Source organism: Plectropomus leopardus, chromosome 12 (genome assembly GCF_026936395.1).
Source record: "Plectropomus leopardus strain MGB_pleo_1.0 chromosome 12, ASM2693639v1, whole genome shotgun sequence".
NCBI lineage: Eukaryota > Metazoa > Chordata > Actinopteri > Perciformes > Serranidae > Plectropomus > Plectropomus leopardus.
In genome coordinates, this window is record NC_142187.1 from 30,119,396 (window position 1) to 30,363,188 (window position 243,793).

Sequence of the window (243,793 nt, forward strand, 5' to 3'; positions counted from 1 at the left end):
ACTTGAGTAAAAGTACTTTGTTACATTCCTTCACTGGGTTTAATACTTGTAAGAGCTGTTAGAAAGCAGCCCTTGATAAATGATGTCACTCCAGGTTTTAAAGGGTTAAAGCACAAAGCAAAAGGACCTGAGTTTAAGCTCCTGATAATTTCAATCACTATAATCATTAATGTATACACTTTTGAATATGAGCTTTAAAACGCCATTTGCCACAGCCTGATTCTCGCCAATAAAAAAGTTGACTTTTTTCTCAGTCTGCCCTCGCCCACTGAGCCCGCTCTCTGTCTCTGAAGGTCAAGCGAGTGCTCGGAGAAAGTGTGTGTGAGTGTAGAGGAGGAGAACTGCTGCGTTTTTTTTTGTGGCGGCTCTGTCTGGGTGACCACGAAGCTGCCTATCTCCCCCCATTGCTCCCGCTCCCCTCAGCCTGGGCATGTCAGCTTTCTGGGGCACAGCGGCCTGGCTCCCCAGGGAGAGGAGACAAAGCAGGAGGGGAGGGTGGGAGATGGGTAGGGCATAAATAAAATAACACTTGTGTTTCACCTTGGAGAAGCCGGTTGCCTGTTGTTGTTTTTCTTTATGCAGATTTAAAATCCAGAGAAGCTCATTAATATCCCTGGGAAATGTGACATCTTCCCTTGGGTTTACATGTCTGCAGCCCATGGTTCGGTCATTGTTTGGGAGTTCTGCATTTTGAGTGACAAGTTATCAACAACTTACAATGGACTGCGCTTGCAGGGAAAGCTCGCTAATTCGATTTTCATGGCAAGCATACAGTACACAGAGGACGGTCTTACAGTAAACAGCAGTCATAACAAATATGGTAACCAGTGGACACAACATGCTGCACCCTGAACAGAGAGAGGAGGAGAAAACAAATAAATTTGGGAGGCTATGGGAAGGTGGAGTGAATTATACACTGAAGGCGAAGTAGGGTGTGAGCCTTTGTTTATCAAAGGAATAGTTTTTGCACTGTTTTGGGGGAAAAAAACTTTTTTCAATAGAATTTACTCTTAGACCAATTAGCCATCAATATTGGCTGAAACTACCATTCACACTGATGTCACCAAGCTGTTCTCATGCGCTGTTTGTAAGTGTTCCTAAAGAGAGTAGGGCAACAAAATTAGTACATATTCCATGAAATGATGAGACAGCAATTCGTGCATAACCCACATATTTTGGAAGACTGCGATCATGTGACCAATGGGCTAATGGGAGTAAAGAAGGAGGCGAGAGGCAGATTTGGGTGGAGGATCGGTCACAAAACACTGGATTTCTGCATGAGGTCAGTGTTTGGGAACATGTGAACTTTGAGTTAACTTTCAGTCAGTTTAAAGTACAGTCTTATCCTGTTGCTTTTCCCAAACCTAACCACAGTAACTTAAATTGCCTATTGCCTATTCCTAACCTCTGTGATGTTACGTTAATTACGCCACTTTATGTTAAAAATGTAACATTATTCATGGAGCGCTTGTCCATGAATACCATACAAACCATTTTATGAGGACACACTGATGTCACAAAACATGTCTGACATCACACATTTACAATTTATGACATTACAACCTGTGTAGTGTTATTTTTTTTACTAGATAAAACTTTTGTCTGATAGCCATTGCCTAACCTTAACCCCGTGTTAGGGGTTAGGGTTTTTCGATTTAAATATTGTTAATATTCTCTGAGCTACTTTTGACAGATGGCACATTTTTCTTCACATCATATAAAGCTCTCTTCAGGCACATTTTAAATACGTATGCTAATATTAATATATTTGTTGTAGCGGACGTTAAATGTTTCTTTTTCTGTGAACACATGCAGTGTACAGGCTACAGTCCAGTGGTGGATGTGCTGCACAGACAACTGTTTTAACTGACTGTTAATCAGGTTGACTGTTAAATATTGATGTCGGGAATATAGGAATTGATTTAAGGTTCATCATTTCCAAGCGGTTTTAATGGAAAACTGCTCTACTTTGTGTTTTTACAAATTAAACTGGGAATACTGTGGCAGAGCACTGGGCTGGCCAGGTCACAAAACAGATTTTGACATACTCTGTCTAAACCAAGCCATGCAACTTTAATGTTATGTGTTGCCCCGGGCTGCCATGTATAATTAAAGTGTTTCTGTGGGTTTCCACCCCTTGCAACGCCTGGTAGACAGATAGGGAATTAGGTGGGGAAAGTGTTTTTGAATCAGTCACGAGAGATGAAAATAATAAGGACAGAAAGTGTGATAAAAAAAATAAAAATGTAGCCCTAATGAGATATACTGCCAATACAAAACCACCATCTTCTGCTAAAAGTTTGGAGAAGTCCATTCGTCCTGAAGAAGTCTGCATGTCAGTGTGGCAAGTATGTCAGAGAGGCAGTTATGACCTTGATGAATCTGCCACTCTGCAAAATCCAGTGATGATGGGGCCATTCCAACACATCAATTATGAGAAGCGTTTGTTGAGGTAATGTGCTGCACGCGAGGCGATGGGCGGGGGTGGACGGGACCTGCTGCACTATTCATGTCACCATCTGCTCCCTTTCAGAAAGTCTTGCTCCACAGGCCTGTGGGCTCTGGAACCAGGCCGTGGGCTGCGTCCCCGGTCCAATTCCTCCAGCAGTGCTTGTAGCCTCTGCACAAACATGTGATTTAGACCAGCCGGCTCTGCTGCCATCACTGTTTTGGTCTCTGCTTTACCGCCATGTGCAGTACAAACAACCAGGCGGAGCACCTGTGCAATTGGAATCCGCTGGAATGGGGAGAGAGTGTGAGGGCGCAAACACAAGCAGCAGGGGACTTCCACAGCAATAACAGGGATCAATAAAGAAGGCACAAGGGCGACAGCTGAAAGGGGTCCTCACATAAGATCCCAAAGCCAACACATGAAATATAAATGCTGCAGAAATGGACAGGATTTCTTTTCTGGAACAAGACCAAATGTGCTTTGTGTTTCCAATCTTTTCGATCCGTGTTAAACCCCCGTATCTAAGGCACTTCTATTGGCAACATGACTCAGAAAGCTGTTGACCCACTGCCCAATTTGTCTTTGAGGTGATTAAGACCTGGCGATGGCCTAATTGAAAGCCTTAGTTTGCGCTCCTCTGAGTGTGTTTGTAAAGTAAATCCGTGCTCTGATTAAATGTAATATCCACAGTGAATATCTGTGAGAGGGGGTTATGTATCCTGGTGGAGGCATCTTATCAGTATGCAAATTGAACAGCTCACTTTGCTCATTATATTAAATGAGCCGCGACTGAATGAGTTTGTCTCAATTATCAATTTCAAAGTTGCGCCGGGCGCCTGTTTCACATAGTGGTGTTTTAGCTTCATATTAGAGTCTGGCTGGAAGATTCAGGGCTAAGCAGGGCTTGTCACAATCTGCATTTATGCAGCCCGGGGTGCAGACCACACACACACATTCACACACACATGCACACCATAGAGTGAATATTGGCCACCCTGTGGGGTGTCAGCTATAAAAGATGACTTAGCCAGGCAATGATATCATTAAAGACTAAAGCAGAGAAATGTATGAGGACACAAAAGGCCAACCTTCACGTTGCTCTGTGTGCCGCTGTATAATCTGTTGGTGGGGGGTATATGAATAAGCTCACTGCAAGGACAGCAAAGGTGTTGGAAAAGGGTAACTGTGACACAGACCAATGAACTAATGTATCAACACATATTTATGCTATTTTCGGTTCTCTGTTGCAGGATTAAATTGGAAAGTGTGGTTTGGGGGAATATGATTCCATTTTGGCTACACTGATTTTATTTCATTGACTAAATTATTATGCTATGCCGCATGTAACTGTATGTAGCTGATAGAAACTTTTTTCTTTCAGTGTAGTTGTATGATACTTCAGTTTCTTTGGGAATATGCTTAATACATACAATATAAAATATTCATATCATACTGAAATTAACCACCTCAAAAACTCTATATCCAAGTCTCTTTATACATCCATGGATGTGACCAGAGATTGCAATTTTTAGCCTGAAATTGATGTGTTTTGATCAGAAGTGGCTATATCTATTACTAAGAACACTATTTACAGATATTTTTGATCACAACAGTGAGAGATTGAACACAGCTTGCAAAATGAGGAATTTCCTTCAGTGCAGATATTGACACATTATACTCAGCTGTTACTCATAAAAAGTAGATCCGTACCAGATAGTTGTTTCAGTCAAGTATCTGGCTCAAACCTTGTGATTACAACCTAATTCATTTAATTTAAGTTTCCTTTAATTATACATTTTTTAAAAAATCACTTATTTCAATTAAAAATACTGTCATTAAGGTTAAAATTGTTTTTTTAAGAGAGACCTGGCCAAAAAGTGCAGTATGAAATCATTATACAATACAAACAATGTAAAAAGGCCACAACAACATGCTGTGAAAGAGTACAAATAATGTTCAATCAAAATGCATATATGAACAGTTGTATTTGTAAATAAAAGTTGTAATAGCATGTTGCCGTTCTGAAAAGGTCACTACACATTGATATGGAGTGACAGCTATAGGGTGAGGAGGCTGGGAGCTTGACGGGACTCGCCAGTGACCAGAAAATGGATGAAGATTCCTGTTGAGAGCTCGGGGATCAATACTTTTCTGCGCTTTGTCACAATGGTTAGTTTAAAAAAAAAAGATGTTAATATCCTAAAAATAAACAACGCGCTACTCAAATTAATGGACAATGAAGGCACACGCTGTATCCGCAGGGAGCCAACACTGAACATTATGCAGTTTTGCATGTATTAAGTTTGTATGAGCAATACATCAATCACCCCTTTTATACTGTCGTTGACAACATATATAATTCATGCTCAATTCTTCGAATTACACATCAGTCATGAATTCTTTTCACTTCTTGAATAATTCTGCACTGAATTCCAAGCAGTTAGGAAATAAATTTCACACAGAGCATGGAGCTTTTTCATTCTGTTTTTGGAGGAGCTCCTGTCTCACAGTTCTTGCTTCATTACTGCCCCCATGTGATATAAAGCTGAATGTTACCCAGGTACCACTGTTGCTAATACGTTGTGCTCTTGATTTCTTCATGAACAAGAAACAGTCAGCACCAATCAGAGAGACTTATTACAGTAAAATAATAACAAAATAAGGCCCTCTTAAGCCAACTTTTTTTCTTTGTTCCAACTTTTTAACATCAACTATTTAGGATTTATTAAAAAATATATAAATTTGACAATGTAGAATAGCCCCTGTGCCTTGTCTTTATCAGAGCACTGCATGAACCTCACCTCCAGTGTCTTTTCGACTTTCTCGGAGCCGAGTGAGAGACAGCTGAATAGATCCAAAAAACTCAGTTGCTTCGTCTTTAAGTTGATGACTGTCTTTCTCCTTGGGTGATGTGACAGGCAGGTCTGGTGCACCATATGAAATATGAAACAGGATGGGGACACCGTTGACAGCCATGTCACAAAGCATCAGTGAGGATGACAGGACCAAAGACCCCGGTCTGCTACACTGACATCTCTGCAGCTAATCGGAAGGTACAGGCCCTCACAGCTGCCGGACCAAAAGATGGAGAGAGGGTCAATAATTTAGCAGTCGCAATATGTTGAGGCTGGTCCAACGTTAAGGTCTCCTTCCATCGTTCTCCGGCACTCTGTCATTTTCACTCTCTCGCTCGCACATTTTGTGAACAAAGATTCATCACTTGCTTGGTGCTGTAAATTCAACAGCAATTTACAACAGAAAAGCTTCAGAAAAGTGAGGCGAATGCAGGCTGCTTTTTTATTATAATCTGGATGACTCAACTCTAAAGTGGTTTAACATGTCTTTCCTTTTAATTTGAAGGCACATCACAAACCATGTGACCTGTCCTTGTTTCCACTGAGTACATACGACTCATCCAGTGCTACATATGTCTTATCGTTTTCATAAAGGCATGAAGCAAGAATTTCACAGGTTTTCTTTGCTCAAGGGTCACGTTACCATGACAACCGAGATGAGCTGAATGTTCTGGCAGGAATCACCTTTGCTGTCTCACCTCTGGTGGCTGGCGCTCCACTGTCACCGGTCCAGAGCTGCTGACGGCAGGAACTCAGTAGGTTGGCCGGGGAAAGGTGGAGACGGGGAGAAAGCGAGTGTGATGGGCAGAGAGAGAGTGAGCGAGGAAGTAAGGATGGAGAGTTGGCTCATTGGCCCTTCTGGGCCCCAGCGCTGCCCTAATGACGGATGCCAGCGTTGCACTCAGGTGAAACTGAAGTGGCTGCAGTGTGATGGCACGGAGTCATCCCAGCGGAGGAGAAGAATACACAATGCGGGAAGGACATTCGCAGGCAGCGCAGGGGTTGCGCTGGACACTCACTGACTGTGTAACTGTCTGAGGAAACAGCTTCTGAAAAGAATTTTAAAAAAACACTCATTATTCAGTGATTAAACCTTTTCTTTGGCTTTCACAATTGACCGTTTGCTGAACTTCTCCTGGAACAGCGATCATCCAGTCATAACTCAAAAGCAGAGTGCATGTAGCTCTAATAACAATAATACTCAATATAGCCTAAAGTCTTCTTTTTTAGCTTTTGCATAGCCAAAAACAAAAGATCATAAGTGTAAAGAATGGGTTAATTAGTGGGCCCTATTTAAACAACAAAATCCACCCTCTGTACAGTTCTAATGAAAGCTGAAATTAACTACAGAGACCAAAACCTTTTTTTGTACCAGACTGTGAACATGTTTATTTCTGATGTAAAGTTGTTGTGGTGTTATTTCTGGTGTAAAGTTTTAAGATTGGGGTCTATGGGGATTGACTCTGTTTTGGAGCCAGCCTCAGGTGGCCAGTTGATCAACTGCAACTTTCAGCACTTCCACATTGACTTCATTTGTCAGGTTGCTGCTTGGTTTGAAACTAGCAATGACACTTTTCCTGCCCAGCTTTGCAAGGGGTGTAAGATCGAGCACAGTGTGTATCTGCTCAAGTGTAAACTGCATACGTTAGCACATCCAGTTAACTAGCTTACTACTTGCATTGCTGACAAAGCGGACAGATCTGAGCAAAACTTCTCAAATCACTGTATTTCTAACTCTACATTATGCTTATAAATATTGTTTAAATAGCAAATCTCTGGTAATTATTAGAGTTGATGCTGTAACTCTTGCTACCCTGGCCTTCAGTGTTTAAAGTGTCTGACAATCTATTAGCCTTTTAAATATTGTGTAACTTCCCATGAAGACAGCTGAACTGCTGTCACTGCAAAGGCTTTAAAGGATACTAAAGTTTGATTAACACAACTTTTTGAACAGTTGGTGGTCAAACAGTATAATTCTTCATGTCTGATCTGACCAGATTTGACGAACAGATGGACACTTTTTTGCATATGGGTGATTCATCCATGTTGTCCTTTAATTTAGCAAATATAGATGGGAGGCATTAACACTTTGCAAATGATGCAGCCCCTCTCACACATGACAGCTGCGATGTATGGGGAGAACAGTTGATTGCATGACAGGCTTTTATAGCTTTACCAGGGTTTGTGACGTTATATTTATTCTTTCTTCATGTGAATGCATCAATGAAAGATACTGAATTTTTCACTCAGTAGGGGGTTACACTGTAAAGTCAATTACCAAAACTTCTTAGCCCCTATAGTGTTTTCCATGCATGTGATACTGCAGTCAATACAAAGACTAACTTCACAGTTAGTTGTGCTGCTTACACATGCAGCAGTGCACATTTTTTTGAGAAATGCAAAATGAAAGTCTTTCCCTTCTATCAATCTGCATGTTCAAGGTAAACCAATAGTCAGTGGCAAAAATAATTTGACAGTTTTAAAATTGTATCCATAAAAAAAGCTCATCATTTAAGTTGAACGATATGATTTATTCAAAGTTGTACATGATGCTTTTACAGTTTGGACTCAGCATGGATGGCAACAAAGGGGTCCTCATCTCTGTTGCTGATCTGGAAGTGGGCGTGGCCGTCACAGTCAACATGGATCTGCTTCCCAGTGCACCTGCCTCCGTCTTTCTGGCCAGAAATGACATCGCAGTAGGTGCCTCCGGGCATGCCAGTGTTCAGGGTCACATCCAGGTTCCTGAAGGTGAAGACAAGGTACATATTGTTTTTAAAACCACCACAATGAAACTTTGTTAACAAACGGAGGGGATCTTGCTCTCTTATTTTTCTGTATTTCCTGTTAAAGTATGTTGCAACCAGGATATGTAAACAAATAGGATGTCAATTTGGGAAAGAAAGGATGTTTTATGCAGTGGTAGAAACAAAACAGAAGTAAAGGTTTTAAAGCCAAACATGTATCACAAGAGATTATGCCATAATTTATTTATTTATTTTAATATCCAACAGTCAATAAGATTCTGACAAACGTCTTCATCCAGTCCTTAACACTTGTTTAACACTTGATCACAAGAGACTGAAGTGTATGACTACCCAGTGTGTTTAAATAGGTCTAATAGCATTTGTGTTTTATTTTAGGTGAATTTTAATTTCTCCATGCACTCTTAACATGAGATACATAAATTGTCTGTTAGTAAGCTATTATTTAGAAACGTTATCCTGGCCAAACTTTTTTTCACCTGTTCTTCAGTCATAAACACAGGAAACAATTCAATTTCAATTTCAATCAGACTTGGAAAATGGTTCACCAAAACATCTCACTTGCCTCTCAGGGCGTTCGTATAAAGTAGATAGCTCTTACCAGTCATCGTTGTTGAAGACGATGAATCCACGGTTACCGCGTCCAAAGGCAACCTGGTTGCCCTGGTTGTCCCACCAGTTGGAGTGAGGCTGTCCGTTGACAACGTTGCGGAAAGTAACCATGTTCCTTAAAAGGAGAAATGACACAATAATATTAATATTGGAAATAGTTTTCACATCTATATGACCCAGCAGAAGTGAGTGTAAGGTCAGTAGTTCCTTGTCTCTTGCTTTCTGAGGACTCACGTGATCTGGCGCCATCTGTGCTCGCACACCCATCCGTCTCCACAAGTCTGGTCAGGGTTGATGGGAACAGGCTTGGTGGATCCGTCACCATGGCTGGGAGGGCCCATCCAGTCATTCTGATCCTACAAGATAATGACGGATCAATAAGTTTAACAAAAAAAAAAAGTTCCAAATTCACCTTCACATTTTAACATTATTCCTAAAAAAGGATAATCTACCTTTCCATTGACAATGTTGCGGTTCCAGCGGAAGCTAGACATTACTCTGGTTACTCCATAAGGGTGAGCCAGCATGTAGCCAACAGCCATCTTGTAGAGCCTGGAGTCCCAGAAGGTGACAATGGATGCACCACCGGCACCGTGGCCTCTCTGGTTGTCGTGGTTGTCAACGAAGACGAGAGCATTGCCGTTGGGCATGAAACCCCATCCCTCTCCCCAGTTCCTGAACGCAAGAATACAGTTTCACTAATGAGGAGTTCACTTCTAAAATATACAAGTTTGGACAAAATACTCCTCCAGTTTTAGTCAATTCTGTCAAACATTGCAAGTTGGAAACTACTTGTCCAATTCAACAATTCATGCAGAAAATTGGATTGATCTCAGGGTTAAATAAATATTCTAATACATCATGAATCAGGCACACGGGCAAAAACACACATACTTGGTATAAGACAGCTTCTCCCCGTTCCATTTTCTGAAGATAGTTCCCAGCTTGGCACCATATTTGAACTCAGTCACCCTGCCCAGATGGAAGTACTCTCTGGATGTGATTGGTTCACCTCCCAAATCAATAACCTAAAGGGGAAATCAGCACATAATCCACAGCATTCATATTATTAAAAGCAGATATGGTTTAGATTACCTGCACCATGTCAGTGAATATTGTAGATGAACAAAAAGTAATTCAACAAGTAAGATCTTTTTTTTTTGATTTAGCAATAACAAGAACCATATTTCTGCCTGTAAACATTAATGTTGTTGTTGAAGACAGAGCACACTTATTTTTTAAGATCTCAGGCTATTTTTGCCAGTTACTACCTTTGCTGTTTTGCACTATCAGTTATAACAATTGCTCATGGTACAGTGTTTCTCACAGAATTTTAATCTGTGTGTACCCTATCTAAATTCAGATGTTTTTGTGAGTTCGTGAGTGCAGCATAGACAGAACTTGTCACCAATTATTTTTTTCCTCATCAGCAGTTTGAGTAGTTTGAATAGCAGGGTGGATAATTTGTCTTCTGATCCGTTTTGAGCTGATCAGATCAATGGATGAGGTGAATGAAAGCTTTCAGACCCAACTCAATGAATGGTTAAGTTTGACTTTTACTGCAGCTGGCAGTCTACTGCTCCATCTGTGCCCAGAGTATGCTCTATGCTCCGAGAGTGTGGCGCAAACAATACCCAAACAGTATCTATATTCCAAAAACACTCCTAATTAATGCTCTAGCCCCAAAAATTTAAAATCAATACGTGGTGGCAGATGTTTTAATCATGGCAGACTGCCACAAATCAATGAGGTGTGGGAAACCCTGTGTTTGCAGTTAGTAGTCATCCAGTCACATCTTGCTATGTTGGCTGTCGGCATGTCTTCCAAGTAAAACAAAATCACCCAGCCTTTTGGTTCAGCCAGTTATGCCAGTTAAACACAACTATCAAATACAGAGGTGTGATAAGAAAACTTGACATATGCATCAGTAGATGTTTTTAACACTACAGTATAATGTAAGCTGATGGTTGTGTTGTAAGCTTCTAGGAAAAAAAATCATTCAAAACAACTTACCTCCTGGTAGATGAAGGGTCTAGAGCCACCAGGGAACCACTTGGTGTTGAGGTTGTGCAGACGACTGTAGACGGCAGACAGGTCACCAGGCCACATGTGCTTGCTGGCATCCACTCTGAATCCAGCCACACCCATATCAATCAGCTTGTTCATGAAGTCGGCCACCTTGCCCCTGACGTAGTCTTTCTCCAGGGCGAGGTCCAACAGACCGTCCAGACGACAGTCACGCACCTGGAGCCATAAATAAGCATTTAGATTACAATTTATTTATTCTTCGTCCTGGTTAAGAATAGTCATTGTGGTAGAAACGATCCCTTGAATGAATCCTTGAATATGGAAAATGGTAAGAAGGTAATAAGCAGATGTGTAGACTTAAGTCACATTACTCAGACTCAGCTCGACTCACAAATTTGAGGACTCAGACCTGATTTGACAAAATCAAGACCTGCATCTCAACTTGGACTTTAACACCAATGTCTCATGACTTAATCTGGACTGAAGCCTTTTGACTTGAAACTCCTTAAAACCTACAGCCAGTTTCATTTATTTCAGCAACCAAAAACAGCAACATGAATGTGAGCTATCATGGAAATACGTGGACTAAAGAAATGTTTAATTTGGTCCACTTGTAAATGCTGCCCTGAGTACACTCAGGATAAAGCCATGGTAACTTAACCTGTTATAGTGATATAAAATATGTCAATAATTTAGCACAAGTCAAGACAAATGAAATATAGTGTAGTGTTTGGTATATGTGAAAATATGTAGTAAATAATGAACTATAATTTTCCACCACAAGGCAATTTTGCAACTTTTTAATATGATTATTCGGACCGGAGCATTGAAAACTTAGGTTTAAAAGCACCCTCACAAAAATTCATTACCTGATTGGCATCACCGTAGTTCTCGATATTGCCACTGCCAGTCTTGCATTTGTGGTCATTGATGTCCAAGTGGGAAAAGGGGATACTGGGGAAGTCCTTCCTGTTAGCACTGAACCAGCTTCCACATGAAGAGTGGGTTCCCTCTCCACTGCTGGCACGGCACATGTGGTTGATGACAGCGTCCGCATAGATGTTGACCTATGGTTAGATACAGGATTAAGGGCGCAACACAACTAATCAACACCTCCATAATTAGCTGTCCTCATGTTCACTTCTATCCTATGGCACGTTAAGTTCACTCTCAGGTCACAGGAATACGTCAAAGCTATTGGTTCACAGTGATGTTGGTGGTCCAGACACTGAAGCATTAAACTATAAACAAGAGACAGCAGCTAATAAAAGAGTGAATGATTATTCTTCAAGACAGAGGCATTAATTCATTAAAAATGTCTTTAGTTCTACAAAACAATGTGATCATGATGAATGACGCGGCAAATGTTATGCGGTGTATCTGGTAAGAATTTGTTGTCTTGAGTGTATAGAGTGGTGAAGGGATGACGTATTTTTGTAGGCCAACCATTAAGTTGCCATCGGACTGGTTCCCTCGTGAAAAACCTTATGGGATGTTTGAATGGGATTTTCGATTATCGCCAAAAATAGGCTCTCTGTCGAACACAAGTTCATGATACTTACGTTTTGTTCAGCGTGATAATCTTCACAGATGAACACTGCTTTTGTGTGTTTTGAAGTGTAAATGAAATCGCCAGAAGCAAAAAGCTATTGTTAGGCTTTACAATAACTACATCGTGGTCGCACGACTTAAACGTCACAACTACAAACACTGTAAAAACACATTAAAACACGATCAAAAAATATTATAAACAGATAAATCTACGAGAATGTGACTCTGTAAAGCTGTAAAGGTGGACAAGTGGGTTTAATGAGTTTCTGTGTCCGCTGTGATGACATCTAACGTCCCCGACAAACACCATAGTCCCATTTAGCTACTTGTTAGCAACCGCCTTTTTAAGACGAGTAAAACGTTAAAAGTTCAAGTTCGTGTGTAAGCAGATATTTTTTATGTTGCAGGATAAAACATCTAAATATCTTTAGCCTGTGTTAACCACAGACCTTATTTAAGGCATTTTACCGAAAACCCATTCAAGAAACCCATAGACTTTAAGACTAACCGCAAGTGCTAAAAGGCTAACGGACTTCCGTGTTTTAGGGTTCATCACTTCTCCACTCTATAGGACCGCAGATTTACGAGGTGGTGTCGAACGCAGAGGAGTATTGTTCCTGAAGCCCTCCACTAAATGACTGTAGTTTACCCCGACGTTGTTGCATCTGGTGATCATGTCCCTCAGCTCGTTCTCATTGCCGGATCTGGAGCACAGGTTGTAGCCCACTGGTTGGTATCTCTGCCACCAGGGCCTCCAGGGATTGTTCAGCACAATGTGCTCATTTGGAGGGGAGATCTGAGCAACAGAAACACATCACAGCCATTCTCACTTTTAACACATGAATTATCTGCAGGCAGAAGACTGTGGTAAAATATACTTACTATGTACACTACAGCTCTAGCGGTTTTACACAGAAACTTCAATTTAATGATCATGAGGAGCATTAATCAGCTTGTTAGGGTTAATAAAGGCAGTTATAATAGACACTTTAAAGGGGCATTTTGGAAAATGAGTGTTTTGGAGCTTGATCTGTACTATGAATTAGATTATGTCTGTTTTCAATGCTCCGATTTTCACCTTCTTACTCTTGTGATTCCTTCAAAGGTGTGGAAGTGTGAAACTAAATCACTGGTGTACCCCTTTAAATTTTAGTGAAGGGAAAGAGACAGATATAGACTGTTGAACCCCTTTAAAAGGCTTTAAGATTTGTATTCGCTTTCTCATTTTGTATTTTTTTTATGAGGCCAACAGAAGAGACTCATTTTCCCACTCATAAACAGAAACTGATGAAACAGTAACATTCAAGACAAGAAGCACCTTTTCTTTGTTATGTTTAGCTAAAATAATTTGTCACCTGTTGATTTTACTTGTCTGATTAATTTGATATAATTTATGACAATGGACTCACACTTGCAGTGCACTTTTTCCACTCACACTTACTTAAGTACAGTACTTGAGTAAATGTACTTGGTCACATTCGACTACTGCAGAGGCACCCATACAAATAGCCGCCTGCCACTAAGTTAAACATTTGTACCAATCACACACGTGCAATTCTGGGTTCAATATCTTGCACAAGGATACTTTGACGTGCAGACTGGAGAAACTGGAGAACCCCCTCAACCTCCTGAGCCACAGTCACCCCCCCCTTTTTTTAATATAAAGTCATCATGCTTCTTGGTAACAAATCTTATACCGTTGAAGAACCGGCATGACCAGTATGAGTAGGAGTAGCCAGGCTGTTGTGGCTTTAGTCATCTAATCCACCAAACAATGCCAAACAAGAGTCAGGAGCAGAATAAGCTGTTGACATTGGCAGAGAAGATTTGGCAAATTGTTCATGGGTGTAACCCACATACTCAGCTCTGCTGCTCATCCCACAAATGCATGTTTCTTACAAATGTGGCACCATTTAAAAGGGAATAGACAGGCTTTCCAACAGTATAGGATTTATTGCCAAGAAGCATTGTTACAACAAGGAAATAATCTACCCAACACAAATTTACTTACTTTTTGTGCTTAGTTTAGAAGGTAATTGTGGTTTTACGATTCATACTTCATGGCACTATGAATAATGTCTACATGTTGCCATCATCATTTTAGATATGGCATAAAATATGCCACCTATTTACCCCCCTCTCTAGACTTAGAAGCTATCCAAGATTCAGCTGTACATACCTGAACTCCGCCGTAGCCATTTGGACCCAAGAAGCGCTCACACTCTGCAGCAATGTCCGCCCAGCGCCACTCAAACAGGTGGACGATGGCCGTCCTGCCGTGCTTGGTGTGGGGGTTGTGCTGGGCGAGGCCGAGCCCGAACAGAGCCACCAGAATGAACAACATTGCTTTCCCTGGAAGAGCGAGAAAATCAAATTCACCTGCTGCCAAGCAGTTTGTCTTTTTTATTGTCCCTTCTTCTTTCCGCTGGACCAATGAGAAACTGGCAAATATTGGCAGGCTAAACAGGTTTTTCTTTTTCATGGTGTCTCTACTAGTTTAGAAACTGGACGCTTCTAGGCATGTACAGTTTGGAAACATGAGGTTGTTATAATGTCTTTACTCAAATGTAAAAAGAGGAAGCTTAAAGAGGGTGAAAATGTGCCAAAGATCCCAACAGTTACACTTTTGCAGTTTCATTTTCTCTTCAGGTCAAATTAAAATGAAACTTCAGTCACACTGGTTTTGTCATGTGCCAGTAACTTTAGGTTTGTCAGTCTGAAGTGGCGTCAGTAACAGATGACTGTACAGTTGATCACCTGCCAGACTGACAAGCAGGGAGCCCTTATTAAAGAACCATTTCAGAACCTTACAAGACAGCAAAAAGTAGGTCAATACTACACAGGATGTCTTCATTCACTTATGTGAATTGTTTAACAGCTGATTATTGGTTGCCTATAGTAGGTCTATTATTACTTACCATTTAATATTCCTTTATAGTCTAATAGGGATTATTAAAGCCATTTATTTCGTTGCATTAATATCTGAACAGTTATACACCACACAGTCTCTCTGTGTAAGAGTGTGTGTCAGTGATGACTCGCAGCCATGGATGTATTAGCAGGTGCCCCCTCCACCTCCCTCTCCCTGCGCGGGTCGGTCGTTTTGGGCGAGCTTATTAAAGAATATCGCAGGTTTTGGGCGGGCAGGTCATAAAGTGACAGAGCAAAGCAGTATTCTTTGTAATTTATTAATAATTAAAATAAAAAAAACATTGCCACCCCCTCGTCCTCTCCTGTCTCTCCATCTCTGTCACACAGCAGCAGCCTCATCATCAGCTGCTGCGCTGCGTTATTCTGCATCTGAGCAGGAACATCTGTTCTACATATTTAGGATTAATTTCTCCGGTCATAATGTCCAGTAAAAATATTTCCCTCTGCAAATACAAAAGTCTAACAGCGTGTTTTAATATCAAGGAAGCGTCTCTGTGTCCACACTGAATTGGCTTTATTAAATGTACACTATCATTACATAAACAAACCTCTGTAGCATATAAGCTGTCCGTGTGAGATTATACTGAAGGTGTAATCACATAAAAGATGGGTAAGAACTTGCTGTATGAAGGTACTATGTAGAAAACACGTTCATCGTAATATTTACTGTAAATGAGATAAAAAAAGAGCCAAGGTGTGTTATTATCAGACAGTTTCAGTGTGTGCGGGTTGGGTTCGGGTCATTGAATAATGCACATGTTTAGGGGTCAGCTGGTGGGCAGCCTGCATCATTCATTGTACTGTAAATTAAAAAAAGAAAAGGCCTAAATTAAATAAGTTGGTGATTTGTGTGATGCCAAAACACTTACAATTTAATTATCCTAACACTTGTTCACTGTTAGTTTTTAGAACACACGAGGTGACGGCACATTAAATTAGGCTACATATGGTGTCCTATGATATTATTTGTGTATCTCTTTAGTGACTCTGCAGAATTTGCACTGTGAGAATAAACTGTGTGAATAAATAAAGACGCATGAGGGGGTGCGGCATTTATACGGCACAACACAAATGAAGAATCTCCGTGGCCCTCGGGGAGCTCCATAAGCTGTCCACTCGATAAAATACTTCCGTGTAGGATGCACCAGTGTACCCTCTCTCATGTGCTCCTCCAGAAGCCTCCTCTCTCCTCCATCCTTGCCTCCTCCAGGTGCATTTGTGCAATTCGAATCCTTCATGATCCTTCTTTGCTCCAGGCAAGGGGGGTGGTCCAGTGAGATACCTAACTCATGTTTCAGAGAACCAGGGTTAATTTCTTCACCTAAAGTTCTCTTTCAACACTCGTTTCGGTATCTCACTGTGGGATATAGAGACTCCCGTATTGCCAGACAAGCTTACCTCAAAGACTGGTATTAAAACCCTGCCAGTTAGACTGCCACAGTTGAGTCTGAACCCACGCTGAAGACTGTATGGGACAGTGTAGGCGCAGTCACATCCAACCTGAAGAATATGGTGAAAGTGTGGGACATAGCCTAAGGCACAACTGCACATACCTCTTCAACAGAAACACCTTGAAATAACGCCCCAGATTCGGCCATCCCATGAGTGGAGTCAGCATGCAGACCAACGGGGGGTAGCAGCTTGCTGTTATAGGCCATAGCAATAGCCCCCATGATCCAGTGTTTGTCACACTGGATCCTAAGTGGTTTCCCCACATGTGGTGTAGCCCATGATACAAAGCTGTTCAGATTTCCTGAAGCCAGCTGTCCTCTCAACATAGGTGCGCAATGCGTGCACGGGGCATAGCGCATTCAGCCGTTCCTGCTTCTGCTTGGTGAAAGGAGGAGGATGAAAAGCCAACAGTTCAATAGTGCAGTACAACGACACTGGGTTAAAAACCTTGGGCACAAACTCGAGGTTAGGTCTTCATAAAACCTTCGAATCACCCACGGAAAACTGCATACATGATGGGTTTACCGACAATGCATGAATGTCACTCATGCGCTTAGCAGAAGCCAGCGTGAGCAATAAAGCCGTTTTAAAGGAGTGCATCTTTAGGTCTACCTGCTGCAACGGCTTGAAAGGCGGGCGTGACAACGCATCCAGATAGATCCCACGGGGCCGTTAATACTGGCCGAACGCACCATGCTTCTTTCATAAACTGACAAATAAGGGGATGTTAACCTGCTTTTATATCCCCAAAGCACTCGTGGCACGCTGATATAGCTGCTAAGCACACTTTGACAGTAGAGAAAGCTAGACCCTTGTCCAGCAGCCCCTGTAGAAATGTCAAAATGACAGACACGGGACTCTGGAAAGCCACAATGTCAGCCCTAACGCAGCACTCCTCAAACGCACCCCATTTGCCATCATATGAGCAACACGTAGAGGAGTGACTGAATATTGGTAATCACACTGTGTGGAAGCCTTGAGACAGTTAGATTTAGCCGTACAAGGGCAAAGCCATGCGCTCTGGATGAGGGTGGAAGATCTCCCCGTCCGCTTGCGACAGGAGATCTTTGCGTAATGGCAGAAGCCATGGTGGGCAAACAGCAGCTGATATATCCCTGCAGTCAGTGTTTCCCTGGTCATCGGGGAGCTATCAGATTTAGCAAAAGACCCCTCTCCCACACCCTGGCGAGAGTAGGAGTGATCAGCTCTAATGGGGGAAGGGCGTACAGAAGGACACACGGCCACTCGTGTGCCAGCGCATCCAACCCCATCGAGGCGCTCTGATCGGTCAGGGAATAAAACAGAGCACACTGCGTGTTCTCCTCTGATGCAAAGAGGTCTATCTCCACCTGATCGCATCTGTCCCATAATCTGTTCACCACTTCGCTGTGGAGTTCCAGTCTTTGTAGCGAGGATTGCCTCTGGAGAGCAAGTCTGCCCCTCGGTTCAAAATTCCCGGCACGTGCGTGGCTCTCAGCGATAACAGACGAGAGCTACTCCACACAATCAGTCTGTGTGCCAACGTTTGCAGATGACCCCCTAGTCTGCTGATATATGCCACCAGGCAACGAAGTTCCGGGCAGTTTATGTAAACAAACTGCATCTGAGCTCCATGTGCCAATCGCTGTTCTGCCGGTTCGGCACCACAGCCCGCGAGAAAGGCGTCTAATTTTCCTTGCCAGGATCGTTCCATGGTAACACCTGTAGTCAGAAACGCCATGCATTCCCAAGGGCGCAGAGCATGCCAATATAATTGCGGCGAGACCCAGATGCAGCCTCACTGCCGTATTCGACTGAGCGTCTACAGCGCTCATTCTGCCCAATAAGGCAGTGGGGCTGGCTGGCTGTGGCTTCATGTGCGGCTGCACAGCCATATTCTGTTCCTGTTTTATTTTCAATGTCTTTAAGTGTTTTTAACATGTTTTATGAACAAATGTGGCTGTGCCCTCGGCTCGAATCCTGGGTGCACCCCTGAAAACATTTTTATTGAACATTGAACTGAGAGGAAAGGACACTAGTATGTGCTTATGAGACAACGCTGGGGCTCCACAGAGCTCTCTGCAGGTCCGACCCTCCTCCGCTTCACTCGGCCGTGGAGATTTTCTTGGGGAGACACAGTTACAATGCTTCCCCCTCCCTCTTCTTCTCCTCACAACATTTCTGCATGGTGGCTATCGCTGGGCCGAACAAGGCTTTCGGGTCCACTGTAACATCGAGGAGCTGAGTTTTCTCCTTCAGGGAGAGGATAGATAGATAGAGGTTTAGCCACGTAGCTCTCTCCTGCGCCATCATCAGGCCTATGGCTCTCTCCAATGCCTGGACGGCGCACCTGTGTAGACGCAGGCAGAGGTCTGTAACCATGCACAGCTCGTCCCACAGCTCCGGAATAGGCGAGGTTGACATTTCATCCTCTAACTCAGCCTGGTAGGCTAGCAGCAGTGACGACGCATTCAATGCCTTCATCATCATGGCCACCGCCTTGTAGCCTTTTTCCGCCAGCAATGACTGAAAGCAATCAGCTTTGGGGGGGAGGGCAGGGCCCGCAGAGGGCCACGAAATACAAGAGTTAAAATTCTATGTAAATATGGAGTCATATTAACTGTCTTGAGAGCCACCTCATGGCACTGTCACACTATAACATTTTAATGTCAGTGATAACCCAGGGCAGCATGTTATAATGGTTATGATGGGATGTCCTTTCATACACCAATAGCTCCCCAATGGTTCTTTAGAGAAAGTGCTTGATTTAAAACATACCAGCACATTTAGGATACCTACTGTATATCATTTAGTGTTAACCTCATGTCCCATAAAATATTTCTTGTCCTTTGAAATCGACAGGCTTTTACAGCTTTACCAGGAATTGTGACGTTATGTTCATTCTTTCTCCATGTGAATGCATCAATGAAAGATACTGAATTTTTCACTCAGCAGGAGGTTACTCTGTAGTAGAAAAGTCGATTACCAAAACTTCTTAGCCACTGTAGTGTTTTTCATGAATGTGATACTGCAGTCAATTCAAAGAGTAACTTTATGGTTGTTTATGCTGCTTACACATGCAACAGTGCACATTATTTAAGAAATGCAAAATGAAAGTCTTTCCCTTCTATCAATCTGCATGTTCAAGGTAAACCAATAGTCAGTGGCAAAAATAATTTGACCGTTTTAAAATTGTACCCATAAAAAAAGCTCATCATTTAAGTTGAACGATATGATTTATTCAAAGTTGTACACGATGTTTTTACAGCTTGGACTCAGCATGGATGGCAACAAAGGGGTCCTCATCTCTGTTGCTGATCTTGAAGTGGGCGCGGCCATCACCGCCAACATGGATCTGCTTCCCAGTGCACCTGCCTCCGTCTTTCTGGCCAGAAATGACATCGCAGTAGGTGCCTCCGGGCATGCCAGTGTTCAGGGTCACATCCAGGTTCCTGAAGGTGAAGACAAGGTACATATTGTTTTTAAAACCGCCACAATGAAACTTTGTTAACAAACGGAGGGAATCTTGCTCTCTTATTTTTCTGTATTTCCTGTGAAAGCCTGTTGCAACCAGGATATGTAAACAAATAGGATGTCAATTTGGGAAAGAAAGGATGTTTTATGCAGTGGTAGAAACAAAACAGAAGTAAAGGTTTTAAAGCCAAACATGTATCACAAGAGATTATGCCATAATTAATTTAATATCCAACAGTCAGTAAGATGCTGACATACGTCTTCATCCAGTCCTTAACACTTGTTTAATGTGGTTATTGCTTTAATTGAGTGGATGAAATCAGTATTATGTCAGTATCAGTTAGAGTTAAAGAGAGGCAAATGAAAAAAAAAAAGTGGTGATCCATTTTCTAGTCAAATCCAATTTGTTTTCTCTACTGTGTTTATGACTTAAAGCCAAGATGAAAACAAGGTTTTGTCAGGATAATCTTTCTAAACTGTTTTCACATCTGTGAAACTTGGGTTAAAAAAAAAGTTGTCCAGGATTATTTTTCTAACTTTATTTATTTTCATCTGTGAAACAGGCAGGAACAGTTTTGGAAAACGTTTTGTTCCAGATCATTAAATTCAAGTGTTTGCTGTACATACTCATTTCTTTTTTTTTATCCGTGAAAACAAATAGAGAGAAAAAAAAGGGTTTTTTGTAGTTGTTTGTTGGATAATTTTTCTTGATAATTGTTGTTGTACTACTCAGGTGAATTTTAATTTCTCCATGCACTCTTCACATGAGATACATAAATTGTCTGTTAGTAAGCTATTATTTAGAAACGTTATCCTGGCCAAACTTTTTTTCACCTGTTCTTAAGTCATAAACACAGGAGAGGAAACAAATTTCAATCAGACTTGGAAAATGGTTCGCCAAAACATCTCACTTGCCTCTCAGGGCGTTGGTATAAAGTAGATAGTTCTTACCAGTCATCGTTGTTGAAGACGATGAATCCGCGGTTACCGCGTCCAAAGGCAACCTGGTTGCTCTGGTTGTCCCACCAGTTGGAGTGAGGCTGTCCGTTGACGACGTTGCGGAAAGTAACCATGTTCCTTAAAAGGAGAAATGACACAATAATATTAATATTGGAAATAGTTTTCACATCTATATGACCCAGCAGAAGTGAGTGTAAGGTCAGTAGTTCCTTGTCTCTTGCTTTCTGAGGACTCACTTAATCTGGCGCCATCTGTGCTCGCACACCCATCCGTCTCCACAAGTCTGGTCAGGGTTGATGGGAACAGGCTTGGTGGATCCGTCACCATGGCTGGGAGGGCCCATCCAGTCATTCTGATCCTACAAGATAATGACGGATCAATAAGTTTAACAAAAAAAAAAGTTCCAAATTCACCTTCACATTTTAACATTATTCCTAAAAAAGGATAATCGACCTTTCCATTGTGAATGTTGCGGTTCCAGCGGAAGCTAGACATTACTCTGGTTACTCCATAAGGGTGAGCCAGCATGTAGCCAACAGCCATCTTGTAGAGCCTGGAGTCCCAGAAGGTGACGATGGATGCACCACCGGCACCGTGGCCTCTCTGGTTGTCATGGTTGTCAACGAAGACGAGAGCATTGCCGTTGGGCATGAAACCCCATCCCTCTCCCCAGTTCCTGAACACAAGAATACAGTTTCACTAATGAGGAGTTCACTTCTAAAATATACAAGTTTGGACAAAATACTCCTCCAGTTTTAGTCAGTTCTGTCAAACATTGCAAGTTGGAAACTACTTGTCCAATTCAACAGTTCATGCAGAAAATTGGATTGATCTCAGGGTTAAATAAATATTCTAATACATCATGAATCAGGCACACGGGCAAAAACACACATACTTGGTATAAGACAGCTTCTCGCCGTTCCATTTTCTGAAGATAGTTCCCAGCCTGGCACCATATTTGAACTCAGTCACCCTGCCCAGATGGAAGTACTCTCTGGATGTGATTGGTTCACCTCCCAAATCAATAACCTAAAGGGGAAATCAGCACATAATCCACAGCATTCATATTATTAAAAGCAGATATGGTTTAGATTACCTGCACCATGTCAGTGGATATTGTGGATGAACAAAAAGTAATTCAACAACTTTTTTTTTTGATTCAGCAATAACAAGAACCATATTTCTGCCTGTAAACATTCATGTTGTTGTTGAAGACTGAGCACAGTTATTGTTTAAGAAAACAGGCTGTTTTTGCCAGTTACTACCTTTGCCTTTTGAGTTTAACACTTTCATTATATAGCATCAGCATTGCCTGTATTTATACAGGTGCTCATCAACTAGTAATATGCTCTGGGTTAACAACAAGCGCTTGCAGTGTGCATGTGTTTGTCATCTTGGTTCTGCGCTCATTTTCCCACGAGTCTGTTGACTGCTGTTTTGCGCTATCAGTCATAAATATTGGTCATGGTACAGTGTTTCCCACAGAATTTGAATTTATGTGTACCCTATCTAAATTCAGATGTTTTTGTGAGTTTGTGAGTGCAGCATAGACAGAACTCATCACAAATTATTTTTTTCCTCATCAGCAGTTTGACTAGTTTGAGTAGCAGGGTGAATAATTGGTCTTTTGATCCAGTCTGAACTGATCAGATCAATGGATGAGGCAAATGAAAGCTTTTAGACCCAACTCAGACTGCCACAAATAAATAAAAGTTTGGGAAAACATGTGTTGGCAGTTAGTAGTCATCCAATCATATCTTGCTATGTTGGCTATGGGCATGTCTTCCAAGTTAAACAAAATTACCCAGCCTTTTGGTTCAGCCAGTTATACCAGTAAAACACACAACTATCACAGACAGAGGTGTGAAAGGGACGCTAGATATGACGAAATATGAATCAGTAGATGTTTTTAACACTACGGTATAATGTAAGTTGATGGTTGTGTTGTAAGCTTCTAGAAAAAATCATTCAAAACAACTTACCTCCTGGAAGATGAAGGGTCTGGAGCCACCAGGGAACCACTTGGTGTTGAGGTTGTGCAGACGACCGTAGACGGCAGACAGGTCACCAGGCCACATGTGCTTGCAGGCATCTACTCTGAATCCAGCCACACCCATATCAATCAGCTTGTTCATGAAGTCGGCCACCTTGCCCCTGACGTAGTCTTTCTCCAGGGCAAGGTCCAACAGACCGACCAGACGACAGTCACGCACCTGGAGCCATAAATAAGCATTTAGATTGCAATTTACTTATCCTTTATCCTGGTTTAGAATCACCATTGTGGTAGAAACGGTCCCTTGTATGAATCCTTGAATACGGAAACGTCCTATGAAATGTAAGATGGTAATACGCAGATGTGTAGACTCAAGTTACGTTACTCGGACTCTGTTCGACTCACAAATTTGATGACTTTAGACCTGATTTGACAAAATCAAGACTTGCATCTCAACTTGGACTTTGACACCAATGACTCATGAGCCCAAAGATTAAAACCCAAAGATTAAAACACGGGCTGCCTAACAGTTAATTTGGACTAGTATTAACGCTTTTCATTCCTCGCAAGTGAACCTCAAATCTGTTTTTTTAGCCAATCCATCAGCATTTAATCAAGTTGAAAAAGAGAGAGTTTGCCCCCTAAAAGTTGTATGTTTGGGTAGGTGTGGACACAGTAATCAGACTCAGCTGTGCACCAAATAACTGAGCTGAAACCTTCCTTCTTGAAGAGGTAGTCGTGTTCCAGTTATAAACAAACTTTGTTTTGGGTGAGAATGTGTTCCAACCAACAGCAGTTGCATTATGCATTGTTTGACATGAACCAGCTCCCGTAGTCCGCTGTGCTTTGCATTATGGGCTGAGGTCTAGCGCCAGTTTCATTTATTTCAACAACCAAAAACAGCAACAGGGCAGCATTTACAAGTGGACCAAATAAAAATAAATCTTTTGTCCATGTACTTGTGTGATAGCTCAGTTTCAGCAATGAAGACAAACTAACTGGACGCAACTTTGTAATAAAAGTGTTCCCTGATTGGAACCAAAGCAGTGAAAATCTAGGTCTGAAAGCACCTTCACAGAATTCATTACCTGATTGGCATCACCGTAGTTCTCAATATTGCCGCTGCCAGTCCTGCATTTGTGGTCATTGAAGTCCCAGTGGGTGAAGGGGATACTGGGGAAGTCCTTCCTGTTAGCACTGAACCAGCTTCCACATGAAGAGTGGGTTCCCTCTCCACCGCCGGCGCCGCACATGTGGTTGATGACAGCGTCCACATAGATGTTGACCTATGGTTAGATACAGGATTAAGGGCACAACACAACTAATCAACACCTCCATAATTAGCTGTCCTCATGTTCACTTCTATTCTATGGCACGTTAAGTTCACTCTCAGGTCACAGGAATACGTCAAAGCTATTCACAGTGATGTTGGTGGTCCAGAAACTGAAGCATTAAACTATAAACAAGAGACAGCAGCTAATAAAAGAGTGAATGATTATTCTTCAAGACAGAGGCATTAATTCATTAAAAATGTCTTTAGCTCTACAAAACAATGTGATCATAATGAATGAAGCAGCAAATGTTATGCAATGTATCTGGTAAGAATTTGTTGTCTTGTATAGGGCCGCAGATTTACGAGGTGGTGTCGAACGCAGAGGAGTATTGTTCCTGAAGCCCTCCACTAAATGACTGTAGTTTACCCCGACGTTGTTGCATCTGGTGATCATGTCCCTCAGCTCGTTCTCATTGCCGGATCTGGAGCACAGGTTGTAGCCCACTGGTTGGTATCTCTGCCACCAGGGCCTCCAGGGATTGTTCAGCACAATGTGCTCATTTGGAGGGGAGATCTGAGCAACAGAAACACATCACAGCCATTCTCACTTTTAACACATGAATTATCTGCAGGCAGAAGACTGTGGTAAAATATACTTACTATGTACACTACAGCTCTAGCGATTTTACACAGAAACTTCAATTTAAATAACAAACCCAAGTAAAGTAAAAGTACCTCAAATTCTTATTAACGAACAGTACTTGAGTAAATGTTCTTAATTAGATTCCACCACTGCTGAGGCTACCAAACAAAGAGCCGCCTGCCACTAAGCTAAACATTAGGGCCAATCACACATGAGCAATTTTGGGTTCAGTTTCTTGCACAAGGATACTTTGACGTGCAGACTGGAGAAACTGGAGAACCCTCTCAACCTCCTGAGCCGCAGTCACCTCCCCATTCTTTAGTATAATCACAATCTAAAACTTAATTATGATTTATACTTTATAGTGCTATATATAATGACTACATGTTGCCATCATCATTTTAGATATGTCATAAAATATGCCACCTATTTACCTCCCTCTCTAGACTTAGAAGCTATCCAAGATTCAGCTGTACATACCTGAACTCCGCCGTAGCCATTTGGACCCAAGAAGCGCTCACACTCTGCAGCAATGTCCGCCCAGCGCCACTCAAACAGGTGGACGATGGCCGTCCTGCCGTGCTTGGTGTGGGGGTTGTGCTGGGCGAGGCCGAGCCCGAACAGAGCCACCAGAATGAACAACTTCATTGCTTTCCCTGGAAGAGCGAGAAAACCACACTCACCTGCTGCCAGCAGTTTGTATTTATGCTGGTTTTCTCTCTCTGCTTGACCAATGAGAAACTGGCAAATATCAGCATGCAGGCTAAACAGGTGCTTCTTTCTCACGGCATCCCTCCTTGTTTAGAAACTGGCAGCTTCTAGGCATGAACAGGTTGGAAACATGAGGTGTACATAATGTCTTTACTCAAATGTAAAATCAAGAAGCTTAAAGGGTGAAAATGTGCCAAAGATCCTGACAGTGACACTCCTGCAGTTTCATTTTCTCTGCAGGTCAAATCAAAGTGAAACTTCATATAATCACATTGGCTTTGTCATGTGGCAGTAACTTAAAGCATTCACCAGCAACACTAGCACAAGAAAACATTATTTTCAGGCTTTAAATATCACCGTAATGCCATCTTGCATTGGTTAAAATGCATAAAAAAATATTTTAAAGCTCTTACCAAAGAGGTCGGATGTATTCCGCTTTAGTGTTTGTTCATGCAGTTCAATAACCAGATGATGTTGCAACAGTTTAAACTCTCACAGAGTTACAAAACTTTGATTTGGAACAAAAATCTATGTGTGTGTGTGCATGGGTGTGTGTTTGTTATTCTTGGGGTTTTATGGGGGATTATGGGAGCAAAGTAGGTACAAGTGGGAAAATAAATACAGACAGCATTATTCATTTTTTCAAGTTTATACATAATCAAGCATGTGAGTGTTTATGTAATGAAAATTGGCAATTAGCCTTAAATGTTGAATAACACTGATAACAGTGAGTTTTTCTCCAGTGGCATTATTTATCTTGTATCACTTTTTATGTAAATTCAGAATTTTGACTTTTTGCATAGAAATTTAAAAAATACTTTGGATTAATGTCAAGCAGTGGTGGAGGAAGTATTCAGATCCTTTACTTTATACCACACTGTGAGAACACTGTTGCAAGTAAATGTAATGCATTCAAAGTGTTACTTAAATTAAAGAAAGTAGGTGTAATCAGGAGCATTTACTTTAAGTATTAAAGGGGAAAGAAAATGCAGAAAAATCTAGAAAACCCTCCAACCCCAAAAACTTATGAAATATTCAAATGAATTAATTCTAGCATACTGTTTATTTTAAATGCTTTAAAATATATATTACTGATTTTGTTTTCATATTATATTTTCACAGGGTATTGTATTCTTTTATTTTTGTATTATTCCAATTTTATTGATATTTTTGCCTCATTAGAGTCTGCAGGGCAGTTAGTTTCCAACATTGCATATCTGTGTGATTGGTGGTACTTATGTTTATTCCTGCAGTCCCATTTTCATTGTGTTTCTTCAAAATACCTGACTTTATCTGCCTCAATCCTGCATCCTGTTTTAAATCCAGGCTCAACCATTTCAATTATTATTATTATTCATGTTATCACACACAGATGTTTGCAGTGCAGCATTTCTAAAACATGCTGTGTCCTTGTGTAACATGTTATTATCTGCTTTTTATCAAGGAAAAACAGCACAGATAAGATACACTCGGGTGAGAAAGGCTAGGAGGTCAGATATGTTATGTAAAAAAAAAAAACTAACTAAACCAGCCCTGACAAAACACAAGCTTTTTCCCATGAGGGGCTTCAAATGTGACCCTCCAGTTTTGTTACCGTTTGTGGGTAAAGGGTCAAGTAGGTAAGACTTTGAATGTAGTACTTTTACTTAATGGGGTATTTTTGTGTGGAAGAACCGCTTCAGTAAAATATCTCAATACTTCTTTGATTACTGCCTCCCTACTTATTTACCATAACTCCAGTACTTCACAGCATCGTGGACCATGCACAACTGAATCCTCACTGACCCTTCTCACAGCAGCCACACTTCATGACGTTTATACAGTATTGAGAACAGAGTGCTGAATTATAGATGAGGAAACAGATCGATTGTCTCTGAATGCTTTTGTGTGTATCACTCTCTTGTGTTTAAATTGTAATAGTTTACATAACAGTGCTGTCGAAATCATGTCTTGGCTTACACATGTTCGTTTATTAACCATTCTGTTTTTGGGGAGTCCTGAAAACCTTAAACTCTAAGCTCAAAAATATACTTAACACTGTTTTATCATTTTGACTTAATTTTCCTATTTTTTTAAAGAATAAAATCTGTAGGATAATGTTAGTGTGGGTACACTGTACACTCATCAGTCTGTGTGTGTATCATTCATGGACTGTATATAAAGAGGGTTAGTTAACCATAACCCTCTTTATATACAGTCTGTGCTGCCATTATCTGACTTTTCAATAAATGCAGTATGTGTTAATGAATAGTATGTAAAAAAGAGGTATTTTATGTTTTTCAGGCTAAGGACAGAAGAGGGACCCCCTACTACATATATTGTATGAAACTGAGTTGCATATTAAATGGGGTGGATGGAGGTTTTCAGGCAGAGGGCCATATCAGCCTCAGGCTGCAGTCTTGACCTGTTTTTTAATTCATTTTTTTAAGGTAGGTTAGGGAGGAACATTCAGTTTCACAATGATAAATTGTTGCAAAAGGAAAAATTGACTGGATACGTGTTTATGTGTATTTTCAGACATATTTTAATTTTTGGAAGAAATCAAACAAAAAATTGGCCTCTGACTTTTAGTTACTCTGTTACTAGTATGAGTATAAAACCTGAAGTAAATTTTATACTCTAGTATCAGTGATTCATGGTCATTTGCAAATTTGATCATCTTCACCAAAAGTGCAAGCTGGGTTTATAAAATTAGAATAGTTAGAAACGTCTTGTTACCACTCAGTATTTGCATTAATAGAGGTACACTCATTCTTTGTAACACTGTCTTAGCTGTACAATAATTCGTTCAGTAATAACAGCAATACTGTGCAGTTCTTAAGTATCTCAATTTACTCGTACTAACACCACCCTTGAGTATAAATTTAACATGTGAGTCACATATTGTAAATATTTCTTATTCCTATTTAGATTTATGTATGCATTGTGTTGTACATTGTGGCAAAATGCACATTTTTAAACCTTATTATTCTAATTTTGTACATTGTAATGTAGCATAAGGCACATATTTTTATATTTTTACACACCTTACATATTGTACATTGTATATTTTCAATATTTTAAATAATATCTTATACTGTTCTTCTGTTTATCATACTTGCTATTTCTACTTTCTATGACTGTCTATGTTTTACACGTGAGTGACTGTAATGTATCACAGTCCAGTTGCATTTATTAGTAGTAATTTTATACATATAGAAGTTTGACTCTAAGAAATGAGGAACAAAGATCATGTCAGCAAAGTAGTTAAAAGAGTTAAAATTCTGTGTAAATGTGGAGTCATATTAACTGTCTTGAGACACTTGCACCACCTCATGGCACTGTCGCACTGTAGCATTTTAACGTCAGTGATAACCCAGGGCAGCATGTTATAATGGTTATGATGGGATGGCCTTTCATACACCAATAGCTCCCCCAATGGTTCTTTAGAGAAAGTGCTTGATTTTAAGCATACCAGCACATTTAGGATACCTACTGTATATCATTTAGTGTTAACCTCATGTCCCATAACATATTTCTCTCACCCTTTGAAATCTCACTTAAATCTTGCTGTCAGACATCCTTCACAGATATTTAAACCTGTGAGCAAATTGGTGCAATTTCTTTCAAAAACATGAGCACCTTGGTAAGAAATGTTACACAAGTTACAAAAAAGAAAATTATGTTTGAAAGCTAGTGAAAAAATGTCTGGAAAAAAAAGAAAAGAAAAAAGCTAAATATGTTACTGAATTATTTTTATTTATGAGCACTTTTTCCAGGTCATCTCCTTGTTTTTGTTTTGTTATTTTGTTGTTGTGTTTTTTACTATTTATTTAGTTAGTTAGTTATTTGTTGTTTTTTCGTAGTAATTGTCAGGTAATTTTGTTATACTTTTTTACAAATTTCTTGCCAATTTTTAAATCATTGCTTCAGTCATTGCTCATTGCCTTCCTCTCATGTTTTTGAAAGAAATCAAGCTCAAGGTTTCAAATGGTTAAGTATAATAAAATGTGTAACACTGGTATGTAGAGAGAATTCATTTGTGCATGATATAAAATTAATACATTAGTTATTGATAAATCATTAAAAATGTATGAAAATCATCACAAAAGTTTTTTATAATCAGTATCTGATTGTACTGGATTGCATCCTGCATCATTGATCAGTAAGGACAATATTACAACAGCACAGCAACATTAAGGGGGTTCAGTACCCAAAACTAACAACACAAAAATGTGTGTCTGTTAAACAGCGCTGCATAAAAAGGGGGCAGTAAAGGCCACACCGACTGTAGGTTTGTGTGTCTTAAAGCTTTTGTAAATACAGCCTGGTGTGCCTCATCATGCCTCATCCCACCTGCTTCCTATCTGACCCAGCTCCTGCCCCCGCCCGTCCCCCCTGCGGAGCGCGTGTCAAACAGACATCTGACCTGCCTTACTGGGTTTCGTTCCGGGTCACTCCTCCCAGTGAGTCTGTGGGTCTCGGCATGTAGAAATGAAGGGGCCCCGACACGTTTGTGGTGGAAACACTCACTAATAACTCATCCCGGTGCAGACTGTGAGTGTTGACACATAAGGACTAAAGGGATAAAGATCTAATTTTACAGTGCAGGTTCTGCTCTCGGGTTGCGATGGTCTGTTCACAGCAGCAGTGCACAGCAGTGTTATTTCAGGCTGTAGCCCAGACAAAAGCAGAAAGGTACACAAACCTTTTATATTTGTGAATCTTTATCTAAACAGTGAAAGCAGCAGCACCATAGCTGAACTGATTAGTAAAGAGAAAATGTTTCCTGCAGAGTTGTATCATTTGAATTTTTTAAAATTGTTTTTATTTGCTTTTTAAGGGTCAGAATAAGAACAATATTTTTCATCTGCAATAAGTGATATTTTTGGTAACTTGGGCGCAGCAGGGACAAGATTTGATCACCTTTAATTTGATATCATGACTGTGTAAAATAATAGACATAATTACTGTGAGTCACTGCAACGACCCTTCCATGCCACTAGGGGTCGCTGTGTCATGATGCTGCTTGTCTGATTGTGTGGTGCAGGCGCTGCATGAAGGCTTGTCAGCTGGTTGTCACTTAATTCTTCAGAAAAAAAGACACGAAATACAGGTGGCAGGTGGTCCATTGACTCAGTGAGCTTTGCCGCTGTATTTCAAAGCGCTATCCATATAAAGGTAGTGAAATGTATGTTTTGTGACAGAAATGTCTTGACTTTTATTTTATTTGATGTTTTCTTTGCTGACAGTCAGCAGCCAGTGCTGTTAGCGTGTGGAAACATGCCCACCTCCTGGGTCAGGACTTGGGATGGACTTAATGTTAGCCAGCTGGCAGTGACACACCCCTGCTGAAAAAACCCAGCTAATTACCATCTCATGCTGGAAGCTGGTTTTATTTGGTTTTAGCTGGTCAAAAATGGTTTTAGATGACCCTGACCCGGTTCTTGCTGGTCTTTGGTTTTCACACATCCCCTTCACGATACTGTTTATATGTTTATTCTCCTCTTTATCCTCATTCTGTAGATAAATATGCTTTTGTACACTCATCCTTACTCCCATCTTTGTTGCAGCCATTTAGAGGCCTCAAGTTTGGCCGTCGCCATCTTGGAGCCAGAAGTGACTATATTTGGACGAGAGGTTGGAGCTGTGAAGGAGCTCTGACACATAAACTGAAGTTACGCCTTTCAGAGGTACGTTACTTTAAAAACTAACTAAATCCCCAAACCGCTTTTTTTTTAGTTGTGTGTGTGCAGGGGCCCCCCTCCCAGCTGTGTCCGTTTATTGAGATTTTTTTTTTCACATTGAGAAGGCACTCAAACCAAAAGTGGAGGGTTTAGTTACTCTTTGAGCTTAAAAAATGTAAATGAGTGAGTTGTAAAAACGTCATCCCATGCACAGTTGTCATGACTGTTGAAATTATATATAGAGACAAAAACAATGTTTTTGTTCTTTTTGTACCAGGGTGTAAATATGTTTTTTTTCTGTTGTTAAATTGGGCATTTTAACTTGGGGTCAGCGGGGATTGACTCACTTCTGGAGCCAGCCTCAAGTGGCCATTAGAGGAACTACAGCTTAGGGCATTTCCACATTGGCTTTATTTTTTGGCCTCAGAGGTTGCTGCTTGGTTGATTCGGTGGACCTGTAAGCAAACAGTTGCATACGTACATCCAGCAGTTAAAGAGCAATATTATCATACATCTGTTTTTGGTCTTGACGTGCTCGTGTGTGGGAAATATCTGGCTCTTTAGTTGCTGAAAGCTACACTGCATATGTGAGAAAAAGCTGCCTGCTGCAGCCAATAACAATATGAGAGTCAACTGAAACAGTACAGTTTGCAGGCAGGACAGCTAAAAACAGGCTGAAACTCTAAAAAGTTGCCTAAAGGTGAGTGGAGCTGCAGATTCAAGTGATAATTCTGTGTCACTACCAGTGTTGGAAAGGTTACTTTTGAAATGTAAAAGGGTTACAGATTACCCTGTTAAAAATGCAATAAATTATCTATTTTAATAACTTAATCAAAGTAATGTAATAAATAAGATTATTTTTGATAACAAATATTTTAAACTTGGCAATAAAGCTGAAAAGACCTAAAAAAATAAAAATAAGTGCATAGATGTTGCGCTCAAATTTATCTCAACGGCTTTGCTGACCCACATTCAACAGGCAATCCTGCATGGCAAACAGATGTAAAGCAACAGAATTAATGTTTTATTTTATATATATATATATATATATATATATATACACACACATTTTACTTATTTTTTTGTAAACTCTTTGTAATTTCCAACATTTTGATTAGTAACTGTAATTTAATTCCATATTTTTCTTAGTAACTGTGAGGTGCTATATAAATAAAATAATAATAATTATTAATATTATTAATAACTGATTACAATTAAAATTTGGGGGGGAATTCAGTTTTTCCCCAACACTGGTCACAACAAGGGACCCTGATCGCAACTTTCACAGTTTTCACATGACAAATCGCTATTACAAAAATAAATAAATAAATAAATAAATAAATAAATAAATCGATTTAAGCACCTTTCTGGTTTCTGTTGAATTCCTTGTACTGGCTTTCACCGTAATGTGGGAGGAGATGTCAAAGAAAGTTAAGGCCCCTGCTCGCTCACTTTTTCCCATGGGCCCCAAAAATTACAGTCAGACCAAAGTCCTTTCCTGTATGGACAACACAGGACATACCTCCGGAGGCGATGAAGGGTTTTGGGGACAAAGCTTTCTTTCACAGCTCGAGCTCTGAGACCAGGTGAAGGGAGAGAAGCTGGTCATTTGATTCCCGCCCCCTGGTTCTGTCATGGGAAAGTGGAAGAGTTGTGGCGCAGAGGGGAGGCCGGGGGGTTCACTGTAGACGAGTGGGGGAGAAAAAGTGAGGAGGAATGAGAGAGATAAAAAGAAAGGGGGAGGAATGGGGTCAGCAGGTTAAGAGAGAGAAGGAAGAAGAGAGAAAAGAATGAGAGGTGAGCGTGTGGTTTTAGCCAAAGACAAGTGAGGAAAAATAAGAGGAGAGAGTGAGTGTAAGAGGTGGTGAAGGGGTTTGTTTCTGTAGTTCAGGGCAAATGAGGAAAAACACAGAGGGGGTGAGTGGAAAAAGAGAAGGGGGAGTTAAAACCATGAAGGAAAAAAAGGGAGAAAAAAGGGAGTTGGGGGAAGGATAGAAGCTGTATGTACCTCGTCTTCTTACACCTCAGGTCGCTTATTCAGCCAGACAGCTCAAGTTTAAGAGCTGTCGGTGAACAGATAGCACATGGCATGCTGGATTAAAGCTGTGTGCAGAGATAAAATAGTACGAGTTTAAATGATGTTGACGACACAATATGAGCAGGGTCATTTTTAAAGGTTCTACATATGAGATTTGAACAGTAATATAGCAGAAAACAACTGTTTGCTATGTAAAGATATAGTGGATAATGGCCACCTGAGTAGAGACTAAGTCACACTCCTTTTGTGTGTGTTGTAATCTGAGCTCCTCTGTTTTTTGTTTTTGGAGCCAGGCCATCCGCACAAGCATGTTAACGAAAATGTAGTCCCAACCCACAGTGGTGGAGAAGGGTTGTTGCAGAAGCATAACTCCCACCCTCCAATTCCCCTTATGTTAACACTGGGTGCATTGGGTAAAAAGGGTTCTGGGGACTCCCTGAGAGGATCTGCGTATGCATTGACTATAGGAACTCGAAGTGATGTAAGCTGGTCGCCAGGTGGTAAAGTCACTTTTGCATGACATACAGAGTCACCTCTGTGCCACATATGAGGCAGACTCACGTTGTATTCCCCCGTCGCATATGCCGAGTAAAACCTCGACTCCACTGTGCTTTAATTTATCCATGTTTTCTTTCTTTTTTTTTGTTACAAGCTGTTGTTTAAACTTTGTGTTTTCTGTTGTTTGTACCAGGCCCCCAGGAAGTGTGGTGGGCTTTTAAGCCAATTTTCATAATGGCTAAACAGTGAATTACACAGTCACGTCATGCCCTGCAACCCAAAAAGACTTTTTCCCATTGACCTGCATGGCGAAGGAGACGTCTGTAAATCAGAGGAGAGTGTCCCCACAAAATTAGTCACACCTTTTGGTCCAATAATATTTGGAAAGTCTAGAAAAAGCTGCACAATTTATTCATTTTGTCCTCATTCAAGTTAGCGGAGCACTAAATCAGAAGTACCTGATCGTAAAAAGTAGCCAGCTCTAACGGCAGAAGTCTCCAGGGCAGCTGATCTATGGGTTGCACTGTGCAGAAGCAGTGCTGATCATCCCTGGGTCATTTGGGTAATTTTATATGAGGCAGTTGAACCATTTTGGCTTCATGCGCCAGTGAGCAGCTCTCGTAGGAATGAACGTGGTACCGCCTCTAACACTGTATCCAGGTCTTTTTAATGCATCCATTGTTTGCACAGCTAATGCGTTTTTATAAATGGTGGGTGCCAGTGCTGCAACGCCCCATGTGTTCGACCAATCACAGTACACAGAAGTTTCCTCTTATGTTGGGAAAGTACATACTCTGAAATAGGAGCTATAAAAAGTCCCCAGAAAAAGGATTCCAAAAACTATGATCGTTCCTAGTTCTTGTGGCGTAACGCAATAAAAAGGCGGGTTCTTAGAACTATCAATAAAGTTCCTCGGGTCTGAAAAGGCCTCTTTTTAACTCTGTCAGCCCTGTTGCAGTAGTTAACATTGTTAGCACTGCTAGCTGCCGCCATTTTGGCTTAGCCAACTCTATTTCTACTTGTGACAACACGAAATGAGCGCTTCGTGCAGGCAAATCCGGCCCAGACTCAGTATGTCGTACATAGCAACTTTTACACAGAAGCTGCATCACTCACTGGTTTTGGGAAACCACTTTATTAGATGAAGAGGTGTCAAATGAAAACTCTTACCACATTTATAGTCCGGTAACTGTCTGATTTAAAGCATTTGTCGCTTCAGTGGGTACTGCAAAAATTTACTGCCCTTTACTTCACATAGCGTTTTAATGATCCCAGTAATGCCATCAAGTGTACTAACAAGTGTTTCTTGCTCCGACAAGAAGCGTGTCACCACTTTCCCCTCCAAGGTTTTAAGTTTTTTTAGTAAATTAATCCCATTCTGGGAACTTTTCAGGTTTCCTCAGCTAAACCAGGCATACCAGGGAGGAAAAAGTCCTATAAAGTGAAATCTATGAGCTATTCCAAAGGAAAATTTCAGCCCAGTATCCCCCTCTTTTTTTTTTTTTTTTGCCGTGATGATATGTTGTGCAGATGTTGGGAAAAGCTTTCCATCTCACTGCAAAGAATAACAGCAGCAGCGGAAGTCCCCCAGGAGACGTTCACGCTCCGAAACTTGCTAACGCACATACGCACACGGACAAATAAGATACACACACGCATTTGCAGACACGAACTCAAATACCTTTACATTTTTAGAGTCATGGGTCCAGACACTCCACCTCTCTTTCTCACACTCACACATGCTCTCCATCCAGCCTGAGAGGACGCTCACAGGTTCTTGTCGAGACACATGCTTCTCGCTTGAGACATTAAAGAGACACATGTAGACAGTAATCCTGACCATATAAATTACAGTGTGTCCCAAATTATTCACGTCAGTACCACTTACAGTACCCTTTAAGCAGGACAGCAGGAGTCCGGAATTTCATAATCAATTAATCCTTTTAATCTAAATGTTTTCAAATTAAATAATTTTTTGATTTTAAGATTTAAATGTTCCCAGAGCCCAAAGTCCAAAATCAAATTTGGTATGAGAAAGAAAAAAAAGAAAAAAGACACGAGCGTGAGGAAAAAATGTCAGATCTCACACTGGAAAGGCTGGGATCTAAAAATGTTTGGAATTTTTATGTGATTACTCACTCCTTAAATAACCAAGTTTTGGGGGGACAGTGGAAACAAGTTGTATGTGCTGTAGAGTGGGTTTGGGTTCTAAGTTTTTTTTTCTGAGAACAGCTTTCTGATGTAGCTGAGGCCGATGAGAGCGGTGAGGGGGGACCAAAACAATAAAGTTTCATGTAGTAAAACAAAAAGAATTAAGAGACACTGAAAGACTAGTTCATCACAATGTGTGTTCACATACACTCAGAGATGGGATTTTGCTTGATATTTGACAGAACTGTTGACTCGTTACGCTCCATTTAAACGTAAACTGAAGACCTTTTTTTTAGTCTGGCTTTTATGTTTATGTCTTACTTTCACAATTGTATGTTTTATACATAGTGTTCAAAATAAAACAGTAGCAGCATTTCCAAACCGCTCTATTTTAGGGCTGCTAAAATGCTGGATTAGTGAGGATGCCACGCTGAAATGTAGCAGTATTGATGTGTCTTAAATTTAAAACAGAGTGATGTGTATGTAGCTTAAGGTTTAAGTTTCGAAGTTAAACTTAATGAACTGGTAACCGCCATTTAATCCACTGATAACAGCTCTCTGAACCCAAGCTTTGTTTCAACATTGGAGGGGGGTTAGGGGGGTACATATAAAACCAAGGGGGTTTGTGGGTCCTCTGCTACACACAAATACTTGATTTTCTGCACTCCGCTGAGTTTTTATTTCCAGAGTGAGCCTTTTCAACATCAATTTCTGCACTTGTTCCCCCAAATCTACACCTGTATCTGAACCCACCAGTAGATGTAGCAGATGCCCTCTGACGCATAACTATGACACCACAGATAACGGCCATTTAATGGGCCGATAACATCCCAATGGGATGATTTTGCATTCTCTTTATCTTACCTATCAAATATGGCCACCCCTGATTTGGTACTTTAAAAGAGACACTTATTTGAAACAGCAACCCACAAAGCCCAATTTATGCCAAACACTAGTGCTATGCAATACATGCCTTGAAGTGGATTTTAATAGCACTTAATAGAAGGAATGCCGTTGTGCTGCTTGTGACTGGAAAGTTCACCATAAAATTACAGATGGAGTCAATTTTATGATCCTCTTTCACAGTAGTCAGCGGGAAATGAGAGCTTTGCTTTCATGGTCAGAAGCTGAGCAACAGTTTTACTGTGAGGAAAAATTCCCGTGCTCCCCTGCACTGACTGCTCCTGAAATGTTTGTAGTTTCTGCTCCTTAGACATTTGTTACCTTTTATGCTACAATAACAGAGGATTGACGGGTGCAGAGTTTCAGCTGCTCGGCCTTTAGGGAATCACCAGAGTTTTCTGTGATTTTCTTCAACAAGTATACTTCTAAGAAATGCAATCACAGGGCAATACGTTATGATAAAAGTACGTTATTGATTTTAACTATCTATACAATATTTAAAAGTAGAAAGCTCAAAATGAATTCCATATGAATGCAAGCTTAAGATAAGTCACGTTTGCTAAAAAATCTCGAGAGCAGCAGTAATCCCTTTGACTCTCTCCCACACCTGACTGTCAGCCTTTTCCATGATATCACTGCTGGCTTTGAGATATAGAGAGTTTCCTTTGTTTCACAGGGCTCTGCTCCTCCAGAGCGAGGAGGGAGGAAGATGAGAGGAGGCTCGGTGAGGGGGGCGGGGGGTAGAGCAGGCAGGCATCTTTCAAATAACACAATATCAGCCTAGCTTTTATCAAACACATGCTGGATTCCTGCCTCAACTCACTGGCCACATCGGCCCAAACATGTCCCCCAATATCACCTCAGTCTCACTCTGCTGGTTATCTCTAGTTTGTCTCAGATTGGTCATTTCAACCGACACCAGGGTTCACTAAACACAAAGTGAGTGTGAGGGACCACTGCTGTCAGAGTATCAAATATTTTGGTGAATGGAAATATAGGGATTTAACTGGCAGCCCGAAACGCTCACCAGATGATGAACATCCTCGCTGCAATGTGCGGGGCAGATGTTTGTCTGTGGCACAGGAGGTAGCATTACAGCACTGAAATCATCTCTTTAAACACTCCTATCCTCTCCCTCAAGAAAAAATAGCAACAAGTCTTTAAAGGCGAAGACGCAGTGCTGTAGGTCTCAGGGTTATACTTAAAGAGGAATAATCACAGGTTGTATAGTTGGCACAGAGAGGGGAGAGGTTGGCTGTAAACGCTGACCTGATCTCACACTAATGAGCTTTTGTATAAACGCGCTGAGCACCCGTCATTTGTTCTCTGCTGACTTTATTTGTTTTCAGTCGTAAACTGCGGAGCCCGAGATGTGCCAGATCTGTCCAAGTTCCTGTCTTCAGCTGGCTGCCTCTCTGCACTCGCTGCCATAACAGTAGCCAAGAGCTACCTCTGTGCGAGGCACTGGCATAGACATTAACGCACATACAGTACATATGTGGTGGACTGGGAGAAAGTGGGTCAACAAAAGAAGTTAGTCTCACTTTCATGACTTTTGACAGTATTACAGTCCATTTTGAACTACCATACTGAAATACATGTATTTATGGGAATGTGAGGTGTAAAAAAAACATCCAAAATGAATTAAAATTGATAAACTATTCTTAATAAAATGCAGGTTTTATCACTTGAAATCAGGCCAATAAACTTTCAAAAATGTGTTTTCTTGTTTGTATGTCCCTTAAACACAGACTGCACTGGCTCGTATCAGTGCAAGGTTTTTCACTAGAGCTGTGTTTTCACATTCCTCTACTGAAAGGGGGCGATGTCTGTGCACTCCCCTAAACTCTGAGATTCAAACATACGCACGGTAAAACAGATTATGTGCATCACCGATACAAAAGCCAATCACTGCCAAACACAGGAAACACATATCAACGGGGATACAGGCTTTAACAAAACAGCAACAAAGAAACTGAAACCCCAGCTCACGTATGGACCTACAGAGAGCAGAGTTTGCATTAACATAGTGAAAGTTTTGACATCTACATACAGAGACAAACACACAAACACTGACTCTAAATAGGAACATTTGCATCATTATGTCGCCAACCATAGTTCTCCAACAAGCCTGAAACGATAAAACGGTTTCGGCTGAAAATCTTACCCCTAGATGTCGACTGTGTCAGCCAGTTAGCTTACAAGCTAACAAACAACAAAAGCAAATAAAAGATGCTAACTAGACTTGCCATTCTTAAACGTCTGATAGCCACCGATTTTAGTGCACCACAGACTCCTCCTCATGCTTTAACATGTACGGTAAAATCTCTCCTATGTCTCCTCTAATGTTAACACTGGCCATCTTAACGTGCACTGTACGGTCACCAGTCAACCAAGCGTGAGCACCGCTGGAGAAAGCAAAGGGCAAAACCATGGATGTGTTAAGAGAAATGGATACAGCATTGGCGGCAGCCGGCAGGGCCCCGTTCTTTTCTATGAAAGTTGCTCAATGGTGCCAAAATGGTTCAACTGCCACTTATAAAATGAGCCGGATGATTGGGCACTGTTTCCACACTGTGCGGCCCATTAAGCAGGCGCGCTCGAGCCTCCTGCTGTTTGAGCCTGCTACTTCCAGTTCAGTGCTTTGCTAACTTGAATGGGGATAAAATAATTAAAACATGCAGCTCTTCTAGACTATTCAAATATTATCAGACTGAATGGACTGAATTCAGTGAGTGCAACAAGTCATTTCACAAAGGCTGTAGTGCTCCAAAAAAATGTATCTACTGATTTATAGACGTCTCTTTCACCATGTAAGTAAATGGGAAAAAGTCTTTTTGGGCCACAAGGCATCATGTTGCGGACCCAGAAATTTTAGTTCCACTTTTTGACCCCTATGAAAATTGCTTCAAAGCCTGGCATGGACGAAACCTACAGCAAGCAGCAGTTGTGGGTGGTGTGGTGACCAGATCCAGAATTACTCAATGAGGGAGAAAGTAGATCTGCTTCCAGCCCCTTTTCTTTCTTTTTTTTTTTTTAACTATTATGTTGGAAAACCACACTTGACAAAAGATCGTATTAGTAGAGAAGTATTAGTATAACTATTCTTTAAAACATGCCTGGAGGGGAACTATAAGTGACAAAAAGTTGCTTCCTGTTTGATGAGTTTACTTCTTAAATCTCTTTCAGCCCACTTAAATTCCCAAAACTGAGCACTCAACTTCATATGTGAATATTGCCGACTCGTGCAACTTCACACAGAACACCACAGGAAGTATCCAAACTGTAGATACTTGTTATTCCTAATTGATGTCCTATGTGGGGGGATATCATTGGCTATTAATCTTTCATACATTGCACCTCCTTCAGTCATGAGCGCTCCAAACACATGGTGTATTAATTAAGAAACAATGGCCCCTTTCTCAGAGAGACAGAGAGAGAGTAAGGGAGGAAGAGGGGGAGACAAGAGACAAGAAGGTGGAGTAGTAAAGCACATCCCTTTTCCATATTGTAAGACATTTAACCTAGTTTTTCATGAGGAAAAAAACGTGTGTGAAAGTAAGGCACACTGTACATATTAAAAGAAAGAAAAGCGGAAACATGAGCATAACTTTGTGTGGCTGATGTATTTTTTTCTGTTTTCCTTTAATGTTAATAATCTCACGACCCCTGAACCCTTTGAAAACTGGAGTGACATCACTTAGCTGCATTCGGACGCCTTTAGCACATTTTTAAACCTTTGAACCCTGAGCAAATTGATTTGATTTCGGCCAAAAACATGAGAAAAAAGGCAATGAGTAGTTTGGTGAGAAATGTTCCACAAATAGCAAGAAATTAGTAGACTTGCTGGGGAAAAATGTCTAGGGAAAAAAAGGAAAAAAGCTAGGGAAAAACTATATTTATAATTATCTTAATTACATATTTCAAATTATTTTACATAATTATTATAATTTTAAGCACTTTTCCATGGCCATTTCCTTGTTGTCTTTTTTTTCTTCTTTTTGAAAACTAGTTTTTAAGGTAATTTACTTGTACTTTTCACAAATTTCTTGGTGATTTGGGGGTAATTTCTCCTTTTGTTGCTCATTGCCTTTTTCCCACGTTTTTGAATGAAATCAAGCCAGTTTGCTCAGGTTTTAAAGGCTTAAATTGATCTTGTGACCCCTTGTATTAGCGTTGACACTAAAATTCTCACCTAGTAATCTTCATTTCTGATTATTGTAACTGAATTATGTCTTACATTTTCTTCAGCCTTTTTCTGCTGTTTCTCTTTTCTTCATTCACCTTTTTCTCCTTTATCTTCTATATGGATTGCTATATTTTCCGTCATACCCTGACAAAAGCACACAACCACCGTAAAGTTGGCCAGAGTCACACTTGGGTATGAGAATTGTCGAGACTTAGAGGCCCTGTAGAATATCCAGGAAGTTAATTTTGGAGGCCTTCCACGAGGCATTCTGGAAAAATCCACTTCCAGCCAAATTAAATTAAAACCTCCAGAGCTGTGAGAGTTTACAGCTGAATGAGATTCACCCCGTCCAACCTGTCCTGTGGTGTCTATTTACTGTCTGTTATCGGCTCATCCGAAAACACAGCGCAGTCACAGAGGATCACAGGCACCACAAACACCACGCTCAAAGAAAGTGAGTGCAGTTGTGAGTTTCCGACACTAGGGGTCTCTAAGGACTTGCTGAATGAGAGCCAAATTGCTCAGCAAACAAACCTGACAATTAGAAAACCCCACTGGTTCCAGATTAAGCTCACCTCATCAAGCAGGAGGGGAGGGCAAGTAAGAAATCTTGTGTCCTGAGACTCCACCAGTGCAGTCTGGAGGTGGGCAGCAGGTTTATTAACTCTTAAAGCTCACTGAGGAGGAAACGTTTGAGATTTCTGTTGGCCTCTCTCTCTCTTTCACTGACTTTCAGTCTCAGTTGCTTTGCTGGCATTAAATCTGAAATATGTTACCACTGAGGTCTACATTAAAGAGGAAATATCAATGGTGATTTCAGTCTATCAATTCAAATCAAGTTTTGCTCTTACTGTAAGCCAACAAATCTTTTGATTGATGAGTTTTGTCATTTTAATCTCTTGTTTTTCTTACACACAGTCCTCCAGTGGTGGAACAAAGTACGTTTCCTAAACTACTGTTCTTAAGTGCAATTTTGACATACTTCCATTTTGTGCTGCTTTATACTTCTACTCCAATACATTTTAGTGGGAACTGTTGTATGTTCACTTTAGTCGTTTGTATTTTATATATAAAAACATCAGATTAGTCTTAGACATTTGATATACTGCTTTACAAACAACTGCAGGGCATAGTCTTTTTTATAAGTCAATCACCCATATAGAAAAATTGAGCGGATCAACCGAAAGTTTTGAATCCACAATTTCTCTGTGAAATCATGGACTATCACCTCCCAGAAATCCCTCTTACATGGCCAGTCCCATGTAAAAGGCCTTAGCTTTCCATTATCACACACATTACACGCCTACGTCGCCTACGCCGCCTACGCCGCATATGCCGCATACGCCGCATATGCCGCATATGCCGCCTTCAATTGGAAATAATGGCAGCTAGTGCGGTGGCTGCAATAGAATTAAACCAACTAATGTCCATCACTGTGCTTCCTGGAATGTTATCAGTGGAAGAGAAGTCGATTAATATTGCGATAGAAGTCGCATTACGTCACTCAGTGGAAACGCAGTCAACCCGTGATTGTGTTTTATCGAAATTTTGAAAATATTGCTTAAGTTTTGCACGAAAATGTAAAGGAAACCTTCCAACAGTCCATAATTTAAAAAGCTAAAACCCAACAGGGAAAATATGTCTTTGTGGCAAATATTTTTACTGATGATACTTTGAATTTATGTTGCTGTTCACTTGTTCACTTGTTCACTTGTTCACTTTACTAATGTTTGAATTTGAGACATATGTAAAACATCTAAAACGTCTCCCACTGTGGTCCTCACATCAAAACAGATGACGCTGGCAGTGTTATCACCCCATCAACATGAGAATGGGTGAAGTCAAAACACAAAAGAGCTTCATTCAGACGTTTTTATGAGTCAAGTCATCGCCCAAAATTTCAATTTGAGGTCGTTTTTTAAGGGATGTTTTGCACTAAATTTCACAGACTCTCTAATCGCAAATCAAATTTCTAATTATCGAACTTCCTTGCTGTCTGAAGTGCTGAACGGTGGAATAAAAGCGGTCTGTCAGTCAGTTGTATATGCTGCTTTATTGAGTGTGATCAGGCTTGAGCCAAACGTCTGGAGCCAAACCTAAGCCCAGACCGTTATTAAGTGAGTGTGTTTCACATATCTGGAGCTTGTCTGACAAAACCACCCAGTATTGGTGAATGTGGGTAACAGCGGTTTCTGTAACAGAGCTGCAGCGAAGGCATTGATGTGACATCATGTCTTCAATTACAGAGGGATGATCGCGGGCTGACGGGGCCACTTGTCACATTTGTCAAAGGAGTAAGAGCTTTCTATGAAACCCTGGCATTCTTTTTCTTCCTGAAAAATAGGTCAGATAAATGGTTTCTCCAGGTTGAATCATGTCATAATAAACATAAAAGTAGAAGATTCCCCAACACATATATCACATGTGTCTCTTTTGTTGGACCTTTTCCTTATTCTTTTCAATCCTTAGAAAACCTTCAATCTTACATTTTATTTCAGGCTTCTCTCCTCACTGAACTTTTGTAACTTTTCTTAGAGACTGAACAGTGTGCCCACATTTCTCACCCACTTACACCTAAACAGGAACTTTCAAAGTATAGCCTTTAACTTTGTGCGTGTGCGTATGTGTGTATTGTGTGCATTCAAGAGTGTAGTCGTGCATGGGTGTGCGTTTGCTTCACAGTTTATGCATATATGTGATTTTCAACGTTATATTTGTTCCAAGGTATCAATTTGGTGCGCAGGGCTCGACTTGGTGGCCAGTAATAAACTTCTATTCCAGTGCTGCCTGTGCAGTGGCCTTCACCGCAGGCAACTATGTGGCTGTCCGCCCGTGCTACCACAAGCAGAGCCATACATTTGAGACCGGTATGAGTCACTGCTCGTTTACTACAGCTCTCACACACAGGGCCGCAAAGGGGTACATCAAGTTGTCAGGCTTCAAATTAGCTTTGAGTTTGAAGAGAAATGCTCTGGGGAGTTTTAAATTGAATTCAGATTTAGAAAAAAATAGAACTTTATTAAGTTAATATGATGGGATTAACTGAGGACAAGCTAGTGGGGTATCTCACAAACAACTTGGCTTTCACGTGTTTTTAAACTGGTCCACATATGGATGAATCTTGTGAATTTTACTTGGTAACTTTGGTAAAGAATGTGAAGCTCCACTTTTAAAAATGTTTAGCTACTGACACTATAAACATAATACTTTTGATTAATATACAAACTATACAGTTGGCCCCGTGTTGAAAAACAGAGACATAAATTGGGTCCAAGCCTGTAAACACCATCCTCATGGTTTCCTACACATTCATATATGTGTGGCGGGCCGCCATATTAAAACATCTGCTGCCACAAATAGATTTTCTTGTGCTATTAAAATTATATTTATATTCTGTGGTTATTCATTGCACCACACTCACAGAGCGCAGAGTATACTGTTGTCACAAAGGGAGCAGTAGAGCACAGGGTACAGTAAAAGTGAAACTTAACCGTTCATTGTGCTGGGTCTAAAAGTTTGCTTTCATTCACTCAGCACTTTGCTTCTCCTCTCATCCATCGACGTGATCAGCTCTGACCGGATCAACCGATCAATTATTAACCCACAACTTAAACTGCTGCTGAGGGATAAAAATGCATGATTTTGTCAGTTCTTTTAGGAAATTCCTTTAAAAAAACAGAAAAAAAACAGACAAAATCATTTAACTGTGACCTGTTTGTTAAGATTCAGTATGGAGCAGTGGACTCTAGCGTCGTAGATGGGGATGGAAGCCAGAGAGACTGACTAACACATTTTAGTTTTTGACACTTAAATAGGCTTTTTTTGTTTTTGTTTTTTTGTTAAAATAAATAGAAAAAACATAAAATAAAACAGTTTCATTCTTCAAATAACCCAAAAGAATTTACATTTGTCTATATCTTATTTGATAATTAAGTACAGAGCTGTTGTTCTGTTTTTAATATGTCCCTCACTCAGCATGCTCTTTGTAAAAAGTTTAATCAAAAATATAAATCCATAAAAAGCTATTACATTTTTGTATACTTCTTTCTCCCCAAACTGGGTCATCAATCACAATTCTTAGATCAGAATAGTCGCAGCGTCTCTCCCTGGATTCATTCCCAACATTTTTGTAAAGACCTGTATAGCTGACAGGAAAAATGAAATATATAGGAAAAAATGCTACCTGATTCATGGTGAAAGCAAAGCTGTCTTTGGAAACAATGACACTCCTATTGGGAGGAATGATTCCACATGCGGGAATGTGTTCTCACTCTGTTTAAATGATTCCAGACACGCTGCTCTCCCTATCGGCTTTACGCTGATGCACACACGGGCTGCGAGCATGCACGATTATAAGCACGAAAATGTACACATATGCATACACAATCACACACTTAGCACTTGAATATCTTAGCAGTCGGGGCTTCAGTGATCTGCAGCACCCTTGAGGTTTTGCTGCAGCATTACTTGTCAGTGACTTGTTATGGCATTATCCATGTGAGACCAAACTGCAAATGTAAACCCAGCTGCTCTGCCACCTCTGTCTTTGAGTTTTTACCCAAAGAAATGTAAGGACCTCCACTGGAAAAGGCAATAGATCAACGTCACTCAAAAATGTTCATAATGGTCTTTTTATGTTATTGCAGGTCCACCCATCAGCTTCCCTTCCTTACAGCCAGGATTTGGCATTCTTTGACAGCCAGATGTTGGACCTAGAAAAAAGACTTTTGGGTGGTGCCAGCCTCTCTTATTAAGAGCAGAATGTGAGGAGTTATATAGCTGCTGGGGTGGGTTGAAATGACGCCATGAACACATTTTTTTAAGGCAGCTAAAATCAATACTTTCGGAGAATTGTCCCACGACTGAGCGGTTACGCTTAGGGACTGTTCTTTATTTATCAGAGGAAGGGGGTGGCTGGGGTGTGACTTTTTTTTAACTTTTTTCCCCCTTTTCTTATATTTCTTGACCCTCCCTGAAGTTACAAATATTTTTCATTGAGTCTCCCTGACTACTTTAAAGGGGAATGCAAGACTCTCCCTCCACTATAAATTGTTAGATTTTTAACTTTGATGTTTTAAAGTTAAAAGTTGCAGATGAAATCCTTTAGTTAAAAAAGATTTGCTTTTTCACTTTTGTTGTGCATGCTGGTTAGTAGGGTTGTGGCAATATACTATTTACTCATTTATGATACTGAAAACCCCCCAAACTATTTAAGCTATTTTCAAAAGGGAGACTTTTTACACATACCTCAATTAAAAACCATGATTTTAGGTTTTTAATGACAGTAATATGATGATGCATGATTAGTGCAAATGGTTTATTTTTGCCATATTTTATGCGATATACACAATGATGTGATTTTGATGAAATATCAGTATTTTAGGCCTAGATTATTATTTTGTTTTTACAGTTTCTGACTTTGATAAATTGAGTCATTTTTGCAATTAAAAAAAAAATTGCAGGAAAATAAATTCATCTATTCAAAGTTCTATGCCCCTCCCCTAAAACAAAATAATTTGAAAAAAAATCAACAATAACATAAGTCCCTAACCAGTGATTAAACTATTTGACATGATTTCCTCTTATTGCACCACCCCCTCCCCTCTTATAAATAACGGACAGTCCCTTAGATTTACATAGATGTGGTTTACTTTTATCAGCCTTGTTTTCAAAGGGCACGCAAAACCGATGACTACTACCTATCAAAGTGGGCTGGTGAGGGGCGGAGTTGTTTTGAAACTGTGGGACCGCCCTCTTCCTCCCTAGGTGTGCGCGGGAAAGTTGAAGCGGCGGCTGGAAGCTGAAACACCTGCATGACTTCAAACTGACAGGTACACAAACAATGGACAGTTCAGCAAGCTATTTTAGTTCACCCCGCATGTTTTGCCTCGTTTATCAACACTGTCAGCAATTGGAGAAACAGCAGAGGATTTGACACGCAGCACAAAGAGACAATTAAGGTAATTTTACGTTCGCAATTGCCGCAATTTGCGTCTAAACAGTACACCGTCCCAGAGTCATAACACAGTGAAATCTGTACACACAGACACGAAACACTTAATTTAAGATTCAGTGTGACTTACACGTCCCGGAGATACCACTGTATCCGAAATAAACCACTTAGAAATCCGAGGGAAAAAACGCTCCTTATTACTGCAGAACTTGCTTGAGAATCATCACATTTTTAGGTTTTCTTCATATCGAAGTAAAACAGTGATAGCTGTCTTTGCATCCATCGGTAAATTACAAACAGGAGCTAATGACAGCTAATTCGGCATACTTTAAACAATGCCAGTATGTCAACATGTATACTAAAAAACGGAGAGGTTAACTTGTAGTTCACAGCTGACTAACTGGCAATATTACACTTCCTGTTTACATCCTCCTAAGACACCAAATTATGGGAACTGTAGTTCGAAAACGTTTACCCCCTATAACAACAAACAAACACATAAATAAATATAAATAATAAACATTCATTTTAAACGTTTAAAGAGCTATAAGGGGAATGAATCTTGGACTTGATCATATGGCCTAAACCATGACTCAGAATGAATGCTTTGTTGGTTTATATGTCTGTGTTGACGAGACAAATGTTTGTGAAATAGTAGGTCAAATCATTTCTAAAACTGATAATAGTTAGGTGTTGTATGCACTACTTGATTCAGCAACCTTAAATGGTTATTAAGGGACCAGTGTGTGGATTTTAAGGGATATATTGGTAGAAATTGAATACAGTATAATGTTTTCTTTAGTGTATAATCACCCAAAAATAAGAGTTGTTGTGTTTTCAATATCTTAGAATTACTTTCTTATATCTACATAGGGAGCAGGTCCTTTTTTGGGGGGGGATTTGTCATGTTGCACCAACATTTCTCTAACGAACAGAAACAGACAAATCAAACATTGGCTACAGATAGGGCCATTCACATTTTCAGATTTTGCGTTATTTCATTTTCATGTTTTTGCGTTGGCCACTCTGCAATGAGCAGTGCTGGAGTTACACTGTTTGTAATGTGAAACTGCTTTAACCAGTGTTTCTAGCTGTTAAAATCACCTGGTGTGTTTGTTTTGGAAAGGAAAAGACCTCTGTGGAAAATTTGGCTCCTGGTGAAACCCCCCTGAATGTTTGGATTTTAAGTTACTGGAGGCAAAAGGTGACCACACATGAGTATTGGACGAGCTGCCTGTAGCTGAGATGCCAAACAGCATCAGAGATAAACTGATTTGTAACTTGAAGCTGCTTTATTTTGTGTTTTAGTTATTTTTATCACATGGTCCATTTGTTTTGGAGAGGAAGAGACCTCTGTGGTTGATTCGGCTCCCGGTAATGACGGAGAAGTTGGGAGAAGTTTCATCTGCAGCTCACTGTTAGATGCCTTACACACTTGTACACTGTAAAAATCAGTCAGTGCATGCTAAAGTTAAGCTAAGAGACCATGTGTTGCTGTTTTAGAAGATATTTTGAATACATAAACATAGACCACCCTTATTAGTATTATTTTTCAATTTTTTTTATTTGAGCACAAAATCTAAATTATAAAAACAAGTCATTTTTTGTTTTGGGATTTTTGGTTTTATTTTGAAAAATGAATGATAACTGGATTGTTAGATGGTCTCTGAATGTGTAATGTGCAGAGGAGAGACGAAAAAAATACTTTGAATAAATGAATGGAAAACTCATATGGTTGCTGCCCCCCCCTCCACCCCAGTCCCGTGCTGAGGAGTCATGTCTTTTGATTGGCTTGTTGCAGATGCTTGTGGAGGGACGCATCGGCACCGCAGCTTACAGGCACCGTGGAAACAACGCTCCATCCAGCTGGTGGTTACTGTAACTCAAACCACGATGTTGGAAATCGCCCAAGCCGTACACTGTGGGAGGTGATGAACATGGAAAATAGTAAGCTACTGCTGCTACTGCTTCTACCTTTTCCACTGTAACTGTCACTTTAAATACTGGTAACAATCAGGATGGAAGGAATATATACATATATCAAAGCTCCTGGCCGCAGAGATGACTCAATTCAACAGGCTATCTACCACAATTACTCATCGACCATATTTTATGGTACTTTACTCAAGCAAAGCATTGTTACAGTGCCATCAGTGCAAGATATAGTCAGGGCCTCATTGCAAGTGGAACAAAATGGCCCATTCATATTCTCAGTGTTGGGGGTGATACGAGTGCAGTACTCTATAATCTACTGCATCTGTTTTTCCATATCTCCAGCCACAGTTGTGTCTTTGGTCTTCCATGGGAGCACACACAAGCGTAATCAAGGAATTAAGCAATGTGGTTTGTGTTTGAGCAACTCTACTTTGAGGCACAGTGACATTGTCTGTTGGCCATAAACCTCTTTCAGTGCAACAAATCTTTTTGCCTTGATTGTACAGCATTTTATCGTTTTTGCCAGTGTATCCAATAACCTTTATTAGCCGAATCCATGTGTGACACACTACAGTCAAATGAGCACAGATTAAATTATTACTAATCAACATCAGGGAGATCAGTGGAGCAGATTTGAGCCAGGATTGTAGAAAGTGCAAGTGTTATTTTAGCAATTTGATCCTTGATCTGCAACATTTTTCTGACTCAGCAAAAGCTGGACAGCCCTTCGAGATGTGAGTAAGCAGAAAAACATGTAAACCAGGGTGTCTAAGTTGGAAGCCAAGTTGTAATTTAGATGCTTAATACTTCACTCTTTGACCTACATTTTTTTCTAGTTTATTTATTCAGCAAATTTCAAACATGAAGAAGAGTGACTTGGCAGAAATGTCAACTCACAAACATAATAGTAGTCAAACGTCATAATGTGCAGAGGTGAAAGTGTGATTAGGATGATTATTAAGTATAATCAATGAGTGAAGACTACTACCAGCTTTGTGAGGCTATGCAGACTAACTGCTAACGTCACTATGATAACATGCAATGCATGAAATGAGTTTTCTTTATCTCGTTCGCAGCTGAATGTCACTTGTGGGGTGGATAATTGATCTGTTGATAAGTTCACAGCTGATCAGATCAATGGATTTGAACGAGTGAAGTGAATGAGTTTTAGGCCCAGCAGAGTGCACTTTTGATGCGCCTGGCGTTCTGCTGCTCCTCTCTGCTGCTACTGCGCTACAAATAACCCAGCGGTGTTTTAATACCGCTCCTAATTAACAGTCCAGCTCCACTGAGACTATGGCAGCACAAATTAGACTATGGCGGCCCGTCTTGGTTATTAATGGGAAACACTGCAGAGCCTGAAAAGGTGTAATGTTGGCAAGGACTCCCTAAAAACCCGGGGTTTTGCCCAGGGGTGTTGCTTTATCTCTGCTGTGCACATTCTTGTTGGATGCATTGGGTTTTGTCGTCATTTGTTGGATAAGCTTGCAAAACTACTGCCTGAATAGTTGTATATCACTGTAATAGTTGCCTTAATTCTTAGATTAAACCTACAGGAGACCTCACACCTAACTGCCACTTCTAAACAGAGGTGATCTTTACATTTTTTGTGATCACCAGTTTCCAAAGATACACTTAGATTTTTGCTCCTTTGTACTGCTGGAACTTCTACAACAGCGATTGACCATCAGAATGTTAAACTACAATATATGCACAACTAAACAGAGCTTCAGTATACTGGAATTAGTCGGGGCTTCCCAAAGTGAGGCCTGTGGGCCAAAGTTGACCTGCCTTAAGGTTCGATTTGGCCCACCACATGTTTCTAGCATTTTTTTAAAATTAATTAAAAAAAAAAAAAAAAATATATATATATATATATATATATATATATAAATCACTGCTGCTTTATTTGGTAAATCTGTTTAAGTATGTAGGTTCTCCCTTTTTTAAATAATCTATAATTTTTACATAGGTGGTCAGTTTGGCAGTGTGATAAGAAAATAATGGAAAGGCAGAGACAGTGGCACATGGATGAAAGCATTTCAATTTAGAAAACTTTGGATCCGTTTTGCATCTTAGCAGTACAACACAGTAAAATAGATGCTGCTTTTTGGTCCGGCTCTGTACTCTGATATCAGTGTCGTATCTTGTATCGATAGATGCCGAGCCCAGACAGGCTTATAATTTGTACAAAATGTAACTCATCCTCTATCGTGGAAACACATGAGCATCCACTCAGAGCACAGTCTGAGCGGGGCTGAGACGGTCACGGAGTGCACATGGGAGAAGAATCTCTTTCTGGAAGAGAGCCCTCTAGGCAAACTTCTCCCAAGAGCTCACTGAATTTGCACTGCTACATCCAAAAAGACCACGTCCATCTGTGTGAAACCAATATTTGCTTAGTTCAGCGTGTCACATGAAAAAACTTTAGTCATTAATATGAAACAAAACTAAACATAGAGAATGTCACTAGTTTTGCAAATATGTGGTCTTAAACCGCACAAGACCAAGTTTTTGTTGTTCACCCACTCAAAGACTCAGAAGGTCACAAAATGTACCTGTGGTGGTAACTGTGGATGGAAAAGTGATAGAGGTTGTTTACTCTCACAAATCCCGGGATATTTTGATTGGATTATAGGATTCCCTTCATTTTTAAACCACATGTCTTATACCTTGTAAAAAGGCTGAGGCTTAAACTGGATCTTTGTTATTGAAACAAAATGTGTTTGTCTTTTAATGTAGAAAAGTGGTCTTGTTGCTGCAACTTTTTTATCGGTCTTGGACTATGGTGACGTTTTGTACATGCAAAGCTCTGCTCAGTGTCTCTGCACGGTTGATACCACGCATACTTCAGGTAAGCTCTGACTCGCCATCATGCTCTCGGATGGATGCCTTGCTTTGGTAACCCCAGTGCTCTTACAGTGGTACGCCTTTATATATAAAGCAATTCTTGGTCTGCTCCCACACTACCTGCATGTTTTTATCATGCAGAAAAGTACAGGACAGTATTTTTTGTGTTCTCAGGATCTCTTTATGCTCCCTATCCTAAACACTCAGACAGAAATTGGGAAAAGGGCTTTTGGGTGTTCTGCATCCTCAGTCTAGAATTTGTTGCAGGATGACTTAAAACTAAAGGAGCTGGTGTCGTTAAATGCTTTTAAATTTAAAATGAAAGACAGATTATCGGCCTGGCCGATTATCAGGGCCAATATCTGGCACTTTTCCAATTATCTGTATCAGCGATTTATTGTAATGATCACAGATAAAATTAATTCATTAAAAAGTGCAAAGAAAGTGTCAGCCTGGGAGGAACTTTTAGTTTTTAAAATGTCAGGGAGCTATTTTTATTTATTAATTTTTTAATTTAAATTTTCACTTGACTTAATACTAAATAAAAGTTGCTGTGAACTTGCTGTATTTGATGTTGAATGTCTCAGTTTTGATAAAACATTTTTGAAAGGCATTTAAACAAAGTTTAGTGTTGGAGTTTGTCATATTCCAAATTCTAAATAATGACAGAAAGATTTTCATTCTTATTGTGTAAATGCATATCGGTTCTAAATATCAGCCATTGGTCTCTTTAACTACTAATAATCAGCACTGAACCAATTTCAATCACCCCTAGTTTTTAGTCTGCCTGACTGTACAACTGATTCCTAGAAAGTTCTCTTTTGACTCATTGATAGCTCTCTTTTAATGCACATTTTTGTGCTTATGACGTGTTTTTTGTCTCCCTTTGTGTCTCTGTCTGCAACTCAACTTTGTCATCACCGCTGACTGTCTTTGCCAGGCCTCCCTTGAAAAAGAGATTCTTCATCTCAGTGGTTAACCAAACTGGTTAATAAGGATTAAATAAATAAAATTAAAAACAAAGTATTGAACGAACAGAAGTTTTGACCTGAGGGTGGCGTTAGATGAAAGCTTAAAGGATCAAAAAAATTACTGTATAAATCCTTTTGGGGAACATGAAAGTCAGTATCAAATTTCATGGCAGTCCACCCAGTAGTTGTTGAGTTATTTCAGTCTAGACCAAAGCCGTGGGCCGACCCATGAGCAGAGTGACGCTGCCAGGTCTCAGTGCCAGCAGGAACAGTAAATAAATGAGTACAACATAGAGCTCCAAATTAATAGTCTCTCAATTGCTTCTTATAGTTTCAGTCATAGTCTTTTTTTTCTTTTGTCTTCAGTTGGAACAGTGTAAACCATGTGTTGATTTACAGTATGACATCCTCCAGTTGCTTGATGAATAGTCCATATTGTGCCAGTATAGTTGATGATTCAGATTTATGAGTTGAAGCTGTGTTTGTACTCTCAGTTTTGTTCATTTGCATCATACTTTTCCATTATTTATTCATACAATAAAAGACATGGCTATTCATTCAAGAGAATGACAAGCCAGGGCAGGTTGTCAGAGGACACCTGGAACTCACATTGTTACTAGCTTGTAAGACTGTGTGTCCAAATAGCTTCAAAGACTGCTAAAATTAGCCAAATTCCAAAATGCAGCTCCGCGCACAGCTGGGTTCAGTAAATATGCCTTTATGTATTTGTGTGAAAGTGTTATCTTAAAAGGCTGATGGCTGGTTGGAAATGGAGTCCCCTCAGTGACTGTTTTTATGACTGGAAACCCCGCTTGCGTACCCACTCATTAAGATGTCAGAAGGAGTATACCTGTGGCAATAAAAAGTTACCCAGTAGACGTTTGCTTAGTCACCAAACAGGGATCTTTCAACTCCAGCATAAACTCTCACTCCTGCCCGAGTATCTGGACAGCCCTCAGAAAACCAGTGGAAAGAATAACCCTCTGCCCGAATGTCAAAACGTTCCCACCAACCTTGAACAGCATTACAGTTGAGTTTCTAATTTTTTGTTTAAGTTCACTTTAAGTTACTTGATGGAGTTTTTGATCACTGGTAGTGCTATTGAGCAATGTTTTGATGAATTGGTCCCCGTTTTGTTTTGTGTGCACAATTAAATTACCTTCTCCGGACTGTTTTTCTTACTGATCTGGATGCAAGATTGTAGATTTAGAAAACTAATTTGGCAAAGAAGCACTGCATAAGCCTCATCTGAGCTTCAGCTGAACTTCAGGAAGCAATTTTGCACTGAATTAGGACTTTTATTTGTCCCCAATCTCTTCCACATTGGTGTTTGATCAATTAAATTTTAATTTAAGTTTTTGCTTTTTTGTTTGTTGTGTCTGGAAATACACATTAGCATGAAGCCACCACACTATCTGCAAGGATAAACCAGCTGTTTCATTAAAATGAATATTCAGTACAAATCATTAATGACAGGCTAAATGTCATCCATGAATCCTTGTGCAGTCATGAGAGCTGACTAGTGACCAACCAGTGACTTCACTTGGACTTCAGCCTTCTGACTTGATACCTTCACCCAAGCCAAAAGATTAAAATGATGTTAAAAAGTATGTTAGAAGTATGAATTTGAATCAATCAGTTTTACTTCATTTCCTGAATCAGACTTGGGACTTGACTTGGCATTGACAGACGAGAATTAGGACTTGGCATTGGACTTGACTTGTGTGTGTTTCTGGTCACAACAAATGGAAGTCCAATATTCAGTTTCCTTTCTGCACTTTTCTTTGTTTGGTCTCCACAAACTCCTGAGAAAAATATCTTTGACTTGCTGGGTGTTTGACTGACTTCACCAGCTAATTGCTAACTGTCATCACCGAGTTGCTTGTCATTGTCAGCACCTGTAATACAGTGCATTTATCAGAAGCTGAAAAAGACACAGTAACTGTGCAGTTGATCAATATAATCAACAATTTATTGATTAAAACCAAAACAGTAAGCTAAAAGAGACCAAAGACAACCTTAAAGTTGATAATTCATAGTGGTTATTTGATTGAATGCGAGACATCCAGATTAATGCAGCTCACATGTGATGATTTTTTAAATTAATGGTTTACCAGATCTTGTTGCTCTTTAAAGATTGATCTTTTTCTGCACACACAAGAACATTTGTAAGTATAGTCTCATCTAAAACAATTGCCATTGTATGAGCGTCAGAGTGAAAATGAATTCTGTGAATAGAAGTTTTCATGCAGAGCATCAAAGATGACACAGAGATTTATGTTTGACCACAACAAGAGTAATGAGGAACATTCATGGTCTATAAAAACAGCAACCCCCAAAGTGCTCTAAATCCAGTCGGGTTCATGAGTTCAAGCATCCTCAGTGAACAAGTTTCACCTGCCAAGTTCCCTGCTTTGTCTTTGTTTGGTTTTTTTGCTATTTTCTGTAATCTTTTGTAATATCTTCCCTGTCTCTTTTGGACTTTATCTCACTTATTTGTTATTGTAGATTGGAGACAAAGAGTCAGTAACTAAACTGGGTGATTTGACATCCTTAATTTTCTTCCCTCCAAGTATGATAACAGGACATGACTCAGCGATAGGTTTTGTCTGTGCCTAGCTGTGTTTGTAAGCCTCCTCGTCCAGTGTCAGGCCGGCCCTCTCTGCTATCAGTTTTTACTGCTGGCGGCTGGAGACAGGGCTCAGGGAGACTTTGGCTCATGAAATACGAGATGCTTGGGGCATGTTTAGATTATCACAGACCTCTCCACTTAACTCTCCATAACACTCCGTTCACTGCTGTGAGGAAAAGCATTCATCACACAGAATGACAAGAAACATGAAAATGGGACGGCCGCTCTTTATCACTCCTGTGGTACGCTTGGAGGCTGATGGCTGTGACATCTGATTTCTGCTTTTTTTAAAACTACCTGCCTCTGTACTGCTGTCAACATGTTGCACCTTCTATCATACAGTTTTGTTTTTGTCACATAGATTATTCTGTAAGTTTAGCTGTTTATATATTCTCGAAAATCAGTTTACCATTTCAGTTTCCGTTTACAGCGTTTGTTTGCTCGTAGCTGTTCTTAACACTCAAATCTTGTGTGGTATCTCTTAATCTGTTTACTTGTCTGATTAATCTTTTTGCCGTGTGGCTCTAGGGATAAAGATGTTAGTCTGTCAATCAGTCAGCCACTGAAATACAGTGTTTCTCCTATTTTGTTGCATTACAACCTGTAATTGAAATAGATTTTTATTGGGGTTTTTTTTGTTATGGACCTTCCAAAACAAGTTTTGGAAGATTCAAAAGAAAAAAAATCATTTAAAATTCATTTAAATTACAGGTTGTAATGGAACAAAATAGGAAAAACTCCAAGGGGGTGAACACATTGTATTGTACAAGCATTGTATCTTAGCTGTTACTGCATGGATAGCCAAGAATTTTGGAACTGATGTTGATTGTCTGCAGAAGATGAATCCTACTGACTTTAGTGATTCCTTGACTTCCACTCATGCCACCATGAGGTACACGTGTTAGTTTTATTAAAATATCATAACAGCATGGCTATTTGCTGTATTGCCATTAAATTTGGCATCAATGTCCCCTCTATCAAACTCTACCTGCATTCATTAGTCTTAAGCCACCTAAAAAAAATCTATTTCAATTTAACACATTTTGAATATTTTCACCCCTTCACCTTGCCAATGGACAGCCCTTATTGACGGAGATTTGAAGCCATTACATCAGCTGTTGTTGGTCTACCGCTACATGTAACATTTCTCTTCTGAGAGCTCTTTGCACACAAATTTGTTCTGCTTACATTTCATGAATGAGACACTGTGTACAAACTGCAGAAAAGAGATCTGTATGTAAAACTGAGTTTTTATTTTCTCTAAATTGCACAGTTGTGGACTTATGCCTTATGCTACAGATTGTTCATTATTTTGTTTACTCTGCGGTATAATTGATTGTCACAGGTGCCGTTAAGTTGCCTTGTGTGATGTAGTGTCCGCTGTTTCTTTTCTCTTCTCTTCATTCTGTGTGTAGCACAGCAAGTGATGACTCTGCAGTATAAAACGAGGTGACCTTAAAAAATTTGAAAGTGAAAGCGCACCTTTCACTTGTCCCAGCAAACGCCTACTAGGTGAGGCTGTCTGGGTACCACATGCACCGATAATAAGCATGCCCAGACAAACATACATTCCTCTCAGTGGTTATGTGGTCTGCAGTGTCTAGCATGCATCCCTCTCCACCCCCAAACTGCACACTGCCTTCTAGCTTTGTAATTCATCGAGGAGCTCCTGAGCGCCTTGAGTTGGTAGAGGACAATACCTGTGACCAATCACACCTGAAGCACTTTTTGCACTTACTAAGGGTTTTTTTCCTTAAGTCTAAATTCTGGCTTGTGTTGTACGTCGCTTTGGATAAAAGTTGTACGTCGCTTTGGATAAAAGCGTCTGCTAAATGAAATTGTAGAATTGTAGAATTGTAGGACATCTGAGATCAGAAGACCTTGTTGACACTTTGTTCTTACTGCAGCTGTTTTGGCATTTTGATGCAGGGAAATATCATTCAACCAGAAACATGGGATCAAGGCTTCACTGTCACCTAGGTGATGTGAGGCTGAATTTCTATGTGCTCCAGGATTGCTGATGCCATGTGGTAGAAGCAAATGAAAGAAGTCATCAGTGGAGCTTTTTCTGGAAATGCTGCTGTATATTTAGTTAGAAAATCTGTCCATGGCACTCTGTAATATTCATAAACATCAGAGTAAATGTACAGACATACAGAAAAATGTCCTGTGGTGCATTTGGGAGAACTTTTTGTCCTGAACTCAAGTGACTGTAAATCTGCAGTGAGGTGTGTCAGTCAACTGTTTCTGAAAAGCACAAGAAGAATTTTATTCTGAAACTTGAAAGCTCTCAGATTAAAAGCTGCCTTCAATAGAAAAACACAGCCACAGGGCAACATTTTCGAGACATTTTTGTTTTTATAGCTGCTCTGGTCTGAGCCATGCAAGGAGTAGAGACTTAATATAGAATAATTATACAATGTAATCTTGGCACACATTGGCAGTAAATGCATCAGTTGTAATCATATGCTTCCAACTACAAAGAGGGCAGCTCTCGAGTCAAGTCTCCCTGAAAATTGTAGACTGTCCCAGAAGACAAGTATCTATAAGAAGCAGCTGGACGCCCGTTAGTACATCTTGTCAGCTGTCCGAGTCCTGTTTGAAAGGAAAACTGAAAACTTTAGTTTCGGTTGTTCAGATTTGCTCTCTGCCAGCGCAGGACGGCTTGTCAAGTTAAACCAAACATTTTGGGCCACGGTCCCGGGAAGCAACATGAACAAGAGGTTCTGACATTTTCTGCCAAACAACTTGAAACCAAATGACAAAAAAAGCCAACCATCTGCCAGAGAGCCAATAAGCACAGCCAGGCTGCGTTCAAGAAAGTTTTTTTTTCTTTTTGCTGCTGAGCAAGCACAGGGTCATCACATCAGTACATAGATAAATGATGCATACAGTTCAGACAATCCAGCATTACACAAATTAACCTCACTCATTCCATCTAGCATTTTAAACAGTGACTCCTTTGTGCTCATATTTCCTTCTTGAGTAGAACTGGTGATAAAGTGCATACCATTTAGTAAGTAGTTTCCTCCAAAGCATTTGCTCAAATAGTGAGAATCAAACATTTGTACACTAGCAGTCAATTTTTAACCACTGATACTGTATGTTTGTCGTGATCTGATTTTTATATCCCACTATCTGCATTTTTGCTGCATATGTTGATCAGACTTTGATTAAGACTGGAATATCTCAGCAACTATGGGATGGATTACCAGAAACTTTTGTGCAGACATTCTTGCTCCCGAGACGATGAAGCCCACTACCTTTGGTGATCCCCTGACTTTTCCTCTAGTGCCACCAGTATGCCAAATATTTGCATCTATCCTGTGAAATATCATAATATCTACTAGATGCATTTCCACAGTATTTTGTAGTCGTGGATCTTAGATGATGTATCTCAATGACTTTGATGATACTCTGACTTTTCCTCTTGGAAAACTGTTGGATGGATTGCAATTAAACGCATCACAGACATAAATGCCTCCCTCAGGATGAATCATGATAATATTGATATTTTAAATTGTGTTTCTTTTCATTCTATGTCTCCTCCCTTAATTTAGATGTTTGTGCGCGTCCTTAAATGCAGTGCAGGTGTAACTCGTCGTGAGTTGTTTTTCCTCATCAGCTGCAGTTTGAGGAGTAGATAACTGATCTGTTAATCCGGTCAGAACTGATCAAATTGATGGATGAGCGGAGTGGCTGCTGCAGAAATTAAGGACGCACTTTTAGATACAGTTCAATGACTGGTTAAGTTTCACTTTGACTGCGCCTGGCATTCTGCCACTCCACATATAAATAAATAATGTGTGAATCCCTGGAATGATAAAATATGTATCCCAGGCTTCCACATACTTGCCAGTTGTGTCTAAACAGAGCGAGAGAAATGAGCGGACACACAGAGTAGCAGAGTTGCTTGCTGGCTGGTGCAAAGAAATGCACTTCTGTTGTGAACATCTAGCTGAGAGGAAGCTGCGTGACAGTTAACACATCGGGGCACTTCCCTGTCCAGTATGAACATGGTGTTAGTCGTGTTTAACACTAGCGGTCAATTTTCAACCCATTTGTGTTGTATGTTTTTTTTTGATCACATATTTTTATTTCCATCAGTAGTACAGTTCAGAGAGAGCAGTCAGCTATAAAACTACAAGTTACCAGTCAACATCCTCAGTCAGCTGGCAAAGTCAAAGAAGTCTAACTCAGCAGCTGCCACCAACCATAGACTGTATAAATAATGGATGTAGCTGCCCTGACATCACCCATTGGTTTGTTGACTCCCATTTTTGGCATTCTGGCTGTCACCTTCTTGGGTTTTTGGGGCCAGAAGTAACCATATTTTGACGAGAGGTTGGAGAGACCAAAATTGTTTTTTGTACGAGGCTGTAAAAGATGGTTATTTCTGCCGTTATGTTGGGCATTTTAACATTGGGTTTTTTGGGGATTTACTCTGTTTTTGGCACTTCCGCGTTGGCGTCATTTTTCAGCTCCGGAGGTTGCCTCTTGCCACCAACATGCCTATGAGCAAGATGTCTTTGCTTGTCCAGAAGAGCTGGATAATGGCCAACAGTAGAAGATTGTGGTTTTACAAAGTTGTAACCAGATGGGAATGTGTTTGAATATGCAAATACTGAGCAAATACCCTCAGGTAAACAAATGTTTAAAAAGTTCATGACCCTTATAAATAAGACCGCTGGTCCTGCATAATCCTGGACTTTTAAACAACTAATCAGAGCCACACTTACACGCACAACAGCATCTGACATTAGGAAGGAAGTCTAGGCATGTGGCCATTCATCTACATTCTAAATACCTAATCCCTATTATTCATTGTCCAAACTATTATTATTTAATTTGTCACACCTGCACAGTGCTGTGCTAAATTTTTGCCTCCGCTCATTAAATATCCACGAACCCCATGGTTCTAATTTCTGCCTTGTGATAAAACACGTAAACACTGACAAATTTTCCGAAATGTGGTTTGCGTTTGTGTGACAACGGCTGCCATTGCGCTGTTAAATCCGTCTTTCATCGGTACACAGGGAAAACCAAATCAGAGTAGGACTCTATAGCTACCACCTGTGCTTCCACTCTTTGTTCCAGCCGTCTTTAACCATTAATTATTTTCAGGCCTCGGGAGAGAGAAAAAAAAGAGAGAGAGAGAAAAAGAACAAACTAAGGACTCCTTGAGGAAACTCCTAGTGTCTGGAAAGCGTTTTATATTATCCACTGGCCCCATGTAGAAGCTATTAGGGCTCTTTTCACATTCTTAGACTTTCAGGAAACCTCTGAAATAACAGCTCCACCCCGCCACTTCATTTGCATTTAGTGTGTTGCATTTACTTTGGAACCTCTCTTCCTTTATCTCCTCTATGCCTATGATTATATTATGGGAAAATTAATTTATTTTTGTGATATATAGCTTTAAATCTTTATGATAACGTAAAAAGAAAAAAAGAAACGAGTGCTCTTTGGATAGTGCACTGTGTCCTGTAATTAGGCTGCAGTAGTGATGCTCCTGCTTGATGCTGTTGCACAGGGGGCGGGCTCAGAGACAACTTTCCCGACTGGTGATTTGATGAACGGAGGATTTTCCAGTGTCAGTATCTTTACAGTCGGTTCAGGTTCAGCGTTGCGGCGTTTGTCCAGCCCTCCTGACGGTGCGCAACTCTCAGGGAAACCGTGCGCTTTTTTCTATGAAAGCCCTTCACCATCAGTCTGAGAGCTGGGCTTAAGGGGGAGCGGATCTGAAGGGCCCACTCTGGCTGTGAAAGACCTCCTTTAGACTTTCACTCATGGCGCTGTAGTATAAGCACACTTTTTTGTGGATTTGTGGAAGGGACCGAATTTTGTGTAAAAGTCGCCCCGTTTTCTGTACAGCCGCGGGCGCTCATCATGGAGGTGCAAAGGTGGACCACCAGGTGGAAAACGAAAAGGTGGCTATGGGATTCAACGCTAATCGCTGTGGTCACATTAAGTTTAATTCTGCAAGCTGCCAATGTCAGAGCAGGTAAGAGGCTGCACGCCACTCCACGCCACAGTCACTGTGCCAACCCCCGCGCAGCCCGGACAGCTCGTGAGCGTCCTGCAGGCTCGCGGCCAGCCCAAAGGTGATAGTAGGTGGTAGCCAGCCATCAGATTGCCCATCGCTGGTTAGCAAAGTCACCATAACTCCGTTTTTAAACTTTTAAACTGCACAGTAGACCCGTCCACTTTATCCAACAGAGCGGATCATACTTTTTGTGCGCTTTTTCAATATTCGAGGTATTTTATCATGTAATGATGACTGAAGGTCGATGTCTTTTTTAAGTTTATTTTTTAGTGACACCAAACTGAGCCCAATTTCTGATGACTTTGAAGTTACTTTATGAGCTATCTACGTGGTTTCAATGTGTCCAAGTTTACGTCGTGATATGAGCTGTTTTCTTGGCAACAAACCAAGAGAGACGCTGCTCTTTCTCCCTCTGGGTATCTAAGTAGTCTGCCATCCAGGTGTGGTCAGCGAGCAGAGGCTGGTGTTGATTTCGTCTTGACGCAAATACTCCGCACAAAAAAAAGTGTCCCTAAGAATGAGCAGTGCGCAATGATGGCGCTCATTAGGTGTTAAGATATTGTAATTTAAACTATGCTGTATCATTTCTGGCAGCTAATGTTATCACAGGGAAAAATGTGACTTGGCAGCACAGCTGGAAACCCTTTGAGGTTTTACACATAACTTTTGCGCACGACATTTGGTGATCTAATTAGTAGCCCGGGTATAATGCATCAAGTGTTTCCAAAATATCAGTGACGTAAGAGCCTAATAATTAAATCAAATTCACAAAGGCATAAAATTGGCATTTTTGTGTATAATTAGCTGTCAGCTACCTTGCTGTCAACTGCTGTAACTTCAAACATTTAGTTTTTTTTGCTGATAAATATTCAGAAAGTTTAAATAATACACTGGGCACAACACTGTGGAATTCTGCGAGTGAAATTCATATTCTGGCCTGAAGGATCACCATCTTTCCACATTATCCAGGCTCCCACTAAGTCCAAGAAGGGGCGTTGATGGAAAAAAGAAAAAAATTTGGAGTATTTTCTTTGCTTTAGAAGCACATATGTGGGTCACATTAATTACTTTTTTTTTACATTTCCTTTGTCTGTGAAGTCAGAGACACCCATACTGTACTGTGGTGGATACATTTGTGTGTGCCAAAGTTTTTTGGATGCATGCTGCTTTTTAATATAATTGGTTTTGACATTTGATCAGGTATTGCGCAACCTTTCAAAGTGATGCCTTTTTGTAACATGCTGACACAAAGAAAGTTATCTAAAAGTTTACATTTTTTAAGTTCATTGAAGAAACTCTTAATCAGATGCTAATATGCAATAGCTGGTAATTTGTGTAATAATGTATTGCATCCTGTCTAGACATTTCCTGTCTTAAGCCCCTCCCCATTTTTAACCATCACCATCCACTGTTTTGACTGTACAAGCCCCATGATACATAAAGAAATCATTCAGCACAGGGCAAATTGCAGAGAGTCCCCCCCCAAAAATGAAAGATCATAAAAGCGAATACCACAGTGGCATGGCTTGCCCGTTGCCCATCTTCCCTCACTCTGACTGATATTTAAACTAACCATAATTGCATGATGTGCTAGCAAACATTTACAGGCTTTCCAATGTACTTTAATTGCCGCCTGTTGCTGCCAAGTCTCAGTCGAAGCCAGTGACACAAAAAAGACCGACAAGACATCCCAAGATGCTGCTGCTGCGCCACCGCAGAGGCATTGAGTCAGAATGTCACGGATTGAAAAGTTAATCACAAGTCTAAACATCAAACTGTATGGCGCTGATGAGTTAGGAGACAGAAAGTGTTGGAAATTCTGACTATACAGCTGAAAATGGTATTTTAATGCGTGAGCTGGTGAAATAGCTTTAATGATTTTTTTGAGGTTTCTCCTGTCACTACACGCTTCACTGCCTCGGGGGGAAATCGCACTCCTTTGTCATTTCAGTAGCTTGTTAACATGGCAGATAGTATATCACGGGTCCCCGACAGCAGACAGGAAGATGTGTCATTAAAAATGAGAGAGACTGACAAATTACCACTCAGACTCGACTGTGGCTGGTCGGTCTGAAGCTGCTTTTGGTACCTTTTGCATGAGAGAACCGTCTTCTCTCTCTTGTGGTTTTTTCGTCCTTATCATTAGAATATGGTTTTATTCCTTTTAAGAAGGGGCGTCTTGTTGAGCACGCTGGCTCCTCTGAGGCTCAAAAGCGTCTCCAAAGCTATGCCTTTTCATTTGGGGTCTTCTAATGGTTTTGGGATATTGCCTGTTTTTCAGGGCTTCTGTGAAGCAATGGTTGTGGAAAGGAGAGGGGCTGAAGAGTCGGGGGTGCGGGTGGGCGGGTGTGTGGGGGGGTTCCTGGCCAATTCAGCACATCTGGAATATATGAGGCCTTGAGGTATGCAGTAATGCAGAAAGGCATTCTGAAACTCACAAAGAGACCTTTAGTCCAAGCTTTCTTTTTTTTTTAAGAACCAGTAGCTCTGTAGTTGGGACAATATTCAGGAGGCTATTTTCTTTTTTATGAGGCATTTGGTGTTAGGTTTTAAATTTTCACATTTTATTCTGTCCTAGTTTGAGTCAGAAGTCAGACTGGTGTAGGACACAACAAACCCAGTGTCTGTTAAATTGCTTTTAGTGCAGCGTCAGTTATTAAGCTTTTTTTTTTTAATACTCTATCCACTGTCCACCAAGAGTGACATCACCTTTCTTGTGCTGCTTTCATGCGTCTTTTACAAGTATTTAAATCTTTGAACCCTGAAGAAAATTGATGTGATTTATTTTAAAAGATATGGGAAAAACAGCAACTCAGTAAGAAATGTTCCATGTCCAGATTTAAAAATACTTTTTAAAAAGCTAGAGAAAAATGTATAGGTAAAGGAAGAAAAAAGCTAGGGAAAAACGATATTAATCATGATCATAATCACATATTTAAAATTATTTTACAGAATTATTATTTTTAAGCCCCTTTTCCAGGTACTTTCAGTTTTTGTTTTTGTTTTCACTACTTACCGTTTATTTTCATTTTTTGCCTAATTTTCAAGTTGCTTATTGCTTTTGCATGTTTTTGAAGAAATTCAGCCACTTTGTTCAAAATTCAAGAGATTAAATTTCTCTTTGTGCAGTGTCAGTCATAGAGTCTTTTTAAGTTACTGAATTTAATAGAAATCAAAAGAAAAAAGTCTCAAAAGACTTTCTGATTTCCCAACAGTGCAGCTTGCCAGATGCTTAAACTCTAAGCAGTTTAAATTCATGAACTGTGGCATGGGATGATCTGGACCCATATCAGCATAAACGACTCCGGTCCTTTTCATCACTCACAGAGGAGATCTGCACAACTTCAAGCAAGCTAAAAACTCGATCCTCGAGCATGTGCTCGAATCAGGAGAGTTTGATTCACCACTCAAGCTGTTATTTTTCTGGTCACAGGAGAAGTAGCTACAAAGATGGGGCCTTCTCCCATTTAGTCTCATGTATGTTTTGGTTGGGGGTGGCGGGGGGGTTACAGGGAGTGGTGCCAGTGCCATAATGGGTTCAGCATGTGGACTTGTGGCTCTACCCATCAGACCCCCTCCTGGTCACTAAAAGCGAACAGGAACTGCATAATCAGCACTTCCTGGCTTCACGTGCCACATGACTTAGAGAAACGGAAAATGTAAACAGGCGTATATTTTGGTAATAAAACTCCTTTCACTTTAGATTGATGTTGAAATGTTTAGTCAAGAGGAATTACAGAAAAGTATGGTTAAAGTACACTAATGCAGTTTGGGGTCTGCAGTTTGCATGAAAAGAGAACATATGGTTCTTCCATTGATGGGGGAAAAAGGTGGTTATAACCCTTTTTTTTTTTTAACATATTATTCATTTTAAAAGGCCCACTAATGTATTTTGATTTGGTTCATCTATGGCTTTTGATCAATCTTTTTTTCTGTTTTGTGCAGTTTTGTGGCATATTATGAGGCAGATGAGGATATTTTCTGCATTGTGAATTTCAAACACGACCTCCGTCTGCTCCCTTTAAATGCTTTTTCCCACAATGCTATCAAACACATGAATTCCACATTTCTATTTTTTTAAGGAAGGGAGATTTCACATTAAGCCTGTTATCTGCTATTCCTTGAAGGCCTTATCTTCCCAGTGAGATCTTAAGCTGACCATTCAGACATTGTTTATCATTGCTGGGCCTTTTGAAGAGGACACATCCTGCCTCCTGACTCACTGAAAAGACCCATGAATAGTGCGATGTCTGGACATGGTTGTGCTGTTTTTTTTGCTGCTGTGGTTTTTGCAATAGTTAAACAAGTAGCATTTAATACTTGGGTTGCACTGAGTTTGGTTTGGAGTGGAAATCATTTTATTCTCTGTATTGGACCTCTAGCTTTAATATTCCATTCCTAGTTGGGTCAAATTGTTTCTGGCTAGTTTGTGGATACAATTTTTCATCAGGCCAATACATACTGCAGTATTGATGTGCAGTCGTAAAAACTTTGCTTTTATATCAGTATATTTACAGTACAACAGTAAAAACATGTAATTACATGGAGTGAATCTCATTAAATTACAAGGCAAATAATGTTAGAACAGTTACAGTCATAAAGTGTATGATGTGTAATTTGTTTTGAGTGAATGCCAGAATATCATCAGCAAGCAAAACACCAAATTTGATTCAGAAAACCCTCACAACATGGATAAGAGGTCATAAATCATAGTTTTATATAGGTATTTAAAAAGAAATCATGTAACTTTTGGAAGAAGGAATAACACTGATTAGTAGAATACACAAGCAGTTAAACACAATCTTGCTTATTTCACTAACTCGTGGGTTTTATTACACATCCTTACTCAGTCTGGTATGACCAGTAACTTACGGTGGCTAATGTTAGCAAACCTGAAATAGATTCTTCTGTGTAGATGACATTACTGAGTCTATTTTCTGTCTTCATATCCCTTCTCTACAAGTTTTATTGCTGCACCAAATTTTAGCATTTGCCTTTGTCCTGATATTGTCACTTTGGCCACAGTGACTGTTGATCAGCAAAAGTTACCAACGTGATCTCATTCCAACTTGTCACATTTTGCTGCTTGGGCAGAAACCTTTAAAAATGACACCAGGGTTGGCGTTATGTGTTGTATCTTGACGCAGAAGGGTCAACAGTTAGGCTTGGACAACACAACTACTTGGTTATGGCTTGAAAAACATGGTCGGTGTCACTAAATAATCACCCGGCTTTGAGTGCCACAAATACAGCTCTAAAGTCAGCTGTGTGTTGCAGAAAACCCCTCACACAAACGCCACAGCCAATGTTGTTTGTTGGTGTCAAACACCACATTTCTGGGTAAAAGTTGGGCCAAACACGCACAAATGCCACAACCGATGTTGTTTTCTTGGTGTTAAACAATAATCCCCAAGTAAAATTCTGGTGTTTGCTGGACCCATCCACCCTGAGTGGACTTTCACGCCGTTTAAACTGTGACAGTTGCTCTGACTGTGTAAAAACGACACAGATTTGTTTACATAATCGGTGAAAAGCCCAGTGCGTCTCATACATTTGCTAAATGGTGCCCCTGATCCAGTATTGAGACACTGGGGACATTGCCCAAGCTGCCTATTTTGATGCTCTGGGAGCGAGACTAGGCTGAAGCTACATAGACTTGCTGTTAAGATTTCAGCTTAAAATACATAAAAACTAGAGCTAGATGGATAATTGGCCAGGCTGATATATTGCTTTACCAATAAGAAAAAAAGCCAGTACATATATGCCAAACTATGGGTTTTGGTAATTTAGAGAGTGTCTTTGTCCACCAGATAGCACTAATGAGTTGATATTTAAAGTGTAAAATGTCCCACTGAGTATGCATAAAAAACTGAACAAAAACCGAACAAACAATTAAAAGTTTTTTTAATCAAGTTTTTTCTTATCCTTTTATGTTTAAACAAACAAACAAACAAAAATCATCTTCTAAATTATTGATTTTTTTTTTTTTTACAAATTCTCACACTTTTTGGTGAATAACTCAAAATCCTGTGTTGGTTGGCCCATAATAAACACATCACATTCTTCATGGAGACAGGCAAACTATATGCAAAATTAAATTTGTAACTGAAATTGATACTGCAAACAGGGGTGTAGCACCAAATTATGGGCCCTAGGCATGAGCAGTCTCTGTGGGCCCCTCACCCCCTCCTCTCCACACCCATGTCAATCTCATTTACCTTTTCAATTATTATTTACAATGTAAGTTTGCTTTCTTTTTCTTTCTTTCCTATATTTTAAAAACTTTTTTTGGAACCCTGATTTCCATTTCTCGGGGACAGACAGTCTGTGTATGCAGCATAAGCAGTCACTCGGCTTTAGCTGCGTTTGGAAACAAATTCATGTGTAAGGGCAGATTAAACCATTTTATGCCTTTGAGGATTAAGAGGGGCAGAGGGGTTCCACTATTTTTTAATACAAAGTTCAGTCTTTCAGCAGCTTTATTCAGCCAATTTAAGTTATGGAACTAATTAGAAATGAAAACTTGCGAACAAAACCAAGTTTTTCATTCCAGACTTTTTGAGTGCCCCCCCTGTCATTTGAGCCCTAGGTAATCAGTCCTGCTTCCCCTCTACTATGACACCCTTGACTGCAACGTAATAACCTACTGTACCCTGTCATAGTCACAGAGTGTAAACCAGAATGATAATTTGTCCAAACCTTGAATTAACAGCCTCATCTTACTGTATATTTTTAAGGGTACGCAGCCTCAGGCAGACATTAAATCACAGATGGCGGGCTGTACGTCAACACCCGTGTTTATACACTAGCCTGAAAGCATACCCTATTAGGCTTCCTAAATTCCCCATAATCACACTGTAACTAATGATGCCTCTAGGAATGGGAGAGATAGAGGTTTGAGAGACAAACATTTAAAGAATTGGAAGTAAAAGACTCAGGAGTGAAGGTAGAGTTAGACAATTACTGGCGAGAGAAGACATGAGTGTTTATGGGCACAAGGTCCATTGATAGAAAAGAGTCTAGTAGTGTTAAGAAGCTTGTAAAGTTGCCCCACTCTGCGTGCTTCCTATTCCAAAGACCATGTGATCAGCAGCATTGAGTTTTATCATCCCATAGATGCTGTGGCTTCTGGCTGTCGGGGTAACAGTGGAGGTGAGGAGGGGGCCAATTATGTCTGCTGAATGGTTACCAACATTTTTATTGCCCCTCTGACAAGGTAGCTCATAAACCAACAACTGACAGCCAACAGCCCCTACACAGGCAACGGGTGTAATGGGTGTAAATGTTGATTTATCATCAAAATGCCAACTCCTATAAGTGTACTGTAAAATTACATGCAGCTTTTACAACATGTACAGTTACGGTGCATCATTACGAAAAACATTTTCTTCTGTAATTCTACACATTATCTTAATTGTTAATTTGTTTAGATTGTAATAGTGAATGCAGTCATTATTTTTAATAGATTCCTACTAAATTAAATTAAATTAGTTTAGTTTATATGGTTGCAGCATATGCAGCAAGTTTTTAGCAGTCAGTGTAATGTTTATTTTCTGTGCACATGATGCACTGCATTTATAGCAGACTGAGAATTTACTTCGACATTTTGGAGTAGACTGTGAAACAACATCATGTCTACAAACTGATTCATGATACGGAAAGTCATGTTTTTCAGCTGAGCAACTACACATGAATGCAGTATCATAGAAAGTGTTTCAAACAGTGTACACTTCGAGTTTTCACCATAGACTGTATAAAATAATGGACCTAACTATTGTGTTATCACCCATTGGTTGTGGACCTTGTGGAAAGTCGCTTGCCCTTAATTATGCATAACTTTAAGCCTCTAAGAAATGTAAACGAGTGAGTTATGTAACATTTCATCCCTTGTACAGTTGTTATGAACGAGGAAATTGGCTTTAGAGACCAAAACTCTTTTTTGTACCAGGCTGTAAAAATGTTTATTTGTGCTTGAAAATTGGGCATTTTAACCAGGTGCCAACCTCTGAGATTGAAAAATGAAGCCAATGTGGAAGTGCCAAAACTGCAGTTCCTCTTTTGGCCACTTGAGCCTGGCTCCAAAACAGACTACATCCCAAAAGACTCCAATGTTAAAATGCCCAACTTTACAACGGAAATAAACAAAAATGGGTTTGGACTTTATAGCTAATTTCAAAATGAATGACAACTGTACAAGGGGGGATTTTTAAAATGACTCGTTTACATTTTATTTCAGCCCAAAGTTATGTATATTTAGGGGTATGGCCACTGGAGTTACAGGCTGTCTGTGTGGTGTCGCTACAGTCTGTGAGTCAGATCCACCCCTTGCTCCTCCACAGCTCCAACTTCTCACCCAAATATGGTTACTTCCTGCTCCAAAAAAACAAGATGGCCATGGAGAAAATTCCAAACTTGAGGCTACAAAATGGCAGTCCAATAAGTGACATCATGGTAGCCATGGCCATTATTTATACAGTCAATTACTTGGACATTGGTTTCTATGATGATCGACTCACTTCTTAAGCAAGTCTCAAGTGGCCATTCAAGGAGCTGCAGTTTTTGGCACTTCAGTGTTAGCTCTATTTTTCAGCCCTGGAGGTTGCCACTTGGTTTTAAGTACACCGTTGAAAGTGTTAATATATTAAAGAAATACAAGAACCCTAAGAAACATTTATTTTTAGGTGCACTCAAAGCTATTGGACTGTGCCATCCCAACAGGGAACACTGACTCACTACTTTGGACAAAATCATTCCCTAAATACCTTATTGCCAAGCAAATGTTTTGAAATCTTGCTGCCAAGTGTCATTGGGAAATGTAATCAGTTCTTTCTTCTGTCTCCTCAGCTGAACCAGTAGACGTACTGAAGGCTCTCGACTTCCAGAGCTCTCCTGAAGGAGTAAAGAAAACACCAGGCTTCTGTACAGTCCGGAGAGGATCTAAACCCGACATCGCTTACAGAGTGGGAAAACAGGCCCAGATCAGCGCTCCAACCAAACAGCTCTTCCCAGGTAACCTCATCCCTCATCTCCCACAAACATTTACACCCAAGCTGAGCCAGGCAACTTTGCCCAATCAGTTGCTCTGGAAAGTAGTGTTGATGAGTGCAGCATTTTCTTGCAGATTACTTGCCCACTGCGGTTTGGAGATAGTTTTCAATATTTTTTATTCACTAGAAGTGGAAAACTTTGAATTTATACTTTTATCTGACATCTGAATTCTATTTGGGCAAATATCATGGAATGAAAGTATCTCAGGGAGGAAGGATGTCACTGTATTCTTGGATGTGATGGATATGTTTTTGTGTGAAATCATGCAAAAGCTTTGACATAGGGGCACTTGCACAAACTCTAAAACTAAAACGAGCTATCCAGATTTTAAATTCTTACCATTTCTGTACTGTTCACCTAAAATAACCACCAAAGGCATACCCAAAGTAAACTGAGAGCTGTTCTGCACTGTTTTGTCACTGGGGCTTATTGGCTGGGACCATACACTGTGTAAAAGCTTTTTGTTGTAGCTCGACAATGTTAGTGTACGGGTGGCCTCACATTTTCAATTTGAGAGACAAGTTGAATCTTTACAAAATAACCTCAATTTGTCTTCTCAAATACAGCCAGTTTAAAACTTTAAGACACTAGCTCATTTAAAGTTGAAACAGTTAGTTTCTGTTCGCAGTGTAGCATAAAGTCTACCTTGTCCAAATCTAAAGCAGATAATGATATCACAGGAAAATCAACATTTTACTCATTTTTCTAAGGTTTTGTCCAGGTGCTTTATAAATAGATTAAATGTATGTAATGTAATGTAATGGATTTGTGATTATGAATGGAAAAACAAATCAAAAATGAAACAAATGTCTATTTAGGAGCTTAGCTTAGAGAAAAATACTTGTATAAAACCTAAATTGATGCCATATGAAAGCCTGTGGCCCATATGAAGGCCCCTGGGCGGGCTGTTGGATGGTTAAATAGGACTAAAGTTGCAGCCGTAGCTCTGTTAGGGATGCGAACATGCTCACAATAACAGTGCTCATGTTAAAAAGGCAAAATGTTTAACATTTAACATTTATCATCTTACTTTAGAATTTTAGCATGCTGTCGGTTTCTTATCGGCATCAAACAAAGGTTGACAATAAACTGTGGCTGGTGGGAATGTCATAAGTTTTGCTGGAATTTGATCATTAAACAAAGTGGTGACAGATTGAAATTTTAATTGGTAGAGACATTTTAGTAATAACCAAAGTGGTGCAACAGCAGATTCACATCACCATCCCCAGAGCCAGAAATTTTATGCCCACTCAAACAAATAATTGTTTGGATGAAAATGAAACAGATGCTTTTGTTTACTGTCTTGAACCAGTTAATGGCAAAATAAAAACATCTTCCAGATATTTAAATTTCACAATAAAACAGCAAAAAGTGATGTAATGAGAAATGAAACCCTTCACTACGAACACCTGTCCTCTAAAATGCGGTGCAGACTTTAAGCAATTATTTTCTAGGAGATGCGGTGAATGCGTTGGTGGTTCAGTGTTCTCCAAGAGCCCATAGGGGATGAGAGCACATGTGTATGGGATGTCATCTAAACATATGATTCAAGTAAGAAGACCAACACCAGATTTTAGTAATTGGATATTTGGGGGAAACCCACAATTTATTACAGCAAATCAATGAGAGGAATATTTCTTTTGATGTTTTGTGGGCCTATCTTGTCAATAAAGTATCTGTCCACAAGTTTGATTGCTGGCAGACTCCAGTGCGCTGTGCTTGGCTGATGGAGTGAAATGTAGCAGGGTTTTTAGACTGAGTGCGCATCGCCTCACTCGACGTCTGCTGCCCGGCTGTTTGTGAGAAATAAAGCCATATTTGTTTTATTAGGAAGGAGTCCACTCGGTGAAACAAAAAAGCTTTTTGACTGTGTAACCATTTGGTTTGCTACTTTGTTACACAGTGCTACTCAAAAGCTAATCCACAAATTGAATAATGAACTGTAGGGGACGAGACTGTCATTACTGATTGCTGTAGAAAACCAGTGAGCTGTTGACAGATATTCTAATATTGCCAGTTGCATTTTTCCCAGCTGAAATGTGAAATATAATGTATTTAAGCACAAATACATTACAATAATAACAATATATAACAATAAAGTTCACATCCATAGGAGGGCTGTTAATGTTTTATTACTGGGGCAAAGTGTTAAAGGAGCCCCCAGTTGCTTACTTATAAAAGCTAAACTTGGCAAGAAAGTGTACAGAAATTTATTAGCGGAGTGCTGCTGAATAAATTGTCCCTGTAAGTGCTGTTTTTTTTCAGTCTGGCTCAATGTCAAAGAATGAGAAAACAGTTCAAAATAGTGTGAGGTATTAGAGCTAAACATCTGTGATTTTTGGCGTGCCAGCACACCTTACACTTTTCGTAACAGAAATTTGAAGACAGTAATGAAGCTCAAGAGGTGAGACGTTGCAGGTGCCATGGAAGCAAAGTGTCAAAATGTCCTCAGACAGAATAATGGGGCTTTTATTTGATCAGATTTTTTGTCGTTGAACCCCAGCTATTATAGTTTTAAAAAAATATGACATTTGATTGAGTACTTACAGCCCTTGTAAAATTATAGTGGCTACATCACCACAATTAAGTCCTTTAAGGGGTAGCCAAGGTCTCTTTCAGCTTCCTTAATAAACACTGCTCTTGGTCCAGTTGTCTAGACTTTGGGGTAATGTGAGGAGAGAGGTTAAGAGAGCTAATAAACTTGCTGTCATTCAGTTTAGTATTTATAATACAATTGCCCTTGTCAAACGTGTATATTTTTTGGGGGGGGGGTTTGCATGGGAAATATTAAGAACATGTGCATTTGTCCCCCCCAACATGTAAGTAGCAGAGGACTTTTACTTAATTTTAAAAACTTAAAATTAAAGACATTTACACCATAAATTGGTGCAGAACAGACACAAACCAGTGCAAAAATATTCACCAGAATGCAGAAAATTTAAATGTTTAATGCTCAAAATTTTCTGACCAAGGACCCCAAACCTCCTCATTCATATGTTATATTATTTTCAGTATGCACTATAAGAGAGAGGTGTCAGTATTCTTAACTAATCTCAACACCAATATGCGTTTTACCGTAAATAATGAACTATTCCTCTAACTTAAAGCAGAAAATGTGCAGAGCTACTTACTGTCCGCTTGTCAGACTAACAAACACACAATAGAAAACCCACAAAATGTTAAGAAAAGTAACATTCTCGTACCTATTTTCCTTATTAAAGAGGAATACAGCATCACATCTTTTGAGTTCAACTTTCACTGACTCACAGAAGACTGACGAGGCTAAATTGCCTCGTTAAAACACACTTAATTTACTCTCGACAAACAAAATAAAACTCACCCAAACTATCTTAGTTACAATTGCTGGTTATGAAGACAATAAGTCCTCTGTTCCAACAATCACCAGCTCTAGTTTGGCCGAAATAAATCTTTAATTCACCAAGTGAGACGTAAAATCATGTCGTATTCTCCTTGGTCTCTCTCGCCGCTGTTGCAGGCCGCTAGTTGTTTACAGTCCTGTAACTTATCCTCCCACCACTAGGTGCTGGGTGTCTAAAGAAACTGAGCTCTGGTGGTGTGTGCTGTGCACTACATACAAAAAGTTTGATAGAAAGCAGAGTGCCTGTACTTACGACAGTATTGAAAAACATACCTTTGGGATATCTAAATACCCTGGTTTACCGTAATATCGTGACACCGCCCAAGCCTAATACACAGTTGACATCTCTACTCCTGCCCCACGAAAGCCATTTAATTAACTTCAATTAAAAATTCTGTGGTTATACTGGGAAGTTCCCATGTGTCTAATTGTATGATTCTAAAGCAGAGCAAGAAAACCCAGTAACAAAAATGTGCAGTAACCCAGATTTTATAGCTACTTATCTGTTGGTCTTTACTAACATACCGACCTACATGGCTGCTGCTTGTTCAACATTCAGGAGGAGTTTTCCCAGAAGATTTCTCCATCCTGTTTACCATCAAGCCCAAGGCTGGCCTCCAGTCCTTCCTGCTGTCCGTGTACAACCAGCAAGGCATCCAGCAGCTCGGCGTGGAGGTGGGCCGTGCCCCCGTCTTCCTGTACGAGGACCAGCATGGCAAGCCTGCCCCGGAGCAGTACCCCTTGTTCCGCTCCATCAACCTTGCTGACGGCAAGTAAGTGACTGAGTGACTAAGTGCTTCTCAGGAGGGCCTGAACATGTTGGGTCGGATGTGGGTGGTGGATTTTTATATCCCCTGTTTTTTTTGGGGGGTTTTTTATGCTCTGTGTCCCATTTTCAGTTCTGAATGTAAAATCTTTGTTGTGAAGCTTGTGTGATTGGCTCAAGAGCAAAGCGGCACATTTTGAGGCTCATCTTGAGCGCTTTATCAAAATTTATAGCTCGTACTTTATGCTAAACAAAACCAATCTGCTTAACGTATTTTTCTCAGGCTCTCAGAACATAGTTAACTGGAAGGATTTATTATCATCTTGTGTTTGTTCAGTCATTAAAGCCATATGGAAGAAGTCAGACTGTAATGGCAAATAAATTGCTGGCAGCAATTTGATGACAGCCTTTTCTTCTCCAGATTATTTACAGCAGCTGTATACTGATATGCAGTAATGGGCAGGTTCTTCATAAATTGCATAGCTGCCCAATGATGCTGATACAAATCACTGTTAAGAGTTACCATCAATCATTAGCACAAACGTTAACAGAAATGATAATGCGTTGCTGTTTGTGTGTAATAGATTATACCAGGAAAAATAAACATTACAGTGTAAATATACAGCAAAATCATGTTAAGTAGCTTGCAGTCTATACATTTTGACTTGATCCAAATTTATACTGATGTAGCTACCTCTGTATTTATGAACAAACAAATGCAAAAGCTGGGATTTATCAGATATTGGTTTGATTTTTAAATGATTAGTTTGCTCAGGCTTTTTCAGATTAACTCTTGACATACTGTATCACCAAATCCAAAAATATTTCTCTGCATACTCTCCTTCCCTGTATGGAAACTGTAGTTTGGAAAATACACTTACTCACTTTCATGCCGAGAGTTTGATGGGAGAGTTGATACCACTCACTTCTGCAGCCAGCAGAAGATTATCTTAGCATGGAGCCTGGACACAGAACGCAAATAGCTAACCTGACTCTCTTTTTAGAGAGCAGCAGGCTTATCAGCCGTGGCTTTATTTTTAGTGTACAAGTGTTGGACTGATTTTGCTCCTTTCACCTAATTCTCGACAAGAAAGTGTTCCCAAAGTGTCACGCTCCTCTCAGGATCGACTGCGGTAACTTTCTTAAAAGGAACAAAAATGTGCAAAGCCTTCTGGTTCAGTGTGGCCAACATGACAACTTTGTTGCTATATTTAGCGACATTTTAGGCCATTTTAGAGGCATTCTTTCAAAAAAGCTACTAGCAGCAAATTTGGCGACTTACTGTGACCATCAGGAAAAATTGATAAATATATTATAATTCATACCCATGTGTGTTGTTTGTTTAGACTAATCGCAAACTCTTTCGCCACGAGCAGAGAGTCTCTCCACCCCTCTCTTTTTGCGCCGTGCAGTAGGTGTGTGACAGGTGGGAGGAGAGAAGACGCCACTCGAGATTGGGGTTTAATTGTAGTGCGTTTTTATGGTTAAAGTAAAGTTCTCGCTCTCCGAGTTGGAAGCGCAAGAAAGTGTTGCACTGCAGTTTAAGCGTCGTAGCTCTAATGTCATTCAAATATTTTGTTGAGGACTTTTATGTTGAATCTATTTCAGAGAGCTTTGAATGTTTACATTAATGCGGCATGACATTGCTGATATGCAAATGAGTTTATGACATCATCAAGCAACTTTTAGCTACTTTTGGAGCTAGTGCGAGCTTCTTTCATCACAAAACTGTTCTGGTTAGTATTTCTAACCTCTTACTTTCCTCCCCTGCTGCATAGATGGCATCGTGTAGCTATCAGCGTGGAGAAGAAGGCTGTCACCATCATCGTGGACTGTAAGAAGAAGCTGACCCGGCCCCTCGCCAGAAGCGACCAGGCCGTCATTAACACAGAAGGCATTACTGTCTTTGGCACCAGAATCCTGGATGAGGAAGTCTTTGAGGTAAGGTGGCCATCTTGAGTCCCTTCGCGACTGGAATACGCCAGCTGGCTTGTTATGGAGTAAATAGGTTTAAAAAAAAGAATGTCTTGACGTTTTAGGAAGAGTGCTCATTTGATTTTTTTGCCAAGAGTTCGATAAGAAGATGGATGCCACTCTCATGTTTGTGCTTTAAGGTGGAGCAAGGAGGCGATAAGTTTGGAGTCTTCAAAGTTTTGAAGTTTGGTTCAGCTTGAAGACTTGAATCAGGGAGTAAAGGCTACCAAGAAATTTCCCATAAAATCACAACTTGTCATTTTTGCGTTTCCATTTTAGCACAAATTAAACATATTAGATGCTGCTTTGTTGGCAGGAATATTTTTGAACTCTTAGTAGAATCAGTCCAGTTGTGCTGAGCTAGACTCTTTCAGCCTTTCATCTAAATGTCAACAAGAAATTGAAAAGGTTTGCTTCCCAGAAGTCCCCAGCTGTTACTGAAAAGCTTACCTAGGTTGTAACAGTGCAGAGGACTTAACTATGATTAATGTCAGTGGCTTCACTGTTGTTATTTTCTTCAATAGTTCTTGCTTTTTTGGTTCTTTCATAGAAAGAAACAACACAATTCACCTCTGACACTTAAATCTGTGCTAAGAATCTGCTTCAAGATGTCTCTATCATCTCCACGGGAGTGTCTTTCACAAACATAATGCAGACATTCACCGCGAGATTGAAGTGATTATGTTTCGAGGGAGTTTGGAAAGCTTACCTAGATGCCAGCGATTTCTCCACTCTGGTGAAGTGCGGGTGTAATCGAAAGCATATTGCGAAATCTTGCTCTCAATGAATCTCATTGTGAAAAGGGACAATTTGAGTGTCTAATACTTTAAGCACTTTGAGGCCAGACATTTTATTTGTCTTTCATTAACTTGTGCATACAGTAAATGGTGGATTTTATTGGCCAGAACAACAATATTGGCTTTGTGTACTTGGCAAGGGTAATGGGCAATGTCTGTGGAAAGGCTACTTGCACAGTGAGTTGTTTTTTCTCTCAACACTAGTTCAGATTTGTTTGAATAGTCAACTTATTAAAGGAAAGACTGAAGTCTTCAGTCATTAATATTGGACAGTGTGTTATTTGAGATGCAGGAATTTACCCCTACGTGTGAGATTATTGTGTGTTATTCCCTCAATAATTGTGTCTATCAGAGCTCAGAATCAGAATCCACAGCTGACTGTGAGGTGGCGATTAAGAAACGGGAGTCGTGGCTACCAGGTTGAGCACAGGTAGCTGTGGGCTGAGTGGAAAATGTGAGCTGAATGCTGATTTCGAAGACAATAGCCTCTCTTTGATGTCTGCATCTGGAATGCTTGCTAAGTAGAACAGCCTGCAAAATGTTTGCCTCCAGGTCAGAGATGACTTTCCACAGAGGAGCCACTTGGAAATGGGATCCCTCCCTTCTGCGGTGACAGGTTTTTGGCGAGCAGATTGCATTGTTAGATATAGAATTTAACCGTATAGACAAGTTGAGGCCATGATAAGATGTGGCAATAAGATTTCCAGCAGTATTTTTGGACATTAAAGTACAATGAGTACAACCATAGTAAATTAGGTTTATAACATCACCAACAGTCCTAAGAGTGAAAGCCACAGTCATTAGAGCTGGGATTGTAATTAAGGTAATTGAAAGTTGAGTGGAGTGGAGCAGCACTTTCACCAAGCCTTTGCTATTTTTAATGCTGATTTAAGACCAGCTATTTGGCATTTGTGAGTGCTCTTTGTTAGAAGATATATTACTCTAAATGGTGTTGAATTACAGAGTAATTTGTTTTGTTCACTTTTTAAAAACCCAGAAAAGAGAAAATGATTCCTATTGTCCCAAGGGTTGTTTTTTTTTCCTATTTCAAGGTGGTTTTAATCAGCGTATCACAGGATAGCAATGCTGTGGTGGCCCAGTTAGACATTCAGCCATATCTTAAACTGTAATTATTTCCACTTCAAGTTTGATAACCCTAGATTTGGTGATTGCAAACTGGCTTCTTGTAGACACACTGTACTGCTATTGGCAAAAAACAGGCTTACAGGCTATAAGGGTCTTGGCTAAATACAGTAGATTCCTATAGATAAAAACAAGTTTGGAAAGAAAGCCATGTGTTCTGATTTGTTGCTTATTGGATAATACTTTGGCTTTTATTTCCCAGCTGTTATAGGTATATTACAATCAGTATATGTTGGAGGCTATGGAAACTCTTTTAAAAGTGTTGGCTGCAATATCAACTGTAGATAAAAACAATTGGAAAATTTTAAACGTCTCCACAATCAGATTATTGAGTCAAGTTCCTCCCGAGGTCATATTTATGTGTCTCATATATCTATGTTTTAAATCTTAGAGATGTAGCTTAAATAATAGCCTCGTCTTTAAGGTTTAATTCTTTGTTATTCTTAGAATTTAAATTTAGCATGCACGTTTTTAGCATCCCAAGGATGGATCTCAGTAGGTGTTTTTGGACTCCCTGAGGAGCTCCCCTGAGAACTACATACCTTTATGGGCTTTTGTTTGTTTGCACGAACGCTGAAATGATGTAACCAGTGGTTGATATAGCAATGTCACTTTCACTTTGACGAGTCAAAATTCATCTGTATTTCCCCCCGTCGCATATGCAGGTCCATTTTTTCCTTTTTTTGGATGTTGTGTTGTCTATTGTTTAGACGGCTAACTTTAAAAAAAGAAAGAAAGAAAAAAGTCAGTTGACTTGAATGGGGATAAAATGATGTAATCTTGTGGCTCTTCTGTACTTTTGGAATGTTAATCGACCAGTCTTGATTCCCAGTAATCAAATTAGTAATTTTTTAAACAAAGTTTAAAAAAAGAAATTAGATTTGTCCTTGATGCTGCTGCATTTCTGAAGCTGAAGGATGAGTTGATTAAAATCAGCAGCTTCAATGAAGATTCCATTCGGTTGCTCGGGCATGTTGCTGCTGACGGCATCATTCAATTCCTGCAGTGTCAGTCAGGGGTAATGACGCTAAAAAAAAAAAAAATTCACTGATTCACAGACGTCTTTTTTGCCATGTTGGTCAATGAGAAAAGGTCTTTTTGGGCTGCTCGGCACCACATGACAGTGTGATTACACTGTTTGGTCACTATGAAAATTGGCTTCATAGCCTGACTCTGACATAGAACCCAAAAAAGTCCCTAAAAATTGCATTTATGATAATTAAGATTGTTTCTAGTTTTTACAGTGTGGACACAATATAAAGAAGGATTCTTAGAAACAAGGCTGCTCCTTTAAAGTCAGAGACCCCTCAGTCGACTGAGATTGCTTTTAGTTTTTTTTTTTAGCTAGTCAGTAGGCTGTGCAGTGTACTTCTGGGGACATTTTGGTCTCCAGATTTTGCTGCACTGTGAGTGCTCTTTACTTTCACGCTACTCTTTGATGCAGAGCTGTGGACATGCAGGCAGTGTGACGCATAGTAGATACTACAGAGAGAGAGAGAGACAGCTCATCTGCTTAGAAGTGGTGAGATTACAGCTCTGCTGTCTCTGGCTTTTGTTTGATATCTAGTGTTGGCAAACATGTTGTTGTACATTTCCAACCTGTCATTAGCACCGTTACCTGATTTACTATATGACATGAATGCTGCTGTCACAATGAATGTTACACTGAGCCCCGTTTAAACTTTAAAACTTCTTATAGTTAACAAAATGAATCGTTGAATAGTCGTATTGAAAAGAGTCGTGAACAGCTCTACTTAGAACTATGAAAAAGTTCCTGCTTACTAAAACAATTTCATTAGGCATCGATCTTCGTCTGCTACCATGGTGAACAAAAATTTGGTCTATGAAAACACATCCTAAAATTGACTTGCAGGATTTCCACAAAGTTTTGTGGTTCTTAATGATGCTCATGTTATGGGTCCCACTGTAGCTATTGGCAAATGAAAGTCTCTCACCCTAACCTTCAGAAAACCCTGCCCTAACCTAAGTGTGGGTTATTTTCTTACCTTTGTAAATCTATCCAACAAAAGGCAAACATTTCCTCTAACTTGGCAACCATTTGGTTATCTTAAGAACTATAGATTTTAAGTTATTGGAAAATATCCAGCTTGGTGTCCGTTGGCTTATCTGAAGAATTTTGGATTTACAGTTATGAGAAATTGTGGCTGTTTAGCATACCGAGCCTGAGCTTCCCAAATCTGGAGCCATTCCACAGTTTAATTACTGAAGTTGGCTGCGAGCTCTCTCGCTAAAACTGCTTTGAGCTGTGAGCACATGGCTACCTTACTGCAGTAGATTGCATAAGCAGGTGTCAAAGCTGGAAGCACAGGGGAGAGTGAAAGCTTGGGGAAAATATGATCAGTGTGTGCTTAGTCTTGGCTCAGACTGCACAGCTGTTTAAAAGATATGCTCACTGACCGGGCGTCCAAATGCCTTTTTTTCCCCCCTTTTCTCCTGCTTTTTCTTCTTTTTAAATAAAAGCCACACGATATTTGAATCATCTCCCATTTTTATGCAAATCCATCCTTCAGACTTTAGGGTGGGATTCTTTGTTTGCGCTGTATGTCAGAGTGTGCGTTAGCATGTGTGTTGTTTCATACGTGTATGCATGCATAAAAATGTGTGTCTGCAAAGAGGCGAAGATAGTTTGTTTATGTGTCTGTCATTACTGCATAGTAGATGGTTCCAAAACGCTGTCCCTCAAGCAGGACAGTCTTTGGCAGAGGAATCTAACAAGGCTCTGATGGGCTCTAAGCTTTAAAGTGAATCATTGTTTATGGTTGAGTTGGCAGGAAGAGAAACGGTCTGACTGTTTCTCATCTGCCTCTGTCACTTTTCACCCTCCAGCGCTCGACACAAAATGTTTTGGTTAGGGTTGTGTAATAGAAATATAGCAATAAATTCACATTTGTTTGAGTGTAACTGTTACTGAGAAGCTCCTCAGCCAATGATATCTTCAACGTGTATTTATATGAACAAACTATGAGGTATATTTGTCAACATATACCTGTATCTAACCTTGTCTCCTGTGCTGTAACCCTAACTAACTGGTCCCAGCACAGCCAGGAAGTAATGGACCCAGGGTGCTTCTTAAAAACTTTTGCCGATGGAAAAGAGCAGAGTGAGAGACAGAGAGAGAAGTGCAGAAAGGGCAGGCAGACAAGCAAGCAGATGGTTCAAACAGTTCAACAGTTTTGTGAGCTACTGGCAGACGAAATGTTTTAATATTCGAAGGGTGCAAGACATTTGTATGCCTCCAGTGCTTGAAAAGAAACTTTATCCTTGTGCTGACCACAAAGGCTGCATTTGATAAAACAGTGGGAGAAAATCAGGAGAGCGTTATACATTTTTTCGTCTTCTCTACTTCTTGGTTAATTGTTGTCCTTGTACAGTTTTGAAATTCCATCGGTCTATTTGTTCGTTCAAGATGTTCTCCCCACCCAGAGTTCAGAGACGCAGGGTTTTTAGATGATAAAATAGAGAAAATACAGAAGTAAGTTATGGCTACAAAAGATTCTGAAAGTTTGCACGATATGCATTTTAAAAGCAGAAACATCTGCAGGACTGTTGATTTCAGCAGCCGCAGCAGTCTGCACGGCCTCTGAGCTGGCAACATCTGGCTGATGATGGTTCAGTGTGACAGGCAGCTTACAGTGACATCGGTAAAGGTTTCGTTGGAACTACTTATTTGAAAGAAAGTAGTTCCAGTGAAAGGTTTGTAGGTTATCCTGAGTTGGAAAATGATTTTGAAAAGCAAGCAAAACACCTGCATTTTTGTCTCAGATCAGTCCAGTTAACCTTTGTGCCCAAATAAAATCCTGGTGTTATGTAAGGATGCTGTCTTTTATGTAGTAATAGGTCTGTAAAGTAAAAATTTATCCTAAAAACATATAATTTGTGATCAGCGCACACTTTTATCTCCAGCCTCTGCACGCAGTTGTGTTTTACTGGGTCAGACTGCAGATGCTTTGGGCATATTTCCAAATGTGTGTTCCAGGTGCATTAATATCCTCCAGCTGTTCCCCGCAGGCAAAGTGACCTGCTGCACCTGGAGACAGGCAACAACCTTTAAACCGACTAATAATGCACTTAAATGTTGTTCTGTAGGCTTTACTCAAAACTGCAGTGTATCGTTGTAAAGTGGGATTATTTTTGTTATTGCTTGATCTGCTGAATTTGTCTATAAAATAGTCAAAAAAGCCTAGTATAATTCCGCAGTGCCTGAGATGATGTCTTCAAATGTTTTTTTTCTCTGATCTGTTTTATATTCTTGTTATTGAATATTTTTATGGTTTTGAACTGTTGTTTGGACAGATCAAGATATTTGAAGACAACATCAGTTCAAAACAGTTCAAAACTAAAAAAAATCAATTTACAAGAATATAAAACCGATCAGAGGAAAACAAAAAACCAGTTGTGTAACACTTTTTGAACTGCAATGTTTTGCAATTTGTTTGTCTACATCCAGGTGTAAGCCATTGCTTTCACTAGTTGTCAATGTTTTTACTCTTAGTGCAAGAATGGATATGTGAGTTTCTTCAGGAGATTGCAGAAATGTCCCCCAAATTTCTATTCAAAGTAAAACCATTGCTGCAATTTATACGCCTCTCAGGCAGCGCTTCATCCCAGGATTTGTACTGTTTTAAATCGTGCATGTTTGAAGAGATGTCTCAGGATGATGGTGAAAGCTACAATTGGCCATTTTTATAGACTTAACTTTTTGTCATAATTGCTGAAGCTGTCACTATGGGACAAATAGTTTGTCAAAAACATCATGTTCCTCCTTCTCATAGGACTTCTGATGGCATCTGCTAAAATTCATCACAACTGAAGAAAAACAACCAATCACAGCTGAGAAGTCTATGACTCGGATGTCAATCTTGTCAATCACTGCTCATGAACTGCTGTCAACCTAGGCAGGGCTGTTCACATATGAATCTAAATTCTGTTACTGCATTGCCCATTTCTTGCCACAAATATTTGCAAAAATCTATTTGAGCGTACTGTTTAGCTATTACATGAGAAAGTTAGCTGCGGCCAGTGGGCAGTGCTTCATTTTGGCTCGAGTATTTGTCACAAAGTTTCGTATTTTACAACCAAACAGTACACTAGAATAAGTTAAAACATCTGAGTTGACTGTACTGTTTGGTTATAAAATGCGAAACTTTGTGACAAATACTCGAGCCAAAATGAAGCACCAGCCACAGCTTACTTTCTCATATTACAGCTAAACAGTACACTTAAATATGTTTCTGGAAACATTTTAGACAAGAAGAAGGCAATTCAGTTAGAGAATCTTGATTCAAATTTGACCAGAGCTGCCTAGTTTGACAGTTTAACTCTAGTTTAAAGCCGAGATCGCAGAAGCCGAAGCATCTGTCTCATTTTACAGCTAAACAGTACACTAAAACATGTTTCTGGCAACATTTGAGGCGTAAAGTAGGCAATGCAGTGACAGTACCTTGATTCATATTTGACCAGCGCTGCCTAGTTTGGCAGTTTTGACCGCACAAAAATGATGACAGCTGCATTAGAGACTTTTTGGCTCTGATTGGGTGTTTTGTACTTGTACGGCAGATTTTTGAGAAAAAAATGTCATTTGAATTACTAGGCAGAGGAACATGATTTTTTTTTTTTTTTTTTTTAATTTTTTTTTTTTATACAGATTATCTGTCTTGTGCTACTGTATGGATGTATTTTTTTTCAAATTTAAATGACCAACTACAGCTTTAAACAGGAGCATGGGTGATTTCTAGGTTTTGCTAACCCTAGAAAACAAGGCAGGATTTCAGTGCAGTTTTAGAAGAGGGTCTACCTGCATGGCTGATTCAGAGCAAAATGCTTCATGACTTGAAAAAAAGCCTGACATTTAGGTTTGTATCCCTCCAGAAATTGACACTCTAATGTTGATAAAGTTTCTAAATCAAGTATGGTCTCAATTTTGTGGAGTCAAACACAAACTACATCTTTGTTTATGCCTTTAAATTAGGCCAACAAATACAAGATGGGGAAAACCCCCGTGCCTCCTGTCATCTCTGATCCGGCGCCAGCGGGAGCTATCTGTATCCAATCAAAGTTGTATCTTGATTTTTTTGAGGTCAGCCATGTGCTTTCTGCTCAGTGGATGAGGTAATGTGTGCTCACAGTCAGATGTCAACTACTCACTTGATCACAGTCCCCTCGCACTTCAATCCTTTTGAGTGGCATTCAGAAGCTCATATTTGACTTTCTATTAAGAAAACAATACCAAGGACAGATTTCATGGTCTACTGAGGGCTTTTAATACCGCCCACTATTAGATGATCATCCATCTGCCAGTTATTTTCCTTAAATAACTTCTGTTCCACTGGGTGTGGGCTGTGCTCTGGGAGGGATACTCTTTACAGCCAAGGTCACCTGTAGCTCAGCGAGAATTCAGTGGTGTCTGTTTGCTGTTTTACAATTCTTTGCTTAAAATCAGATGTGAAAAGTGTACGCTTGAGGAAAAACTAGTGGTGTGTCCATTTCCAATACAAGTCTGAAAATGCTTTGCTTATGGGTATGAAATTTAGATGGAGGGAGGGATTCAATCATGATTCGAGTCTCTCGCCTTTGATCAGTCAGTCTCATCCTCTGTCCTTTTATGTACTTTTTTCCATCGAATGGCTGTTGTTACAGTGTGCGACGAACTTTAACATGTGTCGAGGGGCGTTGTATTTACACACACATGCACATTGTACGCAGACCCATTAATAGATCGATTGTAGTGTAGCCTAGATGGATGATTTATCCTATTGTGTCTGTGCCAGCTCCGAGCCGAGCCAGGGCATTGCTGTAGATCATTCCTGGAATTCTGAGGAGGGACATCAACAGATGCCAGAGAGATGCGCAAGACAATCCAGACAGAAACATCAACAAAAGGACAGAGATGCAGACGAAGGAGACACGGAGGGTAAAAGAAAAGAGGGGGAAATGTTGAGGGAGAAGCCGATTGGGGAGTACGGGAGTGATTGAATCACTGACTGGCTTTATAAATGGGCCAAGTGTGTGTGGTCTCTTGACAAACCCCTCCTGACGTTTCTTCTGCAGATCTTCACCACATATTTGTTTTCTTGTTGTAGTCAAATACATTCTTGCTATGTACCTTTATTTTCTCACAAAATATACATATAAACAAAGCTTAAAATTAAGAGGACGCAGGAAGACGTATAAAGGAGGAGGCAGACAGAAATCCTGCCAAATGCAGTGTGTCTGTTTTAACTGTCTGGCTTCGACTTTGGATCCATTTGTGTTAAATTATAGCAAGGACATAGTATGCAGTGGCTGAATGACTGTCATTAATTTGAGACCTTCTGCTTGTCACTGTAGATTTAGTTGTAGTAGGAGGTTCAGAAGGTGCAGGGTGAACTCATGTGAGTTGGGTATTTTCCCTTTTTTTCCCCTCTGAGCGTAGGTTCAATAAGCACAATTCTCTTTCGCAGAAACGCCCAGCGCTCCACACTCGATTACACACATTCACACCTGGAACCTACCCAGTATAACCACAGTTTAATCTGCTTGCCACAGTTGGGCATTAAATGCCTTGCTCAAGGGAGGGGTAAGGGCTGTTTTAAAGTCTCCCCACCCAGATTTAGTCTGGGGATCAAGCTGACGACCTCATGGTCACACGTGTTTGCTTTAGGCCACATCTGCCCACTCTCATTTTAATTGAGGTGCTTTGGTTGGGAAGGAGAGGAAGAGACACCATTTGAATTCATTGCACAATACTTCTCTTTTTGCTTTGAGAATTATTTTACATTTTAACAATTTTTTTGGATTGTCTAACAGCCAAAAACCTAATAGAGACAAGGGTTGAAATGTTCATATCATGGGTGTTACTATTTGAAACTGATGTGGGTGATTTTTGTCACAATTTATAAATCTTTTCTTCCCTAATGAGACATTAGCAACAATTTTTCCAAGATCCTGTAAACTGTTGAGATTCTCCACCCCTACTATAATAACGTGTGTGTTGTGTTTTCTGCTTAGAAATAGAATGAACAGTAGCATTTAAGGTCAAAACACAACATTTAATAAAATTCATAATCACTTAACACAACAACATTTTGGAAAACAGATAAACATTTCACAAAACACAACATTTCATAAAGCAAATCAACATTTTACAAAACAGCGAAATTTTGAAAAACAAAGCAACATAACAAAACATTTCACAGAACACATCAACATTCCCCAAACGTTTCAGAAAAAAAAACATTTTTTTTTTTTCTGAAACGTTTGGGGAATGTTGATGTTTGATGAAAGAGAGACGCTTGGATTGCTGTATGGTTGTATTTTTTCATTCATTAAGTGAAATAGGTGTAAGAATAGGCCAAAATGGAGACCTCAGACTAGTGTGTGTGTTCTAGTGTTCTACTCTCATTCTATTTCTACGGGTTTCTTATGGGAAAGGGGATCTGCAAGTGAGTGATATTTAAATGTGACTAATCTTAATTAGCACAACAGGTGACAACAGTAGACTTCAGTCTATAAGTAAAATTTCAACTATATCTTCTGGTTTTTGTTCAGGTATTTCAGTACCCTGCTGGGATTTACTGGTCACGTATGATGGGAGTATGGGGCAGTAAATATCTAATGTGTTCCAGAGGTCTAAGCTTGTACAGATGTTGCCTGCTGTAATTTAATGCAATCTGCATGTATGTACTTCCTCTTTAGGGGCCACCCTGACTGCGGCCTTCTTTCACCTTTACGCAGCATTTCGGGTTATTTTCCTGTTTATTTGTCCTCTTTGTTGCTCACTCCCGGTGGACTCTGAAAAGGGTCAGCTGAGGTGCCCATATGGTTGATGGGTATAGATAACATTCTCCACATGAGTGACATAGCAGGTCCTGGTTGAGAAATTCCTTCAAACATCATCATGGAAAAAGAGCCTTTGGCTGATGGAAGGGTTGTGAGTGGGGATCTAATTTCCTTTTCCAAAAGCTCATGAAAAACAGACGGCTTCAGATAAGTACAGACCTTGGTTATTTATCTGCTGTGTAAGGGGACTTGCTGTCCCTAATGGCTGAGTGGGGGGACTATACAATAGTTTCTTTTTAAAAGCTTACAGACTCCCCTAAAGCTTCCATAAAGTTATATGTAATTAATAGTCAAGAGACTGCTGCCTCTGGTACTGCGCAACATCTGCCTTTTTGTTTTATTGTCACTTTTTATTATCACTACACTGGTGCAAAGCCGAGGCAATCAAAAAAGGAGTTATAGGTGTGCAGTAACATTTGGTTTCTATTTGTGAAAAAAATGGACAATGTGAGTGGTGTCTGGAGTTGTTTTGGGTGTCAGGACTCAGGAAATGAAAGTCACGTTCATATTCAGCTCATACAGCATCAGCTGATTGGCAGTTGGAGCACTTCCAGTGCTTGGATGGGCGTGAAATTCAAGCTGATTTTTCAGTAGAATCAGCTAACAACTGTTTTATCTGATTCTTATCAGAAAGTCAGACCCTGTGTACATAAAAATGTCAGTAGAGTCAGTCTTTCCCACACAATTAGAGTGTTTGTGTTTCTCTTGAATGCGTGTATCCCTTAGTATTATTCTGTGTTCCCTCTCTAAATTCATTGATTTTTGCGGGTGTGTAAACAGTGCAGTTGGAGCTCTTTATGATTTCTCTTTTTCCTCCGCAGCAGTTTGAGACTTCTGGGGTGGATAATTGATCTGTCAATCCTTTTAGAGCTAATCAGATGAGATTGATGGATGAGAGGAGTAACTGCTGAAAGTTAATGCAAACTTTCATACTTAGCAGAATTAATGGTTAAGTTTCACAGTCACTGCGCCTGACGTTCTGCTGCTCCATCTCTTCCCCAAGTACACTTTGCGCTCCGAGAGTGCGGTGCAGTGAATAACCAAACAAAGTGTATATATTTCAACAGCACTCCTGATGAGCATCCAGCTCAAAAGAGAAAATCTGTTTTTGGCAGCAGATGTTTTAATTATGGCAGGCTGCCACAAATACATGAAGGTTTCCACTGAGGTTTTCCACTCACAGAGTTTAAAATCCTGTCATGTTTGTTTGCTGCTAAAAGCAAGTGACACTGAAAAGTACCCTTTATGGAAACCTAGTACTATATTCAGAGGTGTAAATCCATTCACTTTTGGATTCCGGATACATTTTTTTATAAATTACATAAACATAGTCCCTTGTTTTGTTCCTAATTGCGATGAGAAAGTGTTCTGTATTTGCTACAACTCTTACTCGTGTCCCTGACTGGCACCTCTTCATAGCAGCAGCGGCTAAGGCTCCTCTGTATTGTAGTATTTAGAGCAATGTGCCAAACCACACTGGAAACTAAGTTGAAATAAATAAAATTGATGGCCATAACATAAACCTATAGCCGTTTTATATGAGAGACACTAAAGATTAAAGAAAACTCTGACATGAGAATTTTACAGTTGGGAAAGCCTGTGAAATTTGTTGACATGACTTCCACTAACATGCTGCGTTTTCCTTCTTCTCCTCTTCCAGGGTGACATCCAGCAGCTGCTGATAGTTGCAGACCCCAGAGCAGCCCATGACTACTGTGAACACTACAGCCCTGACTGTGAAACCCCCAACCACCACGATGCCCCCCAGGCTCAGCAACCTGAGGACGAGGTCAGTATCTGGAGGGGGGGAGGAGGCGGGCTGGGTGAGATGGATTTTGTAGTGAAGATCGGGTGGGAGGAGTAATTGTCCGGAGAGAAGGAAGAATGAAAAGAGAGTTGGTAGGGAGGAGGGGGAGGAGTAGTTGTTGTGAGGAAAGGAGGGAGGGGAACTGGAGTTGGAACTGGAGTTTGAGGTTTAGTAGGGATGATAACAGGAATTTGGAAAATGGCCTTCAAACTTGGGTGTTGTTCGTAGAAGTTAGAAAGCAAAAGATGAAGTACCAGAATAAAAGAGGAGGTGTGAATGGATGAAAATGAAGGAGATCAATTTAAAAGTTTGAGTGACTTCAAGATGAACTGAAATTTCAATTATTTTCACTTTTCCTAGCTAAAATTTTCCACTTTAAAAAAATGGTTAAAACTGTCTTTGGACATATTTGTCGAAGCAATGTCCAAGCTTTAAGCCTGTAGGTTGTTGTTTCCCATGGCAACAGCTCACTAGGAGATACACTGAAATTTTTCATGTTGTGCTTCTGACTGGTGAATATCATAGTATATCTTGATATTTGTCCCCTTTTTCAACGCCACACATTCTCTAGCACTGATTATGTGTTAGCAGTTTCAGATGTTTGTCCCTTTATGATATTAAACATTTGGAGGACCTGTCATGCTGTCAAGTTTGTATGCCAATCTGAACACGGAGGCTAGCAAGCTTTGCTATTGCTCCCCCTCGCAGAGACCCACCAGACTTTAGCTGTTGCTCATGTTTTAACACCAAATGCAGAGTGGTTCCACAGTAAGGCCCAGACACACCAAACAGACAGAGAACTGGCAGCGTTGAAAGGTGCCTGCTGCGTCGACTTGCGTTGCATGTGTCCTGGCCAAAAAGTTGCACATAAACACGCCAAACCGACAGCCAACAAGCACATACATTCTGCACCTGTGTGAAAAGAAATAATTCTCCATAGCAGCAGGCAGCTGTAGTCTGTAATCATCATACAAAAAGGGAAACCAGTTACACAGTTAGCATGTTAACAACACAATCTAATCATCTTATGGGACAAGTCTGCTTTGACCTCATTCCCTCTTGACTTGAGCTGTTTGTTTACATTCCTCACTTCCTTTTCTCCTCTTGTGAGCTGAGCTAAACTGCCAATTAGAGTGATATCATTCACCCACTGGCTCTACCATTGCAGATCCCAGTTTAACATGATGAATCAGCAGATAAAAAGGCAGGAAATAGCTAATGGTGTGGAACAAACCACAGTAACTAGGGTGACAGACAGTCAGCGACGGCCCAGGGTTGTATGACAGCTGATCGTCGGCTCATCGTTAGCTTGGTGTGTCAGGGCTTTTACACAAAGTAGGGGGTTTAGCTTTCGGTCTGTCATGGATCCAGTTGTAGTGATGGTGCAACTAAATTGTGATATTACAACCAATTATGTTTATTGCCCTCCCACACAGATATTGCTCTGAATGAATCACCAATACTGACATCCAAATAATGCATGTCCTCTGAAGAATACCAAGTTAGGGGGAACTCATGGCAGAAAAATCCCTAAAAAATATTCTTAAGATAATAAATACACTTCTACACAAGTGAAAATAGAGATTTCTTAGACAAAATTTTAAAGAAAAATTCTGTTTGACTTTGTAAAAGAAGGTTGGGATGGTTTTAGGGATGAAAGAGGTAAAAATATAATGCTTTGAGGCACAGAGCGAATTAAGGTTTATTTGAAATACACCAGCATGAAAATAGCTAGATATATACAAAAAGCACAAACTATTCTCTCTGGATTATTTTTAGAAATACTACTCCAGGCAAAAGTACTGACAGACAGACTTGTTTGAGTCCCTATCAACTCTCATATGTGTCTTTCTTGAGCCTGTGTTTTACTGGTGGAAACATGCTGGCATATCAAAAAACATTGTTGAGTTTGAAGTCATTTTCTCAAATTCAAATTTTATTGCTACTGGCTACAAAACATCACTTGTAGCCTCTTCAGCCAAATCTCTTAATTGAAATACAGCACTTTGTGTCAGGGCCTCATCTTTTTCTTTTTTTCATCTTCGTTTTTTTGTTATTTTGCTGCTTCAAGCCTTTTTTTGTCAGCTGACATTTTCCTTTAGTATTTCACTAAATAACTGATGAGCTCACACTGGAAACTTTTCCTTTTTCCCTGCCACGAAGTCTGAGCCCACTTTGGAGTGGCCCCGTGATTTATATCACTAACGAGTTTTGCAGGCTCTGCCCAGACTCCCAAGGAAATTTAAGCTTTTCCTTCCCCAGCTAGACTTCCAGTACCTGGAAAAGTAGACTTTAGATCCCTAGTTTGAAAAAAAAATAAAAAAAAATTAAAAAAAATCAGGAGCTGATTCTCTATTTGAAAAATATTGGCTGCACAGTGGGTACTGCGTCCTGGAAAATATTGCTTCATCATCAAGTGGCTCTTCAGCGCCAAGACAAGGAGCTTGTCAATTCTAAATAGACAGCAGGGAGCAGTTTGGTTTCAGGAACACTGTAAATCTGGTTTATTCATTGTTGGTTTTAGCTATAACAGGAATGTTTTTCCTGCATTCCAGTTCAGTATTTTAAAGATTGATTTCATCCTGCACAACTGCAAAATATCTCATCCAGCGGACAAATCACTGTGTAGAAGCTGAAATCTCACAGCTCACCTTTTTGTTTTTTTACTGTTTGTGTACGTCGAGGTCTGAGCTAACTGAACTATCGCTCAATATTTCTTAAACCAAATTAGTACAATTCCACAAAAGCACGGAGCATAGCTTTGACCTTCACCTCTGAAGAGGCTCCTTGACCCCAGGCATGTCGTCAGCCACATGTCTGCAGCTGGGTTAAAAGAGGAAGAGGGAGCGATGCAGGAGAAAGAAGGGGGAGCTTTTTTTTTTTTTTATGAGCCCACTTCAGCATTTACTCTTTTCATCCAAGCCTGTGGTGAAGGCCTTCAGCTAGCAGCCAAGCACTTCAACGCCATAAATCTTTATAAATCCTTCCTTCTCTCTCTGTCTTTCTCTGTATTTCTCCCTGACCCTCTCCCTCTCTCCTCTCAGTCAGTCGAGTTGGTCTGGCCAAAGCTTCTCTCTGTGTGACCTCCCTCTCTCTCTCTGGGCCACTGAGCAGAGGCTCGGCCAGCACTGCAGCAGCCCGTGGATCTTGTATTATTTTTATGAGCTTAGCAGCCGTCCAGGGACTAATATTTATCCCTGTGCTGATAGAGCGACGCATATCAGGGCCTGGTCTGTTAACTTAATCTTCTTCACCCTTTCTTTCATGATGTTATTAGAACTAAAAGTAGAAGAATTTTAACTTTTTGACATGACAATTGTGGTACGTGTGCCCATAAATGCCTGTCAGTATTGGTGATTCAATGGAATAGTTTGACATTTTGGAGAATCTATTTATTAGCTTCCTTGTAAAAAAAAAATAGAGGAGAATGTCTTAACCACTTTCGTGTCTGTACAGGAAAAATGAGGCTACTACTAACAGCCGATTAGCTTAGCTTAGCTTTTCCTTCCTCCACAATGAAGCAGTGGGAAGCAGCTAGCCGAGCCAAACTAGAGGTAGGAATCACTTGAGGCCTTACAAGACAATTTTATCACTGTACTTACATCATGATACAATTTTTTTTGCGATTTTAAACACATTATGATAACATATTTTTGCAATACATAGTGATTTAGTACCTCTTTTCAACTTCAAATTACTTCTTCAAAAGAAAACTTAACATCTGTTTAACCCTATAAGATTAAGTTTACAGTCTGTTCATGTTGCTTCAATTCTTTAGTTTTGCCACCAAATGTATCTAGTTGACTAAAAAAGTTATCAATTTAATATTCTACCAGGCAACCAAAAGATTCATTTATATTTGTAGTATTAATAATTTTAATAACCATAAAACAAATACTAAAAACAATACTTGGCTTAGTGTACTGATGCAGTATTGGCATGCAAAATAAATCAGTGCTGTATCAATTTTTCCTTCCACCCCTAGGCCAAAAGTTAAAAAAAGCTGAATTTTTGGATGAATTAGTATTACATATAATGTACTTTTAAGTGAAATGTGTAAATACACATACTTGATGAAGTAAGGCCCTCATTTCGGTTGCTGTGTTTTAATCTCCACTCTTGATCCGAAAGGATCTGAATCTCAACTTTGAGTCAATACACTGATAGTAAATTAAAAAGACAGCTACTTTTGATCAACCTGTATCAGTTTCAACCACACCCAGTTCCACTTTATGACCCACCCACTCCTGATTTAAAGTAGTGATTTAGTTGGCTGAACAATTACAGATAATGGGGTCCTCATTCATCCCTAAAAACCAACTATCAGCATCTCTTTAGCTCACTAATTTACACGTTACCTTTTGTTTGTTCCCCTACAAAACCTGAAGTCGTAAAATGACAAATTGTGGTTTACGGGGACTATTTGTTGGTCTGGTGTACTGTGAGCTAAGCCAACCAGCTGCTAGGTGTAGCTACGCATTTAACAGACAAATATGTCTGTATTGCTCATATGAAGCTGGAGCCAAAAGATGATTAGTCTAGCCTAGCATAAAGTCTGAAAGCAGAGGTAAATAGCTTGCTTTGCAGAGGAGCAACTTCTCAGTTTTTGCATGGATTAAACAAATGACATTTGTGTAAATTAGTGAGTTTTGGTGATGCTGGTATGCAGGCTAGCTGTCTCCCCATGCTCCCCATGCTCCCCAAGCCAACATGAAATGCTTTGGAGATCCAAAAGAAACCTCCAGTTCAATAAACTAGAGAGAGCAAACACATGTTGTTTTCTCACAAACTGGTTTTAACAGTGGTTTTACCCCCTGCTGTTGTATTCTGTATGTTCCCCTTAATTTACCAACATGGGATGAGTCAGGACAGCTTACAGTCCCTGTTTCAAAGGGCTCATTAATGAAACCCCAGAGCCATTGTTGGCATATGGAATTAAGTGGTAGTGGCAAGTTTTCACTGGCATCACATTAACCCTCTTACATCCTGTTGGAAGCAAACAAGAATTTTAATCGCTGTTTGCTTTGTTACAGACATGAACCTCTCAACAAGGTCATGGTTTTGGTTGAAAAAGTGGTGGATTGCTGCTGTCATCCATATGCACAATTTTCTAATATGGATGTGATATTTCCAGTACGTTTTAACATGCTATTTTCGAAATAGCATGATGACTTTAAATATTTTATTGATTAAATGTTTTTTTTAAATTTTTTTAAACTGCTGTTTAAAAAATGATGGCGTCTTACTTGCCATGTAAATGATGTGCAGCATGTCTCTGGGACATGGTGGCGCCTTATTTACATGTTTGCTCTAATTACTACCCGTTCCTTTTTTCCTTACAGTACACTAACTATGATTATGGTGAGTTCTATGACTACAGTGAAGGAGAGTTAACCACTGACACTCCCCCAACTGAAGGAGCCAAGACCGAGGTAACACTTAATACTAATACAGTTATCATGGCTGTTGCAAAGGGTGTAGTTTTTTTTGTTGTTGTTTATAAACATTGGAGAGGGACACCTATGAAACAGGCGATTTGGGGGTAAAGTTTTGAACATCAAAAATTAAAGTTTCTATATTCTGAGGATTTTTTATGCAACACTCGTTAATGGTGTAAATGTCTTCAAAATAAAAGTCCTCTACTAATTCATGCTTTTAATGCAGGAGGGCAAATGCACATGTTCTAGATATTAAGGAGAACATGTCTCTTGGGTCCCCTCCATGAAATCTACACCTATTGCTGTTGCCATGAATAACACATATTAAAGCACTTGATATCTTGTTGTCAACCTTGTCGGTCTCTTGTCACTCATTTTCAGTCTTCAGCCCTTTTTACACAGAGATCTTGCAATAGGGCCGCTACTGTTTTTAATGCTCCCTTTTCATTTTACAGAGAATCAAACTACGGCTGTATCGTGCTGCTCCAGTGTGTGATTTTAGACAGCATGCCGTCACCAATGATACAAAAGGGGCGTAACAGTAGCGATGTTTAACACAACAGCGTCTGCCTCTAGTGTGGCATGTAACATGTAATGTGCGTCAGTAGTTTTTTTCAAAATAAAAATGGCATAACATGGCAGTAACAATCATTTACCGTATCTGTTATATGGCAGCTGATCTCGTCCACTGCTGATAGAGGAATGAGCTCCCAAACCTCATGTATTTCCCAATTTGCAGACATTTATGACCACTGTTCTTCTTTGAATTAGCCGCTAACTGCTGCTAGTTGCCTTTCAAATCTCCCACGACTGGTTGTACACATACGCCATCAAAACATCATCCCCGTCACGTTCATGATCCCCTCCTGTCGGCTATCCCTTTTACATAGACATCAGTTCAGCACTGTTACTGCCTCCATTGCCGGCTCAAAAGCGAGACAACTCTTTCCCATTCTAGGATTGTACGTTTAATACAGAGCGCCAAAAGGCGGCATAACGTCGCAATAATCCCACTTTGAATGGGCAGTGTAAAAGGGGCTTTTAATTCTCTTTCTCCTTCTTCTTCCTCCACTTCCTGCTTCATCAGCATGTCTTGATGACTGTCATAAGTTTTATTTGGTAACTTGTCTTTTAACCTTACTTGTTGCTTAACATAGACTACACATATACTTCACCATGACCATTATGATACTTGTATAGAAGCTTCCCAGATTTATAGGTGATTATCGCTCTTACGTTCACATGTTCAGAGAAAAATGTGTACATAAGATTTATACTCTTGAATATTATCCAAACTTAAATTTACCCATCTGAGATAAGTAATGCGTTCCCTGTGTGCTGTCCTTGCCTTATTTCAGACAAATGTGGGTGGAGATTACTACACGGGTGAGTATGATTACACCACAGTGGACGGAAGTCAGCCTGAAACTCCCACTGAGACTGCAGGACAAGGCGAGGTAAAACAAATTTTAAATATGAATATTTTTCATGACAGCCTCATCTGGTATTATAATGCAAAAATTAGAATTTTGTTTCAAATTATCCATCATTATGGTGGTAAAACCTCTGTGCGTCACTGACTTTTTATTAACCATGCATCCAATTAACATTTAGATTCCTATTTTTATAGTTACGGAATTACATGAAATTGCATTAAACTGCTTGGGTATCACAAACATATTTTTATAATCGTCTTTGGAGGTTTGAAAGCTAACAGTGCCTCACTAAGATCAAAACGCTCGCTCTACTCCTTGATTTCCATGAGAAACCGCCTCCTTCAAACAGAGTCTGGATAAAGGCCGAAGCAGGAAAACGTTGTCATTTAATGAACCGTGACCAATGGAAAATCAGTAGACAGACGCATCCCCTATGTTTCTGCCATATCCTGAATTTGGCAGATCCTGTCTTAATTTGTGCTAAACCATCACATAAAACACAACCTAATGAGGAACATTTGGGGGTTAAACTAAAACAATACGGCTGTGTGCTCCGCCAGCCAAATGTCTCTCGATTGCATTGTGATGTACCTTGAGGTGGATAACACTGCTTCATTCAGCTTTAGACATTACATTCATTTAAAGTGACAGGCCAGGGGGCTAACCACGGAGACCAAACACATGCTCGACCATGTTGGAACACTTGTCTGATTACTGAGGACTGTGACGCACTGAGCAACTTGTATACAATGTCATAGGGTCGTAATGCCCATAGACCCAACACAACATACAAAATACTACCGGTGGATTCTTTTGATATTAGTGTGTTGCGGTATTGTGTTGTCAGTGGTTGGCTGCACTTGGCAATACTGCCATGCTCTGCAGTCTGTACATGCATTTCGCTGCTGTCAGGTGCAAACCTCCTATCTCCAAACTTGTTATTTTTCAGGAATTAGAAAAATGCTGTGTTTTTAAAAGGATCCAATGGAGATAGGTTTAGTCACAAGTTTTTAAAATACATTTCATTGGCTGAGAAATGGTAAAACCCACTGTTAGACGAAGAAGGAGACCAGTAGAATCAATTCATGAAAAAAAAAGAAGACATTGAAATGTGGAGATACAAAGTTTGTGCCAGACAGCAATGATTTTTTCCATTTTAGGGGCATTTTGCTCATCATTACTGCTTAGCTCTCACCTAGATTTAGCCGTGGATTGTGGTGTGGTAGATGCTGTTAGTTATTGGTAATGATATACCACAAATGTACAGTGTAGTAAATGAGATCAGAGATTCTTTTCCCAGTAGGTTACAACATACTTAGACTGACCGAAGGCCTGGAAAACGAGATTGTGATTCCAGGTTTTCCATGAGTGTGGGAACCTTGTTTAAAACTGGAAGGTTTTAGCCCTGTTTATGAAAATATTAGAAAAGGTTCCTGATTTGTTTAGAACATGGAGGCACTCTTTCTGAATGTTTAATCTCTAATAAACCAGCCTGAGAAAACTTTGATTATTTTAAGATCCCATAGAGTGACTTTTTGCAGTGTGCCAGATGCAAGCTGTTACACCGAAATTACACATGCCGACTACTAAACAACTACTAACTGACAAAAGTCATGCAAATCTGCATGACAGGCCTGGATATTTTCTCTACATTCTCACTCAAGACGCTCACACTATTTTATGTCTAAATATTCATTTGAATATAACACTGACTGATAACGTTCAGCAAGCTTAGCTCAGTCTGATTTGCAAGGCAAAGCTTGTGAATCAAAGTACTTGTGCAGCTACATTTCCTCAATGCACCGATTTTCAAAACAGATACTACTTTTTACAAATTTTGTTGTGGTTAGCACTTCATCGGATCTTAAATAGTTCTTGAAAATTGTTTCAACGTTTGTATTTGACATTTTAGACAAAGACGGAAGAATAAGTTGTACGAATATTATGTCCAAATTACTTCACTAGTCTGTCATTTTACAGCATGAATACATTTGACAGTATACCATCACTTTCCTACAGAGCCCTTAAGGGGAAAGGGAAAAGAAAAAAAATAGATGGATAAAAAAAAAAGACAGAAGAATTCTGGGTTCTCTCAAGACACTTTTGCAGAACAGAAAAGTTTTGCAAAGGAATGCAAAAATATCTCAGGAGAACTGAAAATTATTTTTCGTCTTTCTTTTCATCTATTTTTTCTCCCCCATGTCCCCTTAGGGGCTCTGTACTTTCCCACATTGTACCATATCTAACTGTTTACTTTTTAAAACCATCAGTGTGTCAAGATTTTGGGACATCTCACTTATTCTTATTGCTTTGCAAAAAAACTATTCCACACATAAAATATGATTATAGATGTTAATGTTAATAACAGTGCCTGTTGACAAAACGTATGTGATGTCTCACATAGTTTTGGATGCTGTCCCAAATACGATACATGGATGTGTGCACAACTAAGATGAAAGTTCTTTTAAGGAGTTTCACTTAGTCAGTGTCCAATCATGTCAGTGTATTTAAGAGTTAAATATTAATGCCTTGACTTTGAAACATGTCATTAAAAAATAAACATGTGAATTAATAACGCTGTTCACATGATTTCATCTCACTAACCAAACCTCCATGTTCCCCTCTGCTGCCTCTTTGCGATGCCTGGATTTACCCTAGAACTATGACGGGGAAATAGTGGATGATTACATCACTGGTGTGGAACAGGTCGGGGTGGACCCCACTGTTGCTGCGGAAACCGCTGCCCCAGTGGACCCCCAAGTCAAGGCGGACCCTGCCACTGATGTGTATGAGTTTAAGGAATACGACCTGAAGGAAGAGGTTGTAGAGAAGCCGTACGATTATGGCGAATATGAAGATTATGGCCCCACTGACGCCAAGCCTACATCAGCAGCATACGAGGACGAGTTTGGTCCTGGTGTCCCAGCAGAGACAGACATCAGAGAGAGCAATGTAAGTGTTGGAGTGGTTAGGAGTGATGGTGGGAGGGAGGAAGAATGGTTGTTTTAGGAATGTGGAAAGATGGTGAAGATGTTGGCTTTTGTTTTGTTGGGTGCCCTTTTTTGTTTGTTGTTTCTGAAGGTTTCGGGTTATAGCTTGGAGCATCCTGCATAAACAGAAATACACCAGCATGCACAAACACACACCTTGTCTATCTAAGTCTCCTACAGATAAACAGATGTTGACCCAGCTGTCAGCACAGACACGCCCTCCCTAACCTTTGGCCTCAGTGACCTTTGCTGTTTATCAAAGACATGCCCCTCCATTGTTATCACACCATTGATCTGCTTTGGATTACCTGATAACAAACGAAGTCTTTGCACATGTTTATTTATTAAATCCATCTAGATCAATATCTAAAACCAGACAGAAATCTCTGCTGAGCCAGTGTCTATCATGGCGAGTTTCCAGCTCCCTTCCTTGCCTCGGGATCCAAATTCTTATAGGCAGGAAGTGACAGTGTCCCTGTCTGGATGTTGGCCTGAGATCTGTCTGCCTTGGCTTTATCTGAACCGCTCTATTAGTGCTCTCCACTCTCAGGACACCGCAGCCCGAGTCCGTGACTTTCTCAAAAAGAGTTTCCTCTTCAAGCTAAAATGTACAATCTAGTGGTTTTTGGACACCCTGCTGTAGGTGGTTTGTGAATTCTTCTCATGTGAAGTCATTGTATGGATAGTGTCAGGTAACGACCTCTGCATTTGTGCACAGTTGGGGTCTTTTTGCAGTTTCTGGCTTTGGGGAAGCTAATAGGAGTCAGTCTAAATTATAGCTTCTTGCAAAATGATTCTTGATGTGTATTTTTCCAGCAGGCAGAGAAAAAAAATCATTTTTTTGCTTTGAGAACTACCTAAATCCTTTAAAGCATGCAGAACACTAGTCAGCACTTTGCTGAGCTTTTCTTAACAGTTTTCTTGGTATTTCAAGTAACCCCTATAAAAGAGGAGACACCCAAAAGGACAGAACATCCGGGTGCTGCCTCAGTTTTTCCATTTTTGGCTTTCAGACTGTTAGATTCTTTACCCTTAATTATAAATGTCTGGCCTGTTAGCTGGGTAAAAAGCTCACCTGGTCTGTCTTATGTCTGTAGGTGGGAGGACACAGTTACCTGGGACAAAAAGGAGAGAAGGGTGAACCTGCCGTCATTGAGCCAGTAAGTGGATTATTATGCTGCTGTGATTAAATACTGATAATAAACATCATATTTTAAACCAAGTTTGACATCCAGCGCTCCAATGTTGAAAGTCACATTCATAAATTCCTCTAAGCTAAATCTGTAAAACAAAAAAATGAATTCAAGATAATGCTGTAAATAAAGGACGTTAGCCTATTGTTAAATCCCTAGCCACTTCATTTTTATTTAGTCTTTTATCACAGAAAATCCATCAAATTTGATAGGCTACCTAACTACCAAATAATTGGAAAGATAGCCACCCATATATTTTTTAGCAACCCAACCAGTTGCTAAAAAGCTAACAAGTTAGCTAGCTATTCATATATGTTAGCATACATGGATTGATAGCTATCGCTAACCTTTCCCCACATTAGCTTACTAACCAATTGCTAAATAGCCAGCCACTAAACTTTTATTAAGTCTTTTATGGTTGATATTACAGCTAATGTGATAGCCTTGACTGGACATGAAAGCAGCACTTATGCCGTATTCATGTGATGTTGGGAGGTTGTAATTTCCCAGTTGGAGAGTGTTTAAAGAAGAACTTACATATATATATATATATATATAATAATTTATATTTTGTTTATATTTAATCTAGGTCACTCTACATGGACAGCAATTAACATTAATACCATACCATTCACTTTATATGTGCATCAAAAATTGATATTTAATACATGAATTAATAGAAAAGGTTTCTTACCTTTGACCAAACATTGACTTTTGACCGCTATGTTTATGCGTTTATAAAATAATATTGTTATCAATGTTAGTATACTCGCCTGGCATGCTTTATAGTTAATTTTGTTTTTGCTTGCTACAGCTAATAGATACATTTATTAAATTATGCAACTACTAAATTTAAATAATAGCAACTAAGAACAAGATAATGAAATATTTAATTTTTTATTGTCATTTGTTGACACTGTTTCCATGCTTTCTGCCATTTCTGCTGCCCTGAAACGTCATGTAAATGTCACAACTTGGCAACTCAGGTATCTGGTAATCTCTGGTAATTATGACTTTGGAGGGCCATTCACGTGCTCATAGTTAATATGGTAAAATGCGATATTTCTGAAGAGCATGTGAAGGAAGCGTTAAATGTGGTCGTGTTTACCATGCTCAAGATAAGAGTCTATATGAACGCCCCCCTCTGATGGTATTCACAACCTCATAAGTGGAAATTTAAGAACTTAAAGTTCAAGACGTTCTGTTCACGACTTTCCATGACGTGAACATGATTGAGTGCAACATTGTATGTTAGCATATGATGGCTTTCCTGCTGGCTATTTAGCTGCCTATCTGACATTAGCTACCTAGCCAGTTCCTAAAAAGCTAGCAAGATAGCTATCTATCAGTGTATGTTAGCACAGTGATTTCCAAGTGGTGGGTCGTGGCCCAAAAGTGGGTTGCATGTCAATTCTGAAATGACCGCAAGTGACCCTCAAACATGTCAAGCTGGCAAGATAGCTATCTAGCTATTTTGTTTTATCTTTCTTTCTTTTGCTTGGTTGGTATGTTATTCTAGCTGACAAAATGTTCAGATAAGTGGCATATTTCATATTTAGTGACTGGCTTTCTTATTAACTGAATTACACTAAATAGGTCTTTAAACGTTCTAAATCAGGCTCTCTGCATATTTTCATTCATTCTTTTATTTATTCTCTTCAACAAATAAAACAATAGATATTTATTTCATTTCTCGTTTACATCCATATGTGTGTATGTTTATTTATTTCAGTTTCATGCATTTTTAAATTTCCCCAGAGCACTTACAACTTAGACTCTTGATGAGATTTAACATGCATCTTTGGATGTAGACAAAACAACTGCTGTCTACACAAAATGCAGCATGTACGGCAAAGTACATGCGTTCTTTATAGAGCCATCCTATACAATTTACCACTACAGGCTAAACACTGACTGAAATAGAGGCTGCAGTTAACGTCTCTCCTCCCATGCCATCTGTACCACCACAGGCCTCCATTCAAATCTTTGACCACACACACACACAAACATTATAGAAAAGAACATCAGATAGCTGAAGCATTGTTAACGTCTTGAGCTTGTAGCTATAAGTAAACTCCTCAACCTCAAACCCAAAGCACCCTCCGGCTCTCATTTTCCCCCAATTCTCCTTTGCCTGCGGATTTACAGGCTGCCCTATAATGCTACTGTATCCACTTTTTCCTTTTTCAGGGGATGCTTATAGAAGGACCCCAAGGAGCCCCCGGCCAAGCAGTGAGTATCACATTCTCCCACACTCCTGTCTGCCTTCCACAGATGGAGAACAGCTAAAGAGGGAAAAAATGTCTTTATGGAAAGAGCATCAGCCCTGATCGCCAATGAAGCTTGAGTTGGGAGAGACAGTCAAAATGTGTATTTGTGCATGAACGTGTGTGTGTGTGTGTGTGTGTGCGTGTCTCTGTGTGAGTGAGTGCAAGAGAAGGAAGGGGGGTTGGGGGCTATTTTATATTGAGGCTCATTTCTTTCTGAACCCATGTCTTTGCTTCTGTCTTTGTTGGCCCATGCATGTGAAGTACTGGATAGGCTGCATGTGGTGGGAATGCTGGTTAGCAGGAGTTGGGGATATAATATGCTAAAGAGTGTGTGTGTCTGTGTCTGTGTGTGTGTGTGTGTGTGGTCTTAGGGTGTTCCTGGTACCCCAGGATTGCAGGGTCCTCCAGGTCCCCCAGGAGATCACGGTGAGAGGGTGAGTGAAGACTGGTCTCATTTCACAGCTGAATACAGATGTTTTTCTACTCTTCATGGACATTGTAGACTACAAAAAACAAATTATGTTGTCACAAATCACCTTAGATGAGTTGCAACCAAAACATATTTTTCTAGCCTATAGTTGATTAAAAAAAAGCACTAAAAATACTAACTTTAACCTTAGCAGTTCATCTTGTGGAATTATGGGAATCAGCATATATATAAACGCCCCTGCATTTGTCTTCTTTACTGGATAGCTGTGAAGTACAGTCTCAATGCCATGGAATGAATAACACAATTGGATACAGCTTACTCCTGCAGCAGTAGGGGGGATTAGCATAAAGTGGTGCAGGGAAATGAGATGCCCATAAACTGTCAATATACCAACAAAGACAAGTTCTCAGAAACAGCTGTGTTGGTGTGCTGCAGAACCTGTGAGAAGCTCCAGCTTGCTATAAAATGTGTCCTCAAACTGGTTTTCCCAGCACCTTGGGATGCCACTCCTTCATTTGATTGATTGGATGACACAGAATAAGTGCCTGTCCCCTCCAGACGGCTGGATCTCAGCTTGTTTTTCACAAATGTGATGATTGCCCTGCACCCCTCTTTCATCACCCTTTTAGCAAAAATATATTCTGTCTCTGGAGGTTAACCCTTTAATTGCTGACCAAAAAATCTGCACCTCCTTACAGTGCGTCCAGCAGACATTGCCGGTACAAAAGGCTTATTGTTCCCTAAGTGATCAGAAAATATTTTGTTGGTCCAAAAGTCTCTCCCCCTCCCTTCATTTCCTCCCATGAGAAACAGGCTTGCTGAGGATTGACGGGGGCATTAAAAGTGACTCGTTTCTGTAGTCTTGCGGTTTTCCGTTGCGCAGTATCCGCCTGGACTCGACGTTTGATCGGCTCATTTCTCTCATGATCACCGTCTCCCTTCTTTCCACCCAAACACCACTTTCCCAGGCATGTAGGGCCGTCATTAACACTAGATGCCGCTATGCTTACTACATCAGCAGTGGATGGAGAGTATTTACCACCTCTGGGAAGAGGCAGATGGGAACACATGGCATCAATTTGAGCAGTCTGAGATTGCTGCACATGACAAGACTGCTAAATAGATTCTCTGGAAACACTGGGTACTGCTCAGTCTTGATCCTTACGATAAGTTTTTGTCTTTATTAAATCAAACTCTACTCTTCAGTATAATTGAACTGTTTGTTCTTACTGTCATTATTCAGTATGAGTAACTTTTATGTAATTGTTTTGCTTTTGGATATATTGTCATGAAAGTCGGTACAGACTTTCATGGACTGCAGAGGATGAATCTTGAAGACATTGGTGAACTTTTCATCTAGCACCAAATATGCCTTTCCGTCTGTCCAGAATCTTTTGTACATGACAAGATAGCCCTGACCATAATGCTAAAATAGGATGCTAATACCCTGCACTGTCTCTTATTAAAGTTAAAGGAATACTGCACCCCCCAAATAATTTTTTATATATCAGTTACTCACCCCATGTTACCTTGTACTCATGAATGAAAAGTTGTTTTTCTCACATGCCTCTACGGTGAACAGAGAATAAAAGAAACAAACAGAAAATTCTTAATAAATTGAAGTCATAGGGGTCCACATGTGTCCTTGAAAAGTCATGGAAAAATTTTGAAATTTTGTCCATAAAATTTTGTCCATGTGTGGGAACCATGATAATCCTAGTCTTATTTATCCAGTCATATGATTCATATGATGTACCAAAAACATGCAATTTGTGCTAAAAGTTTTTTTCATTCACCACAGAAGAATGCAAAATTTTCCCCAAAAAATCCACGGTAAAACAGGGTGAGTAAGTAATACACAAATGATCATTTTGGGGGTGTAGTGTTCCTTTAATTTTTTAGCCTGTGATGGGAATTATACTCTCACAGGGCTATAGCTGTGGATTTCTAGTCTTGTTTTAAAGTCAGTGCTCTCCTACAGGCAATATCCCCAGGCCAGCTTAACGAAAATACACTCTTTGTCTTTACTCGTGATTGAATCCCCTGTCTTATTCTTCTCGGGGGGATTAGTCAATTATCTCTTTGGAATGAGCAACAACAATGCAGACTGTAGCAAAGCACCTTCCCACTGAAATTATTATTGTAGATAAAGAAAGAGTGTGCCATGAACAGATTAGCCTTCAGTTTCTGCGCTATTACTGTTGTTGCTTGTTAGTACTGATATCAGGTTTGTTTTTTTTTGTTTCAATTTGCAGAGCAGCTCCAGGGGATTAAGGAGAGCAAGGGAAAATAATCATCTCATGGGAAAATATTTGGCTTGCTTGTTAGCTGCATCTAATTAACTGTCCCTAGTTACTCACTGGTACACAAGTTAACAAAATAGTTTATAATCAAAGTTCAACACTTTAAGGAAGTGTTTGTTAAGAACAATGCTATATAAATCCTTTGAATAGCATTATTGTAGTTAACTCTTTGAAATCAGGAGTGATGTAACTTTCTTTGTGCAGATTTCAGATGGCTTTCATTAATTTTTAAACCTTTGAACCCTGAGCATATTGTTGCGATTTCTGTCAAAAACATAAGAAAAGACAAAGAGCTACCTCGTAAAAAATGTTTCACAAATTGCAAGAAATTAGAAGATTTAGAAAATTATTTTTAAAAAGCTAGGGAAAATAAGCTGGGAGAATATAAAGGGAAAAAAGCTAGGGAAAAAACATATTTGTAATTCTCATTTTTTTCCATATTTAAAATTATTTTACAGAATAATTGTATTTTATTCAGCACTTTTTCCAGGTAATTTTGTGTTTTGTTTTGTTTGGCTAATTATAAGGTAACTTTCTTTCTTTTTCTTTTAATTTTTACTAATTTCTTGCTAATTTTTGGGTCCTTTCTTCTTTTGTTGCCCATTGCCTTATTTCAGTGTTTTTGAAAGAAGTCAAGCCACTTTGCCCAGGTTACACAGGGTTAATGGAGATTTTATATTCTTCAGACACTGACCTCAGCTCCAATAGCATTCACAATGAGACATGCTATCTTTGTACTTAGAGAAGAGCCAACTCTCTCCCTCTTCTGATTCTGCAGGGTCCTCCAGGGCGTCCCGGTCTTCCCGGTTCAGACGGTGTCCCTGGGCCTCCAGGTACCATTCTGATGCTTCCAGTAAGTCCTGCCGCTTTCCACATGCCCACTGGGCTGTCTGTCTTATTTCCCTCACATACTGTACAACCCTTCATGTCAGGCACTAGCCCGTGAACTCGCTTCATTTAGTAAGTTTACCTCATAGCATCACCAGTAGGCCAAAGGATCGCAACCTTATTTTCTTTGGGTTACAAATCACTTACCTTGTAAATGTCAGCCAGTGCAATGGAGTGGAACCAGTGACTGAGGCTTTGAAAAGCGTGGTGACACAATTTCGTGTGTGTATGTGTGTGTGCTGCCTGTGTTTTCATGCCAGCATATGTATGTATGTGTGAATGTGGCATGGTGACAGCTTTACAGGTACAAAAAAAAAAGATTTAAATACACACTCATCGGGGGAGACTATTAGACGTCTCACTCTGTTAAAGAGACAAGTCCATTTGTTTTTAATTGTGTTTCTTTGTGTGTTGTGGTTGACAGTTCCGTGCGGGCGGTGAGGCACACAAGGGACCCGTGGTTACAGCCCAGGAAGCTCAGGCTCAGGCCATCCTTTCTCAAGCTAGGGTAAGTCTGAGTGGTGCATCTCTTTCAGTATTTAGGACACTTTACCATAATTATCTGTGCCTCTGTGTACTCTCATTAGCTGCGATTTAACTGAATGCAGTTCAGATAGCAAATTAAGATTCAAATTCTAAGAAATAATGAGGACTAACTTATGAAAAACACAATTATACATATCAAATGGCCCATAAAGAGTTGTAAATAATGAAATCACTATTCACAACCCCCACTCATTCAATAAATTGCCTAAATTCCAAAATATGAACCTGTGCCAGGTTAGGTAGTATATAAAACCACACCAGATGTTCACACTCCCTCAGGGGTCTTGATAACCATAACGCTGCTGAAAAACAGGCTGACTTTTGTGGCTGTAAGCAAGGTGTGATCTATAGTAGAACACATGGAGGTCATTAAATGGTGCACAAACACTGGATATTCACAAATTCACAACACTCTATGGAGCTGGAGGGCTGCCAGAAATGGTGAAACTGTGTTTAGTAACATCTTGAAAGCACTTGTCACCTCACTATATTTGTCCTTTATGCCAGCGGTTTGGCCCGAGACAGGAAAAAGAAAGCGCAAAGAGAACTGAAGGGTCAAACTTGCTGAATTCTCTTTGACCTGCACTCTGGAAATGTTCCCTCACACCTGCCACAATGCAAATACGGATATGTGAGTTGGTCTTAAGTGCAGCACAGGGTATGAACTGCTTCTATTTAAATTAGTAAATTCGCTCATTCAGGCCGCAAATAAATCCCAGACAACTTTTTTGGCAGTGCAGGACTGTGGTCAACCATGAACAGGAACAAAGACCAGAGTGGTAAACCCTCAACGAGAACAAAGAAAAGTTGGTGCATGCCATACAAAAGTTAAATTAGCTTTTTATTACTGTTTTATTTTCTTTATTCTTTATTCCCTTTGGTTTTAAGCCCAGTTAGCTGAGTGAATGTCGTGTCAAATTCAGTTTCACAAATTCTTGCTTCTGTACAGGAACTACGTGTAGCATTTTTATATCCGCGCCACATTAATTTTGCAGTATTAGAAATATCCCATAAACAAGATTTTACATGTCATGGTCTTCATCTTGAGAGAAAAAAGTAAGAATAATCCCACTTATTTTTAATCTTTTTAAAGAAGTTTCAAATGCTAACAGATTTACTGGAAAGAAAACATAACATGCAGACATGGCTGCACTTCAAATGCTAAACATGCGTTGTCATTCTTTTTGCTGAGGAAGAAAAAGGTGTTTTTTGCACATTTATTTGTGTCGACTTTGTTAGCTGACTGGTGGTTTATTGGTTCTTTCTTTCTGATCCACAGCTGGCTATGAGAGGTCCTCCCGGGCCAGTGGGCATGGCAGGAAGAGCCGGTCCTGTGGTGAGTCCCTTATGAAAACCCTCTCCACTCAATCACACACGCACCATCCTATCAATATACTTACTGTGGCATCCATTCATTTCACAGTTGATGAAAAGCACATTAGGTGATTAGCTCTTTTTCCTGAGAAGGGTTCAACTCAGCATTCATCATTTCCTAACACACACCCATGAATGCGTAATGCACGCACTAACACACACGCCACCTTCCTCCCTATCAGTCTGTGAGCACATTTATTCATTTATACATGTGATATCCATCATGCGTGACAAAAAACACTTAGGTTTGGCAAATTATTTGTGCTAGTTACAGGATGACCTCTCACACATAATTGAAAACCGATTATAGCTAAGGCCTTCCATTTGTTTTGGGTGTGTCTCCCACACGATCAGTGCCTTAATGCTTTTCTCAAACAACATGTGAACGTTACACCAATCCTGTGGCTCTTGGACACCGGAGGGATATTGTACACATGCAGACATGCTCCGGGAGGTCGTTTTATATTCACGATCCAAGATTGAAATCTTTTATTACATGTGTTTGGATTTGCGTTTCTAGGCCAAATGATGGGATGAGCAAATATTTGGCTTCACTGCAATGTATTCATTCATTAAATCTGTGTGTCTGTGCTTTTAATTTTAACAGGGAGGTCCTGGTGCTGCCGGTCTTAAGGGTGACTCTGGTGACAATGGACCACAGGTGAGATGAGTACCTTTTTTTTTTTTTTTTAAATACAAAGAACATATAATTTTTGTTAAACCCTTTTTTGATTTGTACCAGAAAAAGTGGTGGGTGAAAAATTCGATACGGCATACTGTTGTAAAATTTTGCGTGGCAATATTGTATTGAAACAGATGCCAAGCACTGCTTTTTTATTTAATATTATTTATGAAATTGTTAAATTTAATTTGCCTACTAGAATAAAAAGTCAGTTGCTTTTTTTAAATTTAACTAGATACATTTTGTTGTAATAAAAATGACTGGAGTGAGATGAACTGTCTGAAAACTATTTTATTAGATAAAAGAATTGTTGAAAAAGTTTTTCTTTGGGAACATTATTTGCAGTTGGGGGAAAAAAGTCAATAAATTGCAATATATTGCAATATCTGTTTCTGAAATACTCTGCATATTGTATAATGTTTAAAATGGCAATAATATTGTATTGTGACTTAGGCATCTAATCATGTATCATGGGGCCTCTAGTTATTCCCACCACTAACAAAATGGCTCATTTTTGTTTTTACTTTTAAACATCTCAGCAAAAAGAAAGCCTAACATAAATAATGTTTTCAATCTTTAATGTTTTATTTAAACATTCATGCGTCTTCCCCACAGGGACCCAGAGGTCTTCAAGGTCCAACTGGTCCACCAGGGAAAGCAGGAAAGAGGGTAAGAGTTCTTTGTAGGCTTAACCAGGATGTTTTTATACTTAATCATTTTATTTATTATCTCTTCCAGAGCAACACTGCATTGCAGCAGAGGATTACATTTGAATTCACAAATTTCTAGTATTTCATGCCAACAAGTTTGCATTGATGAATGCTGCAGTGCCCAAAGAGAAGAGTTTCAAACATGGCTGGATTTCAAATGAGTCAGCTGTACTCAATAACGTTCTCTGCGTGTTGTGTAAATTCATAAAGGCATGTTTATTTAACTATAAACTAGTTAGAGAAATGATCGAATCTTGCCTGTGTCTATCCTCCAGAATCATCAAAGATAGTTAAATATTTTTCTAATGGGATTTCCATGTAGCCTGACATGATCTTTGTGTGTCCTCCAGGGTCGTAATGGAGCTGATGGTGCTCGAGGGATGCCAGGAGAGGCGGGGCCCAAGGTGAAGTGCTCACAGGGTCATCAAATTTCGTGAGCGTCTGTGGGATGCATTTGAAAAGTTTGTTAAAGCTAACCACTTGTTGCTGTGCTGTTTCAGGGTGACAGAGGTTTTGATGGCCTCCCTGGTCTTCCTGGAGAAAAGGGACACAGAGTAAGTATCACAAGAGAGATAGAAGTCTTTAACGTATGTCCTCTGACCTCAACAACCCCCAAACTATCTCCAAAAATAAGATCCTCCAGTCTCTCATTTCTAGACCCCAAAAAAAATCTCACTGATCACAGTCATTGCCTCTGTACACCCTGTCCTTACTGCAGCATCAGGGCTGATTGGTAGCTCAAAGGCCGCCTCCCATCCATCTCATGTACACTACGATGTTGAGAGATATGAATCTTGAACCAGCTGAACTCATTAGGGCGTTTGACCCACTTATGCGAGGTGGGACCGACTCCCGAACCACTTAACCAGGCCTGGAGGCGAATGAGGAGTGCTGAATTTGGTGTTTGTGGAATTCGGGCCCTGCGTAGAGAGCCTAAAGATCACAGAGGGTGTATTTCTGGACTGCCTTTCATGCTTTATCCTATACTGAGTAATTACAGGGCCACTCGAGGTAGGCGAGTTCTTATAGAGCACTTGAAATGCTGGAAACCATATAGCTCCATGCCAATTGTGGTGACCATGCTTACTGTAGATTAAAGGCAGTTTGTTGCCATTTTTTGTTACTTTCGTCCACCATCGTTTTTTCTATATTTTCTGAATTTTTGACCCCGTTATCATACGTTTTCGAGAAATACATTTGAGGATATTTTTTTTCTCCCTTTTAGCTGCAGGGATCAAGCTTGTGGGTTCTCTTGTTACCTCCCGCTCCTTGTTGATTTTCCGTTTTCTGTGATCTTTTCCCTCCAGGGAGAACAGGGTTCTACAGGTCCTCCAGGACCTCCAGGAGATGATGGCCCAAGAGTATGTAGCACAACAGTCACCTTATAACTCATACTTCTTCTTAAAAGTCATAAAAACAACTCCACATTCCTTATATTGCACTTTTTTTACTGTCTATCCAAAGGGTGAAGATGGCCAGGTTGGACAGAGAGGAGTAGCTGGAGAGAGTGTAAGTATTTATTATCAGATGACACATTTGGACCAGATTTGCAAAACTCCACCTTATTACATCAAGAGAAAATAAGAATATGATGAATATGTGACCATCATGTTGCTGATTTCCTTTCCTACATTAGGCCTTCCCCTCAGTCCTTCCTCTACTTTCATTTTGGCAATTATTTAAACATGCAGCCTCGCCCTCCTCTCCTCTCGAAACTCTTAACGACATTCCTGCCTGCAAGGACCATTTGTAATCTCGACCTTGCCGAGACAGAACGGCTCTGAATAATAGATCAGAAAATAGAACCGGGTAATGTGTTGTTCTGTCATTACCCACGAGAAACTGCTGCATTCTGCTTTGTTCGGTGCAAATGGACCATAGAGTTGCATGAGAAATGGTTTTTGCTCCCTGTCATACCCGAAACAACATTGTCCTTTTAAAGACATAGTTGTGAGGCATTTCATCACACATGCTTGTACATTAGATCAAAAAGCACAGTAAGTGCAATGATTTTAAATGCGTGACTTAAGATAAACTGTTCTTGCACGCTCCCTGAAATGCACCTGCTGTTACCATACATCACCACAAGGGGTCAGAATTTCAGACTCTTGAGTCGAAACAGTTTTGAGGATTTTCAGCGCACCTAATAATCAGTATATTCAGTTTTTATTTCAGTTTCAGACAAATCAGCATGAATGACTATATATTTAAGTTTTATTTGACATAGTTTTCCTTAACCTGTGTGTGTCTTGATATACAGGGTCCCAGAGGTTTGCTCGGCCCCAGAGGGTCTCCAGGACCTGGAGGACAGCGTGTAAGTACAGCTCCTATATCACTTAATCTTAAAATACTCAGAGTTCTCACAGTCATGGAAAACCTGGAAAATGGTCATGGAAGTACACAATCACATTTTTCAGGCCTGGAATAGTCACTGAGTTAATAAATATCATTAAAAAGTTTTGGAAAAGATTTGTGAAATGAAGTTTTGACAGAATTTTTCCGTTGCCAACCTTTCGCATAATGTAACGTAACAGCAAATTCATTTGTGTTTTAGCTCAATTTATTAATTGTGAAATTTCTTATCTATTCAGGGTCTTCCTGGACTTGATGGGCAAGCTGGTCCTAAAGGAAACATGGTAAGAAATACTTGTTTTTCAATTTTATTTTTATTTGCCACTTTTTAACACAACAGATGCAAAAGAATACTTTTTTTGTTTACAATATTTCCAATAATAATGCCTGTGTAGTGCAGATATGGAACAGTTTACAGGACAGTTATATTTCTTTTCTTTTCCCTGCTTTTATTTTTTCTTCACCGTTTTTTGTAAAGGAAGAAGAGAATATATTATAAACCCATATCCACATTTGCTTACTTGCTTACACATACACAAATGTACAGATAAGCATTCACATACTCATGCATATCTGTTCATCCCAAGTTCTGTAAGTAAACGCCAGTTTTCCTGCACATATTTGTGAAGACCCCTTAAGCAATCAGCATGTAATTTGGCCAGCCTGAGGCTGCGGGTCAGTGACCCTTCACCCCTGTGCAGGAGTGGTCATAGATAATTGGCTGATTAGACATGGTTGATGGAGACTAAAGATGTCTTATCGTAGTTGTCAGACCCTTTTCATGAACTGCAAAGCCTGTGGCTGTGATGACAAGGCATTAAGCCTTACAAACAGAGAAGCCCGTCCGTCTGTGCATGGTCCCATCATGCATTCAGCTTCCCGGAGGGTCCCAGTGGGACGTTTGAATGAAGGTAACAGATCACCGGTCAAGACAGCTGGACAAGCCCACATGTTGTCTGTGGTCGCTGAGTCACCGAGGAACTAAGCAGCTGTTGAAGGGACACAAAACAATGCAAATATGCTTCTCATTAATTTCTCAAAGTTAGTATTGATCTTGGCATATTCTCAAAAAATCAAAGCACTTGGAAGTATCCGTTACAAACCCTTATGATGTTCACACAAGCCTCTAACATATGGATGCTTTTAAAACATCCTTTACGAGCAAAGAACCCAAATGTTTTTTTTTACACCCTACATACCTTTACACAAACGCCCAACTTTGCATTTTGTACTCAAGGCCCTGCAAACAATCGCAGTCAGACAACCTAAACGTCTCTGAATCCAGCTTTTGTGTTTCGTGTTTGTTGCAACAGCTGGAGCAGACTGCATCACAAGGCTCTGGTCTGTTTTTGTATATGTTTGGTTTATGACACACTAATTCTCAGCAGGGATACCAAACAGCCCACTATTCCAGTTCGTCTCATTAAGCCTTAATCCATACCCAGATGGCTGTGTAGCCCCACAGCGTGTATTTAGAGAGGGCTGTGTTTCATGGCCAAACTTAGATTCTGACCAGCCACCAGATTTCAGGGCTGGCTTTGATAGGAACTAGACAAAACTTTGGATAAAGCCAGAAAACAGACAGCTCTGTATGAGCCAGTGTATCATATTTCTCCCAACCATTTCCACCTTTGTTCTACATTCTTGATATAGATTGGATAAAAACAATTCAATCAATTTATGCAAGCAAGGTCACCCGAAGTTTCCCTTAATCCAGTTTGGATGCAGAAAAACAACAAAAGAAACACCTAATGGCTATTTATCCATTTAAAACCTGGATAGGGATCACTTTTGTTGTATTTAATTTAGATGACTTTCAAAAGTATTTAAACTTTTGCCCTCTGGGTAAATTTGTTTGATTTTTGTCAAAAAGGACAAGGGGAAAAAAATAATGAGCGACCTGGAAAGAAAAGCCATGAAAATTGCAAGGACTTAATAGATTTTTTAATAAATAAATCTAGAATTTTAAAGCTAGGTAAAATGTATGAAAATCCCAATTATATATGTTTATTCTTCTTCTTATTATTATTATTATTATTAAGCAGGTCATTATCTTGTTTTTTGTTTATTTTTCATCTTTTTTATTTCTGCTGGTTTTCCAGGTAATTGTCTTTTTTTTTCTTTTTTCTTTTTTTACTAATTTTTTGTTAATTTTTGGGTCATTCTTAAATTGCTCATTGCCTTCTTCCCATGTTTTTGAAAGAAATCATGCTATTTAGCTCCTGTTCAAAGGGTTAATGTTTGGTTCTCTTTGCCCTTTAAATGAATTTTTGAATCAAATTTTTGTACTGTTTTAATCTAAATTATCCAGTTTGGTTTTTGGGTTGTTTTTTTTTCAATATTATTTCTTTTTCAAGAATTTTGCGGATGAAATCATGCAACAGATTAGATTAAATTGCATTAATTGCAGTTTGAAATCTCAATTGCATCCTCCTCTTTTTCTTTGTTATGCACAGGGTCCACAAGGAGAGCCTGGGCCTCCTGGGCAGCAGGGTTTGCCTGGTCCACATGTAAGTTTTTATTTCTCTCTGTATTTCAGTTTTTTCTTAACCCAATCTGATCACTCCATCAATTCTGATATGTCCCCCATTCTCTCCTCTTTTGTTCAATCTCTTCATTCCTCTCTTGTCATCTCTCTTCGTCCCTGTGCTCTCTGTCTCTGTCCTCTTCATGCTCCATCCTCACTGCCATATCCATTGTGCAACAGGGAGTACTGTGTACTCAGATGATCACTCGTGCTCCTGTTTTCTTAATCAAACATTTCTCAGACTTATTTTTCTTTTGCTTTACTTCCCTTTTTTTCCTCATCCTTCATTCCTCAAGTTGTGGCCACTGTATGGGGCATTCCACAAAACTGACACCAAAACAGAGCAAGGTCTTTACAAGTGTTCACTAACATTGTTTCTCTGCGGCCACAAAGAAAGAAAAACATCCTCTCTGTCCTGCTGAGATGAGACATATTGTATTAATTTGATAGCACTTAACACAATTACATTGTCCAGTTGGTGGCACAGTGAGAAATATTCCATTTTAGAGTCCTCTTTAATACAAAACAGTGCACCTAATATTGTAGCCAGGGCTAAATGACCACTGCCAGGTGAGATTTTCAGCCCTGCTGACGCTCACAGCCTGGACAGGATGGCGTCATTCCGCTGGAAAGTATTAGCTCGGACCTGTGCTGATGGTCTACAGGTTGAATAAATACCTTAATTTGAGTTAAACCTGGCCAGAGGCTGATTGATGCCTTTCAGGGAAGGCATTGCCCGTAGAAAAGTAACACTGCTGCTTATTTTAGCTGTTAATAACTTTTATATTCTTTACAGAGTGATTTTAGGGGAGTCTGCAAGATGTGTGACTTTAAAGTGACTGTAGAAAAGAATGAACCTCCTTTTTCACAGCTGAATGAACACATCTGAATAAGCAGTGTGAAGTAGATGAGTGACAAAAACAGCTCCCTGGAAGGAAGGAAGTAGATGAATATAAAATAACTACAAATATAGCAAACCTTAACATAGATTAGCTTTGCATATCAGCTTTGCCCCATAGACAAAACTGATGTTGTTTTCCCTCAAATGCGCCACTTTCTTTTGTGTCTGTATCATTTCAAGATTCTTCTTATGCATTGCATCTCCAATGTAGCTCCTTGTCCTTTTATCCAGTGATCTATAATACATGCACATACTCAACATGTGCTGAATTCCACACTTTATATCATGCACTTTTTGCCAGACAATTTACATTGCTGCTTTTATTGCACTTTTGTCCTCAGTATGAACTGTTGTATTATTTTTTTTCTTTTTTTCTTTCTTTCTTTCTTTCTTTCTATTGTCTATTACCTGCCGAGGGACTACAAATGTAAATTAGCAGTCCTGCTATCTCCAGCGTATTTACATTTGTATTTTATACATACGTTCATTAATATGCTGTGTCACTTTTAAATAAACATTAAATAAATAAAATAAACTTAAGCCTGGTTATGGAAAAAAACTAAAATTTGGCTATTAACAGACCTATCTGCATTGTCTTTCAGGGTCTTATTGGTCCTCAAGGTCCGATCGGTCCTCCTGGTGAAAAAGTAAGTAAAAAGGGAACCCAGTCCCCCCTTCAGTCCTCCCACCACAACTCTGCCGCCCCGATAACTGAATGTTTCAGTCAAAACCTCATAATTGATTCTGCAGAAACACTGCTGTCTGAGCTATAGGCCTTTACTTGCTTCTCTGAAAGCTATGACATACACGAGGATAGACACACACACATAAAGTATACACATAACCGTAGGAGTCCTGCATAAGCACTTACTTTGCCTAACTGAAAGTATTTTATTAGTGGTTTTGTGGATATTCAATAAGATTTCAAGCAGATGAACTGTTGGCAGTCTTTGTAGCACTGTTACGGATGGCGAGGTATGCACTCATCTGTCAACTACATCTCTGTCTATTTAACTTTCCGTGCATTGCTGTCTATTTATAGGGACCTCAAGGAAAACAAGGTTTAGGTGGTCTTCCTGGTGCTGATGGCCCTCCTGTAAGTAACACATCTGACCCCTCTTTTTTTGCATCATTTAGTCGGAGATGATCAACTGTTAATATACATTTTTTTTTAGGGTCACCCAGGAAAGGAAGGTCCGGCAGGCGAGAAAGGAGCAGCTGTAAGTATAATGTAGTTCATCTTTTGATTTAGATTTTACAGTAATGTACGTGATTACAGATTTCTCTCAAAGATGAAGCAGCTGTGCTAGACAGACTTTGCAAATAATTAAATGTGGCAGTTGTTTAGCCTGCATAATGTGCCAGCAGGATGAGATTTACAGGGTTCCCATAGTCATGGAAAACATGGAAAAGTCATGGAATTTAATAGACTTGTTTCCTGAGTCTAGAAAAGTAATGGAATTAGTAAAAATTAGAAAAATCCTGGATTTTTGTGTATGCAGTTAAAGTGTTACAGTAATATTTTGTGGGTAACAGTAAATTTATTTTCTGTAACTGTTGACGAAGCGTGGCTCTAACAAGTGGGTGCTTGACATTTTGTAAACCACGAGGCACATTTCTTCATTTTCTTTCGCGTTTTGTCTTACCCTTTATGTATGCCAACCATAGACTGTATATAAATATTTTTTCTTTATATACAGTCTATTATGCCAACCAGCTGGAATTTGAATTTGACATGTTTGAAAAACACCAGGCAAGTGGGGCAAGAAAAAAAGATGTTGTGACAGTTTGATTTATTGTTTCCATACGTCCCACCACTGCTTTAAATGTGCATTTTTGAGATGAAGCAAATTGACATGGGCAGCCCAGGGCGCTCAATTGTCAGTCAGACTGCCAATGTGCACTTTGGTTTTGTTTTAAGTGCTCTGAAAGTAGAGTGTGGTAATTTAAAGGAACAGAGCATCCATTTTTTCACACAAATCAACAAACAGGCCAACTAAAGTGTCAGCAGTCACTCTCCTCCTCTGCAAGCTTTACTGCTTCTTGTCTGCAGATCACCTATGATAATTTAGTTGAAATTTGATTTAAAGTGTACTATACAGTTCTGTTTTTTTCATATGTTGTCAATGGTCACTGAAATTTTATTGTAGGTCCTTGAAGGGTCATTGAAAACGTTTGAAATGTGTGGGAGCCCTGTGTTTAATATAACCAAACAATTAAGATGATATCTGGTATTTCAGAAATAGAATTCAGTAAATTAAACTACTCATTCTTTTCTATGTTTGGCTAATCTTGTGAGATTCTGTAATTGCCTGGTTGTTTTTGGTGTTAAGGGCAATGAGCCGCCACCAAAAAGGGACAAAACAAAAGGAAATATATTTCTTGTTTTGTGTAAAGCCAGTGCAGAGATGAAGAGATTTGAAAACAAGCTCATTTTCTGAATTGATGATCATAAAGTTGCTCCAGCTATAGATGTATGAGGAAAATGATCAAAATCATGCCATAATTTGTGAAACACAATGTGGCTGCATAGAGGTTAAATCTATTTGAACTGAGCAAAAGTGAGTTAAAACCTGCACCTCGCTGCCTGTGTGAGCAGTGCGTGACGCCTACTTTACTGAACTGCTGTTGCTTTTACATAATGTGGTGTTCACACAGACAAGAGCTGCCTGCTGCTGTAATTGCTGTATTACCACAATAGAAAGTCAGTACTCCACTAATTCATGGAGTCGTGTAAGCCACTGCATCATCAACAACATGATCATGACAATATTTCACAATAAAAAGCCTACTGTTAACGAATGGCAGGATTCGGTCGATAGAAACGTTGTCAGTGCGCTTTTATTATGAAATTGAAACATAACAGGTTTAATTAAAAAGAAAAAATCATATTTTTTTCATGTATTAGATAATTAAAGACATTAAAATTGTAGGAAATGTTGGTACATTTCAACATGAATATCAAAAGACCATTTTTACGGTCTGTTTTTGCTGTAAACAGTGCAATTCATGAAAAAAGAGACACTAATTCTCTAAAGGTTTTGCAGCTGTGCAGCAACATCCCTATACAGTAATCCATCTAATAGTTTATGTTAACATCTGATCATGTTAAGTAAAGTATACACACTATAGGATTAAACCAAATACACTCAAACCAAAACAAACTACTTAATGCCAGAAATCTCAAAGATTTCATTCATTCTGTTTTTCAAAAGTATTTATGGCCACTTTCAAGTAGATATTGGGCATTCACCAAAGTTCACTTTTTATGAATGTATTATCTTTGTGTATTATTATTTTACTACTGGATATTAGGTGATGTTGTCCACTTGTAGTTTTGTAGTAGTAACCTTGTCTAATTGCTTCCTGGGGGTTAATTGTTGATTATAACATTGGAAAAATTATTGGAAATCAATGAAAAAGGTTTTGAGTGAGGTTATCTTATACAGCAAACATATATTTCAGTAAAGGTTGATGCATACTTAAGGTTACATCCAATCATTGACTGTCTTTTCAATCTGTCAGGGTCTCCCCGGTCCTATGGGATCCATCGGCTACCCTGGACCCCGCGGTGTGAAAGTAAGCACTATCTTAGTCATACAGATCCACCCTTCTATTATTCATTTCCATTTTCTCTGAATTTCATCCTGACTTTATTGTCCTCCCTCCACAGGGTGCTGAGGGAATCAGAGGCCTTAAAGGTGGCAAAGGAGAAAAGGTAAACACCCCTTCAGTCTCCTTTTCTTCCTCATCATGATTGGCAGATGTCATTCCTCTAAAATTAGACTCATCACAGATTCTATTCCTGCTCAAATGAGGCTTCCTTGCGATCCAGCAAGTGGAAAAAATCTCTCAAAGGCCCGTCAGGCTGGCAGTTAAGGCCGAGCCGAAATGGAGTGTGGAACATTAAACTAGAATGAGGCTGTTTGTCGGGTAGTTTCAGCTGAGATTGATCTGTTGCCATTGTTTTCTCGGGTTTCTGTGGTTTAACGTAGCCTGTTGCTACCTCAGAGCCACTGTATAGATTTTCCACTCAACTGTCAGGAAACTGAAGCTCTTCAGAGATTATCTGAAAACACTGAACATGATGTAAAAAGCTCTTCCCTTTTGATACTTTTGTCTTACATAAAATCCCCTGGGACAAGTATTTTACAATATCTATTCCAAGTTACACATTGGATTGTATGTTTTTTATATTGTATTGTTTTATGATTTATTGTTTTGGATTCAGGCATAAAAATATGTCAGGAAATTGGCATTAGTGTCTAATATGTAGAAAACACAGCTGTCATGAGACAATGACAGCAGTGCATTGGAAAAGATAAAAACCTGCATTCTGATTTTTAACCACCAGATGTCAGTAGAAGAACAGAGAGACAGAAAGATAGCAGATGCTCTAAAATGGGTTTGTACAAGGTGCTTGAGTTGCTTGAAGTACTTGAATTCAACACTCAGAAGTGTAAGTCCTGGAAAATTCACAAAGTGAGATTTTTTTTAACTTGGTCCTTGAAAAAGTACTTGAATATAATGGAGAGGAGAACAGAATGATAAAGAATTTGATGAAATGTATTTTATAAATATTTTATAATAGGAGGCAAAGAAAGGCTGTGGTTGCAATGTTTTGCTGATGTCTTATGAGCATTTGAAAAAATACTGAAAAAGTACTTAAAAGTCCTTAAATTTGACTCACCCCTTTCTGAATGAACCCTTAAAACTGCTTCAGATTCAGATTTTGAGTACCATACTTTATCAGTCACTAAGGGGAAATTGTGATAAGTTACAGTCTCTCTGATATAAAGCATTTAGAATTACAGAGTAATTAAGTAGCAAAAAGAAGTATGAAAGTAAGTAAAAATATTTGCATTATACTGTACTTCAGTTTTCACACCACTTTATAAAATAAGTAAAATACAAAATATGTATAATATGCTGAGTATGTAAAGTTTGTAAGATAAGATTTCATTGTCCCTTTTCATGAACATTTTTCTTTCATCCACAAGCTTTAAACAATCAACAGATTGTCATAAAACAGATAAAAAAACATCTGTAAGGTCGCCCTCTAGCAGTTATCAAAAAGTCTACAAAATAAGCAACCATATGCCCCTCCACCAAACACTGTTATGTGACAAACACTTCCGTATTATAAACATCAGACATTCAGAAAAAACACGTGTGTGACTGAGTGTCTGCAAAACTGCAATGAAAGACTTTAGGGTTTTGTGAATGCTTCATGTAAAAGGCCACTAGGTGTCACTATTAAACTATGCTAAGTTGGCCTTATACTGTTGACTGCTAAAAGTGTTGTGGTACTGCCATAACGAACTTTCACTTTGATTTGTCACTTAAATGGTCTTTAGCCCTCAAAAGAACTGAGAACTTTTTTTGGGGACTGTATCATTTGTATCTCTTGATAATGGATAAAACACTCATCTCTAAACAGCTTTTTATCTCTCTCATCTTCAGGGAGAGGATGGATTCCCCGGCTTCAAAGGTGACATGGGTCTCAAGGGCGACAAGGTGAAGCATCATCTCTAAAGATAACACTCAAGTTTGCAGCTGCACAGAGCGATAGGGTGGTAAAAATAATAACACTGCTTACATTTGTTTTTCTTTGCATCAAGGGTGAGGCTGGTGTGGTCGGAGCCAGAGGAGAGGACGGCCCCGAGGGCCCCAAGGGCAAGTCAGGACCCAACGGAGAGGCCGGTCCCATGGGATCACCTGGAGAGAAGGTAAATAATCGATTGCTGCAAAGACTGAATCATAAAACTGTGAAATTTTATTGTAATTAATGTGTGAAATGCTGAAATACTATAGGGCTGCAATTAATAGGTTGAAGCTTCTTTCATAAAGTCGACATTTGAAAGCTTGCAAGTCCATTACCTCGTGTTTCTGCACAGTTAGAGATAAAGTTTAGGCAACACAAATATTATTAGTATTGTACTTTTTTGTAGGATTAGATTGTAGTGGAGCTGCTTAGGATTGTTTGTGACTCATGATATCCAAATATTTTCAATAACTGCACAGTGTTGTTAAGTCCAAAAGTCAACATTATTCAAAAAAAGACAGATGTAATCTTTTCCAAATCAAATTCGCAATATGTTTTTGACTAACTGAACATTCTGCTGGAATGCATTTATTTAGCATTTAGTCTTTCACAAAATACATTGTTAAAGAAATTTGAATTAATAAAAAAAAATGAAGTCTTTCAATCAGATTAATAACTTTATTCAAATTGAGGATTGATCAAGGATTCTTATCATTTTTTTAGGTTGATAAGGTGATCATAAAGTATGACAAAATCTGAAGATTCATTCAAAAACCTCAACAGAAGCTTCAAATGTAAAAAAATGACATCCAGCACAGCCAAAGTTAATACTCACATAAATAAGTTTAGGAATACGAAGTCTATTGCGGTGCTGTTATGAGATAAAAAACCAGATCAGGGTCAGGTTTGCTGTTTCCTTACATTAAAAGGAGTCTAATAATAATTGTATCAAATGAACCTAAAAAAAGTCTAAAGAGAGTTGATTTGCTGTAGCTGTTCTGATCATATTGAAGGTAACATTTTCTCCACCTCTCTTCAGCTCTACAACAGTCCCAGTTAATTGGCTTTCGTTGCCAACATTTCAAAATGTAGCTTTGATCTTGGTGTATGTTGCCTCATGGTGCTGCAGTATTTATACTCTAACAAGCTAGTATTAAAGGTTACAACAACATCTTCACAGTTCAGATGAAAGGATTAAAATATAAGTGAAGACTCTGAAAAGAAATAATAGTTTATGAATACTTTGAAGTTTTGATCAATGAACTGTTTTCTTATACACTAAATGGTCTTAGATCAGTCCATTTGCACTTTAGAGCGTGTGGGACATATAAATGAACATTGCTTACATTCAAGTCTGTAGCACACGAGTTCACAAAATTCTGATTGAGCCTATTTCTGCCACAGGAAGCGCTCTGCATTTCTAAGTAGGATAGAGTTTTGGAGTTGGGTGTCTGTGGCGACTTTCCCACACAGGCCGCCGCAAGATTTGCTTTAACCACCCAGAGCAAGAAGGGAAAAAACTTCAGTTCATTTTAAGTTAGATTTGTTTTGTTTTTGTTGTCTTTCTCTGTTTGCCATTGCTTTTGATTTTGTTTTCTCAATGCTTCCAGTGTGTGTGTTTTTAATGTTTCCTCCTGATTCTGTGTAAGGTGACAGTTTGCAATAAAGATGTATTCTATAAGGGAAGTAGGGATAGACCTTAGCTACAGAGCAGCAGCAACAAGGAGTATGGTGAGAGCTATGGTGGAAAATTCCAAAAAGCGTTGTAGAAAAGTTTCTGCAGTTATTGCTCCAGAAAAAAAAAGAAAGTCTGCAATAAGAGGAAGGATTAAATTAATTAAATAAATAAATAAATAAACCTCGGAAGAGAGCGCTCCGGGGGAAATGTGTCAAGATCACTTGTGGGCATGTGCTATAAGCACATGTTATGTAGAAAGTATTTAAAAAGTGGGAGACTTGTTGCTCTAAACTAACTCACACGTGTTCTAAGTCATTTTACTAACAATTTTATCATCATTAGCCACACAGGTAAGCTACTCTGTAATGCTAATTTAGCTATATAAATAATTCATTTTAGATTTTTCCGACATCCAGATCCTGATTTGTGTAAAACTGATGCAACAGTGCAGTAAAAGTACAAAACACCAGTGTCACAAGTACTGAATTCATAATATAGAATAAAATTTAAAAGGCTTGACTTTAGTTTAAAAGCACACAGGATGGTTACATCAGATTCCGTGTACCTCTTTACGACCATACATCATAATGACCAAAATGGACCAAAGTGAATTAATATTTGGGTGAAAACCCCGGAAAGCTTCAGCACGCGATGATGTCATGTTCATAAACATGGTATTAAAATATTTCCCACACCAAAAGTAAAACTTTATGGTTATAGGTTTATTGCTTTTTGAAATGCTTCTGTGAACTTTACTGCAGTCTCTGGTGACACAATGAGAATTCATCATCTTTGTTTTGTTTCTCTTTGCTCCTTTTTAGGGAAAACTTGGAGTACCCGGATTGCCTGGTTACCCTGGTCGACAAGGCTCCAAGGTGTGTAATGAGAGTAGTAATGTATTTTACTGATCCATGCAGAGGGACTCTTACTGTGCGTGCCTCCAGCTCCACTGGGAGGTCAGAAATCAAGGCTGACTATCGGTGTTCAGTGTTTTGGTGAAGTGCAATTCAATAGAGGTGACATACACTTAGCAATGTTTCACCTGTTTCAATTATAACTGGCCCTGGCCTCCCAAGGGCTCCTGACTGACATGCCAAAATATGTATCTAAAAAGTTGTGTCAGGTCAGAAATTTACAACAAAACTCTAATGTCTGAGTGCAAGTGAATGCAACAGGAGATGACACAAAGCAACAGCTCTGTTTTCTCTTGGCCCTGCAGCTTTCTTTGCAGCTTCTCTCGGTTGCACATGACTGCTGATGACTTTTTTTCCTGCTAAAGTGTGTGTAGGGTTGCCAACTTCCACTAGCAACAATACAGATTATCTGCAAATCCATAGTGGTGGCTAGTTCTGCTGCAGCACTTTTCTTTTTAAGAAAAGAAATTGCTATTATTATTATTATTATTAATTTATTTATTTATTTATCAGGGCTGCCAAATTAAACCCATTAGATTCATATTAAAAATAAAATATAAAAAATGACTGTACATTTACAAATAGTCATAACATGACTATCTGTTCTGGCCAACCAAATTTTAGGCTAAGATTTAAGGGGAAATACAATTTATTGATGTTTAATTCCACCTTTTAGTTCATTTATGCAGTGCTTTACTCATGTACCCCAAAATGTCAAGTTTTTTAGTTAAAATATTTTAATTTGGGGACTTTTCCAAGCAAATATTGATATGTGTGATTGCCTGCAATAAAATCAACAAATAAAGTATATATTTCTGCCACCCCTTAAAGTCTATATGCCAGTGCCACACTCTTGATGAACAAGCACCACACTTTGGAAATCCAACAAGGGCCCCACATTAGCTCTTAAAACAGGCCCCCAGATGTTTTAGGCTGCCCCTGTACAAATATGTCAATGTTTACTGTGTCTACATAACCTACTAACTGTGTCCGTCATATCAACATCCACTCGTGTCTAAACTTATCTCATGACTTGCTGACTAACCCTTGCTCACACAAACACAAGGAGACACATGCTGTACTCTCACTGTAACTCTTACACAAATCTTAAGAGGCACAGTCACCTGCTGCAGTCATCAGCTGTCGTTCCTCCTAAAACTCTTCCAGGCATTATCTAACAGTCTGGCATTCCTCGCATCTGTAGCGCTGACCACTGTGGCACAGCTTCACTATCAAGATGTGCTGCTGCAGCTGGTTCGTCTCTGCTGCTGTCAGCACTGACAGCTTGGCACTGATATGACGGGTCGGATACACCTACTCTCACAACATCAAGATAGGCAAGTCTCCCGCTCTGTCTGTTAAGGTCAGCAGGATCTGAGCTGAGCGGAGCGCACAAATTAATTATAATGACCTGGACAAATTACACAAAGTGGGAGAGAAGCAGAGAATATAAGATACAACTTAATGAACAGTATTCTTTTCAGTCATTTGCAAGCATTTGTATCGCTTCTTTTAATTACAGGATAAAGGCAAAAACACAAAGGATATTCCTGTGTTTGTATTCATAAATGATTTTAAAACAAAGGCTGCCCACAAAGGTTCCCAGTGGAGCTCAGGATCAGAGCTTCTTTTAGACTCTTTATGCTTCAAAAAAGAAAGTTTCTGTGGAGACATTAAAGGCATCCTGGCTTTGGCGTGGCGTAAACAGTGCCATAGTTTCCTCTCTATAGCCTGCATCTGAAGAGTTTCCTTCTTCTTTTTCTAAAAAAGAAAAACAGAGACAGATATCCAGAATTTTAAAATTGCAACACCCACTCTTAACTAAAACAAAGTTTGCAGCTGTCTTTAGTAACTTATAATGAGAATGCTTTTATAAACAAAAGTGACTTCATATTTGTCAAGAACTTTGGTGTGTGGGGAATATATTGGCAGAAATTGAATATAATATTAAAAAGTATGTTTCATTAAGTTTATAATAACCTGGAAATAAGGATGGTTGTGTTTTGTTACTTTAGATTGAGATGTTTATGTCTACTTACGTCCACCATGTTGCACTTCCTTGTAGCTACAGTAGTCCAGAACCTGAAAAACCAATTGCGGACCATACACGTTTCACATCAGCCACTGGACACAAGGAGACACTGTTTTTTTAACACGAAATTGCTTATTTACTGTTTTTACTGGTTCATTTCACCTGCTTCTTCTGTTTTGGAGAGAAAGGGACCGCTGTGGATAATTTCGCTTTCAGTAAAAATCTCCCAAATGTCTGGATCTAAGTAGATCTTTTCATACTCATCAGACAACATAAAAGCCATTAATGATATATCTGTGATGAGCCAATATCAACCGATAAAATCGGCTCTAATCGTAAAGTATCAGACAAAAAAGGGTGAGCAGACATTAGCAGCTGCTAGGCTAACCGCCTGACTCTGAAATGCCAAAAAAAACAGAGAAACACAGATTTTTAAAGTGAAACTGCTTTAGTCTGTTTTTTAACGGTTTTAATCACCTGGTCATTTTGTTTTGGAGAGGTGACCTCTGCAGATAATTCAGCTCTTGGTAAGAACCCTGTGAACAAAGAAAACTGAAGGAATTTTAACCAGAAGTTTGACCTGGTTGCGTTCTGCTATGCTCACTGCCACATGTCACTAAATTCCCCTAAATCTTACACATTGCTCCTTTAATATCACTTTTTGGATCTTTTTTTTAAAAATCGATTCATAGAATTGAGGAGATTAAGTGCTGTTTGTTGTTTGAGACTCAAACAAAGAAAAAAACGCATTCCCACTGCACAGTATCAACTCTGTTATAAAATGTCACATCGTCCTCAGGAGTAGGTTCAGGGTCAAAGTCCTGGCCCGTCCGCAGCCTTTATCCCCCTCGATCAGCCTGTGCATGAGTCCCTCCACTGGCTGTGTTTTTGGCTGCCTCACTCCATCAGTCTCTGTTAACAGCTTTCCCACACCGTTAATTCTGGGTGCCATTTGCAATAGCTTCAGTGGGCTGTCTTATCTCTGTGGCGCAAGTCAGGCTTGTCCACTACCAGCTCTCCTTTCAGTTTACCATAACTGCACCTCTGTGAAAAACAAATTAAGCAGCACAGATCTCCCTTCTTGCTGTCTCCACAATGTTGGGTTGTTTACCTCTTGCAATTCTGCCCACGCTGCCTTGTTGTGGTGCCCTTGCTTATACTGAACAGTATTATGCCTCATATACATATGCATGTGAACAGTAATGAGCACAATGGATGTGCATTGCATCAAAGTATGTTTTAAACTCCAGAACACTCGCACATGCTCATGACCTTGTACTGCAGCTGAGACAAAGAAATATTTGCTTAAATTGGTTAAATACATATTTATGCTACCTAATGCTGCAGAAAGTGAGGCTGTATTGGTAAGCTGCCCGGCACTCCTTTCATTCATCCTACAGTGATTGCCTTCCTAGCATTTGTTTGACTGGCACCACCGTTGCTATCAGAGGGCACAGCCTGCAAAAGTCCAATAACTAAATTGCTGATGGGTATCAAGGGGATCTGCGGTTTCTCCTTCCTTTGTCTTTATTTGCTCCCACGCTTTTTTTTTATCTTCCTGTTTTGCTTCCTAACTAACAACCTAACAGCCCCTCTGTCAGTCTGTGTGTCAGAATGTCTCTAAGTGGCGAGGAGACTTTTCCTTTGGGCTCCTTTTAAGCCTTAAAAGAAGTCCTCATTTGTCTATGGAAACTCACAAACTATAACATCGTAGCTCTACGATAAGACTCTGCTGGCTTGTATAGGAGTACTTATGTTAAAACTTTACAGTTTTTCTATTAATTAGACTTGGTCAGTAAAGTGCAGCAGAGACGATGGTAGACATCTCTTATTTTACACCTGAAAACTATCTAATGTATTTCTCCTCTGTTACTTCATTTCTCTTTTTCCGCAGGGCTCCAACGGCTTCCCAGGATTCCCCGGGGCCAATGGCGAGAAGGGAGCAAGGGTGAGCTGCAAAATTCATCACTCTCCTCCTATTAAAGACATGTACACTTGGTCACTGTGGGCAGATGGAACCAGAGTAGGGTGTGTAGAATACTGAAACACGGGATGATCAGTGTGTGTTAGACCACAAGACCACCAAGCTCAGCAGTTTAAGATGTACAAAATTAAAACAAAGCAAAACTAAAACGTATCTGGCTCATGTCTCAATAGCTGGGATTCCTTTACAGATTTGCACAAAATTTAATATTTTCAAAATGTCGATAAACAATTGCGAGATGACTGCGTTTCCATTGAGTGATTTTATGGGACTTCACTTCTCGCGGTGACAATCAAAGAAGCATGGTGATGGATGTACAAAACATTAGCAGGTTTGTTTCTATTGCAGCCAGCTTACTAGCTGTCATTATTTCCAATCGAAGTCAACGTAGGCGTGTTATGTGAGCGAAAATGGAAAGGCAAAGACGATTCCACAGAGGATTTGTTGATTCACATCTTCCAGATGATCCGCTCAACTTTTGAAGAGTTATATGATGCAATAACACCTCTTGTAGCGCCTGCTGCATAATGCCCCACCAGTTTCTACCAACAAGCACATAACCATAGAATCATGTGACCTATAAAAGCCAAAAAAATGTTTCCATTGCAGTTTTGCAAAATATTACTTTTTTACAAATCGCCTGAAATACCACCTCATGGGAGCGTAAAAACTTTTTTGTGATGATTGACATGCTTCCATTGGGCATATTTTATATATTTTCAACTTCAATTTAGTGGTTAATGGAAACCAAACTAATAAGAAAAGCAATGAATCACCTAACACATTTATATACAGACACACGTTACATTAGTCTGTGCACATCTGATAATAAGTAACATTAACTGTAAAATTCAAAACCAAAGTATATCAGAACTGCCTGTATACTTCAGCAGCTAAAGCCACTCGGTGTAGAATGTGCAATTCACATTTGTAATAACCAACACTGTACAAACTGTGATCGTTAAACATTTTATTCTGAATCCATTGGCATTATTATGCTGCCTGCAATCTATGGGAAGGCTTTCTGCAACATTTTAGAGCCTGGCTGCAGGCATTTGCTCCCATTCAGCCACAAGAGTATAAGTGAGGTCGCCGATTGATATGAGGCGATAAGGCCTGTCGTTCCAGTTCATCCCCGAGGTGCTGGATGGGTTTGAAGCCGTGGCTCTGTGTAGGAAAATTCTTCGACACCAGACTCTAAAAAACTATCTCTTTATGTACTTCACTTTGTCATGGTGAAACAGGAAAGGGCCATCCACAAAAGCTGGAAGCATACAGTTGCTTGAAATATCATCACATGTAGCAGCAAAATGTCCCTTTCCTGGGATTAAGAAAGTGAGAGAACAGGGGTGTCCAAATACTTTTCGTTTAATCAGGAAAATCAGAAACTCGAGGGAGGACCCATGACTGTATTCAGCTGTTTAAAAGAAGAGTGGTCCAGGTACAAGAACGTCACAGATGGAGGGATGATATTCATGTTTGCAGAATGGCAGGGAGGGTTATTATTGGAGAAAGGAACTTGTCTCTGCTCTCAGACAGACATTGAAAGGCAGACACCCATGGCCCCGGCGTGCTACAACTGACAGGTAGTTCAAGCTGTCAAGTGCCTTTGGGTAACCACTTACCGCAGCAATTTGATTATTTATTTTTGTCCAAAGATGCTCAAATGGTTCTATTTCATCCCTCTGCCAAGCCCTCCCTCAGCATTTGTCTGACGTTTTGAGTGTATTTGAAGTTGTTTTAGCTTTAACCTCTAGAAGGAAGATGAAAAAGTACTTAAAATCGCTGATGGTACAAGGACTGATTTTGTCTTAAATCAAAGCTTTTGTTTTTCTTTCTCAGGGTATCGCTGGCAAAGCAGGCCCCAGAGGGCAACGTGGCCCAACGGTAAGAAATTCATCCGTCTGCCAAGTCAGCTCGGGCCCTCCACATAAATGATTTATTCTGTTCAAATGAAAATCTCTTCTCTGAGTGTAGCTGTGTATGGGCTTGATGTCTTTTGTCTTTTGAAGGGGATATGTGCTGGGTGGGGAATTGAAAAGATGGGTAGTCAGGCACCAGTGACCTGCCCTTTATACAATTGTTTTGTTTTGTCATTTTTGTCTTCTGATATTGGAAAAAAATACTGAAAATGCAATTTATTCTATTTTACAATTACTGTATTTTATATTCTATGTATGTAGGGTCCACGTGGTGGACGTGGTGCTAGAGGACCAACAGGAAAGCCAGGTGCAAAGGTAAGAGGCCTGGCCATTTAATTAATTTGTAATAATGGGCTGTTGGTAATCCGTGTGTATATATGTTTTTTTAGATATACCTATATGTGTATGTATATATGTATCTATATCTATATGTATATATATTTAGCGAGAGAGAGAGAAAGTACATCAAATTTAACTGATCATGAATAAGCTAATTACAGGGTGCCCACGATCATGGAAAACCTCAAAAAGTCATGCAATTTCACAATTATGTTTTGCATGTCTGGAAAAGCCACTAAATTAGTAAAAGTCATTGGAAGCTTTTGAAAAGTCATGCAGTTTTGTATGGATGCACAATAATGTCAGAATTGGCCAACATGCTGATTACTGCATATATCACAAACCAATATTTTTTATATATTTTATATTTATTTTTTATATTTTTTTATTGACAAAGTGAAAAGTTTAAGTAAATTTTTTATTTTGCACAATGAATGCATTTTACATACACTGAAAAGCATTGTGTTTTATGTCTCCATTTGTTTGAAAAAAAGTTGATATATCAGTATCAGTATTGGTTATCAGCCGTATCATAGCTTAAATGTGTCAGTATGACGTTTTGTCTAAATTCGCATATATTTTCCCTTTTTTACCCATGTTCCATCTCTCCCCTCATGCATGCCAGCTCGCTGAAATTCTGTATGAATAGAGTTTAAACCTGATATGTTTGAAAAATGCTGGGCAAGTGGGACAAGGAAAAAAATATTATGGGTTCTTAAAAAGTCCTGCAGAAGTTTTGAAATTTTGCCCATTAAAATGTGTAGGAACACTGTAAAAAGTCTGAATGTGTTTGACTTAATGTTCTGTTTACAACCTGCTAGTGCACAACATATTAGTTATCAGTCATGTTGAACAGCTCATGCAGGAGTATGAATGTGCAAACAGGCTCGCTGTATAACCTCAGTGTCAGAGCTTTGCATGAATTTTATTCACACTTCACACTTAGACACATTTCTCTTCTCCTTTTCTTTCTCCACAGGGCACCTCAGGCAATGATGGACCAGGGGGTCCACCAGGAGAGAGGGTTAGTATCAGATGTTTTTTTGATCAGTGCCTCTTTAAATTTTGAAGTTTTTTGCACCGAGTTAGTGGCAGAAAAAGTACACTGAAAAATGTGCACTGCACTCGAATCTTAACTCAAAGTGAATTCCAGGTATTTGTAAAATCTGATTTAAATCCAAAGGTGTTTGAGCTCTACAGTGGCTGCTGATTACAAACTTCCAATTATAAATGTTTATGTTACCTGAAGAGACCCATGTCTCTCTACACCAAGCTGTATCTAAATAAATGAAGTCTTATTTATATAGCATTTTTAAAAACACAGTTACACTGTGCTTTATTTTCCGTCATCTCAGGGACCTCAAGGACCACAGGGACCTGTCGGTTTCCCCGGACCTAAAGGACCCAATGTAAGTAGCTGCTGTCTCTGAGTTAGCAACATCAAGTTCACATTAGCCTTTCAAATGCTAATACCCACTTTTGTCTTTATTTTTGTGAATTGTCTGCCTGTTCACCCCTAGGGCCCTCCAGGAAAAGATGGACTGCCTGGTCACCCTGGACAGAGAGGAGAGACGGTGAGTGGGAAGTTTAGTCCATGAATGCATTGTGTCGTGCCATTTTGACCTTGAACATCATGCATCAGCGCCCACTCACTCCCCACACAGTCTTTCACTCTTTCAGATAGGTTGCACAAAAAAATAAATAAATAAAGCAAGGAAGAAAATAACTGAAAGAGAGCATACAAACTGTGTTCTTAGATAAAATTAAAGCACCGGTGAGAGAAAATGGAATAAAGTCTCTGTAATACTGCTGAGCTGATTTAGTGCATCGTTGCTTATTTCAGCCAAGATTATTGTTTTTTTTTAATCACTGATCATTACACCAGTAATCTTTAGGGCTTTGATAATATCCAGTACACTATCCTGTAATGCACTACATGTTAAGTCTGCTTTTATAAGGACTTGCTTAATGCAGGCTTCCACCCGAGCACTATATTTTGTCTGTTATTCATCCTTAAAATGAAATATTAGCCAAAAGTTTGGGAAAACTATGTAGGTAAAATCATCTTACTTGTTAAAAAAAAAGTTTATTTACTTGAGTGCCATTTTCTCAATGCAAGAAAAATAACATGCCTTGTAAGGCAATGCATTCATTTGTAGAAAACTGTGATGCAAATTTACTGAAGGACACGATTGAGATACTCAACTTAGGTATTTATACTTCTGTTGCACTAAATTTTCTGTTGCACTATGTACTTTTTAACTCCACTACAATTATTTTAGAGCTATATTTGCTAGTTATTTCAGATTTAAATAAAATACATACATAATATATAATACAAAAAAATGCATTGCTATAGATTCTACTTGTTAAAATTAGCCCCACTTTCAGCTGCTACACTAAAATACTGCCTACACATTAATTCATCATATGATCTAATAATATACAAGGTTCCCACAGTCATGGAAAACCTGGAAAAATCATGGAAATTTACAATGTAGTTTTCCAGCCCTGGGAAAGTTATGGAATTAGTAAAAATCATTGAACAGTTTGAAAAAAGTAATGGAATTCATTGTTAAAGCCAGTGCTTGACTGATATTAGTGCTTGTTCAAGTTAAATGACAGTGTATTGACTGGGCCGAGTGCGTGGAGTATTTGACGTAAAAATGAATAACTATAAGAGATTACTGGAAAAGTTGAAGCTTAATTCATATAATAATAAACATTTCAAGTAGAGTATGCCCAAAAGTTCTGTTCATTTTATATGTTGTTGTGAATGGTCAGGTAATTCTGTTTTGGCTCCTTGAAATGTCATGGAAAACTTTTTAAAGGACTTGTAATGGATTATTTCTCCAGTGCAGTTTTGCCATTTGTATTTCGGTAAAGGAACTGAGAATCTTTTTCACCACAGGAAGGATAATACCTGAGATGATGGAAAAAGCTTTTAAGATATCAGATTTTTTGAAGAAGAAGAAGAATCAGAAGAATGCAGTTTGCTCTGCATAGTTAAAAATGTTACTATGTTTAACAATAACTGGAAAATATGATCACTTTATTGGTGACCAGCAAACGGTGTACACAAATTCTCGTCGTCAGTATGAAGACATACTGTAAAATTACACTTACACATAGCTCAAATTGATTTTCTGTATGGCTCAGACTCTTTACATGCTTTTGAGCAGAATTTAGACAGTACATACTATATAACCTTGTATATGTGCAGTTAACATTATCTCTGTTTTCCCCTTCAGGGCTTCCAAGGAAAGACGGGACCTCCAGGACCTGGTGGGGTGGTTGGACCACAGGTACATATAATACAGTACAGTTCACCACTACAGTGAGGTTCCTCCTCCTCACTTATTCTTTGTTGCTGGAGAATTATGAGACACTGAAAGTATGTAGCTGAAACAACAGCTGAATCCTGAAATAAAAACAATATCCTCATGCAGAGGATGTAATCAGAATGCATCAAATGGTTTAAAAGGAATTTTGGATGCATTCAGTGAGATCTCTTGTCTTTCAAAAGTAATGAAGCGTGGGCTGAAAATAAATTATTCCATCTCATTAAGACTTCCTTTTATTGTGTAAAAAGATGCAAAAGTAGGCAAAAAAAGTATGATTTGTTTGCTCATAAAAATGAGATATCCTAAACATATTAAGTGCCAATACCATATCTCCTTTAGGACACACTTTGAATACATTTTAAAGTTCTTTGACCTCAACATATCTCCTTTGTCTATTACAGGGCCCAACTGGAGAGACAGGACCCAGCGGAGAGCGAGGACACCCAGGCTCCCCTGGTCCACCTGGTGAGCAAGGTCTACCAGGGGCTGCTGGAAAAGAGGGTGGAAAGGTAAATCGGTGTTTTGTGTGCTACAAAAGCAAAGTGCACCCATTATAATTATTTACATGTATTGTGCCGATTGTTTTTGCTCATTATGTTTTTTGCCTGTTGGAGGACCACCACGAAGATTAGTTCCTGGCTTCTTTATTTTGTCCTCCGGGGTTATTTGTAATGAGTTTTCTTCCCTCTTTATTCCTACACTTGAACTACGTGTTGCATTTTAATGTAACAGATTTACTTTTACATTAATTATGGGGAAAACAAGGTGTAACAAAGAGAAATACAAATTGTTATGAGCTGGGACCATATTTGCACAAATCAAATAGTAGAATATTAAACTGCAATAAAGTGAAGTCATTGTTCTTTTAACGACTCACATCAGAATGGTTATTTTAGCTTTGTAAGATTTTGTGCCGTGCATTTCCGCTGTAACAAAAGTGCACTCTCATTGTAAAAAATGAATGGGAACAAAGGACTACAAGATTCCTTTGATGGTTGTTTGTTAAAAATTCGCACATCTTTTCTCTTCTGCCTTCGCTCCCTAATCACTTGCTGTTGTTCCCACATAATAAGGCATAATTTCAGCTTACATCATAATGTTCAATCACTTCAGTGGTTTTCTCTGACTTTCCTCGGCCACTCTCGGAGATCCTGCTCATTGTTTTCACCTAAAGCAATTCTGCTTAATGATCACCTGACGGCTTATAAGATGTCAGTTAAGTGGATGCTATTTTTCTCTCTTTGTAGGGTGATCCAGGTGGTCAGGGTCCAAGTGGCAAGCCAGGACCTGCTGGCCTGAGGGGCTTCCAGGGGGCAAGAGGTCTTCCAGGGGCCATGGTAACAAACAGAAACCCACACACACATCAACACACTCATACAGACTTACACAAGTGTGGTATCCCACACTCTGAGCACACGCCTGGTTGAATCCAGCTCCAAACCCCAATTACCAGGCTAACTACCTGCTGTTAAACCAAATGTCAGGCTTGGCAGTGGACCTGACTGAAAGGTACAGAACTGGCTCACATAGAAGTGACACAGAGGACTGAGCCAGACACAGTATTGATAATTTTTATCATGATTAATCTCAGCAAGGTTGAAGTAGGTTGTACACTGTTGTAAATGTGGATTTGGCAGAGCGTTTTAACCAGTGAAATGTCCGTTATCAACTGCTGGCTGTGCATTTTAGGGGCATTAAAGAAGTATTTCACTGATACAAATAAGGCCCTCACATAAAACTAGGCCGTCTCTGCAGTAGAAATATGCAAATACTTTTGAAATTGCAGCTACATAACTAGAGGTGGAAAAACTATAACTACCAGAAGCGCCTTACATAATGTGCAATGATTTGTGTGAAGCAATGGCGGCCGGCTGGATGTCGTATTACAGTTAAAATGTAAGGACGGAGATATGCTTGCTGTTAACTACGCATACACATAATGGCTCGGTTTGGCACGTCAGTTGTGCTCGTCCTCAAAAATTAACACAAGGACACGAGATGCGGTATGTCTATAATGCAAGAATGAATGCAAGGTTAAATAGCAAGTATATCTGCTGTCTAAGCTAAAACATGTTTCTGATACCATTTGAGGCAAGAACTACGCAATGCAGAAACAGAATCTAACTAAATTTGATTGGCTCTGCTTAGTTTTACTGTTTGATCGCCCCTTTTTCGGCCTCCATTTTTAGTGTGCAAGAAGTGTGGCGCCCACTTCCCTTCACAAACTCACCTTTAGAGAGAAACAGGGCATTAAAACATGTTCCTGAGAACAATTTAGCAAAGAAATAGTAACTTTATCTTGAGTCATATTCAATCAGCGCTGACTAGTTTTACGTTTGATCAGATTTTGGTGCAAGTTTGAGAGAGAGAAAGAGGGGTTGGTGTTTCTCTTGATCAGCTGTACACTCTGTTTCTGTGGTGGCGGCAGCAGGGTTGGCGGGCAATACAAAACTGCAGAAGTACAGCCTGCAGTTTGAGCAACAGCCCAAGAGCCAGCGAAACACCGACAAATGCAGTGAAACACTGCCAAATGACGTAAATTATGATTTGATACAAAGCTGGTTGAAAATCGTCAAATTGCCCCTTTAATATCCACTTAGAGCTGCAGTAGTTGTGGATTCTTCTCTTTAAAAAAGCTTTATTTTTGATCAAAGAATGAGTCATAGTGGTCTGATTCTGATTCAAACCCACGATTTTGTGAGTACATCACATGAACCCTATAGCATGCTGAGTAACCCCAAATTAATTCTCAAAAGAAGTGGGTGTGGGTGGGAAAAAGTTCAAGGTGAGAGCGGATGCCTGTGAGAGGCTGACTGAGGATCGACTTGAGGGACTCGGGCTGAAGCTCATCTCAAGGCCGACCATTAAGAGCGCACACGACAGCACGGCCCAGACTTATTACCACCGTTATGTTTGTCCCGTGTGTGCAGAAGGATGGCTTTTTCTTCATAAGGGCAGCACACACACACACACACACACACACTGCACAAGCAAATAGAGCCTCCCACTGTCTCTTAAAGTGATCTCATCCAGTCACGCACAACATACGTAAACGAGTGCACCTGTTGTATGAGTAAGAACGTAAAAAGTTAATCTCATTTTGTTTGCCACGCACACACTGGGCAGGCACACATACAGTTTATCCAAAAGAGAAAAAAAGATTGATGCACACACACACACACACACACACACACACACACACACACACACACACACACACACTCCCATCTCTCACTCTTGAGGAAAGGCACAGTAGCAATATACGGGCCAATAAATAACTTTTTGTGTGTCTGGCAAAGAAAGATCCTTCCAGCCTTCTAATGCACCATGGTGAAATGTGGAACCCGGGGAGGTGGAGAGCCTGCTTGGCAGCGTCTGCACCCCCTGGCTCTGTCGGAGCCTGTAAATTAGTTATTATAATGAAAGTCTTAACTGCCTCTGGTGAACTGTTTTCCATATGCAATCTCAGCCTCCTGGTGCTATTATTCAGCAGCACAGGCATTGCCATTCAAGGGCCGGATCTCGAGGAGATGACAGGGGTCCAGGGATAGATGGACTAGACTTGAACTCGTGGCGCACGGCAGGCTTCATAACCTTGTCATCTCTTCTCGTTTTCATTTCCTTTTGAAGCTCAGTTAATGAATCCTCTTGCATTGATAATATAAATACACCTACAGATTAGGCTATATCATAATTTATTAAGTAATAGCCAATTTATCTGTGGTGGAGTTGAACTGCAGCCTAAGTAAATGTTATGAAATATTGGTATTTCATTAATACAGAAGAGGATTAGGGCTGCATGTGAAAAATGTGTTTGAGCTTTTGGTGTAAAGTTTCTGAGTTCCTATTCATCGTCTACAGAGCAGCTCCAGACTTTATGGGTCCTATCTTACGTTCTGTGCAAAGCGGTGCACAGCAAAGTACAGTCATTGCTAGTTTCAGAGCAACACAGTTGTTATTTTTTAAGGCTAGTGTGCACATTATGTAAGTAGTACATATACTTTTGTACCAATTTTTTTTGCCCATGAACGGTTTAAATATAAGGTGTGGTCAGGCGCATTGTTGAAGTATAATGATTTTTAGGTAGCAGAAAGCAATTGCATCATTGGCCAACCCAAACTTGGTCTAAAATTAATGGCGCAATATTTTCCTGCTATGCAAAGGTGGCATTATTCATATAGGAAGATGCCACTACGTAGGTGGAATCATAACGTGTGTGCACTGTGCTTTTTACACACACAGGGATGCACAGATAGGTTCCAGGTGGGTGAGATGAAACACATCATTAATGAAGAAAATATTTATAAAGAAAATATTTACGACATTCTAAAAAATGTGAATGTAGCAGAGAGCAGAGTAGTCCAGTCCAACTCCCAAATACGAGGGATGCTGTGTGTATTTACACACAACTAGCAGCTTATTTGACAACTTCACCATGTGTACAGCGGCTTTTACAGAAATTGGGAGATGACATTCTGATCGGTTAAATTCATGTCATGTCCAGAACACACCTATGATTAATTAAGGGACTAAATACAACCCCTCTGCACCTGGTGTCCCATTTACAGTCATATAATGCACCATTTATAGAGTTAAAATGGAGTTGGAGACGTCCCAAATAGTGATGGTGAATAGTGATTGAACCCTCCAAGGCCTTGATTTTAACATATTCGAATTCGAATTCCTCCTTTAGATGATTTTCACCTTTTAAGGACTGGTTCATCCAAATGTATTTCCTCACTCAGCTTGTGGTGTCCCACCATATATAATAATATAATAATATCATTTTGGTTTTATGTGCTCCTGTTTCTAAATGTCTGTCCCTGAGATATCAAACACTGCCTGAATACAATGGATGTAAATGGAATTTTGTTTGTGGCTTTTCAAAAGCAACATCTCTGTGTAGAAACAGTGAAAGTTTTACTCTGGATAATCCACAGATGTCACTATTAACAGTTCTCACACAGACTTTGTTTTTTGCAGAAAATATTTCTAAAGAAATCTGTAACGTTTAATAATTTACGTGCAATTTTTTACCACTATGAGCACCATAAATTTAATCCAATTCACTTCCCTTTTATTGGGGTGACAGCAGAAATCTCCTGGACTTATATTACAAAACCTGGGAAAATAAAACTGAAGTTATCTTATCCTCATTGTACCAACAGAGATGCGTGAGAAAATACGTTAAACTGACCCATTAATGACCTGCTGGCTGAGTAAATTAGGAGCTAATAACATGGGGATTGTGAGCGCAAATTTAAAGAAAGCACATCACATATTTGCCCTTTGCCTCCATGTATGTAAATCTCAAAGGAATACTGTGAGGGGAGTTTGGAAAACTTTATTTAAGAGTCAGAACTTCTTTAAACTTTCATCGGGGGGCATATAAGGAGGTAGAGTGGGTCGTCCTTTAATAAAATAGTTGGCGGTTTGATCATCAGCATCTCCTGTCCGTGTGTCAAAGTGTCATTGAGCAGAACATGAACCTAAAGTTGCTCCTGATGGTCCGGCACCATGCACGGCAGCTCTGCCATCATCTATGTATGAATGCGTATGTAATATTAAAGACAAAAAAAAAGAATGTGTGTGTGCGAATAGGTGAATTAGAGGAAAAATTATAAAGTGCTTTGTCCTGTAAGGTAGAAAGGTGCTTTATAAATGTAGCCCATATACTATGATACCTATTAGTAATGATAACATAATCACGAATACACCAAAAAGACATTATAATTCCAATTTACTTTAACTGTAATTCATTTTATTTCCTTCCTTATTTTATTTTCTTTATTATTTATTATTTTATTTTATTTATTTATCTCTTTTTAAATATATATATATTTATGTCTACTCTCTGTCACAGAGAGTTGAGAGTAACGCAATTTCAATCCTCTGTTTGTCTTGTACATACTGCAGAATTGACAATAAAGCTGACTTTGACTTTGACTTTGACTAGATCATAAATTGCTACTTACTGTGTGCCTTTCTGGATCCCTATAAACACACATTGCACATACACAGGTGTACACATATCTACACACGCGTGCACACATACACGCACACAGTAACATTTAAAGGCCCATTTGACAGCTGTGATTACTGCTCTTTGAATGGCATTGAGCGGCAGCCCGCAATGAGTGAGATCTAACCCTCTTCTGTCCTCTGCTTTCAGGGTCCAGCTGGCTTAAAGGGAGGAGAAGGGCCTCAGGGTCCCCCCGGCCCCATCGTAAGTAGCCCGTTTCTATGGTTACCTCATCCTCTTCTGCCACAGAGATTAAAGTGAAAAGCGACTTGTGCTTTTGGAGAATGCAGTTGTACATGCTGTGCACAAGCTCCGCTTTCCAGTCACTCAGCAGCAGCTGTAATGTAAACTGCAGTGCAGAGGGTAGTAGAGCAGAGCAGGGTGGTGTGATTGAAATCAACACCACAATAGGAAAAAATGGAGTATACGCTACAATATTAACCCTTTAGTAGTCACACTGAGAAATGCATCTAGTAAAAAAAATATGTATAAATTATATGGTAAAGTATTAATAGTAAATGTAATTTAAAAAAAATAAAACTTACATTAAAAGAAACAGCATAAAAATAAATAAAAGTAATAAATACAAATAATAATACATCTAGAAACAAAATCTTTATAAAAGGTATGGTAAAAAAATTAATGATCAATGTAATATAAAAATCAGACAATAAAAGTAACTCCATAAAATAAACAAACAAATACATAATAATAAATAAATAAAAGTAATAAATATGAATAATAACGAATAGTTACAAAATTGATTAAAGTGTAGGGTAAAAAAATGAGTAGTTAACATAATATAATAGAAATCAGACAATAAAAGTAACTTCATAAAATAAACAAATACATGAAAATAAACAAAAGTAATAAATACAAATAATAAAAAGATATAGCAACAAAGTCTTTATAAAATTTATGGTAAAAAATAGACAATGTAAACTAGAAATCAGACAATAAAAGTAACTTCAACAAACAAATAAATAAATAAAAATGTATGAATAAAACTGAATGAATAGAAATATTAATGAATTACCCAAATCTGTATAAAATGTATGGAAAAAAAGAATAGTCAAAGTCATGTAATAAAATAAGAATAGAGGGGAATAAGAGGATATTTAAAATACTAAAATCCACCCAATAAAAACATCTGTGTGAATATAGGTCCTGTCGATAACAAGAGACAAACATTGAGGTTATAGGTTATACAACATGACAGTGTCACTGAAATGTCACATTTCAGAAACATTGCACTTTTACTGTGTTTGTTGTCATGAAGTGGATAGTAAAGTGTATTATTTCTGATCACCTCTCATACAGATGTTTTTAGTATTTTAGCATTATTATTGCTCCAGAGAAGATTTAGCAGTTTCAAATAAGAGAACTATGATTTTGTGTTGCTTGATTTGTGGTGTTTTTTTTAGCAGCTCAGAGATATTTTTAGGTGTGAAATTAACAAGACTTCCAAACATTACTTTGAAGCATGGCCCAATCATTGCTTAATTACCCAAAGAAACAACTGCTGTAGTTTCATCCCTGTAACTTGAATGTTCTTAGATGTTTTCCTCTCACATGAAATGCTTTCTATAGAAACTGTTGTGACACAGATGGAAGAAGTTTTTATTTCTGCATGACCACTGCTTTGAGAGAAACTTTGCACTCAATTGATAATCAGATGTAATAGAGCTGGGATGTTTCTCTCTGTGATTATGGGTACTTATGTTGCATCCTCTGCATCACTGATTCCCCCCTTAATCACAGTAAAGGACATCCTGTTCGATAATATAGCTGCTTTCATATACTGTGCTGTTGCTCGCACAAAGTTTAGGACCCTGAAAAGGAGAAGAAGTGGCAGGGCAACCCATAAATAAGTGGGGCACTTTTTTCCTGCCTTTGTCTCTGAGCCCCTCAGTTAGCGATATATGCAATGAAAAGCCTCGGGAGCTCCGGTGGTGAATCAGTACAGAACGCTGACTGACAGGCAGCTTTGAACTGTCTGACATTTTGTTCAAGCGTTAAACGCAGGCTCCCGATAATTGCCCCTGCTCACCAGTGACAGAGCAACACCAGATTAGATGACAGCGGATATGCAGAGCATGGATGAAAAGATGATGAAAGCCAAGAAGAGGGGCGTTCTCTGAATGAGTTAAAACCGTTTCCACTGCGAAATGAGATGAGTTTTCTTAAATTGGATTGAAAGTGAGCCATTGGATGAAAACATGTGATAGACTGTTTTGGTAGTGTTTGAAAAAAAAAAAACTCCTTGAAAAAGAGGCCAGTGTGCAATGCCCACGCACACAAGAGATCTGATATTTTCCTCCATCGATTTCCTGCCAGAGATTGAGCTGCTGTTGTGCTGTGGGAAAGTCTGAGTGCCGCGCGTGTGTGTGTGTGTTGCTATTTCATAGTCTTTTTAGAGGGTTGTGTGTGAGTTTTGAAAGAGACAGACCAAGAAACTGCACAGAAGAAAAAAGCAGAAAGCACGAGTGCGACTAGTTCAGGCACAAACACAAAGATTTTCAGCTGCAGTTTTGATTTCTAGCCAGAATATCACGTGTGGGAGAAAAAACATGGGTGTAATGAGAGGGAGGAAGGCAGAGAGAAAGAATGAGAAGTTGTGTGAGTCAAAGAAACTTGTGTGTGCGGGAGTGTGTGTGTCCTGGCGGGCAGGTTGGCAGGCTGGGGATGACAGTTTGGAGCTTCGTGTGTGTCACCGGCTCTGTCTGTCATGAAACGGTCCAGGCATATGAGTGCCAGGTGGCGGCTCACATCAGCAGCTGAGTCACTGTGTGTGTGTGTGTGTGTGTGTGTGTGTGTGTGTGTGTGTGTGTGTGTGTGTGTGTGTGTGTGTGTGTGTGTGTGTGTGTGTGTGTGTGTGTGTGTGTGTGTGTGTGTGTGTGTGTGTGTGTGCATCAGGGTGAATCTTTGGCTTGTGCACATGCAAGTTTTATTTGGAAGCAGCCTGAGACCTTCGCAAGGAAGGAGAATGTCGTAATGACCTGCTGATCTAAAGTGTAGTCACAGTTTATGTGATTTGGGCCACCTATATGGGGATGAGCACACCTGAGGATAGTGAAGAGTAAGAGTAATAAGACATAGTTAAGTTAAGAGTAATAAGACATGCACAAAGATTGGAAAGGCCTTCTGTAAGGGGAGCAGCTGAATCCTATTAGTCAGATAAGAGTTTGTTCATAGGCAGAGCTCTCATCCTGAGACTTTGAGGTTGACAGCAAGGTTAATATACTTTTGTTATTGTTCTTAGTATTGATTTTTAAGTCCCGTCAGGAGTTACATTATTATTGTTGTTACAGCTCCTCACAGCAGTAAAAAAAAACCCATAAACGAATAAAAAAAAGTAATATTCTACACACTGCAATGTTTAGTTTTCAGGAGTGTTGTCATGATTATGAAATTTCTAGCTTAGATGCAGTACCTTAAAAAATATTGATTTGTGATGCCACATGGAAAACCTGACTTGAGGGTATAAAATTACAAGGTTACAAAGTTACATTTAAAATTAAAAGAAAAATTGAACTAGACTACAATATGACAATGACAACTGTTGTACTCTTTGTTAGTAGCAGAGAACAGCAGAATGACTGCAGGAAACTAAGAGAGAGCGAGAAAGTGCAGCTGCTAGCGTCTTGTGGATAATGCACAAAATAAGTATTGATAGTGTTTCAAATAATAATATATAAGATTTAATAAGTCATTATTTTTGTAGTAGTGACGAATCAAAGCAAGCACTCCTTTTACATGCATTGTTTTGTACTGTTTCCTTAAGATATATATACACTGAAAACAAAAGAAACAGCAAACCAAAAAAAAACAAAAAACGTATATTATATATGTATACACAAAATAATCATCCTAAATTTAGATAGCTCTTCTTATATTTAAGTATTTGAAAAGTCCAGTGTGTGGGGGATTTAGGCGAATATTTTGGTAAAAATGGAACTTAATGTAATAATGTTTTCTTTCGTGTACAATCACCTGAAAATAAGAATCATTGTGTTTTACTTTAAAATGAGCCGTTATCTACATATCGAGTGGATATTCATCCACAGATGTTCATCCATTTTTCTACAGTAGCCCAGAATGGACAAACCAAACACTGGCTCCAGATAGGGCCAGCCATTCATCTTTTGCCTTTTTGTATATTTTACAAGATAATTGCAAAAACACAAAAGATATTCCTTTGTTTGTATTCATGAATCATTCTAAACAAAGGCTGCCCACGAAGGTTCCCATTGGGGCCCAGGATCAGATCGTCATTTAGACTCTTTATGCTTCAAATACAGAACATTTTTGTAGAGACAGTAAAGGCATCCTGGCTTTGGCGCGGCATAAACATTCCCGTAGTTTCCTCTCTATAGCCCATATCTGACGTTTTCTTCTTTTTTTCATTTTTTCTTCTTTTTTTTTTTTTTTTTTAAAAAAACACCTAACACTGAAAGAATCCTAACCAGGAGTTTAGGCTTAACACATGGAAGAGGTTTCAGTTGGTTGCAGTCTGAACTTTTTTTCTTAACTGTGCCACAAATTAACTTCCTTGACTGTTAAAAATCTTTGTTTTGCATTTGCTCTAATCTTTGATTTTGTAAACATACAAGGTCATCTCAGTTCATACTCACTCGCTCTTATTTGCAACAGCATCTGTATACAGTCTGAAAGCATTTTATATTAAATGTTAAGTCCACCAAATCTCTAAATTTGAGAGCATGTGAGTTAATAAATAAATTGTTGGATGATCTATAAAAATCAGCTCTACCCCAACACAAACAAATCAGTGAAATCTGTGATTGTTCTGTTTATATTTTCTCACAAAAAAAACACACAGTAGGTTAAGTATAGAACCATAAAAAATACAACACGGGTAATGAATTCAGATTGAGGTATTTTGTCAAAAGTACAGCATTTATGTTAAACTTTAGTGAATCGAGAACCTGTGGAGACCTTTTTGGTTGAGTTATCTCATTATTGTTCTGTGAAAATTGAGAAACAGGCATGAAAATAATCAGGCTTATTCATTCAGATGTAGCAAGGACACTTCACATTATAATGGCCATAGTCTGTCGAAAAGGTGTTCTTTGAAAATCCCCGTTAATTAGTACAGCTTTTCTAATGAACTCAGAGTTTTCATGCTTTCTGTACTTTCCGTGACTTTCAGCTGTTTCATACTTTTTCTGCAGGAAATTGACTTCTCCAGATAGCTCCCACACGCTGGAGCAATGACTGATGGGTCTTTGTTCTTTGTCGACAGGGTTCTCCTGGAGAGAGAGGCGCTGCTGGCCCTGGAGGTCCCATTGGTCTGACAGGACGCAATGGACCCCAAGGACCACCCGGCCCTGCTGGAGAAAAAGGAGGCCCTGTGAGTATTTCCGTCCAACCCTCACTCAGTCAAACACTACATATTTAACCCTCCATATACTGCAGTGTGCGGAAAATGTTGATCTGACTGCTGGTAATGTGACATTTCTGAATTAATGTGATGTGTTTAGGGAGAGAAAGGTCCAATGGGTCCTGCTGGCCGTGATGGCATTCAAGGTCCTGTTGGTCTTCCTGGTCCTGCTGGTCCTCAGGGTCCACCTGGAGAAGATGGTGACAAGGTGGAGTAAAGATGTGACACACTGGCATGCTAATAATCCTTGATTTAAATATCAACCTCAGAGAATTAGTTATGTGTAGTGTTGCAGGCAGTAGTGGAAGAATTATGCACTTCCTTTACTTGAGTAAAAGTACTAATACCACATTGTAAAAACACCCTGTTACAAGTGAAAGTCCTGCACTGTAGATGTTACTAAAGTAAAAGCAAGTATGTATTATGAGGAAAATGTAAAGTATTAAATGTAAAAGTTCCTACTGCAAAAAAATCTTAACACAAATACAAAACAACAAGAAGAAAACACCTCAGAACTCAAAGTTATATTTATATAAAAAATAAAAAAATACATAGAAAAAGACTTAAATGTTCATCACAATAGTTGGCAGTTCATTTTCTGTCAATTGGCTAATTGATCAATCGACTAGTCGTTTCAGATGTGCTTAAATAAACTGTTTGGTAATTTAGTTTATATCAAACTGTCCTATTTTAAAAACTCATGTTACTATTTTTATGCAAAAATCTTCATTTGCAATGTAATTAGTAAATAAACCTGTCAGGTAAATGTAATGAAGTAAAAAGTAGATTATTTTCCTCTGAAATAAGTATAAAGTTGCATTAAATGAAAAAAACTCAAGTACAAGTATCTCAAATTTGTACCTGAGTAATGTTACATTCCAACGCTGGTTGAAGAATGTCAATATTTTAGTTATTTTAAAAGGGAGACTTTTTACACATACTTCCTAAAAAATAGTTTCAAGTTTCAATTATAGTAATAAAACGTTTGTTCAGCTCCAAAAAATCTTCTGTTTACATTTAAAGGTCATCGTAACTGCTAATAATAATAATTCTATGATAGCTTATCGTGAAACCGCAACATTTTCTGAGATGGTAATCATACCATGAAAATTTCTTGATGTTGTAATCATTTTATGTTTAGAACAAAAGCACATTCAAGAAAGTTTTATTTTAACATCTGTAACCAGCAGCTTCTTCCAAATAAGTTCAGAACACTTAATTTCAATCCAGCGTTTTCTATAGCGCAGTAGAATACAGTTGTAACTTTAAAGAGTATAACACATATCTACAACTGTCAGCATTTTCAAAATGTATTTAGAAATGTGAGGATGTCATGTCAACACGTAATGGCATATGGTCTAACTTTCTTTTATATTTTAATACGTGTTGTAATGACACCATATTTCTATTTTATTGCTGCACTGTTGCCACAATAAACATGTATTTCACTGTTTGACAAATATACAGGTCTTAATATACAGTAAATATACATAGAAAGCACATTCTGCATAAAAACAAATTTTTCAGTGTCTTTGTTTAGCCTCAGGCCCACATTGACGGAGAATAATCTCAGATTGTTGCATTTCAGTTAACGAAATAAGCACACTCTAGAGGAATTAAAGCATTTCTGAATGCAAACCAATACATATTTACTGAAATAGCCAATAGCTTACATCCCCTGTTTACCCTCAGGCCAGCAAATCCCACATCCACACTTGAACCACAGATCTGGATCTTTACTTTTGTAACCATCTTGTCTCTCAGATCCCAGTCACGTCTTCTATCAAGCCATTTTGTCAGTCAAAGCACCAATGGGGTTAGTCAAGGAGCCAATTAATTAATTGCAAACACTCGCCCAAGGTCTTTGTGGGCCAATCAAATTAGAATCTCTTGAGAAATATTTACTACCCACCGGTGCTAAAGGTGACACTTTAAGATATTGGAGTTTGACTAAACATGAGAGCCTGTTAAGATTGATAAGAGAGATGTGAGCTCTGCTGTTCTGTATTGCACCACAGGGAGAAGTTGGCGGACCTGGACAGAAGGGAAGCAAAGGAGACAAGGGTGAACTGGTAAGTGATCATTTTTTCTCCCTTATACTTTTCTTACGATTTTGATTTTTATTAGGCAACAAGTTTTGACTGATCATCTATGAAAATTGAGCAAAGAATCTTAGCTGCTGAATCCTCATTTGAGCTGAATTAATCAAAGAATGCAGGTAACTTTGCAGTGACTCAGCTCTGGTTATTTTGCCCTAAACAGTCTGCAGCATATAAAACATTAAAGTAACTACAAGGAACTCCTATTTTTTGTGGATTTGGTGTCCCTAGTGGACAAAAACAATAGTGTTTCCATAAGTACCACTGCCATTTGTTTTGGAAACAAGAGAAAGTTAGATGTAATTTATCACATCTCCATGCTGGCAATAGCTGATGCTGGAGCCATAATGTTTTTCCGAATTGCCCATCCATCCATCAGTCTATCCATTCTTATGAGGGATATCTTGAGGGAATTTTCCTCAAATTTGGCACAAACGTTCCCTTGGACTCAATGATGAGCTGATAAGATTTTGGTCATCAGTCAAGCTCACTGTGACCTCGTCTGTCTCATTCTTGTGAACATGATATCTGAAGAACGCCTTGAAGAAATTTCGTCAAATTTAGCACAAACGTGAAATGAGTAGATTTTGGTGTTCAAAGGTCAAGTTTACTGTGACTTTGCATCCTTCTTGTTCTTATGAACGCGATTTCTAAAATTAACTTCCATTGTTCTCTTGTGTTGACCAATACCTAAAACATTAATTGTTCTAATTATTTTATTTTTTTGTATATTTATAGTTTTTATGTGATTATACTATAGGAGGCAATATTATTGTTTTAACTTTATTGCTTACTGTATACAGTGTAAGTGTAAAAACCTAATGGGGATCCCCATAAACAATATCTCATTACTTCTTGTGTTTTTAGGGTCCACCAGGCCCAAGCGGTCTTCAGGGTGTGGTTGGAGCTCCTGGTCCTGCTGTGAGTATCACTTCCTCTGATCATCTTATGTCAGCTTTTCTGTAGTGAAATATTATAATACACTCTCAGTCCACTTTTGTTAATGGATGTCATATTCAGAAATATAACACAAAATTAAAAGAGACCAGCAAATTGCCACTTGGTAAACTCTGTGCACCTATGTTTACCCTAAAAAGTCATTTTTAAATAAGTTTCCAAAAAAGCTTTATTTGGCAGATGCAGAATTTTTAAAATGCCCTTTTTTGTCAACATTTTAGAAGATTTTAAAATGTAAGGGTTGTTGTCATAGTAACAGCCCCTGCTTTCCATGGTGGGTTGTGCACCTGTATTTTTGCCTAAATGTGTGCTCACTTGATCCTGAAGGATTATAGTTCAGAATAAATCAAGTCAGAAATATTTACTCCAAATGAAGTACCAATAAAGACAGTGAGACAATTTGGAATTGGACCAAAAGCCTGTGGGCAGAGCTTTTGATCTTTTTGTCAGACCTGTAGTGTTATCGCAAAGTAACAAAATCACGTCCAGTGCTGCAGCACTGGACCCTGTTATTTGGTCATTCCCATCATGTTCCATCGAGAGCAACTTGTACTTTATGTATGTTTTTATTTTGACTTTACTTTTTCTGGCTGCTGGTGTGACGGTCAGTTAAATGAGCTGCTCACAGTGTTTAAATACATTGGAAAACTGGACTCTTAATAGTGCATAGTTGGAGACCCCTGTTTATATTAAAACAACAACAACGTTTTATTCCCCAGATGGGCAGAAATTAGGTTTCGTTCCAGCCAGTTCAGGGATACATTATGCAGGCAGTATTGCTTTTTACCGTCGCCTCAGCAGTCCAAAAACTATTGGCTGCAGTCCTTATTTATTTAGGATTCCCCATGCCTCTGTCATTGTAATGCTACATGAATTTCTTTTTAATCACGACTGTTAGTTGCAGTAGGGTAGCCCACAAAGAATTCTGTCCTCACAGTCATTAACAGTTTTTCCTTATGTAGTGTTTTTAGTCATCAATTACATTGCATTTCCACATTTAAAGTTTGTATTGCGTGGCAATACATTCTCACAAATCACTAAGGCAAACAAACTTGCCAATCAGTTCCATGTATTACCTGATATGGCAGCCGGTTTAGCTAAGAAAACTGCCTTGTATGCCGCAGAACATACTCTACCCATCCATCTCATTAACACAACAGGAAAAAGGCCTGTTTCTACAATAGCTGATGGCCCAAGGGCAGCTAAGAGCTCATTGCTGTAAATTATCAGGCCTTAACAACCATCCTAGCAAAAACTCTGCATCTGCAGGGCTCTGTGGGGGCTAGAATAGACCTGGTGAGACGGATTGCCGTGAGCAGGTAGTGCACCCGGGCTGAATAACAAATTATTTAACAGTTGTTTGTCCTGGTGAGTCAGCCTGCTCATGTGTATTCATACCTTCATAACTGAGCTCTGACTCGTGCTGTGTAGTTTCACCATTATCTGCCCCCTTTTTATTATTATCGCAGGTCCTTATGCTGTTATCAATTCCAACTATACTATCTACCCCACCTCTCAATCCAGGAGAAATGTTTGTGTTTGCAGGGAAAATGAATGATCCAATTTTCTTTTCAGTTAAGGCTTAACAAGGTTTACAACAGCTCATTCCCTGGTATTGTGTTTAAGATACAACTAAGGTCAAGCAGGTGGAATGAAACACTATTGATCTTCATCAGGATGTGGTAAACATCGTTTTCAACAAATCAATTTTGTTTTTGTTTTAAGTTGGGTCTAAGAAAAAGACAAATGTTCAACAACAGTTTTTGAAAAGTCACTTTGCAGGAGGAAACAGGATTTTGTGGTGTTAATATTTGTTTCTATACAACATAAGAAAAACAAAAACCCTTGAATAGCCACTTCTGTTTGCTTCAAGAACAATCTAAGGATATAATAGGTTATATGCACTTCAGGTGAGTCATGAATTACATCTGCCTTTGCATGTGTGCACTGCCTCAAGGCCTCACCAACTTGGGTACTAATCATATCTTATTCAATTATTTCAGACACACGACGCATATACAAATTAATACCCAGTCCTGCAAAATTCCCAGCTTTAGTAAAAATAATTACTCATTGACGTATGATGATTAAAACAACTAAGAAAGCATTTTTCTAATTAAAAACTTGAGCGTGTGTTGAATGCACAGATTTTTTTCAGTTCCCATCCGTAATTTAGAAATCAGTGAGCCACCAGAACATAATTTGCAGATTCAACTATTTAAATTTAAATTGAAACCTATTCTCAACACCTTAATGTTCATAAATACTTGACATTCGCCATAGACCTATGTCATGGCAGATATTGTGACATGTCATAGTATAAAAAGCCCAGGTGTATTATATTAACTTAAATGTTTGCAGCACTAAACGTAGAGGAGGCCCTGGTGTGGTGCATGCTGAGTCCTTAGTGTCCCAGCTTCTTGAGGGCAATTAATGGAACTGAGCCACTGTTAAAGAAGTATGTCACTGCTGGAAATATGGTCTTTTCTTAAAACTAGGCTGTTTATGCAGCAGAGAGATGCAAATACCTTTGAAATTGGTGCTCCATCACCAGAGAATATAGAGAGGACTGTGACATTCGCTTTTGCTCAAGAGGTAGGAAAACCTTTAACTACCAGAGTGTACTGTGCTGCAACAGACCAATAAACATTCCCACTGGTGGGTGACATGATTCAAACTAGTCCGTTTGGCGTAATGGCAGCTGGACAGTAACAAACAGTCTTGCATTACAGTAAAACAGTGAGCTACTAATACTCTTTGTGTCTGTGGTGGCGGGCAATACCAAAATGCAAAATTAGAGCCTGTAGTTTGATAAACAACCAGAAAGCCAGCAAACCTTTGTCAATTTTTTTTGTCTAAAGCATCTGAAGGAGTTTTGCTGGGGGGGAATCAGGGAGAGCTTTCATTTACACATACTACCCACATTGTTATGATATAAAGCTGGTTGAAAATCGGCAAGTAATCCCTTTAGTGATATAAGTTTCATCTGTAAGTTTTCTATTATGACATGCAAATGTCTACTGTAAAAAAGGCCCATTGTTGAATCATTTCACTAACTACATTGGAAGCAGGCTGCTGACCAAACTTCATATTTTGGTCATGATAACTAATCAAGCCTTCGCTTCATGTTCTTTTGGCAGTTTTATCCAATGCCACCAGTCAAAGAGCTCCACTATGTCAACAAAATTAATGGAGCGAGTTGTGCATGCAGTGCAACAATGAATGACAAATTATGCAGCATTTAAGTTCAAACACTCTACAGTCGTGCTCATTTCTGATTCTGATCTCCCTGAGGAGCTGTCAGGGCAGTCAGAATTGTTCCCTTTTTTTTGGTTAAAGTCTCTCTAAACTTTAGTCCACCTTGTCTCCGACTCTTCAGTTCAAAGCTGAACTCCAGCTACCTGTAATCACCTAACATTTCCTTCTAAACTGCTCTGCATTCAGTACCAGCGCCCGAGGCTGCCTCCTTGTCCCAGGGCTCAGCGAGAGCTCCACAAGCACTTTCAAGTGCTGACATGCGTTTGAACTGAAAACTCCCAGTTTGTCAGCACTTCGCTACTTCCCTGTAGTCTCCCCTTTTCTATCCTCTGTAGCCCCATGCACCTCTGACTTCGCAGATAAAGTCAGCATCTTTCACATACGCTGTTTGCCGTAACCCTGTGGCGATCCTGTACTGTATCCAATGCTCCCTTGTGAGGAGCTTTGGTAATCTGGCTGCTGTTTTTACAGGTAGCCCAGAAGCACAGGGGATCTGTGGTGGGAACTGTTGTCTCACCCTGGTCCTTTTTTTGTCTTGCATTTTCCCTCCAAATGCCGAAATTACCTTTAAAAGATGAAACTAGGGGTCATCAGTGGCTGAGTGGATAAAGCAGGCACCCCATGAATAAATGCAGTGTCCCTGCTGCAGCGGCCTCGGGTTCGACTCCCGCTCAAGGCCTTTTGCTGCATGTCATCCCCACTTTTTCTCCCCCTTTCATGCTGAACTGTCCTATCTAATAAAGGCTAAAATGCCAAAAAAATAATCTTTAAAAAAAAAAAAGATGAAACTGTCGGGGCACTCCTAATGTCATAGACTGATAAACTGCTGACCTGTCCAGGGTGCATGCTGGGTACAGCTCCAACCCCCTCATAACCCTGAAAGAAAATATGTGGTTGTAGAGAATTGATGGATGGATGAAGCTGCCATAAAATGACCTTCAGAAAAGGCATTAAGGTAAACTGTCTGTCCTAATCTGTGTTTGAATACGGGCATCGACCCACCCTCCACCATGCAAGCTTGGATATACTCCATAACCTTGAAAAGGATTAAGAGGGCAAAGAAATCCCATAGGAGAAATTCCGGTGTTTGTGGACTTGCATTTGCCGAAGCTCCGGCTAATGGGGATCGGAATAAAGATGTTTGTATTTAATGAGCTTTGACCTCCCACAGGGCAGCGATGGTGAGTCTGGACCGAGAGGACAGCAGGGTATGTTTGGCCAGAAAGGAGACGAAGGGCCCAGAGGATTCCCCGGTCTACCAGGACCCATCGGACTGCAGGTAAGCCCTGTATACACACAGGCACATGTTGATTCTCTCATTCTCAACACATGACAGCCAGATCACGTTGAGCGCAGCCTCGTAGGTATGCACATCACTTCCTCTCCGTCTGAGCCAGCCAGGGCAGAATGAGTTCCTCCCCACCCCTTAAACCGACAACATTTCACCTCTCCTTACATCATTTACATTACATCAAAACAGAGCATAATTTATTAATGCAGCCTCCGCTCCTAATAACACTTTGCATTGCTCCTAGGCAAATAATGCCCCCCCTCCCCTCAAGGACTTTCCGTAGCATAGACGGTTCTCGAAATCCATCACCATTGCTAACAGTTTGCATTTGGCATTTTGCCGCACCGCTAATGGTGGAAGGGAGACTGCCGTTAGTTTTCTACACAGACTACATCATTATCATGCAGTAAACCACTTCCATGCAGTGCTCCCAGGCCCACATAAAAGACCAGTTTCTGTGGTAGCCAGATATTTTAACACATTATAAATTACTTACTACTTCAAAATATGTCTTATGATAGACATATTATAATGTGCATACATTGTTAATTTCCTAGATGATTTTGAGCAAAAGGGGCAGCAGCTATGATGCAGACAGTCAGTCGGGATGCTTTGATACAAGAGTGGACACATTTACTTTGTCTGGCATCAAACCTGTGACCCTGCAAATAGTCTGTGTGGGCACCAGTACACCCTGCGTACACAAACATGGATTACAAAAGCTGTGCAGAAGAGTGGTATTTGAGGGCTTTTGTCAATAAATGACCAACTGTTTTATTTCCCACTTCACCACACATTGATTCCCGGCTTCTCATCTTATTTTTAATGGTGGGAGTTCATTGATTTGTTGAAAGTGTTTTTTGTTTTTTTTTTTCTTGTTTGGAATCATGCAGAGAGCATTAACGCCCATTTTTGGAATTACAGTGATACTGCCCATGTGCAACTTTGAGAGAAGAAATAACACTTGCAATAAGAAGAAATAATAACCAATAAAATGCACTGTCCCTCAATTCAATAAACTCACGGGGTTTGCACATACAACCTTTTTAATTTGGAATAACGCTTGTTGTGGCTAATGTTAAAGCCATATTATGCAGGATTGTCGATTACTGTTTATAAACACCAAGTAGCAACCTCTGAGGCTGAACAATGACAGCAATACGGAGGTGCCAAAAAACTGCAATTCATCAGCTGGCCACTCGAGGCTGGCTAAAAAACAAGCGTAAACCCCCATAGACCCTCATGTTAAAATGCCCAACTTTATAGTACAAATATACATGTTTACAGCCTGGTACAAACCTCAGTTTTGGTCTCTGTAGCTAATTTCAACATTCATCACAACTGTTCAGGAGGAGATTGGAACATTTTTTTTTATAACTCACCTGTTTACTGAGAGCTGTGGGAGTACACGCCCATAAATGTCCCAAACAAAGAAAATACAATGCAGAGGGCAGAGTCTCTGCAAAAAAACACACCACCACACACCTCTAGTGGATCATAAGTGATGATTAAATAGCATTACTTCTGTTTAAATCTATGCATTGGAAATCCTGCATGATATGCTTTTAACTCATTTTATGGGACTGCTAGAACATATTGTAACTCTCTTGTGCCCACATTTTATGCAGTTCAGTAAAAGATACATAGTCTCAGTTTAGGAAACGAAAAAGTGTACAGTATATGTACAGTGTATTCTGTTTGCTTTTAAATTGTCCCATAAAGATTTAATACCAAGATTAAGAATTAGCTTTTATGCAACTACTGCCCCACTTAACTTTTGCTTTTTTTCAGCTCACTTTTCCTCGAAAACTGCAACTGAGTGAAAAAAAGAGCAAAAAGGGCATAAAGCATCGGCTCATTTAAGCCAATGAGCCGAAGTTGAAGAAAGTTGCTTTGGTGGCAATGAATAAAGAAACGGCACATTGTAGAATATCTAAAAGTCAATTATCCAAGGACTCACTGAGGATGAAATTAGAGCGAAGCCCTGCTGGTCAATAGGGCCAGATAACGTTGTTATTAAGTGCAATTGGCTTTTAATTGGGCATAATGCACTCCATCTCCACTCTTTTAATTATGTTTGGCTAAGCTGCCCTTCAATAGATGGCAGCAGCCACTGCGAGCTCAGCTCTTCAATTCAATTATCTGTAGCATTAATGATTTTTGACTATGGGGAATGAATGGCTTTCAGTTTGAAAGACTTCCATCATTTAGAGCTGTGTTTGCCGGGGAATATTGGAGCCCTCGCTGAGGGGATGAATTCTTCAGATTAAGAGGTTAAGATGTGGATGGAGAGGAGAGTAAATATCAGATCTGATTACACCCGAGTGTCCTTATAGTTCAAGACCAGAGTGGAAAATACAGGTTTTGTACGGTCATGAAAAACCTGTAAAAGTCATGGAATTTGCAAATAGCAAATTCCAGGCCTTGAAAAGTTTTCCAAATCTAAATGTACCCTGAAAGTTATGGAAAAGTAATAGAATTTTGTTTCACAAACAACAGGATTTGTTGAATGGCTGTCGGAAATTTGAAAATCCAACGATGATTTCTGTTTTTACAGTTTGTGGCTGTTATTTTTGGTGATTTTTTTTTTAAGATAACATGCATTCTAAATCCAAAGCACCAACAATTTTAAAAGAAAAAAAAGACTTTTTTTTCTTAAGAAATCCCCCAAAAATTTCAACAACAAAAAAATACACAATTTAAAAAAGTTACCTTTTTTCTTTATAAATCACGAAAAAAAATCATCAACATTTTATTAAAGAGAAAAAAAGCCCACATTGTTTAATTGGCAGTAAAATATTAATTTAAAAAAAACGAGCCATTCAAAGTTGTATCCCACTCCCCCAACCCAATATAAAAAGCATCGTTCCCTTCCCATTGCTTTTAAAATTATTCGACATACATCCCCTGTTTTTCACCATCTCTTTCATAAATAACAAAACAATCCGCAAGTTATACTGTAATATTCAGTATATATATATTCTGGTTTTAATTCATTGTGTTTTTAAATAATACATATTTTAATTAATGTAATGTATGATCTTTAAAATTGACTCAAAGTCATGGAAAAGACAAGAAAAAGTTGTAGAAATGTCTTGGTGAAAACAGTTTAAACCCTGAAAATATAAGGAAATGCCAAATCATTAGTAAACATTTATTTACTTTCCCTGATATGAGTAGCTTGGGTATTTATGTGTGTTAATTTAACTCATATTACTACTCCAGCCTGCTGATCCATTAGTACACATATTTTACAAAGACGCCTAACAAGTCCATCATTGATCAAGAGCCTGTCACATCCAGACATAATGCATGAAATAATTTGATGCTATATTTATTTTTCTGTTCTTACTACCCTCATGCTTTATTACTGTGAATAAAGCCCTAGTCAGAATTCATTATAAATTGGCCTTCGCTGCCATTCCAGAGGTACATTAAATCAACAAAATGGGCTGAAACTACACATATGTGATTTCACTGATCGATATCCGTGTCATTTTGGTTTCACAGTAACTTATCATTACTGCTGCTTTCCACCCACCTATTGATTATGCACGCTCCATCATCTGAGCTTAACGAACACAACAAATAATAACTGCAATTATGCAGATAGACAATAAGCAACAATAGGATGTGAGAGCTCCTTCATTTCTGTTGCACATACACCTTCCCGAGTTGTATTCAAACTGTTTAAGTCAAACATGATTGAATTCCAAAACTGGATAATACGAACCATGAGCGCCGTCCCCTTTGTTTCCACTCTCCTGTGGACATAGATGGATGAAGCTCCCACCCTGTAATTTACACAGGCTGATTATCCCCAAGCCTCCCATACCCTTTAATTACAATAGGTGTCCTTTTTGACTAATTGTGTGTTTACACTCAGGGGTTCTGCTTGTATTAATGCATTCTCCATCTCATTGCATCCTAAACCTCACTATTCAATACACATCATCTGTAAGTACCTGTTAATGAGCAGCGAAAATGTATTTCTGCTTCTGTCGGTGGGTTTCCTAATGTGCAGTTATGTCCCAGGTGCTGCCTCACATGACCCCTTTTGCTTTGTCCTGAAGAATTTTCGTCTTCTTTGCAGGGTTTGCCCGGCCCTCCTGGTGAGAAGGGAGAGAACGGAGACGTTGGACCGATGGTGAGTGCAGCTCCTTTTGTGACTTTGCTTCAGTTGCAGTGATTCACATTGTTTTCACGTACAACCCAGAGAGGTGGGAAATTGTGCTGATTGTTGAGAAGTTTTGGCTCGTGGCTGAGTTTGGCAACTCCTCAAGCCACTTGGCAGATTTCTTGAAGTCTGTGGAAGATGTTCTGACACAAACATTTCTGCCGGTGAAAACTTTGCATGCTCTGTTCCCCTGCAGTAAGTTTTTATCTACTGGCATTTATTAATTTTTTAGCACAGTCAGACTGCAATAAAATATACTCTCAATGTAAGTCTGAAGGGAGGTGAGTTCAGTTAAAAAAAAAAAAAAACAACTATCATGTACATATTTGGTTTGGAGGGCATGCACATTTCACATATGTTCAATAACATCCTGAGATGTGTTGTTGTGCTCAGTATCATAAACCCATTTTCACAGAGACCTTGCTATAGGACTGCTACAAAGTCCCTTCTCCATGATGCTGTCACATTTTTACACAGAACTGAACAACGGCAGCATCATGCTGCCCCAGTGTGAGTTTAGACAGCATGCTGGCATTGTGGAAACAAAAGAGGCGTGACTTGTGTGATGTTTGACATATTAAAACATGTCTGCTACACGTTTAAGCCCTAACAATGGCATAAAACTACAATAACAATAATTTACAGTCCCTGTTATTTGGCGGCTGATCTCATCCTCTCCTCAGAGTAAGGAGCTCCGGAAACTTAGTGTTTTCCCATTTTGCGCACATTTACGGCCGCTGTTCTTATTCTTTGAATTAACCTACTGCTGTCAGCTGCTTTTTAAATCCTTTGGTTGCACGCATAACATGCCATCAAAATGTTTCACCTGCCCCCCATGATCCCTTCCTGTTGGATGTCTGTTTTACACTGTTTCGGCTCTGTTACAACCTCCCTTGCCGTTCAAAGGCGAGAAAACTCTGTCCCCCCATTCCCGTTCTTACCTTTTTATACAGAATGGCAAGCCGGCATAACGACTCCATATTCCCGCCTTGAACAGGCAGTGTAAAAGGGGCGTTAGAATCTTACTTACTGCCATGTAAACTTAGCTGAATATGTTTTTGTGTTTATATATCCTCATACAAGGTTTCTAAATTGTTCGCAATTGTTTTAGCAAAATTCTTTGTACTTATGTACTTGAATAAAATCTGATTTAGGTTCTGGTACCATAAAAAAACAAATAGCACTAAGTGATTCTTTTGGATTTTCGAGTGTAATGTAGAGCATATGTTTGCTTTGCCACCTTGCCAGCATAGACAGAAGTCAATATTTACGCTGCTCTTGACTGAACATAGCTTCTGTTTTTCCTGACAGGGTCCACCTGGTCCTCCCGGCCCCAGAGGTCCCCAGGGTCCCAGTGGAGCCAGTGTAAGTTTGTTTTTCCTCTTTGACAAGACTTCAGCCATATTTAGAATTTTAAAAATTAAATTTGTTTGTCCATAAAACACACTTTTCTATTATGATACTTACTTTCTCTGGATAATCCCTAACTGTCCTCATTGTGATTTATACACAGGGTGCTCAAGGTCCTCCCGGTGGTATTGGTTCAATGGGAGGCGTAGGTGAAAAGGTAAGAACCAACATGTCTAAATTGTGGAAGCAGCTCCTAAAAATACATTCCCTTCTTTTCCTTTGTTTTTTTCTGGCCTTTAAATAATTACATTTTGTGCTCCAAAAAAAAGAAGCCATTTTCACAACCATGTAATGCATGAAAAAGTTTGTGTTTGACATCAAAGTAGAAGATACCACCCAAGAGTTAGTCATCTGATAATACTATCTGAACTGTTTACTGCAAGTGTGATAATCCACATTAACCCACATTTTCTCTGTGATTTAACAGGGAGAAACCGGTGAAGCTGGAAACCCAGGATCACCTGGAGAGCCTGGTATCGGAGTAAGTACATTATCATGCAAGAATAGTAATTATCCCATTTCAGACAGCCTTTTTTATTTTCAAAAACAAGATAATGTACCATTTTTACATGTGTTGAAAGCACTTAAAATGCATGGCAAGTAGCACGACACAAAATCCAGCCGTGCGCCCTTGTGTACTATTCATCACATACAGTATGTAACTGCGACTGTTTAAACAATCCGTCTGTGAATATCTGTGAGTGCACCTAATTAAGTTATGTTTAATATTTGACACTTCAGCTGTGGGGGCTGCTCTGCTGAGTGTTTTACCTCCATATTACTGCAGGCTGATGTGGAGCAATGCTGGCAACCTGAGGGCTCTTCAGCAGATAATTAGCTCAGCCTGATTTGGACACCTACACTGTTGGAGGTGTCATTAATCTAACCTCCGGAAAGAGGCTGTTATTAGAGGCAAAAGTAAGAATATGCCAGGAGTCATTTTGTGTGACAAAAACATCACAATAGCTTGGAGTTTTTCCACAATGATGTTTTGTTATTCCATGCCTCCAAAATCTGTATTAATGACAGGAAGTTCACTTGCTCATAATTTATTTAACATTAATTTACGAGGGCAGCAATCCGCACGATATGCATAACATCAGTTTCATAATGCTGTGTACTTTGTTTGTCTGCAGAAGATCCTCCGCTTTTTACTTTCCAGTGGTAAAGAGGGTTCGTACAGACATGAAAAACCTGGAAAAGTCATGGAATTTAGAAAAAGTTTTTGAAAAGTCATGGAATTTGAAAAAAGTTTTTGAAAAGTCGTGGAATTTTGTTTCACAAACTTGTATAATAACCCATGATGTGTTCAAAGACCATCTGAAATTTGAAAATCCAGCATTAATGTCTGTTTGTACAGTTTGTGGCTGTGAGAATTGGTGTCATTTCTTTTAAAAGAGCATGCCTTCCAAACCCATTGGAAGGCATGTGTTATTTAAAAATCAACAAAAAAAATGCAAAAATCAATAAATAAATCTCCAAAATGTTTTCTTTAAAAATCATCAAAATTTTGTAAAGAAAAAAACAATGGCCAGAATTCTTTGAAGAAACGATGCTTTCCAAAGGCATGATTTATTTATTTTTTTATCTGCATTAAAGCATATACAAAAAACAGCCATTTAAAGTTACATGCCCCTCCCCTAAAGCCAAATTACAAAACATAGGCCCCTAATATGTGATAAAGTAATAAAAAAAACTTTAAGAAGTATTGATGGTCATCTCAGAAAATGTATGGTCTATAAAAATCGCCTCAAAGTCGAAAAGTCATGGAAATTTATCAGTAACAAATGTGTATGAGTCCTCGGTATAAATCATGATAAAGTACTCACAGATCAGAGCATTGATCCAATCTAAACACTGGTTGTGTACACCAGGGAAGCCTTACCTTAGTAATAGGAATAGCCCACTCCCCCTTCTTGAGTCTGAGTCCATCAGGTTGTATTGACGTATCTACCTGCTGCCACGTACCTGTTTACGGTGACAGATAGAGCCCGTGTTGCACATCTCATTGAGGTCAATTTCAAAGGTGCCACTCTGGCACTGACTAGAGAAGTGCTCTGCTCTAATGGGCCAACTAACGATTCTGGGCTTGTAATTAAGCTCCAACTGCTGCTCTTAAGACACTGTTGCTGCTATTACTAGAGGAAGAAAAAATATATTGTAATGATAAGACTATTAAGGCTAATCATTTACGAATGTAATTTTTATGTCTACATGCCGGGGATAGCCATGGCTGGAGGCATTATGTTTTCAGAGTTTTTACGCAGGTAAATATTTCCTTACGTCCCATTCTTGTGGAGGCGATATCTCAAAAATCCCTTAGGGGAATTTCTTTAAATTTGGCACCATTGTCCACTTGGAATCAAAGATGAACTGATAAGATTTTGGTGGTCAAAGGTCAAAGTCATTGTGGCCTTTTCTGTCTCATTATCGTGAACAAAGTATCTAAAGAACACCTCGAGCAATTTTATTTTTCTTTCAGATTTGGCACAAACATCCACTTGAACTTAATGGTGGCCATGGGTCATCACGACCTTGCATCCATCTCATTCTCGTGAACTCAATATCTCAAGAACACCTTGAGGGATTCTCCAAACAGGGAAAAAAACATCCACTTGATGATGAACTGACTAGATTTTGGGCAGTCAAAGGTCACTGTGACATTGCATACATCTCATTTTGTGAACACTATATCTCAAGAAGGGCTTGAGGGAATTTTGTCAAATTTGGCACAAATATCCATTTGCACTTTGTAGAATTTGCTAGTCGAAGGTTAAGGTAATGCTCCCTCATAAAATATGTTTTTGGCCATAACTCAAGAATTAATGCTCTAATTATGACAAAATGTCACACTAATGTCTAATAGGATAAAATTATAATAGTAATGATCATATTTATACCAAAGGTCAACTTCGTTGTTCTGCAAAACACTTTTCTGGTCATTACTCAACATCATATCTCAGAAACAAAAAGGGAAATATAAGGTCAGATCCTGAATTTGTGACGCTAATCTTGGGTGTCCACCTTGAAACTGTGCTGATTGTATAGATCTTCTGTGCTGCCGGGGGGAAGATAAGCATGAAGCATCCATGTTTTTACAGACATGGATTTAATTTGTAACTGCAACTTGACAGGTTTGTTGAGGCATACAAACGCAAGGCAGTAATTGTAGTTTCCAACTGTTAGCGCCATAGTTTGAGTTCTTAGATAAGGTTTTTGTGTGTTTCGTTGCCAGTCAGAGTGGCAGATTTGATGACACATATGCCGTGCACCTTATTTAGCAGGCTATTGTCAAAGAAGTGCGAATGGCCCTGATGGGGTCTTCATGGTGACAAGCCTGTGATGCATTTTTCCAGGGACCCAGAGGAGAGACTGGTGAGAAGGGAGAAACTGGCCCACCAGGAGCTGCCGGACCTGCCGGTGCACGTGGACCCCCCGGAGATGATGGTCCCAAGGGCAACCCCGTATGTCACTTGCCACTGTCACACACACACACAGCCATGACTGATGCATTATTAAATCTGTCAGCTGCAGAATCACTGTGTCACATTTCTCAGTCGAGCTGTCTGCTGTCACAGCTGTTGTTGACACGCTGTCAAATTTCTGAGTCAAGCTCAGTCTTTTCAGTGTCTCGATCTGTCTACAGGGTCCTGTCGGTTTCCCAGGAGACCCTGGTCCCCCTGGTGAGCCTGGTGCTGCTGTAAGTGCTACATTTATCCCTCAACCAATCTTATGTTTAGGATGTTGTACCATTCAGTGAGTGGCAATAAGTTATTGTTTTCTCTTTTTCATGTGTCAATCTTGACTTTTCCATTTTGTGTTGGATGATTTTGATTTTTTTGTGTGTTTTTTCTTTGGTGTAAAACATCTCAAATGTGCCATTATTACGTTACACATAACATTAATCCTTACTGTGATGTGAAATGGCATTGCAGTACCATTTATGAGATGAATAATGCTGTCATTTGTGTGTTTTGTTTAGGGTCTTGATGGTTTAGCAGGGGACAAAGGAGACGATGGAGAGGCCGGACAACCTGTGAGTATTACCCGGTCTAAAAATGACATATACTTGCTCAGAAAACAAATTAAAAATATCCAACCAGTCACAGTCAGCTACTAATTTCCCATCTACATAATATTGTGTGAAGATTAAATCCTTAGGCAAGGCAAGTTTATTTATATATCACATTTCAGCAACAAAGCAATTTAAAATGCTCTACATAAAACATCAAAAGCATCAAGACATAGTGCAAAAGAAACCCATTACAAAAGCACATTTGAATGCAATTAGAAACTTAAATAAAGAGCTAGAGGATATCAAATAAAAAGTTAAAAATTACTGAGACAGGTATAAAATACAATAATAAAGTAACAGTGCAGTGTAAAATGAATAAATATTTGATTTATTTAACGACAGAAGCAAAGAAAAATGTCCTCAGCCTGTTTTTCTCAGAATATATAGTTGTAGTTGTAGCCTTAATGTGTGAAGTAAGCCTGCGAATGCAGATTAGTTTGAACGGGCAGAATTTTGAATATCTATAAATTTAATTATTTACTTCAACATTCAAAATCTAAACAATAAGGGAAGTTGTAGAAATGAAACTTTTATCAGTTCTGCTTGAAATCCTGTTGCTATTATTTATTTTAAATTCTGCTCTGTTGAAATCGACCGCCTATCACTTTAAGTGAAGTAAATGTAGCAACAATGTGGAAAACGAACGAGACCCTATTTTTTTTTTTTTTTTGCAAAAGTAGCACTTTCTCATGTAACAAAACTCTCCAATTTTTATGAAGTGGAGTCAAGTGTTTTATCTACTCTATTCTAGGGCCCTCCAGGTCCATCTGGTGAAGCTGGAGTACCAGGACCTCCAGGCAAAAGGGTGAGTACATTTCCAAAATGATGCATGAGATGATGCTTCTGCTAAACTCTGGAGATACTCTATTTTTAGATTCACAATGCTGTTACAGGCTTGCATGCTCTTACCCACTGTAGGGTGATATACATTAACAACAGCATTTTATGTTTGAACTTTAGATTAATATACAATTGTTTGACAGGAAATGATGTCCATTAGTGAAACGGAGTGCCTAGAATAACCACTAATTGCAGACAGAGCACATCCTGGAAGAGAATATTGACGTATTGTGGGTTCGACTTGCAGTAATCTGAAAGCAGCAGCAGCACAGCAGCAGCTGCTGCTGCTCACGTCAGGAAATTAACTTGTCACTTTAATATCTGGCACTCAATGCCCTTTCCGTCACATCAGACTTGAGCTGACATTATTTCATTTCTCTAGCGTGGCATTTTTTATGATGCATTCCATTTACTGTTATAATGTTTTACAGTTGGCAATAAAGCGCACCATTAATGTACTGTATGGAAGGCTGGCACAATGTGGCAAGAGAGGATAGAAACTTTGTTTTTTAAAGTGATTTAATTTTGTTTTGTGTACTTCAGTCGAGATGATGCTCAGGAAAGTGAAACTTATCCTCCAGAGCATCAGTATCAACCAGCTCTGCTGCACACATCACTGCAGTCATCGGATAAATTTGAGTGATTAACGTGATGAGCTATTTAATTACAAAAACAACAACAAACAGTGGCAATGATTTTGCTTCTTCTAATTTTAGAAACTTGATTTGAAAGTATAAGTCCATGTTTGTGATGCCCAGAAATGTGTTACTACAGAATGGTCATGCAACCTTTTATTTATTAGCATACTTTGCATGAAATTGTGAAAAAAAGGTCAAATTCGGGAAATGGCTATATTTAGGCTTTTATTCAACTAAGAAAAGTAATCTTGGGGTTTAAATTTATGTTTTGATGTCCAAAAATTCCCTTTTACTACAACTAAATAATGCAACCTTTCCTCGTTAGCATTACTATTAAGTGTGTAATGAATTGTGTTCAAAAAAGGTCAAAATCAGGAAACGGTTATATTTTGGTTTATAGTCATGTCCAAAATTCTCCTTTGCCATAACTAAATAGTGCAGCCTTTCTCTACTAGAACCTTTTGCATAAATTGTGTAAAAAAAAAAATTGTCAAAATCAGGAAATTGCTATATTTGCACTAAAGTTCAAGTTAATGTTTTGATGTCCATAAATTCCCCTTTGCCATAACTAAATAATGCAACCTTTCCTTATTAGTATAATTAGCAAGTGTGTATTGGCACACAAAGAATGGCAACATAAGACTGTGTCATGTATATGGTCTCGGTTTCAGAACTTAATAATTAGATGTTTCTAACATTATGCAAGGGGATTTGCATGCCAGCAATGGACACTGTAACCATAGCTGCTATGACAAGTTGCAGAATTCCTCAAAAGGCAGTCAGTTTTGAGACATATAAGCCAGCAATCGAAGAGTCGCAGAGTAGTATTTACGCTACTCTAATCCCTGTATATATACTTTTACATAAGTAGAGGATCTGAGTACCTTTTCTTCCACCACAGTAGTACAATCTGAGGTGAAATGTAAAAAATCTACTACTGGTGGTGCTTCACTGCCATAAATGTTTGGTAAGCATGAGACGCACTAGTTTTCTTGTTTTCCTACAGTTCTGTGGCTTGCATTAAAATGCAGGCTCACACGACTGATCATACATTTTAAAAATGTCTGTATGGTAAGCACTTTTTAGACCCTCAATTTGTATTCCAAGGGATACCATCCAGGTGACAGAGGCTACAGAACAAATTAGACCCCAGTTCCATGTCCATATTAATGGACTTTGCGATATGATTTCTCATCCTTCACCAAGGTAATTTGGGTTTAGTCTCTTTCCCAATATCTCTTCGAAATTGACTCAGGTTTGGTGCTCACTGATGCATGTGGCTGCTTGACTACATTAGCACACATGCACGCACGGGTGCACACACACACACACACGCACAGTCAATAATGCACATAAACAGTTGCCAGGGCTCATAACCTACATTGGAGACCGGTGGCTTTTGTTTGGTCTATTTGATTATGGTTTCTAATGGCAAATGACAGCCCACTTACAAGGTTCTGACCAGAGGCTGTTTGGTGAAAATGCTGATGTGCTTTTAGCTCAGTATGTTGGGAATGTAGGGCAATTTGCTCGCACTGATGTCGCTTGGCCCTGCATAACCCTCTCGCTTTAAAAAAAGATTCAAGGTCAGAGCATGCATCAGCTCAACAATTAGTATGTAGCAGGAAACTACTGCTTGTCAGCAAATGTTGGAGAATTTCCCTTTCAGAGAAGAAATACCATTTTGTGCTCTTTTCAATAGCTTTATCTAAAATGTTTTGACATGGGGAAGTACAGTTATTAAGTGGGTTTTTTTTTTTAAATAAAATGATATATTTATATATTTGAAGCATTCGTGAAGAAAACTGTAATTGCATTTTACTGTTGTTCTTCTCAGGGACCTGTTGGACGAGCAGGTCAGGAGGGCCGACAGGGAGAAAAGGGATCCAAGGTAAGTTTCTAACCACCTGAACCGTTTGACTTAAACATATTATGATCAGCTCTTGGGGATGGATGTATAAAACTCTCTAAAGATTTATGCCAAAAATTATATGCATGCACGAAGGCACAAATATTCTCATGCGTTATTTTTTGTCAGATTTAAAAAGCCATGCACTTCTTTGTCTTTTTCAGTGTTATAAATCTAAATCATTGTAGCACTGGGCCCACATGCACAAGCCTCATTTGCATGCCCAAATTTCACCATAAATGGATGTAGTAATGCCCTTAAACATGCATTTGCATATTGATACTTATCGATACTAAACCTGTCAATGAGAAATACAGTAAAGAAAGAGCAATTTCACCATCTTTGTCGCATTAGCAAGTTCTTTAACGTGCCAGAGCAGCTGTTATTACACACAGCTGTGGATATTTGTAGCATCTGTACCACTAATTCAGCATGTTTCTGCAAACTGTCATTGCATAAAATCTCAGTCATCATTATTATTTAAAATCAGAAGGATGATCAATGATTAATTCACGGTGCTTAACTATTCAAACTGACTTTACAAAATGCTTCACTGGATAAAATTAAATAACCACTGACATGGAGTTTAACATGTTAATTAAAATAATGATGAGTTCATCACTTATAAATTAACTTCCTAAATGCACCGTTGATTAACTTTTTACAAAAGCTGCATAAGCTACAAAAATAACCTCATAAAACAATCAGTGAAATTGGCTACCAGCCTAAAAACAATGTTGTTTAATCTCATCCTTTCATATCACCTGCAGCTATCTCAGCTGGCACAATAGGTACGTTGGATCTGAAGAATTCGTGGGATTTGCACATTCTTGCTGCACATTCCTCGTACCAATATATAGGTGTGAAAAGGCTTATGCATATTTTTTGGGCATACACATCGTTTGTGCATCTGGCCCCAGAAGTTGTACTTCTTATTCTAGCTGGGATGAGGTTTTGATGTGTTGATGTGTTTATATGAAAGCCAAGAAAGGCCTTAATTTGAATCATATAATCAACTGAATACCTAATTGTGAATGTTGCTGCTACTGAGTATTACATTTTAAACACCACTTAATTTACTTAAAAACCTTCTGAATTAATGATTACATGTATTTTTTTAGGGTTCACAAACACAAGTGTCAAATACTCAAACAGTTTTATTCAAGTTCCTCAAATTCATTTGGTAATTTTTAGATCCAAAACTTAAGTCAAAATACTCAGATGCTTAAATTGGATTGGCGCAATTCATACATTAAGATGGCACCCTGTTAGAAGTTCAAATGAGTGAGCTAAATTTTTGATATCAATTCAATATGTTTAATATATATATATATATATATATATATATATATATATATATTCTATATTCTATATGTTTTTAAAATCTGAGAAAACTTAAATTTACTCTATGGAAATGTCAAATAGGGCAATTCAAGCCACATAAATTACAACCAGATGAACTCAATTGGTTGAGTTTTGTATTTTTTGTTTTTTTAAATTAAAAGTAATCCTTAATTTTTCAAGTCCCTAATTTCTTGGAATTTTTTAAGTTTCCTAACAATTACTCTGCTGCAAATCAGTACTAATTATAGGGAAAATAGAGTAGTGTTCAGCTGTTACATGTCCAACTATTAAATTAACTCTAATTACTTGCTAGCGTAACCTTGAGAGTCACTGCACAGCAGGTTAGGTGAACATGCCAAAATCAAGTTTCTCTCCAGGTGACGCACAAATACACAGTGTACTTTCCAATTATGATTATTCACATGGGCTTAAATGGAGATTTTCTCTCAAGTAACTTCACAATTCCCAGTAATTAGTACCAAGGTGCATACTCATTTCCAGGAAACTTTCCAGGGAATTACAGACTTATGGAATAAAATGTTATCTAGTTTTAAATATTTCAATTTATTTGTATTTTCAAGTCAACATTAAGTATTCAGCAGAGGTACAATTTCACATTAAGGCATCAAAGGGTCCCAGTGGAGATTTATTTTTAAATATTATCAGATGTTTTACTGTTGTTAAAATTGGCCCACTAGAATTTTCGTATTCTTTGGATTTTACAACTAACGTGGAGACATTTGAGAAAAACAAAGTTTTCTTCACACATTGAGTGTAACATGAATAGCCGACATACAAAGGATAATTTTGGAGGTGAAGTATCCTTTCAGTTGCCTTTCTTTGCTTCCATAAATGGCTGGCAGTTAAATAAAACTGATGAAATGTCTGCAATGATAGATGTCCAGCACACAATGTAAAGGGCAAAGTAACAGATTTAAACCCATTCCTGTAATATCCTGCTCAGGTGTGCATTTAAGTCTTCAGCTCAGATCTTGTATTTTTGATAAAACTGATTTGTCTCACGGCAGAAGCAGTGGGGTTTCTTGAGGCTATCAGCAGATTTGATTGCTTTGTTAAAATCCATAACATGCCTGTGTTTGCACAAATGAGGTGACTCAAATAGAAAAAAAAATCTTTGTATGCCTCAAAAGAAATTGTTTGTCTCCAAATCAGTTTGTTCAAAAGAAATGCGCAGACAGAGAACCTGACAAATCTCAGACACAGCCTCGCGTTTTCTTTTGTTCTCTGTCTTTCTCCATCCCTCACACAGACACACAAACACACACACACAAACACACACATACACAAAGTGCACATTCTGTCCATATTGAGGTAAGGATTAGAGTTGATTTGATGGAGACAAGACAAAGCCTGCGCAGTGATCCTAGAGTGTCAAATCCGAGCCTAATTGGTTGTCAGAGCAATTTAATCCCCTCCTCCGATCATCCTACTCGATATGACATCTGTGGAACTTCAATACATAAGAACTCAATGTTCCTGCACGAAGACAACAGACGAGAGCTGGTAACATTTGATCTGTTTGGATGTTGCAAATCCTCGAATCCTTCCAATCTGAGGTTTTTGTGGAAGGAAAACACTGCAGGATTGCTTTAATTATCAAGTTGGATAAATGTCTTGTTGTCACATTTGACCTCACACACTCAAAGTAACAGCATCAAGATGTGGAGTTTATTGAGCAGTAGTTGCACTATGGAGAAATGTTTTTAACCCTTTGAGACCATGGCATGTTGGCTCGATTTCTTTTTAAAACACAGGAGGCAGGCAACGAGCAACTTTAGAAATTACCCCAAAATTTGCAAGGAATTAGTAAAAAGTTACAAGAATATCCTCTGAAATTAGCCAAACAACAAAAAAAGAAAAAGAAAAGAACAAAAACAGGACATGACCTGCAAAAAGTTAAATAGTAAAATAGAATTAATAAATATAAATAATAACAATTCTTTTTCTAAATATAGCTTTCTTGGTATTATTTGATAATTTTCTAACAATTCTCTTTTTTTAGTTAATTTTCAGATCATGTTCTTGCCACCTTTCACTATTTTTTAGCAGTTTGTGGGACATTTCATGCTGATGAAGTTGCTGGTTGCCTTTTTTCCCATGTTTTTTATAAAAAATCAAAACAATTAGTTCACATTTTAAAGGTTAAAATGGTTTGAAAGGGCATCTAAATGCAGCACAAGAAAACTGATGTCGATCCAGGTTTCAAAGGTTTAAGAGCGAGTCTCTGTTTTGTCAAAAATCCCTGTCAGGTTTTGAATGAAGGACATATATTCAAATGTCTGTTAGGACTCAGGTATGCACAGAATGTGTGACCCCTGTAGACCATGAAGAGGGACTGATTGTTTTTTTGTGCTGATGTTTTACAGGGAGAAGCTGGAGCCGAGGGGCCTGTTGGAAAAACTGGACCTGTGGGACCTCAGGGGCCTGCTGGAAAGTCTGGTCCTGAGGGACTTCGTGGAATCCCCGGCCCTGTTGTGAGTGCATTTTGTTCATAGAAATCCATCACACACCAGGTAGAGTGTGTACATTTAAGACTGAGCAGAACCCTGGGTTCATGTCCCGCACGGGCCCTTTTCTGTAAGTTTCCTATCTCGCTGTCACTATCAAATGGAGCACAAAAAAAATTTTTTTTTTTCAAATTATGTTTATGTTTGGTTGTGTATTATGTTTCATAAAAAAAAACACAATTTTGCAAATCCGTTTTTCAAGCCATCTCATAAATCCATTGACTAGAATTAGGTCTGTGACTGTCTTTCCATCTTGAAGCAATTACATGTTTGGCTTGTAACACACAAAAATTGATTAGTTTGAGTTTCTTAGCATTTACTGGAAAATCTGTACGATATAATAAACAGACTTTGGCTTCGACAGGAACAATACTTTTTGTCAATTTAGACATCACAAATGCCCTAAAAATGATCAAATATAATACATAAAAATCTGTCACTGTTTTTATGCTAGAGGGTTCACAATATAATCTAATTGAAATCAAATCTTAGAATTTAAATTGTGATTTTTTTATGGAGTAAATTACACGATTGAAACATGTTAGTTTAAATAATCTTGAATTAAAACCAGAATTCTGGCATCATAGATACTTTTTGACATGTATTCCTTTTTAAATGTGTCAGTATGTTTGAATAGTATTTAATCTTATGTAATTAGCCAAATACTCATAATGATTTCTTTCTTCATTTTCAGGGTGAGCAAGGACTCCCAGGTGCTTCTGGTCAAGACGGCCCTCCTGGACCTTTGGTAAGACATGCTCTCCCACCTGCTCAGTGAAAAAATAGTTGTAATTATTGTATAAGTCAAAAATACATTGAATGCTGACACAGCAGCACTGCATGCCCTCTCCTTGTTAAAAAGGTGTTACATGCCTTTTGCTTGTTAGCCATAAAAGGACATTAGTTATCAGGGGAGGAGTGCTTTATGGTACAATATGCCAAGTTTTGGTGTGATTATATTACAGCATTGCAAAGCTGCAAGGATTAGTGGTTTGGCAGAAAATTAATCAGCAACTTCTCTGATAATCCAGTAGTTGTTTTAGACATTTTTAAACAAAAATGCTGAACATTTTCTGTCTCCAGCTTCTTAAATGTGAGAATCTGAGGCTTTTTTTGTATGCCCTTTAGGATTTAGGATTTCTGGTTTTCCATCCATCCTTTCTTGTAAACGCGATATCTCAAAAGCACCTTAGGAATTTAAAAAAAAAATTATATTTGTCTGATTAGAATTTGATGGTAAAAGGTCAAGGTCACCGTGACCTTGCATTCTTTGCATTCTTATGAACACGATATCTCAAGAACACCTTGAGGGAATTTCTTCAAACTTGGCACAAACGTAAAATTTGAGTCAAAGATGAAGTGATTAAAATGTGGTGGTCAAAGATCAAGGTCACTGCAACCCTGTGTCCGTTTCGTTCTCATAAATGCAAAACCTTTTCTGTTTTCCAGCTCCTGTTATGTGGTATGTGATGCTTCTTTTGTCATGAAAGTAAACTGAGCAGCTTTGGATTTTTTTTGGCTGTTTTAGACAAAAACATGACATTTCAATTGTATGGTAGATTCCTCTATATTTTTTGCTATTTTATGGAAATGATAATGTATTGATGAATATTTATAAGTATATAAAATATTTATAAGTTACTTACCTAAAGTTTTGCTTGCAGCAGTAATTACATTTGCTCAGTAAGATAAATGGAGAACATTCACCTCCAATTCAGAGATCTGCGATGGCTGTCACTGTGAAATAATGTAACTGTCGGTTATGCTTCACAAGCTGATTCTTTCCCTCTACAGGGACCTCCTGGACTTCCTGGTATGAAAGGTGACTCTGGATGGAAAGGAGAGAAGGTAAGACATTATTGTGATGCTAATCTCAAATTGCTTTATTGTGTATTTCTCATATCTCTATATGTGCCTTATCTGCAGCTTTCAAAGTAAGCAAACAGCTGGGCCTGTTGCCTCTATCTCTTTGTTCAGTCTGTCCCTGTAAGGATGGAGAAAGCATCTGCTGCGTGCTTTCACACAGTGATTTAATGCAGCAAATGAATATGTATAAATTCAATAATATCATCGCTTTAATGGTCATTGGTTAAATGCCAGCATGCAGTAGTCAGAAGCAGATAACCATAACTCTGGCCAGCAGCAGGTGCCGAGACAGACCGTTGTTAAATATGACGAGCACCATAAACACACTAATTATTTATAGGCAGAAATAAGACAGCACCGAGGTCGCCTGGCCAGACACTGTGCATAAACTTACAGCTTTATTTGCATTTCAATTTCTCTTTGAAAAAATGCTTTCATTTTCTGCAGATGATGAATGAACAGAAATTAAACTTTAGTAGATGTAAAAATGGCTTTTTTTCCCCCCAGTGGATAATTTGTGCAAATATTGTTTCCCTTTCTAAATCTATTTCAATGCTTTTGTCTCACTTTTTGTTCTTTATTTTTTCCTCTCTGTCTGCTCCAGGGTCATCCGGGTCTTATCGGTCTGATTGGACCTCCTGGTGAGCCCGGTGAGAAGGGAGACAGAGGATTGCCTGGAGCTCAGGGTTCTGCAGGTGGCAAGGGTGATCCTGTAAGTGTCAGGAAGAGTATGCTTTATCAAAGTATACTCTCCAATGTCTGCACAAGAAGTTGAATCTTATAAAGTCATATCTGTGCATAATTTAAGGGAGTGTGGTTCATTTCCCACAAGACGATATACAGTCATAATGGAGAAATGGAGCCTTGCATTTAGACATTTTAAAAAAAAATCTTTAATAAGGGCTGGGTATTATTGGGTTTTTTTTATTAAAATCATGACAGGATCACATGATAACATTATCATTCTAGAATCTTCTGGTAAATGATTCTTAAGAACTCAAACATACACTAAATTCTTTTGTGTGTGTAAAGAGTTTTGTCTAATGTAATTCATGACTGTAGACCCCATTTTGCATTAAATGTCAGTTTGCTTAATGTATATGGCTTTTGCCATATTGGGATATACATCAATATGGAAAAAATACATATATCAACCAAAATTTATACCACATCTAACAGCCCTAATTTTGGACAAATATATAAAATATCATATCTTTAATGAAACATCTACTAATTGCAAATTAATAAAGACTGACCTCTTTATTTTTGAAAGGGTGCTGGTGGTCTCCAAGGTCCTCTGGGTCCTCCTGGTCCCCCTGGTATTTCTGTAAGTTCTGTTTCTTATTGATCAAACATTTTTCCAGTTTGTTACATTATTACTGTTGCTCATCTCTTAATATTGCTTTTCCATTAGGGCCCTCAAGGACAAAAAGGTTCCAAGGGATCAACTGTAAGTTGCTTTTTCATCATTTTCAGTCTTCTGGTGCCCATTATGTGTCTTATGAGAATGGGTTTCTTTTTAATATTAACATCATACTTTGTTTTCTGTCAGGGTTCACAAGGTCAGAAGGGAGACACTGGAATTATTGGACCACCTGGACCACCTGTAAGTTATCTGTTTATTGTCCTTAGATGTATACACATTTTACTATTAAAAATGCTATAGCTTTATGTTTAAATACTGCTCTAAGTAGAGTTGAAACAATCTGACATATAATGGATGAGTCAGAAAATAAATCAGCAACTACTTTTATTATAAATAAAAGTATTTGCTGGTTCTAGCTTCTCAAATGTAAGAAATTACCATTTCTTTCTGCTTTACATCATAGTAAACTAAGTGTCTTTGGATTTTGGCCTTTTAAAATTTATAATTAAAAAGTGTGAAAAAGTATGAAAATAACTGCCAGATTAAACAATAACTACAATAACCAGATACAGACCTAGTACTGACCGTGTAGAGCCTGGGATTGACATAGACAACACGCTTTGGAAACCACCTCTTAACAAATTTGTATAAACAGCAATAATGTGCTTCATCTTCACCTCCGTCTTCCAGGGTCCACCCGGTGACGTCATCCAGCCGCTGCCCATCCAGCAGTCTGCCAGGAAGACCAGGCGTCATGCTGAGATGCAGGGAGATGAGGCGCTGGCAGACTACGGTGTAGATGGCGTCGGTATGGAGGGAATGGAGGACGTCTTCGGATCCCTCAACAACCTCAAACAGGACATTGAGCGCATGAAGTTCCCCATGGGCACCCAGGACAATCCTGCCAGGACCTGCAACGACCTGCACCTCAGTCAGCCTGACTACCCAGATGGTATGATGGACTGTTTATATTTTCATGAACAATGAGAGAAAATTCAAATTGCGCAAACTGAAATTGGGAATATGATAAAAAACCAATGGAAACACATCAATAAAAAAAAAACAAAAAACTCAAATTTCTCACAAAAAAAGGTTTAATGCTCGCATGCGGTGGCATTTGAAGCGATTAAAAAATTAGCGATTCGTTTTTATAGGTCACGTTAGGTCACAAAGAGCGTTAATAAGAACTGGCTCCTTTGGGCATGATGCAGCAGGATCCATAAGAGGTGTTTTTGCATCAGATAACTCTTCAAAAGTTTAGCGGATCATGTAGAGGTTTTTAAAGAAATTTTAGTGAAAGCATGGACAATCACCCCCCAGAAATCCCTCATCCCGCTTACACTGATAGACATTTATATAAAAGCAAGAAATACTATTTTTGCATGTGTATGACTAACCAAAAACGCCATAGACACTTTTTGAAATCACAGTAAGGCTGCAATAGACGAATATGTTAATTGTTGTAAAAATCTTCCCTTCACAGTATACTAGAGCACGAGATGACATCATTAAAGGTTTGGCATTAATCGGTTATTAAAATATCTGCTGTTTGATATATATTCTTTCTATCAGTTCATCAGGTTGCAGCTCTAAAGGAAAACACTCTTTTTAAAATCAAACCGTTTTAGCCTGCTTGTGGACACTCACCCAAAACCTAAGATAAACAATCCATCAATGTATTTTGAGACGGTTGAGCAATATTGTCTTGAGCATGAAATAACAGCAGTGTTAGTATTTACCCTCTAAGAGGCCAAATCTGTGCTTCTTACCGCTGCCTCGGCTCTGTCTCATGGCCGTGTTTCTCTCTCAGGTGAATACTGGATTGATCCAAACCAGGGCTGCATCGGAGACTCCATCAAAGTGTTCTGCAACTTCACAGCTGGCGGAGAGACGTGCATCTACCCAGATAAAAAATCCACAGGAGTGAGTCACTGGCAAAAGTTAACAGCTGTTAAATACAGGAACAGACCTGAATTAAATGATGTTTTTAAAAAGATCAGTGTTCAGCTGCTGCAGCACTGACACATTTTCAAGTTCTCTAACCGTCATTAACATGTGGGGTTTTTTTGTTTTTGTTTTTTTTTTTGCTTGTTTTTTTCATTTTAGGTTAGAATATCCAACTGGCCCAAGGAGGCTCCAGGTTCATGGTTCAGTGAGTTTAAACGAGGCAAAATTGTGAGTCACTCCACATCACTTTTTGTTTTCTTATTTCAGATGTTCACATCCTCTTTTAGGTAATTTAAAAAAAAAAAAAAATCAGTTCCATCACTTTGTCCGATTTACAGTAAATCTTTCCTAGCCTGCTTTCCTCATCACATATCTCATCCCTCTTTTCCTTTTCACCTCACATATCCTTCTCTCCGACTTTTCTGTCAAACCATCTCTCACCACCATTTTCCCTCTCTCCATTCCTCATTCCCTTTGTCCTTCCCTCCATCTCTCTGTCCCCAGTTGAACTATGTTGACGTGGCAGAAAGCACCATCAACACAGTGCAGATGACCTTCCTGAAGCTGCTGAGCTCCTCGGCACGGCAGAACTTCACCTACATTTGCCATCAGTCTGTGGCCTGGTACGACGCCAAGGCTGACAACTACGACAAGGCGCTGCGCTTCCTGGGCTCCAACGATGAGGAGATGTCTTACGACAATAATCCCTTCATCAAGCCGCTGTTGGACGGCTGCTCGGTAAACACTCATTTTCTAACTTGCTTTTTCTAAACTCCCCGAAATCCCACTAATCCTCACAAATATGTAGACTGCTGTAGAAAAATGTCAAACAATAATGTTTATACAGGTACAGACCAGAAAGACAGGGGACAGTGTAGAATCTGATACTGGTTAAGAAAGCAAATGCCGTTCCTTTTTATGCACTAGATTTACAGTATTTAATAACTGATTGATTAATGGATTATTATATATAATATTTATAGTCGGGTAATTTTTTGTCCTTGAAGACGTGGAAGTGTATTGTATCAAAATCAGTGTTGTTGCTAATCCTTGACGTGTCCGAGACTGTTAAAGAATAAAAGCATCTCTATTATCTAGCTTGTTATCAAACTGTTGTTGATTTTCAGATCATATTGATTGTGGTTTAGTTCTTGTTTTTACTAATACAATCAGATTTCAGCTGAGCGGAAGATCATCTACAGTACCTGCTTACTTGTACCTGCTTTTCAAGAAAACTGGGTCCTGTGTTGTATTTTTTATGTTTTAATCGATGTTTTTTATTAATTATTATTACTAAAGTCATCTAAAAGATTTTGTAAACCACCCTGTACCACCATAACTAAATAACGGTCCTTTGTGTTCACAGCTGAAGCAGGGCTACTCAAAGTCGGTACTGGAGATCAACACTCCCCGCATCGACCAGTTGCCCATCATTGACGTCATGCTGAATGACTTTGGGGAATCCAACCAGAGGTTTGGCTTTGAGGTCGGCCCCGTCTGTTTCCTCGGCTAGACACGCCCCTACTCCCCGCTGAAGGACAGGGTCAGAGGGTACTTATTAACACTCACACACTGAGATCTGACAACCTTAACCTTCTCTCCCCGCAAAGCAAAAAAGCATTGTTTTCTTTTGTTGCTAAGAAGATCCACTCAAGCTCAGAGAAGAAGACGTGCCCTCTGCCCTGTCATGAAAGCGCTGACCAGGGGAAACTACTCCTCGCCCTTGTAGGGCCAGAATCACATGACTTTAACTTACATGTACTAATGGGAGTGACATCAGGAAAAGGACATTTGATGCCGTGGCGGACAGTGGCGCACTTTTAGCAACAGAGAGAGGATCCACTCACCCCAAGCCCCATCCTCCCTTGTCCTTCCCCTCCCACCACGCCTCCCTCTCTGGATGCTCCAGGTGCTGCTCTGAATACAACCACAGAGGTGCTTTTGTGCAGAATCACAAAACACACAAGGTGCTACAAAAAGTGCTTTTTGATAAAACTGTAATTATTATTATTATTTTGTACAATATTGTTCCGAATCCACTCTAAAAACGTGCATGTGCCCCAGCTCTTGGAGTTTGAATAAGTATTTGCTAAACTATATAGAAATAAATCCAATGAATATATTTGTGTTAAAAACAAATTTGCTAAGAAATATCTTCTAAAACCATTCCAATTTGTAAGTACAAAAAAATCCTTTTGTAAATAATACAACTTTCAATATTTGATTTTTATGAGAGCAAACAACTGGAACATAATACCTAAAGCATTTTGCCTTTTCATGACGTACAAGCTGGTATGCCCATAGGGATATTAAGCCATAATAAGATGACATAGTAATATAAATATTGTAAGAAAGGTTTTATTCTTCCAAATTTTACTCACCTAGATGTTATATTGTACCTCAGTTTCTTTTATAAAATGTGGACATATTTGGCTCTTCAACCATGTTTTTATCTTGATAATACAATCAAGTTTGAACATTATTTGCGGTGGCTACCTAACAAAAATCTTTTTTGTAAAGTTAAATTCGAATTCCAATAGTTGTTGTTTTTTTCATAATTGACAACAAGCCCTGTCCATTTTCCTTGTAATAGTGAACAAAATGTTTTCATGTGCCTTGAATTGTTCATTCAAAAATATTAAAACTGGATTCTGAAAAATGTCGGGTTGAATGTCTGTATTGTTGGCTATTTGAGTGCAGAAATGATTAGTGCTCTCTTTGTGATTCTGCGCCGCCTTATACATACATTATAACCTTCCTTCGCCGTGATAATTTCAGATTAGGAGGATTAGTGGCTCCAAGGGTTCGCGTTCATGTGATTGATTCTGCTGAGCCCAGGAGCTGTGATCTTTTCTAACTTTCTTTCTCTGACTCAGATTTGACTTTGATCACAATCTGTTTGCATCTCCACCTCTTTAGCTTAAAGCAATAATAGCATAAACTTCAGAGCCGCTTTCAAACCTGTGTAATTACAGTATGTTTACAATCCATGTACAAATGAAATAAATCTTTGGTGCTTTGCCAAATGCACACTGCAATTGTTTGCATTCACTCACAGATTATCCTATATTTAGAGTAAATGTAGTCAATAGAACTTGTGTATCAAGAAAAAAATCGGGGTTGCTATAACTTGTGCTATAATGTAGTTAAAAAGTATGAAAGATCATACTATAGTACGTCATGAAAGGTCATGCAAAAAGTCATAGTATGGTATGTCAAAAAACACATACCAAAATATTTTATAAACAGCTACAGATTGCTATGTCTAAAAGATGCCCCCAAAAAGTGAAAAAGAAGTAATAGTTTAGTATGTGGAAAAAATGTGCACTGAATGGATGATAATATAGAATGTCAAAAAAAAGCCATATAAAGTCACAATACTGTGTGTCAACAAAAGCCCCATAAGAAAGTCATATTATAGTTTGTCAAATAAATTGCCATAACATACTTTTTTGAACAACATGCTATAGTATGACTTTTTGGTGTGATTTTGAACGACATGCTCTAGTATAACTTTTACGAAAGATTTTGAACGACATGCTATAGTATGACCTCGTGGTGGTTTGTGTCACTTTATGGTGTTAGTCTAATATACAACGTTTTTCCAGGTCTGTAAATTCAGCGCAGCAGACGGAGTTCTTTTCATGCAGCTGAATGTCACTCTGATAATTGATCTGTTGATACATTCACACAAGACCACATTGATAGATGAGAGGCGGTATTTGCAGATTTTTGTAAGTGAAAGACAGTTTTTGGCCCAGCAGAATGAATGGTTTAGTTTCTCCTTTAATGCGCTTGACATTCTCCTGCTTCTCTCTACCTCTACTGCGCAATAATAATCCAACGCTGTTTTGATGGGGCTCTTAATTAACAGTCCACCGCCATTGAGACGATGGCGGGGAAAATTAGACTATGGCAGCCCTCCATAGTTTTTGTTAGTAATGGGAGACACTGCCATAGTATTATAGTATAGTATAATATACTGTAATGTAAAAAATATGTTGTCCAAAAACAGCTTAAAACAGCATAAAATAGCGTACAGAGACACACCATAGCATAGAATGTTGCAAAAAACGCCAGATAAACCATAATATCGCTTCTTGAAAAAATGACCCAAAAACGCAAGGCTATAATACGGCGAAAAATGTCAAAATATGACATGTCCCCAAAACAGCTGAAAATAGCTGAAAACAGCATACAATAGCATGCTGAGACACGCCATAACAAAGCACTTTGCAAAAACTGCCCAAAACACAATAATATGACATGTTGCAAAAATGAGCCAAAAAGCAAGGCTATAATATGGCAAAAATGTAAAAAAAATGACATGTCCCAAAAACAGCTAAAAACAATTGGAAATTGCATAAAATAACGTGCAAAGACACGTCAGTGCATAGAAATTTGCAAAAGCTGCCTAAAACATCGTAATATGACATGTCAAATGACCAAAAATGCAAGGCTATAGTATGGCAAAAATGTCAAAAAATGACATTTCCAAAAAACATCTCAGGACAATTGGAAACTGCATAAAATAACGTGCATAGACAAGCCATGGCATACAATGTTGAAAAAATGGCATAAAATACCATAATATTGCATGTCGCAAAAATGACCCAAAAAGCAAGGCTATGGTATGGCAAAAAGTTAAAAAATTTGTGTCCCAAAAACAGCTAAAAACAGTTGGAAACTGCATAAAGGAAAATGCCGAGACATGCCTTGGCATAGAAATTTGCAAAAACGGCCAAAAACACAACAATATTGCATGTCGCAAAAATGAACCGAAAAGCAAGGCTATAGTATGGCAAAAATGTCAAAAAATGACATGTTCCAAAAACAGCTCTAAACTGTTGGAAACTGCATAAAACAAATTGCACAGATACGCCATAGCATAGACTTTTGCAAAAACGGCCAAAAACAACATAATATGACATGTTGAAAAAATGACCTAAAAAGCAAGGCTATAGTATGGCAAAATTGTCAAAAAATGACATGTCCCAAAAATAGCTAAAAACAGCTGGAAACTGCATAAAATAACGTGCATAGACAAGCCATTGCATAGAATGTTGCATAAACAGCCAAAAACAACATAATATTGCATGTCGCAAAAATGAACCAAAAAAGCAAGGCTATAGTATGGCAAAATTCTCAAAAAATGACATGCGCCAAAAATAGCTAAAAACTGGTGGAATCTGCATAGAATAACGTACAGAGACAAGCCATTGCATAGAATGTTGCATAAACAGCCAAAAACAACATAATATGACATGTTGAAAAAATGACCTAAAAAGCAAGGCTATAGTATGGCAAAATTATCAAAAATGACATGTCCCAAAAATAGCTAAAACCTGGTGGAAACTGCATGAAATAACGTGCAGAGACAAGCCATTGCATAGAATGTTGCATAAACAGCCAAAAACAACATAATATGACATGTTGAAAAAATGACCTTAAAAGCAAGGCTATAGTATGGCAAAAATGTCAAAAAATGACATGTCCCAAAAACAGCTAAAAACTGTTGGAAACTGCATAAAATAACGTGCAGAGACAAGCCATTGCATAGAATGTTGCATAAACAGCCAAAAACAACATAATATGACATGTTGAAAAAATGACCAAAAAAGCAAGGCTATAGTATGGCAAAAATGTCAAAAAATGACATGTCCCAAAAACAGCTAAAAACTGTTGGAAACTGCATAAAATAACGTGCAGAGACAAGCCATTGCATAGAATGTTGCATAAACAGCCAAAAACAACATAATATTGAATGTAGCAAAAATGAACCAAAAAGCAAGGCTATAGTATGGCAAAAATGGCAAAAAATGACATGTCCCAAAAATAGCTAAAACCTGGTGGAAACTGCATAAAATAACGTGCAGAGACAAGCCATTGCATAGAATGTTGCATAAACAGCCAAAAACAACTTAATATGACATGTTGAAAAAAATGACCAAAAAAGCAAGGCTATAGTATGGCAAAATTGTCAAAAAATGACATGTCCCAAAAACAGCTAAAAACTGTTGGAATCTGCATAAAATAATGTGCAGAGACAAGCCATTGCATAGAATGTTGCATAAACAGCCAAAAACAACATAATATTGCATGTCGCAAAAATGAATTAAAAAGCAAGGCTATAGTATGGCAAAAATGTCAAAAAATGACATGTCCCAAAAACAGCTAAAAACTGTTGGAAACTGCATAAAATAACGTGCAGAGACAAGCCATTGCATAGAATGTTGCATAAACAGCCAAAAACAACATAATATGACATGTTGAAAAAAATGACCGAAAAAGCAAGGCTATAGTATGGCAAAAATGTCAAAAAATGACATGTCCCAAAAACAGCTAAAAACAGTTGGAAACTGCATAAAATAACGTGCAGAGACAAGCCATTGCATAGAATGTTACATAAACAGCCAAAACAACATAATATAACATGTTGAAAAAAATGACCAAAAAAGCAAAGCTATAGTATGGCAAAAAAGTCAAAAATGACATGTCCCAAAAACAGCTAAAAACTGTTGGAAACTGCATAAAATAACGTGCAGAGACAAGCCATTGCATAGAATGTTGCATAAACAGCCAAAAACAACATAATATGACATGTTGAAAAAATGACCAAAAAAGCAAGGCTATAGTATGGCAAAAATGTCAAAAAATGACATGTCCCAAAAATAGCTAAAAACTGGTGGAATCTGCATAAAATAACGTGCAGAGACAAGCCATTGCATAGAATGTTGCATAAACAGCCAAAAACAACATAATATGACATGTTGAAAAAATGACCAAAAAAGCAAGGCTATAGTATGGCAAAAATGTCAAAAATGACATGTCCCAAAAACAGCTAAAAACAGTTGGAAACTGCATAAAATAACGTGCAGAGACAAGCCATTGCATAGAATGTTGCATAAACAGCCAAAAACAACATAATATTGAATGTAGCAAAAATGAACCAAAAAGCAAGGCTATAGTATGGCAAAAATGGCAAAAAATGACATGTCCCAAAAATAGCTAAAACCTGGTGGAAACTGCATAAAATAACGTGCAGAGACAAGCCATTGCATAGAATGTTGCATAAACAGCCAAAAACAACATAATATGACATGTTGAAAAAAATGACCAAAAAAGCAAGGCTATAGTATGGCAAAAATGTCAAAAAATGACATGTCCCAAAAACAGCTAAAAACTGTTGGAATCTGCATAAAATAACGTGCAGAGACAAGCCATTGCATAGAATGTTGCATAAACAGCCAAAAACAACATAATATTGCATGTCGCAAAAATGAATTAAAAAGCAAGGCTATAGTATGGCAAAAATGTCAAAAAATGACATGTCCCAAAAACAGCTAAAAACAGTTGGAAACTGCATAAAATAACGTGCAGAGACAAGCCATTGCATAGAATGTTGCATAAACAGCCAAAAACAACATAATATGACATGTTGAAAAATGACCAAAAAGCAAGGCTATAGTATGGCAAAAATGTCAAAAATGACATGTCCCAAAAACAGCTAAAAACAGTTGGAAACTGCATAAAATAACGTGCAGAGACAAGCCATTGCATAGAATGTTACATAAACAGCCAAAACAACATAATATAACATGTTGAAAAAAATGACCAAAAAAGCAAGGCTATAGTATGGCAAAAATGTCAAAAAATGACATGTCCCAAAAACAGCTAAAAACAGTTGGAAACTGCATAAAATAACGTGCAGAGACAAGCCATTGCATAGAATGTTACATAAACAGCCAAAAACAACATAATATTGAATGTAGCAAAAATGAACCAAAAAGCAAGGCTATAGTATGGCAAAAATGTCAAAAAATGACATGTCCCAAAAACAGCTAAAAACTGTTGGAAACTGCATAAAATAACGTGCAGAGACAAGCCATTGCATAGAATGTTGCATAAACAGCCAAAAACAACATAATATGACATGTTGAAAAAAATGACCAAAAAAGCAAGGCTATAGTATGGCAAAAATGTCAAAAAATGACATGTCCCAAAAACAGCTAAAAACTGGTGGAAACTGCATAAAATAACGTGCAGAGACAAGCCATTGCATAGAATGTTGCATAAACAGCCAAAACAACATAATATGACATGTTGAAAAAATGACCAAAAAGCAAGGCTATAGTATGGCAAAATTGTCAAAAAATGACATGTCCCAAAAATAGCTAAAAACAGTTGGAAACTGTGTAAAATAACGTGCAGAGACAAGCCATTGCATAGAATGTTGCATAAACAGCCAAAAACAACATAATATGACATGTTGAAAAAATGACCAAAAAAGCAAGGCTATAGTATGGCAAAAATGTCAAAAAATGACATGTCCCAAAAACAGCTAAAAACTGGTGGAAACTGCATAAAATAACGTGCAGAGACAAGCCATTGCATAGAATGTTGCATAAACAGCCAAAAACAACATAATATGACATGTTGAAAAAATGACCAAAAAAGCAAGGCTATAGTATGGCAAAAATGTCAAAAAATGACAAGTCCTAAAAACAGCTAAAAACAGTTGGAAACTGCATAAAATAACGTGCAGAGACAAGCCATTGCATAGAATGTTGCATAAACAGCCAAAAACAACATAATATGACATGTTGAAAAAAATGACCAAAAAAGCAAGGCTATAGTATGGCAAAAATGTCAAAAAATGACATGTCCCAAAAATAGCTAAAAACAGTTGGAAACTGTGTAAAATAACGTGCAGAGACAAGCCATTGCATAGAATGTTGCATAAACAGCCAAAAACAACATAATATGACATGTTGAAAAAATGACCAAAAAAGCAAGGCTATAGTATGGCAAAAATGTCAAAAAATGACATGTCCCAAAAACAGCTAAAAACAGTTGGAAACTGCATAACATAACGTGCAGAGACAAGCCATTGCATAGAATGTTGCATAAACAGCCAAAAACAACATAATATGACATGTTGAAAAAATGACCTAAAAGCAAGGCTATAGTATGGCAAAATTGTCAAAAAATGACATGTCCCAAAAACAGCTAAAAACTGTTGGAATCTGCATAAAATAACGTGCAGAGACAAGCCATTGCATAGAATGTTGCATAAACAGCCAAAAACAACATAATATGACATGTTGAAAAATGAATTAAAAAGCAAGGCTATAGTATGGCAAAATGTCAAAAAATGACATGTCCAAAAACAGCTAAAAACAGTTGGAAACTGCATAAAATAACGTGCAGAGACAAGCCATTGCATAGAATGTTGCATAAACAGCCAAAAACAACATAATATGACATGTTGAAAAAAATGACCAAAAAAGCAAGGCTATAGTATGGCAAAAATGTCAAAAAATGACATGTCCCAAAAACAGCTAAAAACTGGTGGAAACTGCATAAAATAACGTGCAGAGACAAGCCATTGCATAGAATGCTACATAAACAGCCAAAAACAACATAATATGACATGTTGAAAAAAATGACCAAAAAAGCAAGGCTATAGCAGGCAAAAATGTCAAAAAATGACATTTCCAAAAACAGCTAAAAACAGTTGGAAACTGCATAAAACAATGTGCAGAGACAAGCCATTGCAGAGAATGTTGCAAAAACAGCCAAAAACAACATAATATGACATGTTGAAAAAATGACCTAAAAGCAAGGCTATAGTATGGCAAAATGGCAAAAATGACATGTCCTAAAACAGCTGAAAACAGTTGGAAACTGCATAAAATAACGTGCAGAGACAAGCCATTGCATAGAATGTTGCATAAACAGCCAAAAACAACATAATATGACATGTTGAAAAAAATGACCAAAAAAGCAAGGCTATAGTATGGCAAAATTGTCAAAAAATGACATGTCCCAAAAATAGCTAAAAACAGTTGGAAACTGCATAAAATAACATGCAGAGACAAGCCATGGCATAGAATGTTGCATAAACAGCCAAAAACAACATAATATGACATGTTGAAAAAAATGACCAAAAAAGCAAGGCTATAGTATGGCAAAAATGTCAAAAAATGACATGTCCCAAAAATAGCTAAAAACTGGTGGAATCTGCATAAAATAACGTGCAGAGACAAGCCATTGCATAGAATGTTGCATAAACAGCCAAAAACAACATAATATGACATGTTGAAAAAATGACCAAAAAAGCAAGGCTATAGTATGGCAAAAATGTCAAAAAATGACATGTCCCAAAAACAGCTAAAAACTGTTGGAAACTGCATAAAATAACGTGCAGAGACAAGCCATTGCATAGAATGTTGCATAAACAGCCAAAAACAACATAATATGACATGTTGAAAAAAATGACCAAAAAAGCAAGGCTATAGTATGGCAAAAATGTCAAAAAATGACATGTCCCAAAAATAGCTAAAAACTGGTGGAATCTGCATAAAATAACGTGCAGAGACAAGCCATTGCATAGAATGTTGCATAAACAGCCAAAAACAACATAATATTGCATGTCGCAAAAATGAACCAAAAACCAAGGCTATAGTATGGCAAAATTGTCAAAAAATGACATGTCCCAAAAATAGCTAAAAACAGTTGGAAACTGCATAAAATAACGTGCAGAGACAAGCCATTGCATAGAATGTTGCATAAACAGCCAAAAACAACATAATATGACATGTTGACAAAATGACCAAAAAAGCAAGGCTATAGTATGGCAAAATTGTCAAAAAATGACATGTCCCAAAAATAGCTAAAACTGGTGGAAACTGCATAAAATAACGTGCAGAGACAAGCCATGGCATAGAATGTTGCATAAACAGCCAAAAACAACATAATATGACATGTTGAAAAAATGACCAAAAAAGCAAGGCTATAGTATGGCAAAAATGTCAAAAAATGACATGTCCCAAAAACAGCTAAAAACTGTTGGAAACTGCATAAAATAACGTGCAGAGACAAGCCATTGCATAGAATGTTGCATAAACAGCCAAAAACAACATAATATGACATGTTGAAAAAAATGACCAAAAAAGCAAGGCTATAGTATGGCAAAATTGTCAAAAAATGACATGTCCCAAAAATAGCTAAAAACTGGTGGAAACTGCATAAAATAACGTGCAGAGACAAGCCATTGCATAGAATGTTGCATAAACAGCCAAAAACAACATAATATGACATGTTGAAAAAAATGACCAAAAAAGCAAGGCTATAGTATGGCAAAAATGTCAAAAAATGACATGTCCCAAAAATAGCTAAAAACAGTTGGAAACTGCATAAAATAACATGCAGAGACAAGCCATTGCATAGAATGTTGCATAAACAGCCAAAAACAACGTAATATGACATGTTGAAAAAATGACCAAAAAAGCAAGGCTATAGTATGGCAAAAATGTCAAAAAATGACAAGTCCTAAAAACAGCTAAAAACAGTTGGAAACTGCATAAAATAACGTGCAGAGACAAGCCATTGCATAGAATGTTGCATAAACAGCCAAAAACAACATAATATGTGATGTTGAAAAAATGACCAAAAAGCAAGGCTATAGTATGGCAAAATTGTCAAAAAATGACATGTCCCAAAAATAGCTAAAAACTGGTGGAAACTGCATAAAATAACGTGCAGAGACAAGCCATTGCATAGAATGTTGCATAAACAGCCAAAAACAACATAATATGACATGTTGAAAAAATGAACCAAAAAGCAAGGCTATAGTATGGCAAAAATGTCAAAAAATGACATGTCCCAAAAACAGCTAAAAACAGTTGGAAACTGCATAAAATAACGTGCAGAGACAAGCCATTGCATAGAATGTTGCATAAACAGCCAAAAACAACATAATATGACATGTTGAAAAAAATGACCAAAAAAGCAAGGCTATAGTATGGCAAAATTGTCAAAAAATGACATGTCCCAAAAATAGCAAAAAACTGGTGGAATCTGCATAAAATAACGTGCAGAGACAAGCCATTGCATAGAATGTTGCATAAACAGCCAAAAACAACATAATATGACATGTTGAAAAAATGACCAAAAAAGCAAGGCTATAGTATGGCAAAAATGTCAAAAAATGACATGTCCCAAAAATAGCTAAAAACAGTTGGAAACTGCATAAAATAACGTGCAGAGACAAGCCATTGCATAGAATGTTGCATAAACAGCCAAAAACAACATAATATGACATGTTGAAAAATGACCAAAAAAGCAAGGCTATAGTATGGCAAAAATGTCAAAAAATGACATGTCCCAAAAATAGCTAAAAACTAGTGGAATCTGCATCAAATAATGTGCAGAGACAAGCCATTGCATAGAATGTTGCATAAACAGCCAAAAACAACATAATATGACATGTTGACAAAATGACCAAAAAAGCAAGGCTATAGTATGGCAAAAATGTCAAAAAATGACATGTCCCAAAAACAGCTAAAAACTGTTGGAAACTGCATAAAATAACATGCAGAGACAAGCCATTGCATAGAATGTTGCATAAACAGCCAAAAACAACATAATATTGCATGTCGCAAAAATGAACCAAAAAGCAAGGCTATAGTATGGCAAAATCGTCAAAAAATGACATGTCCCAAAAATAGCTAAAAACAGTTGGAAACTGCATAAAATAACGTGCAGAGACAAGCCATTGCATAGAATGTTGCATAAACAGCCAAAAACAACTTAATATGACATGTTGAAAAAAGTGACCAAAAAAGCAAGGCTATAGTATGGCAAAATTGTCAAAAAATGACATGTCCCAAAAATAGCTAAAAACTGGTGGAATCTGCATAAAATAACGTGCAGAGACAAGCCATTGCATAGAATGTTGCATAAACAGCCAAAAACAACATAATATGACATGTTGAAAAAAATGACCAAAAAAGCAAGGCTATAGTATGGCAAAAATGTCAAAAAATGACATGTCCCAAAAATAGCTAAAAACAGTTGGAAACTGCATAAAATAACGTGCAGAGACAAGCCATTGCATAGAATGTTGCATAAACAGCCAAAAACAACATAATATGACATGTTGAAAAAAATGACCAAAAAAGCAAGGCTATAGTATGGCAAAAATGTCAAAAAATGACATGTCCCAAAGACAGCTAAAAACAGTTGGAAACTGCATAAAATAACGTGCAGAGACAAGCCATTGCATAGAATGTTGCATAAACAGCCAAAAACAACTTAATATGACATGTTGAAAAAAATGACCAAAAAAGCAAGGCTATAGTATGGCAAAATTGTCAAAAAATGATATGTCCCAAAAATAGCTAAAAACTGGTGGAAACTGCATAAAATAACGTGCAGAGACAAGCCATTGCATAGAATGTTGCATAAACAGCCAAAAACAACATAATATGACATGTTGAAAAAATGACCAAAAAAGCAAGGCTATAGTATGGCAAAAATGTCAAAAAATGACATGTCCCAAAAACAGCTAAAAACAGTTGGAAACTGCATAAAATAACGTGCAGAGACAAGCCATTGCATAGAATGTTGCATAAACAGCCAAAAACAACATAATATTGCATGTCGCAAAAATGAACCAAAAAGCAAGGCTATAGTATGGCAAAAATGGCAAAAAATGACATGTCCCAAAAACAGCTAAAAACTGTTGGAAACTGCATGAAATAACATGCAGAGACAGGCCATTGCATAGAATGTTGCATAAACAGCCAAAAACAACATAATATGACATGTTGAAAAAAATGACCAAAAAAGCAAGGCTATAGTATGGCAAAATTGTCAAAAAATGACATGTCCCAAAAATAGCAAAAAACTGGTGGAATCTGCATAAAATAACGTGCAGAGACAAGCCATTGCATAGAATGTTGCATAAACAGCCAAAAACAACATAATATGACATGTTGAAAAAATGACCTTAAAAGCAAGGCTATAGTATGGCAAAATGTCAAAAATGACATGTCCCAAAAAAGCTAAAAACTGTTGGAAAATGCATAAAATAACGTGCAGAGACAAGCCATTGCATAGAATGTTGCATAAACAGCCAAAAACAACATAATATGACATGTTGACAAAATGACCAAAAAAGCAAGGCTATAGTATGGCAAAAATGTCAAAAAATGACATGTCCCAAAAACAGCTAAAAACTGTTGGAAACTGCATAAAATAACATGCAGAGACAAGCCATTGCATAGAATGTTGCATAAACAGCCAAAAACAACATAATATTGCATGTCGCAAAAATGAACCAAAAAGCAAGGCTATAGTATGGCAAAATCGTCAAAAAATGACATGTCCCAAAAATAGCTAAAAACAGTTGGAAACTGCATAAAATAACGTGCAGAGACAAGCCATTGCATAGAATGTTGCATAAACAGCCAAAAACAACATAATATGTGATGTTGAAAAAATGACCAAAAAGCAAGGCTATAGTATGGCAAAATTGTCAAAAAATGACATGTCCCAAAAATAGCTAAAAACTGGTGGAATCTGCATAAAATAACGTGCAGAGACAAGCCATTGCATAGAATGTTGCATAAACAGCCAAAAACAACATAATATGACATGTTGAAAAAAATGACCAAAAAAGCAAGGCTATAGTATGGCAAAAATGTCAAAAAATGACATGTCCCAAAAAAAGCTAAAAACTGTTGGAAAATGCATAAAATAACGTGCAGAGACAAGCCATTGTATAGAATGTTGCATAAACAGCCAAAAACAACATAATATGACATGTTGACAAAATGACCAAAAAAGCAAGGCTATAGTATGGCAAAAATGTCAAAAAATGACATGTCCCAAAAACAGCTAAAAACTGTTGGAAACTGCATAAAATAACATGCAGAGACAAGCCATTGTATAGAATGTTGCATAAACAGCCAAAAACAACATAATATGACATGTCGCAAAAATGAACCAAAAAGCAAGGCTATAGTATGGCAAAATGTCAAAATGACATGTCCCAAAAATAGCTAAAAACTGTTGGAAACTGCATAAAATAACGTGCAGAGACAAGCCATTGCATAGAATGTTGCATAAACAGCCAAAAACAACATAATATGACATGTTGAAAAAAATGACCAAAAAAGCAAGGCTATAGTATGTCAAAAATGTCAAAAAATGACATGTCCCAAAAACAGCTAAAAACAGTTGGAAAGTGCATAAAATAACGTGCAGAGACAAGCCATTGCATAGAATGCTGCATAAACAGCCAAAAACAACATAATATGACATGTTGACAAAATGACCAAAAAAGCAAGGCTATAGTATGGCAAAAATGTCAAAAAATGACATGTCCCAAAAACAGCTAAAAACTGTTGGAAACTGCATAAAATAACATGCAGAGACAAGCCATTGCATAGAATGTTGCATAAACAGCCAAAAACAACATAATATTGCATGTCGCAAAAATGAACCAAAAAGCAAGGCTATAGTATGGCAAAATTGTCAAAAAATGACATGTCCCAAAAATAGCTAAAAACAGTTGGAAACTGCATAAAATAACGTGCAGAGACAAGCCATTGCATAGAATGTTGCATAAACAGCCAAAAACAACATAATATGACATGTTGAAAAAAATGACCAAAAAAGCAAGGCTATAGTATGGCAAAATGTCAAAAAATGACATGTCCCAAAAAAGCTAAAAACTGTTGGAAAATGCATAAAATAACGTGCAGAGACAAGCCATTGTATAGAATGTTGCATAAACAGCCAAAAACAACATAATATGACATGTTGACAAAATGACCAAAAAAGCAAGGCTATAGTATGGCAAAAATGTCAAAAAATGACATGTCCCAAAAACAGCTAAAAACTGTTGGAAACTGCATAAAATAACATGCAGAGACAAGCCATTGTATAGAATGTTGCATAAACAGCCAAAAACAACATAATATGACATGTCGCAAAAATGAACCAAAAAGCAAGGCTATAGTATGGCAAAATCGTCAAAAAATGACATGTCCCAAAAATAGCTAAAAACAGTTGGAAACTGCATAAAATAACGTGCAGAGACAAGCCATTGCATAGAATGTTGCATAAACAGCCAAAAACAACATAATATGACATGTTGAAAAAAATGACCAAAAAAGCAAGGCTATAGTATGGCAAAAATGTCAAAAAATGACATGTCCCAAAAACAGCTAAAAACAGTTGGAAACTGCATAAAATAACGTGCAGAGACAAGCCATTGCATAGAATGCTGCATAAACAGCCAAAAACAACATAATATGACATGTTGACAAAATGACCAAAAAGCAAGGCTATAGTATGGCAAAATGTCAAAAATGACATGTCCCAAAACAGCTAAAACTGTTGGAAACTGCATAAAATAACATGCAGAGACAAGCCATTGCATAGAATGTTGCATAAACAGCCAAAAACAACATAATATTGCATGTCGCAAAAATGAACCAAAAAGCAAGGCTATAGTATGGCAAAATTGTCAAAAAATGACATGTCCCAAAAATAGCTAAAAACAGTTGGAAACTGCATAAAATAACGTGCAGAGACAAGCCATTGCATAGAATGTTGCATAAACAGCCAAAAACAACATAATATGACATGTTGAAAAAAATGACCAAAAAAGCAAGGCTATAGTATGGCAAAATTGTCAAAAAATGACATGTCCCAAAAATAGCAAAAAACTGGTGGAATCTGCATAAAATAACGTGCAGAGACAAGCCATTGCATAGAATGTTGCATAAACAGCCAAAAACAACATAATATGACATGTTGAAAAAATGACCAAAAAAGCAAGGCTATAGTATGGCAAAAATGTCAAAAAATGACATGTCCCAAAAAAAGCTAAAAACTGTTGGAAAATGCATAAAATAACGTGCAGAGACAAGCCATTGCATAGAATGTTGCATAAACAGCCAAAAACAACATAATATGACATGTTGACAAAATGAGCAAAAAAGCAATGCTAAAGTATGGCAAAATGTCAAAAATGACATGTCCCAAAAAACAGCTAAAACTGGTGGAAACTGCATAAAATAACATGCAGAGACAAGCCATTGCATAGAATGTTGCATAAACAGCCAAAAACAACATAATATTGCATGTCGCAAAAATGAACCAAAAAGCAAGGCTATAGTATGGCAAAATCGTCAAAAAATGACATGTCCCAAAAATAGCTAAAAACAGTTGGAAACTGCATAAAATAACGTGCAGAGACAAGCCATTGCATAGAATGTTGCATAAACAGCCAAAAACAACATAATATGACATGTTGAAAAAATGACCTTAAAAGCAAGGCTATAGTATGGCAAAATTGTCAAAAAATGACATGTCCCAAAAATAGCAAAAAACTGGTGGAATCTGCATAAAATAACGTGCAGAGACAAGCCATTGCATAGAATGTTGCATAAACAGCCAAAAACAACATAATATGACATGTTGAAAAAATGACCTAAAAGCAAGGCTATAGTATGGCAAAATTGTCCAAAAATGACATGTCCCAAAAATAGCTAAAAACTGTTGGAAACTGCATAAAATAACGTGCAGAGACAAGCCATTGCATAGAATGTTGCATAAACAGCCAAAAACAACATAATATGACATGTTGAAAAAATGACCTAAAAGCAAGGCTATAGTATGGCAAAATTGTCCAAAAATGACATGTCCCAAAAATAGCTAAAAACTGTTGGAAACTGCATAAAATAATATGCCGGGACATGCCATGGCATAGAAATTTGCAAGAACGGGAAAAAAACAACATAATATGACATGTTGAAAAAATGACCTAAAAAGCAAGGCTATAGTATGGCAAAATCGTCAAATAATGACGTGTCCCAAAAATAGCTAAAAACAGTTGGAAACTGCATAAAATAACGATGCAGAGACAAGCCATTGCATAGAATGTTGCATAAACAGCCAAAACAACTTAATATGACATGTTGAAAAAATGACCTTAAAAGCAAGGCTATAGTATGGCAAAATTGTCAAAAAATGACATGTCCCAAAAATAGCTAAAAACTGGTGGAAACTGCATAAAATAACGTGCAGAGACAAGCCATTGCATAGAATGTTGCATAAACAGCCACAAACAACATAATATGACATGTTGAAAAATGACCCAAAAAGCAAGGCTATAGTATGGCAAAAATGTCAAAAAATGACATGTCCCAAAAATAGCTAAAAACAGTTGGAAACTGCATAAAATAACGTGCAGAGACAAGCCATTGCATAGAATGTTGCATAAACAGCCAAAAACAACATAATATGACATGTTGAAAAAAATGACAAAAAAACAAAGGCCAGAAGATGGCAAAAATGTCAAAAAATGACATGTCCCAAAGACAGCTAAAAACAGTTGGAAACTGCATAAAATAACGTGCAGAGACAAGCCATTGCATAGAATGTTGCATAAACAGCCAAAAACAACTTAATATGACATGTTGAAAAAAATGACCAAAAAAGCAAGGCTATAGTATGGCAAAATTGTCAAAAAATGATATGTCCCAAAAATAGCTAAAAACTGGTGGAAACTGCATAAAATAACGTGCAGAGACAAGCCATTGCATAGAATGTTGCATAAACAGCCAAAACAACATAATATGACATGTTGAAAAATGACCAAAAAGCAAGGCTATAGTATGGCAAAATGTCAAAAATGACATGTCCCTAAAACAGCTAAAAACAGTTGGAAACTGCATAAAATAACGTGCAGAGACAAGCCATTGCATAGAATGTTGCATAAACAGCCAAAACAACATAATATGACATGTTGAAAAAATGAACCAAAAAAGCAAGGCTATAGTATGGCAAAATGGCAAAAATGACATGTCCCAAAAACAGCTAAAAACTGTTGGAAACTGCATGAAATAACATGCAGAGACAGGCCATTGCATAGAATGTTGCATAAACAGCCAAAAACAACATAATATGACATGTTGAAAAAATGACCAAAAAAGCAAGGCTATAGTATGGCAAAAATGTCAAAAAATGACATGTCCCAAAGACAGCTAAAAACAGTTGGAAACTGCATAAAATAACGTGCAGAGACAAGCCATTGCATAGAATGTTGCATAAACAGCCAAAAACAACTTAATATGACATGTTGAAAAAAATGACCAAAAAAGCAAGGCTATAGTATGGCAAAAATGTCAAAAAATGACATGTCCCAAAAATAGCTAAAACTGGTGGAAACTGCATAAAATAACGTGCAGAGACAAGCCATTGCATAGAATGCTGCATAAACAGCCAAAAACAACATAATATGACATGTTGAAAAAAATGACCAAAAAAGCAAGGCTATAGTATGGCAAAAATGTCAAAAAATGACATGTCCCAAAAAAAGCTAAAAACTGTTGGAAAATGCATAAAATAACGTGCAGAGACAAGCCATTGCATAGAATGTTGCATAAACAGCCAAAAACAACATAATATGACATGTTGACAAAATGACCAAAAAAGCAAGGCTATAGTATGGCAAAAATGTCAAAAAATGACATGTCCCAAAAACAGCTAAAAACTGTTGGAAACTGCATAAAATAACATGCAGAGACAAGCCATTGCATAGAATGTTGCATAAACAGCCAAAAACAACATAATATTGCATGTCGCAAAAATGAACCAAAAAGCAAGGCTATAGTATGGCAAAATTATCAAAAAATGACACGTCCCAATAACAGCTGAAAACAGCTGGAAACTGCATAAAATAACGTGCAGAGACAAGCCATTGCATAGAATGTTGCATAAACAGCCAAAAACAACATAATATGACATGTTGAAAAAATGACCAAAAAGCAAGGCTATAGTATGGCAAAATTGTCAAAAATGACATGTCCCAAAAATAGCTAAAAACTGGTGGAAACTGCATAAAATAACGTGCAGAGACAAGCCATGGCATAGAATGTTGCATAAACAGCCAAAAACAACATAATATGACATGTTGAAAAAAATGACCAAAAAAGCAAGGCTATAGTATGGCAAAATTGTCAAAAAATGACATGTCCCAAAAAAAGCTAAAAACTGTTGGAAAATGCATAAAATAACGTGCAGAGACAAGCCATTGCATAGAATGTTGCATAAACAGCCAAAAACAACATAATATGACATGTTGACAAAATGACCAAAAAAGCAAGGCTATAGTATGGCAAAAATGTCAAAAAATGACATGTCCCAAAAACAGCTAAAAACTGTTGGAAACTGCATAAAATAACATGCAGAGACAAGCCATTGCATAGAATGTTGCATAAACAGCCAAAAACAACATAATATGACATGTTGAAAAAATGACCAAAAAAGCAAGGCTATAGTATGGCAAAAATGTCAAAAAATGACATGTCCCAAAAATAGCTAAAAACAGTTGGAAACTGCATAAAATAACGTGCAGAGACAAGCCATTGCATAGAATGTTGCATAAACAGCCAAAAACAACATAATATGACATGTTGAAAAAATGACCTAAAAAGCAAGGCTATAGTATGGCAAAATTGTCAAAAAATGACATGTCCCAAAAATAGCTCAAAACAGTTGGAAACTGCATAAAATAACGTGCAGAGACAAGCCATTGCATAGAATGTTGCATAAACAGCCAAAAACAACATAATATGACATGTTGAAAAAAATGACCAAAAAAGCAAGGCTATAGTATGGCAAAATTGTCAAAAATGACATGTCCTAAAAAAGCTAAAACTGTTGGAAACTGCATAAAATAACGTGCAGAGACAAGCCATTGTATAGAATGTTGCATAAACAGCCAAAAACAACATAATATGACATGTTGAAAAAAATGACCAAAAAAGCAAGGCTATAGTATGGCAAAATGTCAAAAAATGACATGTCCCAAAAACAGCTAAAAACTGGTGGAAACTGCATAAAATAACATGCAGAGACAAGCCATTGCATAGAATGTTGCATAAACAGCCAAAAACAACATAATATTGCATGTCGCAAAAATGAACCAAAAAGCAAGGCTATAGTATGGCAAAATTGTCAAAAAATAACATGTCCCAAAAATAGCTAAAAACAGTTGGAAACTGCATAAAATAACGTGCAGAGACAAGCCATTGCATAGAATGTTGCATAAACAGCCAAAAACAACATAATATGACATGTTGAAAAAATGACCAAAAAAGCAAGGCTATAGTATGGCAAAAATGTCAAAAAATGACATGTCCCAAAAACAGCTAAAAACAGTTGGAAACTGCATAAAATAACGTGCAGAGACAAGCCATTGCATAGAATGTTGCATAAACAGCCAAAAACAACATAATATGACATGTTGAAAAAATGAGCAAAAAAGCAAGGCTATAGTATGGCAAAATTGTCAAAAATGACATGTCCCAAAAATAGCTAAAACTGGTGGAAACTGCATAAAATAACGTGCAGAGACAAGCCATTGCATAGAATGTTGCATAAACAGCCAAAAACAACATAATATGACATGTTGAAAAAATGACCTAAAAAGCAAGGCTATAGTATGGCAAAATGTCAAAAATGACATGTCCTAAAACAGCTAAAAACAGTTGGAAACTGCATAAAATAACGTGCAGAGACAAGCCATTGCATAGAATGTTGCATAAACAGCCAAAAACAACTTAATATGACATGTTGAAAAAAATGACCAAAAAGCAAGGCTATAGTATGGCAAAATTGTCAAAAAATGACATGTCCCAAAAATAGCTAAAAACTGGTGGAAACTGCATAAAATAACGTGCAGAGACAAGCCATTGCATAGAATGTTGCATAAACAGCCAAAAACAACATAATATGACATGTTGAAAAAATGACCAAAAAAGCAAGGCTATAGTATGGCAAAAATGTCAAAAAATGACATGTCCCAAAAACAGCTAAAAACAGTTGGAAAGTGCATAAAATAACGTGCAGAGACAAGCCATTGCATAGAATGTTGCATAAACAGCCAAAAACAACATAATATGACATGTCGAAAAATGACCAAAAAGCAAGGCTATAGTATGGCAAAAATGTCAAAAATGACATGTCCCAAAAACAGCTAAAACAGTTGGAAACTGCATAAAATAACGTGCAGAGACAAGCCATTGCATAGAATGTTGCATAAACAGCCAAAAACAACATAATATGACATGTTGAAAAATGACCAAAAAGCAAGGCTATAGTATGGCAAAATGTCAAAAAATGACATGTCCCAAAACAGCTAAAAACAGTTGGAAACTGCATAAAATAACGTGCAGAGACAAGCCATTGCATAGAATGTTGCATAAACAGCCAAAAACAACATAATATGACATGTTGAAAAAAATGACCAAAAAAGCAAGGCTATAGTATGGCAAAAATGTCAAAAAATGACATGTCCCAAAAACAGCTAAAAACAGTTGGAAACTGCATAAAATAACGTGCAGAGACAAGCCATTGCATAGAATGTTGCATAAACAGCCAAAAACAACATAATATGACATGTTGAAAAAAATGACCAAAAAAGCAAGGCTATAGTATGGCAAAAATGTCAAAAAATGACATGTCCCAAACATAGCTAAAAACAGTTGAAACTGCATAAAATAACGTGCAGAGACAAGCCATTGCATAGAATGTTGCATAAACAGCCAAAAACAACATAATATGACATGTTGAAAAAATGACCAAAAAAGCAAGGCTATAGTATGGCAAAAATGTCAAAAAATGACATGTCCCAAAAACAGCTAAAAACAGTTGGAAACTGCATAAAATAACGTGCAGAGACAAGCCATTGCATAGAATGTTGCATAAACAGCCAAAAACAACATAATATGACATGTTGAAAAAATGACCAAAAAAGCAAGGCTATAGTATGGCAAAAATGTCAAAAAATGACATGTCCCAAAAATAGCTAAAAACAGTTGGAAACTGCATAAAATAACGTGCAGAGACAAGCCATTGCATAGAATGTTGCATAAACAGCCAAAAACAACATAATATGACATGTTGAAAAAATGACCAAAAAAGCAAGGCTATAGTATGGCAAAATGTCAAAAATGACATGTCCCAAAAATAGCTAAATCATTTGGAAACTGCATAAAATAACGTGCAGAGACAAGCCATTGCATAGAATGTTGCATAAACAGCCAAAAACAACATAATATGACATGTTGAAAAAAATGACCAAAAAAGCAAGGCTATAGTATGGCAAAAATGTCAAAAATGACATGTCCCAAAAACAGCTAAAAACAGTTGGAAACTGCATAAAATAACGTGCAGAGACAAGCCATTGCATAGAATGTTGCATAAACAGCCAAAAACAACATAATATGACATGTTGAAAAAATGACCAAAAAAGCAAGGCTATAGTATGGCAAAAATGTCAAAAAATGACATGTCCCAAAAATAGCTAAAAACAGTTGGAAACTGCATAAAATAACGTGCAGAGACAAGCCATTGCATAGAATGTTGCATAAACAGCCAAAAACAACGTAATATGACATGTTGAAAAAATGACCAAAAAAGCAAGGCTATAGTATGGCAAAAATGTCAAAAAATGACATGTCCCAAAAATAGCTAAAACAGTTGGAAACTGCATAAAATAACGTGCAGAGACAAGCCATTGCATAGAATGTTGCATAAACAGCCAAAAACAACATAATATGACATGTTGAAAAATGACCAAAAGCAAGGCTATAGTATGGCAAAATTGTCAAAAATGACATGTCCCAAAAATAGCTAAAAACAGGTGGAAACTGCATAAAATAACGTGCAGAGACAAGCCATTGTATAGAATGTTACATAAACAGCCAAAAACAACATAATATGACATGTTGAAAAAAATGACCAAAAAAGCAAGGCTATAGTATGGCAAAAATGTCAAAAAATGACATGTCCCAAAAACAGCTAAAAACAGTTGGAAACTGCATAAAATAACGTGCAGAGACAAGCCATTGCATAGAATGTTGCATAAACAGCCAAAAACAACATAATATGACATGTTGAAAAAATGACCAAAAAAGCAAGGCTATAGTATGGCAAAAATGTCAAAAAATGACAAGTCCTAAAAACAGCTAAAAACAGTTGGAAACTGCAGAAAATAACGTGCAGAGACAAGCCATTGCATAGTTTGTTGCATAAACAGCCAAAAACAACATAATATGACATGTTGAAAAAATGACCAAAAAAGCAAGGCTATAGTATGGCAAAAATGTCAAAAATGACATGTCCCAAAAACAGCTAAAACTGTTGGAAACTGCATAAAATAAATTGCAGAGACAAGCCATTGCATAGAATGTTGCATAAACAGCCAAAAACAACATAATATGACATGTTGAAAAATGAACCAAAAAGCAAGGCTATAGTATGGCAGAAATGGCAAAAAATGACATGTCCCAAAAACAGCTAAAAACTGGTGGAAACTGCGTAAAATAACGTGCACAGACACGTCACAGCATAGACTTTTGCAAAAACTGCCTAAAACAACATAATATGACATGTTAAAAAATTCACCTAAAAAGCAAGGCTATAGTATGGCAAAAATGCCAAAAAATGACATGTCCAAAAACAGCTAAAAACAGTTGGAAACTGCATAAAATAACGTGCAGAGACAAGCCATTGCATAGAATGTTGCATAAACAGCCAAAAACAACATAATATGACATGTTGAAAAATGACCAAAAAGCAAGGCTATAGTATGGCAAAAATGTCAAAAAATTACATGTCCCAAAAGCAGCTCAAAACAGTTGGAAACTGCATAAAATAACGTGCAGAGACAAGCCATTGCATAGAATGTTGCATAAACAGCCAAAAACAACGTAATATGACATGTTGAAAAAATGACCAAAAAAGCAAGGCTATAGTATGGCAAAAATGTCAAAAAATGACATGTCCCAAAAATAGCTAAAACTGGTGGAAACTGCATAAAATAACGTGCAGAGACAAGCCATTGCATAGAATGTTGCATAAACAGCCAAAAACAACATAATATGACATGTTGAAAAATGACCAAAAAAGCAAGGCTATAGTATGGCAAAAATGTCAAAAAATGACAAGTCCTAAAAACAGCTAAAAACAGTTGGAAACTGCAGAAAATAACGTGCAGAGACAAGCCATTGCATAGTTTGTTGCATAAACAGCCAAAAACAACATAATATGACATGGTGAAAAAATGACCAAAAAAGCAAGGCTATAGTATGGCAAAAATGTCAAAAAATGACATGTCCCAAAAATAGCTAAAAACTGGTGGAAACTGCATAAAATAACGTGCAGAGACAAGCCATTGCATAGAATGTTGCATAAACAGCCAAAAACAACGTAATATGACATGTTGAAAAAATGACCAAAAAAGCAAGGCTATAGTATGGCAAAAATGTCAAAAAATGACATGTCCCAAAAACAGCTAAAAACAGTTGGAAACTGCATAAAATAACGTGCAGAGACAAGCCATTGCATAGAATGTTGCATAAACAGCCAAAAACAACGTAATATGACATGTTGAAAAATGACCAAAAAAGCAAGGCTATAGTATGGCAAAAATGTCAAAAATGACATGTCCCAAAAATAGCTAAAACTGGTGGAAACTGCATAAAATAACGTGCAGAGACAAGCCATTGCATAGAATGTTGCATAAACAGCCAAAAACAACGTAATATGACATGTTGAAAAAATGACCAAAAAAGCAAGGCTATAGTATGGCAAAAATGTCAAAAAATGACATGTCCCAAAAATAGCTAAAAACTGGTGGAAACTGCATAAAATAACGTGCAGAGACAAGCCATTGCATAGAATGTTGCATAAACAGCCAAAAACAACATAATATGACATGTTGAAAAAATGACCAAAAAAGCAAGGCTATAGTATGGCAAAAATGTCAAAAAATGACAAGTCCTAAAAACAGCTAAAAACAGTTGGAAACTGCATAAAATAACGTGCAGAGACAAGCCATTGCATAGAATGTTGCATAAACAGCCAAAAACAACGTAATATGACATGTTGAAAAAATGACCAAAAAAGCAAGGCTATAGTATGGCAAAAATGTCAAAAAATGACAAGTCCTAAAAACAGCTAAAAACAGTTGGAAACTGCATAAAATAACGTGCAGAGACAAGCCATTGCATAGAATGTTGCATAAACAGCCAAAAACAACATAATATGACATGTTAAAAAAATGACCAAAAAAGCAAGGCTATAGTATGGCAAAAATGTCAAAAAATGACATGTCCCAAAAACAGCTTGAAACTGTTGGAAACTGCATAAAATAACGTGCAGAGACAAGCCATTGCATATAATGTCGCAACAACGGCCAAAAACAACATAATATGACATGTTGACAAAATAACCAAAAAGCAAGGCTATAGTATGGCAAAATTGTCAAAAAATGACATGTCCCAAAAATAGCTAAAAACTGGTGGAAACTGCATAAAATAACGTGCAGAGACAAGCCATTGCATAGAATGTTGCATAAACAGCCAAAAACAACATAATATGACATGTTGAAAAAATGACCTAAAAAGCAAGGCTATAGTATGGCAAAATTGTCAAAAAATGACATGTCCCAAAAATAGCTAAAAACAGTTGGAAACTGCATAAAATAACGTGCAGAGACAAGCCATTGCATAGAATGTTGCATAAACAGCCAAAAACAACATAATATGACATGTTGAAAAAAATGACCAAAAAAGCAAGGCTATAGTATGGCAAAAATGTCAAAAAATGACAAGTCCCAAAAACAGCTAAAAACAGTTGGAAACTGCATAAAATAACGTGCAGAGACAAGCCATTGCATAGAATGTTGCATAAACAGCCAAAAACAACATAATATGACATGTTGAAAAAATGACCTAAAAAGCAAGGCTATAGTATGGCAAAATCGTCAAATAATGACGTGTCCCAAAAAGCAGCTCAAAACTGTTGGAAACTGCATAAAATAATGTGCAGAGACAAGCCATTGCATAGAATGTTGCATAAACAGCCAAAAACAACATAATATGACATGTTGAAAAAATGACCAAAAAAGCAAGGCTATAGTATGGCAAAAATGTCAAAAAATGACATGTCCCAAAAATAGCTAAAACCTGGTGGAAACTGCGTGAAATAACGTGCAGAGACAAGCCATTGCATAGAATGTTGCATAAACAGCCAAAAACAACATAATATGACATGTTGAAAAAATGACCAAAAAAGCAAGGCTATAGTATGGCAAAATTGTCAAAACATGATATGTCCCAAAGACAGCTAAAAACAGTTGGAAACTGCATAAAATAACGTGCAGAGACAAGCCCTTGCATAGAATGTTGCATAAACAGCCAAAAATAACATAATATGACATGTTGAAAAAATGACCAAAAAAGCAAGGCTATAGTATGGCAAAAATGTCAAAAAATGACATGTCCCAAAAACAGCTAAAAACAGTTGGAAACTGCATAAAATAACGTGCAGAGACAAGCCATTACATAGAATGTTGCGTAAACAGCCAAAAACAACATAATATGACATGTTGAAAAAAATGACCAAAAAAGCAAGGCTATAGTAAGGCAAAAATGTCAAAAAATGACATGTCCCAAAAACAGCTAAAAACTGTTGGAAACTGCATAAAATAACGTGCAGAGACAAGCCATTGCATAGAATGTTGCATAAACAGCCAAAAACAACATAATATGACATGTTGAAAAAAATGACCAAAAAAGCAAGGCTATAGTATGGCAAAAATGTCAAAAAATGACATGTCCCAAAAATAGCTAAAACCTGTTGGAAACTGCGTGAAATAACGTGCAGAGACAAGCCATTGCATAGAATGTTGCATAAACAGCCAAAAACAACATAATATGACATGTTGAAAAATGACCAAAAAGCAAGGCTATAGTATGGCAAAATGTCAAAAAATGACATGTCCCAAAAACAGCTCGAAACTGTTGAAAACTGCAGAAAATAACGTGCAGAGACAAGCCATTGCATAGAATGTTGCATAAACAGCCAAAAACAACATAATATGACATGTTGAAAAAAATGACCAAAAAAGCAAGGCTATAGTATGGCAAAAATGTCAAAAAATGACAAGTCCTAAAAACAGCTAAAAACTGGTGGAAACTGCATAAAATAACGTGCAGAGACAAGCCATGGCATAGAATGTTGCATAAACAGCCAAAAACAACGTAATATGACATGTTGAAAAAATGACCAAAAAAGCAAGGCTATAGTATGGCAAAAATGTCAAAAATGACATGTCCCAAAAACAGCTAAAAACTGTTGAAAACTGCAGAAAATAACGTGCAGAGACAAGCCATTGCATAGAATGTTGCATAAACAGCCAAAAACAACGTAATATGACATGTTGAAAAAATGACCAAAAAAGCAAGGCTATAGTATGGCAAAATGTCAAAAATGACAAGTCCCAAAAACAGCTAAAACAGTTGGAAACTGCATAAAATAACGATGCAGAGACAAGCCATTGCATAGAATGTTGCATAAACAGCCAAAAACAACGTAATATGACATGTTGAAAAAATGACCAAAAAAGCAAGGCTATAGTATGGCAAAAATGTCAAAAAATGACAAGTCCCAAAAACAGCTAAAAACAGTTGGAAACTGCATAAAATAACGTGCAGAGACAAGCCATTGCATAGAATGTTGCATAAACAGCCAAAAACAACATAATATGACATGTTGAAAAAATGACCTAAAAAGCAAGGCTATAGTATGGCAAAAATGTCAAAAAATGACAAGTCCCAAAAACAGCTAAAAACAGTTGGAAACTGCATAAAATGACGATGCAGAGACAAGCCATTGCATAGAATGTTGCATAAACAGCCAAAACAACATAATATGACATGTTGAAAAAATGACCAAAAAAGCAAGGCTATAGTATGGCAAAATGTCAAAAATGACATGTCCCAAAAATAGCTAAAACCTGGTGGAAACTGCATGAAATAACGTGCAGAGACAAGCCATTGCATAGAATGTCGCAAAAATGGCCAAAAACAACATAATATGACATGTTGAAAAAATGACCAAAAAAGCAAGGCTATAGTATGGCAAAAATGTCAAAAAATGACGTGTCCCAAAAACAGCTCGAAACTGTTGAAAACTGCAGAAAATAACGTGCAGAGACAAGCCATTGCATAGAATGTTGCATAAACAGCCAAAAACAACATAATATGACATGTTGAAAAAAATGACCAAAAAAGCAAGGCTATAGTATGGCAAAAATGTCAAAAAATGACAAGTCCTAAAAACAGCTAAAAACTGGTGGAAACTGCATAAAATAACGTGCAGAGACAAGCCATGGCATAGAATGTTGCATAAACAGCCAAAAACAATGTAATATGACATGTTGAAAAAATGACCTAAAGAGCAAGGCTATAGTATGGCAAAAATGTGAAAAAATGACATGTCCCAAAAACAGCTCGAAACTGTTGAAAACTGCAGAAAATAACGTGCAGAGACAAGCCATTGTATACAATGTTGCATAAACAGCCAAAAACAACATAATATGACATGTTGAAAAAAATGACCAAAAAAGCAAGGCTATAGTATGGCAAAAATGTCAAAAAATGACATGTCCCAAAAATAGCTAAAAACTGGTGGAATCTGCATAAAATAACGTGCAGAGACAAGCCATTGCATAGAATGTTGCATAAACAGCCAAAAACAACGTAATATGACATGTTGAAAAAATGACCAAAAAAGCAAGGCTATAGTATGGCAAAAATGTCAAAAAATGACAAGTCCTAAAAACAGCTAAAAACAGTTGGAAACTGCATAAAATAACGTGCAGAGACAAGCCATTGCATAGAATGTTGCATAAACAGCCAAAAACAACGTAATATGACATGTTGAAAAAAATGACCAAAAAAGCAAGGCTATAGTATGGCAAAAATGTCAAAAAATGACATGTCCCAAAAATAGCTAAAACCTGGTGGAAACTGCATAAAATAACGTGCAGAGACAAGCCATTGCATAGAATGTCGCAAAAACGGCCAAAAACACCATAATATTGCATGTCGCAAAAATGAACCAAAAAGCAAGGCTATAGTATGGCAAAAATGTCAAAAAATTACATGTCCTAAAAACAGCTAAAAACAGTTGGAAACTGCATAAAATAACGTGCAGAGACAAGCCATTGCATAGAATGTTGCATAAACAGCCAAAAACAACATAATATGACATGTTGAAAAAATGACCTAAAAAGCAAGGCTATAGTATGGCAAAATTGTCAAAAAATGACATGTCCCAAAAATAGCTCAAAACAGTTGGAAACTGCATAAAATAACGTGCAGAGACAAGCCATTGCATAGAATGTTGCATAAACAGCCAAAAACAACGTAATATGACATGTTGAAAAAATGACCAAAAAAGCAAGGCTATAGTATGGCAAAAATGTCAAAAAATGACAAGTCCTAAAAACAGCTAAAAACAGTTGGAAACTGCATAAAATAACGTGCAGAGACAAGCCATTGCATAGAATGTTGCATAAACAGCCAAAAACAACATAATATGACATGTTGAAAAAATGACCTAAAAAGCAAGGCTATAGTATGGCAAAAATGTCAAAAAATTACATGTCCCAAAAACAGCTAAAAACTGGTGGAAACTGCATAAAATAACGTGCAGAGACAAGCCATTGCATAGAATGTTGCATAAACAGCCAAAAACAACATAATATGACATGTTGAAAAAATGACCTAAAAAGCAAGGCTATAGTATGGCAAAATTGTCAAAAAATGACATGTCCCAAAAACAGCTAAAAACAGTTGGAAACTGCATAAAATAACGTGCAGAGACAAGCCATTGCATAGAATGTTGCATAAACAGCCAAAAACAACGTAATATGACATGTTGAAAAAATGACCAAAAAAGCAAGGCTATAGTATGGCAAAAATGTCAAAAAATGACAAGTCCTAAAAACAGCTAAAAACAGTTGGAAACTGCATAAAATAACGTGCAGAGACAAGCCATGGCATAGAATGTTGCATAAACAGCCAAAAACAACATAATATGACATGTTGAAAAAATGACCTAAAAAGCAAGGCTATAGTATGGCAAAAATGTCAAAAAATTACATGTCCCAAAAACAGCTAAAAACTGGTGGAAACTGCATAAAATAACGTGCAGAGACAAGCCATTGCATAGAATGTTGCATAAACAGCCAAAAACAACATAATATGACATGTTGAAAAAAATGACCAAAAAAAGCAAGGCTATAGTATGGCAAAAATGTCAAAAAATGACATGTCCCAAAAATAGCTAAAACCTGGTGGAAACTGCGTGAAATAACGTGCAGAGACAAGCCATTGCATAGAATGTCGCAAAAATGGCCAAAAACAACATAATATGACATGTTGAAAAAATGACCAAAAAAGCAAGGCTATAGTATGGCAAAAATGTCAAAAAATGACGTGTCCCAAAAACAGCTCGAAACTGTTGAAAACTGCAGAAAATAACGTGCAGAGACAAGCCATTGCATAGAATGTTGCATAAACAGCCAAAAACAACATAATATGACATGTTGAAAAAAATGACCAAAAAGCAAGGCTATAGTATGGCAAAAATGTCAAAAAATGACATGTCCCAAAAATAGCTAAAAACTGGTGGAAACTGCATAAAATAACGTGCAGAGACAAGCCATGGCATAGAATGTTGCATAAACAGCCAAAAACAACATAATATGACATGTTGAAAAAATGACCTAAAGAGCAAGGCTATAGTATGGCAAAAATGTGAAAAAATGACATGTCCCAAAAACAGCTCGAAACTGTTGAAAACTGCAGAAAATAACGTGCAGAGACAAGCCATTGCATAGAATGTTGCATAAACAGCCAAAAACAACGTAATATGACATGTTGAAAAAATGACCAAAAAAGCAAGGCTATAGTATGGCAAAAATGTCAAAAAATGACATGTCCCAAAAATAGCGAAAAGCAGATGGAAACTGCATAAAATAACGTGCAGAGACAAGCCATTGCATAGAATGTTGCATAAACAGCCAAAAACAACGTAATATGACATGTTGAAAAAATGACCAAAAAAGCAAGGCTATAGTATGGCAAAAATGTCAAAAAATGACAAGTCCCAAAAACAGCTAAAAACAGTTGGAAACTGCATAAAATAACGTGCAGAGACAAGCCATTGCATAGAATGTTGCATAAACAGCCAAAAACAACATAATATGACATGTTGAAAAAATGACCAAAAAAGCAAGGCTATAGTATGGCAAAAATGTCAAAAAATGACATGTCCCAAAAATAGCTAAAACCTGGTGGAAACTGCGTGAAATAACGTGCAGAGACAAGCCATTGCATAGAATGTCGCAAAAATGGCCAAAAACAACATAATATGACATGTTGAAAAAATGACCAAAAAAGCAAGGCTATAGTATGGCAAAAATGTCAAAAAATGACAAGTCCTAAAAACAGCTAAAAACTGGTGGAAACTGCATAAAATAACGTGCAGAGACAAGCCATTGCATAGAATGTTGCATAAACAGCCAAAAACAACGTAATATGACATGTTGAAAAAATGACCAAAAAAGCAAGGCTATAGTATGGCAAAAATGTCAAAAAATGACATGTCCCAAAAACAGCTAAAAACAGTTGGAAACTGCATAAAATAACGTGCAGAGACAAGCCATTGCATAGAATGTTGCATAAACAGCCAAAACAACATAATATGACATGTTGAAAAAAATGACCAAAAAAGCAAGGCTATAGTATGGCAAAAATGTCAAAAAATGACATGTCCCAAAAATAGCTAAAAACTGGTGGAAACTGCATAAAATAACGTGCAGAGACAAGCCATTGCATAGAATGTTGCATAAACAGCCAAAAACAACGTAATATGACATGTTGAAAAAATGACCAAAAAAGCAAGGCTATAGTATGGCAAAAATGTCAAAAAATGACAAGTCCCAAAAACAGCTAAAAACAGTTGGAAACTGCATAAAATAACGTGCAGAGACAAGCCATTGCATAGAATGTTGCATAAACAGCCAAAAACAACATAATATGACATGTTGAAAAAATGACCAAAAAAGCAAGGCTATAGTATGGCAAAAATGTCAAAAAATGACATGTCCCAAAAATAGCTAAAAACTGGTGGAAACTGCATAAAATAACGTGCAGAGACAAGCCATTGCATAGAATGTTGCATAAACAGCCAAAAACAACGTAATATGACATGTTGAAAAAAATGACCAAAAAAAGCAAGGCTATAGTATGGCAAAAATGTCAAAAAATGACATGTCCTAAAACAGCTAAAAACAGTTGGAAACTGCATAAAATAACGTGCCAGAGACAAGCCATTGCACAGAATGTTGCATAAACAGCCAAAAACAACGTAATATGACATGTTGAAAAAATGACCAAAAAAGCAAGGCTATAGTATGGCAAAAATGTCAAAAAATGACATGTCCCAAAAACAGCTAAAACCTGGTGGAAACTGCGTGAAATAACGTGCAGAGACAAGCCATTACATAGAATGTTGCATAAACAGCCAAAAACAACGTAATATGACATGTTGAAAAAATGACCAAAAAAGCAAGGCTATAGTATGGCAAAAATGTCAAAAAATGACAAGTCCCAAAAACAGCTAAAACAGTTGGAAACTGCATAAAATAACGATGCAGAGACAAGCCATGGCATAGAATGTTGCATAAACAGCCAAAAACAACATAATATGACATGTTGAAAAAATGACCAAAAAAGCAAGGCTATAGTATGGCAAAAATGTCAAAAAATGACATGTCCCAAAAATAGCTAAAAACTGGTGGAAACTGCATAAAATAACGTGCAGAGACAAGCCATTGCATAGAATGTTGCATAAACAGCCAAAAACAACGTAATATGACATGTTGAAAAAATGACCAAAAAAGCAAGGCTATAGTATGGCAAAAATGTCAAAAATGACAAGTCCTAAAACAGCTAAAAACAGTTGGAAACTGCATAAAATAACGTGCAGAGACAAGCCATTGCATAGAATGTTGCATAAACAGCCAAAAACAACATAATATGACATGTTGAAAAAAATGACCAAAAAAGCAAGGCTATAGTATGGCAAAAATGTCAAAAAATGACATGTCCCAAAAACAGCTAAAACCTGGTGGAAACTGCGTGAAATAACGTGCAGAGACAAGCCATTGCATAGAATGTTGCATAAACAGCCAAAAACAACGTAATATGACATGTTGAAAAAATGAACAAAAAAGCAAGGCTATAGTATGGCAAAATGTCAAAAAAAGACAAGTCCTAAAAACAGCTAAAAACAGTTAGAAACTGCATAAAATAACGTGCAGAGACAAGCCATTGCATAGAATGTTGCATAAACAGCCAAAAACAACATAATATGACATGTTGAAAAAAATGACCAAAAAAGCAAGGCTATAGTATGGCAAAAATGTCAAAAAATGACATGTCCCAAAAATAGCTAAAAACTGGTGGAAACTGCATAAAATAACGTGCAGAGACAAGCCATTGTATAGAATGTTGCATAAACAGCCAAAAACAACGTAATATGACATGTTGAAAAAATGACCAAAAAAGCAAGGCTATAGTATGGCAAAAATGTCAAAAAATGACAAGTCCTAAAAACAGCTAAAAACAGTTGGAAACTGCATAAAATAACGTGCAGAGACAAGCCATTGCAGAGAATGTTGCAAAAACAGCCAAAAACAACATAATATGACATGTTGAAAAAATGACCTAAAAGCAAGGCTATAGTATGGCAAAAATGTCAAAAAATGACATGTCCCAAAAATAGCTAAAAACTGGTGGAAACTGCATAAAATAACGTGCAGAGACAAGCCATTGCATAGAATGTTGCATAAACAGCCAAAACAACGTAATATGACATGTTGAAAAATGACCAAAAAGCAAGGCTATAGTATGGCAAAATGTCAAAAATGACATGTCCCAAAAACAGCTAAAACCTGGTGGAAACTGCATAAAATAACGTGCAGAGACAAGCCATTACATAGAATGTTGCATAAACAGCCAAAAACAACGTAATATGACATGTTGAAAAAATGACCAAAAAAGCAAGGCTATAGTATGGCAAAAATGTCAAAAAATGACAAGTCCCAAAAACAGCTAAAAACAGTTGGAAACTGCATAAAATAACGTGCAGAGACAAGCCATTGCATAGAATGTTGCATAAACAGCCAAAAACAACATAATATGACATGTTGAAAAAAATGACCAAAAAAGCAAGGCTATAGTATGGCAAAAATGTCAAAAAATGACATGTCCCAAAAATAGCTAAAAACTGGTGGAAACTGCATAAAATAACGTGCAGAGACAAGCCATTGCATAGAATGTTGCATAAACAGCCAAAAACAACGTAATATGACATGTTGAAAAAATGACCAAAAAAGCAAGGCTATAGTATGGCAAAAATGTCAAAAAATGACAAGTCCTAAAAACAGCTAAAAACAGTTGGAAACTGCATAAAATAACATGCAGAGACAAGCCATTGCATAGAATGTTGCATAAACAGCCAAAAACAACATAATATGACATGTTGAAAAAAATGACCAAAAAAGCAAGGCTATAGTATGGCAAAAATGTCAAAAAATGACATGTCCCAAAAACAGCTAAAACCTGGTGGAAACTGCGTGAAATAACGTGCAGAGACAAGCCATTGCATAGAATGTTGCATAAACAGCCAAAAACAACGTAATATGACATGTTGAAAAAATGACCAAAAAAGCAAGGCTATAGTATGGCAAAAATGTCAAAAAATGACAAGTCCCAAAAACAGCTAAAAACAGTTGGAAACTGCATAAAATAACGTGCAGAGACAAGCCATTGCATAGAATGTTGCATAAACAGCCAAAAACAACATAATATGACATGTTGAAAAAAATGACCAAAAAAGCAAGGCTATAGTATGGCAAAAATGGCAAAAAATGACATGTCCCAAAAATAGCTAAAAACTGGTGGAAACTGCATAAAATAACGTGCAGAGACAAGCCATTGTATAGAATGTTGCATAAACAGCCAAAAACAACGTAATATGACATGTTGAAAAAATGACCAAAAAAGCAAGGCTATAGTATGGCAAAAATGTCAAAAAATGACAAGTCCCAAAAACAGCTAAAAACAGTTGGAAACTGCATAAAATAACGTGCAGAGACAAGCCATTGCATAGAATGTTGCATAAACAGCCAAAAACAACGTAATATGACATGTTGAAAAAATGACCAAAAAAGCAAGGCTATAGTATGGCAAAAATGTCAAAAAATGACATGTCCTAAAAACAGCTAAAAACAGTTGGAAACTGCATAAAATAACGTGCAGAGACAAGCCATTGCATAGAGTGTCGCATAAACAGCCAAAAACAACGTAATATGACATGTTGAAAAAATGACCAAAAAAGCAAGGCTATAGTATGGCAAAAATGTCAAAAAATGACAAGTCCCAAAAACAGCTAAAAACTGGTGGAAACTGCATAAAATAACGTGCAGAGACAAGCCATTGCATAGAATGTCGCAAAAACGGCGAAAAACACCATCATATTGCATGTCGCAAAAATGAACCAAAAAGCAAGGCTATAGTATGGCAAAAATGTCAAAAAATGACATGTCCCAAAAACAGCTCAAAACTGTTGGAAACTGCATAAAATAACGTGCAGAGACAAGCCATTGCATAGAATGTTGCACAAACAGCCAAAAACAACATAATATGACATGTTGAAAAAATGACCTAAAAAGCAAGGCTATAGTATGGCAAAAATGTCAAAAAATGACATGTCCCAAAAACAGCTATAAACTGTTGGAAACTGCATAAAAAAACATGCAGAGACAAGCCAGTGCACAGAGTGTTGCAAAAACGGCCAAAAACACCATAATATTGCATGTCGCAAAAATGAACCAAAAAGCAAGGCTATAGTATGGCAAAAATGTCAAAAAATGACGTAAAATAACGTGCAGAGACAAGCCATTGCAGAGAATGTTGCATAAAAAGCCAAAAACAACATAATACGACATGTTGAAAAAATGACCTAAAAAGCAAGGCTATAGTATGGCAAAAATGTCAAAAAATTACATGTCCAAAAACCGCTCAAAACAGCTGGAAATTGCATAAAATAATGTGCAGAGACAAGCCATTGCACAGACTTTTGCAAAAACAGCTAAAAACAACATAATATGACATGTTGAAAAAATGACCAAAAAAGCAAGGCTATAGTATGGCAAAAATGTCAAAAAATGACGTGTCCCAAAAATAGCTAAAAACTGGTGGAAACTGCGTAAAATAACGTGCAGAGACAAGCCATTACATAGAATGTTGCATAAACAGCCAAAAACAACATAATATGACATGTTGAAAAAATGACCTAAAAAGCAAGGCTATAGCATGGCCAAAAATGTGAAAAAAATGATGTAAAATAACGTGCAGAGACAAGCCATTGCATAGAATGTCGCAAAAACAGCCAAAAACACCATAATGTTGCATGTCGCAAAAATGAACCAAAAAGTAAGGCTATAGTATGGCAAAAATGGCAAAAAATGACATGTCCCAAAAACAGCTCAAAACTGTTGGAAACTGCATAAAATAACGTGCAGAGACAAGCCATTGCATAGACTTTTGCAAAAACTGCCTAAAACAACATAATATAAAATGTTGAAAAAATGACCTAAAAAGCAAGGCTATAGTATGGCAAAAATGTCAAAAAATGACTTGTCCCAAAAACAGCTCAAAACTGTTGGAAACTGCATAAAATAACATGTTGGGACACGCCATAGAATAGAATGCTGCAAAAATGGCCAAAAACACCAATACATGAAATGTTTAAAAAATGAACAAAAAAAGCAAGGCTACAGTATGGCAAAAATGGCAAAAAATAACATGTCACAAAAACAGCTGAAAAGAGTTTTAGACTACATGAAATAACATGCAAAGACAAGCCATGGCATACAATGTTGAAAAAATGGCAAAAAAAATACCATATTATTGCATGTCGCAAAAATGACCCCAAAAGCAAGGTTATAGTATGGCAAAAATATAAAAAATGTCAAAAAAAATGACGTGTCCCAAAAACAGCTAAAAACAGTTGGAAACTGCATAAAATAACTTGCCAAGACACACCATAGCTGAGAAATTTGCAAAAACTGCCCCAAATTCCATAATATGACATCTTGAAAAAAATGACCAAAAACCAAATCAATAGTATGGTAAAAATGTCAAAAAATGACGTGTCCCAAAAACAGCTAAAAACTGTTGGAAACTGCATGAAACAACGTGCTGAGACACACCATAGCATAGAAATTTGCCAAAATTGCCAAAAACACCATAATATGACGTTGCAAATATGACCCAAAAAACCAAGGCTATAGTATGGCAAAAATGTCAAAAAATGACGTGTCCCAAAAACAGCTCAAAACATTTGGAAACTGCATGAAACAACGTGCCGAGACACGCCATAGCATAGACTTTTGCAAAAAAAATGCCTAAAACAAATGAAATTTGCCAAAATTGTCAAAAACACCATAATATGACATGTTACAAATATGACCCAAAAAACCAAGGCTATAGTATGGCAAAAATGTCAAAAAATGACATGTCCCAAAAACAGCTCACAACTGTTGGAAACTGCATAAAATAACATGTTGGGACACGCCATAGAATAGAATGTTGCACAAATGGCCAAACACACCAATACATGAAATGTTTAAAAAATGACCAAAAAAAGCAAGGCTATAGTATGGCAAAAATGGTAAAAAATAACATGTCACAAAAACAGCTGAAAAGAGTTTTAGACTACATGAAATAACATGCAAAGACAAGCCATGGCATACAATGTTGAAAAAATGGCAAAAAATACCATATTATTGCATGTCGCAAAATGACCCAAAAAGCAAGGTTATAGTATGGCAAAAATGTAAAAAATGTAAAAAAAAAAATGACGTGTCCGAAAAACAGCTAAAAACAGTTGGAAACTGCATAAAATAACTTGCCAAGACACACCATAGCTGAGAAATTTGCAAAAACTGCCCCAAATTCCATAATATGACATCTTGAAAAAAATGACCCAAAAACCAAGTCAATAGTATGGTAAAAATGTCAAAAAATGACGTGTCCCAAAAACAGCTAAAAACTGTTGGAAACTGCATGAAACAACGTGCTGAGACACACCATAACATAGAAATTTGCCAAAATTGTCAAAAACACCATAATATGACATGTTACAAATATGACCCAAAAAACCAAGGCTATAGTATGGCAAAAATGTCAAAAAATGACATGTCCCAAAAACAGCTCAAAACATTTGGAAACTGCATGAATCAACGTGCCGAGACACGCCATAGCATAGACTTTTGTAAAAAAAAAAATGCCTAAAACACCATAATATGACATGTTGCAAAAATGACCCAAAAAACAAAGGCTATAGTATGGAAAAAATGTCAAAAAATGATGTGTCCCAAAAACAGCTCAAAACATTTGGAAACTGCATGAAATAACGTGCAAAGACAAGCCACGGCATACAATGTTGAAAAAATGGCAAAAAATACCATAATATTGCATGTCGCAAAAATGACCCAAAAAGCAAGGCTATAGTATGGCAAAAATGTAAAAAATGACATGTCCCAAAAACAGCTAAAAACTGTTGGAAACTGCATAAAATAACGTGCCGAGACACGCCATAGCATAGAAATTTGCCAAAACTGCCCAAAAATCCATAATATCACACGTTGAAAAAATGACCAAAAATGCAAGGCTATAGTATGGCGAAAATGTCAAAAAATGGCATGTCCCAAAAACAGCTGAAAATAGTATGAAATAACGTGCCAAGACAGGCCATAGCATAGAATTTTGCAAAAACTGCCAAAAACACCATAATATGACATGTTGAAAAAATGACCCAAAAAGCAAGGCTATAGTATGGCAAAAATGTAAAAAATGACATGTCCCAAAAACAGCTAAAAACTGTTGGAAACTGCATAAAATAACGTGCCGAGACACGCCATAGCATAGAAATTTGCCAAAACTGCCCAAAAATCCATAATATCACACGTTGAAAAAATGACCAAAAATGCAAGGCTATAGTATGGCGAAAATGTCAAAAAATGGCATGTCCCAAAAACAGCTGAAAATAGTATGAAATAACGTGCCAAGACAGGCCATAGCATAGAATTTTGCAAAAACTGCCAAAAACACCATAATATGACATGTTGAAAAAATGACCCAAAAAGCAAGGCTATAGTATGGCAAAAATGTCAAAAAATGACATTTCCCAAAAACAGCTGAAAATTGTTGGAAATTACATAAAATGATTTGCCGAGAGACGCCATAGCATAGAAATTTGTCAAAACTGCCCAAAAACCCATATTATGACAAGTTGAAAAAACGACAAAAATGCAAGGCTATAGTATGGCAAAAATTGTCAAAAAATGACGTGTCCCAAACAGCTAAAAACAGTCTTAGTCATATGAGGTCATATTATGCCATAAAAGCCAAAGAACAGGGTGAGACTAAAAAAAATAAAGAATAAACATCAATCCCAGTATATTATGCAGTAAAAAAGGCATAAAGTGTTATTACACTTCTTCATAAAAATGAATTTAAAATAGCTATTATAGTATATAATAAAAATGTGAAATTATTTATGACATAGAAAATGTCCGTATGTTACAAAAATAATGATGATGATTTATGGAATTTTAACACGTCTGAGACCCTGAAGACACCCCATAAAATTTATAGTCACAATGCTGAGATCTTACACGTCGACACTGGATGACAACAACTCTCTCCAGGCTGATTATCAGACTACGTAACTAAGCTACTGGCTTTTGTAGAAAAATAGTCTGAGCACGTCAGACTAAAAACCTTCACAGTATAAAGAAAGATTGGCTTCACTTCTCCTGTCCCAAAAATCACCCATTTCAAGCCAGTTGTCACACTGTCAATATTTTTTCTGAGTACTATCGTCAAAACCTTTGTGCTATCTGTCAGTGTGAGCAAAAATTTAGATCAATTCAAAATACAACAACCACCAAAATGTTCACTTTTCTGAGACAACACCAGTCAAATTATATAAATCAAACAACATGCAGTGCCATTTTAACAAGTTCTTGTCCATTTATCCTCACACAAGATATTTTGTGTCATATCTTGATTCCTATTCTTTTTAGTCAAATGACAAGTATCGCATGACAAAACAACATAACTACATAATGTTGGTTTAACAATAGCAGCAATTGTCTGTGCTGCTGAAGAGTCCACAGCACATGCAAATTGGCAGTAATTATTTTTACCCTTCCTGGTGTTTGTGGTTTCAGCAGTGGCGAGTGTGACGGCGGAGATTATAATTGTGATGATAACGGATGCAAACTCTGGGATTGATTTTACAAAATAGATTATTTTCCATCACCTTGCAGCAAGAAACATTTATTGTTGTACAGTTTTCAGCAATGGTGAATGCAATATGATACGTGACAAGTTTTATTTTCACAAGTTTTAGCTTTAGGATTTGGTGTAACATTGGAATAAAGAGGCAAATCTAAAAAAGATCTTAACATTAAATATACAAATTAATATTTCAGGTGCCGAGGATTCTGGCTTTCAACATTTCCCTTTGAGACATCTACTGCAACGATGACTCAACAATTACAACAAAATAAATAAAGGCTTGTTCTCATGCTCAAACTACTTCTTAATGTTTATGACCATTGCTAGATTAACAATGTCACAACATTCCTTTAGAAGTCTCACAACAACTCCATAAATATGTCATGAAAGGCTTTATTTTCCATAATAAACTGTTATTACTGTGACAAAAGTAACTACATACTGTTGCCCGCAATGCAATATTTATGCCTCCATGGCTGATGTCAAGCTGTCAGGAAAGAGATCCTAAAAGCACCACTTTCAGTTTGGAAGAAGAGTCACAGCAACAGTCAAAGACATACACAAAGTTTAAATTGTGTTTCTTTGTGGAGTACTGCAACATTTACACATCTCCAAAAAAAATAATTCTGCTTTACTTCATAGGTCTGCTGCCTATAATAAACAATAGTTTGGAACACAAAAAAGCCACAGAGAAAAATGTTAAGTGTTAGAGATTAACAATCTTTGATTTAATTATAAACTGGATATCTGTTGAACTGAACATCTAAGTCAAAGTAATAAATACCTAAACAAATAAATAAACAGGGATTGCTGCATATGGACTTATGGTAATTAATAAATAAATCTGGACCTTCGACCTAGATAGGAGTGTTTTTTGTTTTTTGAGCTGGCACTTTGCTTGTGTCAACTTGAGATTCTTACTTATTTACTTACTACTTACTTATTCATACATTAAAACGTATTTCAATAACTAATTGGTATTAAGGCAGAGCTGAAAAAAGTCAAATATAATGTGTGAGAAGACACTTAAAACACACAACAAGAAAATTATGTGATTTAAGGATACGCAAAATAGTTTCACCATGATTCAAAAAACACAAAAAACAAGGCTAGGTCAAAAGTGTAGGATTTTTTATTTGAAACAGGAAGTTGTGTCATTTACCAAGTCACGGACAAGGAAATTCCCCCCAAACAAATTTCTTTGTTTCCACGGTAGTTAAAACTTAGGCTAATCTAATGGTAAAAAACCCACTCCGTAAACAGTCAAAATTGAGTACAATTCAATCTAAAAAGTTGAGCATTGTCCACAAAATAATAAGAGAAATTGAAATTTGAAATACACATTTTTCACTGAACAAATCCAATATTAAATGCACCTGAAATGTGTGGCACACCATGCGTTCCGTATAATAATAACTTTCATGAACTCAAGGTCGCTTTATAAAAAAAAAAAAAAAAAGTGTGAGGATGGGGGCTAGGAATAGGCAGAGGAGAGGAGATGGGTTTGAGGCGGTACTGAAAGACGGTGAGGGACTCAGAGTCACCGATCTCTTTTGGGAGGGAGTTCCAGATTCTGGGAGCAGCCCTGGAAAAGGCTCTGTCTCCAAAAGTGCAAAGGATAGATTTATGGGTGTAGAGGAGATTTGCGGAGGTGGATTTGAAGGGCTGTGAGGGTTGGTAAGGGGAGAGGAGGTCAGTGAGGTAAGGGGGGGCCAGAAGGTGAAGGGCTTTGAGGGTGAGGACCAGGATCTTGAAGGTAATCCAATGGGAGACAGGGAGCCAGTGAAGGCTGTTTATGACTGGGGCAATGTAGTGCCAAGATTTGGTGCTGAGGCAGATCTGGGTCTCGTCAGCTTAATAGTGGAAGCCCAGGTTGAAGTGGCGGAGTACCTGACTGAGGGGCAGGATGAAGATGATGAAGAGGAGTGGGCCAAGTACGGAGCCTTGAAGAACGCCTTGTGTGACTGTGGCTGTGGCAGAGGTATGGCTGCAGAGAGAAATGAAATGGGATCTGTTGGAGAGCGCAGCTGAGTGCAGTACCTTTGATACTGAAGTTTTTGAGTCTAGTGAGCTGGATGTGACTGCTCACGGTATGGAAAGCTGCACTCAGGTCGAGGAGGATGAGGATGTTGAGGGAACCAGTGTCAGCAGAGGTGAGGAGATCGTTGAGCACTTTGAGAAGAACGGTTTCTGTGCTGTGGAGAGGACGAAAACCAGATTGGAGGGGTTCGTACAGGTTATTTGCGTGGAGATGGGATTGGAGTTGTGTGGCGACAGTCAACACTGCTCATTATCCCATAATACATAACAACTAACCAAATGAAAGTTTGCACATGACATTACTGAAAACAATATTCTTTAGGAAAATACATCTTTAGGTGCCTGATCATTGCAACAGAATTTTCATTGGTTGAGTGCAACAGCACAAAATAATAATAACTTTAATCATAAGTTTAACTGGTGAGTTTTTCGGGCAGACTAGAAACATTTTATGGACTAGTCAACTAACTGTGCACATTCCCATCACAGACTCACAGACTCTAGCACTAGTGCTTTAGCATTTGACCAGCTGTTGCAGTGCAGCCACAAAAATCATGTAAACCCTTGTTAAAATAAAGAAGAATACACTTCCATAAAGTCACACAGCAGAGGGGATTTGCTTTCTTTGGAGCTGTTCTCACTGACAAAGCTCCCTTTGCTTAATTTAACAAAACCATACCTGTTTGGCCTTTGGTCGGGGCTGTATGTCGCCTCAAAACTTGTCGAGGCTGTGCAGACATTCACCACCATCAGAGCCTACTTCCTCTGATAAAGATAGTTTGTAACCAAGTGACAACCTCCAAAGATGAAAAACGAAGACAATGCTAAAGTGCCAAAAACCGCAGTTCCTCGAATGGCTGACTGAGGCTGGCTCAAAAATCCCCATAGATGCACTTTATAAAAAAAATCCAACTTTACAGCGGAAATCAACATGTCTACTGCCTGTTACAAAAAGTGGTTTTGGTCTTTATAGCCAATTTCAGCACTCATGACAAGTGCACTTAGGGGTGATTTTTTTTTTTATAACTCATACGTTCAAGGCTCAAATTTGAGCATATTAAAGGTCGAGAATACTTTGAGTGACTGTGAGGTCCCACTACAGTCTGTAAGTCAGATCTAGCACCTCGTCGCTCCACAGCTCCACCCTCCACCAAGATGGAGTCAGCCGAAATGCCGCACTCCAGGCTTCAAAATGACAGTCCAATAGCTGACTTCATGGTAGCTTCATTCACTATTTATACAGTCATGTTTGTTAGTCCTAATGGTGCCATTTTATCAGCCAAATGCATAAATCAGTTGACCTTTTTTGGACCATCAGGAAGGAATTTCCCTTTTGGATCTATCTTTGAGTCCATAGACCTTCGTTGTAGCTGATTTACTATACAACATTACAAAAGCTATTGAGCTCACAATATGTTTAATGCTTGCTGAAAGTATGTACAATATTGGCACTGAAAAACATACAAATCTCTATTTATTTTAAAAACAGATAAACAACCTCTAACTAGCTGCCTTGTCATCCCCCCAAGTCTTAGCAGTGTCAACAGAAAAAACTGACTTATGTGAGGTCTGTTTAGTTTTGGCTTTCTGAAACTGTTTTCACTCTGCTGTGTGAATCATAACATCTGTTCGTAGAGCTCTGCGTGAACTTCTAAAAACCTAAATGCTGTCATCATGTTTTGGTCAGCGGAGGCACATATGGTGATGAGTAATCATTAACTTTGCGTGGAGCTGATGGCTGGTCATCAAATTTTTTCTCAGTTTTTTGCATTAATATGGGGCCTGTTTCTCATCTTTGAAGGCAGGACAACATGTTTGTGCTGTTGGGTGAAATGGCTGCAGAATCAACACAACGAAAGGACAATAAGACTGCAGTCCAATGAGAGGCTGTTTGCTCGGCTAAGGGGGTGCACTCTAAACTTATCCACTCCAAACGCATGCCTAAACCCTGCTAGTCACAGCCGATCTGTTCGAACGCCCACTGTGGACAACATGCCTACAATATTCTGTCAAAACTCCAGGGCTGCCGTGGGCTGCAGTCACATCTGATGTTAGGCCGTTTCCAAAGAAAGGAGGAGTTGGGCAGTTAAATCTTCCACTATTCTTACACATTTTCTCTCCCCATGTAATCCTTTCCAGGGTCACGACGGGCTGGACCCTAACACAGTGTGAATAAAGCCAGAGGACAAGAAAGTATCCTGGAAAGTTTCCACTCAGTCTGAGGACTAACGTGGAAAGACAGACAATCCCACTTTGAGCAATTTGAACAATTAATTTTGCTTATATCAGTGGAAACACCAAATGAAGCTCACACACAAAACAACAAACAAAATATATGCTGAGCCACCTCAACACTCTCATTCTCTTATTACTGTAGTGTTGTTACTTAACCGTCCTGAAAGAATCTGTATAATCATTATGCCCTTTCAGAAATTTCCCATACAATCTTGATGTACATAATTTTCATTATCTTTACATGGAAAAACTCCTCTAAGTGTCTCAGTCACCTCTTAAACCAATATTTTGGCATTTCAACACATGCATTTTGTATATTTTTTTGACATTTATTCTGGCTGGTTTTGTTTAATAAAAAATATCATTCCGAATGGCTAACTAATGTTAGCTAAATGCTACTGTTATAAGCTTTTTTGTTTCGTGGTCTCTTTCCAACATCCAGAAAACTGAGTAAAAAAGTTAAGATGGCATGTCTCTGAACTAATTCATGCATATGGCTAATGTATGGCTAACACAGGCAATCCTCTTAGATTAGCTTGAAAATATAACTGGCTTCGTAAATTAGCAAATGATTGCAGCTAATAGAAAGAGTACAGTGTTAGATGGAACTCAATGTTGCATCAGGGTTTTTCTATGTGCTTTCCTTTGTACCATCAAAGTCTTATTATGGACATTATAAAATGCAATTTGATCATTACCAATTTAATATTAAAGGTATATTATGCAGGAATTGGCAGAAATCATCCGTAAAAAGTATCACAAATAAAAGTTAAAGTGAAAGCCAACCCCAGCTTTGTCCACTATATTTGCAATATTTTAGTACTGTGTGATTTTGTTAGCTTCCTCTTGGATGCATGCTGCTTATGGTTTGGCATCTGCAGCTGTTCCCTTTCCTTTTTATAAAATCCTGACCTCATCCGCACTTTCTTAAAACAGTAAAAAGAAAACTAGAAAAATGCACTCAGTGCAATTAATCTAAAAATGCCTCAGTTCAACGTAAGAGCAAATTCTTCTATGGATGTCAATTATTGTGCCACAACAAAAGCCCAAATGTAAACTTTAACAGACGACAAGGCTTTCCAGACAACGTGTGCCCCCTACTGGCTGGTCAGAGGAGGGAAGAGTGAGCGCTCAATGACACTATAAAACAGTCCATAAAACATGTTTTTCAACAACTGTGAATCAAGCCACCACATGAGATCCTTGAGCATACAGTCATTAATGTGCACACAAAATATAAAGCCGATTGGTCCAGCAGTTTGCAAGATAAGTTAAGACAGACACACACAAACACACGCTCACACACTCAGGCTTGCTAACACACGACCAAGTACATGGTTCAATTCTTACAGAGAAACTAGGAATACTCAGACAGAGTCTCTGCAGATAAATACACAGCCACACACTTCTAGTGGGTAATATGTAATAATTAAGAGGGACAACTTTTGCATGAGTCAGTACGAAAATCCTGCAAAGTCTCATCTTTATCTAAAGACCAGTGCAACAGAAAACAGAAGAAAAAGACACACTTTAGGTTATATGGCAGTAACATTAGTGATCATTAGAATTTTTCTATTAGTTGTCATCAAGAATAAGATGACAATTTACCCTTAATTATTATGAGTGTCTGTGAATGCAAACAGTGTGAAATTAAACTTTTATGGACTTTACAGAGTAGGGGCGTTTTTTTTCCTTTTTTAACATTTTTTACCTTTTTTTGCTGGATTAACTTGCATGTCCATAAATTTTTTCGAACCGTTTTTGCCATAAGTATTTTCACACAGAACACTATAGCTTTCACACTAAGAATAAAGGAATCTATCAATCATATTATGCAAAACCAACGTCACATTACTACAAAGGCAGATCTGCTGCAACTACCGCAAATTTGCTGTTGGAATAGTTTTAATGCAGATGAGTACTTTGCATTTTCATTTCCTTTTTTCCTAACGCCACGGGTGTGTAAGGGCTTTAAAGTTAATTTCCACAACTTGAAATTATGATATATTTCTTATTGGTTTAAAGAACCTGACACCTGAGTGCTTCTTCCACGACGACACGTTTTATCCTTAGACCCTTACACTGTTCCTTAAACACTCTTAAAATGACTGTGTTTACTGTTGTTTACCCTCAAACTGTTTCAGCAAAAGTACTTAGTGATGGACAGTAAAAAACTTCTGCTGCACTGGAAAGATCCTGGGTGTAAAAGTTTGTAACTGAAGTAAAAGAACAAGAGCGCACATTTTCTTGGATAAAGGAGGATGACTTGTTTAAAGTAGCCAGCACCATGTAATTTTCAGACATTTGGAGAGGAACACAATAACCAGCCTGTATTGACTGGTGTCTCATTTGTAGCAAGATAATTGCTCGTCTCTCTGTTGGCATTTTCTTGAATCATACAGCTACAGTAAATCTGCCGTGTTTACAGCATTAACACTTTTGCAGTGGTCTATTGATTTTTTTCGAGCTACTTCAGTAAATACATTCTTTGTAGCCGTTTCTAAAAGTGTATTTGAACTGCAAAAGATACCCTGGGCTCATCATATGTCATAACCAATTTACACCAGATTGAGCCACAAAGCAAACAGCAGCCACTGTTATTGCTGGAGAGAATCTCATCAGGAATGCAGGTCACGGCTTACGGAAACCCTTTGTTCAAGTGCGCCAAGAAACTTCTGTCTCCTTCTCCTGTCAAAGACACTTCTTGAGTTCAAGTATTCCCTGTTCAAACAGTTTCACTGGGAAACACTCCAACAGTACTGCGCTTCGTTGCCCAACCCATCACCTCATCCAAACCTGCTGCTGACTGCTGAGCTGGAGACACCCCTCTCCTCAGGTCTGCAGTTACCTGTGCTCACATTAGCATTGCCTGACATGCCCAGAGGAGGCTGAAAAGCTGACCACCTCACCAGCCCTGCGTCTGAAATGTGTGTCCCTAACCTGACAGAGCTTTGCATCCTCCTGTCTCCTTTGCTGCCTTTCCGATGTCTAAAAAAAAAGAAAAAAAGAAGAATCTGTCCACTTTCCTTAGAAAAGGGGAAACATTGATTGGCATACCAACGTGAAAAGGCTGAAGGTGACTCCTGCAGTCAAGGACATGCTCTTGCTGCAAGCCTGTGAGCACATCCTCGAGGGGAAGGTCTGAATGGAAATCAGAGTACAGACACCATGGAGCTTAAGTCAAGAGCTCTTTAGGTGTTCTGGGCATATATTAAAGACAAGATGTGTTCAAGTCTATCAAAACCTATGAATACATTTTGCTCGCAAAAGAGATATCCATCCAAGGCCCAGTGTGTAGGATTTAGGGGGCTATATTGGCAGAAACAGTGTTGAATAACTGAGTTTCTCACACATTCATTTATTTGAGGCAGCTTGCTACGATTAATACATCTGCCAACATGTAATGATGTTATATTTTTGGAGCTGAGCTGTTCTTTAGGAGCCCTATTGGCATATACAGTATATATATGGTTCACTTAAGGATTGCCCCACACTCTGCAGCACAGAGTGTACTCTTGGTGCAGACGGAGCAGCAGAACACCATGCTCTTTGAAAGTGAAACTCAGCTGTTTTTTGCAGTGAGTCTAAAAGTTTACGTCTGCAGCAGCTGCTCCTCTCATCCATCGATCTGATCATCTCTAAATACCAACAGATCAATTATCCAACCCACGACTCAAACTCCTCAAGCTTCTTGCTCCTTTTTGCTTTATTTTGCTATATTTTCCTATTTTTTGGCTCCATGGCCACTTCTGCAGTAGCACTTATAAACATAAGGACAGGTTGCGTGGAGTTTGAACTGAATGCAGCAGACCACGAGACGATAACCACCAATGGCATATGCTGAGCGACGAGTCAGACAATAGGGGAGAAATGAATCCAAAAGCACCGGACGATGAGAGTGAGGAGAGCCGGCATCAGGGTGAGGCTGACCCGACTTGGACCGAGAGCTGTTCCTCTACCAATACTTCCTCTGGCTAATGTCCAGTCACAGGAGAATTAAGTGGATGAGATGTGATTGAGACTCACTCAGCAGACTACTCTGCGCATAGGTCCGCAGTGACATGGTTAACCCCTAACATTCCCGATCAAGCTGTTGCACTGGATGGATGGACCTTGTTGGGAGCCATAAGAACACAATACTCTGATGCAAATTTTAAAAAATGCACTGCAGGAATTGAATGATACAACCAGCAGCAAAATGTCCGAAGCAGCTGCTGACTTTAATCAACTCATCTTTCAACTCCAAAGATGTAGCAGAATCGAGGAAATATGTCATTTTGTTTTTTAAACTTTGTTTAAAAAATGACTAATAATTCCTTCTGATGCTGAGAGAAAAAAGAACTCATCACCAGTTCTACACAAAAATGTCTGAATTTAGAGAGGGCACACAATTTATTAGCCCCAATTTTTAGATACTATCACACATAGATAATTCTGTGGCCGACGTTGAATGAGTATGTTAGCTTTGGCTTATAATCACCTGAAAATAAGATTTGTTGTGTTTAATTACCTTAAAATGTATGGGGATGGGTAAGGCTGGGCAATATGGCTTTTAAAATAATATCTAAAAGATCACAGGTTGGCACTGAAGGTCACTGACCAACCGTCACCATGTCAAGGACTTCAGAGTGAGTCAATGTCGGAAAAACACTAACTTTTAACTTGAAACTGCATTATTCAGGTTTAAATTACTGGGTCTGTTTGTTTTGGAGCCAGACACCTGTACAGATATTTCAACTTCTGGTAAAAAAAAAAAAACCCTCCTGAACTATGAACAATGAGGGAATTCTAACTGGGAGTTCATACTTAGCACAGGGGAGCAGTTTAGCTGGTTGTAATCTGAACTCATCATTGATAGATGCCAATAAATGTTTCACACTGCTGCAAGGCAATATCTGCAAGATTTTAGCAAGATTTTAGTTTTTAAGACTCGCAGCCATGATGGTGTTTTCATAGAAATATCATGAATATAAACTTAGGATACTGATGTTTTACCGCTTCATTTTTCTACCAGTGTTATCAAAGCCACTTCTTCAAACGCTGCAGAAAACGTTCTTGAACAACTGTGGGAAAACTGGTAAGCAGAAATAAGATAAATGTCAAACAAAAGTAGCCTGAAGCACTATTTTCTTATCAAAACATATTTCCAGTTTTACTTCAAAACAACGAAACGTCTGTGTTTATGTTCAGTCAAAAATTTACCAGTGGTCTCTTGTAAATCTCAACTGAAGTGAAACAGCTTGAGCACCAACGCTGAATAAACAGCTGCACGTCTTACTCCTGCACAAACTGTGAACTCTATTTGTATGCATAATGAGCATCTCCACGCATAATTTAATACCCTGTCTCAATCATTTTTAAGCACTGAAAATACTGTGTCATATGGTGGTATGTGACTGGAGGCTACAGGCGGAAACAAACACTATAACAGCACCACGCAACAGAAAGCTTTGTGTGATGTGTTTCAATACATGGGAGACCTCAGATTCCTATGCAGCAATGAGGTATTATGAATTAGGAGTGTTTCCCCATTTAAAGGGTCATTCAAAATACAGTTCTAGATAAACTACACACAACAAGGTCTTTAGGTTTTCAGACATATCAAAGCTTAAGAAATACTATTATAACTACTAATATTACAAAGGTTTTGTAGGTAGAGAATTAACCTTTGCACTCAGGAGAGAAACTGGAGGAATGTTTGGAATGACAATAAGTTTTAAATGAAAAAGGACATTTTCTGTGCAGTTATTCTGTATCTGACTAAATAGAAGATAAATATGCCTTTTTCTCTCTCTCTTTTGTCCTCACTTTCGCTCCTTTTTGCTTGTGCTATTTTCTTGAAATAATGTTTTTTTTCCTCTCAAGAACTCTGATTGGTATTTGAAAATGCTGAATGAGCTTTATTGTCAATTAATGTCCTGTTAAATCTGATCAATGAATTGTTTTGATACTGAATACATGCATAGTAACCAACCAAGTATAATTTTCCATTTCTGTTATAGTAAAAAATATAGGATTCTTTCATTTAAAATGTTGGGGGCCTGGAATGTACCATCAGATTTTTTTACAGTGTGTAATTATATATATATATATATATATATATATATATATATATATATATATATATATATATATATATATATATATATATATATATATATATATATATTTCAATAATGCAACATATACATTTAATTAATCAAATCATACAACCTTTTAATACATGTGTGCTGATTTATCTAAAAAAGATTATGATTTGATTAATTAAATGAATATATTGCATTAAAGAAAAATAGAAAGATAATTCATATATAAGAAATCTTTTAAATTTGAACTTTTTTGTGGTTCAATTCACTTACATGTCTGCTGATCAAATACCATCTTACAATTTATCTGCCTCTTTGTTAAACATTTAGTTTCCATTTCACAATTGCTGGAATTTTAGGGTGTGTAAGTGGCTTGCTGCCTAAATTTAACAACAAAATGAACTTATGCCACCCACAAAGCGGCAGCAAGAGCTCTGGTTGGCAAGACTCATTTGGACACATACCAAATTTTTTTAGTTATTGTGTCATATTTTCATCCAGAAAGTAAAATTTTGATTTTTATTTTACTTTATAATTTTGACTTACTTATCTTTTATTAATCACTCAATCACTGCAAAAATGGGCAGCCATATAATAGCCTTCCATAAGAGGCTGAAACTTAAAAAATAATTTGGGGTAATTTTGGTAAACTAAAAACCTTTAATTTCACATATACATATGAAACAACAATATCCCCCGTCATATAAAAGAAAATACCATATTTTGCCTGCTGTAATCATAGTACCCATCGCTCTCTTTCGCTCTCTCTCTCTCTCTCTGCGCGTGCACTCGGGCACAAAAACGCAGTAGCGGCTCTGCTCTCGCGCCTCCACCTCCTGTTTTATGGTGAATACTGCCAGCTGCAACTTTTGTCACCGCACAGCTGCCGGTGGTTCCTCCTCTCAAAGACACAACAAGAAGCTGGATTCATTCAAAGTCGAGAGAGAGGCAGCTGGATGATGTCATATCCGTGAAGAAGGGTCCCTAAACCCTAACGCGCTGCTCGGATTTTCGCTGCGTGCGTGACCGCAAACTTTTTCCCCCTCACTCTCGCAGTGACGAGGTTTTCTCCCCCGCTGCCCACATGGCATGCGTAACGGGGACCACTGGATGGATGTGCCCCCCTCCTCCCCAGGAAGCCGTGGTTTTCACCAGCGCGTAGTGGACGAGTTGGCGCGAGCCCACGGGTAGAAACTTGCGTGAAAATTGTTGTACTCGTCGCGGAGGAGGTGGAGGAGGGAAACGCTGCAAGCAGCCGACACAATGTGGTCGCTGTCCGTGGTCCTGAACCCGCTGCTGTTCCTGCTGCTGTTCGGATACTGCCCTTCAGTGGTGAGTTTACTGCCTCCACATCTCTCTCAAATAAATAAAATAAACTTCAGCACGAGCTAAAAACGCCATATAATGTCCTTGTTTTCAAAACTTCACCTGATTGGGGGTGCCTTTTATTAGGGTGGAGTTGCACAATTGTTGGTGAATGAGTCATTTCAGGTTTTTTGCATGTTTGGCTGCTTCTTTGCTATACTAACTGTAGCCTGCACATGCTCAAGCATTGGCAGGAATAAACAATGACATGCCAGAAATGTTTGGAGGAAATGGTCTGAAATTATAAAGACTGAATTTAAAGTGGTGGCAGAGGAAGAGGCACCCTCACAGCACTCATGTTTATTGCCTACATCAACCACATAGCACTCATATTGATCCTGGAGTATTGCCAGGCATATAACTCACTTTTAAGGGAGAGTTCAATCATTGTGGAAATAAATAAATAAATAAATAAAACATATTGCTGCTGCTGCTGCTGTTGCTGTGAATTATATCCAAATCCCCTCCCAGACTAAAGAACATCTTGATAAGGGCATTTTCTCTCTACTTTTACTGAAATGATCTATTCATTTCTGCTGCCGTTTTCTCCTTCATGCTTCTTTATTCTACATTTTTAGGGGGAAATTCATCCTGCCAGTTTAAGCTTTACGAATGCATTTGGGAGCATTATCGCAAATTAGGAAGAGCAGCTTGCAGATCACCAAGCCATTTGGACAAGAACAATGGTCGATTAGGTTCATCCCACCCATGCAGAGTACAATCCCTGTGCCAGTGTCTTGATTGCAAAGCAGTGTCCTCACTTACTATATCACCTTGCCATGATTGAAAGTGCTGTGCTGAATTAATGTCTCCCCCCCCGGTTTGCTCGCAAAAAACAGGAAACATTTTACAGGGTGCTCAAAAACTGAATGGAGATCTGTCAGAAAGTCTAAACGAATGGTGAAAACAAAGAAGGAACCAGCTGTCTGAATTATTTAATGAGAGAAAAAACTCTTTGTGCAGAGTTGGAGAGTGCATCTGGCTTGGCTGAGCTACAGATTCATTTTAATATGAGGAAATGTGAGAGTGAGAAGAGGAAGGGGGGAGGATGTGCGTCACTCAAGAGACAGAGGAGAAAGAAAGGTTTAAACAGAGTGGTGAAACTGCCTTCTTTTAAGGAGCCTTTTAAAGCAAAGTAAGAAAAAGAAGAGCTGAGGGTGGTTTTTCTGCTGCTTTTATTCCATTCAGCTGTGATGCTATGATGAGAGAGGCAGCTACAGTCATGGTGCACCACGCCACCCAGTATTTCTGCTACAATGTATCACACATGACCTCTAGATATTTTAACACAATAATATTTTCTACGGCTGCTGTTGCGGTGAGACTTTTCATAAAATGCACATTGAGCTTTAGACTCAGTGGTGGCAAATAAAAAGATTGTGAGGGTGACATTAATTATATTTTACTTTCACGGCTCGTCTCTCTCAATCACATAAAGTACCAATTCACCATCAGGGCATCAGTAGAATAAGCTTCAGTTCCAAGATCACAAACTTCAGCAGCAACCAACAGCATGTGGGACAAAGATCAGGGCCTGCAGCGCTTTGATAATACCTGAAACAATTTTCTGACAATCTGATAACGGCAACATAAGAGAGTTGTGCTGGGAGAAAGAATGAAAGCTCGGGAGATTGATAGCAGAGAAGTTTTGTTATTTTTCTTTCATGATAAAAAAGTGAAAGGGAGATGTGGCAAAGGAGGCTTAAAAACTATATTAGTGACAAAATAGGATAACATGAATTCCTGTGTTGCAAAATACCATTTCAGGGTCTGAGCAGCTACTTTGCTCTCAAAACACAGTTTTTTTTCAAAGTACCACAATTTTGATAGTCCAATGACAGATAGTGAATACAGTATTTAACAGCCTATTAGTCGGGATTAACAACTCAATGATTTTGCTTTGTAATATTTATCTACATATATAAGAATATATGTGACGTTTAACTACATTTTCTCAGAATAACTTAGCTTACTCAAACTATTCACTCAGTTGAGTTCAACTAAATTATTCAGAGACAATGAAGGTTCAGGAATCGTCACATATACAGGTGTTTCCAACAGTCTGTGAGGGAGTAGCTGACAGCTACCTTACTGAAGTACGCTAACATATGTTATATGACATATGTAAACATTCTAAGTTTCACTGTTTAAGTAACTCTACACTATCTTTTCGTTTTGCACGGGACACAATCAACAAAATGTTTGATTAAAGTTCTGTGTTTGTTTGACCAATCCACCTTAAGTGAACTTTTACTTTAAGTAAACACATAACAATGTCTCTTCAAGGCAGTGTAAAATGGTCAGCTGAAAGTGTTTCTGCCACGTTTTGCCATTGTTATTACTGAGAAAGCACTGCTGACACTGGTCACTAGTGTTATTTGTCACACTAGTGGCCAGTGCCGTTATGTTACATGTCATGCCCGTCACACCTCTTTTGCTTCCACAATGCCGGCATGCTGTCTTAAACCACACACTGGTGCAGCAAGATGCTACTGTTGTTTGGTTTTCTGTAAAAATGGAAAGGCAGTATAGAGAGGGGACTTTGTAGCTAAAATACAAAGCGAAATGTCTGTGTGAAAAGGGCCAAATGCTCTAACCTATCTGTAGGTGGATTATCCAAATAAAGAATTACCCTTTTCTATGACAGTACAACAGTATAAACTGATATGCCCACATTGTAGCTTCAAAAGTCACCCAAGTGGGTGAAAATGATGAGTCAAAGTCTGAGCTTTCTCCTCACTGTGACGTCTTCGCCTGCTCAGTGGGGCCGTGATCTTTCATGGCTGATTCCAAAGGCTCTTTTAACTGTTCAAGGTGACAGGTATAAGGATGAATGAGATAAGGAAAAGGAAGCCTGCACTAAAAAAAAAAGAAAAAAAAACAGGGCACTCCTCTTTTCTATCAACAAGCTTCAAAAAGCTGGCCAAAGTTCCCATGTTTCCCATGTTATTCCCCAGCCGAATTGGATTTTAGAGTATAAAACAAAATCCAAATAATGGTTGGTTGTCTGCCAAAGACGTTGCAGACAAATTTACCATCCGCAGTCAAAAGGTTTCCAGTATTTGGCTGGAGGCTTGCGTTAATTTCCCATGCTGACATTAAACAGCGGTATTGTTCAAATACTGACAATGTTTGTGTGTCTGATATTAACTTTTCCAGCTCTTCAGGACACTTTTATCAATATTTGGAGTGAAACTAGTTTTTACTGTGTACACTCTGACATGAGCTGATGGTGCTGCATTAAAATATGCTGCATTGGCTTATGATGCATAACTTTATGTTCTTTGAAGCCTTATACTCTGGAGCTGCGGAGCATATTGGATGTAATAAAGAGTGGGAAAAGCTCCCACAAATCAGGTTTATCTGCGTCTCCCAGCAGGACTTTCAGTTAAGGCCTAGTGAGGAGAAACAGAGGAATTTCCGCACTTGGGTTATTCATCAAGGCTGGGAAACACTATTTATTGTTGAAGAGGAAATTCTCTGGAGACTATATACTGTGGAGGAATATCGTAAAGCAAAGGCAATGTATTCTTTCATAGCCCAGACTTTTTTTAAGACAGTGAAATTGGTTGGTGTTAAAGCTTTGGGGTGCATAAGGCAGAAGAATTGATGACCCACGAGAAAAAAAAATAAGAAAACATAACAGCTGCGTGCCGTAATTTCATGATACCATCGCCGTTGAATCTATTTAGTTTGCCTGGCTGTGGATGTGTGTGCTGTGTGTTTACGACTGTGCCTGTGTGTCTGTGCAGACCATCAGGCCAAAGGAGGGGTGGCAGGTGTACAGCTCAGCTCAGGATGCAGACGGGCGTTGTATCTGCACAGTGGTGGCACCTGAACAGAATCTGTGCTCCAGAGATGCCAAAGGCAGACAGCTCCGCCAGCTCCTGGAGAAGGTATGTGCACCCAAGCCGCACGCATTTCTGCTCACGTGACAACACACAGACTCACTACCGCACACACATTCACTGTAAGTAACTCGCACACCTAGATTCATATAGACATATCACATTGATTTCTATTGTTATCCATACTCCTTTGTTGCCCTAATCCTCTGAGAGATTGCAGCCGTCAGGTCCATAACCCTATTTTCCACTTCTGCATATATTACACGGATGGTATCAGCTGAATGACTGCTTGAGAAGACGGGAACGCTTTACATCCCACCTTAACACAACTGGAGTGTTCCCGTTTTTTCACAATAAACCAGCCAAGGATATTGCTAATGTCCAAAGTATTATCAGGCTTTAAGCTTTTGATCAGGAGTATTATGTCTATAAAAGTGGAAAAATCATCCCTCAAGAGTTTGCATTATTTTTTACTTCATCCACCACCATGAATCCTTTTAATCAAATGTATGGATTTTAAGTTAATCACACAAAAGTAGTGATTAATTTGACAGCCAGCACTGAAACTAGTTTTTTTAAGGAACACTGTGTAGGATTTAGTGGCATGTTGTGATGAGAACTGCTGGGTGCAACCAGCTGAAACTATATGTCAAGCATTAACTCCCGGTTGGCCAACACAGGCCGAATTATCCGCAGAGGACCCCTCCTCTCCAAAACAAATGAACCATGTGATTAAAACTGGAAGAAAAAAAAACACTGGATAAAGCAGATTCACCGAACAAATCAGTGATTCTCCAATCCTTTTCGACCACTAGCCGTCACCAGCTAATCCATGCTCACTTTTTTCATCAAGAGGTTTTTAACCAAAGCTGAATTATCCGCAGAGGTCTCGTACTCTCAAAAAACAAATGGACCACATCATTGAAACCAATAAACACACTGAATAAAGCAGTTTCACGTAAAAAATCCGCTTGTAGCAGAGGGGCTGCTAATTATGGTGGCCAAAGCGAAGACGTGAATAGCCCTATCTAAAGCCAGTGTTTGGTTTGTTCGCTCAGGGCCGCTGTAGAAACATGGCAGTGCAACAATGGACTCGCTCCCTATTTAGATATGAAAGGATCACTTCAACATAACAAATACGACTCTTATTTTCAGGTTATTATACACTAAAGACGGCTAGGTATTATATGAAACCTATACAGTATAGTATCGCCATATGTTTGCCTGTCAATATCATATTGATACACAGATGCCAAGTATTACCAAATTATTAATATTACAAATATAATTTAAACTTTTGGTGGTTCACAAGAATATTATCATCAGTTGCTTTTTCAGTCCACCAGATCCAATTTGCTGCAATAAAAATGATTGAAGTGAGATGAAAAAGTTTTTCTTTTGAGCCAAATTTGCAGCTGAAAACTGGTAACAAATCGCAACATATCCCAGTATATGTTATCGCAATAATCAGCACACTGCGCCACATTTAAAATCACAACTATGTTGTATCAAGACTTACATATCATGACAATATTGTATTGTGTGGCCTCTGGTGATTTCCATCCCCTAAAACATTCAGACTTCCCACAAACCTTCATAGAGAAGAATCTGATGACTTTTCAAGGACCTAATAATACTTTTTTTCGTGTTTCACTTTCCCAGCATTTTTCAAATGTATCACTGTTTGAACTTTCCTCATACATTATTTCAGCTTGTTGGCATACATAACGGGAGAGACGATCAGAGAAAATGAAGAAATGATGGTTACAATAAATGTTGTCATACATCCACACATATTAGAGTAAATAAAAAAATGAGTTTACTGTAATGTAACATTAGATGGACGGTTATCCATGGAAGATAACCACTGTAATAATAATTACACTGTACAATTACATTCTACAAAATACCATGACTTCTCTCAAACTTCTAACAATTTTTACTAATTTAATGACTTTCCCAAGCGTGAAAAATATTGTTGTGAAATTCAATAACTTTTCCGGGTTTTCCATGACAGTGGGAACCCTGTATATTATAGTTCATTTCTTCCAACTGACACCCCTAAACACTGGACCCTGGACTTTTGATCTAATCTAATGTTTTTTTTCATATCACAGTCTAAATTTAATGTACTATCTCCAAACACATAGCACATCACCAGAGTCACTTTCCTCAATTAGTCTGCCATATAAGGAAACATTGCTCTAGCCTACATTTTAATGTTGTATGCCAAAGGGTGTTCTCTGTCATTCACTGGGGCCTCTGACACTAATGTACTAAGCTGCCTCAGGGCTTCAGTGAGGCCATTTTAGGATCCCTCTACCAGGGCCAGAAAAGTATGCAGAACACAATGCCTGAGTGTTGTGCCACTTTGCTAGCTGTGTGCTCTGATAATGTTGCTTGGTTACAATTAGAACCAAAGAGAGAAGAGAGAAAGGACCGTATTTCTTCTTGTTCACATGCCCCATAAACCGTGTGAGCTTTTGTTAAACCAGAGAGACACTGTAATGTTTCTGTGTCAAATATCTACTCTGAAATATGTTATCAAACTAAGCAGATTCAATATTTTATCCTTGACAGGCAGTTTGTTTGGAATCACAACTGATAAAATTAAATGTTTAAAAACTGAGAGCAGAGCGAGGAAACGGCCCTGTGACAGTCCCGTGTCAGTGTATACAAAGCTCCATTCAGCTCACACATGGATGGTTAAAAGACAATCGTGTTGGAGGTCAAAATGTTGATTTGTTCCTTGGGAAGTTAGCGGATGGCAAGCTACTGGACGGCTGAACGTGGAGGACGTTTTAATCTCGCGGTGGACGGAAAAATCAATGCTGCGCTGTTTCATTCTTTTCAAAAGGTGCAGAACATGTCGCAGTCAATCGAGGTGTTGAACCTGCGGACGCAGAGGGACTTTCAGTACATCATGAGGATGGAGAGCCAGATCAAAGGACTGCGGTCAAAGTTTCGACAGCTCGAATCAGACAGGAAGACGCTCGTCAACAAAAACTTTCAGGTATATGTTTTTGTTTGATGTTTAACTTTGGGGAAAAAACATCACAGTGAAAGGATCTCCTCTACAGAGACCTGAGAAGCATCTGAATAGATAAACTTTTATTCCTGACTAGATCAATACAAGTCTACCACTGCCCGGCGAAGGACAAAACGGTCTTAAAAAGCTAGACAGGCTCTGTAGAAACATCCAGCATAGATTCTTAAAACTCCTTTATCAGGGAGAATGACAAGATCCTGAAGGCTACATGAAATATTTCCATTTTCCATTCGTTTTTCCCTTAAAAAACAGCATGTAGGCAGATAATATTTTACTCTGTGCAGCGGTGATCAAGTACAATACTGGCTCTTTGGCTGTAGAAGTTTTGACTTAGATAAACTTGTCTGATATTTTATAGCACATATGTTGCTGCCTCCCTCTGTGAACCTCTGAAACTTACTGTAAAAAAAAGGAGTGGAGAGTAGATAGCAAGTAACTAACTACATTTACACAACAACTATATGCAAAAAAAACAATGTTGAGGCACTTGTTTACTATTATTTACTAGTATTTTAATTGAATGCTATTTTATTTATTTATTTTTTTTTTACCTCTACTCCACTATATTTATCTTTTAACTTAAGTTTTCGGATTTAGATTATTAGCACAAAATATAAATCAAGTTCTGAATCATGACATATTATCATGGATTAAGCTACCTGGCAATAAAGTGGTTAAAACTAGCCCAAATTTTACCAGTTGCAACGTCATGCCGCTTATGTATTAAAGCATCAATAATTAAAACCAATGATATAATAAATATTATTCTGAAATGTGCCATTCTCCATAGAGTGGTGACGGGATAACATTTTGTAGGTCAACCTGGAAGTTAAATTTGCCCTGGTCTCGTAGTCAAAAAGCCAATGGGATTTTTCCATTGAAATTTTGGGCTGATGCAGAAAATAAGCTCTGTGGGAAACAAACAGTCATGATAATTAACATGAAAACCACTGTAATGATTTTTTAATGTGTAAATGCAATTGCAAGAAGTTAGAGCAAACTTTAGGGTTAAATGAACTCACCACCAGAACAGGACTATGAGGAAGCACTTGGCGTGATGACGTCCTGTAAGCTCATTTAGCCACTCGTTTGCATCATGACATGTAAAAGCTTTAAAGTTGAGCAGTGGGGTATTCACTGACATAGAACAAATTGTGAAATGTCCATTAAGCTTGTGTTAACCACAGATCTTATTTCAGGCGTCTAAGCAAAAGCACATTCAAAAAGCCCAGTGACTTTGAGACGAGGGGAACCAGGAGCATTGAAATGCCATTTTTCATTTCTGGAGCACTCTATATATATATATATATATATATATATATATATATATATATATATATATATATATATATATATATATATATATATATATATATATATATATATATACATAAAATAAATAAATAAATAAATAAATATATATATATGATTTCTCACTATGGATTAAGTTACCCTGCAGTATATAAAGTAGTTAAATTTAACTCCACCTGTACTTGCTGCAACGTTAAAGTGATGAACGCATTAATACATCAATTAGTGCAATCCAATGAAATTATACATAGTACTCTGAAATGGTCTATTGCACGTAATGTAGAGATACAAAACATAAAGTTTCTAATCGTCAAATATAAGGGCAGGTATCGCCAATATTGATACTTCTCATAGAAAACAACTGAAGAGAATTTCCATATAATCTAACATTGTACAATTGACACTGACATCGCAAAACAATGTGAGTAATAACCATAGTGATTATTACTTTTATCACCCATCAGTGATATTTGTCTCTCAAAAGCTTCTCTTTCTTATTCTTAAGTTTTCTCACTCATGATGAACTTTTGATATTTTGTCTGCAAATACAACAATTCAACAAACAAAAGTTTTTCATCTTCACATTAATGTGCCAGAAAAAACAAATTAAACTGTTTGCTCTTAAACAATGATATTTTTGTAATATTCAATTAGTAGAAGAGTCTTCACTTTGTGCAAAAGAGGGTCACTTTTAGAAAGTATGTTACCACCACAATAGCGAGACAAACTGAAATGTCTACTTTCCAGACTGAGAGATTTGTTAAGCCTGGTATTTCTGCACTGGTGTGTTCTAGGAGCTAAAGGGAAAGATGGAGTCCCTGCAGCCGCTGATCCCTGTCCTGGAGCAATACAAGACAGACGCCAAGCTCATCTCCCAGTTCAAAGAAGAGATCAGGAACCTGTCTGGCGTGTTGATGGGCATCCAGGAGGAAATGGGAGCCTACGACTACGAGGAGCTGCAACGGAGGGTCCTAAACCTGGAAAATCGGCTCCGCAACTGCATGAGTAAACTCAGTGAGTCCATCTCAGAAAAGTAGATTCAGGCACGGTGACCTCAGATTATGCAATGGCACAGGGACTGTAGACACATTTATTGCAGCTATCTGCAGATTGGCATTTTAGATAGAGAGCAGGGGGCAGTAGAGCGTCTACTGGAGGCAGAAATAATGCTGAGAAAATGTTATGTATTTGAAAAAAAATATATCATTTTCATATTAAAAAAAACAAATAGCCATACACCTTGTTTACTGATACAATAGTGAGTATACCTCTTTAACAGGTTAAGTCGTACGTCAGCAGAGAGAGTGATACCTGCGTGATTGAATTTGGCACTTAAAGCACTTAAACTGCACCTCAAGGTTCAACTCATATCTATTTTCTGTCACTGTAAGTGAAAAAACAGAAAAAGAAAAAACCAAAGAACATTTGTTCAAGCTTGAGGTAAAAGCTGGAAGCATCATGAAGCTTTTTCACTCCCACTGCTGATTTTAAAAAAAGTTCAACTGAGGCTCATACAAACTCACAATTGTTGTGTTATGCACTCAAATGTTATTTCTAAATACCAACACTTTGTCATATCCCTCTGTGTCTCAAAATGATGCACAGGGCACCTTTTTTTAGTGTTGCTACGTGATGCACAGCTGACCTTTGACGACCAAATCATAATCTGTTCATTGCTGAGTCCAAGTGAGCGTTTGTGTCAAAAGCTCACTTGGGACATTGCGTTTACAAGAATGGAACAACAGACGGATGAACAGCCCGCAAACATAATGCCTCTGGTCACAGCTATTGCTGGCCTGTAGGCAAATTTAAAAGGATCCTGTTTTGGTATAAAATATTTAGATTTGTTACACAGATGAGATAAATGCTTTGGCACTAATTACATATTTATGTCACATGACTGATATCAGCGCACGATGACCTTATGCCAGTTGCATAACATTACATTAAAACATCATTGACTTTTAGTTTAATAATCATAACAATAGATAAGTCTTATATAGCACTTTTCTAAGTACTCAAAGACACTTTACACAAAATGCAAAAAGAAAACAAATAGAAATAGAGAATACAAAATACTGAAAGACACTAACATGAAACAAAAGAACAAATACAAACATAATACTTTTTACTGTCAGTTGCTTTTTTTAAGATTATTTTTGGCATTTTTGCCTTTATTAGACAGGACAGAAGATTGATAGCATGAACGGGGGAGAGAGAGGGAATGACATGCAACAAAGGGCCGCGAGCTGGAATCGAACCCGCGGCCGCTGCAGCAAGAACAACTGCCTTCATTTATGGTGCGCCTGCTTTATCCACTGAGCCCCCCGACGCCCCTCAGTTGCTTTCTGTTGGGGGTGGGTTAACATTGGGCTTAGTTGAAGCCCTGTGCGTCTCATAAGGACACCAAAGGGTGGATATCACATGTAGACAAGCATGACAAAGCGACTGTATTCGACACCTCGGGAACTGGCTGGTTTATCGTATCTATTTCTTTGTATTTTGAAAGCTTGTGATTCCTACTTTGCCATTTGCAGTGTTGACACTGAAACTCTGTAGTTCCTTGTTTCATTCATTCATTGATGTTTAACTCATCTAATTCAGCCTCCAGCGCAGCTTTACCTCTGACAAAGGTTTGTATAACCAAACTCCAATTTGCCAACTGCCATGTTATCAACACTGATGGAGCCTGTCAAAGTGTCGACGTGAATAGCCAACATGTGAATGCTAATAGGAAGTGGCTGGAAGTCTGCCTGGGCTCGAGATGATTGCTTAAGCATTCATTGTGCACGAGGCTTTGATTGATTAGGTAAAATAGCAGTTAAATACTTAATAGAGAACTTGCAAGCTTGTGTGCAAGTGATAGCCTTCTGTCATTTGGTCCAATTAAAGTTTCTGGAAAGATGAATGAAGTGCAGCTACTTCAAATATTAAACCATGTGGGATAAACTGTCACACAGGTCTGACACAAAGGAAGACATTTTACTAGTTGCAGCACTGTGGCAGCTTCTCTTGTTATCCTTATTTCTATAATAGCAAAGAAAAGCATTTGTCAGTGTCCAGATGCCGAGCACAAACAGTCCAGATCTCGATTTTTTTTTTTTTTTTTTGTTTAGCCATTAAAGCAATCCAATGCTTTGAGATTTATTCCAGTCCTACCATCATAACACTGGCTGTGGTTTTGTCATGTGGAGCTGGTGCAGTTTGTGCTTTATGTGACCAGAGCTGTGTGATGTGTTCGCAGCATGTGGCAAGCTAATGAAGATCACTGGCCCGCTGACTGTGAAAACTTCAGGGACCAGATTTGGAGCCTGGATGACCGACCCACAGGCGTCTCCCAAAAACAACAGGGTGAGCCGAGTTACTGTTCTTTGCAGTGTGTTTCCAGCCTTTGAAGCAATGCAGGGCAGTTTATTAATTTACATACAACTGCTTCCCTCCTGTTGTTCAGTGGGGAGAGATGCTGTGGAATTACAGCATTATACTCACTGAAACTTTTTTTGTATACTTAACTGCTAAGATCAAACATTAAACTCAATATCCCTTGATGGATACCTTGTTTGGACATTCTTTTGTGTGAACACTTACTCAAAACACTTGTAATGGCTTTTAGTGCAGAGCCTTCATCAGTGTTTGAAAGAATGGGTAAAAGCAAAGCCTTTACATTCACTGCAAGATGACTCAGGCTTTATCAATTATCCAGTGAGCAAGAAGCACATTAATGGCCAGCCTTTTCAAGGATGCTACACCTTCAAACAAAGAAATTTCAAAATAAAAGCAGTCTGTTAATTAAAACCACCATGCAAAAAGTGGAAGAACAAAGTGATGAAATGAGAAATAAGGAGAGAATCACCCAGTGGAGGTTTTTTTCCACATTCAGAGTTAGTCACCAAACTGCATTGTGTGTGTCCTTGAGGCTTAAACTAACATCCCAAGACATCTCCCTCCTCATATACATTTGCAAAGCCACTTTTTTAATACAAAGACTGCAGAGGCAGTGTATTCACACTCAGTAAATCCAGGGCCACAGATAAGAAAGTCTTTATTTTGTCAGACATAACTACATACATTATGCCCGACTAAGTTAAGGCTTTCAAAGAGTAATTCGCTTTGCTTTGAACATTTTAAATGTTTGTTAAACTCTTTGTTTATGCCCATGTGTGCTTCTTCTTCTCTCCCTGCCTTTTGCTGACACTATAGGCATTTTTACGCAGAGATCATGCGATAGGGCCGCAACAAAGCCCCCCCTTTATACCACATTGTTACTCAGAACCAAACCGCGGCAGCATCCTGCCACTCCAATGTGTCATCCACCTCTAGCGTGACATATAATATATGTGTTGGCAGCACTTGCTAAACAATACCATGGCATAACATGTCAATAACAATCATTTACCTTTTCCGTTATATGGCGCCTAATCTTGTCCTCTGCTCTGGGGTTTAACGAGCTCCCAAAACTCATTCTTCTTTGTATTAGCCGCTATGCTGACAGCAGCTTTTTAAATCTCCCGCAGTGAGCCGCACATTGCTAGGTATGATGCATACTAAAAGCTGCTAAATATTTTTGGCATTTGGCATTGATCATTCTCATTTATGGCTTTATAGCATTATTTGGGTAATAAGATGATCATAAACATTTTCTCTGCATCTACTCTGTCGTATTCCCTCATGAACTCAATGTTCGTGTTATTTTCTGCTTCTTTGTCTTTCCACCATTCTCTCCTCTGTGTAAGAAGCTCTTAAGCCTCTTTAGGCCCAAACACACCAAGTCCATCACTGAGCGTTTGGCCTCCATCAAAATGTCTGGCTGCTGGATCTTTTTATATCCTTTTCATGTATTTCCTGTGTTCAGCAATCCGTATTTTAAATGAAATTGTTATCATGTAGATGACTTTTTTTTTTTTTAACTTGCAGGTGATTGTAACTTCACCAATGACTGAATAATTAAATATAAAAGTGTTCCTTGTACAGCTGGCAAAGTTTCTTGGAACTAAACATCACAGAAACATTGTCTTTATCTACTTGTCCTCAGGTCTGGTACATGGACAGCTACACCAACAACAAGATCGTAAAAGAGTATAAGTCAATCGCTGATTTTGTGGCTGGAGTCGAGTCGAGAACCTACAACCTGCCGTTCAAATGGGCCGGAACCGACCACGTGGTGTACAACGGCTCTCTGTACTACAACAAGATGCAGAGCAACATCATAGTGAGGTATAGCTTCGAGACGGGCCGTGTGGTCACCCAGAGGGCCCTGGAGTCGGCGGGCTTCCATAATGTGTACCCCTACACCTGGGGAGGCTTCTCCGACATTGACCTCATGGCAGACGAGCTGGGCCTATGGGCCGTCTACGCGACCAACCAGAACGCTGGCAACATCGTCATCAGTCAGCTGAACCCGGACACACTCCAGATCCTCAACACATGGAACACGGAGTACTCAAAGAGGAACGCCGGCGAATCTTTTATGATCTGTGGGACGCTCTACATTACCAACTCCCACCTGACCGGCGCCAAGGTGTACTACGCGTACTCCACTAAAACCTCCACATACGAGTATACAGACATTCCCTTTCATAACCAGTACTTCCACATGTCTATGTTGGACTACAACGCCAGGGACCGCGCCCTCTACGGCTGGAACAACGGCCACCAGGTCCTGTTTAATGTTACACTTTTCCACATCATTAAAACTGAGGACGACTCTTAAGCAGAGGAACATAACTTAAACATGAAAGAAATTATGAAAACACGGATGGTTGCACCTGAATGTTCTAATAAATGTCATAGACTGTATAACAAAGATGGATGACATGACAGTTTCCTAAAAGTGAAGCCAAAATATCTTGATTGACCCCTGGTGGATGGATGCAGTATAGGTCATAAACCCCCCACCATGATAGCGAATGAGATGTAAATTTGTGAATCCTAAGATAGAGAAGGAATGAGCCACCCTAATCTCCCTACAATTGGCTAGTACTTGTTACCTTTGTTGGTTGGACTGGTTAGATTAGGCAAGAGGAGTGGGATTGGTCATAGTAGGAATGTCAGGATAAGCCAATCAGCCAACACTTATTTGTGAATGGGACATGAACCATACTAAAAACTTAAAGTACACATCCCCAAATTGGTTTCTGTCATTTAAGGTAGATCTTATCCATGCCGCTCTCACTTGGCAGCATTTCTTGACGTTCTAGGGTAATACTGTAGTATTAAGAAAGTCCACTTAGTGAGCGGGAAGGGAGGTGGATGGGTTGAGAAAATTCTTAACTTTCATTGCAGAGCCTGCTGTTACTGTCCTATGTCTTAATATAAAGTTAATCAAGTTATTTTAATGACAATGTAGTGTGCTAGTGTGTTAAGCATACTATGCTAGCATGTTATGTATGTCTTGTGATATCTAATAACAAGATGTAATACGAGGTTAGTAACAAACATACTTATTTTCAGCCAAGCCATTACGTTTTCTTCTAAAAGGAAGTTCTTTTTTTTTGGGGGGGGGGGTGTAACCTACGTTGTAAGTTTATTTTGAAAATGGCTGTACGCCTTAAACTAGCAGGAACTGTACATTTTCTCTGAAAAATGAAGTTTATTTTGAAAAGAGACAATGCATGTAACAAGCGTAAATTGATTCACGGTCCCTAAACATCCAAAACTGATGCAGGAAGAGTGCCTAGTTTGTCATATTTTGACGCAAAGAGGCACTGGCCAAGCATTAGTATTTGATGAGTTGGGAGTATGTGTGAATGTGTTGTCTTATTGCGCTGCTGTTTGGTAAAGTGTTCAATTTTCTAATACGTTTAGTTTTAAATATTTTTTGATGCTATGAAATGCTATGAAACAGGTGTTTGACATATTTGACAGCTGTGTGTGCCAATCGGTGTGCTTGCGATCAGTGGCACTGCTTGGGATTGGTCAGAGGGGATTATAGACGGGGACCTGATGTCACAAGTGCAAGATGTCAGCAACCGTATCCAAGATATTTTGGCTTCATTTTTGTGGGAGTAAGTGGAGACACGTTGTTCATTGTTATATTCAGTTTATTATTTATTTGTCATTTTCCTGATTAGTTTTGGGCATTTTATAGATATGTACTTACTCAGATCGTACCATTTGCCTGTTTTCATATGAAATGTTAACGAAGATTCTCCATGTGGAAACGTGACACTTTCTCTTTAAAAATAAATGGCTGCATAAACTTAAAACAAATTGGGTACATTTTAGAACAGATTGCAGGTGACACATTTTCAACAAAATAATGGCACTCTGAATTAACTTTCTCTAATTTCCCCATTCCCCTTTCTCTCCAAAATGAAAGCTTTTTTTTCCCAAAATGAAGTCCTCATATTTATAATGATTTTCTCATCCAGTATTGCATTTATTCATGCCCCCCTAATTTATTCATATTTTGACTGTGTTCACTAATTGTTCGTTTCCATTCTTTCCTTGCCATTTATTCATCATCATCTGCTAATTTATTCCTGCCTTTTGCTGCCTCCATTTAGCTTTCAATTTATCCTTGTACTTTTCCTTTCAGAAGTTTTTTTGTACATGACCTTGTACAAGACAATGAGAAATGTGGTGAACCATAATGCACCTGTATAGTTACTGTACTTGGCTTTTTTTGTGTCCATGAAGATTCTTCATCCAGGTCATAGGATGTCTTGAAGCACTGAGTCAAAGTACTTCAGCAAACAGCAGATCTGGTTGCCTTTGACTCAGTACTTTGAGATATTAGCTTTTTTGTAATTTCAGCAACAGTTTGTATGCCTTATTCAGTGCAGTAAGTTCTGTAAGGATAACAGCTGTCGTGCATGAATGTTGGCTATCCTAATAACATTTTTACTGTAACTGTATATCTGTGTATTTTGTATCGGCACGACATCCCATTCTCCTCCTCTCTAGCTATAATCATGGTAAAGATCCATTTATACAGACAGCAGTAGATCACTTTAATAAGCATTCATTTGTGTAAATAAGAAGTTACATAACCGAAATAAAAGTATTGTTTTCATTAAGTCTGTGTTCTGCGTATTGGTGTTCTCAGACTAACAGCTTGGTACATTTGTTCAAGAGGCTTCTCTGCAACCAAAATGGAACTGAAAAGCATAAAAAACGAAGCACTGCATTATAATTTAACGTGACGTCACTTTAAATTATAGAGCGGAACAATGCTTTTCTGCCAAAGACGTTATTTCATTGTCCTCTAAAAGGACACAGCGACTCAGGTTTATTCTCATTTCCTGCACTGCCTCACTCATTTTACATAGCTGTAACTCTTTGTCAGACTTTTATCACATTAAGAGATATTTGCTGTTGGCCTGGTTGCTCTCAGTCAGAGGAAAAAAAACACTTAACATCGAAGTAATACCACAATGTAGAAATAGTCTGTTAGAAATCAAAGTTGTGCATTCATTTTTTTTACTTTAAGCAGTAGTTGGTTATTAATTAAATTGGAAAAAAATTGGAAATTAAACTTTCGTCATATTTTTCACACAGCACAAAATGAGAGATAATCTGGAAAAAAACAATCATACTCCTCTGCCTACACTATTGCCTCGAGGTGCT

The 243,793-nt window shown here is 38.3% G+C and overlaps 4 protein-coding genes across 8 annotated transcripts; 2 read left to right on the top strand and 2 right to left on the bottom strand.

Moving 5' to 3' along the window:
* Positions 1–7,817: 7,817 nt before the first annotated feature.
* Positions 7,818–14,625, bottom strand: LOC121951176 (alpha-amylase-like). The gene is made up of 9 exons (XM_042497416.2): positions 14,443–14,625; positions 12,913–13,059; positions 11,582–11,779; positions 10,698–10,928; positions 9,579–9,712; positions 9,137–9,359; positions 8,919–9,040; positions 8,674–8,799; positions 7,818–8,052 (listed from the first exon to the last, which is right to left on the bottom strand). The coding sequence occupies exons 1-9, from the start codon at positions 14,605–14,607 to the stop codon at positions 7,863–7,865; spliced, it is 1,536 nt and encodes a 511-aa protein (XP_042353350.2). The 5' UTR covers positions 14,608–14,625; the 3' UTR covers positions 7,818–7,862.
* Positions 14,626–19,842: 5,217 nt separating this feature from the next.
* LOC121951811 (alpha-amylase) lies at positions 19,843–26,206 on the bottom strand. The gene is made up of 10 exons (XM_088085789.1): positions 26,093–26,206; positions 25,449–25,786; positions 24,753–24,899; positions 24,141–24,338; positions 23,042–23,272; positions 21,955–22,088; positions 21,513–21,735; positions 21,296–21,417; positions 21,051–21,176; positions 19,843–20,077 (listed from the first exon to the last, which is right to left on the bottom strand). The coding sequence occupies exons 2-10, from the start codon at positions 25,614–25,616 to the stop codon at positions 19,888–19,890; spliced, it is 1,539 nt and encodes a 512-aa protein (XP_087941915.1). The 5' UTR covers positions 25,617–25,786; positions 26,093–26,206; the 3' UTR covers positions 19,843–19,887.
* A 20,653-nt stretch (positions 26,207–46,859) lies between these two features.
* Positions 46,860–219,937, top strand: LOC121951566 (collagen alpha-1(XI) chain-like). 5 transcript variants are annotated; one of them, XM_088085787.1, is made up of 69 exons: positions 46,944–47,084; positions 48,204–48,281; positions 48,879–49,024; positions 70,356–70,520; positions 74,498–74,711; positions 76,483–76,645; positions 89,117–89,245; positions 94,606–94,695; positions 96,060–96,158; positions 98,796–99,089; positions 100,225–100,287; positions 102,511–102,552; positions 102,962–103,024; positions 106,102–106,176; positions 106,636–106,719; positions 108,037–108,093; positions 108,739–108,792; positions 109,429–109,482; positions 109,874–109,927; positions 110,024–110,077; positions 110,831–110,884; positions 110,988–111,032; positions 111,784–111,837; positions 112,115–112,159; positions 114,332–114,385; positions 115,906–115,950; positions 116,346–116,399; positions 116,479–116,523; positions 118,829–118,882; positions 118,977–119,021; positions 120,767–120,820; positions 120,925–121,032; positions 123,348–123,401; positions 127,367–127,420; positions 129,299–129,343; positions 129,640–129,693; positions 130,697–130,741; positions 131,073–131,126; positions 131,238–131,291; positions 132,969–133,022; positions 133,463–133,570; positions 134,309–134,398; positions 139,234–139,287; positions 144,347–144,454; positions 144,585–144,692; positions 146,503–146,556; positions 147,451–147,504; positions 151,970–152,077; positions 156,183–156,236; positions 157,578–157,631; positions 157,780–157,833; positions 158,104–158,157; positions 161,033–161,140; positions 161,323–161,376; positions 161,659–161,712; positions 162,503–162,556; positions 165,067–165,120; positions 168,870–168,977; positions 169,705–169,758; positions 170,805–170,858; positions 171,481–171,588; positions 172,150–172,203; positions 172,291–172,326; positions 172,429–172,482; positions 172,933–173,194; positions 174,053–174,165; positions 174,349–174,417; positions 174,694–174,927; positions 175,556–177,219. In XM_088085787.1, the coding sequence occupies exons 3-69, from the start codon at positions 49,009–49,011 to the stop codon at positions 175,700–175,702; spliced, it is 5,358 nt and encodes a 1,785-aa protein (XP_087941913.1). In that variant the 5' UTR covers positions 46,944–47,084; positions 48,204–48,281; positions 48,879–49,008; the 3' UTR covers positions 175,703–177,219. The 5 variants fall into 5 exon arrangements, with proteins under 5 accessions (XP_087941914.1, XP_087941913.1, XP_087941912.1 ...); XM_088085788.1 differs by lacking the exon at positions 48,204–48,281 and having other exon boundaries at positions 46,860–46,955; XM_088085786.1 differs by lacking the exon at positions 48,204–48,281.
* A 6,509-nt stretch (positions 219,938–226,446) lies between these two features.
* LOC121951207 (noelin-3-like) lies at positions 226,447–243,243 on the top strand. Its single transcript, XM_088085782.1, has 6 exons — positions 226,447–226,984; positions 230,770–230,913; positions 233,723–233,878; positions 236,020–236,239; positions 238,470–238,576; positions 240,258–243,243. The coding sequence occupies exons 1-6, from the start codon at positions 226,916–226,918 to the stop codon at positions 240,933–240,935; spliced, it is 1,374 nt and encodes a 457-aa protein (XP_087941908.1). The 5' UTR covers positions 226,447–226,915; the 3' UTR covers positions 240,936–243,243.
* Positions 243,244–243,793: the final 550 nt, after the last annotated feature.

What these genes read in the sequence shown, in the direction of transcription:
- LOC121951811 (XM_088085789.1), bottom strand. Translation starts at nt 25,616, where the DNA reads ATGAAGTTGTTCATTCTGGTGGCTCTGTTCGGGCTCGGCCTCGCCCAG. An exon ending in CCAGATGCAACAACGTCGGG is followed by an intron (nt 24,339 to 24,752) that starts GTAAACTACAGT and finishes ATCTAACCATAG; the next exon opens with GTCAACATCTATGTGGACGC. An exon ending in GTCTTCAACAACGATGACTG is followed by an intron (nt 20,078 to 21,050) that starts GTAAGAACTATC and finishes CTTCACCTTCAG; the next exon opens with GAACCTGGATGTGACCCTGA.
- LOC121951176 (XM_042497416.2), bottom strand. Translation starts at nt 14,607, where the DNA reads ATGTTGTTCATTCTGGTGGCTCTGTTCGGGCTCGGCCTCGCCCAGCAC. An exon ending in ATGGCTACGGCGGAGTTCAG is followed by an intron (nt 13,060 to 14,442) that starts GTATGTACAGCT and finishes TCTGTTGCTCAG; the next exon opens with ATCTCCCCTCCAAATGAGCA. An exon ending in GACCCTTCATCTACCAGGAG is followed by an intron (nt 9,713 to 10,697) that starts GTAAGTTGTTTT and finishes TTTCCCCTTTAG; the next exon opens with GTTATTGATTTGGGAGGTGA.
- LOC121951566 (XM_088085785.1), top strand. Translation starts at nt 61,355, where the DNA reads ATGGAGGTGCAAAGGTGGACCACCAGGTGGAAAACGAAAAGGTGGCTA. An exon ending in CTGGAGAAAAGGGACACAGA is followed by an intron (nt 110,078 to 110,830) that starts GTAAGTATCACA and finishes TTTTCCCTCCAG; the next exon opens with GGAGAACAGGGTTCTACAGG. An exon ending in CAGGCGAGAAAGGAGCAGCT is followed by an intron (nt 116,524 to 118,828) that starts GTAAGTATAATG and finishes TCAATCTGTCAG; the next exon opens with GGTCTCCCCGGTCCTATGGG.
- LOC121951207 (XM_088085782.1), top strand. Translation starts at nt 226,916, where the DNA reads ATGTGGTCGCTGTCCGTGGTCCTGAACCCGCTGCTGTTCCTGCTGCTG. An exon ending in TCCGCCAGCTCCTGGAGAAG is followed by an intron (nt 230,914 to 233,722) that starts GTATGTGCACCC and finishes TCTTTTCAAAAG; the next exon opens with GTGCAGAACATGTCGCAGTC. An exon ending in CAACTGCATGAGTAAACTCA is followed by an intron (nt 236,240 to 238,469) that starts GTGAGTCCATCT and finishes ATGTGTTCGCAG; the next exon opens with CATGTGGCAAGCTAATGAAG.